This window comes from Loxodonta africana, chromosome 1 (genome assembly GCF_030014295.1).
Source record: "Loxodonta africana isolate mLoxAfr1 chromosome 1, mLoxAfr1.hap2, whole genome shotgun sequence".
In the NCBI taxonomy this organism is placed as follows: Eukaryota; Metazoa; Chordata; class Mammalia; order Proboscidea; family Elephantidae; genus Loxodonta; species Loxodonta africana.
In genome coordinates, this window is record NC_087342.1 from 87849448 (window position 1) to 88137805 (window position 288358).

General features: G+C 39.6%; 7 protein-coding genes, 1 long non-coding RNA gene, 1 other non-coding gene and 4 pseudogenes across 9 annotated transcripts; 8 read left to right on the forward strand and 5 right to left on the reverse strand.

The window, feature by feature from the left end:
* Positions 1 to 22958: 22958 nt before the first annotated feature.
* Positions 22959 to 169931, reverse strand: LOC135233021 (uncharacterized). The gene is made up of 3 exons (XR_010323722.1): positions 168804 to 169931; positions 159680 to 159845; positions 22959 to 23496 (listed from the first exon to the last, which is right to left on the reverse strand). It is a non-coding gene; the product is annotated as an uncharacterized LOC135233021 (long non-coding RNA).
* On the reverse strand, positions 25104 to 25211 carry LOC111748498 (U6 spliceosomal RNA). Its single transcript, XR_002784212.2, has one exon. It is a non-coding gene; the product is annotated as a U6 spliceosomal RNA (small nuclear RNA).
* LOC100675145 (olfactory receptor 12D1-like) lies at positions 55136 to 56159 on the forward strand. Its single transcript, XM_003421847.3, has one exon. It carries the CDS (start codon positions 55198 to 55200, stop codon positions 56122 to 56124), a length of 927 nt encoding a protein of 308 aa, XP_003421895.2. The 5' UTR covers positions 55136 to 55197; the 3' UTR covers positions 56125 to 56159.
* On the forward strand, positions 69796 to 70722 carry LOC100675425 (olfactory receptor 12D1-like). The gene has a single exon (XM_064296058.1). It carries the CDS (start codon positions 69796 to 69798, stop codon positions 70720 to 70722), a length of 927 nt encoding a protein of 308 aa, XP_064152128.1.
* LOC100675708 (olfactory receptor 12D1-like) lies at positions 98789 to 100262 on the forward strand (annotated as a pseudogene).
* On the forward strand, positions 105143 to 107665 carry LOC100675992 (olfactory receptor 14J1). Its single transcript, XM_003421848.4, is given in 3 exon segments — positions 105143 to 106256; positions 106259 to 106480; positions 106483 to 107665. Coding segments are annotated over 3 exon segments (984 nt in total). The 5' UTR covers positions 105143 to 105703; the 3' UTR covers positions 106692 to 107665.
* Positions 131616 to 136616, reverse strand: LOC100676561 (olfactory receptor 11A1). The gene has a single exon (XM_003421849.3). It carries the CDS (start codon positions 132833 to 132835, stop codon positions 131873 to 131875), a length of 963 nt encoding a protein of 320 aa, XP_003421897.2. The 5' UTR covers positions 132836 to 136616; the 3' UTR covers positions 131616 to 131872.
* A 5540-nt stretch (positions 169932 to 175471) lies between the features above and the next one.
* On the reverse strand, positions 175472 to 199727 carry LOC100677121 (zinc finger protein 436-like). Its single transcript, XM_023540876.2, has 9 exons — positions 199687 to 199727; positions 199130 to 199241; positions 197850 to 198188; positions 197608 to 197736; positions 193217 to 193374; positions 192587 to 192626; positions 191797 to 191923; positions 189685 to 189798; positions 175472 to 185400 (listed from the first exon to the last, which is right to left on the reverse strand). The coding sequence occupies exons 1-9, from the start codon at positions 199725 to 199727 to the stop codon at positions 184295 to 184297; spliced, it is 2166 nt and encodes a 721-aa protein (XP_023396644.2). The 3' UTR covers positions 175472 to 184294.
* A 3556-nt stretch (positions 199728 to 203283) lies between these two features.
* On the forward strand, positions 203284 to 207052 carry LOC100677405 (putative olfactory receptor 2I1). Its single transcript, XM_003421852.4, has 2 exons — positions 203284 to 203289; positions 205651 to 207052. Exons 1-2 carry the CDS (start codon positions 203284 to 203286, stop codon positions 206593 to 206595), a joined length of 951 nt encoding a protein of 316 aa, XP_003421900.4. The 3' UTR covers positions 206596 to 207052.
* UBD (ubiquitin D) lies at positions 206058 to 211999 on the reverse strand. The gene is made up of 2 exons (XM_003421807.3): positions 211869 to 211999; positions 206058 to 209085 (listed from the first exon to the last, which is right to left on the reverse strand). Exons 1-2 carry the CDS (start codon positions 211893 to 211895, stop codon positions 208615 to 208617), a joined length of 498 nt encoding a protein of 165 aa, XP_003421855.2. The 5' UTR covers positions 211896 to 211999; the 3' UTR covers positions 206058 to 208614.
* A 15930-nt stretch (positions 212000 to 227929) lies between these two features.
* On the forward strand, positions 227930 to 229449 carry LOC100677690 (olfactory receptor 2H1-like; annotated as a pseudogene).
* A 30252-nt stretch (positions 229450 to 259701) lies between these two features.
* Positions 259702 to 261358, forward strand: LOC100656924 (olfactory receptor 2H1-like; annotated as a pseudogene).
* Positions 261359 to 267127: 5769 nt separating this feature from the next.
* Positions 267128 to 268144, forward strand: LOC100657205 (olfactory receptor 2H2-like; annotated as a pseudogene).
* Positions 268145 to 288358: the final 20214 nt, after the last annotated feature.

The window sequence follows — 288358 nt, forward strand, 5'->3', positions numbered from 1 at the left end:
TGATCCCTCCCCCACCCTCCCCAGGCGGCTTCATTAACATCCGAATTGCCTGAGCCAGAGGGAGAACTCTGATAGGGATCTGACTGTATTTTTTTTAGCGGATTTTCTGGAAAAACTAGTTTCCCAGTGATGGCTTGGAGACAGCAGTCCATATCAAACCACATAAAGAAGCAGACCAAGACAGCTTCTCCAACCCCCCAAACAAAAGAATCAAAATCTTTCCCAAATGAAGATACAATCCTGGAATTATCAGATACAGAATATAAAAAACTAATTTACAGAATGCTTCAAGACATCACAAATGAAATAAGGCGAACTGCAGAAAAAGCCAAGGAACACACTGATAAAACTGTTGAAGAACTCAAAAAGATTATTCAAGAACATAGTGGAAAAATTAATAAGTTGCAAGAATCCATAGAGAGACAGCATGTAGAAATCCAAAAGATTAACAATAAAATTACAGAATTAGACAACGCAATAGGAAGTCAGAGGAGCAGACTCGAGCAATTAGAATGCAGACTGGGACATCTGGAGGACCAGGGAATTAACACCAACATAGCTGAAAAAAAAATCAGATAAAAGAATTAAAAAAAATGAAGAAACCCGAAGAATCATGTGGGACTCTATCAAGAAGGATAACCTGCGGGTGATTGGAGTCCCAGAACAGGGAGGGAGGACAGAAAACACAGAGAAAATAGTTGAAGAACTCCTGACACAAAACTTCCCTGACATCATGAAAGACGAAAGGATATCTATCCAAGATGCTCATCGAACCCCATTTAAGATTGATCCAAAAAGAAAAACACCAAGACATATTATCATCAAACTCGACAAAACCAAAGATAAAGTGAAAATTTTAAAAGCAGCCAGGGAGAAAAGAAAGGTTTCCTTCAAGGGAGAATCAATAAGAATAAGTTCAGACTACTCAGCAGAAACCATGCAGGCAAGAAGGGAATGGGACGACATATACAGAGCACTGAAGGAGAAAAAATGCCAGCCAAGGATCATATATCCAGCAAAACTCTCTCTGAAATATGAAGGCGAAATTGAGATATTTACAGATAAACACAAGCTTAGAGAATTTGCAAAAACCAAACCAAAGCTACAAGAAATACTAAAGGATATTGTTTGGTCGGAAAACCAATAATATCAGATACCAGCACAACACAACGTCACAAAACAGAACGTCCTGATATCAACTCGAATAGGGAAATCACAAAAACAAACAAACTAAGATTAATTTAAAAAAAAAATACACATAACAGGGCATCATGGAAGGCAATAGGTAAAAGATCACAATAATCAAAAAGAGGGACTAAATACAGGAGGCATTGAACTGCCATATGGAGAGTGATACAAGGCGATATAGAACAATACAAGTTAGGTTTTTACTTAGAAAAATAGGGTAAATAATAAGGTAATCACAAAAAGGTATAACAACTCCATAACTCAAGATAAAAGCCAAGAAAAACATAACGACTCAACTAACATAAAGTCAAACACTCTGAAAATGAGGATCTCACAATTTACTAAGAAAAACGTCTCGGCACAAAAAAGTATGTGGAAAAATGAAATTGTCAACAACACACATAAAAAGGCATCAAAATGACAGCACTAAAAACTTATTTATCTATAATTACGCTGAATGTAAATGGACTAAATGCACCAATAAAGAGACAGAGAGTCACGGACTGGATAAAGAAACACAATCCATCTATATGCTGCCTACAAGAGACACACCTTAGACTTAGAGACACAAACAAACTAAAACTCAAAGGATGGAAAAAAATATATCAAGCGAACAATAAGCAAAAAAGAAGAGGAGCAGCAATATTAATTTCTGACAAAATAGACTTTAGACTTAAATCCATCACAAAGGATAAAGAAGGACACTATATAATGATAAAAGGGACAATTGATCAGGAAGACATAGCCATATTAAATATTTATGCACCCAATGACAGGGCTGCAAGATACATAAATCAAATTTTAACAGAATTGAAAAGTGAGATAGACACCTCCACAATTATAGTAGGAGACTTCACCACACCACTTTCGGAGAAGGACAGGACATCCAGTAAGAAGCTCAATAGAGACACGGAAGACCTAATTACAACAATCAACCAACTTGATCTCATTGACTTATACAGAACTCTCCACCCAACTGCTGCTAAGTATACTTTTTTTTCTAGCGCACATGGAACATTCTCTAGAATAGACCACATATTAGGTCATAAAACAAACCTTTGCAGAGTCCAAAACATCGAAATATTACAAAGCATCTTCTCAGACCACAAGGCAATAAAACCAGAAATCAATAACAGAAAAACTAGGGAAAAGAAATCAAATACTTGGAAACTGAACAATACCCTCCTGAAAAAAGACTGGGTTATAGAAGACATCAAGGAGGGAATAAGGAAATTCATAGAAAGCAACGAGGATGAAAACAAAAAAAAAAAATTTTTTTCCTTCCTATCAAAACCTCTGGGACACAGCAAAAGCAGTGCTCAGAGGCCAATTTAGATCGATAAATGCACACATACAAAAAGAAAACAAATAATAAATGAATTAGAGAACAGAAAAACAATTGAAAGAATTAACAAAGCCAAAAGCTGGTTCTTTGTAAAAATTAACAAAATTGATAAACCATTGGCTAGACTGACTAAAGAAATACAGGAAAGGAAACAAATAACCCGAATAAGAAACAAGAAGGACCACATCACAACAGAACCAAATGAAATTAAAAGAATCATTTCAGATTACTACGAAAAAGTGTACTCTAACAAATTTGCAAACCTAGAAGAAATGGATGAATTCCTGGAAAAACACTGCCTACCTAAACTAACACATTCAGAAGTAGAACAACTAAATAGACCCATAACAAAAAAAGATTGAAACGGTAATCAAAAAACTCCCAACAAAAAAAAGCCCTGGCCCGGACGGCTTCACTGCAGAGTTCTACCAAACTTTCAGAGAAGACTTAACACCACTACTACTGAAGGTATTTCAAAGCATAGAAAATGATGGAATACTACCCAACTCATTCTATGAAGCCACCATCTCCCTGATACCAAAACTAGGTAAAGACATTACAAAAAAAGAAAATTATAGACCTATATCCCTCATGAACATAGATGCAAAAATCCTCAACGAAATTCTAGCCAATAGAATCCAGCAACACATCAAAAAAATAATTCACCATGATCAAGTAGGATTTATACCAGGTATGCAAGGCTGGTTTAATATCAGAAAAACCATTAATGTAATCCATCACATAAATAAAACAAAAGACAAAAACCGCATGATCTTATCAATTGATGCAGAAAAGGCTTTTGACAAAGTCCAACACCCATTTATGATAAAAACTCTTACCAAAATAGGAATTGAAGGAAAATTCCTCAACATAATAAAGGGCATCTATGCAAATTTTTTTTTACGCAAAGCCAACAGCCAATATCACTCTAAATGGAGAGAACCTGAAAGCATTTCCCTTGAGAACGGGAACCAGACAAGGATGCCCTTTATCACCGCTCTTATTCAACATCGTGTTGGAAATCTTAGCCAGGGCAATTAGGCTAGACAAAGAAATAAAAGGTATCCGGATTGGCAAGAAGGAAGTAAAGTTATCTCTATTTGCAGATGGCATGATCTTATACACAGAAAACCCTAAGGAATCCTCCAGAAAACTACTGAAACTAGTAGAAGAGTTTGGCAGAGTCTCAGGTTATAAAATAAACATACAAAAATCACTTGGATTCCTCTACATCAACAAAAAGAACACCGAAGAGGAAATAACCAAATCGATACCATTCACAGTAGCCCCCAAGAAGATAAAATACTTAGGAATAAATCTTACCAAGGATGTAAAAGACCTATACAAAGAAAACTACAAAGCTCTACTACAAGAAATTCAAAAGGACATACTTAAGTGGAAAAACATACCTTGCTCATGGATAGGAAGACTTAATATAGTAAAAATGTCTATTCTACCAAAAGCCATTTATACATACAATGCACTTCTGATCCAAATTCCAATGTCATATTTTAAGGGGATAGAGAAACAAATCACCAATTTCATATGGAAGGGAAAGAAGCCCCGGATAAGCAAAGCATTACTGAAAAAGAAGAAGAAAGTGGGAGGCCTCACTCTACCTGATTTCAGAACCTATTATACAGCCACAGTAGTCAAAACAGCCTGGTACTGGTACAACAACAGGCACATAGACCAATGGAACAGAATTGAGAACCCAGATATAAATCCATCCACGTATGAGCAGCTAATATTTGACAAAGGACCAGTGTCAGTTAATTGGGGAAAAGATAGTCTTTTGAACAAATGGTGCTGGCATAACTGGATATCCATTTGCAAAAAAAATGAAACAGGACCCATACCTCACACCATGCACAAAAACTAACTCCAAGTGGATCAAAGACCTAAACATAAAGACTAAAACGATAAAGATCATGGAAGAAAAAACTGGGACAACCCTAGGAGCCCTAATACAAGGCATAAACAGAATACAAAACATTACCAAAAATGATGAAGAGAAACCAGATAAGTGGGAGCTCCTAAAAATTAAACACCTATGCTCATCTAAAGACTTCACCAAAAGAGTAAACAGACCACCTACAGACTGGGAAAGAATTTTCAGCTATGACATCTCCGACCAGCGCCTGATCTCTAAAATCTACATGATTCTGTCAAAACTCAACCACAAAAAGACAAACAACCCAATCAAGAAGTGGGCAAAGGATATGAACACACATTTCACTAAAGAAGATACTCAGGCAGCCAAAAGATACATGAGAAAATGCTCTCGATCATTAGCCATTAGAGAAATGCAAATTAAAACTATGATGAGATTCCATCTCACTCCAACAAGGCTGGCATTAATCCAAAAAACACAAAATAATAAATGTTGGAGAGGCTGTGGAGAGATTGGAACTCTTATACACTGCTGGTGGGAATGTAAAATGGTACAACCACTTTGGAAATCTATCTGGCATTATCTTAAACAGTTAGAAATAGAACTACCATACAACCCAGAAATCCCACTCCTCGGAATATACCCTAGAGATACAAGAGCCTTCACACAAACAGATATAGGCACACCCATGTTTATTGCAGCTCTGTTTACAATAGCAAAAAGCTGGAAGCAACCAAGTTGTCCGTCAACGGATGAATGGGTAAATAAATTGTGGTAGATTCACACAATAGAATACTACGCATCGATAAAGAACAGTGACGAATCTCTGAAACATTTCATAACATGGAGGAACCTGGAAGGCATTATGCTGAGCGAAATGAGTCTGAGGCAAAAAGACAAATATTGTATAAGACCACTATTATAAGATCTTGAGAAATAGTAAAAACTGAGAAGAACACATACTTTCGTGGTTATGAAGGGGGGAGGGAGGGAGGGAGGGAGGGAGGGAGAGGGGTTTTTTATTGATTAATCAGTAGATGAGAACTGCTTTAGGTGAAGGGAAAGACAACACTCAATACATGGAACGTCAGCTCAATTGGACTGGACCAAAAGCAAAGAAGTTTCCGGGATAAAATGAATGCTTCAAAGGTCAGCAGAGCAAGGGCGGGGGTCTGGGGACCATGGTTTGAGGGGACTTCTAAGTCAATTGGCAAAATAATTCTATTATGAAAACATTCTGCATCCCACTTTGAAATGTGGCCTCTGGGGTCTTAAATGCTAACAAGCGGCCATTTAAGATGCATCAATTGGTCTCAACCCACCTGGAGCAAAGGAAAATGAAGAACACCAAGGCCACACGACAACTAAGAGCCCAAGAGACAGAAAGGGCCACATGAACCAGAGACCTACATCATCCTGAGACCAGAAGAACTAGTTGGTGCCCGGCCACAATCGATGACTGCCCTGTCAGGGAGCACAACAGAGAACTCCTGAGGGAGCAGGAGATCAGTGGGATGCAGACCCCAAATTCTCATAAAAAGACCGTACTTAATGGTTTGACTGAGACTAGAGGAATCCCGGCGGCCATGGTCCCCAAACCTTCTGTTGGCACAGGACAGGAACCATCCCTGAAGACAACTCATCAGACATGAAAGGGACTGGTCAGTGGGTGGGAGAGAGATGCTGATGAAGAGTGAGCTAATTATATCAGGTGGACACTTGAGATTGTGTTGGCATCTCTTGTCTGGAAGGGGGATGGGAGGATAGAGAGAGAGGGAAGCTGGCAAAATTGTCACGAAAGGAGAGACTGGAAGGGCTGACTCATTAGGGGGAGAGCAAGTGGGAGTACGGAGTAAGATGTATGTAAACTTATATGTGACAGACTGATTGGATTTGTAAACGTTCACTTGAAGCTTAATAAAAGTTAATAAAAAGAAGTATGTAAGGCTTGACTCAGGGGAAAAAAAGAGCACGGAAATAGAACATATAAGTACTTCATATTTTCCAACATTGTACAATACCATGATACTGTGATACTACTTTACATTCATAGGCATATACATCAGAGCAGGTAATTTAAAAGTAAAACTTCTCTCTTTAACTGGTGTAGTCACTTCAGACAATGGTTATACAGTCAATGGATTTGTGCTTTTTCAATATCTTTCACTAGACTAGTTCTTAACTGTGTACTTCCCAGTTCCTCCAAAACATGATTTTCTGCTTAGTCTTCGGGAACATAGGACGGACTCAGATCAAATACTCTGAGTTGCCATACATAACTAATCATCTCTGTCAAAAGAATCCATTAACTTCCTAACTATGCTAATATAAGCCATTGGTTGCAAAAGAAAACACTCAAAATTTAATGATGAATTCAGCCTGACTTGATACCATTGCTAGATAAACATTTCAATTATCCCTGTGGAAATGAATCAATAGTTACAAATTTTTTGATAAAGCATAGAGTTCCTCTATTGTTGATGACTTTGCTTCACTTCCTAAACCACCTGGATGCTTAGAGTCACTACAGGCTAATTTCCCAGGTTGTAGAGTGGTTTAGGATAGAGAAATTTCTTAAATTAAATCTATAGGTAGAAACTGGCATCATTTTTAAATAATAATCTTCCATTTTTCTTTTAAAAAAACTGGGCTGGATTCACATTTACTTTATATCCCTACTTATTTGGTTTGCATATATTTTTTCTTATCATAAAAGTAAAGTCTATTAATTGTAAAATACTTGAAAAATAAGAAAAATTATGAAGAAATATGCTAAAATTATCCTTAATCCCACTAAGTGCTAAATTACTTCATATATCCTACCAATAATTTTTCTATGCATATACACTCAAAACTGAGATACGATTGTACACAATTTTATGTTCTGAACAATATTAAAATATTTCCCTGTCATTAAAATTTTCTACAACATGTTTTGTAATGGCTATGTGTAAGTCCATCATATGGATGCACCAAACTTTCTAAAACCCAAGACTTGAGCATAGTTCCCATTATGAGTGAGTTCTCTAGCATTGATAACACTGTGCTTATCAATAGAAAATTCAAAAATAAGAGGAGAAATCCTGAGTAACCCTACTCTCAGAACCTTTATGTCCTTCACCACCAGTCTCCATTTCCTTCCCAGCACTGAAATCTAACAAAGCCAGTGCTACACAGTGGCTGTTTATATAATCAGAAAGCATGTTTTGAGTCTCAGGCATTGTTCTTTGGGCTGAAAATTCAATTGCATATCTTGGACCATCTTTCAGGCAACTTACAGAATGGGGAATTGTAGACTCTTAGAATTTCTGATTTGGAAGGAGCCTTCAAAGCCAACTTCTGCAGTCACCGAAATACCTTCTACAGCTGTTTACTAAGTGATAATCCAGCCTAAGATTGAACGCTCCATTGATGGGAGATGCAAAACCTCTAAAAGCAGACTATAACATCTTTAGGCAAAGACAAGGGTTAGAAAATTCTTTCTGTTTTCCTTCTGCTTTAATTTTTATAACTGGTAAGATGGATAAACCTAGGCTTTTCCACTTACTGGTTGTGTGAGCACTAGCAAATTTCAGCTTCTCTAAAAAAAAATTTTTTTTTTTTTTTACCTACTTACTAGCTATGTGACCACAATCAAGTTATAAAACTCTTCCTCTCTACTTTAAAATAAAAATATATTCCTCACAGGGAAATTTGGAGCATTAAATGGCATAATTCATATAATACTTAACATAGCACTTAGTACATAGCAATGACTAAAAAAAGATGTTATTATTATTATTTCACCTATTTATTTTAGGCCTGCCTTCTGAAAGCACAGGTAAAGTTTGCTCCCTCTTCTACATAAAAGACTACTATGTGAAACTTTGATTCTCCAGAATAAACAAGTTTTCATATAGTATGGATCTGATAACAAACAACTTTTACGCCAATATCAATCTGTTCTATCATCCAGTGGAACTTTTGCCTTTTCACAATTACAGACTGAGATATTTGTCCCTTAGTAAAAGTATCCAAAACATCAGTAGAACAGATAAAGCAAATATTTTGGAAAGCCAAACCTCTTTCCCTTTCCTGTAGCTAAAAAAATTCACCCTAAAGAAGGCACACAGTCCGTATACACTTGGGATTGCCCCAGGCACCCAGATGCCAGACAGGTATCTTCATTGCCTCACTTAGAGGAGCTCCACGTGGTTCTTAATTTCCTTTCTTCCTAACCACTCTATCCATAGTGCATGGTTGAACAAAATCTTAAATATAAGCATTAAGACCCCCCAAAAGAAGAAAAATACTTGCCTGTAGTAAAAAAAGGAAGCATAGGAGTCAATGTTAAAGTTCAGAATTCCAGAGCTTGGTTTGAAGCTGCTTTTATGGACTTCTAGAGTGCACAAAAGGAATCATTGTCCCTTGGGTTTCTATACTATTAGAAAAACACTTAATGAGAGCCGGGTATCCCTAGTTGTGTGCCAACACTCTGAAAGTTAGAAAGGACATGCTGCTTCAGGGAGTTCAAATAGAAAATTCTCAAGTGAACTCTATGATCATTCATGGTTGCAAGACCTCTCCTACAAACAGACTGGTTTGGTGGAACTTTTCATCCTTTAAGCATTCCTGTCCCATCATGTCCCATTTACTACCACCACCCAACTTCCAATGACCAAAAGGAAATTATAGTTGTATATTCTTTTAATGAGGAAGAAGAGAAAAGTTGAATTTTGTTTCAATCAGTAGAGTGTAATAAACTCACTGGAAAATATTAAGCCTGGAAAATAAATAAAAACTGAGACCCTCATAAATATTGAACATTTCCAAGGTCACACAGGATAAAAGTCCAGGACTTCTTACTCTCACACAGATATCTGGCCTAACCTCATTTCCAAATCAGAAATCTCTTCTTCATTTTACCTAATAAATATTTGTCAGTTTTTGTTTGAGAATTCTGGACAGAATTTCGGGTTAAGAAACTTAGATTTGACTTCTAAGCAACAGGGAAATATTTAAGAGTTTAAGTTAAAAGAGTGATGTGACCCACTTTGAAGTGTGGTATCTGGGGTTTTAAATGCTAGCAAGTGCCAATGTAAGATGCATCAATGAGTCTCAACCCACCTGGATCAAATGAGAATGAAGAACAACAAGCTCACAAGGTAATTATGAGCCCAAGAGATAGAAAGGGCTACATGAACTAAAGACTACATCATCCTGAGACCAGAAGAACTAGATGATGCCCAGCCACTACCGATGACTGCCCTGACAGGGAACACAACAGAGAACCCCTGAGAGAGCAGGAGAACAGTGGGTTGCAGACCCTGAATTCTCATAAAAGGACCAGTCTTAATGGTCTAATTGAGACTAGAAGGACCCTGGCAGTCAGGGAACCCAAACTTTCTGTTGGCCCATGACAGGAACCATTGCCAAAGCCAGCTCATCAGACATGGATTGGACTGGACAATGGGTTGAAGAGAGATGCTGATGAGGATTGAGTTACTTGCACGAGGTGGACATTGAGACCACTTTGGCATCTCCTGTCTGGAGGGGAGATAGGAGGGTAGAGGGGGTTAGAAGCTGGCAAAATGGTCAGGAAAAGAGAGAGTGGAAGGAGGGAGCAGGCTGTCTCATTGAGGGGAGAGTAAATGGGAGTATGTAATAAGGTGTATATAAGCTTATATGTGAGAGACTGACTTGATTTGTAAACTTTCACTTAAAGCACAAAAAAAATTATTTAAAAAAAAAAAGAGTGATGTAAGAGGGAAAAAAAATACTATTTCAAGATTAATCCAAGAACTAGAATGAAGAAAACCAGAAAACCAAAGTCACAAGGGAAAGATTAGTCCAAAGGACTAATGGACCACAACTACCAGAGCCTCCACTAGAATGAGTCCAGCACAACTATATGGTGCCTGGCTACCACCACTGACTGCTGTGACAGAGATCACAATACAGAGTCCTAGACAGAGCTGGGGAAAGATGTAGAACAAAATTCTAACTCACAAAAAAAGACCAGGCTTACTGACCTGACAGAGATCAGCAAAACCCGAAGAACATGGCCACTGGACATTCTTTTTTTTTTTTTTTTTTAATAATTTTTTTTGTGCTTTAAGTGAAAGTTTACAAATTAAGTCAGTCTCTCACATATAAACTTACATACACCTTACTACATACTCCCAATTACTCTCCCCCTAATGAGTCACCCTGCTCCCAACTTCCAGTCTCTATTTTCGTGATGATTTTGCCGATTTCTAACCCCCTCTACACTCCCATCTCCCCTCCAGACAGGAGATGCCAACATAGTCTCAAGTGTCCACCTGATGCAAGTAGCTCAATCCTCATCAGCATCTCTCCCCAACCCATTGTCCAGTCCAATCAAAGTCTGACGAGTTGGCTTCAGAAATGGTTCCTGTCCTGAAACATGACCGCTGGGGTCCTTCTAGTCTCAGTCAGACCATCAAGTCTGGTCTTTTTATGAGAATTTGGGGCCTGCATCCCACTGTTCTCCTGCTCCCTCAAGGGTTCTCTGTTCTGTTCCCTGTCAGGGCAGTCATCGCTTGTGGCTGGGCACCATCTAGTTCTTCTGGTCTCAGGATGATGTAGTCTCAAGTTCATGTAACCTTTTCTGTCTCTTGGGCTCATAATTACCTTGTGATCTTGTTGTTCTTCATTCTTCTTTGATCCAGGTGGGTTGAGACTCATTGATGCGTCTTAGATGGCCGCTTGCTAGCATATAAGACCCCAGAAACCACACTTCAAAGTCGGATGCAGAATCTTTTCTTAATAGATTTTATTTTGCCAATTGACTTAGATGTCCTCTGAAACCATGGTCCCCAAACCCCTGCCTCTGCTTTCCTGACCTTCGAAGCATTCAGTTCATTCAGGAGACTTCTTTGCTTCTGGTTTAGTCCAGTTGTTCTGACCTCCCCTGTATTGAGTGTTGTCCTTCCCTTCACCTAAAGTAGTTCTTATCTACTATATAATTAGTTTACCCCTCTCCCATGCTCCCTCCCTCTCCCCTCTTCTAACCACAAAAGAATGTGTTCTCCTCAATTTAAACTGTTTCTCAACATCTTATAATAGTGGTCTTATGCAATATTTGTCCTTTTGCAAATGACTAATTTCACTCAGCCTAATGTCTTCCAGGTTCCTCTATGTTATGAAATGTTTCACAGATTCATCACTGTTCTTTATCGATGCATAGTATCCCATCGTGCGAATATAAAATAATTTATTTATCCATTCATCTGTTGATGGCCACCTTGGTTGTTTCTATCTTTTTGCTATTGTAAAAAGTGCTGCAATGAACATGGGGGTGCATATATCTGTTCGTGTAAAGACACTTATTTCTCTAGGATATATTCCAAGGAGTGAGATTGCTGGGTCATATGGTAGCTCTATTTCTAGCTTTTTAAGGAAGTGCAAAATCGATTTCCAAAGTGGTTGTACCATTTGACATTCCCACCAGCAGTGTATAAGTGTTCCAGTCTCTCCATAGCCTCTCCAACATTTATTATTTTATGGTTTTTGGATTAATGCCAGCCTTGTTGGAGTGAGATGGAATCTCATTGTAGTTTTAATTTGCATTTCTGTAATGGCTAATGATCATGAGCATTTACTCATGTATCTGTTAGCAGCCTGAATGTCTTCTTTAGTGAAGTGCCTGTTCAGATCCCTTGCCCATTTTTTAACTGGATTGTTCATCTTTTTGTGGTTGAGTTTTAAAGGAATCATGTAAATTTTAGCGATCAGGTGCTGGTTGGAGATGTCATAGCTGAAAATTTTTTCCCAGTCTGTAGGTGGACTTTTTACTCTTTTTTTGAAGTCTTTAGAAGAGCATAGGTGTTTGATTTTTAGGAGCTCCCAGTTATCTGGTTTCTCTCTGGCATTTTTAGTAATGTTTTGTATTCTGTTTATGCCTTGTATTACGGCTCCTAACATTGTCCCTATTTTTTCTTCCATGATCTTTATCATTTTAGACTTTATGTTTAGGTCTTTGATCCATTTGGAGTTAGTTTTTGTGCATGGTGTGAGGTATGGGTCCTGTTTCATTTTTTTTCAGATGGGTATCCAGTTATGCCAGCACCATTTGTTAAAAAGACTATCTTTTCCCCAATTAACTGACACTGGGCCTTTGTCAAATATCAGCTGTTTATACGTGGAAGGATTTATATCTGGATTCTCAATTCTGTTCCATTGGTATATGTGTCTGTTGTGTGTACCAGTACCAGGCTGTTTTGACTACTGTGGCTGTATAATACTTTCTAAAATCAGGTAGACCGAGGCCTCCAACTTTGTTCTTCTTTTTCAGTAATGCTTTACTTATCCAAGGCTTCTTTCCCTTCCATATGAAGTTGGTGATTTGTTTCTCCAACACATTAAAAAATGTCGTTGGAATTTGGATCAGAAGGGCATTGTATATATAGATGGCTTTTGGTAAAATAGACATTTATACAATGTTAAGTCTTCCTATCCAGGAGCAAGGTATGTTTTTCCACTTATGTAGGTCCCTTTTGGTTTCTTGCAGTGGTACCTTGTAGTTGTCTTTGTATAGGTCTTTTACATTTTTGGTAAGATTTATTCCTAAGTATTTTATCTTCTTGGGGGCTACTGTGAATGGTATTGATTTGGTGATTTTCTTTTCGATGTTCTTTTTGTTGATGGAGAGGAATCCAACTGATTTTTGTATGTTTATTTTGTAACTTGATACTCTGCTGAACTCTTCTATTAGTTTCAATAGTTTTCTTGAGGATTCCTTAGGGATTTCTGTGTATAAGATCATGTCATCCACAAATAGAAATAATTTCACTTCTTGCTTGCCAACCCGGAAGCCCTTTATTTCTTTGTCTAGTCTAATTGCTCTGGTTAGGACCACCAGCAGAATGTTGAATACGAGTGGTGATTAAGGGCATCCTTGTCTGATTCCCATTCTCGTGGGCAATGCTTTCAGGCTCTCTCCATTTGGGATGATGTTGACTGTTGGCTTTGTATATATGCCCTTTATTATGTTGAGGAATTTTCCTTCTATTCCTATTTTGCTGAGAGTTTTTATCATGAATGAGTGTTGAACTTTGTCAAATGCCTTTCCTGCATCAATTGATAAGATCATGTGGTTTTTCTCTTTTATTTATATGGTGGATTATATTAATTGTTTTTCTAACATTGAACCAACCGTGCATACCTGTGCTGTCTTTAGCTGGTTTTGGTACCAGGGAAATGCTGGCTTCATAGAATGAGTTAGCATCCTTTTCTATGCTTTGAAATACCTTTAGTAGTAGTGGTGTTAACTCTCCTCCGAAAGTTTGGTAGAACTCTGCAGTGAAGCTGTCCAGGCCAAGGCTTTTTTTTGTTGGGAGTTTTTTATCACCTTTTCAATCTCTTATTTGTTATGTGTCTATTTAGTTGTTCTACTTCTGACCTTATTAGTTTAGGTAGGTAGTGTGTTTCTAGGAATTGATCCATTTCTTCTAGGCTTTCAAATTCGTTTGAGTATAGTTTCTCATAGTAAACTGATATGATTCTTTTCCTTTCAGTTGAGTCTCATTTCTTATTTGGGTTGTTTCCTTTCTTGTATTTCTTTAGTCAGTCTGGCCAATGGTTTATCAATTTTGTTAATTTTTTCAGAGAACCAGCTTTTGACTTTGTTAATTCTTTCAATTGACTTTGTACTTTAATTATTTAATTCTGCTCTAATTTTTATTGTTTTCTTCTGGTGTTTGACAGATTCTTTCCTTGCTCTCTTTCTGTTTGTTCAAGTTGTAGAGACAGTTCTCTGATTTTGCCTCTTTCTTCTTTATGTATGTGTACATTTATTGATATAAACTGAGCTCTGAGCACTGCTTTCGCTGTGTCCCAGAGGTTTTGATAGGAAGTGTTTTCAGTCTTGTTGCATTCTATGAATTTGTTTATTCCCTCCTTAATGTCTCCTATAACCCAGTCTTTTTTGATCAGGGTATTGTTCAATTTCCAAGTATTTGATTTCTTTTCCCTGATTTCTCTGTTATGGATTTCTACTTTTATGGCCTTATGGTCTGAGAAGATGGTTTGTAATATTTCAATGTTTTGGATTCTGCAAAGGTTTGTATTATGACCTAATACATGATCTATTGTAGAGAATGTTCCATGTGCACTAAAAAAAAAAAGTATACTTTGCAACTGTTTGGTGGTGTGTTCTGTATAGGTCTATGAGGTCAAGTTGGTTGATTGCAGCAATTAGATCTTCCATGTCTCTATTAAGCTTCATACTGGATGTCCTATCCTTCACCAAAAGAGGTGTGTTAAAGTCTCCTACTATAATTGTGGAGATGTCTATCTCACTTTTCAATTCTGTTAAAGTTTGTTTTATGTATCTTGTGGCCCTGTCATTGGGTGCATAAATATTTAATATGGTCATATCTTTATGGTAAATTGTCCCTTTAATCATTATGTAGTGTCCTTCTTTATCCTTGTGGTTGATTCAACTTTAAAGTCTATTTTGTCAGAAATTAATATTGCCACTCCTGCTCTTTTTTGATTGTTGCTTGCTTGATATATTTATTCCATCCTTTGAGTTTTAGTTTATTTGTTTCTCTAAGACTAAGGTGTGTCTCTTGTAGGCAGCATATAGACGGATCGTGTTTCTTTATCCAGTCCGAGACTCTCTGTCTCTTTATTGGTGCATTTAGTCCATTCACATTCAGCATAATTATAGATAAGTATGAGTTTAGTATTGTCATTTTGATGCCTTTTTATGTGTGTTGTTGACAATTTCATTTTTCCACTTTTTTGTGCTGAGAAGTTTTTCTTTGTAAATTGTGTGGTCTTCATTTTCATGGTAGTTGAATTTCTTTTTTCTGAGCCATTATGTTTATCTTGGTTTTTATTTTGAAGTATGGAATTGTTAGACCTCTTTGTGGTTACCTTAATATTTATCCCTATTTTTCTAGGTAAAAAACCTAACTTGTATCATCCTATATCGCCTCGTTTTTCTCTCCATATGGAAGATCTGTGCCTCCTGTATTTAGTCTCTCTTTTTTGATTATTGTAATCTTTTACAAAATGACATCAATGATTCCCTGTTTTGAGCATTTTTTTTAATTAATCTTATTTTGTTTTTGTGATTTCCCTGTCTGAGTTGATATCAGGATGTTCTGTTCTGTGACCTTGTGTTGTGTTGGTATCTGATATTATTGATCTTCTGATCCAAGAATTTCCTTTAGTAATTCTTGTAGCTTTGGTTTGGTTTTTGCAAATTCTCTAAGCTTGAGTTTATCTGTAAATGTCTTAATTTCACCTTCATATTTGAGAGAGAGTTTTATTCGATATATGATTCTTGGCTGGCAGTTTTTCTCCTTCAGTGCTCTATATATGTCATTCCATTGCCTGCTTGCCTGCATGGTTTCTGCCAAGTAGTCTGAACTTATTCTTATTGATTCTCCTTTGTAGGTGACTTTTTGTTTATCCCTAGCTGCTTTTAAAATTTTCTTTTTATCTTTGGTTTTGGCAAGTTTGAGGATAATATGTCTTGGTGATTTTCTTTTGGGATCTATCTTGTATGGGGTTCGATGAGCATCTTGGATAGATATCCTTTCATCTTTCATGATGCCAGGAAAGTTTTCTGCCAACAGATCTTCAACTATTCTTTCTGTATTTTCTGTTATCCCTTCTTGTTCTGGAACTCCAATCACAAGCAAGTTATTCTTCTTGATAGAGTCCTACATGATTCTTAGAGTTTCTTCTTTTTTTTTAAATTCTTTCATCTGATTTTTCAACTATATTGGTTTCAACTGCCTTATCCACCATCTCCCGACTCTGCATTCCAATTCCTTGATTCTCCTCCTCTGACTTCCTATTGAGTTGTCTAATTCTGTAATTTTATTGTTAAACTTTTGGATTTCTGAATGCTGTCTCTCTATGGATTCTTGCAGCTTATTAGTTTTTCCACTATGTTCTTGAATAATCTTTTTGATTTCTTCAACTGCTTTATCAGTGTGTTCCTTGGCTTTTTCTGTAGATTACCTTATTTCATTTCTGAGGTCATCCCTGATGTCTTGCAGCATTCTGTATATTAGTTTTTTATATTCCACATCTGGCAATTCCAGGAATGTAATTTCATTTGGGAAAGATTCTGATTCTTTGATTTGTGGGTTTGTAGAAGCAATCATGGTCTGCTTCTTTACATGATTCGATATCGACTGCTGTCTCTGAGCCATCTAAAAGATATTGTAATGATTTATATTTGCTTGCCGAGTCTTATCTTCTTGTTTTGTTTTGTCTCAACACACCCAGATGTGCTACTAGATTATGCTACCTTGATTGTTGTAGCCTTTGAATCACTTATGTCCAGTTACCAGCTGGTCTGAGCTGTTACCAGATATATCAGCCTAACTCCACCCACTATTCTTGAGTAGAATCAGCTTAGGTGTCCTGATAGTGGGTCACCTGGTGTGTAGTGTAGGCTGTCACCTATTAACTTAGAGGAGTAGTGGTGATGGTTGTATGCACCAGATTCTAGTAGCAGCAGGGTGTCACCCTCCGAGGAGGGCAGGATGCTGACAGCCTTCCCCCACGTGCCAGTGAGGTAGGAGTGTCTCTATTGTCTTGATCACTCTGATGGGTGGGCTCTGCAGCTGTACCTTAGACACCCAAGGCTTGTACCTCTAAATATTAGTAGGAGTCACTATCCTTAGACCTCTCTAGCAGGTGGCTAGGTGGTGTGTGTGGAGTTTCAGCCCTCAGTTCCCTGCGGTGGATCAGTGAGGGCTCTGTTTAATAGGTAGAGAGGTATCAGACTTCCAAAACTTGCCTTTCTGCTGCTCAGCTAAAACAATTACAGTCAGATCTTTATCAGAATTGCCTTTGCATTATAATAGCCACCTTGTTCCCTGTAGGGATGAAAGCCGAAGACTGTGGATCTCTTATGCTTGGCTGGAGGTGGTTCTGTATTATTATTCCAGCTTAGGGAAGTGATGGAAGGATTTTTCCCCCAGGATTGTTAATTGCTGCTTCTCTCAAGCCAGGAGGATGGGTTAGAAAAAAAAAAAAAAAATCATAGAGCTCTTCACTCCCTGGCCCAGGAAATTCCAATGTTAATGAAGCCGGCTGAGGCAGGGAGGGGAGTGATCAGATAGATAGGAGAGAGTAGTGGGGCAATATAGACAAAGTTACTTGTCTTGTTTGCTTAGGACTGTTTTATCTGAGATTCCAAAGGGGCGTGTAGCCTGTGTGTGCTGGCTGGGTCAACATTGCCCCCAAAGGTTAAGGCTGCATCCCATGCTTTCACCATCTCAGGAAGCCATGATCAGCTCCTCCGCACTTAGTCCAAAGCCCAGCACCAGGGTTTTCTGGCTGGGATGCTGCACTCCAGGTTCCAAAACCAGTTGCTGCTTCCCCATGGTTTCTCGTTCTCCTGTCAGCCACATCTGTGTGCAGCCTGTGTGCACTGCCTGGGTCTCAGCCGAGGTTACTCCAGGGCGTTAGGGCTATGTCCCGTGTTTTCACCATCTCAGGAAGCCATGGTCAGCTCCTCCACGCTTACTCCAAGGCCCAGCACCAAAGTCTTCTGACTGGGACCCTGGCTTCAGGCTCCAAAGACAGTCACTGCTTCCCCATGGTTTCTTGTTCTCCTGTCAGCTGCGTCAGTGTGCAGCCTGTATGCGCTGGCTGAGTCTCTGCTGAGGTTACTCCAGAGGGTTAGGGTTAGGGCTGCATCCCGTGCTTGCCCCATCTCCATAAGCCACAATCAGCCCCACCACTCTAGCACCAGGGAAATGCAAAGGCTCAAGGCTGTGTAGAGGGACACTGGTTTCAGAAGTAGTTACTGCTTCAGCACACCACTTTTCACTCCCCTGTATCTCAGGTCAACTCCTTAGTTCTGTGTTTGATGGTCAGGGTTCATAGATTGTCATGTATGTAATCGATTCACTTGAGTTTTTGAGTCTTTGTTGCAAGAGGGATTTGGCAGAAGCTTCTACCTAGTCAGCCATCTTGGTCCTTCCTCTGGACATTCCTTTAGCTCAGTAATGAAGTCACTCCTGAAGTTCACCCTTCAGCCAAAGACAGGCTCATAAAATAAAATGAGACTAAAGGGTCACACTAACCCAGAGGCAGGAGGAGAGAGGAAAGCTGGTAATAGGGAGCCCAAGGTCAAGAAGGGAGAGTGTTGACATGTTGTGGGGTTGGTAACCAATATCACAAAACAATATATGTACTAATTGTTTAAAGAGAAGCCAGTTTGTTCTGTAAACCTTCATCTAAAGCACAACTAAAAAAAAAAAAAAAGATTAATCCAAGGACTTTACGCAGAGTTTTCTTGAAAATAAACTTTAAAGGCAAGGAAAGCCACTTGGAAGTAAATGCAATCATATAGTTGTGAAGCAAAGAGGGCTTGATTGTGGAAAGAAAAAAAGTGATATTGGAAAACAAATAAAAAGATGACAGTTAAGCACATTTTGAAGGAAAAAAAGTAAGTTTTGCTGTCACATTTATTTTTAGGACAAAGAGAAGAACCAAAGAGGACCTGAAGATTAAATCTTGGGATAAGAAAGTTGGAGGATTGTGGTACCATTGACTAAAATGGCTAAATCCAAAAGTAAAGCTAATTTTGGTAAAGGAATGAGTTTTAAACAAGTTGTTTTGAGGAGCTATCAATGTACTGAATTAAATATAATTAAACTTAAAATATGCATATATACACAGAAGCTCTGGTGGCATAGTGGTTAAGAGCTACAGTTGCTAACCAAAACATCTGCAGTTCAGATCCACCAGGCACTTCTTGGAAACTATATGGGGCAGTTCTACTCTGTCCTATAGGGTCACTATGAGTCAGAATTGACCCAATGGCAACAGGTTATATAAGACACCGTGGCTATCACATAGAAAGTGCTGAACAGCTTTTAGCCCTTATTATTAATATTATTTACAACTACAAGCCTCCAAAAAACATTTGAATATACTACCCTGGTACTCAGAAGTTAAATAGTGAGTTTACACATTTTTGCTTTTTGGAATGAAGATAATGTTTGATCCATGAAACTAAAGACTGCAGAGAATGAAATAAGAAAGCCAAGAACTGAATTTTTGTTAACACCAAAATTTAAGGAATGAGAAGGAGAAATAATAAAGACAAGTAAACCTCACCAGTTAGGACAAAGGCCATATAGGCAACCAAAGTTGATTCTAGGTAACTTACCTTGGAAACAAATTTACTGTGCTCTCACTCTTCATATCTTTTACTTAATTGTCAAAGATAAGTTAAACAACCACAGGACAACATGCTTAATTTAAAGAAGGAGCAAATTTTAAATTTTCTGTGAAAAAAGTTAATTTTCTACACATTGTCTTATACTTAATTCAATTTGTTGGTAAAATAGAGGTTATATCAGGTAACACGTAAGATAAGTTTCACCTGTGAGTAACAGACCCAAATTAATAGTAGTTTTTTTTTTAAATATAGAAATGTATTTTCATTTTTAAAAATTCTGATGTTATTTGGATTCCACCTTAATTTTAAAAAATGATTCTGGAAATAGGCAGGCTACAGTGAGTATAAAGGCTCTACTTCGTGAAATCCTCAGGGACCTAGACTCTTTCCAGCAATTATACTACTATTCACCCAGCATGCTCTTTATCTTGGGGTCTAAGATGGAAACAAAGCCCCAGAAGAATGGAAAAAGGGGACAAAGAAGGAAGAAGAGGAAGAGATCAAAGACAAATAATGGCATAATTATCAAGATATACTAGAAGAAATAGCAATATGGTTGCCGACAAAATTTCTGATTGCCTTCACCAAATACCAGCCAAAGGATGTAGAAAAAGAGACATTTTTCTAATGTAAGCTCAATATACTCTCTAAACTGACGGTTTTGAAGTCAAAAGAGAGGGAACGTAGTATTGATGTTTTTTCACAAGGTACTTAGAACATTTTGTTGTGTTACTCAAAAGTAGGATATTGGAATTTATTCTGTGGGCAACAATATTTACATTGCTTAGACAAGCTTTCTTTTCTTAAAGAGTATATCATAAGTACATGTGAATGTGGTATTTCCTAATAGGTACCAGGGGATCTTAAGAAAATCTTGTCCCAATGGGCCAAGATCTTGGCCATTTTCCAATCTTTCATTTAGAAGCAGATGGACTTAAAAAAAAAAAAGATTACTAGTAGAATAAGGTGCCTTGAGTTTCAGACTCTTCCATTTTTAATACATTATTTATATTAGTTATAAGAAAAGCCTATAACAAAAAATAAGCTATCCCTTTGTCCTCATGTTTATTGTATGTAATGAGAATCTGTACACTTTAATTTGTAATATTTCTATGAAAGAGTAGTGGATGCTTGTCTGTAAGTGTCCGAAAGATAAACAAAATGTGGTAATTGAATGCCATGACTTACCAATCATTTTAGGATGTGGGAGAAAGGCCTTGCCAGGGTCAAAACAATGGTCAGGGTGTATCCACAAAACTTGACCTTGAATCAACCTATTATTTTGTCCCACTAAGCCATGGTTTGAAGTTGGGGAGTATCTCAGATAGTATAGAAATACAGATAATAAGTGAAGGAAAGGGCTATCACCAACAAAGTCTGAGAATAGAGTACAAGCAATATGCTTGTTACATAATATTGCCTTGAACATTTAAAAAAAAAAAAAAGGTCTATGTTAAATGAATTTTCAGAATGAAATTTTTTTTGGAGGTGTGCCCCTTCACTACTCTACTAATGTCCAATTTTAGCTCCTGATGCACTGTCATACTCTTCAATGCTACTCTAGTTTCATTTCTAGGCGACTGTAGGTTCTTGTAACTTGGACTCCTCTCTTTCAATAATCTTGTCTCTCTCAGATTCCCTCTGACTCCTGGAGTCTGAGTTCAGGGCAATGGAAGTGCTTGGGAATTAAAAACCCCTGGAAGAAACCCTCAACTAATGACTAATTACAGCTGGTGACTACTCCAGCTTCCTTCCTTTTCCCTTCTCTATCTCAGCTTCCCATTCCTATACTGGTATTTCCTGGGATAAACTCCAATATAACTTACTTGCACTAGTAACTTTGACAGGATCTGCTTTTGGGAAAACCTTAACAAAGACACACCAAAAATTAGACATCATCATTATTATTTTTTTTTTATTTGGATGTTGTTGTAGGTGCTGTTGTGTCAATTTTCAACTCATAGTGACCCATGTGATAGAGTAGAACTGCACCATAGGGTTTACTAGGCTGTAGTGCTTAAGGGTTGTTTGAAGTGGTTGGCTGCTAACTGAAAGCTCAGTGATTTGAAACCACCAGCATCTCTGCAGGAGAAAGATGTGGCAGTCTGCTTCTGTAGAGATTTACAACCTTGGAAACCCTATGGGATCCCTATGAGTTGGAATTGGCTCCATGGCAGTGGATTGCGAGGTCTTTCTCTCATGGAGCCAGTTGGAACATTCAAACTGCCAAACTTTCGGGGTCAGCAGCTGAATGCTTAACCATTATGCCACCAGGACTCCTTATTGTTCGAATAAGAAAATATTTCTTTAGATTTGTCTGTATTTTAGCAACTTTCCTCTCACTCTTTCAGGCTCTTTAGAAAGATTTTTTTCCTGTTTTACAGGGGGCTTTTTTTTTTTAGGGTTTCTTAGTGAAGGTGTGTTGGTGGTAAATGTCATATCTTTTTTATCTGAAAGTATCCCCCCTCCCCTTTTTTTGCCTTCATTCTTGACAGATTGCTTGGTAGGCAATTCTAGACTTACAGTTACTTTCTGACAGTATTTTGAGGATATTCTTACACTGACATCTGGCTTCAATTTTTCCTTGAAATTTTTGTGACTAGAAACGCCATCTCCATTCCCAGGGACAATCCAGATGAGTCAGAACCTTCCACAAGTGGAGGTATTAGCACAAATGACAAAATGCCAATGTCATTCAATTCTTCACCATCGATGTAAATTTTTATTTGTGTATTTTTTTTATGTATGTATTAAATGAGACTTGGTAGCACAGTGGTTAAGATCTTGGCTGCTAACCAAAAGGCCAGCAGTTCAAATCCACCAGCTGCTCCTTGGAAACCCTGTGGGGCAGTTCTACTCTGTTCTATAGGGTAGTTATGAGTCAGAGTTGACGACTCAATGGCAATGGGGTTACGTATTAAAATACACCTGTAAGTTTACATATAGTGTTTCCAACCCCAAAGGCAAATTATGATTGGATTTATAAAAATAGTGATAATAAAAACTTTACAAAAGACAGACAGAGATATTCAGCTTACATCATAACGGACTACTGTCCTAGTCGTCGGAAGGGAGCCCCACCGTAAATCAGGGATTACCTGTATTCTCTCCTTTTTGGCTCTGGTTGGATACGTATTAGACATATCTCTTACTTTTTGTTTCATATTTTCCTTCTTTTTGTCTTTCTAGGTTGCATTCTGACTTATTTCTTCAAATATATCTTGCAGTTCATTAATTCCTTTTCAAGTAAAAGAAAAAAAAATCTATTTAAATGCTCTTTTTAATTGTATTAATTATATGTGTATTTCTAAATTTCTACTTAGAACTGGCATTATTGGGTATTTCTTTTGTTTGTATATTTTTATAAGTCCTTTATTTCTTCAAGCATTTCATATCTAGATATTTTATGTTTTGATGGAATCAAATAACTCCAATAAGTCAAATTAGACTCTCATGGGGTCCACGAGTGTTCAAATCTGTAGTTAGTTGTTTTTGACGATTTTTACTAATAATGATTAATTTCCTTATGTGCTTGGTTATCTTTGATTATTCTATCATATTCATTGGTCCTAAAATGGAAATTGTGGCACCTAAATTGAAGATGCTTTTTTCCCAGAATATGTCCCTTCATTTATCCCTGTGTCCAGAGGAGGCTACCAAAATAGGATCACTCTAATCCCTTCCTGATTCCAGGGCTTATCTTGGAATTCACATATTTATCTCTCCCACTCTTGCCCACAGGATAGGCTATTTATTTCAAATATACTGTAACATTCCCTTAAGGTTACCTGCTTTTGCCTTTGCTAACTGCTCACGGTTCTGGTTTCAGGCCACTTACGGTGTACACGTTGGTGTGGAGACGTGCTTGCAGATTCATCTTTCTTTCTGTGAGATTAGCTTGCACTAAAAAGTAAATTTTATCCAGAAGTTAGTTGTTTTGTAGTGGAAGGGCTCTTGAGAGAATATTTCATTTGTCACACAGACCTGGATCTAGAAAATTCACGAATCACTTTTTCTCAAGTAGGTCTCATATACTGTATAGAATTGTGCCTTTATTTTATTCATTTGTTTTATTGTGCTTTAATTGAAAGTTTACAATTCAAGTCAGTCTCTTGTACAAAAACTTATATACACTTTGCTATGTGCTCCTAGTTGCTCTCCCCCTAATGAGACAGCATACTCCTCCTCTCCACCCTGTATTTCCCATGTCTATTCAACCATCTTCTGTCCCCCTCTGCCTTCTCATCTCACCTCCAGACAGGAGCTGCCTACATAGTCTCATGTGTCTGCTTGAGCCAAGAAACTCACTCCTCACCAGTACAGTTTTATGTATTATAGTCCAGTCCAATCCCTCTCTGAAGAGTTGGATTTGGGCATGGTTCCAGTCTTGGGTTAACAGAAGGCCTGGGGACCATGACCACAGAGGTCCCTCCAGTCTCAGTCAGACTGTTATGTCTGCTCTTTTTAAGAGAATTTGAGGTCTGCACCCACTGTTCTCCTGCTTCATCAAGGATTCTCTGCTGTGTTCCCTGTCAGGGTAGTTATCGGTTGTAGCCAGGCACTATCTAGTACTTCTGGTCTCAGGCTGATGTAGTCTCTGATTTATGTGGCCCTTTCTGTCTCCTGGGCTCATAATTACCTTGTGTCTTTGGTGTTCTTCAGTCTCCTTTGCTCCAGGTGGGTTGAGACCCATTGATGCATCTTAGATGTCCCCTTGCTAACGTTTAAGACCCCAGAAGCCACTCACCAAAGTGGGATGCAGAATGTTTTCTTAATACATTTTGTTATCCCAGTTGACCTACATGTCCCCTGAAACCGTGATCCCCAGACCCCTGCCCCTGCTACTCTGGCCTTTGAAGTGTTCGGTTGTATCCAAGAAACTTCTTTGCGTTTGGTTTAGTCCAGTTGTGCTGATCTCTCCTGTATTGTACGTTGTCTTTACTTTCACCTAAAATAGTTCTTGTCCACTATTTAACTACTGAATACCCCTCTCCCTCCTTCCCTCCCCACTCTGTAACCATCAAAGAATATTTTCTTCTCTGTTTAAACTGTTTCTTGAGTTCTTATAATAGTAATCTCATACAATATTTGTCCTTTTGCAACTGACTAATTTCACTCAGCATAATGCCTTTCAGATTCCTCCATGTTATGAAATGTTTCACAGAATTATCATTGTTCTTTATTGTTGCATGGTATTCCATTACGTGAGCATACCACAATTTATTTATCCATTCATCTGTTGATGGGCACTTTGGTTGCTTCCATCTTTTTGCTATTGTAAACAGTGCTGCAATGAACATGGGTGTGCATATATCTGTTCTTGTGAAGGCTCTTATTTCTCTAGCATACATTCTGAGAAGTGGGATTGGTGGATCATATGGTAGTTCTATTTCTAGCTTTTTAAGGAAGCACCAGATCAATTTCCAAAGTGGTTGTACCATTTTACATTCCCACCAGCAGTGTATAAGTGTTCCAGTCTCTCCAGAACCTCTCCAGCATTTATTATTTTGGGAAACATGGAAGGATTCAGGAATTTTCGTGTCATCCTCGTGCAGAGGCCATGCTAATCTTCTCTGTATCATTCACAATTTTAGTATATGTGCTGCCAGAGGGAGCACTGTGCCTTTCTTTCTGATCTGAACTGAGAGTCTTTCCTTTAAGCTCATTTTTATTTATTGAAGAGACAGATATGTGAATTTCAATTTGCCATAATATTTATGCTACAATTTCTGTTGTATAGACTCAAAAATACTTCAGAACGTTGAAACAAATTTTCTAAAAATAGAAATTAATAGAAAAACAATTGGAAGTATATATCATTCGACAATGAGACTTGTTTTACTTTTTTTTTACTATCTATAATGATTTGTATGAATTGATATATATATATATATATACACATATGTATTATAGCGACCTCATGTGTCAGAGTAGAACTGCCCCATAGGGTTTTCTAGGCTGTAATCTTTACAGGAGCACATCACTAGGTTTTTCTCCCATGCAGCCACTGGGTGGTTTTGGCTTTGAGTCAAAAATCGACTCAACAGCCCCTAACAACAACAAATAAACACATATGTGCGTGTGTGTGTGTGTGTATACATATATATACACATGTATGTGTATATATAGTTAATTCATGAAATTACAATAGAACTGTTATAAATGGCCAGCTCTGTGACTTACACCCCACTGTCGTCAGTTAATTCTGACTCCTAGTGACCCTATACGACAGAATAGAACTGCATCACAGGGTTTCCAAGGCAGTAAATCTTTACAGCAGCAAACTGACACGTCTTTCTCCTGCAGATCAGCTGATGGGTTGAAACCACTGACCTTTTGGTTAGTAGCTGAGTGCTTTAACTACTGCACCATGAGGGCTCACTTCGATGTATATATAAACCAAAAAATCAAACCCATTCCTGTCCAGTCAGTTCCAACTCATAGTGACCCTATACAACAGAGTAGAATTACCCCGTAGGGTTTCCAAGAAGCACCTGGTGGATTTGAACTGCTGATCTTTTGGTCAGCAGCTGTAGCTCTTTACTACCCCATGGGGTTTCCTTGATGCATATAGTATACTTAAATCTACTAAGTGAAATTTACTTTACAGGAACATGAATATGAAAAATGTAATATGAAAAATTTATACTGTTATGCTGTTAATCTTTCCCCCAGCCTTCCCCAAAGGGATCTATGGCCTTTTGCTAGAGTAACTCTTCATTGAGGAAAAGGAAATAATCAGATTTTTCAGGGATTACTGGAACTTGCTTTGAATTGACACCAATTCCAGGAGACTCAAAATGTCACCGTGGTCCACCAGAGTAGGTACATATGGAGGTCTAGTTATGACTGGACTCTTAGCTCAGGTCCATCTCACAGTAGGTCCTGTGGGTCCCCATACACATCCTGCAGTTATTTTCCTAGTTCCAAAATGTGTAATTGCAATATACATACTCAACAACTGGCAGAATTCTCACATTGGATCCCTGGCATGTGGAGTGAGGACTATTATGATAGAAAAGGCCAGGTGGAAGCCATTAGAGCTACCTCAACCTAGGAAAATAGTAAACCAAAAGCAGCACTGCATCCCTAGAGGGACTGCAGAGATTAGTGCCACCATCAAGGACTTGAAGGATGCAGAGGTGATGATTCCCACCTCATCCCCATTCAACTCGCCTATTCAGCCTGTGAAGAAAAGAGAAGAATCTTGGAGAATGACAGTGGATTATTATAAACTTAACCAAGTGGTGACTCCAATTGCAGCTGCTGTTCCAGATGTGGTTTCATTGCTTGGGCAAATCAATACATCTCCTGGTACCTCGTATGCAGCTGTTGCTCTTACCAATGCCTTTTTCTCCATGCCGTTTTCTAAAGGCCATCAGAAACAGTTTGCTTTCAGCTGGCAAGACCAGCAAAGCTCTGTTACTGCCCTAACTCAGGGGTGTATCAATTTTCCACCCCTCCTTGTCATACTTTAGTTGCACAAGATGTCACACAGGTCATCTTCCACAAGATGTCATACTGGTCCATTAAATTGCTCACATTATGCTGATTGGACCTAGTAAGGAAGAAGTACCAATGACTCTAGACTTACTGGTAAGACATTTGCATGCCAGAGAGTGGGAAATTAACTCGTCAAAAATTCAGCTGCCTTCCACTTCAGGGAAATTTCTAGAGGTGCAGTGCTGTGGGATATTCCTTCTAAAGTGAAAGATAAGCTGTTGCATCTAGCCACTCCTACAACTCAAAAGTGGGCACAAGGCCTGGTGGGCCTCTTTGAATTTTGGAGGCAATATAGTCCTCATTTGAGTGTGCTATTCTGGCCTATTTATCAAGTAACTCAAAAAGTAGCTAGTTTTGTGTGAGGCCTAGAACAAGAGAAGCTCTGCAATAGGTCCAAGCTACAGGACAAGCTGTTCTGCCATCTGGGCCATATGATCCTACTGATCCAATGGTGCTTGAAGTGTCATTGGCAGATAGACATGATGTTTTGAGTCTTTGGCAGACCATTTTTGGCAAATTGGTGAGTTGGTGCAGATCCTTAGGGTTTTGGAGCAAAGCCCTGCCATCCTGTACAGATGACTATTTTTCTGCTGAGAAACAGCATTTGGCTTGATACTGGATCTTAGCAGAGACTAGACACTTAACCATGGGCCACTAAATTGCCATGCAGCCTGAGCTTCCTGTCATGAACTAGGTGTTGTCTGACCAGCAGAGCCATAAATTTGGACCCACACAGCAGCACTCTATCATCAAATGGAAGTGATCATGCTCAAACAGGACCTGAAGGCATAAATAAGTTACATGAGGAAGTGGCCTAAATGCCCAAGTTGCCCACTCCTGTCATATTACCTTCCCTCTCCCAGTCTGCACCTATGGTCTCAGGGGGAGTTCCCTACCATCAGCTGAACGAAGAAGAGAAAACTCATGCCTGTTTTACAGATGGTTCTGCACAATTTGCAAGCACCACTCAAAAGTGGACCGCGGCTGTACTGTAGCCCCATTCTGGGACTTCCTTGAAGGACAGTGGTGAAGGGAAATCTTCCCAGTGTACAGAACTTCAAACAGTGCACCTGATTGTTCATTTTTCTTGCCAGGAGAAATGGCCAGATATGCAGCTGTATACCAATTCATGGACTGTGGCCAATGGTTTGGTTGGATGGTTAGGGATTTGAAAGAAACACGACTGGAAAATCGGTGACAAGGAGGAATGGGGAAGAGTTATGTGCATAGACTTCTCTGAATGAGCCCAAGAAGTGAATATATTTGTCTCATGTGAATGCTAACCAAAGCATGACCTCAGCAGAAGATTTTAACGATCGAGTAGGTAGGATAATGCATTCTGTGGATACAAGTCAGCCTCTTTACTCAGCCACTCCTGTCATTGCCCAATGGACTTAGGAACAAAGCGGCCAAGGTGTCAGGGATGGAGGTTAGGCATGAGCTCAGCAACATGAACTTCCATTCACCAACGCCACCTTGACTGCAGCCATTGGTGAGTGCCCAATCAGCCAGCAGCAGAGACCAACACTGAGTTCCCAATAAGGCACCATTCCTTGAGGCAATCAGCCAGCAACCTGGTGAAAGGTTGTTTATATTGGATGCTTCTATCATGGAAAGGGCAGCATTTTGTTCTTATTGGGATAGACATTTACTCTGGATACATATTTGCCTTCCCTGCATGCAATGCTTATGCCAAAACTACCATTCATGGACTTACAGAGTGCCTTATCCACCATCCTGTTATCCCACACAGCATTGCCTTGGATCAAGGGACTCACTTCACAGAAAATGAAGTGTGACAATGGGCCATGCTCATGAACTTCATTAGTCTTACCATGTTCCCCAACATCCTGAAGCAGCTAGCTTGAAAGAACAATGAAATGGTCTTTTAAAGACACAATTATTGTGCTACCTAGGTGGCAATACCTTGTAGGGCTGGAGCAATGCTCTCCAGGAGGCTGTATATTCTCTAAACCAGCATCTAATATATGGTGCTGTTTCTCCCATAGCCAGCATTCATGGGTCCAGAAATCAAGGGATGGAAAGGGAGTAGTATCACTGATATTACCGCTCGTGACCCACTCGAAAAATTTTTACTTCCTGCCACTATAACCCTATGCTTTGCTGGACTAGAGGTCTTACTTCTAAAGGAAGGAGTGCTCCCACCAGGAGAGACAATACTAATTTCATTGAACTAGAAGTTAAGAATGCCATCCAACCACTTCGAGTTCCTTTTGCCTCCAGATCTATAGGCAAAGAAGGGAGTTACCATATTGGCTGGTGTGATCAATTCTGATTAGCAAGGGGAAATCAGATTATTATTACGTAATAGAGGTAAAGAAGACTATGTCTGGAATACAGGAGATTCTTTAGGGCTTCTGTGAGTACTTCCATGCCCTGTGATTAAAGTCAATGGAAAACTCAGCAACCCAATTTCTACATGATACCAAAACAAAACAAAGCAAGCAGCTATGACACAGTAAGCAAGCATAAACTAATACAATAACTTATAGGTGGCTCAGAGACAACAGTCAATATCAAGTCACATAAAGAAAAGGCCATGATCACCTCAACAGGCTCTCAAAACAAAGACTCCAGGGATCTTTTACATGAAAGTGCATTCCTGGAATTTCCAGATGCAGAATACAAAACTTTAATACACAGAACCCTTCAAGATATCAGGAAGGAAATGAGGTAATACTCAGGACAAGCCAAGGAACACACAGATAAAGCAACTGAAGAACTCAGAAAGATTATTCAGGAAAATAATGAAAAGTTTAATAAGCTGGAAAAATCCATAGACAGACAGCAATCAGAAATTCAGAAGATTAACAATAAAATTACAGAATTAGATAACACAATAGAAAGTCACAGGAGCAGAATTGAGGAAGTAGAAGCTAGAATTTTTGAAAGTGAAGATAAATCACTTGGCGCTAATATATTTGAAGAAAAATCTGATAAAAGAATTTTTAAAAAATGAAGAAAACTTAAGAATCATGTGGGACTATATCAAGAGAAATAACCTATGAGTGATTGGAGTACCAAAACAGGGAGGGAAAACAGAAAATACAGAGAAAATTGTTGAGGATTTGTTGGCACAAAACTTCCCTGATATTGTGAAAGATGAGAAGATATCTATCTAAGATGCTCGTTGAACTCCATATACAGTAGATCTTAAAAGAAAGTCACTAAGACGTATTATAATCAAATGTGCCAAAACCAAAGATAAAGAGACAATTATAAGAGGAGCGAGGGATAAAAGAAAAGTCACCTACAAGGGAGAGCCAATAAGAATAAGCTTGGACTACTCGGCAGAAACCATGCAGGCAAGAAGGCAGTAGGATGACATATTTAAAAAATTGACGGAAAAAAATAGCCTGCCAAGAATCATATAACCATCAAAACTGTCTCTTAAATACGGAGGTGAAATTAAGATATTTCCAGATAAACACAAGTTGAGGGAATCCATAAAAACCAAACCAAAGCTACAAGAAATACTAAAGGGAGTCCTTTGGTAAGAAAATCAATAATATCAGGTATCAACCCAAGACTAGAACACTGGGCAGAGCAACCAGAAGTCAACCCAGACCGGGAAATCCAAGGAAAAAAAAAAACAAAGCTGATTAAAAAAAAAAAAAAAAAAAACACAGGGTAACGGCAATGTTATTACATAAAAGAAGACAACATTAAAATAATAAAGAGGGACTAAGAAATGTAATCATACACCTTCCATATGGAGAGGAAGATACTGCCATACAAAGAAATAAAAGTTAGTTATAAATTTAGAAAAATAGGGGTAAATAATAAGGTAACCACAAAGGAGACAAACTATCCTACTCATCAAAATAAAATATAAAGGAAAAATACAGACACAGCAGAAACAAAATCAACAAAAACATATATGAGGAAAGGACAATATATAAAGAAAATCTACTCAGCACATACAATCAAAAAACATCAAAATGATACCACTAAAATCATACCTATCCATGAACGTAAATGAACTAAATGCACCAATAAAGAGACAGAGAGTGGCAGAATGGATTAAAAAACAAGATCCTTCTATATGCTGCCTACAAGAGACACACCTTAGACTTAGAGACACAAACAAACTAAAACTGAAAGGATGGGAAAAAATATATCAAGCAAACAACAATCAAAAAAGAGTAGGAGTGGCAATATTAATTTCTGAAAAAATAGACTTTAAAGATAAATTCATCAGAAAGGATAAGGAAGGACACCATATAATGATTAAAGGGACAATACACCAAGAACATATAACCTTATTAAATATTTATGCACCCAATAACAGGACTGCAAGATCCATAAAACAAACTCTATCAGCATTGAAAAGTGAGATAGCTCCACAATAATAGTAGGAGACTTCAACACACCACTTTCGGTGAAGGACAGAACATCCAGAAAGAAGCTCGATAAAGACGTGGAAGATCTTAATGTCACAATCAAACAACTTGACCTCGTAGACATATACAGAACACTCAACCCAACAGCAACCAATTATACTTTCTTTTCTAGTGCCCATGGAACATTCTCTAGAATAGACCACATATTAGGTCATAAAGCAAGCCTTAGCAGAATCCAAAACATAGAAATATTACAAAGCATCTTCTCTGACCATAAGGCCATAAAAGTGGAACTCAATAATGGGAAAAGAAATCAAACACTTGGAAACTGAACAATACCCTGCTCAAAAAAGACTGGATTATAGAAGATATTAAGGAGGGAACAAAGAGATTCAGAGAATCCAATGAGAACGAAAACACTTCCTATCAGAACCTTTGGGACACAGCAAAAGCAGTGCTCAGAGGCCAATTCATATCAGTAAATGCACACATCCAAAAAGAAAAAAGGGCCAAAATCAAAGGACTATCCCTACAACTTGAACAAATAGAATGACAGCAACAAAAGAAACCCTCAGGCACCAGAAGAAAACAAATAATAAAAATTAGAGCTGAACTAAATGAAATAGAAAACAGAAAAACAATTGAAAGAATTAACAAGATCAAAAGCTGGTTTTTTTAAAAACGCAACAAAATTGATAAACCACTGGCCAAACTGACAAAAGAAAAACAGGAGAGAAAGCAAATAACCAGGATAAGAAATGATATGAGTGATATTACAACAGACCCAATGGAAACAAAAAGAATCATATCAGATTACTATGAAAAACTATACTCAAACAAATTTGAAAACCTAGAAGAAATGGATGAATTCCTAGAAACACACTACCTACCTAAACTAACACAAACAAAGGTAGAACAACTAAATAGACTCATAACAAAAGAAGAGATTGAAAAGGTAATCAAAAAACTCGCAACAAAAAAAAGCCCTGGTCTGGACAGCTTCACTGCAGAGCTCTACCAAACTTTCAGAGAAGAGTTAACACCACTACTACTAAAGGTGTTTCAGAGCATAGAACAGGATGGAATACTACCAAGCTCATTATATGAAGCCACCATATCCCTGATACCAAAACCAGGTAAAGACACCACAAGAAAAGAAAATTATAGACCTATATCCCTCACGAAATTAGATGCAAAAATCCTCAACAAAATTCTAGCCAATAGAATTCAACAACGTATCAAAAAAATAATTCACCATGACCAAGTGGGATTCATACCAGGTATGCAGAGATGGTTCAACATTAGAAAAACAATTAATGTAATCCACCACATAAATAAAAGACAAGAATCACATGATTTTATCAATTCATGCAGAAAAGGCATTTGACAAAGTTCGACACTCATTCATGATAAAAACTCTCAGCAAAATAGGAATAGAAGGAAAATTCCTCATCATAATAAAGGGCATTTATACAAAGCCAACAGCCAACATCACCCTAAATGGAGAGAGCCTGAAAACATTTCCATTGAGATCCGGAACCAGAAAAGGATGCCCTTTATCACCACTCTTATTCAACATTGTGCTGGAAGTCCTAGCCAGAGCAATTAGGCTAGGTAAAGAAATAAAGGGCATCCAGATTGGCAACAAAGAAGTAAAAGTATCTCCATTTGCAGATGACACGATCTTATACAAAGAAAACCCTAAAGAATCCTCCAGAAAACTACTGAAAGTAATAGAAGAGTTCAGCAGAGTATGAGGATACAAGATAAACATACAAAAATCAGTTGGATTCCTCTACACCAACAAAAAGAACATTGAAGAGAACATCACCAAATCAATGCCATTTACAGGAGCCCCCACGAAGATAAAATACTAGGAATAAATCTTACCAGAGATGTAAAAGACTTATACAAAGAAAATTACAGTACACTTCTGCAAGAAACCAAAAGAGACTTACGTAAGTGGAAGAACATACCTTGCTCGTGGATAGGAAGACTTAACATTATAAAAATGTCTATTCTACCAAAAGTGATCTATACATTTAATGCAGTTCTGATCCAAATCCCAAGGACATTCTTTAATGAGATGGAGAAACAAATCACCAACTTCATATGGAAGGGAAAGAGGCCCCGCATAAATAAGGCATTACTGAAAAAGAAGAACAAAGTGGGAGGACTTACATTACCTGATTTTAGAATCTATTGTACTGCCAGAGTAGTCAAAACAGGCTGGTACTGGGTACAACAACACATACATGGACCCATGGAAGAGAATTGAGAATCCAGACATAAATCCATCCTCATATGAGCAGTCGATATTTGACAAAGGCCCCAAAACAGTTAACTGGGGAAAACACAGTCTTTTTAACAAATGGTGTTGGCATAACTGGATATCCATCTGCAAAAAAATGAAACAAGACCCATACCTCACTCCATGCACAAAAACTAACTCAAAATGGATCAAAGACCTAAATATCAAATTTAAACAATAAAGATGATGGAAGAAAAAATAGGGACAAAGGAGTCCTAATACATGGCATAAACAGTATACAAAACATTATAAAGAATGTAGAAGAAAAACTAGATAACTGGGAGCTCCTAAAAATCAAACACCTATGCTCATCCAAAAAAAAAACATCCAAAGACTTCGCCAAAAGAGTAAAAAGACTATCTATAGACTGGGAAAAAGTTTTTAGCTATGACATTCCTGATCAGCACCTGATCTCTAAAATCTATATGATACTGTAAAAACTCAACTGCAAAAAGACACATAACCCAATTAAAAAATGGGCAAAAGATATGAATAGACACTTCACTAAAGAAGACATTCAGGTAGCTAACAGATACATGAGGAAATGTTCACAGTCATTAGCCATTAGAGAAAGGCAGATCAAAGCTACAATGAGATTTCATCCACTCCAACAAGGCTGGCATTAATCCAAAAAACACAAAAGAATAAATGTTGGAGAGGCAGTGGAGATATTGGAACACTTATACACTGCTGGTGGGAATGTCAAATGGTACAACCACTTTGGAAATCGATTTGGTGCTTCCTTAAAAAGCTAGAAATAGGACTACCATACGATCCAGCAATCCCACTCTTTGGAATATATCCTAGAGAAATAAAAGCCTTTACCCGAACAGATATTTGCACACCCATGTTTATTGTAGCATTGTTTACAATTAGCAAAAAGATGGAAGCAACCAATGTGCGCATCAATGGATGAATGGATAAATAAATTATGGCATATTCACACAATGGAATACTACGTATGGATAAAGAACAGTGAGGAATCTGTGAAACATTTCATAACATGGAGTAACCTGGAAGGCATTATGCTGAGTGAAATAACTCAGTTGCAAAAGGACAAATGTTGCACAAGACCACTATTATAAGAACTTGAGAAATAGTTTAAACTGAGAAGAAAACATTCTTTCATAGTTACTAGACAGGGGAGGGAGGGAAGGTGGGAGAGGGCCATTTACTAATTAGATGGTAGATAAGAGCTACTTTAGGTGAAGGGAAAGACAGCACACAATACAGGGGAGGTCAGCACAATTGGACTAAACCAAAGCAAAGAAGTTTCCTGAATAAACTGAATGCTTTGAAGGCCAGCGTATCAGGGGCAGGGGTCTGGGGACCATGGTTTCAGTGGACATCTAAGTCAATTGGCATAATAAAATCTATTAAGAAAACATTCTGCATCCCACTTTGAAGAGTGGCATCTGGGGTCTTAAACTCTAGCAAGCAGCCCTCTAAGATGCATCAGTTAGTCTCAACCCACCTGGATCAAAGGAGAGTGAAGAACACCAAAGACACAAGGTGATTACGAGCCCAAGAGACAGAAAGGGCCACATGAACCAGAGACTACATCATCCTGAGACCAGAAGAACTAGATGGTGCCCAGCTACAACCAATGACTGCCCTGACAGGGAACACAACAGAGAACTCCTGAGGGAGCAGGAGAGCAGTGGGATGCAGACCCCAAATTCTCATAAGACCAGACTTAATGGTCTGACTGAGACTAGAAGGACCCCGGTGGTCATGGCCCCCAGACCTTCTGTTGGCCCAGGACAGGAACCATTCCCAAAGCCAACTCTTCAGACATGGATTGGACTGGATAATGGGTTGGAGAGAAATGCTGGTGAGGAATGAGCATCTTGGATCAGGTGGACACTTGAGACTATGTTGGCATCTCCTGCCTGGAGGGGAAATGAGAGGGTGGAGGGGGTTAGAAGCTGGCAAAATGGACACGAAAAGAGAGAGTGGAGGGAGAGAGCGGGCTGTCTCATTAGGGGAGAGTAACTGGGAGTGTGTAGCAAGGTGTATATGGGTTTTTGTGTGAGAGACTGACTTGATTTGTAAACTCTCACTTAAAGCACAATAAAAATTTTTTAAAAAATACAAATTCTTGCTAACAAAGAAAAAGACAAGTAAATCAACAGAACAAGATAAAGAGTGCACGAACAGGCTGTGTGTTTACGGGCACATGGAATATTACAGAAAAGGCATCACACATCTGGGAAAAAAAATAGCTAAATTCTCTGACTACAGAGAGACAAAGTAGAGCCATTTCTGACTACTCACATTTTATGTACACGTGAAACTAAATACCAAATATAAAACTCTAAATCTAATAAACAAGAACAGCTACCCAATTTGTGAAGCAAAGTAAAAATGCACAGTCTGTTGTTCAAAAATTATTAAAAATTTCAAAGCAAAGCATTAAACTAAGCATAGTGATTTTCTGAACATGGGGCCCTGTGTGACTGCATGTGTTGCGTTCCTATGAAACCGGTCTTTCTAATACAAAAATATTTAAACAATATCATTATGACTTGAAGAAAACAATTTCATAAACAAGACAAAAACATAAAGAGGAAAATTGCTGTTCACGGCTTCATCAAAATAGTGAATTTATAGTCAACGAAGGAAACTGTAGGTAAAATTGAGGTGGCTAACATTTTGAGCAAATGAAGACCAATGTGATAGTTGTTTCTAGATCCAAACAGGATCAGTTTGAATCTTAGTTTCACAGTTTATCACAATAAACTTGGAAATTTACTTAACTTCTCTGACTCTCATGATAAAATTGCAATGATTTTAGTACTTTTTGAGCTCACAATAAATGTTATTTATATTTCCGATTATATTTTTGGCATAAAATAGCAAGGAATTATTAATGTGATAAACAGATATATAAAGAAATTCTGTAAAGCAACAAGAATGGAAACTCAACAGAAAGATGGGCAAAGAATGTTGCATTGTTTTCAGAAAGCTTGCATTCATGTAGATCACACAGAGACACCTCATGGAGAAATGGGTCATGTTTTTATTACTTAAGGACACATCAAGAGGTGAAGATACTCATTGGATACACCAGAGTTCTTCTCCCGAACAGAGAGAAATGTGGGCTTTGAATCCCAAAATTAAACGAAATAATTTAGTGCTATTACCAAAAGTGAAGAGTCAGATTTAGATAGAACAAAAGACCATACTACTTCTCTTCACCCCCACATGTCTGGCAGTTTGTCAAACTGTGGGGGCTTTCGTGCTGCTCTGATGCTGGAAGCTATGCCATGAGTATTCAGTTAACACAGCAGGTTCACCGATGGTGGACCGGTTTCAGCTGAGCCTCCAGATTAAGACAAACTAGGAAGGACCCAGTGAATTAACCAGCAAAAATCTTATGAATAGCATTGAAACATTGCCTAATATAGCACTGGAAGGTGAGCCTCTCAGCTTGGAAGGCACTCAAAAGATGACTGGGGAAGAGCTGTGTCCTCTATGGCACAGATGGAGTTAAGCCTTTGAGACCTTCTTTTGTTGATGTGGCATGACTCAAAATGAGAAGAAACACCTGCCAACATCCATTAATAATTGGAACCGGGGATGTGTAAAGTATGATTCTAGGAAAATTGGAAATCATCAAAAATGAAATACAACACATAATTATTGATATCCTAGGCATTAGCAAGCTGAAATGGACTGGTATTGGCCATTTTGAATTGGGCAATCGTATGGTCTACTATGCTGGAAATGACAACTTGAAGAGGAATGGCATTGCATTCATCATCAAAAAGAACATATCAAGACCTATCCTGAAGTATAATGTTGTGAGTAATAGGATATTATCCACACTCCTAAAAAAAAAAAAAAATTTTTTTTTTTTCTACAAGGAAAACCAGTTAATATGACTATTAGTCAAATTTACACACCAAGCACTAAGGCCAAAGAGGAAGAAATTGAAGATTTTTACCAACTTCTGCAGTCTCAAATTGATTAAACACGCAATCAGGATGCATCGATAATTACCGGTGATTGGAATACAAAACTTGGGAACAAAGAAGAAGGATCGGTAGTTGGAAAATATGGCCTTGGTGATAGAAAGGATGCCAGAGTTTGCATGATAGAATTTTGCAAGAGCAATGACTTCTTCATTGCAAATACCATTTTTCACCAAAGTAAATGGCAACTATACACATAGACCTCACCAGATGGAATACACAGGAATCAAATCGACTACATCTGTGGAAAGAGATATCTTTCAATATCATTGGTCAGAATAAGGCCAGAGGCCAACCGCGGAATAGACCATCAATTGCTCATACGCAAGTTCAAGCTGAAACTAAAGAAAATTAGAATAAGTCCTCAAGAGCCAAAGTATGACCTTGACTATATCCCACCTGAATTTAGGGACCATCTCAAGAATAGATTTTACACGTTCAATGCTAATTACCGAAGACCAGATGAGTTGAGGAAGGACATCATACATGAAGAAAGCAAGAGGTCATTAAAAAGCCAGGAAAGAAAGAAAAGACCAAAATGGATGTCAGAAGAGACTCTGAAACTTGCTCTTAATTGTAGAGTAGCTAAAGCAAAAGGAAGAAATGATAGAGTAAAAGAACTGAACAGACAATTTCAAAAGGTGGCTCAAGAAGACAAATTAAAGTATTATAATGACATGTGCAAAGAGCTGGAGATAAAAAATCCAAAAGGGAAGAACATGCTAGGCATTTCTCAAGCCAAAAGAACTGAAGAAAAAATTCAAGCCCCGAGTTGCAATAGTGAAGGATTCTATGGGGAAAATATTAAACAATGCAGGAAGCATCAAAAGAAGACGGAAAGAATACACAGAGTCATTTTACCAAAAAGGATTAGTCGACATTCAACCATTTCAAGAGGTAGCATATGATCAGGAACCGATGGTACTGAAGGAAGAAGTCCAAGCTCCACTGAAGGCACTGGCATAAAACAAGGCTTCAGGAATTGACAGAATATCAACTGAGATGTTTCAACAAACAGATGCAGCGCTGGAGGTGCTCACTCGTCTACGCCAAGAAATTTAGCACACAGCTTCCTGGCCAACTGACTGGAAGAGATCCATATTTATACCTCTTCCCAAGAAAGGTGATCCACCTGAATGCAGAAATTATTGAACAGTGTCATTAATATCAAGTAAAATATTTCTGAAAATCATTCAAAAGCAGCTGCAGCAGTATATCGACAGGAAACTGCCAGAAATTCAGGTCGGATTCAGAAGAGGACGTGGAACCAGGGATATCATTGCTGATGTCAGATGAATCTTGGCTGAAAGCAAAGAATACAAGAAAGATGTTTACCTGTGTTTTATTGACTCTGCTAACGCATTCGACTATGTGGATCATAACAAATTATCGATAACATTGTGAACAATGGGAATTCCAGGACCCTGAATTGTGCTCATGAGGAACCTGTACATAGATCAAGAGGCAGCTGTTCAGACAGAACAAGGGGTTACCGTGTGGAGTAAAGTCAGGAAAGGTGTGTGTCAGGGTTGTATCCTTTCACCATACCTATTCAATCTGAGCAAGTAATTCAGGAAGCTGGACTGTATGAAGAAGAATGTCATCAGGATTGGAGGAAGAGTCATTAACAACCTGTGTTATGCAGATGACAAAACCTTGCTTGCTGAAAATGAAGAGGACTTGAAGGGTTTACTGATTTAGATCAAGGACCACAGACTTCAGTATGAATTGCACCTCAACATGAAGAAAACAAAAATCCTCACAACTGGACCAATAAGGAACATCATGATAAATGGAGAAAATATTGGTGATGTCAAGGATTTCATTTTACTTGGATCCACAAACGACACCCATAGAAGCAGCAGTCAAGAAATCACAAGACGCATTGCATTGGACAAATCTGCTTCAAAAGACCTCTTTAAAGTGTTGAAAAGTGAAAATGTCACCTTGAAAACTAAGGTCCGCCTGACCCTAGCCACGGTATTTTCAATTACATCATATGCTTGCGAAAGCTGCACAATGAATAAGGAAGACTGTAGAATTGATTCCTTTCAATTGTGGCCTTGGCAAAGAACATTGAATGTATATTCACAGACTGCCCTATACCAAAGAACGAACAAATCTGTCTTGGAAGAAGTACAAGCAGAATGCTCCTTAGAATCATGGATGGCAAGACTACATCTTACATACTGTCATGGATTGAATTATGTCCTGCAAAACATGTGTGTATCAATTTGACTGGGCCAGGATTCCCAGTATTGTGTGATTCTTTATTTTGTAAACCCTGCGTCTATGATTTTAACGAGGGAGGATGGGCGGCAGTTGTGTTAGTGAGGAAGGACTCAGACTACAAGATTAGGTTGTATCTTGAGGCAATCTCTCGAGGTATAAAAGAGAGAAGCGAGCAGAGAGACGGGGGACCTTGTGCCATCAAGAAAGCATTGCCAGGAGCAGAGCACGTCCTTTGGACCTCGGGTCCCTGTGCAGAAATGCTGCTAGTTTGGGGGAAGATTGATGAGAAGGGCAACAGAGAGAAGAACTCTGCCCCTGGTACTGATACTCTGAATTTGGACTTTTAGCCTACTTTTACTGTGAGAAAACAAACTTCTCTTTGTTAAAGCCATCCACTTGTGGTATTTCTGTTATAGCAGCACTAAATAACTAAGACACATATTTGAAACATGTTGTCAGGAGGGATCAGCCCCTTGAGGACATTATGCTTGGTAAAGTATAGTGTCAGCAAAAAAGAAGACCCTCAAGTAGATGGATTGACAAAGTGGCTGCAACAATGGGCTCAACCATAACAACGATTGTGGGTGTGGTGCAGGACCGGGCAGTGTTTCATTCTGTTGTATGTGGGGTTGCTGTGGGTTGGAATCAACTCAATGGCACCTAACAACAACAGTTGTCTTCATTCCTCTTTCTTTGGGTTTCTCCAGAATCACAATAATAAACAAATAGAATATTAAAGATAATCATCTTCCTGTTGTGATAAAAGGGATATAAAAGTTCCCACTCTCACGGCCAATTCTCCTTACACTTTAAACTCAAGAGCATTTTCCAAGGGAACTCTAAGACAAGAAAGTGAATCCATACCTCTGTCCTAGGAACTTTGACTAAGAAAACATATTTGGCAATTGAGACTTGTGTTGTTGTCCATGATTCTGAAATTAAGGAACTAATGTAGTAAGGCAAGACAATAGGAAGATTTAAAAAAAGAAAAAATGAAACTCAAGATAGGAATTCCCCAAGGCTACTCCCTCTTTTTTTTTTTTACTCCCTCATATTGCAGGTGTGGAAAAGTATCCTGTTTTTTCTTATAACAATTCTTCTCAGCACCCAAGGGGCACTCTCCCTCAGAATTTTTATGTCTAGAGATCTGTGGCTCATAAAACAGCAAGCAGAATTTCAGAAAGGAAAAAAGAGGAGTTTCATGATGAAGAGTTTATGCTGCAATCCCAATATTAATTCTCTTTTCAAATATTTTTCTATTTATACTCACCGGGAGTCTAAAACTGAAAAGTTTTCTGTGAATCTGAACACTATCAGGTAAGAAGATGAAACAGGAGATAGTCTGGGAAGTTGCTCATATTGTCTATTAGCAAGTGGTCTGCCTGTTTGCTAGTATTAAAGATAAATGCCCAAAGCAGATATCCTATTTTCTAAGAGACTCCTTATTGTAGTGGCTGTGAATGCACTTTACTTCCCACATTTTTGTTGCTATTTCCCTTCTCAGTTCAACATGCCTGATTCTCTAGACATCCTCCAAAGCAAGTTAAAATCCCTAAATATCAAAATGGCAGTGAAAGAAATTCTTTAGTACAGAGGAATCTGATTTCTAATAGTCTATAAGAGTTTTTTGGTTTTTTTTACAAGAGTTAGAAAAAGTTTTCCCTGCAAATGGATTTTTGATACAATCTGTTTTGTAGGTTTGAGAATCAAAAGTGATATTTGACATGTCATTTGTGTTTTAAATGGGAATTTTTCAAATGCATTTGTATTTTAGAAAGAAAAAAATGTAGATATACAAAATATACATGGCTATCCAAAAAGCTATTCTGAATGATTTGAAGTCAGCCTTTCATGGAAGTGTACCAGAGATGAGATAATTTCCCAAAATTGTTAACAAGTATAGAGAACCTTGGAGCCCTGGTGGCACAGTGGTTAAGTACTCAGCTGCTAACTACAAAAGGTTGGCATTTCGAATCCACCAGCTGTTCCTTGGCAACCCTATGAGCCAGTTCTACTCTGTCCTGTAGGATCGCTATGGAATCAACTCAGTGGCAAAAAGTTTGGTTTTGGGGTTTTATAGAGAGCCTAGAACACCAGGGGTTCTCAAGAAGTCTTCCTTAGTTCGTATACTTTTTCACTCTAACCACCTCATTTTCTTCTGTCAGTGGTTTCTCAACCTTGACTGACTCCCCTTTTACAGGAAACTTCTCAACATCCGCATCTCTTCAGATTTTCTTACACTTATTCTTCTGTCAATGCCTCCCATCCCTATAAAGTTCCGTCCCTTCCTCACTTCCTTCCTCGCAATCAGCAAGAGCTAATTCACTACATCGGGAAATTAAAGGAACAAAAAGGAAGCTATTTCACAAAAGTATATCTGCTTTGTCAGTGTACCTAAAAGAGATAATGTCAGGTACTTTTCAAATAATGGAGGAAAGAAGATTCGAAAGCTTTTTTGTCTCTCAGTAAATAGTCTGAATTTAGTCAAATATAAAACCTTATTATAAAGAACTTATTTACAATTCCTCAAGAGTTTTAGCATTCACTGAAGAAAACACTGTTGTTTCAAATCTGCAAGAGAAATGAAAATTAGTGCATTCCTTTAGTAGAAAACAGCAATCTTATTTGACAGAAAGGGCAAAAATAGAAAATTTATTTTTTGAATGAGAAGCCCTAGAAATTTCTAAGGACTTTAGAGAGAGCTGATATGCAGCAGACTGCCTTCCAGGGTAATAGAAGGCAAAATGACTGCCAGTGTCAGATTAATGGAACTACAGGTGAAGAAGGTGAATTTCACTTGAGGTGAAATATTTCTTGATAACTGAAGAAAACCAAAACCAAACCCATTGCTGTCAAGTCCATTCAGACTCATAGTGACCCGATAAGACAGAGTAGAACTGCCCCATAGGGCTTTCAAGGAGTGGCTGGTGGATTCCAACTGACGACCTTTTGATTAGCAACCAAACCCTTAACCATTGTACCACCAGGGCCCCATGATACCTGAAGAGTGATGTTATTTCGGGCAAAATAAAAATAAGATTTAAGGAAAAAGAGCACAAGATTTCAAGTGGGCTGAAGCCATAGATACTTAAGGGAAAACTCAGTATTCGGTGATGTAAGGGAGAAACTCTTAAGCCAATTAGAGGAAGAGCATTACTTGCCCAGGGATTCAAAATATGGTAAAAGAAAAAGATCCCAAACCAAGGAGAAAATGGAAGCACTATACCATTTGTCATCAGAGAAGTAATATGGCAGTCCTATTTTGTGAAAATATTAAGGCTCATGTCATAAGAATGACCTAAGCTTCTCAGCAGATACACACACACACACTAAAAAGCCCTTGCAGCTGAATGGATTCCCACTCATAGCCAATGTGTAAGGACAGAGTAGAACTGCCCACTAGGGTTTCCAAGGAGCAGCTGATGGAGTCCTACTGTCACCTTTTGGTTAGCAGACCAGCTCTTAACCACTAGGCCACCATCAGCAGACTTAAAACCGGTTGCCTTTGAGTCAATTCCAAATGATAGGGACTCTATAGGACACAGTAGAACTGCCTCATAGGATTTCCAAGGCTGTGAATCTTTACTGAAGCAGACTGTCACATCTTTGTCCCACGGAGTAGCTGGTAGTTGGAACCGCCAACCTTTCGGTTAGCAGCTGAGTGCTTAACCACTGTGCCACCAGGGCTCCTCTATCAGAAGATGTAGCAGTAATAAATTTTTTTTTACTGCTGCATAGGGTTTTCTTGGCAGTAATCTTTTTTTTTATTATTCTGCTTTAAGTTAATGTTTACTATTCAAGTCAGTCTCTGGTACAAAACTTACACACATTCCTATGCATTCCTATGTGACCTTAACTGCTCTCCCCGTAATGTGACAGCACACTCCTCCTCTCAACACTGTATTCCCCATGTCCAATCAACCAGCTCCTGTCCCCCTCTGCATTCTCATCTCACCTCCAGATGGGAGCTGCCCACATAGTCTCAAGTGTCTACTTGACCCAAGAAGCACACTACTCACAAGCATCATTTTCTGTCATATAGTCCAGTCTAATCTTTATCTGAAGAGTTGGCTTCGGGAATGGTTCTAGTTTTGGTCTAAAGGAGGTCTCCGGGGCCATGACCTCTGCAGTCCCTCCAGATTCAGTCAAACCATTACGTCCAGTCTTTTTACAAGAATTTAAGGTCTGCATCCCATTGTCCTCCTGCTCCAGTTGAGATTCTCTGTTGTGTTCCCTGTCGGGGCAGTCAGGCATTGGTGGTAGGTGACACCATGTAGTTTTTCTGACCCCAGGCTGACGGAGTCTCTGGTTTATGTGGCCCTTTCTGTCTCTTGGGCTTATATTTGTCTTCTTTCTTTGGTGTTCTTCATTCTCCTTTGCTCTAGGTGGGTTGAGACCCATTGGTGCATCTTAAATGTCCCATTGATAATGTTTAAGACCCCAGACACCACTCACCAAAGCGGGATGCAGAATGTTTTCTTAATACATTTTGTTATGCCAGTTGACTTAGATGTCCCCTGAAACCATGGTCCCAAGACATCCAGCCCTGCTACTGTGGCCTTAAGAAGTGTTTAGTTGTAATCAGGAAACTTCTTAGGTTTTGGTTTAGTCCAGTTGTGCTGACCTTTCCTGTATTGTGTGTTTTCTTTCCCGTCACTCAAAACAGTTCTTTTCTAATATCTAATTAGTGACTACCCCTCTGCCTCCCTTCCCATGCTCATAACAATCAAAGGATATTTTCTTCTGCGTTTAAACATTTTCTTGAGATCTTATAATACTGGTCTCATACAATATTTGTCCTTTTGCAACAACTAATTTCTTTTGGCATAATGCCTTCCAGAGTCCTCCATGTTGTATTTCACAGATTCGTCATTGTTCTTAATTGTTGTGTAGTATTATGTGAATATACCATAATTTATTTATCCATTCATCCATTGATGGGCACCTTGGTTGCTTCCATCTTTTTGCTATGGTAGACAGTGCTGCAATGAACATGGGTGTGCATATCTGTTTGTGTGGGGGCTCTTATTTCCCTAGGATATATTACAAGGATTGGGATTGCTAGATCACATGGTAGTTCTAGTTTTTTAAGGAAACACCAAATCAATTTCCAAAGGGGTGGTACAATTTTACATCACCACCTGCAGTGTATAAGTGTTCCAGTCTCTCCTCAGCCTTTCCACATTTATTATTTTGTGTTTTTTGGATTAATGCCAGCCTTGTTGGTGTGAGATGGCATCACACTGTAGTTTTGATTTACATTTCTCTGGCAGCTAATGGTCTTGAGAAATTCCTCATGTATCTGCTAGCCACCTGAATGTCTTCTTTAGTGAAATGCCTTTTCATACCCTTTGCTCACTTTTTAATTGGGTTATCTGTCATTTTGTTGTTGAGTTTTGCAGTATCTTGTAGATTTTACAGATCAGACGCTGATCAGATTTGCAACAGCCAAACACTTTTTCCCTGGCTGTAGGTAGTTTTTTTTGGTGAAGCCTTTGGATGAGCATAAATGTTTGATTTTTAGGAACACCCAGTTATCCAGTTTCTCTTTGGCTGTTTGTGCATTGTTAGTAATGTTTTGTGTACTGTTCGTGTCATATATTGGGGCTCCTAGCCCTAGCAGTGTCCTAATTTTTCTTCCATGATCTTTTTCGTTTTCGATTTTATATTTACGTCTTTGATCCATTGTGAGTGAGATTTTGTGCATGGTGTGAGGTGTGGGTCTTTTTTCATTTTTTTGCAAATGAATATCCAGTTATACCAGCACCATTTGTTACAGAGACTGTTTTTCCTCATTTAACAGACTTCGGACCTTCATCAAATATCAGCTGCTCCTATATGGATGGGTTTATGTCTGGATTCTCAATTCTGTTCCATTAGTCTACTTGTCTTTTGTCATACCAGTACCAGCTATTTTGACTACTGTGATAGGTTCTAAAATCAGGTAATGTGAGGTCCCCCACTTTGTTCTTTTTCAGGAATGCTTTACTTATCCGGGTCCTCTTCCCCTTCCACATGAAGTTGGTGATTTGTTTCTCCATCTCAGTAAAAAATGTCAATGGAATTTGGATTGGGATTGCATTGTATCTGTAGTTCGCTTTGGGTAGAATAGACATTTTTACAACGTCACATCTTCCTATTCACAAGCAAGGTATGTTTTTCCACTTATGTTGGTCTCTTTTGGTTTCTTACAGTAGTGTCTTGTAGTTTTCTTTGTGCAGGTCTTTTATGCCTCTGGTTAGATTTATTCCTAAGTATTTTATCTTCTTGGGGGCTATTGAAAATGGTATTAATTTGGTCATTTCCTCTTCAACATTCTTTTTGTTGGTGTAGAGGAATCCAACTGATTTTTATATGTTTAACTTGTATCCTCATACTCTGCTGAACTCTTCTATTACTTTCAGTAGTTTTCTTGAGGATTCCTTAGGGTTTTCTGTGTATCAAATCATGTCATCTGCAAATAGAGATACGTTTAGTTCTTCCTTCCAATCTGGGTGCCCTTTATTTCTTTATCTTGACTCATTGCTCTGGCTAGGACCTCCAGCACAATGTTGAATAAGAGTGGTGATAAAGGGCATCCTTGTCTGGTTCCAGTTTTTAAGGGTGTCTCCATTTAGGATGATGTTGGCTACTGGCTTTGTATAAATGCACTTTATTAAGTTGAGAAATTTTCCTTCTATTCTTATTTTGCTGAGAGTTTTTATCATGAATATGTGTTGAACTTTGTCAAATGCGTTTTCTGCATCAATTGATAAAATCATGTGATTCTTGTCTTTTGTTTTATTTATATGATGGAATCCATTAATTGTTTTTCTAATGTTGAACCATCCCTGCATACCTGGTATGAATCCCACTTGGTCATGTTGAATTATTTTTTTGATATTTTGTTGTTGAATTGGCTAGATTTTGTTGAGGATTTTTGTGTCTAAAGTTCATGAAGGATATAAGTCTGTAATTTTCCTTATTTTATTGTGTCTTTATCTGGTTAAAAAAAATTTTTTTTTTTTATCTGGTTGGTATCAGGGATAAACTGGCTTCATAGAATGAGTTTGGGAGTATTCCATTCTTTTCTGTGCTCTGAAATACCTTTGATAGTAGTGGTGTTAACTCATCTCTGAAAGTTTGGTAGAATTCTTCAGTGAAGCCATCAGGGCCAGTGCTTTTTTTTTTTTTTTGCTGTTGGGAATTTTTTAATTACTTTTTCAATCCCTTCTTTTGTTATGTGTTAATTTAGTTGTTCTACTTCTGTTTGTGTTAGGTTAGTTACATAGTGTGTTTCTAATAATTTGTCCATTTCCTCTAGGTGTTGCAATTTGTTAGAGTATAATTTTTCTTAGTATTCTGTTAGGATTCTTTTAATTTCAGTTGGGTCTGTTGTGATATCACCCATCTCATTTCTTATTTGGGTTATTTGCTTCCTCTCCTGTTTTTCTTTTGTCATTTTGGCCAATGGTTTATCCATTTTGTTGATCTTTTCAAAGAGCCAGCGTTTGGTCTTGTTAACTCTTTCACTTGCTTTTCTGTTTCTTTAATTTTTATTGTTTGCTTTCTTCTGGTGCCCAATGGTTTTTCGTTGCTGTTGCTCTGTCTTTCTACTTTTTCAAGTTGTAGGGATAATTCTTTCATTTTAGCCCATTCTTCCTTTTGGATACGTGCCTTTATTGCTATAAGTTGACCTCTGAGTACTGCTTTAGCTGTGTCTCAAACGTTCTAGTAGGAAGTGTTTTCATTTTTACAGGATTCTATGAATTTCTTTATTCTGTCCCTAATTTCTTCTATAACCCAGTAATTTTTGAGCAAGGTGTTGTATAGTTTCCATATGTTTGATTTCTTTTCCCTGCTTTTCTGTTATTGATTTCTACTTTTATGGTTTTATGGTCAGAGATGATGCTTTGTAATATTTTGATATTTTGGATTCTGTGAAGGCTTGCTTTGTGACCTAATATGTGGTCTTTCTGGAGAATATTCCATGTATATTGGAAATGGTTCCAGTTGGGTGGACTGTTCTGTATATGTCAATTAGGTCAAGTTGGTTGATTGTGGCAATTAGATCTTCCCTGTTTTTATTGAGCTTCTTTCTGGATGTTTTGTCCTTCACAAAAAGTGCTGTGTTGAAGCCTCCTATTACTATTGTGGAGCTGTCTATCTCTCTTTTCAGCGCCGTTAGAGTTTGTTTTATGTATTTTGAAGCCCTGTCATTGGGCATGTAAACATTTATTATGGTTATATCTTCCTGGTATATTGACCCTTTAATCATTATATAGTGTCCTTCTTTATCCTTTGTCGTGGATTATACTTTAAAGTCTATTTTGTCAGAAATCAATTTGCCACTCCTGCTCTTTTTTTGATTGCTTTTTGCTTGATATATTTTTTTTCCATCCTTTGTGTTTTAGTTTGTTTGTGTTTTTAAGTCTAAGGTGTGTCTCTTGTAGGCAGAATATAGACAGATAGTGTTTCTTTATCCATTCTCCCACTCTCTGTCTCCTTATTGGTGCATTTGGTCAATTTATATTCAGCCTAATTATGGATAGGTATGAGTTTTGTGCTGTCATTTTGATGTCTTTTTGTGTGTTGTTGAGAGTTTCTTTTTTCCACTTTATTTCTTGTGCTGGGTAGTTTTCTTTATGTATTGTCTTTTCTTCTTATTCATTGTTGTTGATTTAGTATTTGCTGAATCTTTATGTTTTTCTTATTTTTTATTTTGATATGTAGGATTCTTAGTTTCCTTTATGCTTACCTTAGTATTTACCCTCATTTTCTATGTTTAAACCAAACTTTTATTTCTTTGTATTGCCTTGACTTCCTCTCCATATGAAAGATCCATGACTACGTCTTTTAGTCACTCTTTTTTGATTTAATATTGCCGTCTTTTACATAATGACATCTCTTTTTCCGTGTTTTGAGGGTTTTTTATCTTGATTTCTTTTTGTGATTTCCCCATCTGGGTTGATATCTGGTTGCTCTGTCCTGTGTTCTAATCTTGGTTTTTTATCTGATGTTATTGATTTTCTTACCAGAGGATTCCTTTTAGTATTTCTTGTAGTTTTCATTTGTTTTTTGCAAATTCTCTAAACTTCTGTTTATCTGGAAATGGCCTAATATTGCCTTCATATTTGAAGGGCAGTTTTGTTGGATATATGATTCTTGGATGGTGTTTTTTTTTTTTTCATTCAAATCTTTATATATGTCATCCCATTGCCTTCTTGCCTGTATGGTTTCTGCCGAGTAGTCCGAGCTTATTCTTATTGACTCTCCTTTGTAGGTGACTCTTTGTTTATCCCTAGCAGCTCTTAAAATTCTCTCTTTATCTTTGGTTTTAGCAAGCTTGATTGTAATATGTCTCGGTGACTTTCTTTTGGGATCTACCTTGTATGGCGTTCAATAATTGTTTTGGATAGATATCGTCTTATGTTTCACAATACTAGGGAACTTTTCTTCCAACAAATCTTCAACAATTCTCTCTGTATTTTCTGTTAACCCTCCCTGCTTTCATACTCCAATCAGTCAAAGGTTATTTCTCTTGGTAGAGCCCCACGTTATTCTTAGTGTCTCATTTTTTTTTTTTATTCTTTTATCTGATTTTGCTCAAATATGTTGTTGCCAAGTGCTTTATCTTCCATCTCTCTAATTCCGCCTTCCATTTCGTCAATTCTGCTCCTCGGATTTTCTATTGAGTTGTCTAATTCTGAAAATTTATTGTTAATTTTCTGAATTTCTGTTTGCTGTCTCTCTATGGGTTCTTGCAGTCTATTAAATTTGTCATCATGCTCTTAAATAACCTTCTTAAGTTACTCTATTGCTTTTTCTGTGTGTTCCTTGGCTTCTTCTGCATTTTGCCTGATTTCCTTCCTGATCTCTTGAACAGTTGTGTATATTAATCTTTTGTATTCTACCTCTGGTAATTCCAGGAAGTTCACTTCATCTGGAAAATTTCTTGATTCTTTTTTTTGGGGAGCTTGCTGAAACCATCATGATCTGCCTCTTTATGTGATTTGATATTAACTGTTGTCTCAGAGCTTCCATAGGTTATTGTATTAATTTATTTTATGTTTGCTTACAAGTCCTAGCTTCTTGCTTTGTTCTGTTTTGATATGCCCAAATAGGCTACTCAAGTGAGCTAGTTTGGTTATTGTCTCCTTTGAAGCTCTAACATCCTCTCACCAGGTGGCTAGAGCTGTTACCAAATATATGAGCCTGGGAGTCTGTTTACTTTTCTTGTATGGATTCAGCTGTGATGTCCAGGTAGTCAGTCACCAAGTGTGTGGTGCAGGCTCTCACATACAGTCTTAGATGAGCAGGAGTGATTGGTGTATTCTCAGGTATCTGGCTATAGCAGGGGATCATGCTCTGAGCAAGGCAGGGGGCTGACAACCACCCATGAATGTCTGTAAGGAAAGCGTGTCCGCATACCCTGGAGTCCATAGGTGGGTAGGTTTTGCAGCCGGACTATGGGCACACGGTCCTTTTGGCTGTAAGGACTGGGAGGCACCAGTTGTCCTTGGACCCTTGTCATGGGTGGCTGGGTGGCGTGGGTGGAGCCACCAGTCCTCAGGCCCCTGATTTGGGTAGGAGAGGACCCTGCTTAATAGGCAGAGAAGTGTCAAATGTCATGAACCTCTCTCTCCACCACACAGATGAAACAGATGAGGTCAGACTTCAGTTATAGACCCTGTTGTACTGTAATAATGAGGGACTACACTGTTGAAATGGGCCTATGCAGATCTCTGCAGGGGTGAAAGGCATTCAAAGTCCATGGACTGCTTGTGCTTCTGCCCAGGCAAAGGAGCCACTTCTGCCCTGAGTTCTCAACTTAAGGAAGCAGGCTGATTATTTTCCCCCCTGTTTGTTAATTTGTTCTTTCTTGAAGGCTGGGAGAATGGCTCAGGATGTGCCAGAGGTCCTGTCTCTGGCCCAGGGAAAGTGCTGCAGAGGGGGGAGAGGCCAGACAGTTCTTTCCAAAGGGGTGTTTTTCAACCCGTGTAGTAGATTAGATTCAAGTACTTATCTTTTACCAAGAGCACCACTTTTCACTGATTCTGGAGGCGTCAGTAGACTCTCCACCACTGCCCGCTCTCTCCCACTATGGGAAACAGGTCCCAAACTCTACTGCCTGCCTTACCATGCTTGAGCCAGGGGATCTAACCTGTAGGTACCAGTTCCTGCTGGGTCAGGTCCAGCAACTCCTCGCTGCTTCTGAACTGACTCTCCCTCCCCCTGCTGCTCTGTCCAGTTCCTCAATTCTGCCTTTGATATTCAAGGCTCCTACCTTGTCATATATAATTAATTTGTTGTTTTTTTTTTCGAGTCTTTGTTGTAAAAGGGACCACGAGAAGTGTCTGAGTACTCTGCCATCTTGGATCCACCTCCAGTAGTGGTAAATTTTTAAGCAACCCTCTGGCTAATAATATTTGATTAATGTGGTCTCCTTTCCTAAACCAACAAAGGCTGCATCATGTTTTCATGGATGTGCCTCAGAAAGGGATCAGTAAGAGGATACCTCTAGTCCTGTTTACATTCTAAAATGAGGAATTACTACTATTTTAAAGGGCTTTTTTGTTTCTTTAAAGAGTTTGTGGTTGTAATGAATTCATCCCTGTCTTAAATCTTTCTCAAGGGCTTCCTTTTTTTTATTTTGAAGTCTTCATATTTTATTATCATAAACGGTGTTGCTAGAAGTATTTTCCTGATTGAATCCACTATAATTATAAAAAATAATTAAAAGAAAAAAGGAGAACTGTCCACTGGCTCTGCTTGAAATGAGATCACACCTTTGATGAATATATCACAATTTTTAATCTAACTTATTTTTCAAGGATATTTGGATTATTTCCAGTTCCAGGCTATGAAGAGTAATACTTTTATGAATATTCTTTTTTTACTGTACTTGAGATGAAGGTTAATCGAACAAACTAGTTTCTCATTAAACAATTAGTATACATATTGTTTTATGACATTGACTAATGACCCCAGGACATGTCAACACCCTCCCTTCTCAAACTTCAGTTCCCTATCACCAGCCTTTCTGTCCCCTCCAGCCTTCTAGCCCTTGCCCCAGGGTTGGTGTGCCCCTTTAGTATGTTTATTTTATGGGCCTTTCTCCATTTTGGCTGAAGGGTGAACCTCAGGATTAACCTCATTACTGAGCTGAAGGAGTGGCCTGGGGTCATACTCTCAGGGTTTCTCCGTACTGTGTCAGGCTAGCAAGTCTGGTTTTTCTTTTCGAGTTAGAATTTTGTTCTATATTTTTTTCCAGCTCTGTCTGGGACCCTACCATCCCTGTCAGAGCAGCCAGTGATAGTAACCTGGCACCATCTAGTTGTACTGGGCTCAGTCTGGAAGAGACCATGGTAGCTGTGGTCCATTAGTCCTTTGGACAAATCTTTCCTTTGTGTCTTTAGTTTTCTTCATTCTTCATTCTTCCTTGCTCTCAAAGGGGTGAGACCAGTGGCATATCCTAGATCCTAGATGGCTAACAGGCTTTTAACACCCCAGATGCTACTCACCAAAGTAGAGTGTAGAACATTTTCTTTAAAAAAAACTGTGTTATGCCAATTGAGTTAGATGCTCCCTGAGACCATGGTCCCCGCAGCTGTGATGGGCTTCTTGATAGGTTTATAGATACCAGCATGGTAGGGTGCTTTAAAAAATGACCCTATTAAGATGACTTAGGAACATGAAAGGAAAGTTTTATCAGAATGTAGATGTTCAAAGGCAAAGATGGAAGGCAGACAACATGCTCTGGATCGCTGAGAGAAAAGGGATATTACTTATGAATCTATTTAAAAAAACAAAAACAAAAAAAGATTGGCTAAGTCACAGTCCATAATAGACATGTAGACTTAATATTTAACAGTTTAATAGCCCAATTTTTATAAAACCTATGAGATTGGAATCATGTAAAACAACTATATTCTCTTTCAAGTCGTTTTTGTTGGCAACAAAATACTCTTTGGGGATAGTGTTCCATATATAATTTTGTCTTTTCTTTTAAGTGATGCTGAATCAAACTTCAGTCACTGAATTTCTCTTCCTGGGAATGACAGACATCCAAGAACTGCAGCTTTTTTTCTTTGTGGGTTTCCTCACAATCTGCTTTGTCAATGTGGCTGGGAATGGAGCTATCCTGATGATTGTCATCTCTGAGCCAAAACTCCATTTTATTCATTTCCAAACAGAGGCTTGGCAAGGGTGACAAGCACCCAGGGACAATCTTTAAGTTGTTCCCTTCCCAATTTCAGGATGAATAGGCTTTGATAGGTGGGACATGTCAGAAGAACGCCTTCCCCCATTTTGTCCAGCTGCCTCAGTCAGGTGCATTTCATATTTGTGGCACCTCAGATGCCATTTCACACCTCATCTGGTGCCCTGTTGGACATGCACCTGGGGCAAGTGCCCACCTTCAACTCCCCTTAAGCACAATGCTTCTGTTCCCAAAAGGTCACTGCCCTGAAAACCCTATGGAGCAGATCCACCTTGAACACATAAGGATGCCATTAATTGGAATCAACTCAAAAGCAACTAGTAACAACAGCAACTTTTTCAAATAAAGGAAGAAGCAAAGATTCACGAGTTTGCTTCCTCTCAGTAAACAGTCTCAACTTAGTCAAACATTACACCTTAAAATTAACTTATTTAAAATTTTATCAAATGTTTTAACAGTCATTGGAAAAAAAAACACTATTATTTCAATTATGTGAGTGAAATGAAAATTAATGTGTTCCTTTAGTAGAAAACAGAAACTTCATTTGATGGAAAGGGCAAAGAAGACAAAACATGTTTTTTGAAAGAGAAGAGCTAGAAGTTTGTGGGGACTTTGGAGCGAGCTGACATGCAGCAGATAGCCTTTTGGGGTGATGGAAGACAACATGACTGCCAGCGTCAGATTAACGGAACTAGAAGTGAACATGGTGAATTGCACTTGAGGCAGAATATTCCTTAACATCTAAAGAATGATGTCATTGCAGTCAAGATAAAAAAAAGGACCTAAGGAAATAGATCACAAGAGAAGACAGAACTTCAAGGGGACTGAAGTCATAGATAATTCAAGGAGAGGTCAGTGTTTGGTGATCTTAGGGAGGAACAGATGAGCCAGTTGGCGGCAGAACTTTATTTACCCAGGAACTCAGGGATATGATAAAGAAAAAAAAGTCCCAGAGCAACTCGAAGATGGAAGCACTATATCATTTGTAGTCAAAGAAGTAATTTGAGAATTCTACTTTGAAAAAATATTAAGACTCATATTATAGGAATAAACTAAGCTTATCAGCAGCTATATCAATGATAAAAATTTCAAATAAACCTCAGGCTAATAATATTTGATTAATGTGCCCTCCTTTCCTATATCAGCTAAAGCTTCATTACCCTCCTATGGATGTGGCTCAGAAAGGGACCAGTAAGAGGATACCTTCAGGCCAATTTACATTCTAACGCAAGGAAAACCTACTACCACTATTTTAAGAGTTTTTGGGGGTTTTTTTTGTTTGTTTCTTTGAAGACTTTGTGGTCTTTAAAGAACTTAATGAGTTCTTTCCTCCTTACTTTCATCATGCTAAAGTCTTCCAGGTGGCTTCATAGTAGGTTTAGAGAGAGCAGTGAGCTGGAGTACTTAAAATTTGTACCTTATTAGAGCTGATTTAGGAAGATGAAAGGAAGGTGTATCACAATGTAGATGTTCACAGGCAGAGAAAGGAAGAGGCCAACAACATGCTGTAGATCTCTGAGAGAAATTAAAATATTAATGATAAATCAAAAAAAGAAAAATAACATTGACCAAGTCAAAGAACAGACATATAGACTTAATATTTTACACTTTCTTGACTGACATTCTATAAAACCTCTGACATTGGGATCATGTAAAACAATTATAAAAACAAAACCAGTTGCCATCAAGTAGATTTCGACTGGTGGGGACAATATGTGTTACAGAGTAGAACTATGCTCTGTAGGATTTTCTTTGCTGTAATCTTTACAGAAGCAGATCACCAGGCTTTCTTCTAAGGAGTCACTGGGTGAGTTCAAACCAGCAACATTTCTGTTAGTAGTGGAGCACAAACTGCACCACCCAAAAAAAAAAAAAAAAAAACCACCCAAGATCCTTCAAAACAACTATATTCTCCCTTAAAACCTTTTGTCGTGGAGAGAAAATCCTGGGCTGGGAGGTTTCTGATTCTCATTAGAAATAGTGTTCCACATGTTATTTTATCTTTTCTTTTAAGTGATGCTGAATCAAACCTCAGTCACTGAATTTCTCCTCCTGGGACTGACAGACATCCAAGAAGTGCAGCCTTTTCTCTTTGTGGTTTTCCTCACCATCTACTTTGTCATTGTGGCTGGGAATGGAGCTATCCTGATGATTGTCATCTCTGATCCAAGGCTTCATTCACCTATGTATTTCTTCCTGGCAAACCTCTCATGTCTAGATATCTGCTACTCCACAGTGACACTGCCGAAGATGCTAGAGAACTCCTTCTCTACACACAAAACAATTTCTTTTGTGGGATGCGTAAGCCAGCTTCATTTCTTTCACTTCCTGGGCAGCACAGAGGCCACGTTGTTGGCTGTGATGGCCTTGGACCGCTTTGTGGCTATCTGCAGACCACTTCGTTACAATGTCATCATGAATCATCAGCGTTGTACCCAGATGGCTAGTACAACCTGGGTCATTGGGTTTTTCCATGCCCTGCTACACTCAATAATGACCTCTCACTTGAACTTCTGTGGTTCCAACCAAATCCGTCACTTCTTCTGTGATATTAAACCATTGCTGGAGTTGGCATGTGGGAACATTGAGCTCAACCAATGGCTGCTCAATACTGTCACGGGGGCCATTGCCATGGGCTTGTTTCTTCTCACAATTCTCTCCTATTTTTACATTATCACCTATCTCATCTTCAAGACCAATTCTTGTAGCATGCTTCACAGAGCATTGTCCACCTGTGCCTCCCACTTCATGGTAGTCAGCCTTCTCTATGCTCCTGTTATCTTCACCTATATTCGTCCTGCCACAGGCAGCTCCATGGATCAGGACTGGGTCATTGCTATCATGTACACTGTGGTCACGCCTGTACTCAATCTGCTGATCTATACTTTGAGGAACAAGGAAGTCAAGAAGGCTTTGATCAGGGTGATCAGAAGGAAGCTATGACTTGAAGGACCTAGGGAACTCTTCTGTGGCATACAGAAGCAGGCAATGAGAAAGTTCAGATTTGAATTTATACTGCTTCTCAAATTGTTCAGGGTATGTATGGAAGTGAGAACTGAATAAAAGAAATATAAATGGTAAAGTTCAGTCTAGTAGGTGTTCTTGGTAAGTGCCATCAAGTTGGTTCCGACTCATAGAGGCCCTATGTGCAACAGGATGAAACACTGTCCAGCCCTGTGCCATCCTCACAATTGTTATGCTTGTGCAGGTAGGTACGAAGTATAAACAAGTTGGACACTAGCCATGTAACCGTCATGCTGTTGTATGAAATCATGTATAGAAATGTGCCTACGTTACCCTATTATTGGTTAAATAGATAATATTTAGGTTTGTTTATCTCTGTGATCCCTTTAGTTTAGATCATTTTAATGTGAGCAATAAATTTATTATGCTTTTTTATTTTGAAGATTTTTTTAGGTTCATGGTTACTTAATTGTTAAAGCAAATGCTAACTTACATGTGAATTAAGGAGAATTCTTAGGGGGTATGTCATGATTTTTTGTTCACCAAGCAGAGCCAAATCAGTAATTAAAACAAATGAACTGTAATCACTAATTAACAGAAATAAAACAGCCAGTGGTTCTTGTAAAGAGTTCTGGCATCTCCACCTCCAGAGATGTTTTAAAAGTCTACTGGCTGAAAGGCAATACTGAATGTGAGTGAAGTGTGCACAACTTGAACAAGGTACACAAGGTAAGGGACATTTTTGCTAAATGCTATAACTTACACAATTTTGCAATAATAACCATAAAATATGTGTGTGGTTACATAGGTAGATGTGTATGCATATATGAGTAAAGGAAGATACCTGTGTGTATATACACGTGCACATAAAGGTGTATCTATAGGCGTATGTATGTATATATATGTGTGTGTGTTACATATATATTCATATATATAACAAAGCACATAAGCGCCACAGTAACAGATACTTCCTAGACATGACAAAACACCTAGTGGGATTGGTTTACTGGGTTTGAAGTCTCAGGACCATAGTGTCATGGGACAACTCAGTCAACTGGCATAGTATAGCTTATAAAGTTTAGGTTCATCTAGTTTGGTGAGTATCGTCTGTGGTCTTAAAAGCTTGCAAGTGGCCATCTAAGATACAACTATTAGCCTCTACTACTCTGGAGCAAAAGAGAAAGAAGGAAAACAAAGACTCGAAGAAGAAGTTAATCTACAGGACTAATAGCCTACACAAACCACAGCCTCATCTATCCTGAGAACAGAACTAGATGGTCCCTGATTACCACTGCCAACCACTCTGACCAGAAACAGAAGAGATGGTCCTGGAGAGAATGGGAGAAAAATGTAGAGCAAAACTAAAATATTTAAAGTAGTTCAGACTTACTGACCACTATATTCTAGAAGAACCCTCGAGACTATTGGCCTGAGATACCCTTTGAATTGTGTACTGAGTCATTTCCTAGAGGTCATCTTTCAGCTAGGTAACAGATTGACTCATAAATAAGTGGCGTCAGGTTGAAAAACATCTCAAGAATCCTTTCCGATTTCATTCATGTGTTACTTTTCCTTTACCACTTGGTGGATGAAAATGAGTAGTTTCAACACTTTTTTAACTTTTTTGTCTTGTTTTTCTATTTCTACACTGCCCTTCTTCCCCCCCACCACAGGTTTTTATAACGTAAGACAGGTGAAAAGAAAGAATTCATTCAAATTTTGTTTTGTTTTCCTTTCTTGGCGTAAAACTCCCACTAAGGAAAAGAATGATGTCCTAGTTGCTGAGGTATTTCTTGAGTTAATAGACAAATTATGTTCCTCACTCTCTAAGTAACTAGACGCACCTGCTGTCCCTGAAAGGATGGTGGGGTACCAGCATTTATATCTGTTTAAGGAGGCAGACAGACAACACTATGAAAAGATAATGTGAACCAACGAACTGATTATTCAAAGTCTTTGCGCTCATTTTTGCAAACCCAAACAATTTAGCTCTGACCTCTCACGTGTGTTTTTTTGTATCCTCAACTTCACGTTCTTTGGTCCTTCGATTCTATTTTTGTTGATCAGAATAAGTGTATGTAAACAAGGCACCTTTCACTATACACTGTCACAGAGTAGCAGTAAGCCACCATTTCTCTCCCATTTCTGTTGGTAAGAATTTGTAACATGCCACAATATGCATGAAGACTGTGAACTAGAGAGGACCACATGGAATTCTGATGGTCTCTGCTGCATAACTAACTACTACCTCAAAACGTAGGGGTTTAAATCCTTTCATTAAATTGCATGATTCTCTGGGTCAGAAACTGGAAAAAGCACAGCCTGAAAGGGTTGATTTTATTTAATAACATCTGGATTCTCAACTTGGATGATTTGAACAGCTGGGTATTGAATAGGTGAGAGCTGACAGTCTTTCTTCCTCTCTCTTTCCCTCTCTCTAGCGTCTCCCTGTGGTTAGCATGTGCTTCTTCACTAGGGAAGCCTCAAAAGGTAGACTTTTTACATGGTGTCTCAGGGACCAACAGACCAAGACAAAACCTTCCAGTTGTCTTAAGACTAGGCCCAGAACTGACCTTAATATTACTTTACTATACTTTATCGGAAACCCTGGTAGCATAGTGGGTAAGAGCTATGTCTGCTAACCAAAAGGTTGGCAGTTTGAATCCACCAGGCGCTCCTTGGGAACCTTATGGGGCAGTTCTACTCTGTCCTATAGGGTCACTATGAGTCGGAATCAACTCGATGGCAATGGGTTTGTTTTTTTTTTTTTTTTATATATATATATATATATATATATATATACTTTATTAGTCAAAGCAGTCACAGGCCAAACCAGCTTCAGCGGAAAAGTTAATATACTGCATTTGAGTCCCTGCGTTGTGCAAAAACTTTAAGCATTCAACTGTTAATAGAAAGATGGAGGTTCAAGTCCACACAGAGTCTACTTGGAAGAAAGGCCTGGCAAGCTAATTCTGAAAAGGGAGCCATTGAAAACCCTGTGCAGCTAAGTTCTACTTCGATACACAAGGTTCGCCGTAAGTCAGTCAAGTCAACTGGCTTATGCTTCATTTCTGGTGAAGCATTGGTGGTTCAATGGTAGAGTTCTTGCCTTCCATGCAGAGAACCAAGTTCAGTTCCAACAAACGAACCTCGTGATAACCACCGCCCATCTGTTAGTTAAAGTTTACATGTTGCTATGATGCTGAACAGAAGCCCTGGTGATGTAGTGATTAAGAGCTACATCTGCTAACCAAAGGTTGGCGGTTCAAATACACCAGGTGCCCCTTGGAAACCCTATGCGGTAGCTCTGCTCTGTCCTATAGGGTCGCTACTAGTCGGAATCAACTTGATGCCAATAGGCTTGGGCTTTGGATACAATTCTGAACAGGTTTCAGTGGAGCTTCCGGATTAAGATGGGCTAAGAAGAAAAGCCTGGCAACCTATTTCTGAAAATCATCCAATGAAAACCTTAAGGATCACAACAGAAACAATCTGTCACTGATCACAAGGATGGCACAGAAACTGAGTTTCAATTGTGCATGGGGTCATCATGAGTCAGCTGCCACATGACAGCAGCTAACAACAACAGCATAGTTGGACCAATTTATAGTCTGAATTTCCATTTCCCTAAGCACTTTTTAATATATTTATTGGCCATTTGGGTATTCTTTCATGAAGTGCCTATTTAAGTGTTTCACCCATTTTTCTATTGGGTTGTCTGCCTTTTTAATTAATCTAGTAGAATATGTGACTAATTATAAAATCTCAGTCAGAAAGCTAGATGACAAACATATTCTCTGACTCTGTTGTTTACCTTTTTATTCCTTTGATGTTGTCTTTGGATGAATAGAGATTTACCTGGATTCTTTCAATTTATTTAATCCTGAAACTTGCACAAATTATTTTTTTTTAAGAATTTAATATAAACAGAAATTTATAAGAATTAAGTCAATTACATGAAACATTTCACTTAAATATTGCGACTTCTTTAATTTCAGATACTGAATATATAAATTTGTTACTCCATTGGGAAGAGCTGGAAAAATTTTAATAAAAAAATTTTTTAATTATGAAAACAATTTGAAGAACAATTTGTGCCTCTACTATGTCACCTAGGAAGCAGTAATATAATATATATTTTAGTTCAGTTAGAAGAGCAAATGATACATATTAAATTATTTTACTATAACCAAAAAAAAAAACAGTTGCTGGCAAGTCAATTCTGGTTGTTAAATATTCTTCATGACACTCCTGAGTGAATACCTCCAAAAGTGTTTACTTCAGCCAGTAAGTCCAGGGATGTAACCACCCTAAGGTCCATTGTTACACTATTCTGGCCTTGGGGATTCCTAGAGGTCTCAAGTGGTATAAATTCAAACTCCAGGTACTAGGAATGGCAGGACTATAGTTACACCTTCCAAGGAGATACTTTCTTTGTTCCTTTTGTTATTTGTTTTACTCACAGCTTTGGCTACAACAGAGGGACTTCTTTGCAATTTTTTTGTTGTTTGTTTATGCATAGACTTTTGTCTGTTACACTTATCAAAAGAAAAAATATGATCAATAAGTCACTATAATGTTTTATTAACTAGATATATAACTTTTTGACTAGAAAAAAAATGAGAGCAGGGAACCCACCTCCAGAGAAATGAGTTCTTCACATTACAGTTTTGATCAGCTCATATACAGTACATAATGTTAGGAGGTTTCCCAAAATAATTGATTGTCAATCACTTAATCAGCAGGAGGCAGCTTGGACTGGTTAAATTTGTCTGTCTGCATTCGATAGGCTAGTTGTGGCTTTTCTACTTATAATTTTCCCAAAACTGTATCACGAATTTTTAGTTTTGGTCAAGGGTTAAAAGTTACATTTAAAGTGGGGGGAGAGGTGAGGCGGGGGCAGAGGACTTGCACATTTTCTTTAAAACACTCCTTTCACTACAACGATATCCTTCAAGAATTCTGGCTTCACCCAAAGGCTCTCAGTTTTTACCAGCTGCTTTATACTGGCCTTTAGTCTTTAATCTACAAGCAAAGTTTCCTTTAACATTGACATTTCCTGGGAAATCAGCTGTCAAAATTCCTCAGGCATTTAATTAAAGAAGAATAAGGGTTGGACTCAACCAATAAGATATTGATATCTACAGTAAAGTCATATTAATTAAAATGTAGTTTGTTACTGACACAGAAACAACTAAATCAACAGAACAAAATAGAGAGTGGAGGAACAGTCAGTGTGTTTATAAGAACTAGGAATATTATATCTGGGAAGAAAGAAGAGCTAATTACTCTGGGTACAGAGAAACAAAGCAGAGCCAATTGTGACTGATTATCTCACAGCATATGTCAGTGTGAACTCTGTTAAAAGAGAGAAACTTAGGACAGGAATTTATAGATTACTCTTAGTACAAAGGAAAATTCACAAATGTCGCTGACCAATATGGAATGCACCCAGAAATAGACGAACAGAAATAAGGAGACACAGTGACTAAGAAATCACACAAATCCCTTTCTGTGACAAGTGAGAAAGAAAAAAAAAATTAGTACCAGACATCTTGCTTTGATTTTAAGGGATTTCCTCACTCAGGAAACCAAAAATTTATCAAAAAAAAAAAAAAAGCCTTACACAAACTGCCAAAAAGGTGACTTTTTTCTTTCACCAGAAGCTGTTAGGTAGCATTGTAAATTTCTTTCTAGCTAGAAAATGGTCAGTGATAAACTCATTACCTCATGATTTAATGAAAAAGACTGTCAGCTTCCTCAGTTTTAATTTCAGGAGGTCTCATAGCTACAAATGGGTGAAGGGCTAAATCTTCAGGAGCCAGCTATTGTCTTTATACCTCAATTGTATTATTAAGTACTTGGTCAACATGGAAATCTGTACCTATTAAGAAAAAAATATTTAAGCTTCTGTGAGATAGCCAATTCTGAGGAGCTCTGCTCTCCCCATTTGGAAATTGTTTGTTAAATTATTAAACAGTTGAATATTATTGTTTTGATTTTTTTTACAGTTGTAATTAGCCTGCTTTGAGCTACTTGTTTTTAGAAACAAAATAATCTCCCTGCATGCAGATAGAATGACTGCTAGGATGATTTAGAGGTTGAAATTGGAGCCATTATTCTCTGTCCTTGAGCATAAGGAACATGACTCAGCTGGAGCTGGACTTTCAAGGATTCACAAGGACACATCAGCTGAGACCTAAGGTATAAAAACAATAGCTAGGATGATCTTGGAAAACATCTTCTAGGGAACCGTTCTCATAAACAAATCTTAAGACAGAGGGGCCCTAGCAGTGCAGTGGTTATGTTACCAGAATAAGGTCTTGCCTCACACTGGTCAAGAATGAGCAGGTAAGGCACATAGTTTTCCACACAAGCAAAGCTTTATTGAAGTTCTTGCAAGCCGAGACAAAGAGGGCCTAGAACAATGCATATCCCCCTCTCACTGAACAAAAGACAGGCCTGAGTTTTTAAAAGTTCTTGAGTGGGAAAAGACTCATGGGCACAGGCTGGGATATGTTAACTAAAGTGTGCACAGCAGCTTTCCAAGATGGCTCCTGTCCCAGAGGCCTCTGGGATTTGTAGCAGGACTTATTATGGGATGTCACGCCTGTGCAGTCTCTTGCTCCTCAGGTTCAATTCCCCCGCTGGGGCTGTAGCCCCTCACTTCCTCTGGTGGAAGGTCACACAAGGGTCACAGATGGATGTTCTGCACGTGTCCCTGGGCCTGGTTTTCTCCAGCTGCTTCTGAAAGCCAACTTTAAGGAAGTTTGTGGGCTATTTTTAGATACCCTGCCCCATTGTCCTGGGGAATGGCTTTGTTTCTGCGCCTTGGCCCAATTCTTGTTACTTTGTTTGCAGATTTGGGGACCCCTCTGTTCCTTGTCTTACTAAGTCCCTAGGTTCCACACCCAACCCCCTATTACCTCCCTGATACAAAAAAAAACCAAATCCACTGCCGTGGAGTTGATTCCAACTCATAGCAACCCTACAGGATAGAGTAGAACTGCCCTGTAGAGTTTCCAAGAAGCACCTGGCAGATTTGAACTGCCGACCTTTTGGTTAGCAGCCGTAGCACTTAACCACTACGCTGCCAGCGTTTCCACCTCCCTGATAGTATAGTCTATTTCTCTTTTACTTGCTTCTCCTCTAACCACATCAGTTTCTTTGCTCTTTTTCAAATAGGCACGCTCCAATCTCAGGGCCTTTGGTCCCTGTCTTAGCATTTGGTTGCTAACTAAAAGGTCGGCAGTTTGAATCCACTAGCTGCTTCGTGGAAATCCTATGGGGCAGTTCTGCTCAGTCCTATAGGGTTGCTATGAGTGGGAATAGACTCCAAAGCAACAGGCTTTTTTTTTTTTTAACAGACAAAACCCAAAAAAACCACATATTTTTCTACTCTTATATTTTTCTATTCCCATTGCTCTTGAGTTGATTCCAAAGCTAAAATAGTAAGGCAAAAGAATATGAAGAATTTTTTTTTTAATGGAATTCAAGATAGAAATTCCCCAAGGTTACTTCTTTATATTGCAGGTGTTGAAAAGTATCCTGTTTATTCTTACAACAATTCTTCTCATTACCTAGGGGACACTGTCTCTCAGGACTTCTATGCCTAGAGATCTGTGGCTCATAAAAGGGCAGGCAGAATTTCAGAAAGAAAAAAAGAGGATTTTGAAGATGAAAAGCTTATGCTGCAATCCCCACATGAATTCTCACTTCATATATTTTTCCATTTGTAATCACCTGAGTGTACATCTGAAAAGTAAAAATTTTTCTTACCTATGAATCTGGAAACTTTCAGGTAAGAGAATAAAATAGGAGACAGGCTACAAAGTTGTCCAAATTTTTTGTCTGTTAGTGAGTGATCTGTGCTTGCTAGTGTTTTTTTTAATTGTACTTTAAAGGAAGGTTTACAGAGAAAACTAGCTTTTCATTAAACAATTAGTACACATCCTGTTTTTTGACATTGCTTACCAACCCCATGATATGTCAGCACTCTCCCTTCTCGAATTTGTGTTCCCTATTACCAGCTTTCCTGTTCCCTCCTGCCTTCTAGCCCTTGCCCCTGGGCTGGTGCTCCCCTTTAGTTTTATTTCATTTTATGAGCCTGTCTAAACTTAGGCTGAATGGTGAACCTCAGGAATGATTTCATTACTGAGCTAAAGGGCATCCTGGGGCCATACTCTCAGGGTTTCTCCAGGATCTGTCAGACCTATAAGTCTGGTCTTTTTTGGGGGAGTTAGAATTTTGTTGTACATTTTACTCTAGTACTGTCCAGGACCCTCCATCATGATCCTTGTCAGAACAGTCAGTGGTGGCAGCTGGGCACCATCCAGTTGAGTCAGACTCAGTCTGGCAGAGGCTGTGGTAGTTGTGGTCCATTAGTCCTTGGAGCAACCTCTCCCTTGTGTCTTTGGTTTTCTTCATTCTCACTTGCTCCAGACAGTGAAATACCAGTGGAGTATCTTAGATGGCCACTCACAAGGTTTTAAGATCCCAGATGCTACTCACCAAAGTAGAATGTAGAACATTTTCCTTACAAACTATGTTATGCCAATTGAGCTAGATGTTCCCCAAGATCATGGTCCACATAGCCCCCAGCCTAGCAATTTCACCCCCAGGGAGTCTGGATTTGTCCATGGAGCCTCCATGACCCTGCCCTGGACAAGATGTGCTGACCTCCCCAAGATGGTGCACTGTCCCACCCCCCACCAAACTCGCCACTCATCCACTACCTATTCAGTGTTTTTGCATCCACACCCCTTCCCTCCCTCTTAACCACCAAAGATTTTCTTTTTGTGTGTAAACCTTTTCATGAGTTTTTATGGTAGTGGTCTCATACAATATTTGTCTTTCTGTGATTGACTTATTTCACTCACCATAATGCCCTCCAGATTCATCCATGTTGTAAGATGCTTCATAGACCCATCATTGTTCGTTGTCTTTGCACAGTACTCCATTGCGTGTATGTACCATATCTTGTTTATCCATTCATCTGTTGATGGGCATCTAGGTTGTTGTTTCCATCTTTTTGCTATTGTGAACAATGCTACAATGAACCTATGTGTGGATATGTCTATTCATATGTTGACTCTTATTTCTCTAGGATATATTTCTAGGAGTGGAATTGCTGGATCATATGGTATTTCTTTTTCTAGCTTTCTAAGGAAGTGTCATATCATTTTCCAAAATGGTTGCATCATTTTACATTTGCACCAGCAGTGTGTAGGAGTTCCAATCTCTCTGCAGCTTCTCCAACGTTCGATATTTTCTCTTTTTTTTGATTTGTGCCAGTAATGCTGAGGTGAGATAGTATATCATTGTTGTTTTCATTTGCATTTCTCTAGTGGATAGTCATGCTGAGCATTTCCTCATGTGTCTGTTAGCCACTTGAATGTCTTCTTTAGTGAAGTGTCTGTTCATTTCCTTTGCCATTTCTGCCTTTTTGTTGTTGAGGTGTTGATTTTCCTAAAGATTTTAGAGACTAAAACTTTGTTGGATTTCTCATAGAAAAATTTTGTCATAGTCTATCAGTTCTGTTTTTTACTCCTTTGGTGAAGTCTTTTGATGATCATAAGTGTTAAATATTTAGGAGATCCCAGTTATCTAGCTTATCTTCTGGAGTTTGTGTGTTGTTAGTTATGGTTTGTGTCCTGTTAATGCAGTGCATTAAAGCATCTAGGGCTGATTCTATTTTTTTCTTCTATGATCTTTATAGATTTTGGTCTTATATTTAGGTCTTTGATCCACTTTGAATTAGTTTTTGTGTATAGCATGAGATATGCATCTGGTTTCATTTTTTGGCAGATGGATTCGAGTTTTGCCAGCATCATTTTTTAAAAAGACTGTCTTTTCCATATTTGATGGATTTTAGGCCTTGTTGAAGACCAGGTCACTGTAGGTGCATGGATTTACATCTGGGTTCTCAATTTTGTGCCATTATTGTCAATGTATCTTTCGTTGTACCAATACCAGGCTGTTTTGACTACCATAGCTGTATTGTAGGTTCTGAGGTCAGGTACTGTGAGTTCTCCTACTTTATTCTCCTTCTTCAATAGTGCTTTACTTATCTGGGGCCTCTTCCCTTTCCATAGAAAGTTAATGATTGGTTTTTCCATTCCTTTAACGGATGCTGTTGGTATTTGCATAGAGATTGCATTGTATTTGTAGATTGCTTTAGGTAGAATTGACACTTTTACCATGTTGGGTGTACTTATCCATAAGCATGGTATGTTTTCCTATTTATGTACTGCTCTTTTGGTTTCTTGAAGTAGTGTTTTGCAGTTTTCTTTGTAGAGGTCTTTTACATCCCTGGTTAGATTTATTTTCTAGTGTTTTATTTTTTAGGGGCTATTACAAATGGTATTATTTTCCTGATTTCTTGTCATTGATTTTTTTATTGGTTTATAGGAATGCAACTGATCTTTGTATGTTTATCTTGTATCTTTTTACTCTGCTGAATCTTACTACTTTTTCCAGAAGTTTTCTTGTGGAATCCTTTGGGTTTTCTATGTTTAGTTTCATACCACCCACATTAGGGACAGTTCTACCTTTTTATTTGTGCATGCTAGTATTAAAGATAAATAAGCAGCATTGAAAACAGATGTCCTATTTTATAAATGTATTGTGGTTGTGGATTACAAACCCACATTACTCCCCACATTTTTCTTGTTGCCATTCTCATTCTTTCAGTTCAAAATGCCTGGTTCTGTAGACATACTCTAAAGCAAGTCAGTAATCTCTAAATGTTAAAATTTCAGTGAAAGAAATCATGCCAAACAGAGGAGTCTGATTTGTAATTTTTTTTTGTTTTTTGAAATACAGGCAGAGTTTCATTTTCCCAAACACATTTTTTATACAATACTGCATGTAAGACAGAGAATCAAAAGTAATTTTGGCATGTCATCTGTACTTTCAATAGCAATAGTCAAATTTTTTAAATACACAAAATATACATGGCTATAAAAAAGTTTACACTGAATAGTTTGAAGGCAGAAGGCAACCCTTCATGAAGGTGTTGTAGAGATCAGATAATTTCTCAAAACTACTTCCATATATTAAAAATTGAGAACTTCATGGGCTCTCTAATTCATTCAGTTTTTCCCTTTTACCTCAAATCACTTTCACTGGTTTCTCCAACCTTTAATGATTCCCCTTTCATAAGAAACCACTCAATCAGTGTCTCTGCTACAGTTCTTACACTTCACTCCAGTGCCTCCCACTCCTATAAATTTCCATCACATCCTTTATCCTTTCCCTCCAATAAGCAAAAGCTAATCCACTACATCTGAAAATGAAAGGAACAAAGAGGAAGCTATTTCACAAAAGTATGCTTTTGTCAGTTTACCTAGAGGACATAGGTTAAGTGCTGGACTACTAGTCAAAAGGTTGGTGGTTCAAACTCGCCCAGAGGCACCTTGGAATTAAGGCCTGGTGATCTATTTCCAAACAAAGGTGTACAAGGGGTGACAAGCACCCAGAGGCAATCTTTAAGTTGTGTCCTTCCCAATTTCAAGATGAATAGACGTTGATAGGTGGGACACATCAGCAGAACACCTTCCCCCCTTTTGTCCAGCTGCCTCAGTCAGGTGCTTTTCATATTCATGGCACCTCAGATGCCATTCCACTCCTCATCTGCTACCCTCCTGGACTTGCACCTGGGACAAGTGCCCCCACGAACTCCCCTTAAGCATGATGCTTCTGCTCCCAAAATACCACAGCCTTGAAAACCCTATGGAGCAGATCCACCCTGAACACATAAAAAAAAAATAAGGATGCCATTAATTGGGATTACCTCCAAACCAACTAATGCTGACAGCAACTCTTTCAAATAACGGAAGAAACAAAGATTCATAAGTTTTGCTGCATCTCAGGAATCAGTTTCAATTTAGTCAAACATTACAGCTTCTTAAAATTAACTTATTTACGATTTTATCAAGTGTTTTAACAGTCACTGAAGAAAACATTATTATTTCAGTTCTGTGAGTGAAATGAAAACTTATGTGTTCCTTTAGTAGAAAACAGAAACTTCATTTGATTGAAAGGGCAAAAAAGACAAAACAGGTTTTTTGAATGAGAACAGCTAGAAACCTGTGGGGACTTTGGAGAGAGCTGGTATGCAGCAGACAGCCTTTTGAGGTGATGGAAGGCAACATGATTGCCAGTGTCATATTAATGGAACTAGAGGTGAACATGTGAATTGCACTTGAGGCAGAATATTCCTTAACATCTAAAGAGTGATGTCATTGCAGTCAAAATAAAAAAAAAAAAAAAAATGACCAAAGGAAATAGATCACAAGAGAAGATAGGACTTCAAGGGGATGAAGACATAGATAATTCAAGGAGAGGTCAGTATTCCATCATCTTAGGGAGGAACAGAAGTGCAGATTTTAGGCAGAACTTTATTTGCCCAGGAACTCAGGGATATGATAAAGAAAAAACAGTCCCAGAGCAACTCAAAAATGGAAGCAATGTACCATTTGTAGCCAAAGAAGTAATTTTAGAATTCTACTTAGAGAAAATATTAAGGCTCATGTTACAGGAATAAACTAAGCTTATCAGTAGCTGTAACAATGACAAAAATTTCAAATAAACCTCAGGCTAGTAATATCTGATTAACGTGCCCTCCTTTCCTATGCCAGCTAAGGCTTCATTACCCTCCTATGGATGTGGTTCAGAAAGGGACCAGTAAGAGGATACCTCTAGCCCAATTAAATTCTAAGACAAGGAAAAGCTACTACTACTATTTTAAGGGTTTTTGTTTTCTTGTTTGTTTCTTTAAAGACTTTGTGGTATTTAAAAAACTTAAGGAGTTCTTTCCTTTTTACTTTCATTATGCTAAAGTCCTCCAAGTGGCTTCATAGTAGGTTTAGAGATAGCAGTGTGGTGGAGTACTTAAAATTTGTACCTTATTAGAGCTGATTTGGAAACCCTGGTATCGTGCTGATTAAGTGCTACGGCTGCTAACCAAAAGGTCAGCAGATCGAATCCGCCCAGGTGCTCCTTGGAAACCCTGCGGGGCAGTTCTACTCTTTCCTGTAGGGGCGCTATGAGTCAGAAGTGACTTGATGGCAGTTGGTTAGAGCTGATTTAGGAAGATAAACGGAAGGTGTATCACAATGTAGATATTCACAGGCAGAGAAAATGGGAGGCCTACGACATGCTCTAGATCTCTGAGAGAAAGATGTTAATGATAAATCAAATAAAGAAAAAATAACATTGACTTAGCAAAAGAACAGACATGTAGCCTTAATATTTTACACTTTAATGGCTGGCATTCTATAAAACCTCTGAGGTTGGGATCATGTAAAACAACTATAAAAACAGAACCAGTTGCCATCGACTACATTTGAATCGTGGAGACGCTCTGTGTTACAAAGTAGAACTGTGCTCTATAGGATTTTCCTTGCTGTAATCTTTACAGTAGCAGATCACCAGGCTTTCTACTACAGAGTCATTCAGTGAGTTCAAACCACCAACATTTCTGTTAGTAGTGGAGCTCATACTGTTTTCACCATCCAGGATCCTTCAAAACAACTATGTTCTCCCTCAAGATATTTTGTCTTGGTGAGAAAACCCTGGACTGAGAGGATTCTGATTCTCATTAGCGATAGTGCTCCATATGTATTATATTGTCTTTTCTTTTAAGTGATGCTGAATCAAACTTCAGTCAGTGAATTTCTCCTCCTGGGAGTGACAGGCATTCAAGAACTGCAGCCTTTTCTCTTTGTGGTTTTCCTCATCATCTACTTTGTCATTGTGGCTGGGAACGGAGCTATCCTGATGATTGTCATCTCTGATCCAAGACTTCATTCACCTATGTATTTCTTCCTGGGAAACCTCTCATGCCTAGATATCTGCTACTCCACAGTGACACTGCCAAAGATGTTAGAGAACTTCCTCTCTACACACAAAGCAATTTCTTTTGTGGGATGCATAAGCCAGCTTCATTTCTTTCACTTCCTAGGCAGCACAGAGGTCATGTTGTTGGCTGTGATGGCCTTGGACCGCTTTGTGGCTATCTGCAAACCTCTTCATTACACTGTCATCATGAATCATCAGCTCTGTACCCAGATGGCTAGCACAACCTGGGTCATTGGGTTTTTCCATGCCCTGCTACATTCCATAATGACCTCTCACTTGAACTTCTGTGGTTCCAACCAAGTCCATCACTTCTTCTGTGATATTAAACCCTTGTTGGAGTTGGCATGTGGGAACATTGAGCTCAACCAATGGCTGCTCAATACTGTCACAGGGACCATTGCTATGGGCCCCTTCTTTCTCACATTTCTCTCCTATTTCTACATTATCACCTATCTCATCTTCAAGACCCATTCTTGCAGCATGCTTCACAGAGCACTGTCCACCTGTGCCTCCCACTTCATGGTAGTCATTCTTCTTTATGTTCCTGTTATCTTCACCTATATTCGTCCTGCCTCAGGTAGCTCCATGGATCAGGACCTGGTCATTTCCATCATGTACACTGTGGTCACTCCTATACTCAATCCACTGATCTATACTTTGAGGAACAAAGAAGTCAAGAAGGCTTTGATCGGGGCAATCAGAAAGAAGCTATGATGTGAAAGATCTAGAGAACTCTTCTAAGGCATAAATAAGCAGACAATGAGAAAGTTGAGATTTGATTTTATACTGCTTCTCAAGTTGTTCAGAATATGTATGAAAGTGAGAACGGAATAAAAGAAACATAAATGATAAAGTTCAGTCTAGTAGGTGTTGTTGTTCTTAGGTTCCATCAAGTCGGTTCTGACTCACAGATACCCTATGCACAACAGAATAAAACACGGCCCATCCCTGTGTCATCCTTACAATTATTGCTGTGCTTCAATAGGTAGGTTATTAGTATAAACAAGTTGGACAAGATCCATGGAACCCTCATGCTGTTGTGTGAAATCAGGTGTAGAAATGTGCCTGTATTACCCATGTACTGGGTAAATAGATACTACTTGGGTTTGTTTATCTCTGTGATTCCTTTAGGTGAGCCCATTTTAATGTGAGTGATAAAATTATTGTGCTTTTGTATTTTGAAGATATTTTTAGTGTCATGGTTACTTAATTGTTAAAGCAAATGCTAAGTTTCATATGAATTAAGGAGAATTCTTAAAAGGTCTATCATGATTTCTTGTTCACCAAGCAGAGCCAAAGCAGTAATTAAAACAAATGAATTGTTATTACTAATTAACAGAAATAAAATAGTCAATGGATCTTCTAAAGACATCTGGCATCTCTATCTCCAGAGACGTTTTAAAAGTCTACTGGCTAAAGGCAATGCTGAATGTGGGTGAAGTGTGCGCAACTTAACCAAGGTAAGTGATGACACCAAAAAGTATAGAAGAATGGGACATTTTTGGTAACTACTATAACATATACAATTTTGCAATAATAATCATACACCTACAAGGAAGACCACTTAATATGATGATTATTCAAATTTACACAGTAACCACTAGGGCCAAAGATGAAGAAATAGAAGATTTTTATCAGCTGCTTCAGTATGAAATTGATCGATCATGCAATCAAGATGCATTGATAATTTCTGGTGATTGGAATGTGAAAGTTGGAAAGAAAGAAGAAGGATCAGTAGTTGGAAAATATGTCCTTGGTGACAGAGACAATGCTGGAGATCAAATGATAGAATTTTGCAAGACCAACAAGTTCTTCATTGCATATACCTTCTTTCACCAACACATGGACCTCACCACTTAGAACACACAGAAATCAAATTAACTACATCTGTGGAAAGAGATGATGGAAAACCACAATATCTGCAGTCAGAACAAGACCAGGGGACAACTGTGAAACAGACCATCCATTGCTCATACACAAGATCAAGCTGAAACTGAAGAAAATCAGAGCAAGCCCACAAGAGCCAAAATACGACCTTGAGAATATCCCACCTGAATTTAGAGACCACCTGAAGAAAAGATTTGATGCATTTAACACCAGTAACCAAAGAGCAAGTGAGTTGTGGAATGACATCAAGGACATTATACATGAAGAAAGCAAGAGGTCATTGAAAAGACAGGAAAGAAAGAAAAGACCAAGATGGATGTCAGAGGAGACTCTGAAACTTGCTCTCGAACGTCAAGCAGCTAAAGCAAAAGGAAGAATTGATGAAGTAAAAGAACTGAACAGAAGATTTCAAAGGGTGGCTCAAGAAGACAAAGTAAAGCATTGTAATCACATGTGCAAAGAGCTGGAGATGGAAAACCAAAAGGGAAGAACACTCTTGGTATTTCTCAACCTGAAAGAACTGAAGAAAAAATTGAAGCCTAGAGTTGCAATAGTGAAGGATTCTATGGGGAAAATATTCAACGACACAGGAAGCATCAAAAGAAGATGGAAGGAATACACAGAGCCATTATACCAAAAAGAATTAGTTGATGTTCAACCATTTCAAGATGTAGAATATGACCACAAACCAATGGTACTGAAGGAAGAAGTCCAAGCTTCTCTGAAGGCATTGGTGAAAAACAAGGCTCCAGGAATTGATGGAATATCAATTGAGATGTTTCAACAAACAGATGCAGCACTGGAGGTGCTCACTCATCTATGCCAAGAAATATGGAAGACAGCTTCCTGGCCAACTGATTGGAAGAAATCTATATTTATGCCTATTCCCAAGAAAGGGGATCCAACAGAATGTGGAAATTATAGAACAATATCATTAATATCACACGCAAGCAAATTTTTGCTGAAGATCATTCAAAGACGGCTGCAGCAGTATATCAACAGGGAACTGCCAGAAATTCAGGCCAGATTAAGAAAAGGACATGGAACCAGTGATGTCATTGCTGATGTCAGATGGATCCTGGCTGAAAGCAGAGAATACCAGAAGGATGTTTACCTGTGTTTTACTGACTATGCAAAAGCATTCAACTGTGCAGATCATAACAAATGAATAACATTGATAAGAATGGGAATTCCAGAACACTTAATTGTGCTCTTGAGGAAACTTTACATAGATCAAGAGGCAGTTGTTTGGACAGAACAGTGGGATACTGATTGGTTGAAAGTCAGGGTTGTATTCTTTCACCACACCTATTCAATCTGTATGCTCAGCAAATAATACAAGAAGCTGGACTATATGAAGAATGGGGCATCAGGACTGGGCTAAGACTCATTAAAAATCTGGGTTATGCAGAGGACACAACCTTGCTTGCTGAAAGTGAAAAGGACTTGAAGCACTTACTAATGGAGATCAAAGACCACAGCCTGCAGTGTGGATTGCACCTCAACATAAAGAAAACAAAAATCCTCACAACTGGACCAATGAGCAACACCATGATAAATGGAGAAATGATTGAAGTCGTCAGGGATTTCGTTTTACTTGGATCCACAATCAACAGTCATGGAAGCAGCAGTCAAGAAATCAAAAGACACATTGCATTGGGTAAATCTGCTGCAAAGGACCTCTTTAAAGTGTTGAAGAGCAAAGATGTCACCTTGAAGACTAAGGTGCGCCTGACCCATGCCATGGTATTTTCAATCACATCATATGCATGTGAAAGCTGGACAATGAATAAGGAAGACTGAAGAAGACGCCTTTGAATTATGCTTTTGGAGAAGAATATCGAACACCTTGGACTGCCAACAGAACCAACAATTCTGTCTCATAAGAAGTACAACCAGAATGCTCCTTAGAAGCAAGGATGGCGAGACTGCGTCTTACATGCTTAGGACATGTTGTCAGGCGGGATCAGCCCTTGGAGAAGGACATAATGCTTGGCAGAGTACAGGGTCGGCAGAGAAGAGGAAGACTCTCAATGAGGTGGATTGACACAGTGGCTGCAACAATGAGCTCAAGCGTAACAAGGATTGTCAGGATGGTGCACGACCAGGCAGTGTTTCGTTCTGTTGCACATAGGGTCACTGAGTCGGAACTGATTTGATAGCACCAACAACAATAACAACAAACCATAAAATATGTGTGTGGTTACATAGGTAGATATATATGCATATATGAGTAAAGTAAGGTACATGTGTGTATATACATGTGCACATAAAGGTGTATCTGTAGGCATATGTGTATATATATATATATGTGTGTTATGTATATATATTCATGTATATAATAAACCACATATGGGGCACAGTAGCAGATACATCCTAGACATGACAAAACATCTTGTGGAATTGGCTTACTGGGTTTGAAGGCTTAGGACTATAGTCTGATGGAACAACTCAGTCAATTGGCATAGCATAGTTCGTAAAGTTTAGACTCGTCTAGTTTGGTGAGTATCTTCTGTGGTCTTGAAAGCTTGCAAGTGGTCATCTAAGATACAGCTATTAGTCTCTACTACTCTGGAGCAGAAGAAAAAGAAGGAAAAAAAAGACTCAAAGAAGAAAATAATCTAAAGGACTAACAGCCTACCCAAACCACAGCCTCATCTATCCTGAGAACAGAACTAGATGGTCCCTGACTACCACTGCCAACCATTCTGACCAGGAACACAATAGATGGTCCTGGAGAGAATGGGAGAAAAATGTAGAGCAAAACTCAAATATTTAAAAAAGTTCAGACTTACTGACCACTACATTCTAGAAGAACCCTCGAGACTATTGGCCTGAGATACATTTAGATTTTGCACTGAGTCATTTCCTGGAGGTCATCTTTCAGCTAGGTAACAGATTGACTCATAAATAAGTGGAGTCAGGTTGAAAAACGTCTCAAGAATGCTTTCCCATCTCATTCATGTGTTACTTTTCCTTTAGCACTTGGTGGATGAAAATGAATAGTTTCAACACTTTACTTTTTTGTCTTGTTTTTCTATTTCTACCCCTCCCCTCTTTTTTTTTTTTTTTTTTGACCGATTGCTATAATGCAAGACAGATGAAAAGGAAGAATTGTCCAAATTTTGTTTTGTTTTCCTTTCTTGGCACAAAACCCTCACTAAGGAAAACAATGATGTCCTAGTTGCTGAGGTATTTCTTGAGTTAATAGACAAATTATGTTCCTTGCTCTCTAAGTATCTAGACATGCCTGCTGTCCCTGAAAGGATGGTGGGATACCAGCATTTATAACTCTTTAGAGAGACAGACAAACTATATTATCACAAGATATTTTGAACCACTGAACTGACTATTCAAAGTCTTTGCACTCACTTTTGCAAACCCAAACAAGTTAGTTCTGACCTCTCTCCTGTGTTTTTTCTATCTTCAACTTTATCTTCTTTGGTCCTTCGATTCTATTTTTGTTAATCGGAATAAGTGTATGTAAAGAAGGCACCTTTCACTCTGAACTGTCACAGAGTAGCTGTAGGGCACCGTTTCTGCTCCCATTTCTGTTGGTAAGAATTTGTAACATGCCACAATCTGCATAAAGACTGTGAACTAGAGAGGACCCACATGGAATTCTGGTGATCTGTTGCTGAATAACAAACTAATACCCCAAAGCTTAGGGGCTTTAATCCTTTCATTAAATTGCACGATTCTGTGGCTCAGAAACTGCAAAAAGCACAGCCTGGAAGGGTTGACTTTATTTAATAATGTCCGGATTCTCAGCCGGGACGACTTGAACAACTGGGTATTGAATAGGTGAGAGCTAACAAAGTCTCTCCTCCTCTCTTTTTCCCTCTCTCTAGCTTCTCCATGTGGTTAGTATGTGCTTCTTCACTAGGGAAGCCTCAACGGGCAGACATTTTTTACATGATGGATCAGGGAACAACAGACCAAGACAAAACCTTCCAGTTATCTTAAGACTAGGCCCAGAACTGGCATTAATATTACTTCTTCTAAGCTTGATTAGTCAAAGCAATCATATGCCAACCCAGCTTCAGGGCAAAAGTTAATGCACCGCATTTGGGTCCCTGGGCTGTACAAACACTTTAAATGTTCAGCTGTTAGAAATTCGAAGGTTCTAGTCCACGCAGAGGCTACTTGGAAGAAAGGTCTGGCAATCTACTTCTGAAAAGGCAGCCATTGAAAACCCTAGGGAGCAAAGTTCTACTTTGATACACATAGGTCTCCATAAGTCAGAATCACCTCATCTGGCTTATGCTTCATATCTGGTGAAGCATTGGTGGTTCAATGGTAGAGTTCCTGCATCCCATGCAGAGAATCAAGTTCAGTTCCAACAAATGAACCTTGTGAACAGCCACCGCCCATCTGTTAGTTATGGTTTACATGTTGCTGTGATGCTGAATGGAAACCCTGGCGGCATAGTGGTTCAGAGCTACATCTGCTAACCAAAAGATCAGCAGTTCCAATCCACCAGGCACTCCTTGGAAACCCTGTGCAGTAGTTCTACTCTGTCCTTTAGGGTTGCCATGAGTCGGAATTGACTTAATGGCTCAGGCTTGGGCTTGGGCTATGATGCTGAACAGGTTTCAGTGGAGCTTCCAGATTAAGATGGACTAGGAAGAAAGGCCTGGCAATCTACTTCTGAAAATCATCCAATGAAAACCTTAAGGAACACAACAGACAATCTACAACTGATCACAAGGATGACACAGAACCTGGGAGCATTTCATTCAGTTCTGCAGAAGGTCATCATGAGTTGGCAGCCAACTTGATAGCAGCTATCAACCACAACATAGTTGGGTCACGTTATAGTATTAATTTTCATTTACCTAAGCACTTTTTAATACACTTATTGGCCATTTGGATGTTCTTTCATGAATTGTCCATTTAAGTGTCTTACCCATTTTTCTATTGGGTAGTCCCCCTTTTTAATTAATCTAATAAAATATGAAACTAATTATAAAATCTTATTCAGAAAGGTAGATGACTAATATACTCTCTGACTCTGTCGTTTACCTTTTCATTCCTTTGATGTTGTCTTTTGATGAATAGAGATTTACTAGGATTTCTTTCAATTTATTTAATCTTGAAACTTATCCAAATTACATTTTTAAAAAGTTTAAGAATTTAAGAAACAAAAGTTAGTAAGAATTAAGTCAACTAATTACATGAAACATTGCATTTAAATACTGCAACTTCTTTAATTTCAGATACCAAATATATAAATTTTTCACTCTATAGGAAATAGCTAGAAAAATTTTAATTATGAAAATGATTTGAAAAATAATTTATGCCTCTACTGTATCACCTAAGAAGTAGTTTCATTATATATTTTAGTTCAGTTAGAAGATGAAATGATACATATTAAATTATTTCATTATAACCAAAAAAAAAAAAACAAACCAGTTGCTGGCAAGTCAATTATCGTTGTTAAATATTCTTCATGACACCCCTGAAGGAATACCTTCAGAAGTATTTACCTAAGCCATTATGTCCAGGGATATAACCATCCTAAGATCAATTGTTATATAAGTCTGGTTTTGGGGGTTCCTAGAGGTCTCAAGTGGTGTAAATTCAAACTCCAAGTATGAGGAACGGCAGGCCTATAGTTACATCTTCCCAGGAGATGCTTTCTTTGTTTTTGTTTGTTTTTGTTAATCATAGCCTAAATTACAACAGAGGAGCTTCTTTGTAATACTCTTTTGTTTATGCATAGTCTTTTGCCTATTTTACCTACCAAAAGAAAAATATGATCAATCAATCAATAAAAGGTTTTATTGACCAGAAAAAAATGTTTGAGAGCAGGGAAAAAACCTCCAGAGAAATGAGCTTGTCACATTACAATTTTGATCAGCTTATTTTTTATATATAGTATAAACTGTCAGGATTTCCCAGAATGATTGGTTGTCATTCACTTAATCAAGAGGAAGAAGCTTGGATTGGTTAAGTTTGCGTGCCCGCATTCTAAAGGCTAGTTGTGGCTTTTCGACTTGTTTAAAATTTTCCCAAAACTGTCTTTATCATGAGAGTTTAGTTTTGGGCAAAGATTAAGAGTTAAGTTTATACTGGGGCAGGAGGGGAGCAGGTGGTTTCAGGCAGGGTGCAGAGGAAGTGCACACTTTAATTAAAACACCCCTTTCACTACAATGATGTTCTTCAAGAGTGCTAGTAGAATACGATACGAACGGGAAAAGATGGGTCTTTTGTGCTGTAAGATTTGTTTATATGAAAAGTTTCCTAAAAGATGTTTTCCAAGATTGTCCTAGCTATTGTTTTGATACCTCAGGGCCCAGCTGATGTGTCATTGTGAATCCTCGTGAGTCCAGGTCCAGCTGGGCCACAATCTTTATGCTTAAGGACAGAGAACAATGGCTTCAATTTCAACTGCTAAATCATTCTTAGCAGTCATTCTGTATGCATGCAGGGAGATTATTTTGCATCTAAAAACAAGTGGCTCCAAGTAAGCTGGTTACAGTAGTAAAAAAATCAAAACAATAATATTTGACTTTTTCATAATTTAATAAACAATTTCCAAATAAGGGGAACAGAGTCTCTCTACATGAAGGAAATGAAGAAAAAGTAAAGCTGCTGAGGATTGGAGATTTCACAAAAGCTTAACTATGTTTTTTTTTAATGAATACAAATTTCCACGGTGACCAAGTACTTAATGGTTATTGAGTTAACATTAAAAGTAGCTCCTGAAGATTTGGCCTTTCACCCATTTGTAGCTGTGAGAATTCTTGAAGTTAAAATTGAAGAAGCTTAGGAGAGGGAGCCAACATGGTGCTATGCATAGAAGCACCACACTTCCCTCCAGGGCAAATACCTGAAAAACTAAGTAAAACAGAGAAAAGGGTCAATCCTGGAACCCTAAGCATCAAAAGAAGAGATAAAGAACTCAATCAAGCACCAAATGGAATAAGAAACTAACAGAGAACAGAGAGTGAGAAAAGGTAGAGTGGAGGTTCACTATTACCTTATGTGACACAAATTCGCCATCTTGGACTTTTTAGCCACTGCCAACGGCAAACAGGGAGTGTAGGAAAACAGATTTAAGGAGCTTCCGGCAGCAGACAGAGCACCCAGTAACCAGCCATACACGCTTTCCCTCCCCCCACCCTTCATCCCCCTGCTTGGCCTCCGCTACTTCTGAGAAGGCCACAGTGGCTTGGCTGGGGAAGCATCGGCTCCTTGCTGCTTGGATTCACCCCACCCGCACCCGCCAGCTCCATCATTGCCATCTTTTTGTTCCTGTTCTAGCATTCTTCAGCTTCTTTTGCTTTTGCTTTCTCTCTCACCTCCTCCCCTTCCTTTCTCTAGAACATCTGGCTCAGTGTGCCATCTCTGCTCCTTCTTGACAGGCTGTGAAGCACCACTCAGCTGGAAAACCACCTCTCCAATCTGCACCATCATTCAGATATGATCCCTGTGGGCATTTTCTTTTTCTTTTTCCCTGAATTTTTGTTTGTTTGTTTCTTGGTTTCTCATCTCTCTCTACTTTCCTTCTTTTCCTGTCACCTGAATACCTGGTGTTGTGTGCCATCTCCACCCCTTCTAGACAGGCTGCTCAGTGCTGCTTGGCTGTGGAGTCACTTCCCCAGTCTGCACCACCGCACCAGTAGGCTCCCTTGGGGAATTTTTTTTCCTTTTGCTCTTTTCATTTCTCCATTTCTTGATTCTCTCTACCTTCCATCCTTACTCTTCTCCTGAACACCTGGTGCCACGTGTCATCTCCACTCCTTCTTGACAGGCTGTGCAGTGCTGCTGGGCTGGGGATCCACTTCTGGTGGGCTCCCTTGGATCATTTTTTTTGCTTGCTTTCTTTTCTGCTCAGTTTCTTGTCTCTTTCTATGTTATTTCCTTACACTTCTCCTGAACACCAGGGGCAATGGACATCTCTGCTCCATCTTGCCTGGCTGTGCAATGCCACTCAGCTTGGGACCCACTTCCGGTGGGCTCCTTAGGGCTTTTTTCTTTCTTCTTTTTTCAGTTTCTCACCTCTACATCCCTTCCTTTCCTTCCACCCAACCACCTGACATCTTTTCTTTGTTTCTTTTCTTTTTTTTTTTTTTTCTGGTTTCTTGTCTCTCTCTACATTCCTTCCATTCCTTTATTCCAACCACTTAGCCATGTGCAACTTTTTCTCTCTTTCTTTAAGGCTAGTTTCTAATCTCTCTCTACCTTCCTTCCTTTCCTTACTCCCACCCACCTACCTGCATGTGCTGTATCTGTCCCTTTTGTCAGGCTGCACTTCAGCACCTGGCTACAAAGCCATTGGCACATGGCTTCCCCAGGTCTGTGCTACTCCAATGGTTGGCTCCCTAAGCACTTTTTTTCTCTCCTATTTTTCTCTCTTCTTTCCCACATTCACTTAGCTCCACACATAACAACCTCCCCCTGCATTGCCTATCAGAACCTTGCCCTGAGCATCACACCCCCAACAGTGCAGGCACAGTCTACCAGAAGCTGCCTTTCACTAACCACCAACCTCACCCTGTCAGGCCCAGTACATGCCACAAACAACCCATCCCAGATGCTGCACCATAGCTGAGAGATTAACCCTGCCCATTGGACAAGGTGGTGAGAAGTATCATGCACATAGATGAGCAAACAACAAAGAATGCCCAGTCCACCTGCTCAGACATAGCCAAATAAAACAAAAAAGCAGGACCAAACAAACAAATCTACAATCACTAAACAAAGGAAATAACTACTGAATGTTCCAAAGACAATACCAAAAAATGTTTTTTAAAAAACAGGACAGGATGGTTACTGTAGGCAACCAAAATAAATACCAGATGACCTTCCAGTAGAAGAAAACGCATTGGAACTACTTGATAGGGAATTCCGATCTCTAATGTTCAGAGCTATCCAAGAGTTGAAGGAAAAAGCAGACAAAAATAAGGAAAAAATAGACAAAATTTATGGAAAAGACAGACAAAACAATGGAAGAATTCAGAAAAATAATACAGGAGCACAATGCCAAAATAAATTCACAACTACAAATCATACAAAAACAGCAACTAGAACTCCAAAAGATAAACAACAAGATTTCAGAAATGAACAGTGTCATAGAAGGTTTCAGGAGCATATTTGAAACAATAAAAGACAGAATCAGCAAAATTGAAGAAAAATACTTGGATACCACTTTATTTGAGGAAAAATCAGAGAAAATAACAAAGAAAAATAAAGAAGACCTGAGAATTATGTGGGATATAATCAGAAGCAAAAATTTGTGACTTATAAGAGTCCCAGAATGGGGAAGAAAACGGAAAACACAGAGGCAATCACCGAAGAATTGCTGACAGAAAACTTCCCTAATATCATGAAAGTTGAAAAGCTGAACATCCAAGAAGCTCAGCTAACCCCATATAGGATATGCCCCAAAAGAAAATTACCAAGGCATATCATAATCACACTCACTAAAACCAAAGGCAAAGAAAATCCTGAGTGCAGCTCAAGAAAAACAAAAAGTCACATACAGAGGGGAAACATTAAGACTAAGATCTCATTACTCAGCAGAAGCCACGCAGTCAAGAAGGCAATAGGATGACATACATAAAACCTTGAAAGAAACAAAAAATTGCCAACCAAGATAATATATCCTGCAAAACTCTCACTCAAATGTGATGGTGAAATTAGGACATTTCCAGATAAACAGAAATAAAGGGAATATGTAAAAGCCAAAACAAACATATAAGAATAATTAAAAGGAATGCTTTGGTTAGAGAATAAACAACATCAGAGAACAGCCTGAATCCAGCCACGAGACTGCATCACCCAAACACCAACCTAGGTAATAAACTCTCAAGGATTAATCAAAGCTAAAAGATTTACATCAGGGAACCAGAGAGGTTAATCTGTAAATGACAACATTAGAACAATAAAAGAGGGAATAAATGGTGTAGATATAGAACTTTCAAATGGAGAAGAAGCCAAAGCGATACCAAGTAATAAAAAACTGGCTCATTTAGGAATATAAGGGTAAATTTCAAGGCAACCACAAAGAAAGTTAACAAACCTATTCATCAACATAAAGAAGAAAAACATAAAGTCTCAGTAAACACAAAATCTAGAAAAACAAGAAGAAATTTTAAAAAATCCACAAAATCAGCGCAAGAGAGTAAGACAAACAAAGGAAACATCAGCACCACAAAAAAAAGCACTATGAAATGACAGCAATAAACATGCAACTATCAATAATTACACTAAATATAAATGGCCTAAATGCACTCATAAAGAGTGCAGAATGAAATAAAAAAAAAAAAAAAACAGGATCCATTAACATGCTGTCTACAAGAGACACACCTTAGAACCAAAGACAAAATTTTATTAAAAATCAAAGGCTGCAAAAAATACATGTCAAGAAAGCAGCTCCCAAAAAAGAGCAGGGGTGGCAATACTAATCTCAGATAAAACAGACATTAAAACAAAATCCACCATAAAAGACAAAGAGAGGCACTACATAATGACTAAAGTGACAATTCATCATGAGGACATAATCATAATAAATAGCTACACACACGATGACAGGGCTCCAAAATGACATAAAACAAACTAACAGCACTGAAAAGAGAAATTGACAGTTCCACAGTAATAGTAGGAGACTTCAACACACCACTCTCAGTAAAGGACAGAATATCTACAAAGAAACTCAACAAAGATACAAAAGAACTAGAGGCCACAATCAACAAACTTGACCTCATAGATATATGTAGAACACTCCATCCAACAGCTACAATGTACATGTTCTTTTCCAACACACATGAAACGTTCTCCAGAATAGACCACATCTTAGGCCATGAAGCAACCATCAGCAAATCCAAAACACTGAGATAATACAGAACTATCTTCTCTGATCATAACACCATCAAAGTACAAATTAACAACAGGAAGAACAAGGAAAAAAAATCAAACACATGAAAGCTGAATAACATCCTGCTTAAAAATCACTGGTTAAAAGAAGAAATCAAAGATGGAATCAAAAAACTCCTAGAATCAAACAAGAATAAAAACAAACCATACCAAAGCCTTGGAGACACAGCAAAGGCAGCACTCAGAGATCAATTTATAGCAATAGAGACACACATCAAAAAAGAAGAAAGGGACAAAATCAAAATATTAGCTACAAACTCAAAGAAACAGAAAGAGAGCAGCAAAAGAAGCCCACTGCCACCAGAAGAAAGGAAATAATAAACATCAGAGCAGAAATCAATAGAGAATAGAAAAACAATACAAAGAATCAACAAAACCAAAAGTTGGTTCTTTGAAAGAATCAACAAGATGATCAAACCACTGGGCGAACTGACAAAGAAAAACAGGAGAGGAGGCAAATAACCCAAATTAGAAATGAAATGGGGTACATTACGATGGAACCAACTGAAATAAAGAGGATCATAACAGAGTGTTATGAAAAACCATACAACAAATTTGAAAACCTAGAGGAAATGGACAAATTTCTAGAAACATGCTACCTACCGAAACTAACATAAAATATGTTGAAAAATTGAACAGATACTCATAGCAAGAGAAGAGATTCAAAAGGTAATTAAAAAAACAAAATCTCCCAACAAAAAAAAACCCTTGCCCAGATGGCTTCACTGGAGAATTCTACCAAACATTCAGAGAGGAGCTTACACCAGTACTATTCAAACTATTTCAGGACGTAGAAAAGAAACACACACTTTCGAAATCATTCTGTGAAGCCAGCATAACCCTGATACTAAAACCAGGCAAAGACACTACAAAAAAAGAAAATTACAGATCAATATCTCTCATGAGTATAGATGTAAAAATTCTCAACTAAATTCTAGCCAATAGAATTCACCATCATATCAAAATATAATATACCATGACCAAGTGGAATTCATACCAGGTATGGAGGGATGGTTCAACATTAGAAAATCAATCAACATAATCCACCACATAAACAAAAGAGTCACATAATCATCTCAATAGATGCAGAAAAGACTTTCCACAAAGTCCAACATCCATTTCTGATAAAAACTCTCAACGACATAGGTATAGAAGGGAAACTCCTCAACATAATAAAGGGCATCTAAAAAAAAAAAAAAATTTTTTTTTTTTTTATACAAAACCAACAGCCAACATCAAACTTAATGGAGAGAGGCTGAAAATATTCCCCTTGAGAACAGGAATAAGGTAAGGATGCCCTTTATCACCACTCTTATTTAACATTGCGCTGGAAGTCCTGCCTGGAGCAATAAGGCAAGAAAAAGAAATAAAGGGCATTCAAATTGGTAATGAAGAAGTAAAAGTGTCCCTATTTGCAAATGATATGGATATGCATAGAAAACCCAAAAGACTCCATGAGAAAACTACTGGAAGATTCAGCAGAGCAGCAGGATATAAGATAAATATACAAAAACAAGTTGGATTCCTATACACCAATAAAAAGAACAATGACAGAGAAATCAGGAAAACAATACTGTCTTAGTTATCTAGCTGCTATAACAGAAATACCACAAGTAGATGGCTTTAAATAAACAGAAATTTGTTTTTTCACAGTAAAGTAGGCTAAATGTCCAAACTCAGGGCATCAGCTCCAGGGGAAGCCTTTCCCTCTCTATTGGCCTTCTTATCAATCTTCCCCTGGACTAGGGGCTTTTCCAGGAAGGGATCCCGGGTCCAAAGGGTGCACTCTGCTCCCAGCACTGCCTTCTTGGTGATATGAAGTCCCCCTGTCTCTCTGCTTGTTTTTCTCCTTTATATCTCAAGAGATTGCCTCAAGACACAATCCAATCTTGTAGATTGAGTTCTGCCTTACTGACAAAACTGCCGCTCACCCTCCCTCATTAACATCATAGAGGTAGGATTTACAACATGTAGGAAAATCACACAATACCAGGAATCATGGCCCAGGCAAATCAATACACACATTTGGAGGGGGGGACATAAGAGATTCCATGACAAATACCATTTATAAGAACCCCTAAAAAAATAACTTTCTTAGAAATAAATCTAACCAGTGATATAAAAGACCCATACAAAGAAAACTAAAAAAAAAAAAAAATTAATGCAAGAAACCAAAAGAAAGCTACATAAATGGAAAAATATACCATGCTCATGAATAACTAGATGCAATATTGTGAAAATGTCAATTCTACCCAAAGCAATCTACAAATACAATGCAATCCAGATCCAAATACCAAAGGCATTCCTTAAAGAGATGGAGACTTTATATGGAAAGGAAAGAGGGCCCCATAAGTAGAGCACTATTGAAGAAGAATAAAGTAGGAGGACTCAAACTACCTGACCTCAGAACCTAAGATACAGCTGCGGTAGTCAAACCAGTCTGCTACCAGTACGATGATAGATACATTGACTGATGGAAAAGAATCCAGCAACCAGATGTAAACCAATCCACCTACGGTCACCTTATCTTCGACAAGGGCCCAAAATCCATCAAATGGGGAAAAGACAGTCTTTTTAACAAATAATACTGGCAAAATTGAATGTCTATCTGCAAAAAAATGAAACAAGAGCCATACAGAACATCATACACAACCAATTCAAAATGGATCAAGGACCTAAATATAAAACCAAAAACTGTAAAGATCATAGAAGTAAAAATAGGATCAACACTAGAGGCCCTAATACACTGCATTAACAGAATACAAACAATAACTAACAATGCACAAACTCCAGAAGACAAGGCACATCACTGAGATCTTCTAAAAATTAGACACTTAAGCTCATCAAAAGACTTCACCAAAAGAGTAAAAAGAGAACCTACAGTCTGGGGGAAAAAATTGGCTCTTACAAATCTGACATTAGCTATGACAAATCTGGCAAAGGTATAATCTCTAAAATCTATAGGAAAATCCAACAATAAAAAGACAATCCAATTTAAAAAATGGGCAAGGAAATGAACACACCCTTCCCAAAGAAAACATTCAAGTGCCTAACGAACACATGAGGAAATGCTCACCATGGCTAGCCATTAGAGAAATGCAAATCAAAACCACTGTGAGATACCGTCTCACCCAGGCATTACTGGTAAAAATCAAAAAACAGGAAGTAACAAATGTTGGAGAGGTTACAGTGAGACTGGAACTTTTTTTTTTATTATTGTGCTTTAAGTGAAAGTTTGCAAATCAAGTCAGTCTCTCACACAAAAACCCATATACACCTTGCTACACACTACCAAATATTCTCTCCCTAAAGAGACAGCCCGCTCTCTCCCTCCACTCTCTCTCTTTGTGTCCATTTCCCCACCTTCTAACCCCCTCCACCCTCTCATCTCTGCTCCAGACATGAGATGCCAACATAGTCTCATGTGTCCACCTGATCCAAGAACCTCACTCCTCACCAGAATCCCTCTCCAACCCATTGTCCAGTCCAATCCATGTCTGAAGAGTTGACTTCAGGAATGGTTCCTGTCCTCGACCCACAGAAGGTCTGGGGGCCATGACTACCAGGGTCCTTCTAGTCTTAGTCAGGCCCTTAAGTCTCATGAGAATTTGGGGTCTGCATCCCACTGCTCTCCTGCTCCCTCAGGGGTTCTCTGTTGCGTTCCCTGTCAGGGCTGTCATCGGCTGTAGCCGGGCACCATCTAGTTCTAATAGTCCCAGGATGATGTAGTCTCTGGTTCATGTGGCCCTTTCTGTCTCTTGGGCTCGTAATCACCTTGTGTCCTTGGTGTTCTTCATTCTCCTTTGATCCAGGTGGGTTGAGACTCATTGATGCATCTTAGATGGCTGCTTGCTGGTGTTTAAGACCCCAGACAGCACTCTTCAAAGTGGGATGCAGAATGTTTTCTTAAGAGATTTTATTATGCCAATTGACTTAGATGTCCCCTGAAACTATGGTCCCCAGACCCCTGCCCCTGCTATGCTGGCCTTCGAAGCATTCTGTTTATTCAGGAAACTTCTTTGCTTTTGGTTTAGTCCAATTGTGCTGACCTCCCCTGTATTGTGTGCTGTCTTTCCCTTCAACTAAAGTAGTTCTTATCTGCTAATTAGTGAATGACCCTCTCCCACCCTCCTTCCTTCCCCCCTCGTGTAACCACAAAAGAACGTTTCCTTCTCAGTTTTAACTATTTCTCAAGTTCTTATAATAGTGGTCTTATACAATATTTGACCTTTTGCAACTGGCTAACTTCACTCTGCATAATGCCTTCCAGGTTCCTCCATGTTATGAAATGTTTCACAGATTCCTCACTGTTCTTTATCCATGCATAGTATTCTATTGTGTGAATATACCATAATTTATTTATCCATTCATCCATTGATGGGCATCTTGGTTGCTGCCATCTTTTTGCTATTTTAAACAGTGCTGCAATAAACATGAGTGTGCACATATCTGTTCGTGTAAAGGCTCTTATTTCTCTAGGATATATTCCAAGAAGTGGGATTGCTGGATCGTACGGTAGTTCTATTTCTAGCTTTTTAAGGAAGCGCCAAATCGATTTCCAAAGTGGTTGTACCATTTGATATTCCTGCCAGCAGCGTATAAGTGTTCCAGTCTCTCCACAGCCTCTCCAACATTTATAATTTTCTCTGTTTTGGGTTAATGCCAGCCTTGTTGGAGTGAGATGAAATCTCATTGTAGATTTGATCTGCATTTCTCTAATAGCGCATTTCTCTAGTGGCTAATGATCGTAAACATTTCTTCACATATCTGTTAGCTACCTGAATGTCTTCCTTAGTGAAGTGTTTATTCATATATTTTTTTAATTGGGTTATTTGTCTTTTTGCAGTTGAGTTTTTGCAGTATCATGTAGACTTTAGAGATTAGGCGCTGATCAGAAACATCATAGCTAAAAACTTTTTCCCAGTCTGTAGGTAGTCTTTTTACTCTTTTGGTGAACTTTTTGGATGAGCATAGGTATTTGATTTTTAGGACCTTCCAGTTATCTAGTTTTTATTCTACATTCTTTATAATGTTCTGTATACTGTTTATGCCATGTATTAGGGTTCCTAATGTTGTCCCTGTTTTTTCTTCCATGATCTTTATCCTTTTAGATTTTATATTTAGGTCTTTGATCCATTTTGAGTTCATTTTTGTGCATGGAGTGAGGTATGGGTCTTATTTCATTTTTTTGCAGATGGATATCCAGTTATGCCAGCACCATTTGTTAAAAAGACTGTCTTTTCCCCTTTGAATTGTTTTGGGGCCTTTGTCAAACATAAACTGCTCGTGTGAGGATGGATTTATGTCTGGATTCTCAATTCTGTTCCATTGGTCCATGTATCTGTTGTTGTACTAGTACCAGGCTGTTTTGACTACTGTGGTGGTATAATAGGTTCTAAAATGAGGTAAAGTAAGACCTCCCACTTTGTTCTTTTTTTCAGTAATGCCTTATTTATGCGGGGCCTCTTTCCCTTCCATACGAAGTTGGTGATTTGTTTCTCCATCTCATTAAAGAATGTCCTTGGGATTTGGATTGGAATTGCATTAAATATATAGATCGCTTTTGGTAGAATAGACATTTTTATAATGTTAAGTCTTCCGATCCACGAGCAAGGTATGTTCTTCCACTTATGTAAGTCTCTTTTGGTTTCTTGCAGAAGTGTACTGTAGTTTTCTTTGTATAAGTCTTTTACATCTCTGGTAAGATTTATTCATAAGTATTTTATCTTCGTGGGGGCTCCTGTAAATGGCATTGATTTGGTGATTTCCTCTTTGATGTTCCTTTTGTTGGTATAGAGGAATCCAACTGATTTTTATATGTTTATCTTGTATCCTCATACTCTGCTGAACTCTTCTATTAGTTTCAGTAGTTTTCTGGAGGATTCCTTAGGGTTTTCTGTGTATAAGATCATGTCATCTACAAATAGGGATATTTTACTTCTTCCTTGCCAATCTGGATGCCCTTTATTTCTTTAACTAGCCTAATTGCTCTGGCTAGGACTTCCAGCACAATGTTGAATAAGAGTGGTGATAAAGGGCATCCTTGTCTGGTTCCCGATCTCAGTGGGAATGTTTTCAGGCTCTCTCCATTTAGGGTGATGTTGGCTGTTGTCTTTGTATAAATGCCCTTTATTATGTTGAGGAATTTTCCTTCTATTCCTATTTGGCTGAGAGTTTTTTATCATGAATGAGTGTTGAACTTTGTCAAATGCCTTTTCTGCATCAGCAGATAAAATCATGTGATTCTTGTCTTTTGTTTTATTTATGTGGTGGATTACATTAATGGTTTTTCTAATATTGAACCACCCCTGCATACCTGGTATGAATCCCACTTGGTCATGGTGAATTATTTTTTGATACGTTGTTGAATTCTATTGGCTAGAATTTTGTTGAGGATTTTTGCATCTACATTCATGAGGGATATAGGTCTACAATTTTTTCTTGTGGTGTCTTTACCTGGTTTTGGTATCAGGGATATGGTGGCTTCATAGAATTTTTTTGGCAGTATTCTGTCCTTTTCTGTGCTCTGAAATACCTTAAGTAGTAGTGGTGTTAACTCTTCTCTGAAAGTTTGGTAGAACTCTGCAGTGAAGCTGTCCGGACCAGGGCTTTTTTTTGTTGGCAATTTTTTGATTACCTTTTCAATCTCTTCTTTTGTTGTGGGTCTATTTAGTTGTTCTACCTCTTTTTGTGTTAGTTTAGGTAGGTAGCCTATTTCTAGGAATCCATGCATTTCTTCTAGGTTTTCAAATTTCTTCGAGTATAGTTTTTCCTAGTAATCTGATATGATAATTTTAATTTCAGTTGGGTCTGTTCTAATGTCACCCATCTCATTTCTCATTCAGGTTATTTGCTTCCTCTCCTGTTTTTCTTTTGTCAGTTTGGCCAGTGGTTTAACAATTTTGTTGAGTTTTTCAAAAAAACAGCTTTTGGCCTTGTTAATTCTTTTGATTATTTTTCTGTTTTCTATTTCATTTAGTTCAGCTCTAATTTTTATTATTTGTTTTCTTCTGGTGCCTGAGGGTTTCTTTTGTTGCTCTCTTTCTATTTGTTCAAGTTGTAGGGATAATTCTTTGATTTTGGCCCTTTCTTCTTTTTGGATGTGTGGATTTATTGATATAAATTGCCCTCTGAGCACCGCTTTTGCTGTGTCCCAAAGGTTCTGATAGCAAGTGTTTTCAGTCTCATTGGATTGTATGAATTTCTTTATTCCATCCTTAATGTCTTTTATAATCCAGTCTTTTTAAGCAGGGTATTGTTCAGTTTCCAAGTGTTTGATTTCTTTTCCCGTTTTTGATTTCCACTTTTATGGCCTTATGGTCAGAGAAGATACTTTATAATATTTCAATGTTTTGGATTCTGCTAAGGCTTGCTTTATGACCTAATATGTGGTCTATTCTAGAGAATGTTCCATGTGCACTAGAAAAGAAAGTATACTTGGTTGCTGTTGGGTGGAGTGTTCTGTATATGTCTATGAGGTCAAGTTGGTTGATTGTGGCATTTAGATCTTCCGTGTCTTTATCGAGCTTCTTTCTGGATGTCCTGTCCTTCACCGAAATTGGGGTGTTGAAGTCTCCTACTATTATTGTGGAGCTATCTCACTTTTCAATGCTGATAGAGTTTGTTTTATGGATCTTGCAGCCCTGTCATTGGGTGCATAAATATTTAATATGGTTATATCTTCTTGGTGTATTGCCCCTTTAATCATTATATAGTGTCCTTCCTTATCCTTTCTGATGGATTTAACTTTAAAGTCTATTTTTTCAGAAATTAATATTGCCACTCCTGCTCTTTTTTGATTGTTGTTTGCTTGATATATTTTTTTACATCCTTTCAGTTTTAGTTTGTTTGTGTGTCTAAGTCTAATGTGTGTCTCTTGTAGGCAGCATGTAGACGGACCTTGTTTTTTAATCCATTCTGCCACTCTCTGTCTCTTTATTGGTGCATTTAGTCCATTTACATTCAGGGTAATTATGGATAGGTTTTATGAATTTAGTTCTGTCATTTTGATGTCTTTTTTTGTGTGTTGACAGTTTCTTTCTCCCCCTTGATTTTATGTGCTGAGTAGATTTTCTTTATATATTGTCCTGTCCTCATATTTGTTGTTGTTGATTTTGTTTCTGCTGAGTCTATATCTTTCCCTTCTATTTTATTTTGATCAGTAGAATAATTTGACTCCTTTGTTGTTACCCTATTATTTACCCCTATTTTTCTAAATTTGAAACTAACTTTTATTTCTTTGTATCGCCGTATCTTCCTCTCCATATGGAAGGTGTATGATTACATTTCTTGTCCCTCTTTATTATTTTAATGTTGTCTTCTTTTATATAATAACATCACTATTACCCCGTTTGGGCTTTTTTTTTTTTTTTCCATAATCTTGCTTTTGTTTTTTGTTTTTGGATTTCCCGGTCTGGGTTGACTTCTGGTTGTCCTGCCCAATGTTCTAGTCTTGGGTTGATACCTGATATTATTGATTTTCTAACCAAAGAACTCCCTTTAGTATTTCTTGTAGTTTTGGTTGGGTTTTACAAATTTCCTAAACTTGTGTTTATCTGGAAATGTCTTAATTTCACCTTCATATTTAAGAGGCAGTTTTGCTGGATATATGATTCTTGGCAGGCAATTTTTTTCCTTCAATTTTTTTAAATATGTCATCCCATTGCCTTGTTGCCTGCATGGCTTCTGCCAAGTAGTCTGAGCTTATTCTTATTGGCTCTCCTTTGTAGGTGACTTTTCGTTTACCCCTTGCAGCTCTTATGATTCTCTCTTTATCTTTGGCTTTGGCAAGTTTGATTATAATATGTCTTGGTGACTTTACATTAACATCTACCTCACGTGGAGTTTGATGAGCATCTTGGATAGATGTCTTCTCATCTTTTACCATATCAAGGAAGTTTTCTGCCAACAAATCCTCAACAATTTTCTCTGTATTTTCTGTTATCCCTCCCTGTTCTGGTACTCCTTGATAGAATCCCACATGATTCTTAAGGTTTCTTCATTTTTGTAATTCTTTTATCAGATTTTTCTTCAAATATATTAGTGCCAAGTGATTTATCTTGGAGTTCAGAAATTCTAGCTTCTACTTGCTCAGTTCTGGTCCTCTGACTTTCTATTGAGTTATCTGATTCTGTAAGTTTATTGTTAATATTCTGAATTTCTGGTTGCTGTCTATGGATTTTTCCAGCTTATTAAACTTTTCATTATGTTCCTGAATAATCTTCCTAATTTCTTCAGCTGCTTTATCTGTGTGTTCCTTGGCTTGTTCTGGGTATTGCCTCATTTCCTTCCTGATGTCTTGAAGGGTTCTGTATATTAAACTTCTGTATTCTGCATCTGGTAATTCCAGAAATGCATTTTCATCTAGAAGACTCCTGGATTCTTTGTTTCGAGAGCCTGTTGATGTGATCATGGTCAGTTTCTTTATGTGACTTGACATTGACTGTTGTCTCTGAGACATCTATAAGTTATTGTATTAGTTTATGCTTGCTTACTGTGTCATAGCTGCTTGTTTTGTTTTGTTATGGTATACCCCTATGGGTTGCATGAGTGAGCTAGCTTGATTATTTCTGCCTTTGGAGCTCTGGTATCCTGTCCCCAGATGGCTAGAGCTGTTATCAGGTATATCAGTCTAGGAGTCCATTCAGTTCTCTTGTATGAATTCAGCTCAGGTTTCCAGATAGCTGATATCAAGTGTGTGGTAAAGGCTCTGTCCTATTGTCTCAGAGGGGCAGGGGTGATTGGCATATATACTGGTATCTGATTGCAGTAGGGGGTCAAGCTCTGAACAAGGCAGGGGGCTAAGAACTGACCCCCATGTGTCTCTAAAGAAAATGCATCTCTGTTCCCTACAGCATGCTAGTGGGTGGGTTCTGCAGAGGGACCATAGGCACCCAAAGTTTTTGGTTGTAAGAACTGGGAGGTACCAGTTATCCTTGGACCCCTTTCTCGGGTGGCTGGGTGATCTGAGTGGAGCTACCAGTCCTTAGGTCCCTGAAGTGGGTAGGCAAGGACCTTGTTTAATAGGGAAAGCAATGTCAAACGTCAAACACCCACCTCTCCACCACACAGCTGAAATGGTTGGAGTTTGCCAACAATGCCTATTCTCCCAAAACATGCACAGATCCATGCAGAAGGGAAAGGTGCTCAAGGTTCATGGACGGTTTATGCCTGGACAGGAGCCACTTCTGTCCTGGGCTCTCCCAGTTAGTGGAGCTAGCAAGTTATCTTTTCCCTCCAGTTGCATTTTTTTTCCTTCCCCAAGGCTGGAAGGATGGCTCTGGGTGCTCACCAGGGTCTATCTCAGGCCCAGGGATTCAGCCACTGAAGCTGGCTTGGGAGTGGGGCGGGGGGGGGTGCTGTAAAATATACGCAAGTACTTAGCTTTTGCCAAGAGCGCCGTTCTCCTCAGGTTCCAGAGGTGTGAGTAGCCTGTGTGGCTGGCTGCTTCTCCCAGAGAAAACTGAGGCAGAACGCTAGTACCAGCCCGCCACTGCCACTCTGGGAATGGTGCCTGAGGGCTCCCTGAAATTCAGGGCCGGTAACTCCTCTCCACTTCTGAATGACCTCTTCCTCCCCCGGCCCCTCAGTTCATTGTCTAAGCTTGCCTTTGATGCTCAGGGCTCCCAGCTTGTCGCAAATATACTCGTTTCACTTGTTTTTTTGGTTCTTTGTTGTAAAGAGGGCTTGATGGAAGCATCTGTCTATTCCTCCATCTTGGCTCCGCCTCAGTGAAGCACTATTGAAGAAGAAGAATAAAGTAGGAGGACTCGTACCACCAGACCTCAGAACCTACTATACAGCTAGGATAGACAAAAAAAAAAAAAAAAATTTTTTTTTGTCTTTCCTAAACAGCCTGGTATTTGTACAACAGCAGATTGACCAATGGAACAGAATTGAGAACCCAGATGTAAATCCACGCACCTACAGTGAACTGATCTTCAACAAGGGCCCAAAGTCCACCACATGTGGGAAAGACAGACATTTTAACAAGCAATGCTGGCAGAATGGATGTCCATCTGCAAAAAAGAAGACCTATACCTCATACCATACATAAAAACTAATTAAAGACTGATCAAAGACCTAAATGTAATACCAAAAACTGTAAAGATCATAGAAGAAAAAATAGGGCCAACACTAGAGGCCCTCATACACGGTATTAACAAGATACAAACTGTAAATAATGATGCACAAACTCCAGAGGATAAACTAGATAACTGGGATCTAATAAAAATTAAACACTTATGCTCATCAAAAGACTTCAGCAAAAGATTAAAGAGAACCTACAGACTGGGAAAAAAATTTTCACTATGACAAATCTGACAAAGGTCTGACCTCTAAAATCTACAGGAAAATCCAACACCTCTACTCAAAAAGAAAAATAATTCAATTAAAAAATGGGCAAGGAAATGAACAGACCTTTAACCAAAAAAGACATTCAAGTGGCATACGGACACATGAGGAAACGTTCACAATCACTAGCCATTAGAGAAATACAAATCAAAACCACTATGAGATACTATCTCACCCAGGCATTACTGGCACAAAAAAAAAGAAAAGAAAGTAACAAATGTTGGAGAGGCTGCAGGGAGATTGGAACTCTTATGCACTGCTGGTGGGAATGCAAAATGGTACAGCCATTTTGGAAAATGATATGGCACATCCTTAGATAGCTAGAAATGGAAATACCATATGCTCCAGCCATTCCACTCCTTGGAATACATCCTATAGAAATAAGAACCATCACACACAAATAGACATATGCACACCCATGTACATTGCAGCATTGTTCACAATAGCAAAAAGATGGAAACAACCTAGATGCCCATCAACAGATGAATGGATAAACAAACCATGTACATACACACAATGGACTACTACACAACGATAAAGAACAATAATGAATCTGGAAAACATCTCACAACGTGGATGAATCTGGAGGGCATTATGCTGAGTGAAATAAGTTAATCACAAAAGGGCAATTATTATATTGAGACCAGTACTATAAACATTTATGAAAAGGTTTACACACTAAAAGAAAAAATCTTCGATGGTTACAAGGGAGGGGAGGCGTGGGATGGAAAATCAGTAAATAGACTGTAGATAAGTGTTAACTCGGGTGAAGAGTAAGACAGTACGCAATACTGGGGAAGCTAACACAACTTGTCCAAGGCAAGGTCATGGAAGCTCCATAGACACTTCTAAATTCCCTGAGGGAACAAATTATTGGGCTGAGGGCTGTGGGGACCATGTTCTCAGGGAACATCTAGCTCAATTGTCATAACATAGTTTAAGAGAAAATATTCTACATTCTACTTTGGTGAGTAGCATCTGACATCTTAAAAGCTTGTGATTGGCCATCTAAGGTACTCCACTGGTCTCACCCTGTCTGGAGCAAGAGAGAATGAAGAAAACCAAAAACACATGGGAAAGATTAGTCCAAATGACTGATGGACCACAAGTACTACGGTCTCCACCAGGCTGAATCCAGCACAACGAGATGGTGCCCGGCTACTACCACCAACTGGTTTGACAAGGATCACAATGGTGGGTCATTGAAAGAGATGGAGATAAATGTAGAACAAAATTCTGACTTTAAAAAAAAATAAACACACCTACCGGTCTGACAGAGACTTGAGAAACCCCAAGAGTACGGCTCCCAGAAATCCTTTTAGCTCAGTAATGAACTCACTCCCAAGGTTCACCCTTCAGCCAAAGATTAGACATGCCCAGAAAACAAAACAAGACTAAAGGGGCACACTGACCCAGGGGCAAGGACTAGAAGGCAGGCAGGAGGGACAGAAAATCTGGTAATGGAGAACCCAAGGTCCAGAAGGGAAGAATGTTGACATGTTGTGGAGTTGGTAACCAATGTCAAAAACAACAAGTGTACTAATTGTTTAATGAGAAGCTAGTTTGCTCTGTAAACCTTCATCTAAAATACAATAAAAAATAAAATAAAATTGAAGAAGCTTACAGTCTTTTTCATCAAATCATGAGGTAATGGGTTTAGTATTGATTACCCTTTTCTACAGACAGATAAATTTACAATGCTCCAGAGCAGCTTCTGGTGAAAGAAACAAGTCGATATTTAGCAGTTTGGGTCAGGCTTTTTTACGGTTAATTTTTGGTTTCCCAGGTGAGAAAAAAAAACCTTAAAATCAAAGTAAGATGTCTGTTATTAATTTTTTATACACCGAGGGAACCTCCAAGATGAGAAAGTGAATCCACACCTCTATCCAAGGAAATTCACTAAGGAATCTTATTAGGCAGTTGACACTTGTGGTGTCCGTGATTCTGATACTAAGGAATTAAAGTAGTAAGATGAAAGAATAGGAAGAATTTTTTTCTTAATGGAACTGAAGTTAAAATTCCCCAAGGTTGCTTCTTCCTATTGCAGGTGTGGAAAACTATCCTGTTTATTCTTACAACAAGTCTTCTCATTACCTAGGCAACACGGTCTCTCAGGACTTTTATGCCTAGAGATCTGTGGCTCATAAAAGGGCAGGCAGAATTTCAGGAAGGAAAAAAGTAGGTTTTGAAGATGAAAAGCTAATGCTGCAATCCCAACATCGTTTCTCACTTTGAATATTTTTCTATTTGTAATCTCTTGAGTCTACACCTGAAAAGTGAAATTTTTTCTTACCTATGAATCTGAAAACTCTATCAGGTAAGAGACTGAAATAGGAGACAGGCTACACAGTTGTCCATATTTTCTGTTAGTGAGTGACCTGTGCTTGCTAGTATTAAAGACAAATGCCCAACATTGAAAGCAGAAAGCCTATTTTATAAATAAATTATGGTTGCGCATTATGAAGGCACTTTACTGCCCACATATTTGTTGCCATTCATCACTCTCAGTTCAACATGCCTCCAAAGCAAAGTCAGTAATCTCTATATGTTAAAATTTCAGTGAGAGAAATCATTTAGAACAGAGGAGTCTAATTTCTTTCTTCTTTTTTTATATATGTATATATAATACTGCTTTGTGGGCCAGAGAATCAAAAATGATTTTGGCCATGTCAAAATTTTTTAAACAAATATTTTAAACAGCAATGGTCAAATTTTTTTAAATACACAAAATATACATGGCTCTCGAAAAAAGTTACACTGAATGATTTGAAGGCAGCCCTTCATGAAGGTGTTGTAGAGACTAGTTAATTTCTCAAAATTGCTCCCACATATTAAAAACCCAGAACCTCATTTGCTCCCTAAAAGTGTTCCCTAATTCATTTACTTTTTCACTCTTGCTCACCTTAGATCACTTTCACCTACAATCAGTGGCCTCTCCAACCTTAAATGAGTCTGGGTACTGGGTTTTATAGGAAACTACCCAATCTGCATCTTCCTTACAGTTCTTACACTTCTCTCAGTGCCTCCCATTCTTATAAATTTCTATGACATCTTTGCTTCGTCCCCCCCTCCATGAGCAAAAGCTAATCCACTACGTCTGAAAACGAAAGGAACAAAGAGGAAGCTATTTCACAAAAGTATGTCTGCATTTGTCAGTGTACCTAAAAGAGACAGTTTAAGAGCTGGACTACTAACCAAAAGGTTTAAACCCACCCAGAGGCACCTTGGAATTAAGGCCTGGTGATCTACTTCCAAATGGAGGCCTAGAAAGGGTAACAAGGACCCAGGGGCAATCTCTAAGTTGTGCCCTTCCCAATTTCAAGATGAATTGACGTTGATGGCTGTGATGCATCAGCAGAATGCCTTTCCCCTTTTTGTCCAGCTGCCTCAGTCAGGTGCCTTTCATATTTGTGGCACCTCAGATGCCATTGCACGCCTCATCTGGTACCCTCTTGGACTTGCATCTGAGAGCCAATGTCCTGCTTGAACTCCCCTCCCTCATTATGTCTGGGCTTCTGATCTGGAGCAGATCCACTCTGCACAAATAAGGATGCGATTAGTTGGAATCGATGCAAGGCTACTAAAACAAAAACAACTTTCAAATAATGGAAGAAAAAAAGATTAAAATGTTTCGATGCCTTTCGGTAAACCGTCTGAGTTTAGTCAAGCATTAAACCTTCTTGAAATTAACTTATTTACAATTTTATCAAGCGTTTTAATAGTCACTGAAGAAAACACTATCATTTCAATTGTGTGAGTGAAATGAAAATTAATGTGTTTCTTCAGTAGAAAACAGAATTTTTTTTTTTTGATGGAAAGGGCGAAAAAGACAAAACATGTTTTTTGAATGAGAACTGGAAATTTGTGGGGACTTTGGAAAGAAATGATATGCAGCAGATAGCCTTTTGGGATGACGGAAGATAACATGACTGCCAGTGTCAGATGAACAGAGCTAGAAGTGAACACGATGAAATTGACTTGAGGCAGAATATTCCTTAATATCTGAAGAGTGATGTCATTGCAGGCAAGATAAGAATAGGACTTAAGGAAATAGATCACAAGAGAAGATAGGACTTTGAGAGGACTGAAGCCATAGATACTTTGAAAACAGGTCAGTACTGGGTGATCTAAGGGAGGAACTGATGAGTCAATTGGAGGAAGAACTTCGTTTACTCAGGGACTCAGGGATAAGGTAAAGAAAGACAAGTCCCAGAGCAACTAGAAAATGGAAGCACTATGCCATTTGTGGAGACCTGTTAGAACAGTGGTTGAGAGCTCTGGCTGCTAAACAAAAGGTTGGCAGTTCAAATCCATCAGTTGCTCCTTGGGAACCTTATAAGGCAGTTCTACTCTGTCCTATAAAGTTGATATGAGTTTGAATCCTTAAGTCCTATTTTCTTCTACTAAGTGGGTGAGTTCAAACCACCAATATTTCCATTAGTAGTGGAGCACAAACCGTTTGCACCACCCAGGATCCTTCCAAACAACCATATTCTTCCTCAAGACATTTTTGTCTTGGAGAGAAAATCCTGGGCTGAGAGGATTCTTTTCCTCATTAGAGATAGACCCAAAAAAACCACCCACTGCCGTCGAGTCGATTCTGACTCATAGCGACCCTATAGTGCTCCATATATTATTTTACCTTTTCTTTTAAGCGATGCTGAACCAAACCTCAGTCACTGAATTTCTCCTCCTGGGAGTGACAGACATCCAAGAGCTGTAGCCTGTTCTCTTTGTCATTTTCTTCGGTATGGCTGGGAATGGAGCTATCCTGATGATTGTCATCTCTGATCCAAGACTCCATTCACCTATGTATTTCTTCCTGGGAAACCTCTCATGTCTAGATATCTCCTACTCCATGGTGACACTGTCAAAGATGCTAGAGAACTTCCTCTCTATACACAAAGCAATTTGTTTTGTGGGATGCATAAGCCAGCTTCATTTCTCTCACTTCCTGGGCAGCACAGAGGCCATGTTGCTAGCTGTGATGGCCTTGGACCACTTCGTGGTTGTCTGCAAACCGCTTCATTACAATGTCATCATGAATCATCAGCTCTGTACCCAGATGGCTAGCACAATCTGGGTCACTGGGTTTTTCCATGCCATGCTGCATTCCATAATGACCTCTCACTTGAACGTCTGTGGCTCCAAACATATCCATCACTTCTTCTGTGATATTAAGCCTTTGCTGGAGTTGGCATGTGGGAACACTGACCTCAAACAGTGGCTGCTCAATACCGTCACAGGGACCATTGCCATGAGCTCATTTCTTCTCACAATTCTCTCCTATTTCTGTATTATCACATGCCCCTTCTTCAAGGCCTATTCATGCAGGATGCTTCACAGAGCATTGTCCACCTGTGCCTCCCATTTCATGGTAGTCATTCTTTTCTATGCTCCTGTTGTTTATATTTGTCCTGCCTCAGACAGCTCCATGGACCAGGACCGGGTCATTGCCATCATGTACACTGTGGTCACTCTTGTACTAAATCCATTAATCTACACTTTGAAGAATAAGGAAGTGAAAAGGCTTTGATCAGGGTGATCAGAAGGAAGCTATGACTTGAAGGATCTAGAGAACTCTTCTGAGGCATAAATAAGCAGGCATGAGAAAGTTGAGATTTGAATTTGTACTGCTTCTCAAATTGTTTAGAATATGTATGAAACTGAGAACTGAATAAAAGAAATATTAATCGTGAAGTCCGATCTAGTAGGTAGGTAGTATAAAAGAAACTTAAAGAAGTTGGACACTAGCCATGCAACCCTCATGCTGAATTGGTCTTTGGGATACCAGCTGATATAATTGATTTATTGTATATTCTGATGTGTTCTGATGTGAAATCAGGTGTAGAAATGTGACTATATTACCCAAGTATTGGGTGTATGGACAATATTCAGGCTTGTTTATGTGATCTATTTAGGTTAACACATTTCAATGTGAACAATGAAATTATTATGCTTTTCAATTTTGAGGATTTTAATTTAGGACCATGATTATTTAATTGTAAAGCAAATGCTAATTCACATAGGAGTAAAAATTCTTAAGAGGTATGTCATGATTTCTGATTTGCCAGACAGGAAGGCAAATAAGTAATTAAAACAAATGAACTGTAATCACTAATTAACAGAAATAAAATAACTAATGGCTCATTTAAAGAGTTCTGGCATATCTATCGCCAGAGTGAACTGGCCAAGCTATCAATGATTCCTGTGAAATAAAAGTGGAGTTAGGTTGAAAGAAAAACTCAAAAATCCCTTAACCATTTCATTAGTGTGTTATATTCTCCTTGGCATTTGGTGACAGAAAATGATGATTTTCAAAACCTTTCCTACTTTTTTTATTTGTTTTTCTATTTCTATCCCCATTTTTGACAGATTCTAATATGATGTAATACAGATGAAATATGAATAATCCATCAAAGTTTTCATTTGTTTTTCTTTCTTGGAACAAACTTCATCCAAACTGAAAATGTTGAAGTCATAGTTGCTGAGGTACTTCTTGAGTTAATAGACAAAAGGTAATATGTTCCCCACTTTCTGAGTACCTAGAAGTACCTGCTGTCCCTGAAAGAATGAGGGGTGCCAGTATTTATAACTATTTAGGCAGACAACACTACAAAAAAATCTTGAACTGGTGAACTGACTATTCACAGTCTCGACATCCACTTTTGCAAACCCAAAAAATTTGACTCTGACCTCTGCCCTGTGCTTCTTCTAGCTTCAATTCCACCTACTTTGGTCTTTCAATTCTATTTTTGTTGATGAGAAGAAGTTTGTGTTGAGAAGGCACTTTCCCCTCTGAACTGTCTCAAAGTAGCGGTAATACATCATTTCTGCTAGCATTTTTCTTGGTAATTTGTCAGATGACATAATCTGCATAGAGACTGGGAACTATAGAGAATCTCGTGGGGGTCTGATTATATATTGCTGCCTAACAAACTAGTACCCCAAAGTTTAGTGGCTTAAAGGCTTTTATTTAATTAATTTGCATGATTCTGTGGGCCAAAATTTGGGAAGAACAGAGCCGGGAGGGGATGACTTTACTTAATCATGTCTGCAGCCTCAGCAGGGATGACTTGAATAGCTGGGTATTGAACAGGTAGGACCTGACAAAGTCTCTCCTTCTCTCCAGCCTCTCGATGTGGTTAGCACACGATTTTTCAGCAGGGAAGTCTCAGAGCAGATTTTTTGCATGGTGGCTCAGGGGCCAACAGACCAAGGCAAAAGCTTCAAGTTGTCTTAAAGACTAGGTCCAGAAATGGCATCAACATTATCTGTTCCATAATCTATTAGTCAAAGCAGTCACAGGCCAACCCAGCTCCAGGGTAAGAGAAAATAGACCCCGCTTGACTCCCTGGATGGTGCAGTCAACACTTTCAACTGCTAACTGCAAGGTTAGAGGTTTGAGTCCACTGAGAGGTACCTCAGAAGAAAGGTCTGGTGATCTACTTCCAAAAAAATTAGCCATTGAAAACCCTGTGAAGGACCATTCTACTCTGAAACACATAGGGTCGACATAAGTCAGAGCCAACTCAATGACAACTGGTTTTTTCTCAACAAGAACAGAATCAAGATTTTGTGAATACCCTTAATCCAACACAGTACCACCTCCTGCTGCAAACAATTTACATTGTCCCCACAAGCAAAGTATGCTTACTTCTCCTCCTAGTAATCCTAAAGTTTCATCTCACTATAGCATCAGCTCAAAGTCTAGGTCTTTTCATCTAAATCAGGTGCAGATGGAGCTTCTTATATATAGTTCCTGAAGTATGGTTCCTTGAGAACTAAGAACTTTCAACTAAAGGGTCAAATTATCTGTTCATCACACACTAAATGCACAGTGGTAAGATAGATATACGATGACTGCACTAGCCAATCTCATTCCATAAAGGGAAAATGGGAGGCACATAACATTCACATAGCAATTTTTCTAATTGGGGACCTTTTTCTAATTCTGTCCTTTACAGTCAAGATGATGAAGTTGAAACTGATGATGCCAATGAAATTCTCTTTAAAACATATTAGGATTTTATAATCTTATTTAAGTTTGCTAGTGTCACTTTCACAAATTTCTTTGAGAAAGACCCCACTCTGGCTTGGGCGGACTGTCAAGATACTATGGGACAACACCTTTAAATGTCCTAGAAACATTTTTTATCTGTTTGAAAGGGTCTACAAGGCATGTCCTTAAGATTCTTAGAGGCCTTCGAGTCCAGTATAGAGTGTCCAGGAGGCCTACACTTAATAATTTTAGAAGGTATACAAAGCTACCCCTTTATCTCTTTGAAGTTTCAGCCAGGGATTTATAACTGAGTATTCAAGCAAAGGATAGATGGAAACCTACATAGAAGTGGAAAATTTATAATTTGAGTAGGATGTTAGTCGAGATGATCTCTAAAGTTTTTTCCAACTCTAAAATTTTATGTATTTGTACTAATATATAAATTATAAACATAGAAACATGCAATCGAAGCTATCTTGGCTTTGTAGTGTTATAAAAAATGGACATTATTACTCTAAGCATGAACTTATTTTGCAATGGACATACTGACGAAGGGATATAACTCCTTTTTAATTGGGTATTCTTGGATCTAAACAACAAATTACAATACTTTTCAACATTTTTGTCCAATGAACAAAATAAACTAAAATTTCCAGTAACTAGATGTGATCATTACCTCAACTCAACCGAAAAACACGTCACAGGAAACTCCAAGTAATTGCAAGTTTTGGTCCTAGGGTATTTACAAGGAGCCCCAAATGCCCAGAGCATGCAGGGACTTCTCTGCTTACGTCAGAGGAACAACAAAGCCTAACCTTCAGTGGCCAAAGGAAGATTAATATGACCTTATTTTTCTTCTCCCCACAGACAAGATTTTACAGGGAGTGGGTGAAATACAGAAATCTGAGCCTCCGCTTAGTGGTAGCTACTCACATTGACAACTGCTCCCTAAGTTTAGGGTGGCGGATCCTGGATGTGCTTTGGTGAGTTTATTTTTGGACTCTAAAAGGGGAGATTATTCTGTACAATAGAAGGCCAATGAGTTACAGAGTTTGAGTGGATGTGATAAAGCCAGACATTGTTATTTAACCCATAAAAGCTGAAATTAAAAAGTTATCAAATGTAAATTGTTTCAATGAAAATTAGGAATCCAAATGAGAAAGCTGTAAACTATTTACATTACAGGAACCTTGAGTGGAGTGTAACTCTCATCTCCCCAGCAATGCTTTCCTTTGTGTAACTATTGAAGAAGACACTTGGGATGACAAAACTTGGTATTTCTTGTATTATTATTTATTGATCTTAAGAGTGGTTTATAAGAGATGTGAGTTCTTTCCCATACCAGAGATCACAGATAAATTGCTCAAAAAAGGTAGAAAAATGAAAAAAAAGGATAGATCAAAATATTATAATGTCAGAAAAATAAGCATACTTTCCCTCTGCGCAAAATAAGGATTAAAAAAAAAGATCTCATTGATAAAGACTTTAAGAGTATAAGAATTGTAAGAAGCATGTAAGAGCATATTTTCTATCTCAACCAGTTATCCAGTGGTCTTCTCTATTTTAGGAAGAAATCCTGATGTAAATAAAACACAAGAAAATCCTGGAATGATCAAATAGGGTCGTTTTGGGGTAAAACAGAAAATATTCCCATATACATTGAATGAAGTCCATTCTGCTGGGTTACATGACAGAAAAATCAGCAACATTCTCCCAGCAACATACAAATGGAACCTTCCAGAGTCCCTGAAAACATTACCAAGGGAGTTACTGTTGCAAGAGAAACTAAGTGAGTATTCTGACTCAGGGCACCCACACATGTTTCAGAGTAAAACTGCATTACCTAGGATTTTCAATGACTGTGACCTTTCAAATGTAGATCACTTTCTTCCAAAGCACCTCTTGCTGGATTCAAATCTGCAACTTTGGTTAGATCATTTAACCATTTTGTGCCACCCAGGGATTCCTAAATGTGCCATTAGAATCTCTAGAAGCATGAAGTATTCCAGCACTTAAAATTTACACCTCCCAAGAACTCCTAAATGTGTGGTTAGAATCTCTAGAAGCAAGAAGTGTCATCCTCAATGTCTGATCAATGTCTACATGGACACACATACACTATAAGGCTGAGTCAATTTTCATATAAGTTTAAACTAGATGTGTGCTGGTGACTACCTCATCTGGTCTAGGTGCCCTCTATCAATCTCGGACTTAAACAATTCATAGTATAATTACATAGTACATTACAAGGCACAAAAACGTCCATCATTTTGAGCTACGTAATCTATTGTATGCACATCTCTGGACTTAGTGCTATCCAGAGATAATAAACTTTTAAACCATCCAGAAATAATTGTCATATGCTATATTCCTTTATTTTTTTTATATTCCTTTAGACTCTTCATTATTTATTCATATATATTTGCATACAATGTATATAGTCTACAGTATTTTATTTAAACCAACATAGTGTCCAGTATCCCATTTCATAATCATATTTTTCAAAGCCATTTAAATATCAGTAGGTAAACAATTAAAAAAAATTTTTTTTAAACGATTAATTGGATAAAACTTGAACATTATAAGATCTGTCCATTTTTTTACTACTGTAATAATTCCAAATAAACATATTTTTCTTAACACCCTTTATTCACATGATTTAATTAAAATATTTAGCATAAATTTAATTGGTTTAAAGTTTACAGACTGTCTTAACACTCCTGTTCAGTGAGTTGTTGTTTCTAGGAAGTATACATAAATTTGACCATTCTAGCTTCATGCTTTACATTTTGTCTTGCTTCATACTCAATGGCTCTAAGCATTTTATTTTTGAATCTTTGAAAATTTAATTAGGGCAAATACTATCTCATTGTCACTTTAAGCATTATTTAATTCAGTTATGGTAAATATTGTTTCATGTGTTTATTGGCCATTTTGCTTTCTTTTTAAGACTACACTGGGAAAGGTCTGGCCTGCCATTTTCCTGGTAGAAACTTAGAATTTTTCAGGTCGATTTATATGATATTATATGTTAAGGGTAATGATTTTTGATTATCACAATAGTTGGATAGATACTATCAACATACAATGTTCTCTTAGTTTTATCTATTTTTCCAATAAATGTTCAGAAAAAAATAAGAATTTGTTCTGTCAAACATGAAACAAAATTATAAAACTGCAGTAACAGAACCAGTGCGGTGGTGGGGTATTTGAATTGACAGAAAGATTAATGGAAAGAATAGGGCTTCAGAAACTACTTAATAAATTCATATGTCTGTGAACTGAATGAAACTTTGAATGTATATAAAATTTTGTTGGTATATATGTTCCAATAGCAAAATTATATATATTTTCCTTCCCTTTACTTGAAATGGGTGACATGAAAATTTATAATCTAATTTATCCAATCCTCCTTAGGACTGAGTCAACATCATTTAAAATCATTGAGCATAATTATTAGTATCTGAAGCTACTTCACACTAACAACGATGAACTGGCTATCCTGACTTCATGCCTTAACTTCACTGAATAAGTGGCTTCTACCTTTAAATAATAATTTTTTTTTTTCCTATGGGTGCCCATCTTGTCTTACAGCCAGTATCGCTTTCGGAAATAAAGAATATGGCTAATTTCACTACAATGAGTGGGTTTTTTCTCATGAGTTTCTCTGGCAATCCTGAGATAGAAATCTTAAATGCTTTTTTGTTTTTAGTCTTATACTTAGGGGCTTTAACTGGTAATATTCTCATTATCACTGCAACTTCCATGGACAATAGTCTCTACTCACCTATGTATTTCTTCCTGAAACATCTCTCCTTTTTGGATCTGTGCTATATTTCTGTGACTGTACCAAGGTCCATTTGCAACTCTTTCATGCATAGTGGCAATATTTCCCTCTGGGAGTGCATACTGCAGTGTTTTGCATTCACTGTCTGTGCTTCTTCTGAGATGGCCATGCTCACAGTGATGTCCTATGACCGCTACGTGGCCATCTGCCTTCCACTGCGCTATGAAATCATCATGGATGTCAGCGTCTGTGTTCATGGAGTTTTAGCTGTCTGGATCAGTGGAGTCATCTCTGGAGTCATGCATACAGCTGCTACTTTCTCCATCCACTTTTGTGGTGCAATATCATTCACCAGTTCTTCTGCAATGTCCCCCAGCTCCTGAAACTCTCTTGTTCCAATGACTATGTCAGTGAGCTTGGGGTCACTGGCTTCCTGCCCTTGGTGGCCTTTCTTTGTTTCATCTCTATTGGCCTCTCCTACACACACATATTCTCTACTGTGCTGAGGATTCCATCTGCTAAAGGCAGAGCCAAAGCTTTTTCTACTTGCCTCCCCCACCTAGTGTTGTCATATTATTTATCTCTACTGGAGCTTTGGAGTTTCTAAACCCACCTTCTAACTCTCTGACTGTGCTAGACTTTTTCCTCACTGTTTTTTATACTGTTGTGCCCTCAACACTCAAGCCAGAGATCTATAGCCTGAGGAATAAAGCCATGAAGGTAGCTTTAAGAAAGGTTTTAAAAGAAAGAACATCCTACCTGTTTTGCTGAAACAAATCTATTAATTCCTGGTTGGGAGACAAATTCAAAATACATTCGAAAACATAACAAAGCCAATCAAGAAATTAAAGCAAATAAAGAACTCATAATAGGGAAAGTTATTATATAAATGAACTGTCATTGAGCAATAAAAACATTGAAACATAGAACACAGAATTACAAGTGAGTTACTCATGTTAATACAGTAGATTTAAATTTCGTCCCACAAAGCCAGGTGTAGAAAAATGTAAATTTCTTTAATTTTACAGACTCCAATTTAATTTCCCTTCCCTACCCCTTTTTATCAGGGTGACAGAAAACTCAGTCAATTTAAGATTCCTTCCTCATTTTTCCTGAGTTGCACTGCCGTTTGGGGTATTACATAGTATACTAGCATTGAGGAGTCACCTGGCTCAATGTCCTCTGGGAATTTGGGGGTCTACTAAGATTCTATTAAGGTTTCGCTCTGCAAGGGAAACACACTCAGTGCTTCAATCAGACAAAGGTCACCCTTGAAAAGTCTCATTATATCATTTATATTGCTTCCTCGGGGGCAATGAATTACTTTGTCACTTGTATGGATGATTTAACTAATATAACAATCTGAAAGAGACTCTGAAATATATGCTTTTCAATAGTAAAATGAATGAAAGAAAAAATACAAACAATATTTTAAAAAATAATATGCTGGGAAAAAGAAAAGTTGCATTTGAAAAATAAGCAAAACATTATATAAGTATAATGTATAATGATTGAAATTTAAAACTCCACAGATGGATTAAGCAGCAGACAAAACACAAAGCAAACCAGAATTAGTAAACTAAAAGATAAATCAAAGTTTTTTCTGGCAGAATGAATAAAAATAAATGAAGTTATTTTAAAAAGCATAAAAAATATATTTCAGTCCCAAAATGAAAAAGAGGGTGCAAAATTTACCTAATAATAGTTCCAGAAAGATCTATTGCTCTATTTGTCCATTTTTTAAGGGAATGGGTGACAGACAATATTCAGAGAAATAACTTCAAGACTTTTTACAGAATTAATAAATACACACGTCTTCAGGTTTGAGAAGCACAACAACAATTGGTCAGTATAAGTAAAATGAATTCACACGTAGTTATATAATACTGAAATTATAGAATAAGACAGAATTTTTTAAAATCTCAATATAGAAAGAGATTTAAAAATAATGTTACTGTTATATTCTAGAAGGTTTCTTGTTTTACTTTTCACATTTAACTCTCTAATCCATAGAAAATAATTTTTGTGTATGCAGTGAGACAGGTGTCATTGCTCATTTTATTCAAATAGATATCCAATTAAATCAGTATCCTTAATTGAGAAACAAAATATTTTCTCCACTAAATTGCAGTGATACCTTTGTCATAATTCAAGTGACTGTATATGTGTGAGTTTCTCTAACCTGTTCATTTGTTCTGTATGGTCATGTTCAATTGATCCTGTCTATAATAGCAAATTCTATTAATTACTGTAAATTTATAATAATTTAATATCTGGTAGTCTAAATTTCCTAATGCTATTTTTTCAGACTTTTCTGAGCTTCTCTAGATCTTTTTCATAGCCATATAATTTTTAGATCTTTTTTCAATTTTCCAAAAATATCTGCCAAAATTTTGATTAGAATTACATTTAATCAATAGGGAAATATTGGAAAATTGTCTTCTTTCAAAGACTGCATCTTCTAAATCATGAACAGAGTACTCACCTACGTTTATTTAATATAATTTAAAAATCCTCTCAGAAATGATGCATAGTTTCAGGGTAGTGGTTTTGTACACATTTTATTAAATATACATTTATGTATTTGATGTTACTGTTAAATTTCATTGTCTATTTTTGTGGCCGTATTTAGAAAGACATTTGATTTTTGTGTATTGACCTTATGTGTAGTGATCTTGCAAATTTACTTATAAATTCTAATAGATCTTTATACATTCCTTTGAATTTCTACTACACATCATGTCATCTGTGAATAAAGGGCTTTATTTTTTCCTTTCCAATTTTTAAAAATTTTACTTCTTTTTCTTGTTTTTGTGCTGGCTAGGAAATGCAGGCCAATGATGATTAAATGGTGATCGTGGATATTCTTATTTTGTGCTCACATTAAACAGAAACACACTCAATATTTCAAGGAGGTGACTAAGGAGGTTCTTAATATTAGGACATCATCAGTGGGCTCATGGATGTGCCCAATCAAGAAAAAATTGCCTTTAAATATCTGACACAGCAAGAAGAAAGATCCCAAAGCAAGCCATTCTGCTGGTTAAACATAACCACTATTGCCCTTCTCACCTCAGGCCTCACCAAATTCCACATTAAGAAATCAGAGACAACCCAGAAAGTGTGAGAAAAGGCACATAACTGTGAGGCTGGTAAATATACAAAATGTGGTAATCACCCCTACACTCTCTGAAGACTTCCAGCTTGGAATAGGACTGAGTTGGGTAAGGAGGGAAGCTTAACTTTGCATAAAGTTCAGTGTTTTTGATTATTTGTATTCAGTTGAGTATAATTAATTGCTAAATTAATATTAATCTTGTGACTAACAGTAATTGTAGGACTTTTATTAAATATGAGTAAGAAGATAAACTGTAGGTGTTCCAGCAGCATGGAAAATATTAATATGTTTAAATGTCCAAGTACATTGGTGAAAACAATATGGAAACCAGCTTCCAATTAGTGGACGTTAAGATCTCTACATGACACAACTACAGGCAGACCAGCCAGAAGCTTAATGTGAAGATCAGGGAAGGAGACAGTCAAAGAGAATCCAACTAAAACCAAATTAATCCTTGGTGGTCCAAAAGGGCCATGCCCTCTGAGAACTAATCAAGAGGGAACTTCTTAGTTACTAGTCCCTGGTTGAACATGGAGCAAACTCATAAACTCTCTAAACAGTGAAAGTAGTCTCAAGTCTCACATATATTCAACATAAATAAATGAAAATCTTTCTTGTTCAGAGACTTAAGCATGCCTCTTAACCAATCTGTGGTTGACCACTAAACAGTGCTGACCCAAGAGAGACTCCTAGGAAGCCAAACTTAAAGGCAAAAGTAGAGGAAAAAATCAGCAGAGATATCACAGTCTTCACGCTATGGAACAAGTAGACATCACTGAACTTGTACAAACTGTTCACTAAATAAATAAGAAAGCGAAATAAAATAACAACAAGCCCAAGGGGTGGAGGAGAATCAGTATCTCGAGTTGCTACAATATATATTACCTAAAATATTTGGTTTTCAATGAATAAATTTGAGACACACAAGGATATAGGAAAATGTGACCTATACAGAGGCAAAAAAAGGGAGGCAACAAAAAATGTCTATAAGTGAGCCCAGATATTGGACTTAGCAGACAAAGACTTCAAAGTATCTATTACAAATATGTTCAAAAAGAACATGTTTAAAGAACTAAGAGGCAGTATGACGACAATCATCTTATATGGTTGATTGTCATCATACCAAAAAACCAAACCAAACCCAGAGCAATCAAGTTGATTCCAACACATAGTAACCCTACAGGACAGAGTAGAATTGCTCCCTAGGTTTTCTGAGGCTGTAAATCTTCACTGAAGCAGACTGCCACATCTTCCTTCTCCAGGGTGGCTGGTGGGTTCAAACCACCAACATTTCCGCCAAGTGTTTGACCATTGTGCCCCAGGGCCCCTATCAACTGTCATCATACCACCTCTCAAGTCTTCAAACATGAGTCAAAATCAATTCGATGGCACACAAAAACAACACAATGACAATGTCATTAAATAGACAGTATCAGTAAAGAAATAGAAATTATAAAAAAAAGAATCCAGTGGAAATTTCAAAGGAGAAAACTGCAAAAATAGAAATAAGAAATTTAGTAGAGGGGTACAACAGTAGATTTAAGCTGGTAGAAAAAATAATTTTAAAAAACCTGAAGATAGACTGATTAAAATAATGCAATCTCTAGAACAAAGAGGAAAAATAGAGTGAAAAAATTATCAAAGCCTCACAGAATGGTGGGACACCACTAAGCATGCCTACCTATGCAAAACAGGAGTAAAAAATAAGAGAGAAAGAGAAAGAAAAAAAATCAAATAAGTTATGGCTTCAAACTTCCCAAATGTGATGAAAACATTAGTTTACACATCCAAGAAGCTCAGTGTGCTCCAAGTAAAATGAATACATAGAGATCCATACCTAGACATATCACTGTGGAACCGTTGAAAGACAAAGACAAAGGGAAAATCTTGAATGCAGCAAGAGAAAAATCACTGATCATATACAAGAGAAAATAAAATTAAGAACTGAATTCTTATCAGAAACAATGAAGGCCAGAAGGCAGTAGGACGACAAATTGAAAGTGATACAGGAAAAAAAACCTGACAAGAAAGAATCTCATATGCAGCAAAACTATCTTTCAAAAATGAAGGTGAAATGAAGAAATTTTCAGATAAGAAAAATAGATAATTTTTTGCTAACAGACCCACCTACCAGAAATACTGAAAAAAGTTGTTCAGGCTGAAAGCTAATAACACCAGGTAGTAATTTGAATCTCAGTATATGTCAGTAAATGTAATTATGTAGGTAATTATAAATGACAGTGAAATAGAATATTTCTTCTTCTTTCTTCTCTTAACTGATTTAAAAAGTAATGCATAAAAAATTCATACATAATTGTACTGGTGGGCCTATAACATATAAAAATGTAGCATATTTGACAATTATATCATAAACAATGTGAGTGAGAAGAAAGCTATAAAGAAGTAAGGAAATGGCACCAGATGGTAACACAAATCCAAAGAAAGAGAGAATCAGAAGTGGAAATAAGAAAGTTATTATAACAAACTCTCAAGATAGATAGATAGATAGATAATTGTTCTACTTTCCTTTCTCAGCTACTTTAAAAGACAAAAGAAGGTTATATAAAGTAATAATTACAACAACATATTGCTGGATTTGTAACATACATAGATCAATATGTATAACAATAACAGTGAAAATTGGGGGTAAGGGAATAGATGTATAGGGACTAAGTTTCTGCATCTCATAGTAACTAAGTGAGCATCTATCCTAGGTACATTCTGATAAATTAACACGTGCATTTTAAGTCCTAAAGCAACCATTAACAAATACCTGAGAAGTATACTTTAAAATCATTAAAAGAATTAAAATGTAAAGGAGCAACAGAGGAACAACAAAAAAAGAACAGGAAATATAGACAAAAATTTTTTTTCTTCTTGTGGAGTTTTATTATCATCCCATTCATACTTGATTCCAAACTTGCATGACTCTTTCAAGATAAGTGTCTTATTGATTATCTTGGAAACAAGCAATGACTTGGCATCCTGAGGCTTGCTCACTGACTGCACTTCTCTTGATTACCGTAAACAGAGACACTGATCACAAGAAATGTCATTTTCTTTGGCGTTGAACCCATGGAGCATTTGAGGCTCTGGGTATGGGGAGTAGAGGAATGAAAGTGGTCCAGATAGGGAGGTGCTTGATCATGGCCATAGCCTTCCTTTGGAGCAGCTAGAGATAGATGTTCACTTGTTGGCTAATGCAGTCTTGAGCCATTTGATAATCCTTGTGCCACGACTTTTTCCTGGTAAATGTGCAAAATGTCCTAATGCGTGCCAGTTCATTGCTGTCAGGGAACATTAAGTCTCTTGAGTGACATCCTTTTCTGCCTGTTTCCTTGTGCTTATATAAATCAAGTGGGCTTCCCTCTTGGAAATGATTGTTTACAAGGGACTTAACCTGCTCTTTTACAGTTGTGACAAGTACATAAAATAGTAATGTTGTTGTTGTTAGGTGCCGTAGAGTCAGTTCCGACTCATAGTGACCCTACGCACAACAGAACGTAACACTGCCCAGTCCTGAACCATCCTTACAATCGTTGTTATGCTTGAGCTCATTCTTGCAGCCACTGTGTCAATCTACCTCGTTAAGGGTCTTCCTATTTTCCGCTGACCCTGTACTCTGCCAAGCATGATGTCCTTCTCCAGGGACTGATCCCTCCCAACAACATGTCCACAGTATGTAAGACGCAGTCTCGCCATCCTTGCTTCTAAGGAGCATTCTGGTTGTACTTCTTATAAGACAGATTTGTTGGTTCTTTTGGCAGTCCATTTCTCCAACACCACAATTCTAAGGCGTCAATTCTTCTTCAGTCTTCCTTACTCATTGTGCAGCTTTCACATTCATATGATGCGATTTAAAATATCATGGCTTGGGTCAGGCGCACCTTAGTCTTCAAGGTGACATTTTTGTTCTTCAACACTTTAAAGAGATCCTTTGCAGCAGATTTACCGAATGCAATGTGTCTTTTGATTTCTTGACTGCTGCTTCCATGGCTGTTGATTGTGAATACAAGTAAAATGAAATCCTTGACAACTTCAATCTTTTCTCCATTTATCATGATGTTGCTCATTGGTCCAGTTGTGAGGATTTTTGTTTTCTTCATGTTGAAGTGCAATCCACACTGAAGACTGCTTCAAGTCCTCTTCACTTTCAGCAAGCAAGGTTCTGTCATCTGCATAACGCAGGCTGTTAATGAGTCTTCCTCCAATCCTGATGCCCCATTCTTCATATAGTCCAGCTTCTCGGATGATTTGCTTAGCATACAGATTGAATAGGAATGGTGAAATAATACAACCCTGACACACACCTTTCCTGAGTTTGAACCAATCAGTATCCCTTTGTTCTGTCCGAACAACTGCCTCTTGATCTATGTAAAGGTTCCTCATGAGCACAACTTAGTGTTCTGTAATTCCCATTCTTCACAATGTTATCCATAATTTGCTGTGATTCACACAGTCGAATGCCTTTGCATAGTCAATAAAACACAGGTAAATATCCTTCTGGTATTCTCTGCTTTCAGCCAGGATCCATCTGACATCAGCAATGATATCCCTGGTTCCACGTCCTCTTCTGAAACTGGCCTGAATTTCTGGCAGCTCCCTGTCGATATACTCCTGCAGCCGTTTTTGAACAATCTTCAGCAATTTGCTTGCGTGTGATATTAATGATATTGTTCTATAATTTCCACATTTGGTTGGATCACCTTTCTTGGGAATAAGCATATATATGGATCTTTTCCAGTGAGTTGACCAGGAAACTGTCTTCCATATTTCTTGGCATAGATGAGTGAGCACCTTCAGCGCTACATCTGTTTGTTGAAACATCTCAACTGATATTCCATCAATTTCTGGAGCCCTGTTTTTCACCAATGCCTTCAGAGCAGCTTGGACTTCTTCCTTCAGTACCATTGGTTCCTGATCATATGCCATCTCGTGAAATGGTTGAACATCGACTAACTCTTTTTGGTATAATTACTCTGTGTATTTCTTCCATCGTCTTTTGATGCTTCCTGTGTCGTTTAATATTTTCCCCACAGAATCCTTCACTATTGCAACACGAGGCCTGAAATTTTTCTTTAGTTCTTTCAGCTTGAAAAACGCCGAACATGTTCTTCTCTTTTGGTTTTCCATCTCCAACTCTTTGCACATTATAATACTTTACTTTCCCTTCTTGAGCCGCCCTTCGAAATCTTTGGTTCTTTTACTTCATCAATTCTTCCTTTTACTTTAGCTGCTCAACATTTGAGAGCAAGTTTCAGAGTCTCCTCTGACATCCATCTTGGTCTTTTCTTTCTTTCCTGCCTTTTCAATGACCTCTTGCTTTCTTCATGGATGATGTCCTTCATGTCATTCCACGATTTGTTTGGTCTTCAGTCACTAGTGTTCAATGTGTCAAATCTATTCTTCAAATGGTCTCTAAACAGTAATTTGGTCTTGCAGTTAAATCCAGCGTGCAAAAGCATATCTGCTTCCTATGTCACTATGAGACCGTTGCTCTGGGGCCCTGACCCTAGCGTTGCAGCTGACTGGCCTTGCAGATGTATGGAAAGGTCAGTATTGGCAAGATAAATGGGAAAGCTTCCCCTGGGTGGCTCCTTTGCTCCTGATGAAACTCTTGAAATAGTCTCCATGTGCCAATAGCCCCAAACTTGAACAGGTGTTGTATCTGGCAAACAACAAGACCTGACTGTGGTTTTTGGGTACAGATAATGAAGATTCAAGCTATAACATTAAATTAGCAGCCTGATTTCCAGAGGTAGCCACTCGTAAAATGCTTAGTTTGTACCTTGGAGGGATGACATGGGCCTACTCTCTACCCAAAGGAGACACACTCTCAGGAAACTCTTGCTCTTTGCCAAGTCTGCCCTCTCTTGGACTCTGAAACTTATTATTATTATTGTTGTTCTTTAAGTGAAAGTTTACAATTCAAGTCAGTTTCTCATACAGAAACTTACCCATACATTGTTATGTGATACTAGTTGCTCTCCCTGCAATGTGACCTCACACTCCTCCCTTCCACCCTGTATTTCCCATGATCATTCAACCACCTCCTGTCCACATCTGCCTTCTCATCTCACCTCCAGACAGGAGCTTCCCATTTAGTCTTACATATCTACTTGAGCCAAGAAGCACACTCTTCGCTAGTATCATTTTATGACTTATAGTCCAGTCTAATCATTGTCTGAAGAGTTGGTTTCTGGAATGGTTTTAATTCTGGACTAACAGAGAGCGAGTCCAGGGGCCATGTCTTCTGGGGTCCCTACAGTCTCAGTCAGACCATCAAGTCTGGTCTTTTTATGAGAATTTGAGGTCTGCATCCTACTGTTCTCCTGCTCCATCAGGGATTCTCTGTTGTGTTTCCTTTCGGGGCAGTCATTGGTGGTAGCCAGGCACCATTTAGTTCTTCTGGTCTCAGGCTGATGGAGTTTTTGGTTTATGTGGCCCTTTCTGTCTCTTGGGCTCATATTTACCTTTTGTCTTTGGTGTTCTTCACTCTCCTTTGCTCCAGGTGGGTTGAAACCCATTGATGCATCTTAGATGTCCCCTTGCTAACGTTTAATACCCCAGACTCCACTCACCAAAGTGGGATACAGAACATTTTCTTAATAAACTTTGTTATGCCAATTGACTTAGATGTCCCCCAAATCCATGGTCCTCAGACCCCCCAACCCTGCTACTCTGTCCCTCTAAGTGTTTGTTTGTATTCAGGAATCTTCTTTGCTTTTGGTTTAGTCCAGTTGTGTTGACTTCCCCTGTACTGTGTATTGTTCTTCGCTTCACCTAAAACAATTCTTGCCTACTATTTAGTTAGTGAATATCCCTCTCCCTCCCTTCCCACCCTCCTAACCAACAAAGAATGTTTTCTTCTGGGTTTAAACCTTTTCTTGAGTTCTTATAATAGTGGTCTCCTACAGTATTTGTCCTTTTGCAACTGACTAATTTCACTCAGCATTATGCCTTCCAGGTTCATTCATGTTATGAGATGTTTTGTGGATTCATCAAATATGAATGAATTTAACAATTCATTCAAAAGGAAGAGGTTGTCAAACTGTATGCAAAACAAGATCCAACTATATGCTGTCTACAGGAGACACACTTCAGATTCAAAGATAAAAAATCGGTTGTCGTCAAGTCGACTTTGACACATGGTGGCCCCATGTGTGTCAGAGTAGAATTGTACTTCACAGGGTTTATTGTTGTTGTTGTTGAGAATATACACAGCAATACATACACCAGTTCAACAGTTTCTACATGTACATTTCAGTGACATGGATCATATTCTTCGAGTTGTGCAACCATTCTCACCCTCCTTTTCTGAGTTGTTCCTCCTGCATTAACATAAACTCACTGCCTCCTAAAGTTCCTCTCTGACCTTCAGAATTTCTGATGTCACTTTTATCCCATGCAGACAGTTCTTTAAAGAGCTTAGTGCTCAAGGATGACATTTTTTACTAGTCAAGCTAAACTATTTTTTGGTTTTAACAGGACTTCAGGGGATATTTTTGGTTGATGGTTTAAAGATGATCTCAGGGCAATAGTTTCAGGATACATCCACCATGCATGGCTCCAGAAAGTCTGGAGTCCATGAGAATTTGAAATTCTGCTCTATGTTTTCCCCCTCTTGATTAGGATTTTTCTACAGAGTATTTGAATAAGATGTTCAGTGATGGTAGCCACGCACCGTTAGTTCTTCTGGTCTCGTGGCAAAGGAGGTGGTCATTCTTGGAGACAATTAGCCAGACATTCTGTATCCTGCTCCTATTTCTGAATCTCCTTACTCCTCTCTTGCTCCAGGTGAATAGAGACGAATTGTTATGCCTTGAATGGCCACATAGAAGTTTTTAAGACCCCAGGCACTATACAATGAACTAGGGGATAGAACAGAAGCACTAAACACATTATTAGGCCAATTAACCAGGATATGCCATGAAACCATGACTCTAAACCTCCAAACCAAGTAACCAAATTCCATGAAGTATTTGGTTATACATAAGCAACCTCAGTAACTACTTTTTTTTTTTTTCTCTCTGTCTGTCTTTCTGTCCATAGGGTTTTCAATGGCTGATTTTTTGGAAGTAGATCCCCAGACCTTTCTTCCAAGGCACCTCTGGGTGGACTCAAATGTCCAACTTTTCAGTTTACACCATCCAAGGACTCTTTTATTCACACACTTGCATTTCAATAAGATGTTTCAATCTTCGGATTCATGTCTTTATTAAACACTGGAAAATATTTTTCTCTTTTATATTTGATAAGTTCTTTACCTGTATTTTCTCCTAAAACACCATGTAGTAGATGGGATTTGAAACTTTCCATTATAAGCTCTATATTATAATTTTTTTTTACTTTTCAGCATTTAGTCCTTTATTCCATATTCTGACAGAAGGTCTTGGGTCTACCTTTAAAATCTGTAATTTTTCCCCTTATCTTTGCTCATTATTTTCACATAATCTACTGAGATTTTTATTTTGACCATATATACACATACGCATGTATGTGTGTGTGTGTGTGCACATGTGTTTCTATGATTCACAGAAGGATCTGAGCTCAGAGAAATGATACACTGTATGAAATTACCCATGATCCAAAATAAAGTCCAGGGTACTGCCAGTGGTCTCCATATATAAAGATGAAGTTGAGGGTCTAGTTTCAGGACCTTTTATTGAGAAAAAGATATAACGGAGTGTCTGGTAGATAGTCTCTATTGGACAACAGAACTATTAAGAATTATAAGGTCATTGTACCACTTCATTCTCATAGTTGGCCTAAGGTAGAAAAGGGCCAGACTCAGGAAAAAAAAAAAATTACGTGGCTTTTGTCTACTACAATGGATTATCATTTGATATATATGAAACTATGACTTGACATATCACTCATTTAAAAAATAAATTATACTAGGTTATGCTGAAAGACACAGAATCAGTTCAAAATGAAAAGATATCTCTGGGCCCTCAACCATTCATGGACAGGAAGCAGGATGGAATAGCTAGTCATCTGAAAATACAAGCCATTTCATGTGGAAAATGAAACATGTGTGTGGAACCAAGAGTCCAGAGGGTGGAGCCAAGTACTATGAGAATCACTCCCACCAAGCAGAACTGGGCCCTGGTCATGGAACTGGTGAGATTATAGATAGATAGATAGATAGATAGATAGATAGATAGATAGATAGATAGATAGATAGATAGATAGATAGATAGATGATAGATAGATAGATAGATAGATAGATAGATAGATAGATAGATAGATAGATAGATAGATAGATAGATAGATAGATAGATAGATGATAGATATACATATAGATATATATACACATACCAAGCTGGATGACAGAATTGTTTTGTACCAGTGACTGCTGTGTACCATCTTTCCTTTCCTCATATTGAAAAGCAGGGTCAGTTTCAAATACCCTATGCTTTTTTTACCAATATATGCTATATGTATAGAGTGAGACAACTTTACCCTTTAGTTTCTGGTCTTCAGATTGAGTACTTGAACCAGAGGATAGTACTTAGGGAGCCTCACTTGCCCCTGGAGTTAATTTAGATGAGATTTACACTTATATTTAAATGAAAGCGTAGACTTCTGAGCCAGTGCTTAATGAAAAGAGAGTATTGAGGAGTACTGGGAGTATTGAGAAGAGGAGGTGAGTATATATTACATGTGGGAGAGATAAGAAGGATAGAAATTGTTATCGTCAGAGGGTACTGGTCTGGGTAGAGGAATTTCAAAAAGTGGCTGCCATAAATTTCCGCCTTCTCAGGAGAATGCCCTGGCTAAGTAAAGCATTACTGAAAAAAAACAACAAAGTGGTAGGCTTCACACTATCTGATTTTAGAACCTATTATACCACCATTGTAGTCAAAACCACCCTGGTATTGGTACAACAACAGATACATAGACCAATGGAGCAGAAATGAGAATCGAGACATAAATCCATCCACATATGAGCAGCTGATATTTGACAAAGGCCCAAAGTCTGTTAAATGGGGAAAGGACAGTCTCTTTAACAAATGGTTCTGGCATAACGGGACAGCCATCTGCAAAAAAATGAAACAAGACCCATACCTCACACCATGCACAAGGACTAACTCAAAATGGATCAAAAACCTAAATGCAAAAGGATAAAGATCATGGAAGAAAAAATTGGGACAATGCCAGGAGCATATACACTATACAAAACATTACTAACAATGCACAAATGGCAGAAAAAAAACTAGATAACTGGAGCTTCTAAAAATTAAGCACTTATGCTCATCCAAAGACTTCACCAAAAGAGTAAAAAGACTACCTACAGACTGGGAAGAAGTTTTTGACTACAATAAATCCAATCAGCCTCTGATCTCTAAAATCTACAGGATACTGCAAAAATACAACAATAAAACATATAACCCAATTAAAAAATCGGTGTCATGTATTGAATTGTGTCCCCCCCCCCCAAAATACCTGTCAACTTAGTTAGGCCATGATTTCCAGTATTGTGTGGTTGTCCTCCATTTTGTGATTGTAATTTTATGTTAAGAGGATTAGGGTGGAATTGTAACACCACCCTTACTCAGGTCACCTCCCTGATCCAATGTAAAGGGAGTTTTCCTGGGGTGTGGCCTGCACCACCTTTTATCTGTCAAGAGATAAAAGGAAAGGGAAGCAAGCAGAGTGTTGGGGACCTCATACCACCAAGAAAGCAGCACCAGGAGCAGAGCACGTCCTGTGGTTCTGGGGTCCCTGCACCTGAGAAGCTCCTTGACCAGGGGAAGATTGAGGACAAGGGCCTTCCTCCAGAACAAAAGACTTCCCCTGGAGCTGACACTCTGAATTCAGACTTCTAGTCTACTGGACTGTGAGAAAATAAATTTCTCTTTGTTAAAGCCATCCACTTATGGTATTTCTGTTAAGCACTGGATAATTAACACAGTTGGCAAAGGATATGAACAGGCATTTCACCAAAGAAGACATTCAGGCAGCTAACAGATACATGAGTAAACTATTTCGGGCATCCAGATCAACTGAGTCTTCAGATAACTATAGTCATAGCTGACATCTGCCTGCAGCTGCATAAGAGACCCCAAGCAAGAATTGTTCAGCTGAGCCTAATCAAACCACACACACTTGTTACTGATGTTAGGTGCCTCGAGTAGGTTCTGACTCATAGCGACACTGTGTACAACAGAACAAAACACTGCCTGGTCCTGCGCCATCCTCACAATCATTGTTATGCTTAAGCCCGTTGTTGCAGCCACTATGTCAATCCATCTCCTTGAGGGTCTTCCTCTTTTTCACTGATGCTCTACTTTGCCAAGCATGAGATCCTTCTCCAGAGACCAATCCCTGCTGACAACCTGTCCAAAGTATGTGAGACGCAGTCTCGCCATCCTTGCTTCTAAGGAGCACTCTGGCTGTACTTCTTCCAAGACAGATTTGTTCGTTCTTTTGGCAGTCCATGATATATTCAGTGGTCTTCTCCAACACCACAATTTAAAGGCCTCAATTCTTCTTTGGTTTTCCTTATTCATTGTCTAGCTTTCACCTGCATAGAAAATGATTAAAAACACCATGACTTGCGTCAGGCACCCCTTAGTCTTCAAGGTGACACCTGTGCTTTTCAACACTTTAAAGAGGTCCTTTGAAGCAGATTTGCCAATTGCAGTGCATCTTTTGATTTCTTGACTCCTGCTTCCATGGGTGTTGATTGCGGATCCGAGAAAAATGAAATCCTTGACAACTTCAATCTTTTCCCCATTTATCATGATGTTGCTTATTGGTCCAGTTGTGAGGATTTTTGTTTTCTTTATGTTGAGGTGTAATCCATACTGAAGGCTGTGGTCTTTGATATTCATCAGTAAGTGATTCAAGTCCTCTTCACTTTTAGCAAACAAGGTTGTGTCATCTACATAATGCAGGTTGTTAATGAGTCTTCCTCCAATCCTGATGCCCACACATTACACAGACAATAATAAATTGTTGTTTTAAGTCTCCATGTTTTGGCGTGGTTTGTTATGCAGTAGTGTTGTTGTTGTTAGGTGCCGTTGAGTCGATTCCAACTCATAGCAACCCTATGCACTACAGAAGGAAACACTTCCCAGTCCTGCACCATCCTTACAATCATTGTTATGCTTGAGCTCATTGTTGCAACCACTGTGTCAATCCACGTCCTTGAGATTCTTCCTCTTTTCCACTGACCCTGTACTTTCCCAAGCATGATGTCCTCCAGGGACTGATCCCTCCTGACAACATGTCCAAAGTATGTAAGACGCAGTCTCGTCATCCTTGACTCTAAGGAGCATTCTGGCTGCATTTCTTCCATGTGTCTGTCAGTTTATCATACTGTGGGGGCTTGCATGTTGCTGTGATGCTGGAAGCTATGCCACCGGTATTCAGATACTAGCAGGGTCACCCACGGAAGACAGGTTTCAGCTGAGCTTCCAGACTAAGACAGACTAGGAAGAAGGACCCAGCAGTCTACTTCTGAAAAGCATTAGCCAGTGAAAACCTTCTGAATGCAGCAATAGACAACCAGAATAGAGACGAAATGCTTAAGGAGGTTGAAGACAGCACTGTATAAGATTCCCATCCTAGGCATATTGAGAGTTCCAAATTCCTGCTGAGATTATTTGATTAATAAAATTTTAATATTATTTAAACATTAATTAATATATTACCAAAAAAAAAAAGAAAACTCAAACCCGTTGCTATCTAGTCAAATCTGACTCATAGTTACCCTATGGGACAGAGTAGAACTGCCCCATAGAATTTCTAAGGAGCAGCTGGTGGATTCAAACTGCCGACCTCTTGGTTAGTAACCATAGTCTTAATCACTGAGCCAGCAGGGCTCCTTGGTATCCCAAATCATATCTTTAATAGAAGCTATGATCTCACAAATGTGCTTTTCCAAGTTTCAGAGCAGGCCAAATTGGGCTGCTAAATAAAGAAGTAGTAAAAATAATTACCACTTCTCTAATAGATCTTATTTTATGGGTTTCAATTCTAGAAGGCTCTGTTATGATTCACATTGGGGTGCATTGATTGTTTTAACCATGGATTGAGGGTGCATAGGTACATGGGGTCCCTTTGCCAAGCCAATTGTAAGTGCCAAAGACTTAGTTTTAATTATTACTTACTGGGTCAGACTATTGGTGATCATTATGGCATATTGCAGAGCAGTGGGTAGATGACTGTGGGGAATTTAGGCAAGGCAGTATTTCCAATGGTTACGGTAAAGCACTTTAATTTTTTCTCTAACATATATTCAGTAGTTCCAGCAAGATTATAGGGAGTGCTATGTTTAAATTTGGAAACTCTGGTGGCGTGGTTAAGTGACCAAAGGGTCAGCAGTTCAAATCCACCAGGCACTGCTTGGAAACTCTACAAGGCAGTTCTACCCTGTCCTATAGGGTCGCTATGAGTCGGAAATGACTTGACTTGATGGGTTTGTTTGTTTGTTTGTTTTTTGGTATGTTTAAATTTAGTGGAATCATCAGGTATAACTGTACTGTGAGCTCCAGTATTGATTAAGGTCATGAAGATTTGCCAATTGTTACATTTCAACAGATATTAAAGTTAGCTCAGAACCTGTGTTGTGCAGGCACAAAAACCAATCATCACCCTTTTACCTTTTGCTTTATAAATTCTTTCAGTAAATTTTGGATTTTGATTTTGGGAAAACTGTAGACCTTTGTTTAAGTTTTTTTGTTTCCTCCCTTTGTATCTAGGTTTTTTTATTTGCTTGTTACTTCAAAATAGGAGGAGCATTCTCTTTACCCTGCTCACATTTATAAGTTTTTTCTCCACAGACTCTTATATCAATGGTTGTTTTGTTGGACTTAAGGACCCTGACCTTCATCCAGGTTTGAACTAATTCTGTGGCTGTACCATAGGATGATATGGATGTTTTTCCATATAGCCCTCAGGGTCAGGGTCTTTCTGGCAACAGATGCATAGGTGGCAGAAACATCAAAGTTATGTAGTAGAATCTAAGTGAGCCATCTGCATGTAGGAGTGTGACCTCATGATGCCACATAGTAACTGCTCTTTTTCCACACAAGTGACAACCCAGTGGACCCATATATTGCACAGGGCATCGGTCTTTCCCTTGGGCACTCTACATAATGAGAGACAATGCCTGGTTGAAGCATACAAACAGTGGTCACAGGGTAAGAATTTTTCTCCTCAACCTAGCATCAGTCATACCTTATGCTTCTGTTGAGACACACAAGACATACAAATAGGTATGATTAAGGCACATGACCCTGAGCCACTTTAAGTAGGGTCTCACTCCCATATTCCTGTCATTAAACACCAATTATACTTCCAACATAAAAAAAAAAATGGATGAGTTAAATCTATAAAAGAGGCTCAGTAGAACTCAGCAAATGCATCCCAAAGTAACGCAGCTCAAAGCACAAGCCAGCCATCAGTCAGCAGCTCAAAATGCATACTCAGATCTGCAGTTGAGACACTCTAGTAAGATAGATAGAGAGATAACTTCTAAAACTCAACAACAAAAAGACAAACAATCTAATCAAAAGATGGACAAAGGTCTTAAATAGACATTACTCCAAAGAAGATATACAAATGGCCAATAAGCACATGAAAGAATGTTCAATACCATTTGTCATCACAGAGATTCATATCAAAACCACAATGAGAAACCACTTCACACACTGGGCTTTTTTTTTTTTTTTTTTTTGCATTAGAGAAAAATAAACTTTTACTTGTTTAAAACTCTGTATTGTCAGTCTCCATTACTGAAAGCTAAATGTGATCAAATAGATGCGCCATAGAACCATTTATTAAAATGGGAAATATCGGATGGGAAAGAGGGAGAAGGAAAGAGATTGGAATAAAGTTCACACCTGGATAGAATTAAGTTTGATATGCCCATCAGATATCTAAGAGGAGATGTCAAATGGGCAGCCTGAATATATGAATCTGTATGTTTTCAGAAGGGGGGTATCCAAATGTATATATCAGTAGGAGTGGTTTCTACCAAGGCCGTGAAATGTTACGGCCATATGTCAACCTCATCAATCTTTTCTGACTTCAGGAGACAGGGTAGTGACTAAAGAGAGGTTGTGAGTTTTAAGTAATCTTTCTGGTTTCACTTCCAAATCAGTGTTATCATTAGATTTCTGTTTATCAATTTAGTTCCTCAGCATCATCTATAGGCAATTTCCTCAATGGAAAATTTCTCAAGATTTGCTGCTAATGAATAACTCTGGCAACTGGGTCTCCAAGGTCCAGAAAGAGTTCTTCTAGTCCCAAGAGACATAAAGATTGATAATGTTTGCCTCTCAAGCTGTATCAACTCTACTTTCTGACATTGTTTCACCAATGCAGGCAAAAGCCCTGGGTTCACTGGTCCATTCCATCTGCCCACGAAGAGTATCAGACAGAGTGGAGATTTCTAAAGTTATCTCTCATGGAATGGAGATTAGAGAACCCATCAGGTAAGAATGGGAAGTGGCATTTGACAAAGTAATGGGCTCAGGATTTAAAGCGGGCCATAACCAAAACCAAACCAAACTTGTTGCCCATGAATCGATTCCGGCTCATAGCAACCCAGTAGAAAAGAGTAGAACTGCCCCATAGGGTTTCCAAGGAGCAGCTGGTGGATTCGAACTGCTGACCTTTTGGTTAGCAGTCAAACCCTTAACCATTATGCCACTAGGGCTCGGAGGGTATAAATTCAATACTCTGAGGCCTAGATAACCTTGAAAGTCCACTTATTTTGTGTGTCTATTTCCAAACCATTTCAGCTATAAGAAAATACCTTATGTGGTAAAACTGTTACCAGGTAGTTTACATGGAAATATCTAGTAGGAAGATAAAACGTGCATCTGGAGTTTAGGGGAGAAGCTGGAATTGAAGATAAAATTTGAGAGTTATGTGCTTATATATATTTAAAGCAAGGAACTAGATGACAGAGAAAAAGCTCAAAAGTGAGTAATAAAAGAGGAGGAGGAAACAGTCAAGGAGACTGGGAAGTTGCTGTCAGTAAGTTCAGTAGAAAACTAGAAGAGAATGATGTTGTCTTGGAAGTAAGGCAAAGAAAATTCTTGAAGTAAGGAAAGACTGAACCGTATAAAACCTTTTAAGAGGTCAAGTAACTAAATGGCTAAGAATTGAACTCTAAATTAACAAGAGTAAATTTCAGTGGAATGGTAAGAGCAAAAGCTTGATTGAAGTGAGTTCAAGAGAGAATGGAAGGTAAAATAATGAGTTTGGAGAGTAATTAACAATGAGTGTGCAGACAATGAGCTTTTTGAAGAGTTTGGCTATATATAGCAGAGAAGTAGAGCAGTAGCTGGAGAAAGCTATGGAGACATGCCAGGGTATTAGGATACAGTTCATCTGAGACTGAAATTTCAGAGACTAGAAAGGATCTCACAACTCCTAGATGCTGAAGTATTACCCAGATAACCTCAGTACGGAGCCACACCTGACCTTAGATACAACTTGAGCTATATATTTTCCAAATGAATAACCTGGAGGTGGATATAATAACAGTGAGAACACTCAAACAAAATCATCAAGAAGATCCAACCTGGGAGAAGATGTGAAGATGTGAGAAGTGCAGCCCTGTGAGGAGTATTGTCTGGAAAGATAAAGGAGTAGAAAAAAACAAAAACAGTAGGGAAAGTCTTAATCTTGTAGGAGGAGGGAAATCTTCCAGTTCTCAATTAAAAAAAAAAAGAGAGACAGAGAGAGAAAGTGTATAGAGAGGGGAAAGGAAAGGAAGAGTGATAGACGTATGGTTGATATGATGCCCTATATTTTAACTTCTACTCAGCATACTGGCAGCATCAACATCACCTTGAAGCATGTTAGAAGTGTAAATTCTCACATCCTACTCTGGATCTACTAAATCAAAATCTTTGGGGTGGAACTCAAGACTCTGATTTAACTAGCTCTCCAGGTGATTTGGATGCACACCAAGGTTTGAGAAGCACCATTCTCAAGTATTCAAATACAATCCACATAAAGATGGAAAAGGTTATGTCTATCTATCCTAAATCAATTATCCATTGAAACATCTAAAGATTGATGGAATCAAAGAGTTAATGAGTATGTAAGTGGAAAAGGAAAAGGAAACTGTGCCTGTCACACAACCCATCATTAAACTTCTATTATAGACTCTTCATGATGATCTGAGGTTGAAAGGATGAGCAGTTGACTCAGAGTGAAGGGAAGGAATATGGCACATGTGAGGGAATGAAAGGCAGTCAGTGTAGTTGGGGAGCAAAAAATGAGTGGACTATGGTGCAAGATAAGGCTGGTGAGTTGCCTTTTGGTCAAAACACATTGAGCTTTGTAAGAAGTATAGGGATTTTAATTTTTTTCATAAGAGCAATAGTTCTCTATTGTTTGTTTTCATTTTAAGAAATGCATTATTTTTAAACAATGAAGTAACATGATCAGATTTTCTTTTTGAAAAGATCACTCTGGCTGCAGTGTGGAGAATATATTGGACGATGCAAAAGTGAACAGAATAAACCAGTCAGGAGGTTAGCAGTGCTCTAGGCAATCAACAATAGCTTGAACAAGAGCAGTAACTGTACAGATGGATAGGAACATTTATTGAGCTTCTACCATGTCTAAGTACTGGCATGCAGCCTGTGTCTTCAAAGAGCTCAGTGGTGAATACAGATTCACAAACATGTAGTTATATCATCCTGTAATACCCACTCCCACTGCCGTCAAGTCGATTCCAACTTATAGCCACTCTATAAGACAGAGTAGAACTGCCCCCATAGGGTTTCCAAGGAGCTAGCTGGTGGGTTTGAACTGCTGACCTTCTGGTTAGCAGCCAAGCTCTTTAAACACTTTGCCAACAGGGCTCCATCCTGTAATACAAAGTTTAATTAAGAGAGCTCTTTCATACTTAGAGAACTCCGGGAAGCATTCTGTTGTTCCCCTCATTCCTTCGTCTTTGTGCTTCCTCACTTTGGCCATCCTTTATGAAATCCAACTCCATTGCTATTTTAGTTTCTTTTCTCCATTCCTTAGAGAAGTGATGTAAGGGAAACCCATTGCCAAGAGATGTGATCCAGAGTTCAACCCACTGCAGTGCCTAACAGTAAGTGAATCCTCTTCACACTGATCCCTTTCTTGCAGCACACCAAAGCCCCGAATGAACTGCAGCAGACCCCTGACTTTGTCCTCTTGGGGTTATTCAGTCACCCAGAGCAATGGCAGTACTTCTTTGGTCTTTTCCTGGCACTCAGCTTGCTGCTTCTGCTGGCTATTAGTACTGATACCCACCTCCACACTCCCATGTACTTCTTCCTGGGCCAGCACTCTCTGGTGGATCTCTGCTTCACTTCCACCACAGATCCCAAAATGCTGGAGACTTTGTGGACCAGCAATGGATCCATCTCTTTCTCTGGATGTCTAGTCCAATTATATTTCTTTGCTGTTTTTGCTGATTTGGACAACCTGCTTGTGACTGCCATGGCTATTGACTGCTATGCTGCTATCTGCCATCCTCTGCATTACCCACTCCTAATGACTTCTTGCAGATGTGGACTGATGACGGCTGGGTCATGGGGACTGGCCCACTCCATCTCTCTAATCCATACCCTGTTGCTACCCCAGCTATCCTTTTACATTAATCAAGAGATTCCTCACTTTTTCTGTGATCTAGGACCACTCCTATGGCTTTCCTGCTCTGACGTCCACCTTAATGAGTAGCTGGTGATGGTTCTGACTGGATTTTTAGGAATCAGTCCTCTCCTCTGCCTCATAAGCTCTTATGCCTACATTTTCCATGCTGTGGCTAGGGCTCCATCAGCACAGGGGAAAAAGAAAGCTCTGGCCACATGCAGCTCCCACCTCTCCACGGTCTTTCTCTTCTACAGCACAGTCTTTGCTGCCTACCTGAAACACCCATCAACTTCTCATTCTCCTGGGGAACTGATAGCTGCTGTCATGTATGCTCTGGCAACTCCCACTCTAAAACCTTTCATTTATAGTCCAAGAAATAAAGATGTGAAGAGTTCTCTGAAAAGAATTCTGGACATGGACAGTTCTCAGGATTAAAGACAAGCCCCATAACCAAGCACTTTGGAAAAAATCACTCTTCATCTCATCACCACATTTGCAAAGTGAGCCCATTAACACCAAGGCTGTCACAGAGCATTATATGATTGATTGGAAAGAATATTAAAGCAGAAATCAGAGGAATTACATTCTAGGTCCCACTCTGTTGGTGGTGGTGGTGCCATCCAAGTAGGCTCCAATTCATAGCAACATTACTTGTAACAGAATGAAATATTGTCTGGTCCTGTGCCATCCTCACAATCATTGCTATGTTTTAGCCCATTGTTGCAGCCACTGTGTCAGTCTATCTCATTGAGAGTCTCTCTTTTTCACTGACCCTCTACTTTACCAAGTGTGATGCCCTTCCCCAGTAATTAGTTCCTCTGTAGGTGTAGGTTTTAATTTGTATATACACCTAGAGGTAGACTGGATTAGCAGCTCTTTAAATTGCCTTCTAACACTAATATCATTAAAACTTGATTATCCATTGCCATCACTACCACATTTTTTATGCCTATGAGTGATTTCACAATCAAGATCCTCACCAACATCTTTACTGTAGTCAATATCATCTTTTTTGTCATCAGAATCATCATACAAATTACCATCTTCAATACTACCCCCATCAATTTCACCAGTGCCAACACCATCAGTAAAAGAAACTTGTTTTATGCACTTTTCCCACTTTCACTTCCTCATTTTCCAGAGTTTATTAAATATTTATGTTTGTGCTATGTCTGCAAAAAGACAACCCAATGAAAAAATGGGAAGAAGATATGAATAGACTCTTCACTAAAGAAGACATTCAGGTAGCTAACAGATATACGAGGAAATGTTCACGATCATTAGCCATTAGAGAAATGCAGATCAAAACCACAATGAGATTTCATCTCACTCCAACAAGGCTGGCATTAATCCAAAAAATACAAAATAATAAATGTTAGAGAGGCTGTGGAGAGATTGGAACACTTATACACTGCTGGTGGGAACGTCAAATGGTACAACCACTTTGGAAATCGGTTTGGCGCTTCCTTAAAAAGCAAGAAATAGGACTACCATACGATCCAGCAATCCCACTCCTCAGAATACATCCTAGAGAAATAAGAGCCTTTACAAGAACAGATATATGCACACCCATGTTTATTGCAACACTGTTTACAATAGCAAGAAGCTGGAAGGAACCAAGGTGGCCATCAACAGATGAATGGATAAATTAATTATGGTGTATTCACACAATTGAATACTATGCAGCGATAAAGAATAGTGAGGAATCTGTGAAACATTTCATAACACAGAAGAAGCTGGAAGGCATTATGCAGAGTGAAATTAGTCAGTTGCAAAAGGACAAATACTGTATAAGACCACTATTAAAGAACTTGAGAAATAGTTGAAACTGAGAAGAAAACAGTCTTTCGTGGTTATGAGAGAGGGGAGGGAGGGAGGGTGGGAGGGGGCATTCACTAATTAGTTGGTAGATAAGAACTACTTTAGGTGAAGGGACAGACAGCACACAATACAGGGGAGGTCAGCACAATTGGACTACACCAAAAGCAAAGAAGTTTCCTGAATAAACTGAATGCTTCGAAGGCCAGCGTAGCAGGGGCAGGGGCCTGGGAACCATGGTTTCAGGGGACATCTAAGTAAACTGGCATAATAAAATCTATTAAGAAAACATTCTGCATCCCACTTTGGAGAGTGGCATCTGGGGTCTTAAATGCTAGCAAGCAGACATCTAAGATGCATCAATTGGTCTCAACCCACCTGGATCAAAGGAGAATGAAGAACACCAAGGACTCAAGGTAATTACCAGCCCAAGAGACAGAAAGGGCCACATGAACCAGAGACTACATCATCCTGAGACCAGAAGAACTAGATGGTTCACGGCTACAACCAATGACAGCCCTGACAGGGAACACAACAGAGAACCCCTGAGGGAGCAGGAGAGCAGTGGGATGCAGACCCCAAATTCTCATAAGACCAGACTTAATGGTCTGACTGAGACTAGAAGGACCCTGGTGGTCATGGCCCCCAGACCTTCTGTTGGCCCAGGACAGGAACCATTCCCAAAGCCAATTCTTCAGACATGGATTAGACTGGACAATGGGTTGGAGAGGCATGCTGGTGAGGAGTGAGCTTCTTGGATCAGGTGGACACTTGAGACTATGTTGGCATCTCCTGCCTGGAGGGGAGATGAGAGGGTGGAGGGGGTTAGAAGCTGGTGAAATGGACATGAAAGGAGAGAGTAGAGGGAGAGAGCGGGCTGTCTCATTAGGGGGAGTGTAATTGGGAGTGTGTAGCAAAGTGTATATGAGTTCTTGTTTGAGAGACTGACTTGATTTGTAAACTTTCACTTAAAGCACAATAAAAATTATTAAAAAAAAAAAGAAAGAAGGATTAGTTGGGAACTGAGTAATAGATGAATCAGGCTGATGCTACATGAACCCACTGTCAATAAACGTAGGACAGACAAACATTGTATGGCTCATTAAATGATGCAATATGAATAACATGGGAATGTTGGCATATTCTTGCTGGAAAAAAAAGAAATTTAACCAAGATCTAATCAAGCTTATATGTGTATATATATATACATATATATATATAACTACAAATTTATATGAAATACAAGGTATAAGGATAGAAGTTAAAAAAAAAGACTTCGAGTAATTTAGAATATGGGACAAATAACATGATTTTACCAATAAGTTAGTCTCATAAAAAAAAGGAGGACATGAACTGCTATAAAATAAAAGGAACTAATAACCATAACAAGAAAATGCATTGTATGAACATTGTTTGGATCCCAATTATAAGAAATTATTTAAAGACATCGTTGGATAATTGGAAAAACTTGAACATGACTATTAGATGATACTAAGGAAATATTTATAATTGCATTAAGTATCATAAGGGCATGGTGGACATTTTTTTTTTTAAGTAGACCCACCCACACTTACACGTAGAAGGACACAATGTCTAAAATTGCTTTAAAATTTTCCAGCAAAAGAAAAAGAAGTTGTAGGCACTTGAAACAAGATTGGCAAAATTACGTTGAAGCTGGGTGATGGCTACATAGGGATTCATTATGCTATTCTTTCTACTTTGGTGTATGTCTGAAATTTTCTATGATAAAGAGTTAAAAATAAATACATTCAGCTTTAATTTTTTTTTAATATGCATGTCCTTAGACCTGGCAATTCAACTCCTAAGAATTTATCCTATGAAAATCATAGATGTAAAGGATGTTTGTACAGTGAAAGAATCGTTACTAAAAATTTCTAAAAATAGAAGATTACTTAGCCATAGTATGAAGCCTAGAAAGACCAAGTAGATACTTGGTGATACAGAAAGACATTCATGCCATGCTCTTCTGTGGAAAAGCAGATCACAAACTCTATGCATCAGAGCCAACTCAGAGGCCACGAGTTTGGTTTTTGGTTTTACATATAAAACAAAACTCTGAAATGTCATTCTTCAATAATATTAATATCCAGAGTTTCTAATTTTGTTTTGATGTTGCTATTATTGTTCATCTTATTTTTCCATATTTCTATACTAAATATTTCTATATTAAATATTCAGGGTCTATTAAATAAAAAACTAATAAAACTTTAAAATATTTTTTTAATCTAGCACATGAAAATTATTGCGCTACCACCCTCAGTTTTAGAGTAGCTATAGAAGGGGCCAGAAGGGACTGTTAGAATAGAACAAAGTTACTTTTCTCCAAACAGTGTTGGAAGACTTCCTAATGAAGGTGTCCAGAGATTATGATCTTCCCCACCTTCCTCCTTCAATGGAGTGTTTCAGTTTTCTTAATATAGAGAAGCCTGCACAGTGCCTGATGAACCTCCTTGTTCCTCAGGGTGTAGATCACAGGATTAAAGATGGGGGTGACCACAGTGTAAAGCAGAGCAAAGACCTTGGAAAGGAGCTGGGAGTGGACAGCAGAGGGTGCAATGTACAAGGACATAAGAGTTCCATAGAATGTGGACACTACAGCTAGGTGAGAGGAGCATGTGGAGAAAGCCTTTCGCCTGCCGGCCCCAGCAGGAACTCTTAACACAGCCACCAGTATCCGAGCATAGGATGTCAGAATCAGTCCGAAGGGAACAGTGAGACAGACCACAGAGAGCATGAAGGTTGTCACCTGGGCCACTCTGGGATCTGAGCAAGCCAGCTCCACCAAAGGCATGAAGTCGCAGTAAAAGTGGTCAATGTGGTTAGGGCCACAGAACCTCAGCTGTGACATCAGAGCCACAACAAGTCCATCTACCATGAAACCAGACAGCCAGGCTGTGGCCACCAGCCCCAAGCACCATCTGGGCCCCATCAGGAGTGGGTAGTGGAGTGGGTAGCAGATTGCCAGGTAGCGATCATACGCCATGACAGCCAGCAGGAAGCATTCAGCTGTGGCTAGAGAGCCAAAGATAAAAAACTGAAGCAAACAACCAGCCACAGAAATGGCTGCCTCCTTCAAAAAGCCCTCTAGCATTTTTGGGACCACTGTGGAGGTGTAGAGGATCTCCAGGAAGGACAGATTGGCCAGAAAGAAATACATGGGTGTGTGAAGCCTCTGGGAGCTAACTGCTGCCACAATGATTAGCATATTCCCTATGATAATAGAGGCATAGACAACTGTGAACACAATAAAGAAAAGGAGATGCAGTTCAGGGATGTCATGGAAGCCAAGGAGGACAAATCCAGTAGTAGTCTGGTTTTCTACGGAGACAGCTTTCGTGTGAATCATCCACATTTCTGCCTGCAGTCATTAAGGGAGAAATTTCAGGGCATCTCTGTATCTTCCACACTAAACCTAAAACCTAAAACTAGTAGAGCTAAAATGAAAAAGATAAGAATGAGTCTTCAAAACAAGAGTCACTTGCACCAGTCCTCATTTATCCTCTTTTAAGTCCTTACTCCCTCCTCAACTCCTGCTTCTCCCCGAATTCCTTAATTGTGAGTATTCTCCAAAGCTCAGAGTATTTATTCAAACTCACAATTTCAGTCTTTCAACCCCCTTTGCCCTATTAGTTCAGTCTAATATCTCTATCATATAATGAAGTGCACATCCTAATCTTTATATCCAGCTATAGATTATCTTTTGAGCACCACGCACCAGTGTAATATCCCCCAAATGCCTGCTAGATCTGTCTGTTGAAATATCCTATCATCATCTCAAATCAGCAAGTCTTACACCAAATTCTCTTAACTTCCCCAGTCACAACAAAGTCTTCTACGTGAGGTTCAAAAATTCTGCCTGACACCCAAGTTCACTACCTCATAGTCATCTTTCATTTATTAGTGAGGGGTTTTGTATTTTATTGGCCTAGAAATCCCACAGGTTCTGTTCCCATCCTCCATGTCCTATCTCTAGAAGCTATTCCTTTACTCTCTACTCCCATCTCTACTTCTTTGTGACATGAATTTGGCACTCCTTCTATAGACTTCGTTTAACCCTTAGATCATTTTATCTGCTCCAAAACCAATTTGAGGCTTGGATTCTTTCTACAGCATTCTTGCCCAAGAGGAAAGGTAACAATATAAAACTCCCTACCTCCCCACGCAATCAATGCCATAATTGCTTCATTTGGACTGTTAGCAATTTATTCCTATAGTGACCCAAGATTTGCCTCCCTATAACTTCCACTCATTCATCCTCCGGGTAATAAATATAGTCCTTATTTTCTATGACAGCCTTTCAGCACCTTGAAATCAGGAGGAAGTGAAGTGGAGGATAGCACATTAAGAACAAATGTAAATTTCATTATTGTGTTGTGTAACGGACATGTGCCTATTCTAATTCCTTTCATGACTGTTCAAAATAAAAGTTGGACCATCTCTCTCCTTCCTACCATCCTGGAGAGTCTATTTCAGATAATACAAAATGAAGACAAAGGGGAAATCAAAGGAAAAGAAATTCTATTGCCTTCTAAATCCAGGAGTACAAGGTAAATGTTCCTGGGTGCCAATCTGTAAGGTGCCACAAAGACTCCAGTCTTCACATTCTCCCCTCCCCCATATGAGAAAACCAAAAACAAAACAAAACAAAACAAATTCAAACCCTATTGCTGTCTGGTAAAATCTTACTAATAGCCTCCCTATAGGACAGAGGAGATTTGCCCCATAGGGTTTCCAAGGAGCGAGGGAGAACAAGTACATTACAGTATCCCCAGGTATCATTTACCTTCATTTTGCCATTGAACAGATGCCAAACTATCCTGATTGTCCAGGGGTGTGGTTAGAAACTGACAGCTTAGACTGGGAATGGAAGCAGAGTGCAATATAAATACAATGGGCAGTTGAGGTTATTAAACTGCTTTAAAACAAGGCCAAGTTCAAATGCTTTAGAACAAGGCCAAGGTCATGTAATCCACTTGTACATGAGTTAGATGACCTAATCAATTTCAAATTGAAGAAAAATTTCATTCCCTATCCTCAAATATATATATATATACATACACATATGGAGTCTTGGTGGCACCATGGTTAAGCACTTGGCTGCTAACAAAAAGGTCAGCAGTTCAAATCCACCAATGGCTCTGTGGGAGAAAAGCCCCGGCCATCTGCTTCCATAAAGATTACAGCCTTGGAAGCCCTATGGGGTAGTTCTATTCAGATCAACATAGCAAAGAGTCAGGATCAACTCAAAGGCAATGGGTCTGGTTTATATATTTTGCAATGTCTGCTGAACATAAGCTATTTTTTATGAACTAAAAAAAAGTAAAGTAATTTTCATTCAATTTGTTTATCAACCTGTTAACACTCTTCAAACCTATTCTTCAAATATTCCATAATAAAGCAGAAAAATGTACTTCTAAAAGTTTTAAAAGAAAAACAGCATTAATTTACATATATCCCACTTTTGTCATCCCACAAGAAAGCAAAAGGACAAATTTCTACCCTGAAAAAACTGGCAGGAGGGTGCCCTACCTCATCCTACTCCATAACAAACCATGGAGCTTTGAAAGCACGAATATCTACTGTTCTCTGTCTCCAAGAGAAAGGATATAAAAGAAATAAGATGGAATGAAGCAGGAAGCATTGGAAATCAACTTTTCTGAGGTCTAGTGAAGAAGCAGGAATTCTAGCATTCCAGAAGAACACTGGAGGATTTCCTAAAATGCCTTCGAAAAAGAGATGTTTAGAGTCTCTGGGTTAATTGAAATGCGTTGCTGATTAAAGTACAAAAGTCTGTAAAGAAGAAATCTTTATCTTGTTTAAGAGATCTGTGAATTAAGCTGTAAAGAATTATACAAAAAGAGAAACCCAGCTGAAACAGCAATCCTGCTCTCCAATGACAAGATTTTGATGAGGAGAATATATACTGAGACTTGCTGAAGACACCAAAATATTGTAGTTTCCTAACTTCAGCTCACTCCCTTCTTGAGTTCAATCTGAAATAAAGTAGGATATTGACTAGAAATGCCACGTTTGTCATCCTCCATTCCCTAGAGCTATTCTGTCCTCCAACCAAACATCCCTTTTTCTAGCTCCCAGACTACTCTGTCCTTTCTTTGTAGGTCTTTCCGTTTATCACACGGAGGGCTTACGATTGCCAAAAACAAGGATGCCCCTGAGAATCAATTAATGATATATTGGGAGCGGGCTTAAATGAACAGGAAAAATCAGCCCCTGAGGCCCTATCTTTTTCCTGAGCTGTTAGCTTGACCAAAAATGGAGCAGAAACCAAGAGTTACATGGGAACCCATCTTTCCATCCCTATGGGGATTAACGCTCTCCACTCCACCAGCACCTTATCTCCCAATTCCCAGTGTCTTCCCCAGAATTCATCACCAAATTCTCCTCATTTCTCTGCAGCATCCCTAATCACCCCCCTACTCAACTGCCAGTAGTGGTCCTCCAGAAGCCTTCGCTTAACTCTCACTCTTCACTGCTCTCGCCTTCCCAGGCAACTATTTCAACATAGAGCTCCATTAGTAGGAGCGTTTTATATAGATCTGCAAAGGCTTGCCAGTGCTGGGCCTGCTTTGAGAAGCTGTCATGTTGCTACAAATAAAGTTCCAAAAGATCATGTGGCTTCAGCATCTCCCATGCCCTGAAGCCTGCCTGACACCTCTGTCTCCCAGTACTCCCTTCTGAGAACTCTCCAGAAAAATCAGACTGATCTATTCACTTCACAGCCCCAGGAGTATGTTCAAGGCACTTCTCTGTCATTTATCTAAATCGAACTCTTACTTTAGCCCCACTTTCTGTTTGAGCAACAGACACAGGTTAAAATTCCCTTCTCTATGGGGTCTGTTGTCTGTAGCCCACAGCAAATGCCAGTATAATGGATTAATTGTGTTCCTTCAAAATATGCTTTGGAATCCTAACCCCTATACCTGTGGATGTAATCTCCTTTGGGAACAGGGTTTTCTTTCTTATGCTAATGCGTCCTTTCACAGAATAAAAGCAGGCACAGGGGAAAAACAGATATTATCTGATAACCACAAGGGCAGATGAATCTACAAGCACAGGAACTCCAAGGATTGTCAGTTACTAGAAGATAAGTAGACGAGGTCCTTTTCCTGAATTTGGACTTTTAGCCTCAGGAGCTATGAGAAAATAAATAATCTGTTCTTTAAAGCCACCCATTTGTGGTATTTCTGTTACAGCTACACTAGAAAACTATGGCAGTTACCCAACATTTTTTTTTACTGTGGTGAAAATATACAAAACAAAATATACAGAAATTCAACAATGTCTACATGTATGATTCAGTGACATTGATTACATTGATTACTGAGCCACCTTACATTTTTAATTTAGTATCTTAAGTCATAAACATATTCTTATTGTAATAACTCAAATAAAATAGTAGTCCCAAAAGAAAAATGGATAGCTTCTTTCTTCCCCCCAAGCACTCCACCCAACTGATAAAACCGCTGTTAAGATGTTGGTGTCTGTGGTTACATACTTTCTTCTTTATTTATGCAAATATTTGACCCTATGATTATTTCCATAGATGTCAAAGATCTCCACAATACTTTGTTACATGAAAAAATAAGGCACTAAAGTGTGTTTTAGTCTGTTCTTATTTACTTACAAAATATATATAACATGCACATATGTTTATACATATATAGTTAAGAAACTATTAATGCTGGCTGCACCTAGATTCTAGGATAGGATATCAGGGATCTAAGGTAGTATGAAGATGTAATTTTAATTGCATACTGTCAGAGAGTAACCATCCGTACTCTGATTAATGTAAAATTGCGAGATTTGTTGGAAGAAAAGAGTCAGCTCAAGCTGGGAATAGACTGAACTCCACGCAGTGGAATCCAGTAATCCAAAATGGCAACTCAGCAGTGACGTTTCATAGAGGGGGAACAATGAATATGAAACACACTGCTTGATTGGTATTTACAAACTTAGATCACTGAAAGACATTACTTGACTGGTAATTACAGGCCTAGGTCATCAAAAGACCTTAATTGATAGGTAGTTGTCATGGCTTGAATTGTGTCCCCTAAAAGTATCTGTCAACTTGGCTAGGTCATGATTCCCAACATTGTATGATTGTCTACCATTTTGTCATCTGATGTGATTTCCCTAAAAAAAAAAAAAAACCCAGTGCCGTCGAGTCAATTCCAACTCATAGCGACCCTGTAGGACAGAGTAGAACTGCCCCATAGAGTTTCCAAGGAGCGCCTGGTGGATTTGAACTGCAGACCCTTTGGTTAGCAGCCATAGCACTTAACCACTATGCCACCAGGGTTTCTATATGTGTTGTAAATTCTATCACTATGATGTAATGAGATGCACTAGTGGTAGATGTATTGATGAGATCTACAACATTAGATAGTGTCTTAAGCCAGTCTCTTTCGAGATGTAAAAGAGAGCAGTAAAGAGAGGGACATAGGAACCTCATGCCACCAAAAAAGCAGTACCAGGAGCAGAGCATGTCCTTTGGACCTGAGGTTCGTGGGCAGAGAAGCTCCTAGACATAGGGAAGATTGATGACACAGACCTTCCCCCGGAGCCAACAGAGAAAGTCTTCACCTGGAGCTGATGCCCTGAATTTGGACTTGTAGACTACTGAACTTTGAGAGAATAAATTTCTCTTTGTTAAAGCCATCCACTTGCAGTATTTCTGTTAGACTAAGCCTAGTTGTCTTAGTCATCTACTGATGGTCTAGCAGAAATACCACAAGTGGATGGCTTTAACAAGAGAAATTTATTCTCCATCAATCTTCAACTGGACTAGGAGCTTCTCCACACAGGACCTCAGGTCCAATCGAAGAGCTCTTCTCCTGACACTGCTTTCTTGGTGGTATGAGGTCTCCAACTCTCTGCTTGCTTCCCTTTCCTTTTATCTCCTGTAAGATAAAAGGTGGTACAGACCACACCCCAGGGAAACTTCCTTTACATTGTATCAGAGATGTGACCTGAGCAGGGGTGTTACATCCCACCCTAATCCTCTTTAACCACAGGCAGAGATTATGATTTATAACACATACAAAAATCACAAAATGGAGGGCAACTACACAATATTGGGAATCAAGGCCTAACAAAGTTGACACATATTTTGGGGGAACACGATTCAGTCCATGACAGTAGTAGATCATTTTAAGGCAGGACTTTCTATGGAAGGAACTCATAAGACAGGACATCCTGTGGTGGGACTCATAAGACAGGACTTCTTGTGGCAAGCTCTGTAAAGTGATTGGCTTAAAATGGTATATGTCACTTTTTTAGATTGGTTAGAGTGTAGCAATTACACAGGTATGTGAAAGGGAGGGGCTGCAGTGTAGTTATGTCATCATTACCAGACATTCCTCTCAGAAATAATACAGAAGATGGCCACCACTAGGGTGAAAAAAAACTGGAAAACAAGGAATCCCATTCAGTCCTCAAACTGGCCATTTCAGATCTTGTAAGGTACCTCAATTTTTTTGTTTCTAATTCATTTACACATTCCTTCCTTTTGACCAAGGATTTCAAGAGAAATTCTTTGATGAGTTCACTAATCACTATTCTGAAAGAAGCCTCTCTTCCACATGAAATCTGAGCATACGTTTATTCTGGATGGCTGCTTATTTACATGTCTTTAAGAAATGACTGGTCCGGGGGCCAACATGGCTGACTAGGTAGAAGCTACCTCGGATCCCTCTTGCGACAAAGACTCGGAAAAAAAAGTGAATCGATCACACGCACGACAATCTACAAACCCTAACCATCAAATACAGATCTAAAGAGTTGACCTGAGTGACACAGACTCAGCCACTGCAAGCAGGCTGCACAATGACGCGGCTAACGAGAGAACGAGCAACCACGGGGAAGCAGCAACTGTTTTCGGAGCCTGGAGCCAGCATCCCAGCCAGAAAACCTTGGCACCGGGCTTTGGACTGAGCGCAGGGGAGCTGAGCACAGAATTCTGACACAGTGCAAACTTGGGACGCAGCCCTAGCCCCCAGAAGTGACCTCGGAGAAAGCCCAGCCAGTGCACACAGGCAGCGCAACAATGTGGCTGACAGGAGGAGAAGTCACCAGGAGGCAGTGACTAGTTTTGGAGCCTGGAGTGTGGGGTCCCAGCTGGGGAACCTTGGCACTGGGCTTTGGACTGAGAGCGGAGGAACTGACCATGGCTTCTGAGACAGCACAAGCCCAGGATGCAGGCCTGACCCTCGGGGGCAATCTCCACCCAGCCAACGCACACAGGCTACACACTCCTCGGAATCTCAGATAAAACAGTCATCACCAAGCAAGATAAGTAACTTTGTCTATGTTCCTGGGTGCTACTCACTCCTATCTACCTGATCCCTCCCCTCCCCTTCCCAGGCAGCTTCATTAACATTGGAATTTCCTGGGCCAGAGAGTGAAGTGCTCTACAGTTTTTTGTTTGTTTGTTTTTTGTCTTTTCCTAACCCATTCTCCTGGCCTGAGAGAAGAAGCTACCAAAAACCCAGGGACCAAAAATCCTTCCCTGACTTCCCGAAATTGGACTAAAAATACAGAACCAGCTCCAGCCAAGCATATGAGATCCACAGTCTTGGGCTTTCATCCTTACAGGGAACAAGGTGGATATTATAATAAAAAGGCAATTCTGATAGTGATCTGACTGTAATTGTTTTAGCGGATTACTGGAAAGACAAGTTTGCCAGGTCTGATATTTCTACCTATTAAACAGAGCCCTCACTGACCCACACGGGGGAACTGAGGGCTGAAGCTCCACCCAAACCACCTAGCCTCCTGCCATAGGGGTCTGAGGATAGTGACACCTACCAATATGTAGAAGTACATGCATTGGGTGCCTAAGGTACAGCTGCAGAGCCCACCCACCAAAGTGCTTTAGAAATAGAGACACACCTACCTCACTGGAACTTGGGGGAAGCCTGTCACCATCCTGCCCCCCCCCCACTGTGACTAGAATCTGGTGCACACAACTATCACCACTACTCCTCTAAGTGAATAGGTGACAGTCTACACCACATACTTGGTGACCCAAAATCAGATTCCACTCAAGAACAGTGAATGGACTCTTAGGCTTATATTTCTGGTAACAGCCCAAACCAGCTGGGAATAGGACATAAGTGATTCAAAGGCTATAGCAATCAAGACAGCGCAATCTAGTAGCCCATCTATGTATATTGAAAGAAAACAAAACAGGATAAGACTCAGTGAGCAAATATAAAATAAATCACTATGATATCTTATAGATGGCTCGGAGACAGCAGTCGATATCAAACCACATAAAGAAGCAGACCATGATTGCTTCTACAACTCCTCCAATTAAAGAATCAAAATCTTTCCCAAATGAAGACACAATCCTGGAATTGCCAGATTCAGAATATAAAAAACTAATTTACAGAATGCTTCAAGACATTGGGGGTGACCTCAGAAATGAAATAAGGCAATCTTTTATTTTTTTTTTTTTTTACAGAAAAAGCCAAGGAAAACACTGATAAAGCAGTTGAAGAAATCAAAAAGATTATTCAAGAGCATAGTGGAAAAATTAATAAGCTACAAGAATCCATAGAGAGACAGCATTCAGAAATCCAAAAGATTAACAATAAAATTACAGAATTAGACAACTCAATAGGAAGTCAGAGGAGCAGAAATAAGGAATTGGAACACAGAGTGGGGGAGTTGGAGAATAAGGCAATTGACACCAATATAGTTGAAGAAAAATCAAATAAAAGAATTTAAAAAAATGAAGAAACCCTAAGAATCATGTGGGACTCTATCAAGAAGAATAACTTGTGTGTGATTGGAGTCCCAGAACAGGGAGGGTTAACAGAAAATACAGAGACAATAGTTGAAGATCTGTTGGCAGAAAACTTCCCTGACATCATGAAAGACCAAAGAATATCTATCCAAGATGCTCATCGAACCCCATTTAAGATTGATCCAAAAAGAAAATCACCAAGACATATTATCATCAAACTTGCTAAAACGAAAGATAAAGAGAAAATTTTAAAAGCAGCCAGGGATTAAAAAAAGGTCTCCTACAAAGGAGAATCAATAAGAATAAGTTCAGGCTACTCAGCAGAAACCATGCAGGCAAGAAGGCAATGGGATGACATATATAGAGCACTGAAGGAGAAAAACTGCCAGCCAAGGATCATATATCCAGCAAAACTCTCTCTCAAATATGAAGGTGAAATTAAAACATTTACAGATAAACACAAGCTTAGAAAATTTGCGAAAACCAAACTAAAGCTGCAAGAAATACTAAAGGAAATTGGTCAGAAAATCAGTAATATCAGATACCAACACAACACAAGGTCACGGAACAGAACATCCTGATACCAACTCAAATAAGGAAATCACAGAAACAAATTAAGATTAATTTTAAAAAGAAAAAAATGCTCAAAACAGGGAATCATTGAAGTGGTTATGTAAAAGATCACAATAATCAAAAAGAGGGACTAAATACAGGAGGCATAGAACTGCCATATGGAGAGGAAAACAAGGCAATATAGGACAATACAAGTTAGGTTTTTACTTTAAAAAATAGGGGTAAATATTAAGGTAACCACAAAGAGGTCTAACAATTCCATAACTCAAAATAAAAACCAAGAAAAGCATAACGACTCAGCAAACATAAATTCAACTACTATGAAAATGAGGAACACAAAATTTACAAAGAAAAAGTCTCAGCACAAAAAAGTAAGTGGAAAAGTGAAATTGTCAACAACACACACAAAAAGGCATCAAAATGACAGCACTAAACACATACTTATCTATAATTACGCTGAATGTAAATGGACTAAATGCACCAATAAAGAGACAGAGAGTCTCAGACTGGATGAAGAAACACAATGCATCTATATGCTGCCTACAAGAGACACACCTTAGGCTTAGAGACACAAACAAACTAAAACTCAAAGGATGGAAAAAATATATCAAGCAAACAACAAGCAAAAAAGAGCAGGAGTAGCAATATTTATTTCTAACAAAATAGACTTTAAAGTTAAATTCTCCACAAAGGATAAAGAAGGACACTACATAATGATTAAAGGGACAATTGACTAGGAAGTTATAACCATATTAAATATTTATGCACCCAATGACAGGGCTGCAAGACACATAAAACAAACTTTAACAGAACTGAAAACTGAGATAGACACCTCCACAATTATAGTAGGAGACTTCAACACACCACTTTCGGAGAAGGATAGGACATCCAGTAAGAAGCTCAATAGAGACACGGAAGACCTAATTGCTACAATCAACCAACTTGACCTCATAGACTTACAGAGAAAACTGCACCCAACAGCTGCAAAGTATACTTTTTTTCTAGTGCACATGGAACATTCTCTAGAATAGATCACATATTAGGTCATAAAACAAACCTTTACAGAATCCAAAACATCAAAATATGACAAAGCACCTTCTCAGACCACAAGGCCATAAAAGTGGAAATCAATAACAGAAAATCAGGGAAAAGAAATCAAAGACTTGGAAACTGAACAATTCCCTGCTCAAATAAGACTGGGTTATGGAAGACATTAAGAAGGGAATAAAGAAATTCATAGAATGCAACAAGACTGAAAATACTCCCTATCAAAACCTCTGGGACACAGCAAACCAGTGCTCAGAGGTTAATTTATATCGATAAATTGCACACATACATAAAGAAGAAAGAGCCAAAATCAGAGAACTGTCCCTACAACTCGAACAAATAGAAAGTGAGCAATGAAAGAATCCATCAGGCACCAGAAGAAAACAAATAATAAAAATTAGAGCCGAACTAAATGAAATGGAGAACAGAAAAACAATTGAAAGAATTAACAAAGCCAAAAGCTGGTTCTTTGAAAAAATTAACAAAATTGATAAACCATTGGCCAGACTGACTAAAGAAATACAGAAAGGAAACAAATAACCTGAATAAGAAACGAGATGGGCCATATGACAACACTCACAACTGAAATTAAAAGAATCATATCAGATTATTTCAAAAAATTGTACTCTAACAAATTTGCAAACCTAGAAGAAATGAATGAATTCCTAGAAAAACACTACCTACCTAAACTAACACAATCAGAAGTAGAACAACTAAATGGACCCATAACCAAAAAAGAGATTGAAAAGGTAATCAAAAAACTCCCAACAAAAAAAAGCCCTGGCCCGGATGGCTTCACTGCAGAGTTCTACCAAACTTTCAGAGAAGAGTTAACACCACTACTACTAAAGGTATTTCAAAGCATAGAAAATGATGGAATACTACCTAACTCATTCTGTGAAGCCACCATATCCCTGATACCAAAACCAGGTAAAGACACCACAAAAAAAAAGAAAATTACAGACCTGTATCTCTCATGAACATAGATGCAAAAATCCTCAACAAAATTCTAGCTGATAGAATTCAACAACATATCAAAAAAACAATCCACCATGACCAAGTGGGATTTATACCAGGTATGCAAGGTTGGTTTAATATTAGAAAAACCATTAATGTAATCCACCATATACATAAAACAAAAGATAAAAACCACATAATCTTATCAATTGATGCAGAAAAGGCATTTGACAAAGTCCAACACCAATACATGATAAAAACTCTCACCAAAATAGGAATTGAAGGAAAATTCCTCAGCATAATAAAGGGCATCTATACAAAGCCAACAGCCAACAGCCAACATCATTCTAAATGAAGAGAGCCTGAAAGCATCTCCCTTGAGAACGGGAACCAGACAAGGATGCCTTTTATCACCGCTCTTATTCAACATTCTGCTTGAGGTCCTAGCCAGAGCAATTAGGCTAGACAAAGAAATAAACGGCATCTGGATTGGCAAGGAGGAAGTAAAATTATCCCTATTTGCGGATGACATGATCTTATACACAGAAAACCCTACGGAATCTTCCAGAACACTACTGAAACTAATAGAAGAGTTTGGCAGAGTCTCAGGTTATAAGATAAACATACAAAAATCATTTGGATTCCTCTACATCAACAAAAAGAACATCGAAGAGGAAATCACCAAATCAATACCATTCACAGTAGCCCCCAAGAAGATAAAATACTTAGGAATAAATCTTACCAAAGATGTAAAAGACCTATACAAAGAAAACTACAAAGTACTAGTACAAGAAACTAAAAGGGGCCTACATAAGTGGAAAAACATACCTTGCTCATGGATAGGAAGACTTAACATAGTAAAAATGTCTATTCTACCAAAAGCCATCTATACATACAATGCACTTCTGATCTAAATTCCAAAGACATTTTTTAACGTGATGAAGAAACAAATCACCAACTTCATATAGAAGGGAAAGAAGCCCCGGATAAGTAAACATTACTGAAAAAGAAGAAGAAAGTGGGAGGCCTCACTCTATCTGATTTTAGAATATATTATATAGCCACAGTAGTCAAAATAGCCTGTTTTATTTTTTATTTTTTTTTACTGGTACAACAACAGGCACATAGACCAATGGAACAGAATTGAGAACCCAGATATAAATCCATCCACATATGAGCAGCTGATATTTGACAAAGGCCCAGTGTCAGTTAATTGGGGAAAAGATAGTCTTTTTAACAAATGGTGCTGGCATAACTGGATATCCATTTGCAAAACAATGAAACAGGACCCATACCTCACACCACGCACAAAAACTAACTCCAAGTGGATCAAAGACCTAAACATAAAGACTAAAACGATAAAGATCATGGAAGAAAAAATAGGGACAACATTAGGAGCCCTAATACAAGGCGTAAACAGAATACAAAACATTACCAACAATGACGAAGAGAAATCCGATAACTGAAACCTATGCTCTTCTAAAGACTTCACCAAAAGAGTAAAAAGACCACCTGCAGATTGGGAAAAAATTTTCAGCTATGACACCTCCAACCAGTGCCTGATCTCTAAAATCTATATGATTCTGTTAAAACTCAACCCCAAAAAGACAAACAACCTAATCAAAAAGTGGGCAAAGGATATGAACACGCACTTCACTAAAGATATTCAGGCAGCAAACAGATACATGAGAAAATGCTCTCCATCATTAGCCACAGAAATGCAAATTAAAACTACCATGAGATTCCATTCACTCAAACAAGGCTGGCATTACTCCAAAAAACACAAAATAATAAATGTTGGAGAGGCTGCGGAGAGATTGGAACTCTTATACACTGCTGGTGGGAATGTAAAATGGTACAACCACTTTGGAAATCTATCTGGCGTTTTCTTAAAAAGTTAGAAATAGAACTACCATACAACCCAGAAATCCCACTCCTCGGAATATATCCTAGAGAAATAAGAGCCTTTACAGGAACAGATATATGCACACCCATGTTTATTGCAGCTCTGTTTACAATAGCAAAAAGCTGGAAGCAACCAAGGTGTCCATCAACGGATGAATGGGTAAATAAATTGTGGTATTGTCACACAATGGAATACTAACCATCCATAAAGAACAGTGACGAATCTGTGAAACATTTCATAACATGGAGGAACCTGGAAGGCATTATGCTGAGCGAAATTAGTCAGAGGCAAAAGGACAAATATTGTATAAGGCCACTACTATAAGATCTTGAGAAATAGTATAAACTGAGAAGAACACATTCTTTTGTGGTTACGAGAGGCGGGAGGGAGGTGGGGGGGAGAGGGTTATTTACTTATTAGTTAGTAGATAAGAACTACTTTAGGTGAAGGGAAGAACAATACTCAATACAGGGAAGGTCAGCTCAACAGGACTGGACCAAAAGCAAAGAAGTTTCCGGGATAAAATGAATGCTTCGAAGGTCAGTGAAGCAAGGGCAGGGGTTTGGGGACTACGGCTTAAGGAGACTTCTAAGTCAATTGGCAAAATAAATTCTATTATGAAAACGTTCTGCATCCCACTTTGAAATGTGGCGTCTGGGGTCTTAAATGCTAACAAGCGGCCATCTAAGATGCATCAATTGGTCTCAACCCACATGGATCAAAGGAGAATGAAGAACACCAAGGTCACACGATAACTATGAGCCCAAGAGACAGAAAGGGCCACATGAACCAGAGACTTACATCATCCTGAGACCAGAAGAACTAGATGGTGCCCAGCCACAACCAATGACTGCACTGACAGGGAGCACAACAGAGAACCCCTGAGAGAGCAGGAGAACAGTGGGATGCAGACCCCAAATTCTCATAAAAAGACCAGACTTAATGGTCTGACTGAGACTAGAAGAATCCCAGTGGTCATTATCCCCAAACCTTCTGTTGGCCCAGGACAGGAACCATTCCTGAAGACAACTCATCAGACATGGAAGGGACTGGACAATGGGCTGTAGAGAGATGCTGATGAAGAGTGAGCTACTTGTATCAGGTAGACACTTGAGACTGTGTTGGCATCTCCTGTCTGGAGGGGAGGTGGGAGGGTAGAGAGGGTTAGAAACTGGCAGAACAGTCACGAAAGGAGAGACTGGAAGGAGGGAGCGGGCTGACTCAATAGGGAGAGAATAAATGGGAGTATGTAGTAAGGTGTATATAAGCTTATATGCGACTGGCTGACTTGATTTGTAAACATTCACTTAAAGCACAACAAAAATTATTTAAAAAAAAAAAGAAAAGACCTCAGAAGCTATGCATGTGAAAAGATTGTTATTATTGTTAGGTGTCATCGAGCTGGCTCCAACTCTTTAGTGACTCCACACACAACAGAATGAATCCTTGCCTGGTACTTCTTTCAAGACAGATCAGTTCTCTGTTCTGGCAGCCAATGGTAGAGTCAATATTTTTCACCGATACCGTAATACAAAAGTGCCAACACTTCTTCATTCTTCCTTATCACCACCCAAAAGTCACATGCATGAGTGACCAAAAATATTATAATCCGGGTCAAAGGGCACTCCAGTCCTCAACATGGCAGCCCCAATATTTACATTTCAAAAAGGTCTTTTACAGCAGATTTTTTCAAATGCAACATGTTGTTTGATGCCTGACTGCTGCTTCCAGGGTTACCAACCATGGACTCAAGAATAATGAAGTCAAACTATAAACAGTAAAAAAAAAAAAAAAAAAAAAAAACAGTAGCAGTGTAAAAAGGTAGCTGGGCACTATCTGACATCTTTACCACGCCATAACTTTATCCTCTTGCTTCTGTTTCTTTATTACTTGAGGGTTAGTGCAAGGCAGGCCACATTAGAGGAATAATTTGACATGTGATGGCTTATTTAAGGAGTGGGCTCAAGTCCATCTGAAATTTAAGTACTGTCAATGTACATTATTCTTTTCATAGGCATTAAATAAATCTTTTGTGTGATAGTATTTGTGAAAAGTTTTATACAACATTTGATGGTCTCTATGATTATTATAATGACAATGAGTATTATTAATTCAGTTGACAATATAGCCTTAATCCATGATCCAACACCTGAGGGTAGCCAGCTGAAAATATCTAAAAAAGGGGAATCTGAGGTTGGGGGTATAAGGAGCCAAGAAGTCATCTGGCGAATTAGTTTAATATCTTGTTCCACCTCTTCTGAAGTGTTAATTCAAGCACAGCCAGAGATTTCAGCTATAGCAGAGACTCCTCCTTGCTGGGCTGACAGGAAATCTAGGGCAATTTGATCATACAAAACTACTTTGGAAAGTGAGTTCAATGATTTTCTTGAGTAGTCGTAGCATTGGCAATACATCTGCTATTCCTTCCATGGTTCTGGAGATGATACGGATGGTGTGTTCTAAATCTCTCACTCTGTACCAAGGGAAGAATATCCTCAAAAAACTCTGACCTGAACGAGGGAACTTGTTTAAGGAGTTCCCTCCATCAATCCCTTGCTCATCTCCTGACCGTTTGTCTCTTCTCCTTTCTAATAGTTTCAAGTGGTCAGTCCAATATAAACTTGCATCCTAAGAAAGACTGTCTAAAAAGATTACCATATGGCCTAAGGTAAATTCTCCTGTCATATTCCAACCATCTAAACAGGATAAAGTCCAGTTATAGGACTCATTATTTAGATTCAAATTATCAATGATGGGGCATCTTGAACCTCCACAAAAGAATATGTATTCATATGGGGCACATGTTATGTCTTCCTGGTGTCTTTACCTAGGAGAGGGATGGTTTGATTCATCTGTGCAAACCAATTACCTGTCAAGGAGTTGTTGCCAATAGACAATCATCCTAACCTCAGCCAATTCCACATTTGGACATATACACAAAAAAACTTTTTCCTTGTAGACGTGCTATTAAATTTCCTGAAAAAGCCATGTTCCAATATCTGGGAGGGTCATTATGTGCAATTAAGGTCTGATTTTTACAATCTGAAGTGGAGATCAAGGGTATTTTGGAACACTCAACTCTAATATGAGTCAGATTGAAACATGGGACTTGGCGTTGAGTTGGTTTCTCAAGAGGATGCCACAGTCTCACGTGTACGACTTGCCCAGAGGTGATGTTAAAATTTATTACAGCAGGGGGAGCAAAGCTATGATTCAGTATGGGAGTAGCTAATGGATCTGAGTTCTCATGCACAGTTTTGGGTAAAGGATGACAGATCCAACATTCAGTCAGATTGCAACTACCTGAGTAAGCCTAACAAAGGCATTCTCATGCCAAGAGTTAATGGGAGCTGTGATGAACAGCAGTACGGGCAGAAAGTTTAAGAACGGCTTCATAGTGGAAAAATAAAATCCAAAAAAAATAAGCAAAGGCTACCAGCACACAAATAATAAAAAAAAAAAAAATTTTTTCTAGTGATGATAAAATAAACTATTCTCTAAAATTGGTGTTATAAAAGGAGGTTTGGGTTTCCAGGAGAAGAATAAACTATTAAAACAGAGACTAATACCCCACAGTTGGAGTCCAATGACAATAAAAAGAATTAGGATAATTGGGAAACAAATTCTTAGTAACTCTACAGCTAAAAGTTTGAGTTTATAACACAAAAAGCCATTTCAAAAGCAATTGCAAGTTATAATTTCAAATTAACAAAAATGACCATAATGGTCAGAAGGTGGCACTACAAATGAGTTAGACCATTAAAACCATCAAAATATCCACAACTAAAAATTTGATCCTGGTGACTAAGAAAAATTCAAAAAGAGTTAAAGCCCTCATTTAAACACCTTATTTTCACAGATGCTAATTGGCATAATATAATCACCAAAATTACCAAGATATAATTCCACAACCATGCATAACAGCTAATAATACAAAGATATCAAAAATGACAAAGAAAAAGGCAACCAGTCCAACTTTTACTGAAGGCTGCTTAGGTAGTTTCAGGTCATGTCCAAAGATCTTGGGAAAGCAGCCTACCCAGTCTTCATCTGCTTCTCTTCCTGACATTCAGCAGTTGGGATTTTCTTCAGTTGGTATAAATGAATCCAGGCCTTAACTCCCTATAATTTAACATCACAAGGATTAGTGAGAAGGACCAAATAAAGTCTTTTCCTTCAAGGTTTGAGAGAATCTTTTAAGTGTCTTTTCCAGTAAACACTATCTCCAGGTTGAACATTACGTAATTTAGATATATCTTGCTTTTGATTATCAAAAACTTGCTTAACCTGTGTAAAGTATTCTTTAGAAATTGGATCAAAGATTTACAACATTTCAAAATATTTGAATCAAGGCATGTCGCCCAATAGGGGAGGACCATTGGCCGTCCAGTGATAATGTCATGATGGGTCAATTTGTGAGGTCCAAATAAAATAGCTCTTAAATTTAAGAGGACCAGTGGCAGCACCTTAGTCCAATGCAATTGTAAAGATTTGGAAAGTTTGGCTAGTTTTTATTATACTGTTAGTTCTTTCAACTAAACCAGAGGATTGAGAGTGATAAGAACAATGAAGTTTTTGAAAGATGGGGAAGATTTTACATACTTCCTTAATTATTTGCACAGTGAAATGGGTGCCTTGGTCACTACAAAGAACCTTGGGGCTCCCCAAGTGGGGATAATGTTCTCAAGAAGTTTCTTAGCCACAAACGTGGCAGTAGTTCAACAACTGGGGAGAGCTCCTACCTAGTGAGAATATCTACAAATCATTACTAATGTAAACTTTTAACCACTTGAGATGGAAAGTTCAGTAAAATCAATCTGCCACTCAAGCATTGGTCCCAATAGCAAGGGAGAATTCCCAAGTGGAGCTTTATAAGGTTTACCTGAATTGAGAGCAAATCGAACATTGGGAAGCCACTTTTTCAGCAGCTTCATAAAAATGCCCCTACCAGTATTTCTTTAAAATCTCTATCATCTTATCTCTTCCTAAATGGGTATTCATGAGCAAAGCCTCTAGTAAAGGGGTTTGCAGGGATTTGGGGAGAACTAAGTTCTCATTGGGACCAATCCATAGTCCAGAGGTGGGGCATTAGGAATAACCATGTTTCTTCCATTTTTCAACTTCATCATGTAGGGCTGATTTTTGATGTTCAAATAAATCCTTTAAGGTAATTCTTCCAGGCCTAGAAGGATTATCTACAAATCATGTTAAAAGGTCATTCATCACCTGAAACAGTCTCCCAACATAAGGGACCATGCATAACTGTTGAAAGCTTGTGAGAAGCATTGACAGGGTTGAAAGGGTGGGTATGCTCCTTAAAACTATGAGAAAAACATGGTCTACAGTGACAGAAAAACCTCCCAACCAATGGGCTTCTAAAGATCTGATAAGTTCATCTGGCATTATTCCTATATTATCATGCCAGTAATTTCTAACCATAGGAATACGTAAGCATTCCAGCAAGATGGTTTTTTTATTAGACCCAATCCACACACCAGTGGTTGGGTCTTGATGACAGGTGGCCTGTTCCCATTCTCTAATCTCCTCTACCGGGGGTAATCGTTGATGTTTAAAAAGTGATTCTGAAATTTCTTTTAGGTCAAATTTTGATCAGCAACATTTTACAGGTGCCATATTTACAGGCCTCTTAACTTTTATTATTAATATCTAGTCCCTCCTTTTCATCATGATCACTAGAGGAATTACCGTGGTCATGAATGAGGGTGGTGTCTTTAAAGGGTGATTGGGCAGCAACTTGTTTAGCTGCTCTGTCAGCTAAGTCATTTCCTTTAACTTCCCCTGTTCATGGATCTCTTTGGGTTGGTGGACTGGATTTTAATTACAGAAATCTCATAGGGGTAGCAACAGAGCTTCTAAGAGTCTTCTACTAAGGATCCACTTTTAATTTGGGTCCCAGAAGAAGTTAGGGATCCCTTTTGTTTCCATAACATGCCAAATTCATGAGTAACTCCAGAAAACATAGCTTGAGTCCTTAAAAATATTTACTGACAATCCAGAAGCCAGTTTGCAAGGCTTCATGAGTAAAATTAGTCCAGCTTGCTGAGGGGAAATGTCTTCAGAAAGGGGACACACTTTTGAGGATCTCAGTTCAGGTAGTCACAGCATAACCTCCCTGGTAGTGAGAGCTGGTAGGTTCAGGCTTTAAATATGACCCATCAACAAATAGAACTAAATCAGGATTCAATATTGGGATTTCTTGTAAATCTGGTCTAGAAGACAAACGTTGTTCAGTAAGATTTAAGCAATCATGGGGTAGGTGGTTAGCGTGATTAGGTAAAGGTAACAATGTAGCTGGACACAGAGAAGTTTGAGTATGTAACTGAATATAAGAAGCAACCAAAAGGAGAACTTCATAAGAAGTCAGCCTGCTGGCCAACAGGTGTTGAGTAAGTGTTGAATTTAAAATGGTCAGCATAACATGAGGGATATAAACTTCAAGATAATTTCCTAAAACAATATCTGCTGTGGTCTCAACTAGTCTAGTGGCTGCAGTGACTGCTGTAAAGCAAGGGGGGTAACCCTTTGTGATGGGGTCAAGTTAGATGTCATAATAACCAATGGATTTCAGCTGTTCTCCACATTTTTGAGTGAGGACTCCTAGAGTGTTCCCAAAAATCTCATGGACAAAAAATGAAAAGTCTAAATTATAATTAGAAAATCCTAGAGCAAGAGTGTTAATTAATGCTTCTTTTAATTCAGTGATGGCCCTTTGGCCATCTTCAGATAACTGGAAGGGGTCAGGCTCTAAACTCTTTAAATAATGATAAAGAGGTTGAGCCAAAAAAGAAAAATTATGTATCCAAGTTCTGCCATAGCTGCAGATTCCTAGAAATCCTTTTAACTGTTTCTTGGTAGTAGGGGCTGGATAAGCTAAGATGGTCTCTTTTTCTCTTGGGGTTTTTAGTGACCCCTTTTGCTGAAATAGTATGTCCCAAGTACTTAACAAAAGGTTGGGCTAACTGTAATCTTTCTCTGGAGGTTTCGTGACCGCCTCTGGCCAAATATTCTAACAAAAGGATACCCAGTAAGATATGCCTGTTGAGTGTTAGAAGAGACCAGTTAATCGTCCACATATTGTAATGATGTAGACCTTTGAATGAACTGTAAAGTCTATAAATCCTTATGTAAAATCTGAGAAATATAGGCAAAGGACTCAGTAATGGGGCATGACAGTCCAGGTGAATTTTTGGTCTCCCTAAGTGAAGGCAAACAAATATTGACTATCCAGATGGACTGGAATGCTTAAAAAAGAAAGAAAGAAAACACTGCAAAGATCAACTAGTATAAAGTGAGTCACTTCAGGGGGTACATTAGAAAGTAGAGGCGAGGGTTAGGAACTACAGGGAATCTTGGAATTACTATATGATTAATAGCATGCAGGTCTTGTACACATCTCCAGCCCCGATTGTTGGGTTTCTTAACAGGGAAAACTGGAGTATTGAAAAAACCGGTGCAAGGTATTATTAAGACTTTAGCCGAAAAGTCTTGAATTAGAGGAACAATTCTTTCCTTAGCTTTTCATTTTAAAGGGTATTGAGAAATTTTACGTAAGGGCTTAGAGGTATCTATTTTAGTTTTAATTGGTTCAGAGGATAGGACACAACGAACATTGGTAGAAGTAGTGGCCTATAAACTTTCAGGTACAGAAGAAAGGCATTCCATAGAATTGCATATAGTAGGAGAATGACTTTCTTGTGGTGGTAAGCTAAATGCATGTAAATAGCAATAGGCTTCTTCACTTGAAGTATTTCCTATCATGGAGTCTGTTGATTGCCTTCAGGTAAATCTAATAGCATTTCTCCCGTTTCTGAAAATTTTATTTGGCAATTCCATTTGGATAACAGATCTCTTCCTAATAAATTTAATGGAGTATCTAAGCTAAGTAAAAATGGGCACATGCACCCATGTTCGTTGCAGCATTGTTCAGCACAGCAAAAAGATGGAAACATTCCAGATATCTGTCAACAGACGAATGGATAAACAAACTGTGGTACATACAATGGAGTATTATGCAACAATAAAAAACAATGATGAATCTGTGAAGCATCTCATAACATGGATGAATCTGGAGGGCATTATGCTGAGTGAAATAAGTCAATCACGAATGGACAAATATTTTATGAGACCACTACTGTAAAAACTCATGAAATGTTTATACACAAAAAAGAAACTATCTTTGATGGTTATGAGGGAAGGGAGGGGTGGGGATGGAAAAACACTTAATAGACAATAGATAAGTAGTACCTTTGGTGAAGGGTAAGACAGTACACAATACTAGTTAAGCCAGGACAACTTGTACAAGGTAAGGTCATGGAAGCTTCAAAGACACATCCAAACTCCCTGAGGGACTGAATTGCTGGGCTGAGGGCTGTGGGGACCATGGTCTCGGGGAACATCTAGCTCAATTGGCATAACATAGTTTATAAAGAAAATATTCTACACTCTACTTTGGTGAGCAGTATCTGGGGTCTTAAAAGCCTGTGAGCGGCCATCTAGGATACTCCACCGGTCTCACCCCTTAGGGAGCAAGGAAGAATGAAGAAAACTAAAGATACAAGGGAAAGATTAGTCCAAAGGATTAATGGACCACATCTATCACAGTCTCCACCAGACTGAGTCCAGTACAACTAGATCGTGCCCGGCTACCACCACTGACTGCTCTGACAGGGATCACAATAGAGGGTCCCAGACAGACCTAGAGAAAAAGTGTAGAAGAAAATTCTGACGCAAAAAGAAAGATCAGACTTGCTGGCCTGACAAGGACTGGAGAAACCCTGAGAGTATTGCCACCAGACACCCTTTCAGCTCAGTAATGAAGTCACTCCTGAGGTTCACCCTTCAGCCAAAGAGTGGACAGGCCTATAAAACAAATTGAGATTAAAGGGGAACACTAGCAAGGACCAGAAGGAAGGAGAGGACAGGAAAGCTGGTAATAGGGAACCCAAGGTTGAGAAGGGAGAGTGTTGGCATGTCATGGGGTTGTTAATCAATGTCATAAAACAGTATGTGTACTAACTGTTGAATGAGAAACTAGTTTGTTCTGTAAACTTTCATCTAAAGTACAATAAAAATAAATTAAAAAATTACTGGGTGAAAGAATAAAAGCACCCATTTGTTTCATAACCTCTGGCCTTTTGAAAATGTACAACATGGTCAAGTTGAAAGAAAACTCCAAAGTTCGCAACAGTAGACGTGATTAGCAATATCTCCAGTTTAATGGTGAAGATTCTGAAGTCCATGAAAGTGAAGTGACTTGTACAAAGTTAGAGAGTAGATCATTCGTATAGCCAAGATTAAAACCCTGAACTAGTTTAGTGTTCTCTCTACCATATATTCAGCCCCTAGGATTCCATAAGAAAAGAGGAAACACAAAAAGAGGAGAAGGAGGATGACAAGGTATCAAAGATAAACTTTCAGGGACTTCAAATTTCAAAAAGAGTTGGCTCTGAAGAAACTCTAGTTAGATAATTGAGAGCAGTATATCTTCATAGTGAAAAAATTAAAAAATAACAAATTCACGTCACGATTGTTCTTCATACTCAGTGGGAATCTTCCATTCCTGTCACAGCCTCTGTACAGAAAAGATTTCCTCAAACCCGCATTGCCAAAGTTGGGATTATTGCTGATACCTTTTCCTTGTCTTCCCTGATTGTCTTTATTCCCCACAAAGAAGATGTTTCTTAAATTCTCTAATTTATTTTAAGTTTTAAAAATTTTCTTAGAGGAAATTTTCAACTCAACATCAAAAGAAGTGTACATTAGACACACTTCTTGTTAATAAAGGCCATTGCTGGTTGTAATGGTAGACTCTGGAAGTACAGAATCCTGTGTGAGGCGTGGCCCTGTTCAGCAGCTGTGGGATGAAAAGTATGACATCTTAAGAACTTCTAGAACCCATAGCTTCAGAGCTGATATTTAAGATGGCCAGAGAGCAAAACTTGGCCCCCACCAGCCTGCTCCCCAGACAGACCGGTAGATGTGGTCCCTCTTTAGGGAGCTACCAGCTCTGGCAGGGCTCTTTGAGCCTACGGGAATTGTGTGACTGCTGTGCTCCTGACACCAATCATCTCTGTGAGTCCCCTCTGTGCGCATGAGTCTTAGGGGAGATAGTTACTCAGAGGAGAAGAGACTCACATCAATGACATTTCTTTCTTCCAGGGTGACCAGCTCAGAGCCTGGAGGCTCAAGGACTGAAAAATAAATTGAAAGATGCTTCTGGAGATTCCTTGGTCTCCAGGACCCCTTGATACTCCAGGTAGGATATGGTTCCAAAAGGGGGGATGGGAGCAGAGGACATGCAGAGCATTTCTCCAAATCACTCTTCCTCAGTTAGTTTTTCTCAACGTTCTTCCTAAGATAAAAGCTGAGCCCTATCTCTTGATCCTACATAACCAAGTAATAAATTATTCTGGTTCTCTTTCCCATCTTTGGCAAGTGTTATCCACTCCTGCTCTGCTGCCTAACGCTTGTGGGGATCAGAGTCTTCAATCATGCCAGAGAGATTAGGAATGGAAAGAAACATGGAGTGTAATTAATGATGGTAAGCCAGATTTTCCTTCCTATAGCTCAGAATTAAAAACAGTTGTCCCTATCAAAAAATAAAAAAGAAAGAAAACTAAAACTCAGGAAGGCCAGAGCAGGAAGCTCCCAGGGAAACCTGAACCTTCACCCAACAGGAGAAAATTTGGAGAATTTCTCCCCCTACTTGTTTTCAGAGAATAAATGTCTGGAGTGATGGGTAAGAGAAAATCCTTCATCAACTTCTGAGGAGGGGAGAGAGACGGAGGAAGTGAGAAAACTTGAAATCTTTCACTTCTGAATTATACTCAGAGACAGCTAATCAGCAGCCCACTGTCCTATATTTTTAAACTTTAGCTGTTTTCATGTATATCTCCTTTGGTTCAACTTTGTCAAGAGCTTCATGAAGAGAAGTGATAATATCAGTGGCTCTTTTTTAGTAATATCTTGAGATTTATTTCTAATAAAATTGTATATTCACCTAGCTTAAAAAGTTAATAATAAGGGAAGGTATAAAGTGAACAGTATTTATAATATTTCCACATTTTTGAAGAGCCCTTAGAGCAAGAAGCAGAGGCGATTTACCACAGGTTTCAGGGGAAAACTTGACTCAGAGAATTAAGTGAGTTCTCTAAGATGACCACAAGAGAGCTGATAAATGCATCTACTAGCTCAGCTTCTAGGCAGAAGTATTTACAAGCAACTTATGAGCACACAGCCTCCTGTTGGAGAATGGACAGGGTGAGGCAAAGGGACCATAAGGCTATTTATTTCACAGCAAAAGTAATGAAAGCAGAATCTGGTTTACCTCTCTCTGCCCCCTCCCACTCACTCCCATCCTGGAACATAAAATAAAAAACAACAAAGATGTATACAGGGAAATGTAAAGCTAATATCTCATGACACTAGTCCTAGGGGTCCAAAAGAACATTTAAATGCACCCCAATCAATTCTCTCTTTCAGACTTTAGCATAGAGGAGATGAAATGTGGTTGTTCTTTGTGGAGAAGAGAATGCCAAAGAGCTGCTAACCTGTGCGCATCCAGGCAGGTTTATAAATGTCCTGGAATAACAATTGGAAGGAATGATGTTAGATACAGGTAATGCTGGCAGCACAAAACCTAGTGATTAAGAAAAGGATGAGGAAAAGAAAAAAAAAAAGCTCAGGGCAGATTTTCATGTTTGTGCTAGTGGTTTATACATTTTTGTTTATTTGGACAAGGGAGGAGGAAAATGGAGAAAGTAACTTCTCACTTATCGTCTCTGTCCTCTATGTGATTTAGCTCAGTGGATACAGCTGAGTTTTTTGGTTTATTCGCCGTAAAACTCCCTAACTTCAACCTTTTCCATGGTTACACTCCCCACTGACCAGTAGTGTCACAGATGTTTGCTGTTTGTCACACAGGGAAAGAAATATAAATGAGGGAAAAACAGAAATGTTAAAGAGTAAATCCAACCCTGCCATTCTGAGCCTGGCAAATTGCTGAGACCATAGACATAGAAAGGTCGACAAGGGCCTTGTGAGACATAGATATTGAGTTTACAGTCCCACTGGAAAGATAAACTCATTCACAAGAGAATTAAAAACAAGGTGTCAAGGCAATAGGTGAGCCCAGGAACCAGAAGCCTTGGGTTCCAGTTCCCACATTACCATACACCAGCAAGGTGACCTTCGACAAGTCACCTGCCCTCTGGCCTTCAGTCCACTCATTGTAGTTGAGGTCATTGGACTAGAATATTCAAGTACAATTGCTGCTCTGACAATCTGTATGGCCCTCTCTGGAAGGATGATAAGAACTGAAGAATGTAAAAGTCAGTGGACTAGAACAGCTGGAAGTTGTTTTTGTTGTTAGTTGCTCTCGAGTTGATTCTGACTCATGGCGACCAAATGTGTGCAGAGTAAAACTGTGCTCCATAGAGTTTTCAAAGCTGTGAACTTTGGAAGTAAAATTGCCTGGGCTATCTTCCAAGGAGCCTGTGGGTGGGTTCAACTGCCCACCTTTCAGCTAGTAGTCGAGTGCTTTAACTATTTGCACCAGCTAGGGACCTCAAAACAGTTGGATAAGGATTCGTGAATGAGCCAAGAAGGATGGTTGCTATCTTACAAAACAGAAGGATGCCAAGTATTAGCAAATGCACTGAGGCAGGAAGGAGCCTGGAGGATCAGCGCATAATTAGAAAAGCTGCCTGAACCAATGCCAACCATTAGATTCTTGGAATGTTAAATATGTTCAGGAATTAATGAAATATAGAGTTTACTAAGAAATCTCAATGTATGAAAATGGAACAGTTTTATTTTTATGGTAATTGCCGCAAACTATGTTCTATTGACACCCTCCCTTTCCCATTAATGACCCTCAGTCAGATTTCCTAATTTGTTAGTCACTTTTAGCTTTTAAAAGTGCTCTGGTTATTAAGACTGTTTACTTTTGTCCTTTTTTTTTTTTTTTTAATTCAGATGTGATTTTTAAACTTCGATCATATTTTCACTTCAAGGTTCTTTTATTAGTACTAGATTTGGTCCAGTAGCTTCCCCTTCTGATTTGGGGGAGGTGAAGAGAATATACTGGCAGTGTTGTATCTTCTTGGTTGTGGTAGCTTCTGCTCTAGCTCTTCATGTGATTAATTTAGACAGGTGGTGACCAGCTCCCCTAAGCCTTGGCCACCAACTCAGCTTCATCTTCCATTTGACCTCCAGCTAGTGACCTCAGATGGAATTCCTGATGCCCAAGACTCTGCTCTATGATCTAGTGTAGCCCCTAACATCATCTGCCTCCCACAACTCTAACTCTGGGGACTGTACCCATGAGTAGGGTCTATCTTCCATACTCCTGGGAAAGAAGTAACTCAGAAAGCAGGGTATGTTCCTTCTCCATCTGGTTGCCACACCACATCATCTCTCCCAAACCTCCTCCCCTAACTCTTCCAGTATGCTGCTGGCCAGCAAGCCCAGTAGCTTAGTGGGCATCTGGCTAGGAAACCAGAAGTCAGTCCCCCTCTCTCTGCAGGCACTTGTCTTTCTCTTGGCTTCCAGGAAGAAAATCAATTGCCAACACACACTCTTACCATATCAAAAGGCCAAGGATGGAGAGAGCTGGTCTTCACAAACCTCCCTCACTCCTCGCAGCCCTCCTCTAACAATAATTGGGGCTAGAGAGGGTGGAGAGATAGTTCTCCTTCTACTAACGCAACACCTGTCAGCAATCCCTGCTGGAAGGTAGCAGGACCCCATAGAAAGTTTGGGTTTATAGTATTTTGGGGGAAACAGGAAAAATTCCATTGATAAACCCGAAACTACACTTTTACAGTTAGATGCTATACAGGGTCTGTAAAGGAATGCTAAGCAATGGAATTGGAACTTAATAATTTACATATAGATATAAACAAATATAGGAATCATTGTACCTTAAGTAGAGGAATGATGGGATGAAAGTGTGTCCAAAAATATCCATCTGGCAGGGAATGCAAGACACTTTGTAGGTGGTAGAAACTGGATAGCAGTTAAGAAGCAGCTTCAGTGATTCCTTCACTCAACACTTGATCTTTACTGCTCCATATTCTGGGTGAGTGCCTGGGTGGTAAAAACGGGTAAGCACGCAACTTGACACAGTGGCTGCAACAATGACCTCAAGCATAACAACGATTGTTAAGGATGGCGCAGGATCAAGCAGTGTTTTGTTCTGTTGTGCATAGGCTCACTATGAGTCGGAACCAGCTCGACAGCACCTAACAACAACTAACCGAAAGGTGGGTGCTTCAACGCCATACAGAGATGCCTTGGAAGAAAGCCTAGTGATCTGCTTACAAAAGGTTGTGAAAACCCGATGGAGCAATTCTACTCTGCAACACATGGAGTCATCATGAGTCGGAATCATCTCAAGAGCAACTGTTTCTGGGTTTTTTTTTTTTTTAATCTTCCAGGAGGTACTCCAGGCTTTGAATATAGGCTTTGAGAATACGACCATGAAAAACATACAGCTTCTACCTTTAAGGAGCTTAAGTCTAATAGTAGAAACATAGATATAAACGAATATCTTGTGAACCACTGTGATAAACGTCAAAAACATGGAATAAACAAAGTGCTATAGAGAAGCTTGAAGGATGAAGCATGTAACTGTCAGGAAGCAGAGAAAGGCTTCACAGAGGAGGTAAAATTCAACCCGAGTCTTGGTGGATATGTTGGAGTTATTAGGTAGGATAGGGTACAATGTTTACAAAAAGATAGAGGCATGAAATGAAAACTGGAGTTCATATTGCCAGTTACCAGGCTTGATGTGGGGTGTAAAGATTCATGAGACTGAAAAGGTAGGTTGGATCTAGATTATGAGTAATCATATATGTTCTACTAAGAAGTCTGGACCTTGTAGTCTAGGCAATCTCATTTATAGAAACGTCAGGGTCCTTGGAGTCACAAGGATCTCAGTTTGAGTCATTGCTCCACGTTTTACTAAATAACATCTCTGAATCTCAATTCTTCATCTGTGTCATGAAGGTAATAGTACCTACCTTGTGGGATTGTCATGAAGATTAGATAAGAAAGGTGTAATATATATTATACATATACATAAAATAATTAATGTAAAGTTCCAGAAATTCCTCTGTTATTTTTCAATAATATAGAATCAATAGAAAATTTTAAACATAGGAATAGCATGAAAAAATACAAAGACTCATAACTGTGTATAAATGAGGCCGACTAGTTTCAGGGAGCTATTATTACATTAGCCAAAGTAAATTATGATTAGGATTTATTTTAAACTATTTTTTTTTATGGTAATAGGAGTAGAGAAGAGGAACCTAACTGTGAAATTTTTCTGACATAAAGCAAGCAGAATTTTTCAAAAGATTGGAGCAGGGGGCACAGGGAAGGAGAGAGAGGAAAAAGTTATCAAACATGAATCTACATTCCTATCGTGGGGAACTTGCTGGGTGCTGGCACCATTAGCCAAGGAGATGGTACTAAGTTTTAGACCAGGGTGGTGATGGGACAATGGAAAGTAAAGGATGAACAATTAAGATTTTTTTTCTTATGGCTTCAAGTGTGTATTGCAAGCACGTGTAAGCGCATATAGACAACTAAAATAGCCTGTAAATAAACACTCGAAAGTATAAGTAATGTTTATCACTAAATGGAAGAATTTCAGGTGATTCTTGTTTTTCATTTTAATACTAATCAAATTTTCTCAACTAACAACATATATATGACACCAAAATAAAATGTTTTAATAGAAAAATTTTTAATATTTTTATATTAAAGATGTGTTTATTATATATAATAAATCTTTATATATAGGTTGTATTTATTATAAAAATTTGTAAATATAGAAATGTAAAGTTTTTTAAAAATCACTGGTAATTTGACTCTTGAGAACATATACCAGATCATACCGAATATAAGGTTTTGTAGCATACCTTTTTTTCACTTTACATTTTGTCAAAGCAATTTCCCCTGCATTTTAATGTATAGTATATTAATTTTACTCCTAGTGACAAATATTTTAATATTTCCTTTTTAGAGACACATCCAAGAATGAAAGATTCAAGAATTGGAAATCTGTGTAAAACTCGTGTCCTGATAAAATCAACACTGTCATCTTTATCCATCCTAGTGTTAAATTTTTACCCTGAAGGCCTGAGTTTCGTCTGAGGCTTGCTTTTCTGGTCAATTTGAGTTTAAATACAGGTTTATATCAACGTATTCTAACTTCGAAAGATCCTAATCCATCCAAAACTTCTCACCCGGGCTTCTAAATTCACCCATTCATTCTAAACTGTGCTCTCCTCCTGAATCTCCCATTGGGCAAGAGAGCTCTTACTCTGCCTCTGATACCCAGAATCCGTAAGTCTCTGTGAAGTGCCTCTGTCCCCTGCTGTCCTGACAGCTGTACAAAGGGAGACAAACACGCATTGCATCCCTACCACTGAGAGCTGATGGCATAAGACAGAGCCATTGACTCAGAGTCCTGTGTACAGGACAGGCAGAGAAAAAAGCAATAGGATTTCATATCTCCTCCAAGTCCAAAATGGGTCCCTAGGTGGCACAGTTTGTGCTGGACTGCTATTCAATCCAAACCTACCAGAGGTATCACAGAAGATAGGCCTGGAGATCTTTCCTTAAGACTGTGGTTAGTTGCCACTGAGTCAGTTCCAACTTACGGCAACCTCATATGTTACAGCCAAGAAAACCCCATAGACCAGTTGTATTCTGTAACACATGGGGTCACTATGTGTTAGAATCAATTCAATGGCAACTAACGACAAACAACAACCAAGTTCAAAGGTTAAAGAAACTTAGAGTCAGAGAACACACAAGGGCACACCCTAAATAGTCCTTAGAGATGCTAGGTAGAATCACAAATTGCTATTTTTGAGGTGAAAAAAAAAAAGTTAAATACCAACAATTTCACGTATGGTTCAACCTGTACAACCTATGATATATGTTCAGTCTAGCAGGACCCATTGATGCCAGGCCCTCCGCTCTAAACTATCTGATGAGACATCTGGGAAATGTGGCATTTCAGGATCTATTCAAATGAGAAAAGAGAGACAACCTTGGATATTTGGTATCCTATTTAAAAAGAAAAGAAAGAAAGAGAATTCTTTGCTTTGGAGAAGCTGAGAAGCAGCCAAGGAGTAAGTTAAAGGAAACACTAAAAGTGTGTGTATTTCTAAAATGGTGAGCTAGGGCTAGGAACATGACCACATAACTGAGGGTATCTCAAGATCTTTCACCCACTCCTCTACTCGCCACATTAAACCACTTGGCTGAATGGAGAGATTTAATCGCACCCTTGTCACTGAATTTGTCTTCCTGAGATTTTCTAACTCCCCACGTCTCCAGCTGCTCTTCTTCTCTCTCTTCCTCCTGGTCTATGTCTTGTCCCTGGTGGGTAATGCACTCATAGTGCTCATTGTGGCCCTGGATGGGTGCCTCCACACTCCCATGTACTTCTTCATTAGCAACTTCTCCCTGGTAGAGTTCTGGTACACCACAGTCACTATACCCAAGATGGTAGCTAATTTTCTCAGTCCCCAAGGGGTCATCTCAGTTCCCAGCTGCATCACCCAATACTACTTCTTCTTCTCCTTGGCTGCCACCAAGCTCTTCATCCTCACCACCATGGCCTTTGACCGCTATGCTGCCATCTGCCGCCCACTCCACTACCCACTGCTGCTCAGCTCCCAAACTTGTGGGACTCTGGCTGGGGTCTGCTGGTCCATGGGATTTCTCTGCCCCATGTTCCCCTCATTTCTCCTTACACAAATCTCTTTCTGCACCCCCAACCAGATTAACCACTTCTTCTGTGATGCTGATCAGATTTTTCGTCTTTCCTGCACAGACACATACGCCATCCAAGCAGTGGGCTATGCTTTCAGCACTGTCATTATCCTAGGAGCCCTGGTCTTTACCATGGTTTCCTATGCCCAAATTCTGGCCACAATTCTAGCCATGACCTCAGCTGCTGCCCAACGCAAGACCTTCTCCACTTGCACAGCCCACCTTTCTGTGGTCACCATGTACTTTGGCACTCTCATATTCATGTATGTCCGCCCAGCAGTGAAATATGAGTCAAATATCAACAAAATTGTTGCCATCTTCTACTCAGTCATTACCCCACTTCTTAATCCTCTCATCTATATGCTCCGCAACAAAGATGTCAAGGGGGCTCTGAAGGTGTTGTCATTCCGGATCCAAAGAGCCTGCCACCCAAGCAGGGGCCTTCAGTGATGGTCCCACATGAGAAGCCAGAAGAAACTAGTGGAATATCAAAATGGAAAATCACCTTTAATCATTGCTTTTTGCCTGTGCAGTGTAGCTTTATGTGTGTGTGTGTGTGTGTGTGCGCACGCATGCCCACTTGTGTGTGCAAATTACTCCTTAGATACATGATATTCTTTGTTTCTGTGTGTGTATATATGTGTGTGTGTGGTGAATACATAGGTTAAAAAAAATTGCCATTTCCACAATCTTCACAGGTACAGTTCAATGACATTTACGTTCGTCATTTTGTTCAAAGGTTTACCTGATCCTTTCCTGAATTTTTTCATTACCCTTAACAGGAGCTCAGTGTCTCCTAAGCCCTGTGTCTTCCAGCAATAAGTTCATATTTTTTTATTTTTAATTTATTTTTCAAAATGATACATAATCTTGATGTGGTTATCTATGGCACATTTTAAGTGAAAGACTTGATTCTCCTTCCACCTGATATGTTCATGAGCTTCCTGTTCCTACAGTTGTTCAGCTTTTGCTAAAGGAAAAGGGGTGGATAACTTCCTGTTAATATCGCTGCAGGGAAATGGCTCAGGCTTTGTATTCCATGCATCTGGATGAGATATTCAGCTCTGCCTCTTACTAGCATCACTTGGGTAGGTCGGTAAGCCAATGAAAGCTCTGCATAGGTAACCATAAGGCAATAGAACATTTTAACCTCCTTCAGAGTTTATTCTGAAGTTCTGTTGACTTAATAACATGTAAAACACCAGCAAAAATAGCATGTAAAGGACTAAAAAATAAAATAAATGCTTTATTTTATTATATTAGCTTCCTTCAACCATAATTACAAAGGTCGGACTTCTGCCAAAAGACTTTTCTTTTTTACAAAATGCAATATTTTTTCTGATTATAAAGACAATGCATCCATTGCAAAGTATTCAAACAATACAGATTGCATGCTATAGAAAATAAGAGTCCCATCCTCCAACTTCACCAGGAAAACTTAATTTTTCAGTAGCATCCATAATGGTGACTGCAGCAACTTGAATTGAAAGATGTTTTTCATTCATATGGTTGAAAATAAGGCAAACCTGGGGGAGGGGGGAGCTATATTTCAAAGTGTTCCAAAAGTGGAACATTCATAAAAATTAGACTTATCCTTCTGAAAGCCAGAAAATTTCTACATGGTAGACCAGTACTTCGTATTATGCCCTCATTTCTTGAAAAAATCTTTTTTTCTTTTTTTAAGTGCAATGACATATAGCCCTGCCTCTGACAAAGCTGATGACTATCATGGGTGCTAAAAGGACTCCTTTCAGGGCTGTTGGAAGTGTCTGTGTTGTGAGAGCTGTCAAGTGCTATCACTGACAAGAATGTGGGAGCTTTATCTATCATTCAAGTAAATACAGCCAGAATGCTCCCTAAAGGTTAGGATGGTTTGACTTTGTCTTGCTTACTTTGGACATGTCATCAGGAAAAACCAGTAGCTAATAAGGACATCGGAGTCCTGGTGACATAGTGGTTAAGAGCTCAGCTGCTAACCAAAAGGTCAGCAGTTCAAATCCACCAGTCACTCCTTGGATGCCCTATAGGGCAGCTCAACTCTGTCCTATAGGGTCACTATGAGTCAGAACCGACTCGACGTCACCTAACAGCAACAGCAATAAGGACATCATGGTCAATAAAGTAGCGAGTCTGCAAAAACGAAGGAAACCCTCAAGGAGATGGACTGATACATAGCTTGCAAAAGTGTGCTCAAGCATACCAATGATCATGAGAATGGCTCAGGACTGGGCAGCATACAGTTCTGTTATACACAAGGCAACTAACAACAACAACATCAAAACCAGATGCATCACCAAACATCGAAGGAACTACCCCCAGAGTATAAAGGTTTTTTTTCCCAAAGTTTTGTTTGAAGGAAAAAAAAAAAAAAAGGTTTACCATTTCCAAGACATGAACAGTTTTTGTAGTTTCCAAAGAGAACTCATAAAATAAGAGTGCTCTGATGGCATCAGCATGAGCAGAGCAAACAAACAAAAGCTGCTGCATTGAGAGGTGTCTGCGGATTCATTCTGTTGTACACCAAAGAGAAATGGCAATGATTACTTCAAAATGCTTACAAAAAAATATCATCTACTCTAGAATATATCACGTCTTTAACAAAGAAATAACTTCCAGTTTTTCATATGGTTCAGCCCACAAACCAGCTGACCCTTTCCAAGGTACATGGCTTCACTAAGCTCCCTGTAACTCAAGCTTCTTCAGTTTGGCTATCTGGGAAGCAACTGTATAAAAGCAGACCAAACCCATTGCCTCAAGTCAATTCCAACTCATAGTGACCCTTAGGACAGAGCAGAACTGCTCCATAGGGTTTCCAAGTTGCAGCTGGTGGTTTCGAACTGCTGAGCTTTTTGGTTAGCAGCAAAGCTCTTAACCACTGTCTTGGCAAATTCAAGGCTGTATGGTAAGTGTCCCAACTTTTTCAAGTAGGCTTCTCTTACGAGACGAAAACAAAAATCCAGACATTGTTTTGACCCATTTTCAGAATATGCAGATTTGAGATGCTCTTTCAGTTTGCTTGCTTTCATATTTCTAAGAATTTTTCCACACTAAAAATACTGACTTTTGTATCCCATCATGTTTAATCCAAGTGACACTCTAAAATACATAGTTTTCATCACACTTTCTTATATTTGATATTTCAACTTAATTGGGTCTATAAAATGTAAAATAAATAAAGCTAAAGTGAAATATTTTATTCAATTGACATTTTTTAGAAAACAAATTTTGCATAGTTTTAAAGAAATTTATATATCTACATAGAAATACTCAAATTGTACATTGATTTTAAAGATATAAAAATTTTTAAATGTCTTTTTTAAATAAATTTAAATATCTTATTTTAAAATAAAATATTTTTTAAATTATGACAATTAGGCAAAATAAAACTGGTTTTTTCATTTGGTCAAAGCTTAAAGTTTTTTACCTTAACCTGGAAAAAGACACCAGGTTAGTTCAGGTGTAGTAGTTTAGGCAGTAGTTTAAGAGCGGTGACCTGCCTGAAATTCAACTTTTGTTGTACACGGAGTTTCATGGCCTTCTGTGCTTCCCTAGAAATAACAGTTGTCATTCCTGATATTCTGTTTTCTCATGAAGTTATCCTTTAAGTACTCAGTATTTTCACGAAATAATTATTTAAGAAGATCCCTTGGTATCAGTGGAGTAGCAAGCCTGCGGCAGTGAAAACAGTCCGCCCCAGGTGCAGGAAATAAGGAAGTGAATTGTCTATGGAGAATTTCAAAACAATAATAAAACCAATAAAGTCACCTGCTTTTTATTATTACCATGTGTAGGCAATTCTAAAGAATGTTGGTGATTAAAAAAACTCTTCTCCACCCTAAAAATTTTTTGTTGTTTTTGTTGATCTAAATTCCAAACAATTGCTGCAGTTACTGTTGAGTTTTTTAATAAAGCTTCTGTAACCTGGGTAAGCTTAAGGTTGGCACATTTTTATTACTTAATCCTTAATAAACACTGTAGCCTCAGTCAGCCAATTGCCATCAAGTCAGTTCCAACTCATAGCAACCCTATAGGACAGAGTATAATTGCCCTGTAGAGTTTCCAAGGAGCAGCTGGTGGATTTGAACTGTCAACTTTTTGGTTAGCAGCTGTAGTTCTTAACCACTATACCACCATGGCTCCTACTGCTAATATTACTGTGGTTGGTTGCCAAATTCTACATGGAAGTTAATTCAGAGAACTTGTTACATATATATAATTGGTGCCTGACAGGCTCCACTGCCACCTTAGTTTAGATGAATTTTGTAACAATTTGGAATCTCCAGTTCATTTTGGGATTACGTTTTGTTTCTCTAACCCCTGTAGTACTAAATATGCCCTACACAATAAATTCAAATGATAGCATAGCTATTTTAAGACAAAGAAACAGAACTTAACTCTCTTCAATTTCATTCTCTGTGGCCACTTGATTTCTTACTTTCGTTAAAATTTAAATTAACGAAACAATGTGAAGTGTGAGGAGTAAGTTTTTTTTTGTTTGGTAAGTACATTTGGTTCCTATGTGAAACATTTTACTGAATAATACATTTAAAATTGAAATTTATTCTTTTTAATTGTTCTTTTTTAATTTTGTTTAAACTTAAATGTAATTATTCATTACTGCAACAAACCAACATGTAAGTGTATTTCCTTTTTTCCAAAAATATATTAATATAATTTTAAAATATTATTTCTTACTCTCTTCCTTTTTAGTGCTGTAATATTTATTTTATTTTTTATAAAGTTTTATTTGTTTGACATGAATACATATTCACAGTTCAATAAGAGAAGATTTCCACTTCCTGAATTTCCTTGCTGGTCATTATTATTATTTACTTCATCTCATAATTATTACTAAAAAATAATTTTGTCATAGGAGGCATATAAAAGAATTATCCATGCTAGGTACACCACTGACTTGCTCAGTTGTCTGTGTATGCAAGGCTTTACTGCATCCAAAGACAGTATCCAAAAAAAGAATACAAGAGAAAAACAAATAAATAAAAGAACCATGCTACATACAGAACTTATAGCACTGCAGAAACCCATATCCCTGCGCCATATATTAACAAAATAAAATGTTCCTTTAAACAGTTCTCTCTACCATTAGAAGTATTTGAACTTATCTGACACACTGTACAGCTCAGGTACCTATTCACATTATAAAAGGCTGCATCACCTTAACACACGTTAAGGATTCTCATTTGAACTCTCTGGTTTTTCAAAACTTTAATGGACAGTAAAATTACTCACTTCCATCCACATACTGATCAACAAACAATCCCCAACAAGAACGCTGTAAAGCAGCATAGCTGATTCATCCACAATGTAGCATCACCCTTGGGTGGCTGAGCAACCACTAGGGGCAGCGTTTCCTGACAGCTGGCCAGCTTTGTCTACACTCAGCAGCAGACCCAACGACTGCTACAATTCTTGAAGTAATAACGAACATAAACAGTTTAGATATCTAAAACAACTCTAATGCAATATGAAGATTGTACACACATTTCTTACTGACGACAAAGTCACAGGTACTGCTAAACCACTACGATTCGTTGCCAAATTAATGATTTAGGGAATCACTAAATTTAAATAACAACGATGTAATCTTCCCCACTCAAGCTCATGAACCTTAGATCTTTCTTACAATGAAGTGTGAGAGCAGAGAAACCATGATTTCTGTCAAATTATTAAGGCATACATTGTCTCGATAATCTGACAGAAACCAAAAACCAAAACCAAACCCAGTGCCGTCGAGTTGATTCCGACTCCTAGCGACTCTATAGGACAGAGTAGAACTGCCCCATAGAGTTTCCAAGGAGCACCTGGCGGATTCGAACTGCCGACCCTGGCTTCAAATTCCAGATTTGCCACTTATTAGTTGTATTAATTTCTCCAAGTGCCTTAATCTCAATTTTCTCATTTTAAAATAGGGCTACAGTAGTATCTTTTTGGGTTGTTGTGAGAAGTAAATGATAAAAAAAAAAAGTTTTAAAGCACATAGCACATTCTAGTCTGGCACATAGCAATCACTCAAATATTCACTAGAATAATCCCTTTTGATCTGAAATTAGTCGGTGAAATGTCACAAAACAAGCTTTGAAAGAGGCCCATAGTAAAATTAATTAGTACAAAGACATATCCACAGAAAAATTAGAGAACAAAATGCTGGAGATGCTGAGCCACTCAAAGGTCTGAGAGGGCGCATGGGCTGCGATTGCAGCTCACCACTGCCATCCTGTGGCAGCAGGCTTACACTACTGCAGCTTCCTGATGAATGGGACCTACAGGTGATGTTTTGTGATCTATTTTATTTTTTGCTTGTAGCACTTTTGCAGTTAAAAAAAAAAAAAAACTTTAATAATTAAAATATAACTTACTTTAATTCAGCCTAATAAGTATAAAACCAAATACGTTGCTGTCGAGTTGATTCTGACTGAAGCTATATTACACATGATAACATGCAAACCTGGAGGGAAAAAAAAAAAACCGATTAGAGTTGTTGGGCCACAAATGGGTGCTATCTGAGAGAAACGACTGGTTGTCTAAGATCAAAAGAAGAAAGGAGCTAACTAACGTTAACTGAGCATTTACTCTGACAAATGGTTCGTGTGTATCATTCATTCTTCACTGTAACTCAATACACTTCACTTTTACACCTGAGTAAACTGGGTCTCTAGGAGTTTCAATAAGTGCCCAAGGTAAAAGGAGCTACAAAGTGTCAGAGCCAAGATTTGAAAACATATTTCTCTGATTCCAAATATATGTACTTTTCACTATTGCAAGCTGCTCTTTAGTTTTCAAAAGACATCACAGTTAGTGTCACGTAAATGTCCAAATGTTAATGGTGAGGCTAAGCCCTGCTTTTATTCAGCCTGTCCTTCCAAGTTGACCAAAATAGTTTCACACTTACTGTCTGTACATTCTCTTCTTTCAAATACTCTTCGACTCCTTTAAATCTAGATTTGATCCTAAGAGTCACTGACATTTTGAATAAACAAAAGATATTCCCAATACCCTCTTCTCTTGCTATCTCCGACTATAATGGCTGGAAAGACAAGTGGTCAATTTCCCAGACTCCCTTACAACTAGGAAACACCGATGAGGTGTATGAGGGAGACTACTGGTGGGATTCTGGGGAAGATTTTACTTTTATGGCATAAGGATTAGATGCAACTGGCATCTACACCTGCCCCTTCTTCCTCTATTTAATGCAAACACGATAACTGCAGCTGCAGCAACCATCTTGCGACCATGAGACAAAAAGCGTGAGAATGAAAGGCCAGCACACCACAGATAAGAGAGCAGAGAGCACACGGACCCTTGCAGGCATCATTGAGAAACAACATCAGACACTAGACTTTGTGTTATTTTTAAGCCTCTATTAGAGTCGCTATGAGTCAAAATCAACTCAGCAATGGGTTTGGTTTTTTTGTTAGCTTTTCTACAACTTGAACTTGAAAGTATTCCTAACTAATGGAGATCCTACTCCACTAAATATTTTCTTCCCAGGAAACAACTTTGTCCTAATTGCTAGACACAATGAACACTTTTCAGGTTTTACCATTCTTGGTCTTTCTGTACCACTCAATGTGGACCACAGGCTGAGAAACCTTGTCTCATCGTTTGTCAGGCTCCATATGCTTGCAGCTCCAATTTGTAGCCAACATGTCTCCATTGCAACTGAGGATGAACAAAAGAACTGCAAATCTTGTTATCTTCTGACATAAGTGAAGTGTGAATCCAGGATGCATGAAACTAAAAAATGTAAAATGTGAAGTATGATTGTTGCCAGACAACCAAGTCAGGTCCATTTCAAGTGCTAAATATAAATTCTTAATTTAGAAGAAAGGGGCCCTGGTGGCACTATAGTTAAACACTGGGCTGCTAAAGGAAAGGTCAGTGGTTCCAACCTACCAGTAGCTCTACAGGAGAAAAGACCTGGCAATATGCCACATAAAGATTAAAAACCCATAGCCATTGAGTTGGTTCCAACTCATAGCGACCCTGTAGCACAGAGTAGAACTGCCTCGTAGGGTTTCCAAGGTTGTAGTCTTTAAGTAAGTAAACTGCCACATATTTCTCCTGTGGAACAGCTGGTGGGTTTGGCCTCTGTGCCACATTCTGTAAAGATTACTACCTAGGAAATCCTATGGGGAAGTACTACTCTGTCCTATAGGGTCACTATGAGTCAGAATCAACTTGATGGCATGCAGCAACAACAGTATAGATGAGTCAGTCTGAAAGGAAGAAATATATGATAATCTAGAACCAAAAGACTGCACTGCCTAAAAAATTCTAGGAGTTGGAGGGAGGAGATAAGTAAAACATCCTAAAGGCTTTTTCTATAAAAGGAGATAGTGAGGAAGTAAAAGCATTCTAGAGATTTTACCTTCCTGAGAGAAGCAGTAGGGGAAAAAAACAATTGGATGGAGAAAACAAATATTCTCTTGTTTTCATATAACGGTTGAGAAATTTGATTATAAATATTGAAGGAAGGATAGGAACCATTAGTGGAATGAAAAAGTACAATAGAACTTTCTAGTTGACCATAAATGTTTAGGGAAAGAAAAACAACCTAATCGAGCCAGAAAAAAATACGAGAAAGTTAAAAGGAAACAATAAAGTAAAAGGAGTAATAAAAGCAGAGATACGAGGAATAAAATTTGATGAAACACCCTCATACACTGCTGGTGGAAATGTAAAATGGTGCAGTAGCTTTTGAACATAATCTTGCAGTTCTTCAAATGGTTAAACATAGAGTTACTCTATGACCCAGCAATTCCACTCCTGAGTATATAGCCAAAGAAATGAAATATGTCCACACAAAAATTTGCATGTGAATGTTTATAGCAACATAATTCATAGTAGCCAAAAGGTGAAAACAATCAAAGGTCCATTAACTGACAAATGGATAAACAAAAAGTGGTATATTCCTAAATGGAATATTAAAAAAAAAAAAATGGAATATTATTTGGCCATAAAAAGAAATTAAGTGCTAATTTAGGTCACAACATGCAAGAACCTTTGAAAACATTATTCTAAATGAAAGAAGCCAGACACAAAAGGCCATATGTTGGATGGTTCCATTTATATGAAATAGCCAGAAGTGGTGGCTGGTTAGGGCTGGGGAGAAGGGTTGGAAGTTGAAAGTCAAAGGGTATGGGGTTTCTTTTTGAGGTAACGAAAATATTCTAAAATTGACTGAGATATGGTTGCAAATATCTGCAACTACACTAAAAATTATTGAATTGCACACTTGAAATGGGTGAATTGTATGATATGTAAATTATCTCTCAAGAAAGCTATAAAGTTTTTTAAAAGAAGAAAATTACTGAAACAAAATATTTATTATGAATGAGATTGATTTTCTTATTAAATAGAGATTGAAGACTGAATTTTTTAAAAATAAGCTACATATTGTTTACAAAAACCATGCATAAGCAATTTAACAAAGAAAGGTTAAAAATAAAATATTAGGCAGATGCAAACAAAAAGAAAGCTGAAGTAGAAATATTAATATCAGGATATGTGGAACATAAGCTTAAAAGCACTAGTTAAGAGGGACATTATGTAATATAATACAATTCAAAACAAAAAACAATTTTCTAAAGACCAATATATTAAATAAAGCATAAGCTTGATTAACATGGAGGAAAATTAAAAACATACAAGGTCATGAAAGGGAAAACAAGCACAAACAAGATATCTGGAAGAGATTTTATTATTATTATTTGAACACCTAGTGAAAATCTGACAGTAAGTTTCAAGATACAGAGGAAATAAATAATTTTCTGGTAAAATACGGCTTAGCAAAGTTGATCAAGAGTACCTGGAAAACTTAAAACAATTTCTGTTAGAAAAATTAAGATCTATCACAAAAAAAAATAGAAGAAAAGCACTGAGAACAGAGAGTTTCACAGTGTTAGTTTAGTGTTAAAAAAAAAAAACAACAGGTAACTCTAATGTTACTTAAATTAATCCAGGGCATAGAAAAAGAAAAAAAAAATCCTACAATTGATTCTGTAAACTCAATATTATCCTAATACCCAAACATGATAAGGATGGTATAAAAAGAACACATCAATCTCATAAATATGTAAATTTTTTTAATGTTATTGAAAAATCAACCAGCGTATGAGAAGAATTAATTATGACCAAACAGGGTCTATTTTCTGAATTCGGGATATCAGAAATCTCTCCACATAGTAATTGCATCAAAAATTAAAGAGCAGTACCATGTGGTATCAATGAATGCCTCCCAAAAAGTCATTAGATAAAATTTAGCAGCCACTTATTAAAAAAAAAAAAAAAAGGAGTAATAGAAACCTACTTAAACACAATGAAATTATTGACCTAAAAACATGATTCTAAATACTTAAAAAGTATTTATAGAGGGAATAAATAGATACTTTAAAAGTATTTCAGTTAAAATCAAATTTGTTGCCTACAGTTACTGCCAGTATTAATATTTTTAGAAGTTTAACAAATACAATAAGAAAAAAATCAGTACAATTATTGTAAAAATATATATAAAATTATCTTCAGTCTTAATTTATTATTTTTAGCTAGATTTTATAGCTAGAAAGCCCAAAGGATTATAGAAAATGATAAAATTAAGTGACTCTGGCATGTGGCTGGGTATAAGATAAATATACAAAAATCAATTGCTCTTTTTTTTCCCTAGCAATACCATTTAGAACTTAAAGTGCAGAAGTTGAATATTTGAATTTCCAATGAAAATTTACAAATAATTAGGGATAAATAGAACACCTATCTTAAAAAAAAAAGACAAAATTACATTAAAGATCTGGACAAATGGAAAGATATACTATGTTCCTGAGTGGAAACACTTAATGGAACAAACATAGAAGTGGTTCCATATTAATATAAATAAGATCAAAGCTGCATGGAATGTTGAGTCAGCACATAGAGGGCACTTATCCTAGTGATACATACGAACTCACAGGAGATCCTGTATGATTAAGAAATATGTATATATATTTTATATTTAGAATTGAATTCTTTGCTATCACAGCATAGCCTAGCTTATCTTCATTAATATACCCCCAAAACTTCAGTAGCAGCAAGAAGGGTGTGAAATCTATGCAGCCTCTCAGGTAATGGCAAGGAAAATAACTGACAAGGACAAATAAAGCAGAGTCAAGGGCTATTAATATATACACACACACATACACACACACATATATATACAAATACACACATACAGCATATAGTCATGTGTTGCCTAATGTCCACAATACGTTCTGTGAAATAGGATGTTGTGTGATTTGGACATTGTGCAAACACCATATTACAGGCAGTCCTCAGGATATGAATGAGATCTATTTGTAGGTCTGTCTTTAAATCGAATTTGTAGGTAAGTCAGAACAGGTAAATATAGTCCTTATTTAGAGTCAGTTAGTCGAATGTTTGCTTAGTTTATAGTATATATTTTACCATTCTACACGTATAAACCACTTAAGAAATACTTCCAAATTGCACAATGTTTTCATGAGCATCACAAAGTAGTGCATGCATTTGTTATCACAAGCCATTGTACTTAACTCAAAATTTTAATATAATAGGCTCTATGGCAGTCCATTCTAAAGTACGAGTTGTCTGTAATTTGGACATTCATAACCCAGGGACTGCCTGTATACAAAAGACATGAGATACATATGTTGCGTGTGGGAAGCTGTTGTGTTCGCTACATCTGGTTATGTCCCCTATGTCTCATTCGTCCATCGGGATTTCTGAACTCTATTATAACCTTATGGAACCATGGATGTATATGCAGTCAGACATTGCCCAAACGGAGTTAGTTTTTATATATATATATATATATACTTTTTTGGATAAACCATTTGAAAGAAAGTTTCAGTGATCGTGACACTTCACCCTTAAATACTTCATCATATATCTTCCTAAGAACAAGGACACGTTCTTATATAAGTACAATGTCATTATCACACTCAAGGAATTTAATAATGATATAATAATGTAAAGATCATATTCAATTTTCCCAATTACTCCAAAATTCTTTTAGACCTGCTTTGTTTTTTTGTTTTATTATGTTCATAATTCATGTTATTACATTAGATTGTCGTGCTTTTTAGTCTTCTTCAATCTAGAACAGTACCATCCCCACTTTCTGTCTTTAGAGACATTAATATTTTTTGAAGAGTCTATATCAGTTTTCTCTAGGATGTGCCACAATCTGCATTTGTCTTATTTTTCCTTATAATTATACTCAAACATCTTTGGCAAGAATACTACATACGGTATATTAATAAATCATTTACCTGGGCACATGGCAATCCAGAATAAAAACTCCTTCCAGCCTCTTTTGAAGCTAAGTGTGACCACGTCACTAAATTCTGCTATATGGGCTGTAGGTGAAAATGTCTTAACCTCCATAGAAACCTTCCTTCAGACAGACTTGACTCAAGAAGTACATTATTTTTTTCCTTACTCAATTCTGCTTTCTGTAACACTGATGCTACCATTTTAAACCATAAATAGTTTAGGGGCCACATTCCAGGGATAGCAGGCTGATGAGCTGAAAGAAAACTATATCCGTAAGGACTTACTTCATGGATCAGAGAAGCAGTATCACCCTGAAGTAGAAAACTTCAGATGTTCATGTGAGAGATAAATACACTTTTATCCTTTTTGAGCCACTATTATTTTGGGTTGCGTACTTTCAGCCAAACCTAGTAAAGGGGACAGGTACAAAGAAATTGCAAGGAAACTAAGGAGATCTAGTATAGGTTAACCCTGAACTTCCAGCTGTATGAACCAATAAATAAACTTTTGCTTAAACCAGTGTGAGTTTGGGGCTTGTTGTTGTAACGGTTATTACTTGACTTGATAACATCCTGTCTGACACTCAGGCTTTACCGCATGTATAAAAATTATAATAACAGAGAAGAAAACAAATCAAACAAGTTCAAATGATGATAGTGTAAAGAAAGCTCTTACATAATAAAAACATCAACACAAGATTTACATGTATTAGCTCACTAAGGTCAAAAATTAAGTTTATTTCTCTCTCGTATTCTTAGAGCTTTGCAGAATGACTGAACTATACAAGGGATTCTATGAATGGTTATCAAATAAATTGATCACTCCATTATACCAATAGCAATGAGGCAGATAAAACTGCATTATTACCAACATGGAAAAGGCCTTTTTTGTAGGTGCTCTAGGGCATCAATAGTGATGAAAAGAAGAAAATCAGAAGGAAAAAATTAAAATAGTTGACCCAGAAAGATTGTGGGAGGGCCAAAGAGACCATCAGCCCGAAACATTTCCCTGAGATGTTCTTGACAGGTCATACTACATTTCCTGCCGCCTAAGGAACAGATTCCGAAACAACAGATTAATTGGCTAAGTAAAGAGTTCTCCCCATTGGAAAATCAAATATGTTTGGAGACTCAGGTCCTCAGAGACCTTAAAGAGACATCAAACCTTAGAGTACCTTCCTTGTGAGGGATCTACTACATGGAGAAAGGAGAAAATGAGCTAGCCATCAAATACCCTCTTGCCTTGATGACTGGTTATATCTCCAAAAAGACATTATCCACATAATACCTCATTGAAAACACTGAAAAAGCTTCCAAATGGAATGAACCAAGGACTCTCCAACTGCAAGAGAATATAAGTTTGTGGGCTTGTATTTTTACTATATGCTATTGTATGCGGTTAGATTCATGTGCAGCATTTGGACTTATTTATCTATCTAAGTGAATCTTTGGGTGTGTTTATATTTTTACATTTAATGTGTTTTGACTTTCATTGTTCTATGAAATGACGTTTACATGGTATATACAATATATGATTTATTTATGACCTGGCCATACGAGGATATTGGGCTATTTTTCTGAGCTTGTATTTAGAAATGTGACATGTATGTGTGGCTTTGTGGAGTTTCTGTGATAAGTATATCATAGTTTGGGGATTTGCATATATGTTATAGTATAAGGGGATTACATTTAATAGGCTGGTAAAAGCAGAAATAGGCAATCAAGGAAGGTCTTGCCATCTTCTTCCTGAACATCTTTTAAAACTAAAGAAAACTCCTCTGGATAACTGAACTGATTAACTGCCTACAGGAGCATGAAGGAGATGACCTCTCAAATTCCTTCCCTCCGCCTTGAAAACTATGAATTTTATATGATGATAAAATGATAGAAAAAGAAGAGCAACTAGGTGCATCTAGTAACTAAAGAAAGAGCTGAAGAAAGGAAAAATAGAGAAGGAAAAGGAAAAAATTGGGTCACAGAGGAGACAAGTTGAGAGGAAAGGGGAGAGAAAACATGTAAAAGAAGCAAAGTAAAAGAGGTAGAGGGATTTCAGAGGGAGAATATAGAGAAAAAGTAGACCCTTGACTTGGAGTGTGATTTTTACAGCCCCGAAGAGCAGAAAAACATCTTGGCTGGGAGGTGGAGGGCATGGAGGAATTCTGTCCCCAGCCCTGTGGAAAGGATAAGAAAGGGAGAAAGGCGTATAAGCGGGGCTTGAATAATTCAATCTCCATCCCTAGGAGAAACCAAAAACAGAATTCAGTGTATTCTTGTGAAAGGTAGGCATTACCAGGAAGAGATCCGCAGGAAGAACTGGGCTCAGAGAGTCAAATATTTGCCCAGGGTTCAAGAGTGAACAGGGACATAAGCTGGACTCCATGCTGGGCTGTCTAATTTCAAAGGCCATGAGACTCTAAAAGAAAGGCAGTTCCAATGCTTTGATCTGATGCTTAAAGGTGTAATCTTTGCTGATTTCACAATTCCATAATTCCAACTTCCCCTTGCCATTTCTTTTGTCCTCCAGTCCAAAGCAATATGAGCAGGATGAATGCAAACACCTCCATGGTGACTGAATTCATTCTTGTAGTCTTTTCCCACCTGGTTGACCTCGTGGCCTTGCTCTTTTCTTTCTCATCGTCATGGATTGAATTACGTCCTCCTAAAAAAATGTATCAACTTGGTTAGGCCATGATTCCCAGTATTCTGTGGTTGTCCTCCATTTTGCAATTATAATTTTATGTTAAAGAGGGTTAGGGTGGGATTGTAACACCCGTACCAGGTCACACCCCGATCGAATGTAAAGGGAGTTTCCCTAGGGTGTGGCCTGCACCACATTTTATCTTACAAAAGATAAAAGGAAGGGGAAGCAGCAGAGAGTTGGGAGCCTCACACCACCAAGAAAGCAGCTCCAGGAGCAGAGTGTGTCCTTTGGACCTGAGGTTCCTGTGCTGAGATGCTCCCAGACCAAGGGAAGATTTATGCATCACAAGGACCTTCTTCCGGAGCCGGTAGAGAAAGCCTTCCCCTGGAGTTGATAACCCCTGAATTTGGACTTGTAGCCTACTAGACGGTGAGAGAATAAACTTCTCTTTGTTAAAGCCATCTACTTGTGGTATTTCTGTTATAGCAGAAATACCTCACTCACTAAGACACTCACCATCTACCTACCCACAGTGGCAGGCAACCTCCTCATCATGGTTCCGGTCTCAACATATGCTGCCTTCCAATTCCTTATGTGCTTCTTCCTCCGGATCCTCTCAGCCTTGGAGATAGGGTTAACATCTGTCACCACCCTTCTGCTGCTTCGCCACCTCCTCACTGGCCAGCGCCACATCCTCACTCTGGCTGTGCCCTCCAGATGTTCTTCTTTCTCTTTTTTGGTGCTATGGAGTGTTGCCTCCTGGCAGCCATGGCTTACAACCATTATGCAGCCATTTTTAAGCCCCTCCGCTCTCCACTGCTGCTGAGCCACTGGGTGTGTCTAAAGCTAGTGGGGCCGGCGTGGGTGTGTGGAGCAATGGCCACACTTCCTCTCCTTGACCTTCTGTGGCCCTAATGCCATCCCACAGTTCTTTGAGATTCAGCCCATCCTACAGCTGGAGGTGAGCACAGTGTAGAAGAGAGACGGCAGAGGGTCAGTAGCCAGATCATAGCTGGTCTTAGGGTGAATGTAGATAGAGATGGCAGTGCCACAGAAGGAGACCATGATCAAGTGGGAGGAGCAGGTGGAAAAGGCCTTCGGCTTCCAGCAATGGACACATTTCAGAGGACAGTAGCAGGATATGCCCAGAAGAGCCCAGGATGAGACCAAAGGGACATAGGATGATGAGGGCAGCAGCCAGGATAATCTACAATTCATTGAGCTGGTTGGCAATACAACTTTTCCTCTGATGATCTAAAATCCCATCCCCAGGTTAAAGCAGACCAGCAGAGTTGCACACCCAAAATACATTCTTTTCCACCTCCTTATCTCCATCCATCCCCACATCCTTCATAGAATTACTCTTGCCAAAAGGTGTTTTGACCTTCTGCCATTGGTTTACACTGAGGAATATTACAAGAAAAAACATCATGAAACTCTCAGAGGGAAAATTTCTCACACATCTCAATGATAGGAGTAACTGTCTCCTGTCACACAAGCAATAACTTTTTCTAACACCTTCATGGAGGTATAACTGACATATAATAAATTGCAAATATTTAAAGTGTACAATTTGATAAGTTTTTACATATGCATACACCCTTGAAGCTATCACCATAATCATACAAACATAATCATGTGAGCATATCCATCCAATTTTCCTCATGCCCATTGTAATCTTCCCCTTCCCCGCCTCCCTGGAGCCCCCAACAACTTCTGATCTGCTGTCATTATAGATTAGCTGGCATTTTCTAAAAATATATAAATGGAGTCATGATGTGCTCTTTTTGGTCTGACTTCTTTAATTCAGTACAATTATTCTGAGATCTGTCCATATAGTTGTATCAACAACTCATCCCTTTTTATTGCTGAGTGGTATTCCATCATATGATTATACCACAATTTGTTTATCCATTTACCCATTGATGGGCATTTGGACTGCTCTCAATTGTTTATTACAAATAAAGCTTGTATAAACACTTGTGTACAAGACTTCATTTCCCTTGAGTAAATACCTAGAAATAGTATTGAAGAAGATCTTTAGTTTTTAAGAAACTAAGCAATCACTTTTCCCTCTTTGCACAGCAGCTAGTAAGTTTACTGTTAAATCTGTAACTTATTTCCAGGAAATGTGCATCTCCTCAGAGTATAGTTTTGGAGTAATCGCCTGACTTCTGGTTTCACCTTATTTTTCCTATTCTACTTTTTTCTTTGTCCAGCCTCTCTCATACTTATTTTCTGCATATTTATGTAAGGCACACTGAAGTCTTTCTGGTACACGGGTTAGAATCATCAATATGCAAAAAAAAAAAAAAAAATCAAGAATTGGTGAACGGGAAAAGCCCTAGATTGAGACTGAAGGCCTGGATTATCATCTGCACTCTGCTACCACAGAGATAGGTGACCTAGAGCAAACTCCTTCCATCAGTTTTCTGGTTTTCAGCTTCATCAATGAACAGGTCTGGGTCAGATGACCTCTCTCTTGGGTTCTATGCCCCCAAGAACCCTCTGCTCCTCGTGACTGGTGTTCTTACAAAGAACCAAAGACTGTGGTGAATGCTCCTTTTTATCATCACTATTAAAAAAAAAAAATTCCAACTCACAGCAACTCCATGTGTTGCAGAGTAGAACCGAGTTCCACAGCACATAACCTTTCAGAAGCACTCAGGCCTTTCTTCCATGGCACCTCTGGGTGGGTTTGAACCATCAACCTTTTGGTTATTAGCTGAGCACTTAACCATTTGCATCACCCAGAAACTCATGAACTGCATTAATCCAGGCAAAATATGAGTATGTTTATTTGGTTGACATGGAAAACACCAGTCAGAATAGGTAGCAAGTTTTAAATTCAGAATTACAACCCTGATCCTAAAAGGGGTCAGGCATACAGGTTTCTGCTTCTTTTATTCACACAGAGACTTCCAGAAAAAAAGTGCGTGTGCTCATCAGGATAGAAGGAAAAGACACATGGAGGCATTGTCTATTGGAGGTATCCACAGGTATCAAGATCTACTTCCCTCAAGGTTGAGGAACCAAGAGATTGGATGACGTCTGTTGCCTAAATCCAGTGTCCTTCCTGCCCACCTCTCTTTCTGGTGAATGCTCATCCTATCTGTGAGCTGCATCCAAGCAGCCAGCATGTAATCTAGAAAATGTATCTGAGGTTGCAGTGTCTCAGTCAGGACCATCAGCAATGTGCCTGGGTCACAGATTATTTTTTATTTCAGGAATTTCTGAAAAGGGGTATTACCTGAGCCATTTATAATTTTCAGCCTAAGGAGAAAGGTCTAGGAGCAAGGCTTAACAGGACTTGTACCTCAGACAGGCAGAGAAAGAACAGGCAAAGGCAAGTCACCAGCAAAAAGAAGGATCTCGAAAGGTGGTAAAGTGGCTAAGTCCAACTTTGCCCATGTCACTATTTTTTCCCAATAAAATATGTAATTAGTCTTAGGTAACCAAGATCTCACCTCCACTCCTTATTTCCTAGCACTTTTCTGAGCTTTTCCCAATGACCTACTGGGGCAACAATTTTATAAAGCGCCCCTAGCAGCTAGAGAACATGTAACATACCGCTCTACCTCTTGCCAATACAGTTTACACAGGTTGGAAGATCCTGATCACCTTTTATGGGGCAGCAACCTGTGGTGGTGGTATTGGGAGCTCAAAACAATTGGTGTCTCTTATTACACTAGGCCAAGATTCTCAAAATGTGGTCCCTGGATCAGCAGCAACAGCATCACCTGGGAACTAAGAAATGTAAGGTCTCAAGCCCTACTGCCCCAGACCTACTGAATCAGACACTCTGTGAGTAAAAAACAAAACGCAACGCCATTGAGTCATACACAGCTCACAGATCCCGCTAAAATCTGAGAACCACTGCCCTAGGTCCTAGTTCAATGGTAAGTTGCTACAGTATTTCAGGATCACAGAGTCTGATAAGTTCTGGAGAATATGCAGTCTCCCAACTTGGCCACACCATGGCAGAACAATTCTGATATCCTGAGCGCTCTATTCGTACTGTTAAAGGAAAACCCCTCTGCCTAGAAATTGTTAGCTTCTGAAAAGTTCAGAATTAGTAAACCAAGATAAAATTATTTGTAAACAATAGCTTTAAACTAATTCCCAAAGACAGCCCAGGAAAACAGAGTTGGGCCAAATAATTCATCTGGAAAGAGAAATACTGGTCTCCAATAACCACAAGTTTGAAATTGGCTTTCTTCTTCCAATGAAAAGGCAGCTTAACGCAGGGAGTAACTGGTGCTCAAGAAAGTTACTCCCTGCGGACACAGGTGGGCAGCCCACTCTCCAGGAGGTGAGTCCGGTGAAATTTGGGAACAACTTCCACCTCTGGAAACTCTGATTTTTCCAGTGGGGCATTGACAAAAGGGTATCGTTTCCACCCACAACTTACACTTCTGGCAACTCTTCAGCTAGGAAACAACCACAGTGCTGAGAGGAAGTTGAAGCCATTAACACAGCCCATATTTGAATTCAACCCTGTGTTCCAGGAAACACAAGTGTTTTTTTGTAGAAAGACCAGGCTTGTTGGCCTGACAGAGACTGCAGAAACCCTGAGAGTATGGCCCCCGGACACCCTTTCAGCTCAGTAATGAAGTCACTTCTCAGGTTCACCCTTCAGCTATAGACTGGACAGGCCCATAAAACAAAACTAGACTAAAGGGGCACACCAGCCCTGGGGCAAGGACCAGAAGGCAGGCGGGCACAGGAAAGCTGGTAACAGGGAACCCGAGGTCGAGAAGGGAGAGTGTTGACACGTTGTGGGGTTGTTAAACCGATGTCATAAAACAATGTGTACTGTTTAAAGAGAAACTACTTTGTCCTGTAAACCTTCATATAAAGTACAATTTTTTAAAAAAGAAAAAACAAGGAGGGGATACAACACTAAAATAAAATGAAAAAAAGAGAAGCGTTTTTTGTTTTTTATTTGGTTTTGTTTTCATTTCTAATTACCCGGACTTCCACCACATCCTGTCTCAATGGGAAACTTGGGCAGGAAATTACACCAGTTGGGGAAGGGCCGAGTGTAATTATAACAAAAACCTCATCCGCTGTGCCACCCAAGTTCAGAGTATCTTGGCTTCTTAATTGAAAGCTGAAGATTTGAGTGGCTGAGGAGAAAGCAAGTTGATGGCCTGATGCAAATGAAGGCACCTAAGCTACACAGCTCAGAAGGTCATTTGGGGGTTAGAAACAGAGGGAAGACCACCTCAAGACGGAGCCACCTTCCCCTCCCTCTTTAATGCCATCCATGAGGTAGACCAGAGACTCCAGTGACCCACTAAGGTGTGGGGTGAAAACCCTAGGACGAGACCAAGTTAATAGTGGTGAGAAAACTCTAAAAAGCGCTGGTTGGTTGGTTGGCTTTTTCCAGCCCCATACAACCTGCTATCCTTTTGCTTGGTATCTTCCGCTCCCAGGTATTCCCTGGGAACCGAAACACCCAGGGATTTGCTGCCTAGTGCTCTCTGGAGACCCTACACTTCCGGGGGGCATGGGAGTGGCTCTAAGGCCAGAAGAGCAGAGGCCTGAGTCCCAAAGACTACACTTAGGCACCACACAACCCCAGGTATTTGCATGGGGGCAAGTAAATCACCAGAAATGGGGTCTAGAGGAAATCGATTCAAGCTCCCCTATCCCACCCCCATTCTACTGTGGCCCCAAATTCCCCCTTGGCAATTCTCACTGGGGAGGGGTGAGGTCTGGCCTAGACTCCTGGAAGTGGGTCGCCTCTTTTCTCCCCACAATGAGCCACATCCCAGCCCCAGAAAAAAGCCTCAGGATCTAGGCCCGGGCTCCACCAGGTTACAGGGTGTCACCCCTGGCTGCCTCTCTGCCCCGTGCAGTTTTTGATGCGTGATGAGGTTGGTCTTCTGACTATAACTCTTCCCGCACACATCGCAGCCATAAGGCTTCTCACCAGTATGGACCCTGCGGTGCTTGAGGAGGTAGGAGCGGCTGCTGAAGCTCTTGTCACAGTCGCTGCAGCTGTAGGGGCGCTCGCCCGTGTGCGCCCTCTGGTGGATGATGAGGTGCGAACTCTGGCTGAAGCTCTTTCCACATTCCAGGCATTTGTAGGGCTTCTCACCGGTGTGCACGCGCCGGTGCGTGATTAGGTTGGCGCTGTGGCTAAAACATTTGGTACAATCCGCGCACTTGTAGGGCCTCTCACCCGTGTGGGTGCGCCGGTGCTTGACCAGGTCCTGGCCTAGCCGGAAGCACTTGCCGCAGTCCCCGCAACGGTAGGGCCGCTCCCCGGTATGGACACGCTGGTGCATAAGCAGGGATGAGCTGCGGAGGAAGCTGCGGCCACAGTCAGCACAACGGAAGGGCCGTTCACCGGTGTGGACTCGCTGGTGCGTGGCCAGGTCTGAGCTGCGGCTGAAGCTCCGTGTGCACTGGGGGCATGGGAAGGGCCGCTCACCAGTGTGCGTGCGCTGGTGACGCGCGTAGTCAGAGCTGAGGCCGAAACCCTTCCCACACAGTGTGCACCTGAAAGGCCGCTCACCACTATGCGTGCGCAAGTGGCGCATCAGGTCCGAGCTCCAGCTCAGGCGCTGGTTGCATTGAGGACACTGGAACCGTTTCTCGACGCTGTGGCTGCGCCTGTGGCGGTTGAAGTTGGAGCTGTGGCTGAAGCCCTTGCCACACTGCGGACACTGGTAAGGCTTGGACGGGTCTGGGGGAGAAAGCGGTGGCCAGGGGCAGTCAGCGGCAGCGCAGGGGATCAGCTCCTTGCCCTCTGAGGTGCGCCAGTAGAGAACCTTGTCCAGAGGCTCCCCAGCGGCCTCGTCCCCACTGGGCAGGGCTGGGGAAAGGAGTCCCTGGAGGTCACCAGCCTCACAGCCCTCCATCGGTGGGGTAGGGGTCTCAGGCATATCACCTTCAGAGGAGAGAGGAGGCCAGGGTTAGAGATGTTTGGAATGTGAACCAAGGAGTTTCGTGCCCTAGTGTTGAGGCTACCATGGACCCATATGGCAAATCTCAGTATCTCTAAGCCTCTTTCCTCATCTGTAAAGTAGGGGAAACAGGACATACTTAACAGGTCTGTTAGAATGCCTAAAACTCCCGACTCCTAACTCATGGTGATCCCAGGTACGTCAGGGTAGAAATGTGGTCCATATGGTTTTCAATGGCTGATTTTTCAGACATACATCACCAGGCCTTTCTTCTGAGGCACTTCTGGATGGACTCGAACATCTAACCTTTCAGTTAACCTTGTGCACCACCCAAGGACTCCTAGGATGATTAAGCAGCTGCTTAATAAATGTTTGCTAAATGGAACCCTTGAAAAAGTAAAGGGATATATACCTTCAAGGTATCCACAACTACTTCAAGCTCAGTGATACGGCTTCTCACCAGAAATTCAAACAATCCAAATACAGTTACTTCTTGGTTTTAACAGGCTTAACTTCCTAATTCTGTTTGGCTCATAATTATTTTGGGGGAGGGGCGGAGGAACGCTGTCAAAAACCACCAGGGAAAGTCTCTGGACATTGATCGAAGACATTAAACAAATTGAGAAGCATTTATTCAAGAATATTTACTGAATCTCAGTAATAACAGTGAGGCTGCTCCCATCACCCGTTCATCTCAATGGCTCCAATGTTCTGCCAGGGAAGGGCAGGCCATGCAGACCAGCAGGGAGAAGGCAGAAAAATTCCATGCCCAGGGGAGCTGTCAAAAACAGCAGTGATCTCAGCGGCAAACAAGCAGGGAAAGCCAACAACTCAGCCTGTCTGATATCTCCAAATGGATTAAGAAAAGCAACAAAACTGTGGACCAGGCAGAAATTAACAGGGAGATCTACAGAACAAAATGGGCCTTGATAAGTAGGCCTTGCTGGTCTGGAAGGCTATATGCATGTGCAAGGCTACATTCACTAGCAAGCAACTCACCTGGGGGTGAACATGAGGCCTTGCAAACACAGAAAGTAAAAGCTAAGGCAAATTTGCAAACTGCCTGAATCTTTAATACATTCTCCAGCACACACAAATCTATCGGAAATGGAAGACTTACTGGGCTAAGGTGTTTAAGCACACTCTCTGACCAATCACTGGGTAACCTATAAGCTATTCTGGCCCAATGTTAATGCTTAAAATGAAAATAAAAATGAAGACAAGAATTTTAAAAAACTGAGCAGAGACATCAGTGGCCACTCACTGTTGGGAAAGAGACACCACAGAAGTTAGTCCAAGCAAGTCACTACACAAAAAAACAAGCAGAAACAACAACTACCCTTAGGAGAATGGAGAAAAAAATTTCTGTATTATCTAAAATGTCCATTAATCAACAAAAAATTAGGAGCTATGACTGGGATCTTAAAAGCTAGTGAGCAGCCATCTAAGATGCATCAATTAGTCCCAGCCCACCTGGAGCAAAGGAGAATGAAGAACACCAAAGACACAAGGAAAACATTAGCCCAAAAGACAAAAGGGCCACATAAACCAGAGACTCCATCAGCATGAGAACAGAAGAACTAGATGGTGCCTGGCTACCGCCAATGACCACCCTGACACGGAGCACAACAGAGAGTCCCTGATGGAGCAGGAGAAAAGTCAGGTGCAGAATTCAAATTCTAGTAAAAAAACCAGACTTAATGATCTCACTGAGACTGGAGAAACCCCAGGTCTTGCTGCTAACCCAGCACTAAAACCATTACCAAAGCCAACTCTTCAGACAAAGAATAGACTGAACTATAGGATACAAAATGATCCTTGTGAAAAGTGCGCTTCTTAGTTCAAGTAGATACATGAAACGAAATGGGCAGTTCCTGTCTGGAGGCAAGAGGAGAAAGCACAAAGGGATGAGAGCTGGTTGAACAGACACAGGAAATCTGGGGTGGAAAGGAGGAGTGTGTGGTCACATTATAGGGATACCAGCTAGGGTCACGTAACAATGTTACGTATAAATTCTTATATGAGAAACTAACTTGAGCTATAAACTTTCACCTAAAGCACAATCAAAAAATAAAAATAAAAAAATTAGGAGACATGAAAAGAAACAGGGAAGTGTGACCCATATACAAGAAAAAAGTCAATAGCAGCAGTCTCTCAGGTAATCCAGAGGTTGTATGTAGCAGAGACTTCAAAGAAGCTATTATAAATATGTTCAAAAAACCAAAGGGGGAATGAAGGAATTTTTTTAAAGTATGAGTGACAAGGCTCATCAAATACAGAATATCAGTAAAGAGATAAAAAATTACAAAAAAAAAAAAAATGGAAATTCTAGAATTGAAAAGTACAAAACTGAAGAATTCACTTAGAACAATTCCTAGCACACAGTAATATTTACATTATCTACAGCAGTATCTACAAATACTATTTTGAATCTAAGATATGTTAAGGTAAAATATGCTCAGATATGCTGAAAAGTATCTTTGGCTGATTTGCTAAGTTTGCTTTAAAAATATTGGTAAAACATAGCCAAACAGAAACTACTTTTTTAGTTTTGGCTGTTTTGTCTTAACCATATCTTGGCTGTCTTTGCAACTGTTCTCTTTCACTAGCATGAAGACTGAGGAAGTAAGTCTATTAACTACGTTTAAAATGTATATGTTGGTTTTGAGTTCCTTTAAGCCAATACATGAGTCCTGGGACTCACAAACAAAAACGAGACAGAAATGTACATGTAACTATGCAGTTATAAACATGTATACACACCAATAGGCATCCATACAGATGGCCTCTATAAATAAGGACGGCATTCTCTCAGTAGGGTAGCGAGCAATGATAGGTCCAAGGTATGTCTGTGACTATTGAATAGTTTTTAGCTGTTTAGAACTAGAAGTCAGCAAATGCATGAGCCTTACTACGAGAAACAAACACATGCACAAAAAGACTCAGGCACACACACACATACTATACGGGAGGGTACTCTGTGTATTTACCAATCCTTTAGCATGATCTCAGACGTGTGGCAAATCAGTGAACCTGCCTCACTACCTCAGCCAATGGAAGCCAAGAGGTGCTAAAGATACCAGAGTGTACCTGGTAGTAACCCCAAGCCACAACACCTGCCAGTGACAACACTAGACCTTTCTGGTTCCATATTCTTAGGATAGAACTTTTTTCCAAACATCCTCTAACACTCAACTCAAGCTAACATACGTGGGCTTTAGAAATAGCGAAAGCATCAAATAAATACAGAGTTTGGAATTCACCAACCAGATAGCCCCAAGTTTATGTGAGCATCAGAATACCACTGAGAATAATTGTCAAAAAATAAAAGTACAAGAACTGATCTTAGTAGAAAGTTTGATTTAAAGAGCCTCAAAACGCCTCTCCCAGAAGTTGACTGTGGTTCTACTCTACCTTCCTATTATTGCTCCTGACATTCTCATTCTTAGAGACATCTTGAGCTACACAGAAAAGATGGAAATGGTCTTTAGACCTCTATCAAACTAAATTTTTTTTAAAGTCTGAGAGAAATGCACCAAAATGCAAAGGGATTTGGATACTGGGACTATGGGTATTTTTTAATTTTTTATACTTTCTGTATTTACTACGAGTAGGTATCACATTTGTAATCAGAAAAATAAAAGTTTTATTTTTCAAACCTTTGCAAGGCTACCTAGAAGGGAAAGGAGAAACCACTGCATCTCCTTTATATCTCTGAACAAATCCAAATCTATCTCACACTCCAAATGACACCTTTCTTCCTCAGGACATACAGGCAGAGCTCAGGAAGTGCACAGCTCCAGCCTACAGTACATTACGTAAATGCTTGCTAAATGAACAAACAGAGCAAGAATTAGAACACAATGAGATCTAGAGGTTAGAGGTGTGAGTCCTTGACAGGTAAGTCTCTTTTGGAAGGCTCAGAGATAGCTATAAGGTGCACATAAACCCTGCAGATAAGAAGCCTTGTGGGACAGCATGGGGGACTGAGGTAGACTAACAATTCTAGGGTGAGGGGATATACATGGCAAATGCCTTTGAGAGCAGGACTGACAACAGAAACAACAAAAGGAAAAGATGTGTGGTGGCAAAGCTGAATCTCCTCTATATTAACAGTTGGATGAGCATACTGGTAAGACGATACATGTCTAAGGAAGAAAAATTAAAGAGTAGATTTTATTTTCCCCTCCCTCACCCTTCCCAAATATTGAAAACCCATCAAACCTTCCTTCTGCTCTATTACTATACTTTGGACCCAGTGTTCTCACCTGCAGAAAAGGTTGGAATCAGTCCCAGATCAGGAGGTCTTGGACCTTCAGGAACCCATGGCTCCTCCCCTTGCTCTAGCTGCGAGATCAGCTCAGGTTTGGGAAACATGAATCCTGTTGGGTCAATTAAAAGATCAAAAATTTCTTACTCAACTATCTACAGCTATCCTTCCCTTTATTTTCTGGGCCATGACACCCTAAAAGGCAAGATCCAGGTAGCCATTCTTCAACTTCTCTAACACCATCTTTTGAACTACCACCCCTCCCACCAACTTACATCCACCTCCCATATATCCTATATACATGTAGTCCATTTTACTCTCAAAATTCTAGAATGACTGCCATAGCCACAAAACAAAGTGTCACAGGTGATGACACTGGAAGCAAAGGTAGGCTTGAGCCATTCGGTTTACTCAACTTGTCTAAGTCCAATTTTTGTAACTACCCCCACCTTCTCATGTTACCCTAACCTAACCGGGAAAAAAATTTTTTAAAATTTAAAAAAAAATTTTTTTTTAAAGGCTAGTCTAAACCAAAAAAACCAAACCCAGTGCCGTCGAGTCGATTCCGACTTATAGCGATCCTATAGAACAGAGCAGAATTGCCCCATAGAGTTTTCAAGGAGCGCCTAGTGGATTCGAACTGCTGAGCCACTGGTTAGCAGCAGTAGCACTTAACCACTATGCCACCAGGGTAGGCTAGTCTAGTTACCATTTTTCAGTGAATGCATCTTCCTTTGAGCCTTTGCTCTCACCTTTCCACCTGCCTGGAATGCCTTGTTGCTTCCCATCTCTCTGTAGCTAATTTTTTCTGTCCATGAAGCCATCCTTAAGCACCCCACTTCTCATAACACATTCTCTAGACCAATGCTTCTCCAACTATCTGTGGTGAAGGACCAGGAGTCTGTTTTGATTTGTACTTTTGGTCAATAAGTTGAGTCCACTTATTACAGGCTTGGATGCTGTGGTAGTGCCAAATTGCTATAAAAGCTTCAAACCACTTTCTCTCAATGTTATGTACTTATCCCACCACAAACTGGTAACAAACAGTTCACAAACTGGCACTGGTCCACAGACCACACTTCGAGAAGCACTGCTCCAGAACACTCAATTGACACTGCGCATATTCAGCCTTCTATGTTTAACAGGTCGTTTTCCTATATGGACCTCTTTTCTTGCCAGCCCTAAAGTAACCTTCACACAGACAGAAGCCATGTCTTATTTATCTGTGAACACCCCACCCCAACCTGTGATATGCAGGAACTGACTGATGGTGGAGCCAGAGAGGACTGTAGGGGAAGTTTGGATTTTGAAGTAAAAGAAAATGTGATGGAAATCAACTGCATCCCTCTATTATAACTTTGATGTCAATGTCAGAAAGCTATTACTGGGTTTACCACCACACTTCATTCAGAAAATAAAAATGTGTTTGTAATTAAAATGTTGATAGGGAAAATATAGTACTGAATGCATTTGGGCACCAGTATAGGTTGAAACCTTCACGGCTAAGAAGGTAGTAAGAGAAGGAAAGAAAATGTGGAAAAGAGAGAAATGAGGGAATAAGGAGGAAGAACATAAAAGGAGGGAGGAAAGAGGAGAGATAGGCAAAATGGATAGAAGAAATAGTGTTAAGGAAAAGGGAAATATGAGTGAAAGCCTGCCCTGTTTTGTAAAACAGCTGGTGACAACTTGTTTCTGCTAATGAATTTGTGGGATCTGGTCTGAGCGACAAAGGTGATTAAGTCTCCCAAAGACTTCTGATATAGTGGCCCTGGCATAGCTTTCTGAACATCCTTAGCAAATTAAGGAATACAGCTGCTTTCAAGGATTCTAGGCTTCTAGACAAAGTTAAATGGAGCTTTTATTCACTGTCCTAAGTACCCTACATAAATAAATACCTTCACTTTTCAGAACGTTCTTTGAGAATAACATTGACCGAAAACACACTGCATAATCGGACCACTCCAACGTCAATCAATCCCTGCTCAGTAGCCCCTGATTTGGGGGTAAGAGCATCCATGGGGATGATCCCATTGAATAGAGCTGAAGTCTATGAACCAGCTAATGAAGAAGAAAGGGAATTCTGAAACAGGGAAAAGAAATGAAATCTCACCAACAGAAATCAGATTTCTGTAGTTTTCCCACATGACGTCTCTGTAGAGGACCCTCTGGGCACAGTCAAGATGCCCCCACTCTTCCTGGGAGAAACTCACTGCCACCTCCTCAAACGTCAGCAGCCCCTGGAATGGCATGAGAGCCCAAGAGTGAGACCCATAAGGGACTGCAAGACAAAGAGGAACACTCTGACACAGAGAGAGCAGCCAGATACAAAGCCATGAAGAGGAGAATGGCATGAGAAGCAGATAAAGGCAGGGTGACCTGGAGAGAAAACAGGACCAAAGGCAGGGATGAATAAAATGCCCAGCGCTGTTTAATAAATAGAACCATAACATCACAGAGTCATTAGGGTTTTGAGCAAAAAGTGAGCTCATCTGATCCAAACCCATTATTCTGGAGAAGAGAAAACAGACCTAGAGAAGCTAAAGTTTGTCCAGAGTCACATGGCTACCTACTGGCAGAGCCAGAATGAGAACTCGGGTCTCCTTTGGCCCCAGCCAAGTTCTCTAGCCATTGCACTCCTCCTGTTGCTTCTACTTGTTGAATGAACAAATGAATGGAGCCTTCTCACCCAGCTTCACCATGGGGCTCTGGTTAAAGCTGTGGATTTAGAGAGAAATGAAGGGACCAGGCTTGTAAGATGCACTGAAAGAAAAGAGATGGCTGAGTACAGGCCCATAGTGCAAAAGGGAAAAGAAACACACACTTGCCACAGAGATAGTAAAAAAAAAAAAAGAAGAGGCAAACGGAAAGACACAGAGGAAGTCAAGAGGCTACATTCTCACCTGAGCCCCAGTTGCAGAGTGCATGGATGCCATGGCTAGTCTGTGGAGGATGAAGACGGGAGAGGCCATTAGTGAGACCCCCATCTGGAGCCCCCCACTCTATTTTCCTCCCTGAACCTGATACCCAAGAACTATCTCCCTTTCTCATGTCTCTTCACTACTCACAACTCTTCCCTACTCACATCCTACCCCTGTCCCTGAGCAATCCCCACCAGTTCCCTCTTCTTGAACTCCATCCCCTTTCCTTTATGTGTCCTCTCTCCATCTTCTCTCCCCTAACCTTCCCTTCCTTAACCTCCCCCAGTCTCAGAGGACCCATTCTCTAAAGCTTGCCCCTCATGGTATCCACTACCAGAGGCATTCTCCTACCCCCACACCGCGGAACTGTAGTGACTGAGGAGGCAGGTGGGGAGGGAGGGCAGGACTTGGATGGCAGGAAGGAGTGAGCTAGTTGGAGAGATACGGATAGGCTGACGCTGCGGATAGAGAAAAAAAGGAAGAAAAAAAGATTCCAGAGAAAAACTCACCAGCTCACAGGGAAAGCGGCGTCTGAGCTTCCGGGGCCAGCCTCTCTTCAGAGCTAAGGAGCAGCCCGCCCGCCCACAGGGCACTTTCCCAGACTGCACTCACCGGTCCCCTGCATCAGATTCCACGGGTGGCAGCTGGTGGCTGGGGACAGCCTCACCTTTCGTCCCCAGGGCTCCCAGGGATTCACGGATCGGTATCCCAGTGAGGGCTTGGACAGCCTGCAGGTGGGGATCTTGCAAGAGGCCCAGAAAGGCATGCAGCTAGCAGCAGTTGACGCAAAATGGAGACAAAAACGCAAACCTCGGTCCGGGAAACGGAAGTGACTGTGCGTCCGGTCCCCCGTCAGCCTCTCTGCCTCTCTAGGGCGTGTGTTCTCACTGGCCTTAACTCCTAGTCTGAGTTGGCTTGGAAAGGGAGGAAGAGGGAGAGGAAGGGAGAGAACCCAGGCGCAACAGGGCTGCCCAGAGCCAGGAGCGCGCGGTACTCCAGAGACGTCAGGGGAAGGAGGAGCTGGCCTAGCTTGCTCCTCCGAAAATTCCCTACTGGTGCAGTGGTTGCAGAGAAATGCAGAAGGTGGTACCTCAGTGCAGACTTCAGGCTTCAAAGCTGCCAGCCACTCCTCTATTCAACCTCTTTTCTTCTGGCTAGCTCTTACCCCTTCTTCAAGTCTGCAAATAATTATCAAGACCCCACAGTGTGCTTTATGCCAAACAGTCCTCGTGATCTAGTAAACTCTCTTTGTCTTTCTCCTCCGCTCAGCATCTCCTTTCTACCCTTTTTCATTCTCACCCAAACCCAGACCCACTTCCTCCCTCCTCCGTGAGCCTCCCTTGCCTGTCTGCCTCCTTACTGACCAATCCTGCAGGGAAAGGGGATATTATCAATCTGCCTCCTCCACCAGAACCACCACACAGCATATGTGATAGCATTTCCTAGACATGTTTTCTCTCCCACAGCCAGGACTGACATTGTCACCTGCTAGGGGACTGGGAACCCAACTACGGCTTCTCAGAAACCGCTCTTGGCACCTAGTAGTTAGAGGCACTGTAAGGGAGCAGGAGGGGTCAGGTGGCCCGCAGGCCAGGAATGGTCCTCATATCTTTAGAGAAACAAGGGCAGAGACGTAGAGCACATGACTGAGGTTAGACATCTAGCCACTGTGGCAGAAAGAGGTGGAACCACAGAAAGCTAAAAGCCACCTACCTCTCTTTCTATTTTAGGAGAACCCAGGGTTGCTTCAGCCTCAACATCTAGAATGTGATTGACAATATACTTCTCAGTGACCAGACACTAAAGAAGTGACTGACTTACCAAAACTGACTTCACAAGAGGCTGATTTAGAGTCAGAATGACAACTGACTACTTAATAGACAGCACACCTGAGCTGAATAGTGGAACAAGTTTTACAATTACCCTCTTCAGGACACCAAATAACAGGTCAAAAGTTTGTTGAGAAGCCAAAAAGCAAAAATGAACACAACTTTAGCCTTATCTACTTTGGGCCATGTGATTAACTAGTAAAAACAAAACCCGTTGTCGTCAAGTCAATTCTGACTTATAGAGACCCTGTGACCCTATAGGACTAAGTAAAACTGCCCCATAGGATTTCCAAGGAACACCTGATGGATTCAAACTGCTGACCTTTTAGTTAGCAGTCATAACACTTAACCACTGTGCCACCAGGGTTTCCAGGGCCACATGATGGGCCTAAGCAAATCACTCATTTTCCAGAACACAAATATTATGCTAAGGACTGGAGCCTATCATCCAGACCAGTGTTTTGCACCTTTTTTCTTTCAAGTCATGACATTCATGTGACTTGTCTGCTCTCCTTATCTCCCACCTCAACCAGCCACCAGTCTAGCCATTGTTACCTGGGACTTACTTCCCTTTGTAGAAAGGCACATAGAATACAGCCATGCAAACCCTAAGCATCCTTGTCTCAAAAGGTAAAAAAAAGAAAACTGTCATACAGAATCATGATGCCTCTTCACTACTGCCTCTGCAGTATTTGGAAAACTTTCTAATGCAGTGCTTGGGAAATCATTCATAGAGTTTTTGTAGTGGGATTCCAAATACGTACACACATAGGGCATTACCATTTTAATCTTTATTCAGCACCCTCAAAGTAAATAACTTGAAAAATAGGGTTTTCATTGGCAGTTTTATTGATATCAAACAGGAATTTTGCACTCAGGACCATTTGCTGAATAGAAGTGAACCAGAGGTTGAAGACTTCTGGTGAGCATTTGTAAGAACTCAACCCAGTATGGGTGTAGAGATGAATTGAAGGAGGTCTAGAGATAAATACAAGGGTTCACCCCAAATAGGAATGGGAACTCAGGCCACAGCTTTTGGACAGTCACAAGTAATAGTATTCTGGTGGTATGGTGGGGCCACTGTAGTTATTCTCCTGTATTAAGCAAATACAGAACCTAAAAAGGAGATAATTATTAAAATAAAGAACGTAGGGTTTTTGCTGTACAATGAGGCTTTTAAGTCTTCCTGTTTCTAAGTTAGGCTGGCTGGGTCTCCCAGGAACTTGGCTCTTTCTCAGTTCCTCCCCAAAGTTAGATATGCTTTCTTTGCATTGCCTAACTTTCTCACTCATGTTTCCTATAGGGAGTAAACCAGTTATAATTCCCTTCAGTTCTTGCTTCCAGACAGCCTGCAGCACTCTGTTGATACTCAAAAAAGACCAAAAAGTAATCAACATAGCCTTTTTTAAGGGAGCTAGTATTATTATTTTTTTTTTTTTTTTAGTATGAAAGACCTACATCAAGATCAGAAGGGACTAACTGGGGTCTTGGATGCCCTCCTAACCTGCTGTCTCTACAGTTCCTCTTAGATAATTCTGGGGCCCACTAGCTGTTCTTTAGTCCCCTCCCCCATAAGGTTCAATAGAGGAAAGCACCAAATTTGGGAAAGAAAAGGCAGATCTGAAAAATCCTGCCAGTGCAGGATGATGTCTAACAGCCAGGTGACTGGCTATCCTTCCATAGGCCACTGAACTCCTGAACGCTTGGCACCAGAAAAAAAAAAAAAAAAAAAAGTTGCTGTCGAGCTGATCCTGACTCATGGTGACCCCATGTGTGTCAGAGTAGAACTGTGCTCCACAGTGTTTTCAATGGCTGATTTTTCAAAAGTAAATTTCCAGACTTTCTTCTGAGGCACCTCCTAGCGTGTTAACCATTTGCTCCACCTCGTTTTCCAGTAGGCATGTCCAGGGGATTTCCTGTGTCCATTCTGAATGCTTCTCAACTCCTCCAATGAATTATTATCCTTCTTCAAGTCTTCTGGTGGTGGTGGTGGTGTTGGTTGACAATGAATTTGTTCTGACTCATAGTGATTTTATGTATAACAATGAAATGGCACCCAGTACTGCACTATCCTCACTATCATTGATTTACTTAAGAGCATTGTTGCAGCCACTGTGTCAGTCCATCTCACTGAGGGTCTCCCTCTTTTCACTGACCTTCTACTTTACCAAGCATTATGTCCTTCTCCAGCAACTGGTTCCTCCCGATGAGGTGTCCAAATAAGTGAGAACAAAGTTTCTCCATTCTTGCTTCTAAGGAACATTTTTGCTGAACTTCCTCCAAGACTGATATGTCTGTTCTTCTGGCAGTTCATGGTATATTCAATATTCTTCACCAACACCACAACTCAAATGCGTCAATTCTTCCTCTGGGCTTCCCTTTTCATTTTCCAGTTTTCTCACACATATTGAGGTGATTGACAGTTTCTCCTTAAATCATACCGGACATTCTGAGACCTGATATCCTGTAACTCCTACTTCCTATGACTTCCATCTTAAATTTCAATGACCACCTTGCCTTCTTTAATTACTTCGATAAAAAACCAAACCCATCCTGTGGCTGTGAAGTCAATCTTGACTCATAGTGACACTACAAGACAGAGTAGAACTAACCCACAGGGTTTCCAAGGAGCTGCTGGTAGATGTGAACTTCTGAACTTTTGGTTAGCAACCACACTCTCAACCACTGTAGCACCAGGCCTCCAATTGCATCCATATCACCCAATAAACTCCCATTCCTATGTCCTTTTGAGATATTCCTATGTTCTTCATGACTGCTCCCCGCCCCAACACTCTTTCTTGCCTTCAATGATCCCTTACTTTCCTATTTCAATTCCCATAATTTAATTACCCATGACTTTTATTTCTCCCTCTTTTGCTTTAACCTCCACCCTCCCTTGATCCATCGTCCTTAAAACTCTTTCAAATATCTCCCCATAACTCTACACTAAATGACACTCTTGCACTTTCCCCTCCTGATTACCAAAATTCTCTAATCTCTACATATATTAAGTTCTCAAAAAAATTTCAAAATATCATATATGTATAAAAAATAAATTAACCCCGCCGCCACACACATAAAAAAAATCCTTCTTCCCCAGTTAAGATTTTTCTATTTTCTCCTAATTTCCTCACAACTGAATGTTCTCTTCCAATATATGCACATACACCTTACAAGAAATATGATCATCTTCCTTATCGCTCGTGCCGGGTACACCACACGCAAACACTCAGTGTGACCTGAAGCAAGTGCGCTGTGCGCCTTAGCTTTCTCAACCGGAAAATGGGCCCGCTGCAGCATGCTCTTTTGAGTACCAAAGTTAGAGGATCTGACACGACTTTGAAGACTAATGAAACATAACAATGATCATTATTAAAATAAAGAAACCACGCCCATTCTTAATCCCGCCAGCCTACACTTCCACCCGCCAGTCCTGTAGAAAACCAGGAGCCGGCAAGCAAGTGAGTAGACCCCTCCGGCGCGCCCAGGGTGGACGCGTCGCCGCGGCCTTGGAGACGCCTCCAGGTCCCGCCCCTCCCTTCGTCCCGTCCGCGGCCCGCCACGCCGGGCCCCTCTAGGATGGGCAGGAGGTCCGACCTTGGTGATCTTAACCCCTTCTCTCCGACGTCTCGCTTGGCTTCACTGGTGACGCTGGAGGATCTTGGTGCGCGTTTTATAATCTTAGCTCTGAGAGGGGGGTGATAAAAAGGGAATCTCTGGGACACTGGCTGAGCCTCAGATCCAAGGGGCGAACCCTTTGGAAGACCAGAAAGAGCTAGAGAACAAAGAGAAGAGGGAAATGAGAGAGGGAAGCCAGGAGGCTGCAGATGAATGGGAGAGGAGAGAAGGGAAGAAGGAGGTGGAGAGGATACTTGAGGAAAAAGAAGGAAGACGCTGGGAATGGAGAATGGTTTTCAAGAGCTCGAACTAAGGGTGAAGTAGAGAAAATACATTTTCTCCAGTGTTTTAATGTTAAAGTAGAGGGAATATATTTTCTAGTTTGCTTTAGTATAGCTCTATAAGCTGTGATTGATCTCTAGTCTTCGGAAAATGGTGCAGGTTCCGTTCAAGATATGGCTGAACAGCCTCTTCCACTCTTAACGAACAACCTAATACCTTACAACATGTTTTCTCCTATTCACAATGGGTAATTGAGAGCTTGACACAACTAACGCCATAATGATGCTTTAAGTAATGTCTAAAAACATTTTTTATTGCACCAGCTGCTTCCATCCCTTCCAAAGGAATGTGGAGCTCTCTCAGCTCCTGTGGCCTCGGTCTATCTTCTCTTCTTTGTTCTCTTGAGAAATGGCCTTCACCCTGCAAGACAGCAGCTAGAAAAGCTGCCTGACCTTTTTAATCTGCAACTCTCTTTCTAGCTCACTGTCTCAGCCAGAGCGGACTTGGCAGAGCAGTTCCACTAGCAGAGAGATTCTTACGTGAGTTTTTTCAGCCTGTTACAAACATACTGATTAGAGTCCAGAGGTCTGACATACATATCTTTAACAGTTTCTTGTAGTTGTTTTGTTGATGTATGAGACCATCTGTGGACTACATGCTCAAAACATTAGGTAACCCGGACCTTCCCCATATAAAACCCTCACGTCAGCCCTTTAGGGGAGACAGAATTTGGGAGAAATTTAACCCCCTCTGTCTCTTGAATAGCGGTATTCAATAAAGCCCTCTTGCTGCTTACCTCCTCCTGTCTCAGTATCAGCTTTGTGGCAGGCGGCTCAAATCCGCGATTTGCAGTAATAAGGGGAGAATGGAGAGGATGTTTAGGGGGCAAAACTTGAATGATGGTGTACCTAGATTGTAAAAGGGAAAGAGGGGTCCACACAGACTGGAGGGGAGAAGGAATGAATTAGGGAGGAAGTTCTGGTAGTCGTGCTGGAGGCGGTGATAATGGGAGTTTTTCTTCCATGGATGCTCTGGACTCCGATTAAAATTACAATAATAAAATGTTTACGCTTGAAGATATCTTCGTTCCTCTGCTGACATCTACAGTTATGATTCAGAACGATAGACTCATCCTCCAAATTCTGAGGTGACTGCTTCACTCTGCAACTGCATATCTTATGGAAGATGAGGTTTTTGAGCAGGACAATTACTCCACCACCTTCTTCGTTGTTAGCTAAGCCTTACTTCTGAAATCAATCAAAATATAGCAGCAGTTATTCATAATGGCCAAGAACTGGAAACAACTCCACTGCTCCTCAACAGGAGGATTTTATAAATGTTGTTTATCCATACAATAGAATATCACCCAGCAAGGAAAGGAAATGACGCAACATGTTGCGTGTTGATACATGCAATAACACGGATTAGTGTCAAAAACATTATGCTGAGTGAAATAAAGTAGTCAAACATAAATAATGTATGACCCCATTATATTAAATTCTAGAAAATGCAAATGGTAGCGACAGAAGACAGATCAGTGGTTGCCTGGGGTCAAGGGTGGAGGCCCCTTGCAAAGAAATACAAAGAATTTTTGGAGTGATAGAAATATTCTGTATCTTGACTGTGGCGGTGATTTCACAGAATAATAATCTGTCAAAACTCACTGAATTGTGCCTTTTAAATAGATGCAGTCTATTGTATGTAAATTATACCCAGTAATGCTGATTTAAACTTATGAAAACAAATATGTCAGCAATAATAACAATAATCTCTCACTCTGTTTTACAAAGTACTTCCAAAGGCAACCAAGAAGTCAGAATATTAGCAATCCTAATTTATAGACACCAAGGATACAGCTATAAGCAAGAGATACCAAATAACCTGATCTCCCAGAGTTTGCATTCTAGTTGGGGAGAGACAATAAACAAATAAATAAGCATAACCAGTATATTGAAAAAGCAGGATTCCAAAGAGTGGCTTTTCATCAGAAAACAACCACATTCCATTCCTTCACTGCCTGGGCAAACCAGCTATGTGGGGCACTTCTTCCTCATCCATTGGATGAAATATTGGGTGGACCACTCTTAGATAATAAAAAGCCCTCTGGTCACTATTGGTCCCAAGAATGAACTTACTTAAGTAAGTCAAATGACCAAACTCCATTAATAATCAAGATGCTGAACTTCCCTCCTCTAACTAGGACCTACCTATATTGGGAAGGAAGAGAAGGGTTGGCTCCACCATTTCCTGACTAGTGTTTCTGTCTTCCTCTGCCATTCACCAGAATGCCTCTGGCTTCTCCAGAATTGGGAGGACAGGGAGGGGAAGGAGATAAGTTAATGGGTAGAGAATGTGTTGTTTGACTACCAGTGCCAGTTGGTAAAGAATATTGAATATACCATGGACTGCCAGAAGAGTGAAAAAATCTGTCTTGGAAGAAGTACAACCAGAATACTCCTCAGAAGCAAGAATGACATTGTCTCACATACTTTGGACATGTTATAAGGAGGGATCAGTCCCCTGAGAAGGAAATCATGCTTGATAGAGTAGAGGGTCAGTGAAAAAGAGGAAGACCCTCAATAAGATGGATTGACACAGTGGCTGCAACAATGGGCTCAAGCATAACAAGCATGAGGATGGTGCAGGACTGGGCAGTGTTTCGTTCTATTGTACATAGGGTCACTATGAGTTGGAGCCAACTCAGTGGGACTTACCAATAACACCAGTTTCAGTCAGTAGATTTCTACTCATGGAAACCCATGTGTTGCAAAGTAGAGCCGCACTCCATAGCGTTCAAGGCAGTGACATTTTGGAAGCGGATCACTAGGCCCTTCAAACCCATCATCTGGGTGGGTTTGAACTGCCCACCTTTCAGTTAGCAGCCACACACTTAACCACTTGGGCCACCCAGGGACTTCCTCTTATTTGACAAGTGCCCTGTACTTTGTTTGATTTCTTCTCACTATGGCAAATACTTAATGCTAACTCCTGGGCTTGGTAAATATTCTAAGCTAACGTGTTTCCTTAGGAAGCATATAGGGGGTCTTCAGACACCTCCCACCACCCACAGGTATCTTTCATTTGCAGATCTTTATTACCATGCCTTTTCTGGCTGGGGTCTCATTACCCCCTATAAACTCCAGGTTTGGAGCTTCCCCTCCTATTTGAAATGCGATCTGAAAGATGAGAAGGAGCTAGTCTATGACAAGTGAAGGGACAGTATTCCAGGCAGAAGAAACAATAAATACAAAGAGCTTAGCATGTTAAAGGAACAGAGGGAGACTATGTGGCTGGCCCATGGTAATCAAGGAATAGAGTAACATAAGGTGACCTTGAGCAAGTCCACAGGAGCTAGAACAGGTAGAGCCTGGTAGGCCTGGCCCTATGCTCACACTCATGGAGCTCCAATATACCTGGAAAGGAAAGCTATACACACACTTATAGTTTTAAAATAAGAAAAATAAACTAGAATTAAATATTTCATCTGTCAAATAGGCAAACATTTTATTTGAATGAGAGTACTTAGTGATGGCTAAAAAGTATCAGAGATACATTTACACTTTTATATAGGTGATAGAAGTATAAGTAAGCACAGTCTTATTGAAAAACTATCATATACTGAGCTCCTACTATGTGTCAGTAATGTTGCACACATCACCTCTAATCTTCACAGTAACCTGGCATTAAGGTAGCTATTAGACTGCAGATGAGGAAACTGATCCTCACAGATGTTAAATGAACTGTTCAAGGCCAGGCATCATGGCCAGCATTTAAAGCCAGGCCTTCCTGCCTGCGAAGTGTACGCTCTTTCCACTTTGCCTCTAGAGGGATAGATAGATACATAGATAATTCCAATGACATATTTGCCCTATGGCTTTTAATTTTTAAACATGAATAAAGAAATACTCAAGTTTATCATGCATAAACCCATTTAGTTTATTGCAAGGTAGCCATGACAAGGTACACAAGCAAGACCTCAACATGTCAGTTTAGGACTGGAGAATCAGAATTAACAATTGCAATGTTAGTTCAACGGCTAGTGTCCCGATCTTTAGACTTCAGGCTTTTACGTCTTACAAGTATCTCAGGAGGAAGACTTGACCACGTTTCAAACTCAGTAGTGGTTATCAATAAATATAAGTTATGTTTTATTATATTTATAAGGAATCTGTAATAACATAAAAATTCTTACATTATAATGTTAGATGACTAAAGCAAAGTGCAAAAATATAAATTTATAGCTTGCTGAACCTGAGAATGAGATTCTGAACCAGTTAAAACTTAGTAGAAATGATGGTGAAAGGGAAATATATCACCTCTTGTCTCCACACACTGACAGGGTCACATTATTCTAAAGGGACTTTCCCTCCAGAATTTTCCCTCCTCACCCTGGGGAACTCCTCTCTGGACACCTCCGCGAAAAGTTCTAATTATGGGAATGGGACATAGATTCCCTAGAGCTCTGTCCTCTCTTCTAAATAACAGAGGAAGTTGATTCACCTGTTTCCTCTCACTATTCATCAACATCCCTCCTCCTTGTCTCTGACTGCTATGTCTTCTAGAATCAAGGATATCTTTGCTATCACCATTGGTTTGTGCTGATTCTATGTATGCTCTAGTCCTTGCCCTGGCAGTATCCCATTACAGGGCTCTCTAGGAACAGACATCATCTTGATCTTGATACTTCGGAGGATTTAGGTGGCTTCTTGTCAAAGACATTCTATCCATTCCTCTGCTGTCAAGCAAGATGGTACCCGCTCCATATCTTCTTCCTGAGGTGCCTGGCTCTGATTTCAGGCACCTAGTCCAGAAATCAACACAGTCATGCAACTGGGTCTTGCTTTAACCCCTCCCACTGCCATTTCAAACCCAGAGAAGCCAGAGCCAAAACAAGAGAACCATTTATCATCTGGAAACTCAAGATCTAATATCAGTGCCAGGGAATAAGACATGAAGGTGAGTTTGTTACTTCATTGCCCTAGGAAAAAATTGTCTCCGGATAAGGGCCACATTCTAGAATACCAGTGGAAGTTTGGGGACACATTATAGAAGATTTTTTTACAATAAATTTACCTTCTGGATGCTTGGGGGAAGGATGGAGTATGTGTGTATGCATACACAGATGTTACAGCTATGTATTTGGGATTTTGTACATGATGTTGTCTGTGCTGTATTATCAGTGGGTGCCTGTTTTCATGTGAGAAGAGTGTGACATATTTGGAAGAGAATGGGTTAGAGCTTTCATGTCTGAGCTGGTGTGTCTCTAAGAGATCACAGCTTTAGAGAATTAGACTTCTCATAACTCAACATTTCTAGCCACCATTGGACCATAAGCATGAACGTCACCTCTAGCACTTCATTAATCTTCAGTAAGGCCCCAAAGCTGTCAGATTATCTAGAAATAAAGATCAGGCTTCACATGTCCTTTTATCCTCCACAGTCCCTAGCAAAATAAAGTCTGTTTTGTGAAAATAAGAAGGATCTTAGAGTCAGTTGGATTTAGGTTTGAGTCTTGATCAGGATTTACAAACTGTGTAACTTTGGGCAAATTATTTAACATCATAATTTAGCCTCCTATCCTAATATATAAAATAGGACTATTGTTTAATTTGCAGGTGAGTAAATATTAAGGTCAATAGTTGAAAAGGGCTATGGATTTTCATCCCAGCTTTAGTCAGTACCAGTGTAGGATCCCTCTAAAAACCTATTTTCTCATTTGTGAAATGGGGATGGAAATGGTTAACATTTACAGAACACTAACTCTGTGCCTGGCACTGTTTTACGAACTTTGCATGCTTAACCCACTTACCCCATTTATTCATTTTACTAATTTATTCATTTCACTAATGAATAAACTAAGGCACAAACAGGTTAAGTAGCATGATGAAGGTTGCTCAGCTTGGAAATGGCAGAGCCAAGGCTCACACCTAGGCAGTCTGGTTCTGGAATCTTGGTCTTAATCACAACATTAATATTTGCTCTGCCTAGTGAGGCAAAAAGGAGCCCTGGTGGCACAATGATTAAAGCACTCAGCTGCTAACTAGAAGGTAGTCAGGTTACCAGCCAACTGCGATAAGTAGGAATTGACTTGACAGCAAGCAACAACAAAATAAGAATAAAGTGAGAGAATCACACAAACATCATGTTTTGAGGAGGGATTTTTTTTCCCCTGACAAATAAAAAATTAGAGGATTATGATTCTTAAATTAAGAATAGTGAATGTGATGTCTAAAATGTTATCTTTATATTGATATCTGTCCACAAACAGGCAGCAATTGTTTTACACATGACAAAACTGAGGCAGAGAGAAATGATTTACCTATATCAAATAGCTGGCTAATGGCAGCTCTGCAAGGTAGAACTCAGGTCTCCTGGCTTCTGGTTTAGTGTCTTTTCCCCTGCCCCATTGATTCTTGATTTAAAGGCTGGTGGACACGTGCAGATCTGTGCAGATCAGGACCATCACACTCGGTCTTACAGCAGGAGAGGCATGGACATCAGAAGCAGCCTCTACCCACCACAGTTAAGACATCAGAAGTCAGCACCATAATGGGCTGCATTAGTAGAAGCAGAACATCTAAAACAAGGGAGGTGATAGTTCGGATCTACCAAGTGTTATTTAGACCAAACCTGGGGTATTACACATATTTTTAGGCATCACACACTTTGAAAGAATGGGGAGGGAGGCTCAGAGTGAAATCTGTCCGCAAAGATCTGAAAGGCTGTCATGTGGAAGGGAGATTAGATTTCTCTTTTGGCCCTGGGAGTACAACCAGAGCCAGGGAGGCAGCTGAAAGAGCACTGATTTGGAAATCAGACAGGCCCCAGTACAAGTTCCACACAGTCGATGACCTTAGGACAATTTCCTTAGCCTTTCTATCTTTCTCATTAAAAAAAAAAAAAAAAAAAAAAACCTAACCCGTTTCCCTGGAGTCGATCCCACTCACAGCAACCCTATAGGACAGGGCAGAACCTCCCCATAGAGTTTCCAGGCTGTAAATCTTTAAGGAAGCAGACTGCCACATCCTTCTCCGGAGAAGCAGCTGATGGATCCTTTAGGTTAGTGGCCGAGCTCTTAACCGCCTGTGCCACTAGGGCTCCTTGTAAATACATAAGACAAGGTATACTAATACATAGCTATCTTCCTAAACCAAGGGCTCAGCTCTGTGAATGAGATTATACTCAAAACAGCATATTTGCTCCCATCCCATGTTTCTCCCCACTCCCGCATTCCTGGGTTTTCATTTCCTTGTGAGGTGCAGTATCAACCTTTTATATTTCATTCTTCCAAACATTTTGGGAGTTTTCCTCCTTTAGGCCAACCTCAGCACAGAAGAACGCTTCTTCCTCCTGGGTTTCTCCGACTGGCCGTCCCTGCAGCCTGTCCTCTTCGCCCTCGTCCTCCTCTGCTACCTCCTGACCCTGGCGGGCAACTTGGCGCTGATGCTGGTGGCGATGCGCGACCCGCGCCTGCACACGCCCATGTACTACTTTCTCTGTCACATGGCCCTGGTGGACGCGGGCTTCACCACGAGCGTGGTACCGCCACTGCTGGCCAACCTGCGCGGCCGGGCGCGCTGCCTGCCCCGCGGCAGCTGCCTGGCCCAGCTGTGCGCGTCGCTGGCGCTGGGCTCGGCCGAGTGCGTTCTGCTGGCAGTGATGGCGCTAGATCGCGCGGCAGCAGTGTGCCATCTGCTGCACTACGCCGGGCTCGTCTCGCAGCGCCTGTTGCGATCGATGGCCGGCGCCACCTGGCTCGGCGGCCTCACCAACTCGGCGGCACAAACGGCGCTCCTGGCCGCCCGGCCACTGTGCGCACCCCGCCAGCTTGACCACTTCATCTGCGAGGTGCCCGCGCTGCTCAAACTGGCCTGCGGAGTTGGCGGGAACAGCATCGAGCGCCAGATGTTCGCTGCCCGGGTAGTCATCCTGCTGGTGCCATCCGCCGTCATCCTAGCCTCGTATGGCGCGGTGGCGCGCGCTGTCTGGGGCATGCGGTCCAGCGGAGGCCGGAGGAAAGCTCTGGGTACTTGTGGGTCCCACCTGACGGCCGTTTGCCTGTTCTACGACGGCTCCATCATCTACACCTACCTGCAACCCGCGCACAGTTACAACCACGGTCTGGGCAAGTTTGTCTCGCTCTTCTACACCGTGGTCACACCGGCCCTAAACCCGCTCATCTACACCCTGAGGAATAAAGAGGTGAAGGGGACGGCTAGGAGGCTCCTGGGGAACGTGGGGCGAGGGCAAGCCAGACAGTGAATCGGGGGTGGGGGAAAGGTGACAGTGTCAGCCCAGGGCCCAAGGATGGAAATGCCCATGGGAGAGTCAGTCCGTTTAGCCTTCAGGCTGTTCATTTCTGGGTGAGAATTTGCAACATTTGTCCTCAGCGAGTCCAAGGTTAATGCGGGAGATCTCTTCCTCCCTTCAGAAATGTTTAGGTTTGTGACACGAAGTGCTATGTCCTCTCTACATATACATTTAAAACCAAACCCATTGCCATAGAGTGGATTCTGACTCACGGTGACCCCAGGTATTACAGAGCAGAACTGCTCCATAGGATTTTCTTGGCTGTAATCTTTAAGGAAGCAGATGGCCTACTTTTTCTTCCATGGAGCTGCTGAGTGGGTTTGAACCACCAGCCTTTAGGTTAGCAGCTGACCCTGCTTGCACCACCCAGGGTATATGAACATAAAGGTTTAGGGAGGAGGGATATGGCCTTCCAGGTTTCTCCTAAGCTGATAAAGGGAGGAGGCATGATACCGGGGAGACCTTCCCCATCCCTAGGGGATGCAATAACCACCCCTCAAGACTATGCAGGTAAGATATCAACAGCTAAAGGTGCAACATAATGCTACCTTTAGCTTTCTACCAGTCTGATGGCAGAGGTATGATCTCTTTGGTGACAAAGAGTTTTTCTTTAAAGCAGAGGAAACCTTTGAGGAGACCCAATCCAGGGGAAAAAAAAAATTATTCTCTCTCTTCAGCGATCTAAGACATAATGCCAACCTAGCCAGGGGACGAATGCCCACCACAGGGCACTTGACTCATAAGTGTGATGAGGAATAACCAATAACCATAAGTATAGTGATTGTGCTGGGTGGGATGAAGGTAGGGAACTCTCTTGTAGGAGATGGTTCTGAGCCAGTTTTAAGGAAGAGACTAGAACTGGTGGGAAAGAAGGAGGACAGGTTTCAGGTTGTTAAAAAAAAAAAAAAAAAAGTCAGCTTGCAAGTGATCAGCAGCAAGACATGAAAGAAGGACTGTGAGAGAGAGGAATAAATGGAGGAAGGAGGAGGAAAGAGGGGACTTGATTTCCCAAGAGAGAAGCAGGGACCTGGTGGTGAAGGAAACAGCGAAAAATGTTCCATCAGCCAGAACTTGGGCAGGATATCATTGTCAGCCCAGGGGCCAACGCCTTATCTCTCTCCACCAAACTGATACCCCCAGCCTGCAGAAGACTTGCTAGACATTAAGGCAGGCAGGACAGAGACTGCTCTACAATCCCTCACCTTTCAGAAAGTCCATTCCCACCTGAAGAGCATCTGCCCCCAAGGAGCCCCTACTAGAGACATGGCGTCTCTAGATTCCCATGGAAAATATCTCTGTGCCCACTACCATGCCCAGAAAAAAGAACAATTTTAATTCTGTGGGGGACATAGAGGGTAGGTAGGGGCACAGTGCCAGGTTTCATTTTATACCAAATGCCCTTAAATAGAGAAAAAGTAATTTATTAAATTTATAAATTCTCTATGAGTTAAATTGTGACTGTGTCAGAGTAACTAATCCACTTCAAAATGAATCATTTATTTCACTCTTCTCTATGGGTGGAAATTCAGTTTGATTCAATAGTCACTGGGTGATATTATACGTGAAGCACTGGGCTAAACATTCACAGAAACATAGAAATTAGCAAAACCTAGATTCCAATCTAAAACTTACTATGTCTTGTTAGATAGGAAAGAAAATAAGAGTTTTTCTATAAATCATAGGAAACCAAGAAGGAATTCAATTGTAAGCTGGTTTTGAACGCTGTCTCTAGTATGCCTTAGTGATTCGTTTTCTTTTCTCGGCGGTACCATACATAATCCAGCCACTTAATTGTGTTGGAATCAAAGAATCAGAGTTGGAAAAATATTCCCTCCCCACCTCATCCTGAATCTTTTTCTGTTTATTCCCTTTTATAAAATTTTGGAAAACCATCAAAAGATACGTTCAGTGAGTAAAAGCTAAAAGAAAGTAAGCTCTTTTCCTCCTGATGTCACCCCATCCCTAGAGTGGTCAACCCCCAATGCAGTGGTGTGTCAGGAAAAGCAAATTGCCCTTTCTGATGCCGTAATCTGCCATAGTCTTCCCATCTTCCAGTTTCTTTCCATTGCAAGTCACAATCTGGGTCTCAGGGGTTATAGCAGTCTTCAACTCGATCATCTTTTTCACCTGGGCCACTGAGCTGGACCGCCGCACCTGAAGGAGATGTCTCTGCCCTTCATCACCTGACTCCACCAGAACCATGGGCAGCTCCTCATCACTGGGCTTCACCACCTTCAGAGTGAGGTGGATGGTCTTCTCCTTGTCAATGCCATAAGACGAAAGTGTTCTCTGGGGCTGTAGGGTTTTCGAGCCCAGCAGAAGGATCTGGTCCTGCACGGGAACCTTGGTCTTGGACCGGACATGTTCATTGATCTTCTTTACTCTGTCATTCTGGTCGGCAGTGAAGGTCATCAATTTCCATTCCTCAGAATGGACATTCACCTGGGCAGGGCAATAAGAGTCAAGAGACAGTTGCCTAAAATGTCTGCCACCCTTTACACCCCTGTCCCCCCACCTTAATTGCTCCAGCCCTTCCCCTGCCTGTCAGGTCCTCCCACTACTTTCCACCAATCTGTGTCTTTCACTTTCTTGGAACATCTCTTTTGGAACTGCTTGTTTAAAATACAAAGAAGGAAATAAGTCTTATGACTTTATAACCACACCTCTTCTTCATCCTAAAATATAATTAAAAACAAGTAAATCCAACTACAAAGCTTCAAAATGTGTACACTATATTCTAAAATCAACTCCTACTGACAGTTTTCAAGACTTGGCAGCCTCACTGGATACTCACAGGTCTGCCTCCCTTGACTACTCTAGAAGGAAACCCTGGTTAGGATGCATAATCTCTGTACTGTTAGTTTCCTTTTTAATGTCCATTGATTTATAATGACAACTCATATATTACAGTGGCACTGTGTTCAAAATGGCTTGGTAATCTATGTTTCCTGTGTTTTTGTATCTGCCTATTGTAGAATATGATCTTCTTTAATAAGACCAGACCTCATTCACAGAAGGTAGGAAATATATCCAAGTCTTACTTCAGTACCTGGCAAATTCTGAAAGATGGAAAGTTCACCCTTGTGCTGTCACTTGAAAGCCTTTGAAGACCTCCCTGAGACCCCATTCAAAAATCTCTGCCCAAATGTTCACGATCATTAGCCGTTAGAGAAATGCAAATCAAAACTACAATAAGATTCCATCTCACTTGAACAAGACTGGCATTAATCCAAAAAACACAATAAATGTTGGAGAGGTTACGGAGAGATTGGAACACTTATACACTGCTGGTGGGAATGTAAAATGGTAAAACCACTTTGGAAATCGATTTGGCACTTGCTTTAAAAGCTAGAAATAGAACTACCATATGATCCAGCAATCCCGCTCCTTGAACTGTATCCTAGAGAAATAAGAGCCTTTATACAAACAGATATATGCACACCCATGTTCATTGCAGCACTGTTTACAATAGCAAAAACATGGAAGCAACCAAGGTCCAATCAATGAATGAATGGATAAATAAATTATGGTATATTCACACAAAGGAGTACTATGCCTCAGTAAAGAACAGTGATGAATCTGTGAAACATTCCATAACATGGAGGAATCTGGAAGGCATTATGCTGAGTGAATTAGTCAGTTGCAAAAGGACAAATATTGTATACAACCACTACTATGAGAACTCGAGAAATAGTTTAAACAGAGAAGAAAATATTTTTTGATGGTTAAGAGAGAGGGAAGGGAGGAAGGAAGGAAGAGGGGTACTCACTAATTAGATAGTAGGTAAGAACTACTTTAGGTGAAGGGAAAGATAACACACAATACAGAACAGGTCAGCACAATTGGACTAAACCAAAAGCAAAGAAGTTTCCTGAATAAACCGAATGCTTCGAAGGCCAGCGTAGCAGGGTAGGGGTCTGGGGACCCTGGTTTCAGGGGATGTCTAAGTCAATTGGCATAATAAAATCTATTAAGAAAACATTCTGCATCCCACTTTGGAGAGTGGCATCTGGGGTCTTAAATGCTAGCAAGCAGACATCTAAGATGCATCAATTGGTCTCAACCCACCTGGATCAAAGGAGAATGAAGAATACCAAGGACTCAAGGTAATTACCAACCCAAGAGACAGAAAGGGCCACATAAACCAATAACTATGTCAGCCTGAGACCAAAAGACCTAGATGGTGCCCGGCTACAACTGATGACTGCCCTGATAGGGAACACAACAGATAACCCCTGAGGGAGCAGGAGAGCTGTGGGATGCAGAACCCAAATTTTCTTAAAAAGACCAGACTTAATGATCTGACTGAGACTAGAAGGACCCCAGTGGTCATGGCCCCCAGACCTTCTGTCAGCCCAAGACAGGAACCATTCCCAAAGCCAACTCTTCAGACAGGGATTGGACTGGACAATAGGATAGAAAAAGATGCTGGTGAAGAATGAGCTCCTTGGATCAAGTAGACACTTGAGGCTATGTTGGCATCTCCTATCTGGAGGGGAGATGAGAGGGCAGAGGGGGCCAGAAGTTGGCAGAAGGGACATGAAAAGAGAGAGTGGAGGGAAGGAGTGGGCTGTCTTATTGGGGGAGAGCAATTAGGAGTATATAGCAAGGTGTTTATAAATTTTTGTTTGAGAGACTGACTTGATTTGTAAACTTTCACTTAAAGCACGATAAATTTTTTTTTTAAATCTCCTCCCAACTTAGGCATTGCTAATACTGTTTGACATTCTTTCACTAAAATGTCACTCCTCTGTGTTAAGCATCCCAGATGCTCTTCATAATGCATCTATTCTCATATAAAGTAATATATTAGGTCATTAACAACTCAAGATAAATGTGTTTTGTGAAGCCCTTTGGGGAGGAGAGGAAAGCTTAAGAGCCCTGGACCGCCAAATGGGATAGAGAGGAAGGGGCTCAAGAAAACACTTCCATAATTTCAAATCTTGCCAGCTTCATTGAGCACCCCCACTCCCTACCATTTATCCCTAACAGTGGCCAGTCCAAGGTCTGACACAAAGGAGAACTCAGGATCTGAAGGACCAGCTTCTCTACACAGGACCCTTCCTCTCATTGTGCAGATATCAATCCTATCCTCTTTTTTTCAAGATGCCTTCCCAGCCACCCTGCCTTCCCAAGTACCACCCTCAGTCCAGTTCCTGAAGTTTCTCCCCAAAGCTTGGAAATACCTTTCCTTTCTCCACCCCCTTTATCAAATCCCAACTTACACAGAGGCAGGACGCATTGGGAGCCATCGCTGCAGTCAAGAGAGCAGAAACAGGAAACACAAAAGGGACCTCAACTGGAGCTTATATGCAAGCAAGGGAGTTGGAAATCCCCTGCCCAGATAGCTTTCCTGTGCCCTTTGTTCTTGCAAGTTCTCAGAAATCTTTCACTTTTGCTGAGGTGTGGTTAGCTAATAAGCAAAGAATACTTTCTGATCAGGTTCTTCTCGCCTCAGCCAATCTATTTGCATTCTTTGTTGAAAACATGGGATGGTCCTTTCTGGCCCTGTTTTTTCCCTGATTAACACCCCTACATCCTCACTCCCAATCCTGATTTGTGATTGTGCAACCCTCAGCCCTGAGCCCTCACTGGCAATGAAGACCTTTTATGCTCATTAGTCCTCCTCTGATGTTTTTATGACTCCTCCATCAGTCAGAGTCAGGGCTTTTCCTGAGAGCAAGGCTGCCTAGGAGAGGACAGTCAGGGTTGGTATGGAGTGATGTGTCTTGCGAGCAGCCTATTCACAGTGGGCTGACAGAAAGTGAGACATTTTTTGAGAGGGCATAGGATAAATAACCCTCGACTGAGAGGAGACATGAGTTCAAGTCCCAAGGTTACCTTGGTATATTATCTTGGCCAAGTCTGTTCATCTCCTTAGATACTGGCTTCCTGATCCATAAGATGAGATGATTGGAGATGATTCTTAAGTGTCTTCCAGGCTCAAAAAACTTTGTTTATAAAATGTCCTTACAAAGAACTTTGGAATACTGGGTCTTGAGCTAGTCAGCACACTTCCTAACATGTCCCAGAATCTGCAAACCAAGCTCAGTACTTGAAAACAATTCAAAGCCAAAAATCAAATGCTGACTCCCACCTTTCACATACCAATCACAAGCCAACAGAATCATCCACATCCATTCTCACACCACAGTGCCTCTATTTCCCCACCTTTCCCCCAGGACTCTCCCCACTGCTGTGATCTCAGAGAAAACCTAAAGGTACTGCTCACTCCCTTCATCTTGACATTTGGGTTGAGACAAAAAAGAAATGCATTAGCTCTGTGCTCTCAGGAAATTTACTCTACCACTGTGATTCTTCTAGCATTCCAAAGTAGTCATTGCCCTCTCCCAAACTCTCAAGACATTGCCACGGAACAAATTTTTTTGAAAGAATTTATTTAAAGCATTTCAATTTTTTTTTTTTTGCAAAGTCTATAACAATGCCAAGTTATCATCTTTGTTTGATATGCTGTCAATGGCCATTTATTGTACCTTCACTCACTAATAGGTCTCAGATGACCCCATTTTATTCTAGGGGTTTCCATCCTGGAGAACTTGAATTTATAGAGGTGTCCATGTAGAGTAATGGGATCCAAGAGCTCATTCCAGTATTTCAAAAAGTACTATACGTACCATGTTATTTTAATGCTTGTTGTATAATCAGTTAATAAGATTAGAAAAACTATTACTTAAATGTATTTTGTGGGGTGAACATACTTTTTTAAGCACATAGAATGGAACAGACTGGAAACTATTGGCCCTTGCTATTCTTCTTTCAGATATCTCACCCAGTTCCCATTGTTCCAAGTGTGTTTAGAAACCAACACTTGAGGGTTGTGCCTTTAACGGCTACACCGCAGAGAACAATGCCCCTTCATCCATTGTCCAATAGGATTTTGGAATTCTGAAATATCACCAGTGGCTAGGCAGAAAATGTCAGATCAGGTTGAGGGTGACAGGAAAAGAGAAAGCCTTTCAACAGGGTAGAGATGGGGGAAGGGCCTGGAAAGGGGGAAAGGAAAAGTTATACAAGCCCAGACTTGTGTGAACTGCTTTTCACTTTTCAGACTTTATTTGCATCCATTACTGTCTTAGATTTTCATGTTATTCCTCAGAAGGCAAGAGAGAGAGTAAGTGGATAAAGTCTAATTAAAATTAAACCATTCTCTTCTCACACCCTTCCTGTCTTTGCCCTTCTCTCCTCAGTAGCCTATGTCTGCATCTTGGAGTCAATGTCTGCATTGTCAGGAACAGAAAGGAAACTTAACCAGAACTCCAGGGGGAGGAGCTCAGTAATGACATTTCCCAGGAATTACATTTGCACAGACCAGAGCTTCAGACCTGTAGGTTTAGCAGCTTCTGTGCACTGTTCCCTGAATTCCTTGCATATCCTTGAACACACAAAGCTCTCTATCACCCCCAGGCCTTTTAGCATACCATTCCCTCTGCGTGGCCAGCCTTTCCCTCCAACAGCATGAATTTATAAGAATGCACAGTATAAGCAGCATCTCCTCCAGAAAGCCTTCTCTGACTCTCTTCTTCCCTATTCTGGATTATGTGCCCATCTTCTGTCCTCCCATTCTCCCTGTGCAAGCCTCTCAGAACCTGTTTCTCCTTCTTCTTTCCTGTCATCTCCATTAAACAGTAGAAATCTTGTGGATCCGGATTATGTCTTAATTAACTTGTATCCTCAACACTGTTCCACATGGTGTCTAACACAGTAAGTTATTGTTGTTGGGTGCCAAGTAGGCAACTCTGACTGATCATGACCCCAAGTGACAGAGCAGAACTGCCCCACAGGGCTTTCTAGGCTGTAATCTTTATGGAAGTAGACAGCCAGGTCTTTCTCCCCTGGAGCAACTGGGTGAGTTCGAACCACTTAATATTTACTAAATGCATGAATGAATTGATAAATCATTGAATAATTAAGTGAACAACAAAAATATATTTAGTGCTAAATGTTTAGTGGGTACTATATATATTTCAGGGACTACCAAGATATTAAGGAGTTCTGGGAGTAGTGGCTAAGTTTTACAGCTGCTAACCAAAGGGTCGGCAGTTCAAATCTGCCAGGGGCTCCTTGGAAACTCTATGGGGCAGTTCTACTCTGTCCTATAGTGTCGCTATGAGTCGGAATCGACTCGATGGCTCTGGGTTTGGTTTTGTTTTTTGGTGGCATAATTGTTAAGCACTGGGCAGCTAACTGAAAGGTCAGGGGTTCTAACATACCAGCAGCTTCACAGGAGAAAAGACCTGACAATCTGCTCTCCCTATGGGGAAGTTCTACTCTGTTCTGTAGGGTTGCTATGAGTCGGAATCAACTTGAGGGCACACAACAACAACAACCCAACACCCGAACCAAATCCATTGCTGACCAGTCGATTCCAATTCATAGCAACCCTACAGGACAAAGTAGAACTGCCCATGGGGTTTCCAAGGCTGTAAATCTTTATGGAAAGAGACTGCCACATCTTTTTCCTGTGGAGTGGCTGGTGGGTTCAAACCCCAACCTTTCAGTTAGCAGCTGAGGACTTAACCACTGCACCACCACAGCTCCACAACAACCCAAGATATTATTAAATGTTACATCATTTATTGTCTCAGTAGTGTAGCCAGATAATTATCAGTGTCCTTGTTGACATAAGCAAAATGCTAACTCGCCACAGCCATATTAGTAGCAGCTGGTAAGCAAGTGTTAAGATGCAAACCTATAATTATAGTCCATGTCTTGTTATGATCATATTGTGTCGCTTCAGTGAAAAGAAAAAGTGCATGCATATGCGTACCTTGTTACAGGAAATGTACAAATTTGAGGAAGGCAAAGAAAAGCAGTCAGGGAGCTACAGAGAGTCTTGAGATGCATGAAAGCAAGAAGAGGTTCAAAGTCTAAGAGAGGGCAGGCATATACCTGGATGGTAGGATCTGCCTGGAGCACCACCACCCTTCCCCACTTGGCAGAGGTGAGCCGAGAGCTCATGAGTACAAGAGTCAGAGCCTGAAGGAAGGTGGAAGCCTGGTGGAAAGGTCAGCTAGAACTCTTCTCCCAGAACTGTGAAATTTCAAGACTGCCTGATAACACTAACTCCCATCATCATGAAGTTCCATAGGCTTCCCCTGGACCTCCTCGACCGTTAGGGCAAAGCAAAAACTAAAGTCCTGAGGTCTCCATTCCCTGGCAGGGTCTTAGAGGTTGGTCGGTCACCCCTTCTCGTCAATTAAAGTGAGCCTCCCTCCCCTTACAAGCTTCACAAATCAGGAATAGATATCTCCACTGGAAACTCACCAGCATCATGCTGTTCCTGATTGGCCATACACTGGAATGGCAACAGAGAAGCCACCCACAGGAGTTGGGGATTTTCAGCATAAGGTGCCTGCGAGGGCAAGACAAAGGTCCCTCCTGGGAAAAACTAATTCTGGGAATTCCCTACCCAGATAGCACCTGGTTTCTGAAAACCAGTGCTTTTTCAAGGAATGTGAAAAACAAATCTGTACTCCTGTCTTGTCTCCCTCTTCTGTTCCTATACGAAATTTCCTTCCTGTCCAAGGCCAGGGAAAAAGCTACCCCAGATACCCTGAATGACCTCATTTCTGATCACAGGAGGGATTTGTTCTTAGAACCTGGCCTCCTTGCTTCATACTGCAATGGCAACTTGACTTTCATTTTTCCTTGTATCATAATAAGTTCTTTCAAAGGCAGAAAAATCTCTTTTCATTTGTCTTTCTTACAAATTCAAAAACCAGCCACGGTAAAGATCAGGCTGTGGAGATCTTCCTAGGTTAAGGGAATAAAACAAATGACTTAGATATCAACAAACTGCTCAGCTACCCCCTGGCTGGTGGGAGGTGGTCTTGGACTAATCACTGTACCCACTGAGGCTCCCCTGGGGCAGAAATCTCTTTCCCCTTCTCTTTAATAATGTCCAGAAAGAGTTTGTGAAACTACTTTGAGATCTACAACATTGCTTCAGAAGTGCCAAGCAAACTCAGTCAAAAAGCTACTAGGACTGCTCTGACTGGGATCACAACAGAGGGTCCTGGGAAGAGCAGGAGAACAATTGTAGAAAAAAAATCAAATTTTACTTACTGGTCTGACAGAGACAGTGACCCTAAGACACCCTTTTGACCTGGAACTGAAGCCATTCCCAGAGACCACCTCCCAGTCAAACAACAGACAAGCACATAAGGTAAACAACAACATCCAAGAGGAATGTACTCCTTAGAACAATTAATTATAGGAGATCAAAAGGGCAATATCTGCCTAAAAGCAAAGATGACAAGGGAGGAAGGGGTAGAAAGTCAGGACTAAAAGAAACAGGGAACCCAGGGTGGAAACAGGGAGGGTGCTGACGCATTGTGGGGAATGAAACCAAGGTCATGAAACACTTTTTGCACAAACTATCGAATGGGAAACTAATTTGCTCTGTAAGCTTTCGCCTAAGGTACCCAAAAAAAAAAAGCTACTAGGAATTCTCATTTATTGATGATTGGACCACCCACCCTCAAAGGAGGACAACTTGGGTATACCTGTCAAAATTAAAAGTCGACATGCCAAATTAAAACAACCCAAATGTCCTTCAGTAATAGGGAGATAGATCACTGAATTGTGGAATAGCATCAGCAGTAAAAATAGATTGATTTTTACCTGCAACAAACAAAACAGGTGAAAACCTATTGAGTGAAAAAAGCAAGACCAAGAAGACAATATAAAGCGTGGTTCTTTTTTCATAAATCTCAAAAATAAGCAAAACGACATAGAGAAAGAGATAAGTGACTTTAAAATTCAGGGTATGTTCAGTCACTGATCCTTGTACCTGGGTCTGATAACAGTGTGTAAAAATTACCTGAGCCCACAAATTGACTATAATAGCTAATGCAATCACGGGCTGCAGGATAGGGTACAGGCCAATGGCCCACATCCACTTTGCAACAGTCAGGCTATCCTGAATTCAATCCAGGCTCTGCCTCCTGCTCCCTGTACTTACTTAACCACCCTGAAGCTTAGTAGTCTCTTCTGTAAACTGGGAATTTCAGTTAGGAATAGGCTGTGCTACCACTAAAAATAATGTCACTTTAAAAAGATGGAAGTACATTTCAGCTCACATCAAAATTCAGAGGTAGGAGATTCAGATCTGGTATTGTAGTTCTGCTTTGCAAAGAGTTCAGGGATGCAGCCTCCTTTGAATTCACTGCTTTGCCATTCTTGGGGTATGGCTCACACTTTTGTGGTCCAAAATGATGGCTAGTGCTCTATCCATTACATTCACATTCCAGAAAGCAGGATGGCATAAGCGAGGAAATAATATAGCCAAATAAAGAGTGTGGGAAGCAGTCAGAAGTGACTTCTCTTACATCCCATTGCCTAGAATCTATGGCCACTCCTAGTTGCCAGGGAGGTTGAAAAATGTAGTCTTTACTCTGAGCAGACATAACCTAACTGAAATAGTATGGAAGGAGAGGAGAATTACTACGAGGGAACAAGAAGCAGTCTATGACATAATGAGGAAAACAATATCTATATCACATGATTATCGTGACAATTAAATGAGATTTCGTATGTGGACAGGCTTTTGCTAGTCTACAGAAAAAAAGAACAGAGCGTGGAAGTAGAATGAGATAAATTCTAACACAGAATAACCTCAAAAATGTGCAAGCTGTACAAAAAAAAAAAAAAGAATGGGAGAAAGAAATGCCCAGCGATAATTCAAAAGATACTGAGTTCTAAGGGAATTTTGGTGAATCAAATGAACATTAGACAAAATGCCCTAAAGGTTCTTTCAACCTTAGGATTCTGCAATTTTGTGTTCCTACACTATGGTCCAACACAGAGGAAACAAAAGAGAATAGAATCTGAGAATTTGCAATAAACAATGTAGTCTGCACTGAATGATCTTTCCTTCCAGTAACATTTATAAATTCTGTAAGAATAAAATATATGTAGAAATCAATTGTTTGAAGTCACGAGGGAGTGATCAAAAGCAAGGAGAAGCTAGAGGGGATTTGACCCTTGAAAGACAGGAATCACCATAGGTAAGACCCATATTTATGCAGCTTTCCTCTGAAGGCACTCCTCAGTCCATGCATGCCAGGTGGATATAGCTCAAGCAGAAAACTGCTGTCTTGTTGGCCTCATGTATAGAGGTAAACGCTGCCAGAACATCTGGAAAATTAAGGGGGGGATCTCAGAAAGGAGGGAACTACAGAGATAAAAGCAAAAACTACATGAGAGTTTCCCTCAAATCCTTGGCTGATCCCTAAACTACAGATGTTCAGTGCCAGCTTTCAGGGGGCCCAGGAAGAAAACAACAACTGGAAGTCTGAAAGAGCCAAACAGAAAGTTCTTCAGCTTCCCACCACAGGGGAAACAGTGTTCGCAATTCAAATTCTGCTAAGGTAGAAGAGCATGATAAACATCTTGGGCTGACCAGACTTACTGGTCTAACAGAGACTGGAAAAACCCCAGGAGTATGACCCCTGGACACCTCTTTAACTCAGTGCTGAAGTCACTCCTGAGGTTCACCCTTCAGCCAAAGATTAGACAGGCCCATAAAACAAAACGAGACTAAATGGGCACACCAACCCAGGGGCAAGAACGAGAAGTCAGAAGACAGGAAACTTGGTAATGGGGAATCCAAGGTCAAGAAGGGAAGAGTGTTGACACGTCATGGTATTGGCAACCATGTCACAAAACAATATGTGTATTAATTGTTTAATGAGACACTAAATTTGTTCTGTAAACATTCATCTAAAGCACAAAAAAAAAGCATTTTTCATTACCATGTCAAAGAAGACGAAACGTTTAAGCATTCCCATTTAAAGAAAAAAAAATGACCTAACTGACCTTTATATAACATTCTACCCAAAACCATCAGATTACATTCTTCTCAAGTGCATATGGAATATTCATCAGTAAATGCTAGGCAATAAAACAAATCTCAATAAATTTAGATGAATTTAAATCATTCAAAATATGTTCTGTGACCAAAACGAAATTAAATTAGGAGTCAATAACAGAAATAAATTTGTGAAAACCAAAAATATTTGGAAATTATACAACAAAATTCTAAATAGCCCAAGGGTCAAAGAAGAAAACCTAAAAGAAACTGGAAAATAATTTGAATTGAATGAAAAGAAAAACTCAACATATCAAAATTTATGAGATGCAGCTAACAGTACTTATGGGAAAATTTGTAGCTTTAAGGAAAAGTCTAAAATCAATAATCTAAGCTTCCACCTTAAGAATCTAGAAACAGAAGAGCGAACTTAACCCAATACAAGTAGATGGAAGGATATCAGAGCAGAAATCAATGAAATAGGAAACAGAAAAACAATAGAGTAAATCAATGAAAACAAAAGCTGATTATCTGAAAAAAAAAATCAACAAAATGATAAAACTTCAGTAACAGATCAAGAGAGAATTAGCAAAGAATAAAATTACCAACATCAGAAATGAAAGTAGTACATCTCTACCAAATCTACAGAAATTTAAAGGATTGTAAGGAAATATTGTGAGCAAATTAGACAACTTAGATGAAATTTACAAGTTTATAGGGAGTGGAATTACCAGAATTGACTCAAGAAGAAATAGAAAATTTGAGTAGAACTATAACAAGTAGAGAAGTCGAATTAATAATTAAAAATATTCACGCACACATACACAAAGCTCAGATTTAGAAAACTTGACTGGTAAGTTCTGTAAAATATTTAAAGAAATAATACCAGTTCCTATAAAAACTTTTCATAGTGTAGGAGAGGAAACTTTCAGACTCCTTCTATGATACCAGTATTACCCTGCTACCAAAACCGGATAAAAAATCACAAGAAAACAACAGAAAACAAAATCTCTCATGAACACAGATACAGAAACTCTTAACGTAATATTAGAAATCAAATCTAGAAGTATATAAAAGGTGTTATCCACAATAACCAAGTGGTATTTATTCCAGGACTGCAAAGTTGGCTTAACATTCAATAATCAATTAATGTAATATACCATGTTAATAGAATAAAAGTCAAAAATCATGTGATCATCCCAATACATGCAAAGAATGCATTTAAAGAAGCCCAATGCCCACATATGTTAAAAATTTCTACTAACTAGGAACAGAAGAGAACTTCATCAACCTGATTAAGGACACCTACCAAAAATCTAAAGCTAGCATCATACTCAATCATGAAAATCTGAAAACTCTTCTGTAATATCAGAACAAGGTAAGGATTCCATTCTCAATACTTCTACTCAACATTCTACTGGTGGTTCTCTCTAGTGAAATAAGAAGAGAGGGAAAAATTAAAATCATTAAAGATTGAAAAAGAAAAGCTGTTATTTATAAACGACATGAGCCTGAACATGAAAAATAAAAAAAATCTACTAAAACTAATAACCAAGATGAGTAAGATTACAGAATGTAAGACCAATATTTTAAAAACAGTATTTCTATATATTATCAATGAACAATCCAAAAATGAAATCAAGAACACAATTTCATTCACAAGAGCATAAGTATGTTATTGTCGTTAGGTGCCATTACTTGTATGACCCCATGTGACAGAGTAAAACTGCCCTATAGTGCTTAATGGCTGTAATCTCTATGAGAAAGCAGATTGCCAGGTCTTTCTCCTACAGAGCCACTTGATGGTTTCCAACCTCCAACCTTTCAGTTAGCAGGTGAGCATTTAACCATTAGTGCCACCAAGGTTCCTTAAGTGTAAATATACATAGCAATAAATTTAACAAAAAGTTCAAGACCTGTATGCTGAAAACTATAAAACATTGCTGAAAGAAAATAAGGAAGATCAAAATAAATGGAGATATATACGTTTTTTATATATGTATTAAGTTCATTAATTGGAAGACTCGATATTGTCAACTGTCCATTCTCCTGAAATTGATTTATAGATTTAATAAAAACCCAATCAAAAGTAGGTCTTAGTGTAGAAACTGACAAGCTGATTCTAACATGTATATGGAAATACAAAATACCTAAAATAACCCAAACGATGTCAAAAATCTAGAGAACTTAAAATGTCAGATTACAAGACTTATTCTAAAACAATAGTAATGAAGACAGTGTGGTTGGTGTAAGGAAAGACAAAGAGATCAGTGGAACTGAACAAAAAAATCCAAAACTAGATCCAATAAAGTCAATTGATTTTCCACAAAGAAAAAACAAACAAACAAACATCGCCCTGGAGTCAATTCCGACTCTTAGCAACCCTATAGGACAGAGTAGAACTGCCCCATAAAGTTTCCAAGGAGCCCCTGGTGAGTTCGAACAGCCAGCCTTTTGGTTAGCAGCTGTAGTACTTAACCACTACACCACCAGGGTTTCCTTTCCATGAACATGGATTCAGTGGGGGAGGAAGGGGGGAAATGGTAGTCTTCTCAACAAATGGTTCAGAAGTAACTGGAAAAATTCATTAAAAAAAAATAAACCATGACTCCTACTTCAAAACATACACAAAATTAATTTAACATAGGACATACAAATAAACATACAAACTAGAAATAAAAAGTTTCTAGGAGAAAACATAAGAGAAAATATTTATGACCCTAGAATAAGAAAAGATTCCTTAGGATCTAAAAAATAGTAACCACAAAAAGATAATAGATAAATTTTGAGTTAATCAAGTGTAAAAGCTTCTTCTTGTTGAAAAATACTTAAAAATGAAATGGCACACCACTGATTGAGAGAAAACAGTCCTTTTGCACTTACATGACAAAGGGTTTTTATCCAGGATATATAAAGAACTCCTATGATTTTACCATAAAATAACCCAATAAAATATGGGCACGTGACTTGAACTGATACTTCACAAAAGAAGATGTAAAAGTGGATAATAAGAACAGGAAAAGATGCTTAACAGCTTAGTCATCAGAGAAATGTAAACAAAAACTGTAATAAGATACCATGCCACACCAACAGAATGGCTCAATTAAAAAGGATAACAATACTAAGTGCTCGCAAGAATACGGAGCAATCGAAAGTTTCAAAATCGATGGTGAGAAAAGAACAATTTTGAAATATGGGTTAAAGGTTTCTTATAAAATTTAACACATGCATACCAATGACTAAGAAATTCCGTTCATAGGTATTTACCAAAGAGATCTAACAATATATGCCCACAAAAAGACTAGTACATTAAAACTCATAGCAGACTTATTCACAATAGCAAAAACTGGAAACAACCCTGCATTAATTTTCTACAGCTGCATAACAAATTACCCCAAAACTTAGTGGTTTCAAACAACAAGTACCATCTAACAGTTTTTATGGATTAGGAATTGAGAAGCAGATCAGCTGGTGGTTCTAGCTTAGGGTCTCTCACTCATGAGGCTGCAGTCAAGACGTCAGCTGGGAGTGCAGTCCTCAGAGGACTTGGCTGAAGCTGGAGGACTCATTTACAAGGCATCTCAGTCACACGATGTGTGTTTTTAGCAGAAGAACTTAGATCCTCCCCAAGTGGATTTCTCCATCTGCTGCTTGAATGTCCTCACGACATGGTAGATGGCTTCCCCAGAGTAAACCGGAACCCATTCCCATCGAGTTGACTCCAACTCATAGCGACCCTATAGGACAGAGGAGAACTGCCCCATAGGGTTTCCAAGGAGTGCCTGGTGTATTTGAACTGCTGACCTTTTGGTTAGTAGCTGTAGCTCTTAACCACTACACCACCAGGATTTTCTTCCCCAGAGTGAACAATGCAAAATAAAGAGCAAGAAGGAAGATGCAACACCACTTAATGGCCTAGTCTTGGAAGTCACACACCATCATTTCTGCCATGTTCTATTGGTTAAAAGTGGGTCATAAACTATAGCTCACACTCAAGGAAAAGGGAAGTAGACTATCTTGTGAAGAGAGGAGTATCAGAGAACTAGAAGACATATTTTAAAACCACCACAAACTCAAATGTTCAACAACAAGTGAATGGATGAACAAATTGTGATATCTTCATATAATGGACTACTACTCAGACATAAAAATAAAAAAATTAAAAAAGGAATGGACTATTGATGCCCAAAATGACATGAATGACTTTCAAAAATGTTGTGCAGAGTATAATAAGCCAAACACAACAGAGTACGTGCTGGATGAATCCATTTATATGAAGTTCTAGAACAGGCAAAACAATCTGAAATGATAGAAATCAGATCAGTGGTTGCCTGGGTCAAGGGGTGAGGAAGTGGTAATTATTATAAATGGGCATGAAAAACTTTTGGAGTAAAGGAAATGTTCTGTATCTCCACTAAGATGGTGGTAACCTGAGTATATATACTTGTCAAGCCTCAGTGAATTGTACATTAAAATCTGTGTATTTTATTATGTAAATTATACCACCACATAAAAGGGGTGAGAATAAGTCAAAGTGAACTGGTATTGGTGAGCACATTAGAGGCTTGAAAGACTGGAAATACAAGACACGCTCTAGAGGTGGTGGCAAGAAGAGAACAATAACCTGATACTCCGCAGTGACAGAGAGGACCAGTGGGTGAACTTCATTTTTCACCACAAAGAGCACTGCTGCTACCACATTTCCTCTGGATCCTCCCCTCCCTTCTTAACCATCATTAGTGCCAGTTGCTAATTGTGGGCTGTGGGGCCTCAAATCTTGGTAGAATTAACAAGCTATTTCTCTCCATGGGATTGGAAACCTGGAATCCCTCCCTCCATCACCTCACCATACTTCCCTTTCTACCTCTAATGCCTCTAGAAGAGAGGTGGTTAGCAAAGAGCTCCATAGCAGAGCTTCCTCTGACCCCCTTGATCTCACATGACCAGCAGAGTGACAATGGTGGGAAGTGGTCAGTGCATGGCCTCTGCATGCAGGCAGCCCACCTGGGTTCAATCTCAGCTCTGCTGCTTACTAGATACATTTCCAAAACAGATTATTCATTTCCTACATGCTTTCATTTCTTTAGCAGGAAAAGAATATAAAAATAGTGCTCACCTCTTGAAGTTGTTGTAGGGAACAATGTACATAAAGTACTTTGAAAGATGCCTGAGCAGTAAATACTAACAATCACTGCTGTTACCTGACTTCTAAGCTCTAATCATCTTCAAGGATGAACTGCTCCTCCATCGTTTGTTTGCAATTCATATTGTGAGGATCACCTGGAGCCTCCAACCACTCCAGAAACTCCTTGTCTTGGGGGAGCTCTGGCAGCAAGGCAATGAGGAGATTCTGACTTGATTTCAGGTAAGTTACAACTTTATTCTCCTGCAGCCCATCAATTTCATGTCCTCAATAGTGGAGCAACCAGGAGCGCCAGATTTGAAATCAAACTAGATCCAAAATCCTGTCTATGGCACTTATTGACTGAGTAACCTAGAGCAAGTTACTTCACCTCTCAAAGACTGTTTCTTCCTCTGTAAAATGAGGATAGTAACTACTTTTCACGGTTGTTGTGGGAACCAGGTATTCAGCAAATTGTTTAGCACAGTGCCTGGTACATAGAAAGCACTCAACAGACGGTAACTGCTAAAGCAATACCATGATTATCTTTACTAGATTTTAGAGCAGAATTTGTATCTCATTCCCTTGTAGCATGTATTACATAACTGGCTGTTTAGTGGCTGATCAATAAAGAAATGAGTGTGCATGCATGAATATAGAACTAATGGGAAGTGGAAAAAGTAGTGCTTGCCTTTTGTTGGTATGAGAGAAAAGAAGCACCAGGTGAAAGAGCATAAGGAAAAGGCAAGCTCTGAAAGACAGAAGAAAACAAAAAGAGAGTCAAAAGGAAAATATAAACTGAAGAGGTCTAGAAAAAAACATGCAGAGTGAGACAAGTTGCCAAGGGAATAAGAGTATGAGAAATGCAACAGATGAGGGATGAATGAGACATGGTGGGCAATTGTTGAGATACGATAAAGTTTAAAAAAGGAATGATGAATTAAAAATAATCAGAATAGCAGTCACCTCTTCAGGGGGAAAGGAGATCTAACCAGGGAGGAGCATACTGAAGGCTTCTAAGATCCTGGGAACGTTTGGATCCTCCCCTCCCTTCTTAACCATTGTTAGGACCAGTGGCTAATTAATTGTCTGTGGGATGGAGGGCCTGAAGTTTTGACAAATTGAAGGAAGGTAGGCATATTTATGGAAACCCTGGTGGCATAGTGGTTAAGAATTTGGCTGCTAAACAAAAGGTTGGCAGTTGAAATCCACCAGGCACTCCTCGGAAACCCTTATGCAGCAGTTCTATTCTGTCCTATAGGGTCACTATGAGTCGGAACAGACTCAACAGAAATGAGTTTGATTTTGTTTCAATAATTAACATTTTTTTTTAAAGAAAAAAATCCTATCTTCAAGGGAAAAAGTAATGATGGAGGAAGTAATACAGACAGACACACACATACACGGAAGAGGGGGTCCTGATAAAAAGGGAGATGAGATATAGCTCTTAATACAAAATGGAGATGCTGTGGTGGAGAGATGGTCATGACATCCTATAAACTTCCAGGACAATTTCTGCCAACATTACCACAAATTTGCCTGTCACTCGTTCCCTAAATGTCCTTCTTCTTAGGTTATGTGTGCCCAGAAAAACTGAGGTCTTACCTCTGAGCTCTCAGGGTGGTTGACACCTTCCACCCCCATCTCTGGGTTGACCTGTGCTTTAATGCTCTTTTTCACAACAGAAATTCGGGTCACCTCCTCCAGAAGATTCTCCTTGATTTGCCACCCATATTGCTTTTTACTATGAAGACTCCTCTCGCCCATTTCTTTTGCATTATTTGCCTTTAATTTCTGGAGTCTTGACAACTTTTCTTGTATTTCTCCGTGTTTTTTATGTCATAAGGCCACACTCCCTCCAGCCTCTCAGCTTCCCCTTGTAGGGCCTGAACCTATCAGCCTATAATTTAAGGTTTGTTGTTTCAGTGACTAAAGAAACGCTGATAATGAGGCCAACGTCTGACATATAGATCTTCTATGGGGAAAAATATAAAAGACATGGTTGGAACAAATGGCAATATTGCAGTATGGACTATAGAGTAGATAGTAATATTTTATCAGTGTTAAAGTTTATATAGGAGCCCTGGCGGCATAGTGGTTAAGACCTCAGCTGCTAACAAAAATTTCAGCAGTTCAAATCCAGCAGCCACTCCTTGGAAACCCTATGAGGTCGTTATGAGTCAGAACCAACTCAACAGCACACAACAACAGCAACATGCTTATATAACAGAGTTTGCTTTTTTCTTAGAAGCTGCATGCTGAAATAAGAAAGAATGACGAGACTTGATATATGCAATCTAACTCTCAAATGGCTCAGAATAAGCATAACTGCGTATATAAACAGAAAGATGAAATGATAAAAAGAAATGTGGCAAAATGACCACAATTGGTTAATCTGGATACAGGTGTTCTATAGACTATTCTTGGAAAATCTCTGTAACCTTGAAATTTTTATATGAAAAGTTTTTAAAATCTCACAAATAGTGAATAGAATTCAAGAGGCATATAAATTCTAAGTGCTATTTAAATGTCTCAATTTCAACTCAGCACTTTGCTGTTGATACAATCTTATCTGAAAGCGAAAAGGTTAAAATATATATTATCCTTTTCATTTCTAAGCCCTATCACCTAAAAATTTTTGCAGTAACAGAAGACAATAAAGATTCCATAAATTGAAGTGTTTTGGGATCTTACTTTGCTGCATTGCACATAATTTTAAGTTGAGGTTAGGGCTTTGCATTGGTAGAGAAAGCTCTTGTATTTAGTTTAATAACTCATAATTATTTTGTTTAGAAAAGACAAGATTACCTAAATGAGCTCCCTATGGATGGGGTCACTTCACACAGAGGAGGAAGCTCCTTCTTAATTCACACTTTTTGTCTATGGTGGACTACCCTGAAAATAACGGTAAAGTAAATAAAAACGAATGATTCTAGAATATTTATGCTCCTTCCCAAGAGAAAACAACGCTACAGAGATACTTATTATTTATGATCAGGAAATCTGATTAAAGCATTTCTTTGTTCAGTCTCCCCAGACTTCCCTAGAAGAACATTCAGAACTCCCACAGTACTGAGGACAAAATAAACCAAAACAAACTCATTGCTGTTGAGTTAATTCCAACTCCTAGTAACCCTACAGGACAGAAAGGAACTGCCTCCATAGGTTTTCCAAGGCTGTAAATCTTTACCAAAGCAGACTGTCACATCATTCTCCCGTGGAGCAGCTGGTGGGTTCAAACTTTTGACTCAGTTAACAGCTGAACACTGCTCCACCGGGGCTCCTTCAGAGCAAAATAGGTGCTCCACAATTGACCATTGAATTTTAATCAATTAAACTCATATTTTGCATCAACCTTCTTTGTCCTCAAAAGTAAGAGGTACCAGTATGCTTTCTTTGTTTGCACTAGACAACATTTGATCAGGAGGAACAAGGGAAGAGAAGGAGTTATTGCATGGTAATAAGCCTGGGAAACGGAGGCTGGGTGAGAAGAGGGAGAAGGGAAACCTGTATGACCTGAAAGTATCCAGGATGGGTTCTTAAAAAACACGTTGGAACACACTTGGAAGACAGCTCTTTTCCCTCTCCAGGGTCTAAATGAACATGCCATGGTCAACCAAAGCTCCCCAGTGGGCTTTATCCTTCTGGGATTTTCTGAACACCCAGGACTGGAAAAGGTTCTTTTTTGTGATTGTCTTCACTTCCTACCTCTTGACCCTGGTGGGCAACACGCTCATCATCCTCCTGTCTGTGCTGGACCCCAGGCTCCACTCGCCAATGTACTTTTTCCTCTCCAACCTCTCCTTCTTGGATCTCTGCTTCACCACAAACTTTGTCCCTCAGATGCTGTTCAACCTCTGGGGCCCAAAAAAGACGATCAGCTTCCTTGGCTGCTCTGTCCAGCTCTTCATCTTCCTGTCCCTGGGGACCACTGAGTGCATCCTCCTTACAGTGATGGCCTTTGACCACTATATGGCTGTTTCCCAGCCCCTCCACTATGCCACCATCATCTGCCCCCTCCTGTATTGGCAGCTGGCAGCTGTGGCCGGGGTCATAGGTCTGGTCCAATCAATAGTTCAGACAACACCCACCGTTTGCCTACCCTTCTGCCCCCACTGGCAGACAGATGAGTTTTTATGTGAGGTTACATCTCTAATTCATCTCTCCTGTGGGGAATCCACCTACAACGAGATTCAGCTGGCTGTGTCCAGTGTCATCTTCTTGGTTATGCCACTCACCCTTATTCTTATCTCATATGCTGCTATCGCTCAGGCAGTGATGAAGATTAACTTGCAATAACATGCAGAAAGGCTTTTGGAACCTGCTCTTCCCATCTCATTGTGGTCACTGTCTTTTACAGTTCTGTCATTGCTGTCTACCTCCAGCCCAAAAAATCCCTATGCCCAGAAAAGGGGCAAGTTCTTTGGTCTCTTCTATGCAGTGGGCACTCCTTCACTTAACCCTCTCATATACATCCTGAGGAACAAGGAGGTAAAGAGGGCATTCCTGAGGCTGCTGCGAAGCAAGGATACTCCAGAGAAAACTGAGGGATAACAGTTTGATGCGCTCTCTAAATTATGAGGTTTCTTCATGCTTTTGTTAGCAAATGTGAGCTCACAAGCACACTGCCTTCTACACACATACCTAAGCCATCACGGTGGATCACAGTGTGACTATGTGGTATATAAGACAGCCAGAGACAGAGAAAGAGACTGTGTTAAGAGGATGTAGGATCTCTATAAGATGTCTTTATCTCAAACATTATCTTGTCCATTAATTTTTTTTATTCACTTTTATTGAGCTTCAAGTGAACGTTTACAAATCAAGTCAAACTGTCACATATAAGTTTATACACACCTTACTCCGTACTCCCACTTGCTCTCCCCCTAAGGAGTCAGCCCTTCCAGTCTCTCGTGACAATTTTGCCAGCTTCCAACTCTCTCTATCCTCCCATCCCCCCTCCAGACAGGAGATGCCAACACAGTCTCAAGTGTCCACCTGATACAAAGAGCTCACTCTTCATCAGCATCCCTCTCCTACCCACTGTCCAGTCCCTTTCATGTCTGATGAGTTGTCTTCGGGAATGGTTCCTGTCCTGGGCCAACAGACATTTTGGGGACCATGACCACCGGGATTCCTCTAGTCTCAGTCAGATCATTAAGTCTGGTCTTTTTGTGAGAATTTGGGGTCTGCATCCCACTGATCTCCTGCTCCCTCAGGGGTTCTCTGTTGTGCTCCCTGTCAGGGCAGTCATTCGTTGTGGCCGGGCACCAACTAGTTCTTCTGGTCTCAGGATGATGTAGGTCTCTGGTTCATGTGGCCCTTTCTGTCTCTTGGGCTCTTAGTTGTTGTGTGACCTTGGTGTTCTTCCTTCTCCTTTGATCCAGGTGGGTTGAGACCAATTGATGCATCTTAGATGGCCGCTTGTTAGCATTTAAGACCCCAGACACCACATTTCAAAGTGGGATGGAGAATGTTTTCATAATAGAGTTTATTATGCCAATTAACTTAGAAGTCCCCTTAAACCATGGTCCCCAAACCCCCGCCCTTGCTCTGCTGACCTTTGAAGCTTTCAGTTTATCCCAGAAACTTCTTTGCTTTTGGTCCAGTCCAGTTGAGCTGACCTTCCATGTGTTGAGTGTTGTCCTTCCCTTCACCTAAAGCAGTTCTTATCTACTCACTAATCAGTAAAAAATCCTCTCCCACCCTCCCTCCCTCCCCTCCCCTCATAACCACAAAAGTATGTGTTCTTCTCAGTTTATACTATTTCTCAAGATCTTGTAACAGTGGTCTTATACAATATTTGTCCTTTTGCCTCTGACTAATTTCGCTCAGCATAATGCCTTCCAGGTTCCTCCATGGTATGAAATGTTTCACAGATTCGTCACTGTTCTTTATCGATGCATAGTATTCCATTGTGTGAATATACCACAATTTATTTACCCATTCATTCGTAGATGGACACCTTGGTTGCCTCCAGCTTTTTGCTATTGTAAACAGAGCTGCAATAAACATGGGTGTGCATATATCTGTTTGTGTGAAGGCTCTTGTTTCTCTAGGGTATATTCCGAGGAGTGGGATTTCTGGGTTGTACGGTAGTTCTATTTCTAACTGTTTAAGATAACGCCAGATAGATTTCCAAAGTGGTTGTACCATTTTACATTCCCACCAGCAGTGTATAAGGGTTCCAATCTCTTCGCAGCCTCTCCAACATTTATTATTTTGTGTTTTTTGGATTAAAGCCAGCCTTGTTGGAGTGAGATGGAATCTCATCGTAGTTTTAATTTGCATTTCTTAAAAAAAGAAAAAGTTTTTTTTTAATGGCTAATGATCGAGAGCATTTTCTCATGTATCTGTTAGCTGCCTGAATAGCTTCTTTAGTGAAGTGTGTGTTCATATCCTTTGCCCACTTCTTGATTGGGTTGTTTGTCTTTTTGTGGTTGAGTTTTGACAGAATCGTATAGATTTTAGAGATCAGGCGCTGGTTGGAGATGTCATAGCTGAAAATTCTTTCCCAGTCTGTATGTGCTCTTTTTACTCTTTTGGTGGAGTCTTTAGATGAGCATATGTGTTTGATTTTTAGGAGCTCCCAGTTATCTGGTTTCTCTTCGTCATTTTTGGTAATGTTTTGTATTCTGTTTATGCCTTGTATTAGGGCTCCTAAGGTTGTCCCTATCTTTTCTTCCATGATCTTTATCGTTTTAGTCTTTATGTTTAGGTCTTTAATCCACTTGGAGTTAGTTTTTGTGCATGATGTGAGGTATGGGTCCTGTTTCATTTGATATCCAATTATGTCAGCACCATTTGTTAAAAAGACTATCTTTACCCGAATTAACTGACACTGGGCCTTTGTCAAATATCAGCTGCTCATATATGGATGGATTTATATCTGGGTTCTCAATTCTGTTCCATTGGTCTATGTATCTGTTGTTGTACCAGTACCACGCTGTTTTGACTACTGTGGCTGTATAATAGGTTCTGAAATCAGGTAGAGTGAGGCCTCCCACTTTCTTCTTCTTTTTTCAGTAATGCTTTACTTATCCGGGGCTTCTTTCCCTTCCATATGAAGTTGGTGATTTGTTTCTCCATCACATTAAAAAATGACATTGGAATTTGGATCGGAGGTGCATTGTATGTATAGATGGCTTTTGGTAGAATAGACATTTTTACTATGTTAAGTCTTCCTATCCATGAGCAAGGTATGTTTTTCCGCTTAAGTACGTCCTTTTTAGTTTCTTGTACTAGTACTTTGTAGTTTTCTTTGTATAGGTCTTTTACATCTTTGGTAAGATTTATTCCTAAGTAAAGGGAAAGAAGCGTCGGATAAGCAAAGCATTACTGAAAAAGAAGAAGAAAGTGGGAGGCCTCACTCTACCTGATTTCAGAACCTATTATACAGCCAGAGTAGTCAAAACAGCCTGGTACTGGTACAACAACAGGCACATAGACCAATGGAACAGAATTGAGAACCCAGATATAAATCCATCCACATATGAGCAGCTGATATGTGACAAAGGCCCAGTGTCAGTCAATTGGGGAAAAGATAGTCTTTTTAACAAATGGTGCTGGCATAACTGGATATCCATTTGCAAAAAAAATGAAACAGGACCCATACCTCACACCATGCACAAAAACTAACTCCAAGTGGATCAAAGACCTAAACATAAAGACTAAAACGATAAAGATCATGGAAGAAAAAATTGGGACAACCCTAGGAGCCCTAATACAAGGCATAAACAGAATACAAAACATTACCAAAAATGACGAAGAGAAACCAGATAACTGGGAGCTCCTAAAAACCAAACACCTATGCTCATCTAAAGACTTTACCAAAAGAGTAAAAAGACCACCTACAGACTGGGAAAGAATTTTCAGCTATGACATCTCCGACCAACGCCTGATCTCTAAAATCTACATAGTTCTGTCTAAACTCAACCACAAAAGGACAAACAACCCAATCAAGAAGTGGGCAAAGGATATGAACACACACTTCACTGAAGAAGCTATTCAGGCAGCTAACAGATACATGAGAAAATGCTCTCGATCATTAGCCATTAGAGAAATGGAAATTAAAACTACGATGAGATTCCGTCTCACTCCAACAAGGCTGGCTTTAATCCAAAAAACACAAAATAATAAATGTTGGAGAGGCTGTGGAGAGATTGGAACTCTTATACACTGCTGGTGGGAATGTAAAATGGTACAACCACTTTGGAAATCTATCTGGCGTTATCTTAAACAGTGAGAAATAGAACTACCATACAACCCAGAAATCCCACTCCTCGCAATATACCCTAGAGAAACAAGAGCCTTCATACAAACGGATATATGCACACCCATGTTTATTGCAGCTCTGTTTACAATAGCAAAAAGCTGGAAGCAACCAAGGTGTCCATCTACGAATGAATGGGTAAATAAATTGTGGTATATTCACACAATGGAATACTATGCATCGATAAAGAACAGTGACGAATCTGTGAAACATTTCATACCATGGAGGAACCTGGAAGGCATTATGCTGAGCGAAATTAGTCAGAGGCAAAAGGACAAATATTGTATAAGACCACTATTATAAGATCTTGAGAAATAGTATAAACTGAGAAGAACACATACTTTTGTGGTTAAGAGGGGGGGAGGGAGGGAGGGAGGGAGACGGGTTTTTTACTGATTAATTAGCTGAAAAGAACTGCTTTAGGTGAAGGGAAGGACAACACTCAATACATGGAAGGTCAGCTCAACTGGACTGGACTGGACCAAAAGCAAAGAAGCTTCCAGGATAAACTGAATGCTTCAAAGGTCAGCGGAACAAGGGCGGGAGTTTGGGAACCATGGTTTAAGGAGACTTCTAAGTCAATTGGCAAAATAATTCTATTACGAAAACATTCTCCATCCCACTTTGAAATGTGGCATCTGGGGTCTTAAAAGCTAACAAGTGGCCATCTAAGATGCATCAACTGGTCTCAACCCACCTGGAGCAAAGGAGAATGAAGAACACCAAGGTCACATGACAACTAAGAGCCCAAGAGACAGAAAGGGCCACATGAACCAGAGACCTACATCATCCTGAGAACAGAAGAACTAGTTGGTGCCCGGCCACAATCGGTGAGTGCCCTGACAGGGAGCACAATAGAGAACCCCTGAGGGAGCAGGAGATAAGTGGGATGCAGACCCCAAATTCTCATAAAAAGACCATACTTAATGGTCTGGATGTGACTAGAGGAATCCCGGCGGTCATGGTCCCCAAACCTTCGGTTGGCACAGGACGGGAAACATCCCCGAAGACAATTCATCAGACATGAAAGGGACTGGACAGTGGGTGGGAGAGAGATGCTGATGAAGAGTGAGCTAATAATATCAGGTGGACACTTGAGACTGTGTTGGCATCTCCTATCTGGAGGGGGGATGGGAGGATAGAGAGAGTTGGAGGCTGCCAAAGTTTTCACGAAAGGAGAGACTGGAAGGGCTGACTCATTAGGGGGAGAGCAAGTGGGAGTAAGGAGTAAGATGTAGAGTAACTTATATGTGACAGACTGACTTGATTTGTAAACGTTCACTTGAAGCTCAATAAAAGTTAATAAAAAAAAAGGGGGGGGTGAAGGATTTATTCCTAAGTATTTTATCTTCTTGGGGGCTACTGTGAATGGTATTGATTTGGTGATTTTCTCTTCGATGTTCTTTTTGTTGATGTAGAGGAATCCAAGTGATTTTTGTATGTTTATCTTATAACCTGAGACTCTGCCAAACTCTTCTATTAGTTTCAGTAGTTTTCTGGAAGATTCCTTAGGGTTTTCTGTGTATAAGATAATGTCATCTGCAAATAGAGATAATTTTACTTCCTCCTTGCCAATCCGGATGCCCTTTATTTCTTTGTCTAGCCTAATTGTTCTGGCTAGGTCCTCTAGCACAATGTTGAATAAGAGCAGTGATAAAGAGCATCCTTGTCTGGTTCCCGTTCTCAAGAGAAATGCTTTCAGGTTCTCTCCATTTAGAGTGATGTTGGCTGTTGGCTTTGTATAAAAAAAAAAAAATTTTTGTATAGATACCCTTTATTATGTTGAGGAATTTTCCTTCAATTCCTATTTTGGTGAGAGTTTTTATCATAAATGGGTGTTGGACTTTGTCAAATGCCTTTTCTGCATCAATTGATAAGATCGTGTGGTTTTTGTCTTTTGTTTTATTTATATGGTGGATTACATTAATGGTTTTTCTAACATTAAACCAGCCTTGCATACCTGGTATAAATCCCACTTGGTCGTGGTGGATTAAGTTTTTGATATGTTGTTGAATTCTATTGGCTAGAATTTTGTTGAGGATTTTTGCATCTATGTTCATGAGGGACATAGGTCTGTAATTTTCTTTTTTTGTGATGTCTTTACCTGGTTTTGGTATCAGGGAAATGGTGGCTTCATTGAATGAGTTAGATAGCATTCCGTCATTTTCTATGCTTTGAAATACCTTTAGTAAGAGTGGTGTTAACTCTTCTCTGAAAGTTTGGTAGAACTCTGCAGTAAAGCCGTCCGGGCCAGGGCTTTTTTTTGTTGGGAGTTTTTTGATTACCGTTTCAATCTCTTTTTTTGTTATGGGTCTATTTAGTTGTTCTACTTCTGATTGTGTTAGTTTAGGTAGGTAGTGTTTTTCCAGGAATTCATCCATTTCTTCTAGGTTTGCAAATTTGTTAGAATACAATTTTTCGTAATAATCTGATACGATTCTTTTAATTTCAGTTGGGTCTGTTGTGATGTGGCCCATCTCGTTTCTTATTCGGGTTATTTGTTTCCTTTCCTGTATTTCTTTAGTCAGTCTGGCCAATGGTTTATCAATTTTGTTAATTTTTTCAAAGAACCAGCTTTTGGCTTTGTTAATTCTTTCAATTGTTTTTCTGTTCTCTAATTCATTTAGTTCAGCTCTAATTGTTATTATTTGTTTTCTTCTGGTGCCTGAAGGATTCTTTTGTTGCTCACTTTCTATTTGTTCAAGTTGTAGGGACAGTTCTCTGATTTTGGCTCTTTCTTCTTTTTGTATGTGTGCATTTATCGATGTCAATTGGCCTCTGAGCACTGCTTTTGCTGTGTCGCAGAGGTTTTGATAGGAAGTATTTTCATTCTCATTGCGTTCTATGAATTTCCTTATTCTCTCCTTAATGTCTTCTATAACTCAGTCTTTTTTCAGGAGGGTATTGTTCATTTTCCAAGTATTTGACTTCTTTTCCCTAATTTTTCTGTTATTGATTTCCACTTTATGGCCTTTTGGTCTGAGAAGATGCTTTGTAATATTTCAATGTTTTGGATTCTGCAAAGGTTTGTTTTATGACCTAATATGTGGTCTATTCTAGAGAATGTTCCATGTGCACTAGAAAAAAAGTACACTTTGCAGCAGTTGGGTGGAGAGTTCTGTATAAGTCAATGAGGTCAAGTTGGTTGATTGTTGTAAGTAGGTCTTCCGTGTCTCTATTGAGCTTCTAACTGGATGTCCTGTCCTTCTCCGAAAGTGGTGTGTTGAAGTCTCCTACTATAATTGTGGAGGTGTCTATCTCACTTTTCAGTTCTGTTAAAATTTGATTTATGTATCTTGCAGCCCTGTCATTGGGTGCATAAATATTTAATATGGTTAGATCTTCCTGGCCAATTGTCCCTTTTATCATTATGTAGTGTCCTTCTTTATCCTTTGTGGTGGATTTAAGTCTAAAGTCTATTTTGTCAGAAATTAATATTGCTACTCCTGCTCTTTTTTGCTTGTTGTTTGCTTGATATATTTTTTCCATCCTTTGAGTTTTAGTGTGCTTATGTCTCTAAGTCTAAGGTGTGTCTCTTGTAGGCAGCATATACACGCATCTTGTTTCTTTATCCAGTCTGAGACTCTCTGTCTCTTTATTGGTGCATTTAGTCCATTTACATTCAGCGTAATTATAGATAAGTATGTGTTTAGTGTTGTCATTTTGATGCCTTTTTATGTGTGTTGTTGACAATTTCAATTTTCCACTTACTTTTTTGTGCTGAGACGTTTTTCTTTGTAAATTGTGTGTTCCTCAGTTTCACAGTATTTGACTTTATGTTTGCTGAGTCATTACGTTATTCTTGGTTTTTATTTTGAGTTATGGAATTGTTAGACCTCTTTGTGGTTACCTTAGTATTTACCCCTATTTTTCTAAGTAAAAACCTAACTTGTATTGTCCTATATCGCCTTGTATCCCTCTCCATACGGCAGTTCTATGCCACCTGTATTTAGTCCCTCTTTTTGATTATTGTGATCTTTTACATATTGACTTCAATGATTACCTGTTATGAGCATTTTCTTTTTAAATTAATCTTAATTTGTTTTTGTGATTTCCCTATTTAAGTTGATATCAGGATGTTCTGTTCTGTGACCTTGTGTTGTGCTGGTATCTGATATTATTGGTTTTCTGACCAAACAATTTCCTTTAGTATTTCTCGTAGCTTTGGTTTGGTTTTTGCAGATTCTCTAAGCTTGTGTTTGTCTGTAAATATCTTAATTTCGCCTTCATATTTCAGAGAGAGTTTTGCTGGATATATGATCCTTGGCTGGCAGTTTTTCTCCTTCAGTGCTCTGTATATGTCATCCCATTGCCTTCTTGCCTGCATGGTTTCTGCTGAGTAGTCTGAACTTATTCTTATTGATTCTCCCTTGTAGGAGACCTTTCTTTTATCCCTGGCTGCTTTTAAAATTTTCTCTTTATCTTTGCTTTTGGCAAATTTAATGATAATATGTCTTCGTGTTTTTCTTTTTGGATCAATCTTAAATGGGGTTCGATGAGCATCTTGGGTGGATATCCTTTTGTCTTTCATGATGTCAGGGAAGTTTTCTGTCAGCAGATCTTCAACTATTCTCTCTGTGTTTTCTGTCCTCCCTCCCTGTTCTAGGACTCCAATCACATGCAAGTTATCCTTCTTGATAGAGTCCCACATGATTCTTAGGGTTTCTTCATTTTTTTTAATTCTTTTATCTGATTTTTTTTCAGCTATGTTGGTGTTAATTCCCTGGTCCTCCAGATTTCCCAGTCTGCATTCTAATTGCTCGAGTCTGCTCCTCTGACTTCCTATTGCGTTGTCTAATTCTGTAATTTTATTGTTGATCTTTTGGATTTCTGAATGCTGTCTCTCTACGGATTCTTGCAACTTATTAATTTTTCCACTATGTTCTTGAATAATCTTTTTGAGTTCTTCAACAGTTTTATCAGTGTGTTCCTTGGCTTCTTCTGCAGATTGCCTTGTTTCATTTCTGAGGTCATCCCTGATGTCTCGAAGCATTCTGTAAATTAGTTTTTTTATATTCTGTGTCTGTTAATTCCAGGATTGTATCTTCATTTGGGAAAGATTTTGATTCTTTTGTTTGGGGGGTTGTAGAAGCAGTCATGGTCTGCTTCTTTATGTGGTTTGATATCGACTGCTGTCTCAGAGCCATCACTAAGATGTTGTAGTGATTTAGTCTATATTTGCTGACTGAGTCTTATCTTGTTTTGTTTTCTTTCAGTAAACGTGGATGGGCTACTAGATTGTGCTGTCTTGATTGTTGTAGCCCTTGACTCACTTATGACCTATTACCAGCTGGTTTGGGCTGTTACCAGATATATATGCCTGAGTCCATTCACTATTCTTGAGTAGAATCTGATTTTGTGTCATCAAGTGTGTGATGCACCCTATCACCTATCCACCTTGAGAAGTAGTGGTGATAGTTGTGTGCACCAGATTCTAGTAGCAGGTGGGGTTCACACTCCAGGGGGGGCAGGATGCTGACAGGCTTCCCCCAAGTGTCAGTGAGGTAGGTGTGTCTCTATTCCTAAAGCACATTGGTGGATGGGCTCTGCAGCTGTACCTTAGGTCCCCAATGCAAGTACCTCTACAGATTGGTAGGTGTCACCCTCCTTAGACCCCTAAGGCAGGAGGCTAGGTGGGCTGGGGGGAGCTTCAGCCCTCAGTTCCCTGTTGTGGGTCAGTGAAGGCTCTGTTGAATACGCAGAGATATCAGACCTTGGAAACTTGTTTTTCCAGTAAATGCGCTAAAAAAAAAATGCAGTCAGATCCCTATCAGGAATGCCTTTGCATTATAATAGCCACCTTGTTCCCTGTAGGCTTGAAAGCCGGAGACTCTGGATCACATATGCTTGGCTGGAGTTGGTTCTGTGTTTTTAGTCCAATTAGGGAAGGATTTTTGGTCCCTGGGTTTTTTTGTGGTTGCTTCTCTCAGGCTGGAAGAATGGGTTAGGAAAAGACCAAAAAAAAAAAAGGGAAAAGAAAAACCGCAGAGCAGTTCTCCCTCTGGCTCAGGAAATTTCAATGTTATTGAAGCCGCCTGGGAAGGGGGGAGGGTTCAGAAAAACAGGAGAGATTAGCACCCCGGAATATAGACAAAGTTACTTATCTCGCTTGGGATGAGTATTTTATCTGAGATTCCCAAAGGGCATGTCGCCTATGTGTGCTGGCTGGGTAGAGATTGCCCCCAAGGGTCAGGCCCGCAGAAGCCACAGTCAGTTCCTCCGCTGCCAGTCCAAAGCCCAGCGTCAAGGTTCCCCGGCTGGGACGCTGTACTCCCAGCTCCAAAACCAGTCGCTGCCTCCCGGGGACTTCTCCTCCCGCCAGCTGTGTCGCCGCGCAGCCCACGCAGACTGGGTGGGCCCCCTCGCGGGATCAGTTCAGGGGTGTAGGGCTGCGCCCCGTGTTTGCACATCACAAGATGTGGTGCTCATCTCCCCTGCACCCAGTCCAAGCCTGGCGCCAAGGTTCCCCGCCTGGGATGCTGCACTCCCAGCTCCAAAACCTGTCGCTGCCTCCCGGGGACTTCTCCTCCCGCTGGCTGCATCGCAGCGCTGCCCGTGGATGGCTGGGCCCCCTCCCAGGGTCAGTTCAAGGGGTAGGGCTGTGCCCCGTGTTTGCACCTTCACAGGATGTCCTGCTCAGCTCCCCTGCACCCAGTCCAAGCCTGGCGCCAAGGTTCCCCACCTGGGATGCTGCACTCCCGGCTCCAAAACCTGTCGCTGCCTCCCGGGGACTTTTCGTCCCGCCAGCTGCATCGCAGCACCACCCGCGCTGACTGACTGGGCCCCCTCCCGAGGTCAGTTCAGGGGGATAGGGCTGCGCCCCGTGTTTGTGAGGTCACAGGATGTTGTGTTCAGCTCCCCTGCGCCCAGTCCTAAGCCCGGCGCCAAGGTTATCTGACTGGGACACTGGCTCCAGGCTCCGAAAACAGTCTCTGCTTCCCCGTAGTTGTTCGTTCTCCACCTCTGTCACTCAGGTCAACTCTTTAAATCTGTGTTTGTTGGTCAGGGTTCGTAGATTGTCATGTATGTGATGGATTCACTTGTTTTTCCGAGTCTTTGTTGCAAGAGGGATCTGAGGTAGCGTCTACCTAGTCAGCCATCTTGGCCCTCCCCCTGCCCATTAATTTTTAACATTAAATCTCTTCTCCATGCCTTGTGATCCTCGAGGAACTAAGAATTTCCTCATGGACATCTGTCTCTGAGAGGCTATCATAAGACAGTTTCTCATTTCCTCCCAGGTTCTGATGAGGAATGAGGCTTTCTACCCTGTGCTCCTCATAAAATAGCTGTAGAACACAATGAGACTTAGCTGCTGTCGAGAATTGGCTCCTGAGCAATGAGATATCCTACAACTCACATTGCGGTCATATGGGCCCTTTTGTATCAATGCCATCCTTTTTAGTGTGTGGTGCAAGGACTCAAGAATCTGGCACTTATGGCTACTCTTCCTTTTGCTGTTTATGTAAGTAATGTTGTTTTTAGCTGCTGTCAAGTCTATCTCCATCTCTTGGTGATTCCATGCACAACAGGATCTGACCAGTGTAATACACAGAGTTTTCATTGTCTGATTTTTTGGAAGTAGATAACCAGACCTGTCTTGCATGTAAGTAATAAACTGTCTGAACTAAAATTGGCTCATTGTATCTTTACCAGCAAATCAGCCAGGCCTTGGCTTTGCCTTGCCTATCATGTGTTTAACCAGCATCATCATCTCTCTAGCCTCACTTTTGGTTCCACCATGTCTTCTTTCCTTCTTCCTCAATGTCCTATCTCTCCACTTTCTCCTCTTATAGCGATCCTCTTTTACATGTCTTTTTCCTTTTTTCCTTCAAGTAACAGCCAGGAGGAAGAAAAACTGAAAATCAGTATGCACATAATCTCATCCAAACACATGCCTTGGTAGTGAAACTTCTATATTCCACATGATATGTAAACTATTAATTCTAAATAGGCTGTGAAAAGTTAAATTATTTGTATTGTAATCACAAAAGCATCCCCCCCCCCAAAAAAAACTATAGTGATATCAAAAAAAATGGCAGAGTAAGGACCTCTAAAAATTATCTCCTTTATAAAACCAACAAGAACACTGGAAGCATGATTTAACATTTCATGCAAATTCAATGAGGCCTCAATCACAACTACATAATGGAGCCAATAAAGGTTCTGAATACGGAGGCTCTGAGAGCTTCCTGGTTGGCAGGGGGAGGGTGAATCACCCTCTTTAGTATATGGAGGCTCCACCTTGGGAAAATTCCCAGACCTCAACCATGCATCTCATCCTTATAAGGATCTTGATTTGTATCCTTTTGCCACAATAAATCTGTAACTGTAAATATAGTATTTTCTATGAGTCATTCCAGTGAATTAACAAACTCAAAGGAATAGTGAAAGCCTGCAGTTGAAAATGAAGGACCCCAAGGGAGGCCCTAGAGCTTGTGGTTGACGTCCTGAAGTGGTGGTGGGAAAACCCCAAATTTGTAGCCAGCACTTCAGAAGTAAGGAGGTCATGTGGACTCCTGAGTTTTCTGCTGGTGTCTGCCTATTTTGCACTCAAAGACAATGTCCCTTCAACTGTGAGCTCTGACCTAACTCCAGGTGGTTCAGGGCAGAGAGAGAGAGGGAGTGTCACATGGGACGCTAGTGTCAGAGATGATTGAGAAGTGGGACAGAGGGGATTAAACTGGTTACTCTCCACATTTTGGGAATTGGATTTATGTGGATTTTATTCATGAAGGTCTAAGCATGCCAATGAAAAGAAATTGTCAGAATGGAACAAAATAGCCCAAACCACTTGTTATCAAGTTGACTCCAAATAATGGCAATTCCACGTGTGTCAGAGCAAAGCTATGTTCCATAGGTTTTTCAATGGCATATTTTTCAGAAGTAGATCACCAGGCCATTCCTCCAAGGCACCTCTTGGTAGACTCAAACCTCTTACTTTTTGATTTGCAGCCAAGCACGTTAACCATGTGCACCACCCAGAGACTCCATAAACAAGACCCAACTACAGGTAGTTTCCAATTTGTGATGATGTTCCTTTTCAACAACTCTGTCATAACTTGGTTCTAACGTATGTCACATACCTCATTTTGTGGTTTCACTGTTACTGCCTTTTATTATCATTATATTTATAACTCATAACATTGGACATCTACAAGTGAACATCTGAGAATGATAACATCATCAAATTACACACTGCAACATTGTATGTAGTACACATTATTAATGATAAAAGGTACAGAAAAAAAGACAGTTGTAATCATGGTTCGTCGTAACATGAATACATCATTAGTCAGGGATTACCTGTACTGAATACTTTTTTTTTTTTAAAGAAATCATCAAGAAAATGAAAAAGTCTGCTTTGAGCATTATGCTCATTTAACAAATTGACAACAACAACTTGAAAGGTTAGCTAGGAACCTTAGGGGGCAGTAAGTTTATGTTAATGAGGAAGGAACAACTCAGAAAAGGGGGGTGAACATGGTTGCACAATTAAAAGAATGTAATCAATGTTACTAAATTGTACATGTAAAAACTGTTGAATTGGTGTATTTTTTCTGTATATATCCTCAACAACAACAAAATAAAATTTGGGAAAAAGAGAAGCAAAAAAAGAAAGAAAGCAAATATAAAGGCAAGGAACATTATGAGAGAAATTTATATATATATATATTTTTTATATGCATATATTGTACAAATTAATGCCTACAACTTATGACAAGACAACCCAATAAAAACGGACAAAAGATATAAAAGATATGTGAGAACCAGTAAGCACTTGATGAGAAATTCAACATCATTAACTATCAGAATAGTGCAAATCAAAACTACTTTGAAAGAACACTTCATATGTAATGGAATGCCTAAAACCAAAGAGACAGTAGCAAGTGTTACTGAGGATACAGAGTAAGCAAAACTCTCATACATTGCTGTTGGAAGTATAAAATGGCACAACCACTTTGGAAACAATTTGGCATTTTTCTTATAAAGATAAATAGACATTTATCATATGGTCCAGAAATTCCACTCCTAGATATTTACCCAAGATAAATGAAAATGTGTACACACAAATAACTGCATGCAAATGCTTATAGTAGTTTTTTCATAGCAGTCAAAAACTGGAAACAACCCAAATGTCCATCAACATGTAAATGGGTAAACAGATTGGGTTGTATTCATACAATTGAATACTATTAGCAATAAAAAGGAACAATCAACTTGTCTGGAGTCTTAAAAGCTTATGAGCAGCCATCTAAGATACTCCACTGGTCCCACCTCGTCTGGAGCAAGGGAGAATAAAGAAAACAAAAGACACAAGGGAAAGATTAGTCCAAAGGACTAACAACTACAAATACCACAGCCTCCGCCACTCTGAGTCCAGTACAACTAGATGGTACCTGGGTACCACCACTGACCACTCTGATAGGGATTAAAATAGAGGTCCTGGACAGAGCTGGAAAAAAAATGTAGAACAAAATTCAAAGCGAAAAAAAAAAAAAAAGACTAGACTTATTGGTCTGACAGAGACTGGAAAACCCCAAGACAAGAGTATAGCCCCCGGACAACCTTTTAACTCAGAACTGAAGTCACTCCTGGGGTTCACCCTTCAGCCAAAGGTTAGACAGACCTATAAAACAAAAAATAATGCAGGTAGCTCACCCACGTATACGAGACTAAATGGCCACACCAGCCCAGGGGCAAGGACAAGAAGGCAGGAGGGGACAGGAAAGCTGGTAATGGGAAACCCAAGGGAAAGAAGGGAAGAGTATTGTCATATCTTGGGGTTGAAACTAATGTCACAAAACAATATGTGCATTTATTGTTTAATGAGAAACTAATTTGCTTGTAAATCTTCATCTAAAGCACAATTTAAAAAAATTTTTTTAAAGGAACAAGCGACTAATATATGAAACACTATCGATGAATCTCAACATGCTGAGCAAAGGAAGCCAGAAACACAGAGTACATACTATCTGATTCTATATGGATAAAGGCCCTACAACAGGAAAAACTAACCTAGTATGATAGAAATCAGATAATTGTTTGCCTGAGGCAGGGCATTCAAGAGCTTTCTAAGGTAATTGAAATGCTCTATATTTTGAATGGGGTGGTAGTTATCCAGGTGTATATACTTGTCAAAACTTATTGAATTACATACTAGAACTGTGCACATTTTATTACATGTAAATTGTACTTCAGTTGGTTTTTAAAAAAAGAAATGAGCTAATGATACGTGAAACAACATGGACAAATCTCAAAAGAATTACACTGAGTGAAAGAAGCCTGACCCAGAGGAGAACATAATATACGATTCCGTTTGTATGAAGTCTTACAAGAGGCAAAACTAAACTTTGGTGATAGAAATCAGAATAATGGTTGCCTCTGGGTAAGGGGGATGGGGAGTACAGGGACAATTATGGAGGAAAGAGGCACAGAAGAAGGTTGCAGAATGATGAAAATATTCTGTATCATTATTGAGGTTGTCAAAATTCATCAAACCCCACACTTAAAATCTGTGCATTTTGTAATATGTAAATTATATCAATTTTAACAAGGAGAGAAGAAACAAAAATAATGGAATATTGAGTGGGATCAAAAAAGACTTGAGAAGAAAGCATGGAACACTTGGGAGAACAATGACCTTATATTCCGCTGTGACAGAGAGGAGCAGTGGTTGACATTTTCATTTACCATAGCGAGCACTGTTGCTAGCATATTTCCTCTGGCTCCTTCCCTCTTCTCTTAACCATCATGAGTGCCCGTGCCTAATTAATTGTCTGTGGGCTGTGGGGCCCCAGAGTCTTGCCAGAATTAATGAGCTGTTTCTCTCCCTCAGATGGGAGTACTGGAATCCCTCCCTCCATCACCTCACCATGCTGCCCTTTCTACCTTCAGTGCCACTAAAACAGAGACTAATTTCCTGGACTAAAGATGGAAGGTCGCTGGCAAAGAGTTTCATGCAAAGAGAAACCTCTGGCCATGATCTCACATGGTGTGGAGAGAGATGGTGCTGGGCTGTGATTAGACAAGGAGTCCACCCACATGGGTTCAAGTCTCAGCTCTGTCTATACTATTCAGAGCACATTATTTATCTTCTCTGTGTTTCAGATTTTTCATCTGAAAGCAAATATAAAAACCCATTGCCATCGAAGAAAGAAAAAATAACAAAAATTAGAGCAGAACTAAATGAAATAGAAAAGAGAAAAATAATTGAAAGAATTAACAAGACCAAAAGCCGGTTTTTTGAAAAAATCAACAAAATTGATGAACCACTGGCCAAACTGACAAAAGGAAAACAGGAGAGGAAGCAAATAACCCAAATAAGAAATGAGATGGGTAATATTACAATAGATCCCAGTGAAATTAAAAGAATCATATCAGATTACTATGAAAAATTGTACTCTAACAAATTGGAAAACCTAGAAGAAATGGATGAATTCCTAGAAACACACTAGCTACCTAAACTAACACAAACAGAGGCAGAACAAATAAATAGACCCATAACAAAAGAAGAGATTGAAAGGGTAATCAAAAACTCCCAATGAAAAAAAGCCTGGGTTCACAGAAGAACTAGATGGTTCCCGGCCACAACCAATGACTGCCCTGACAAGGAACACAACAGAGAACCCCTGAGGGAGCAGAAGAAGAGTGGGATGCAGGCCCCAAATTCTCATAAAAAGACCAGACTTAATGGTCTGACTGAGACTAGAAGGACCCTGGAGGTCATGGCCCACAGACCTTTGTTTGGCCCAGAACAGGAACCATTCCTGAAGCCAACTCCTCAGACATGGATTGGACTGGACAATGGGTTGGACAGGGGTGCTGGTACAGGGAGTGAGGTACTTGGATCAGGTGGACACTTGAGACTATGTTGGCATCTCCTGCCTGGAGGGAAGATAAGAAGGTAGAGGGGGTTGAAGCTGGCAAAATGGACACAAAAACAGTGAGTGGAGGGAGGGAGCAGGTTGCCTCATTAGGGGAAGAGTAATTGGGAATATGTAGCAAGGTGTATATAAGTTTTTATGTGAGAGACTGACTTGATGTGTATACTTTCACTTAAAGCACAATAAAATTATTTAAAAAATAATAATAATAAGGTGACCCTAAACAAGTTAAAAAAAAAAAAAAAGCCCTGGTCTGGATGGCTTCACTGCAGACTTCTACCAAGCTTTCAGAGAAGAGTTAACACCACTACTACTAAAGGTATTTCAGAGCATAGAAAAGGACAGAATACTACCAAACTCATTCTATGAAGTAACCATATCCTTGATACCAAAACCAGGGAAAGACACCACAAAAAAAGAAAATTATAGACCTATATCCCTCATGAATGCAGATGCAAAAATCCTCAACAAAATTCTAGCCAATAGAATTCAACAACATATCAAAAAAATAATTTACCATGACCAAGTGAGATTCATACCAGGTATGCAGGGAATGTTCAACATTAGAAAAGCAATTAATGTAAACCATCAAATAAATAAAACAAAAGACAAGAATCACATGATTTTATCAATTGATGCAGAAAAGGCATTTGACAAAGTTCAACACTCATTCATGATAAAAACTCTCAGCAAAATAGGAAGAGAAGGAAAATTCCTCAACATAATAAAGGGCATTTATACAAAGGCAACAGCCAACATCATCCTAGATGAACAGAGCCTGAAAGCATTCCCACTGAGATCGGAAACCAGACAAAGATGCCCTTTATCACCACTCTTATTCAACATTGTGCCGGAGGTCCTGCGCAGAGCAATTAGGCTAGATAAAGAAATAAAGGGCATCCAGATCGGCAGGGAAGAAGTAAAATTATTTCTATTTGCAGATGACATGATCTTATACACAGAAAACCCTAAGGAATCCTCCAGAAAACTACTGAAACTAATAGAAGAGTTCAGCAGAGTATCGGGATACAAGATAAACATACAAAAATCAGTTGGATTCCTCATTTCTCTACATCAACAAAAAGAACATAGAAGAGGAAATCACCAAATCAATGCCATTTATAGTAGCCCCCGAGAAGATAAAATACTTAGGAATAAATCTTACCAGAGTTGTAAAAGACTTATACAAAGAAAACTACAATGCACTTCTGCAAGAAACCAAAAGAGACTTACATAAGTGGAAAAACAGACCTTGCTCGTGCATAGGAAGACTTAACGTTATAAAAATGTCTATTCTACCAAAAGTGATCTATACATTTAATGCAATTCTGATCCAAATTCCAACGACATTCTTTAATGAGATGGAGAAACAAATCACCTACTTCATATGGAAGGGAAAGAGGCCCCAGACAAATAAGGCATTACTGAAAAAGAAGAACAAAGTGGGAGGCCTTACTCTACCTGATTTTAGAACCTCTTATACCACCACAGTAGTCAAAACAACCTGGTACTGGTACAATAACAGATACATGGACCAATGGAAAAGAATTGAGAATCCAGACATAAATCCATCCGCATATGAGCAGTTGATATTTGACAAAGGCCCCAAAACAGTGAAATGGGGGAAAGATAGTCTTTTTAACAAATGGTGCTGGCATAACTGCATATCCATCTGCAAAAAAATGAAAGTAGACCCATACCTCACTCCATGCACAAGAACGAGCTCAAAATGGATCAAAGACCTAAATATAAAATCTAAAACGATAAAGATCATGGAACAAAAAATAGAGACAAGGTTAGGAGCCCTAATACATGGCATAAACAGTATACAAAACATTATTAAGAATGCAGAAGAAAAACTAGATAACTGGGAGCTACTAAAAATCAAACACCTATGCTCATCCAAAGACTTCACCAAAACAGTAAAAAGACTATCTAAAGATTGGGAAAAAGTTTTTAGCTATGACATTTCCGATCGGCGCCTGATCTCTAAAATCTACATGACAATGACTGTGAAAACTCAACTACAAAAAGACAAATAACCCAATTAAAAAATGAGCAAAAGATATGAATAGACACTTCACTAAAGAAGACATTCAGGTACCTAACAGATACGTGAGGAAATGCTCACAATCATTAGCCATTAGAGAAATGCAAACCAAAACTACAATGAGATTTCATCTCACTCCAACAAGGCTGGCATTAATCTAAGAAACACAAAAGAATAAATGTTGGAGAGGCTGTGGAGAGATCGGAACACTTATACAGTGCTGGTGGGAATGTCAAATGGTACAACCACTTTGGAAATCGATTTGGCTCTTCCTTAAAAAAGCTAGAAATAGAACTACCATAAGACCCAGCAATCCCACCCCTCGGAATATATCCTAGAGAAATAAAAGCCTTTACACGAACAGATATATGCACACCCATTTTCATTGCAGCACTGTTTACAATAGCAAAAAGGTGGAAGCAACCAAGGTGCCCTTCAACTGACGAATGGATAAATAATTGTGGTATATTCACACAATGGAATACTACGCCTCGATAAAGAACAGTGATGAATCTGTGAAACATTTCATATCATGGAGGAACCTAGGAGGCATTATGCTAAGTGAAATTAGTCAGTTGTAAAAGGACAAATATTGTATAAGACCACTATTATAATAACTTGAGAAATAGTTTAAACTGAGAAGAAAACATTCTTTTGTGGTTACGAGAGGGGGAAAGGGAGGGAGGGTGGGAGAGGGCCATTCGCTAATTAGGTAGCACTTTAGGTGAAGGGAAAGATAGCACACAATACAGGGGAGGTCAGCACAACTGGACTAAACCAAAAGCAAAGAAGTTTCCTGAATAAACTGAATGCTTCGGAGGCCAGCATAGCAGGGGGCAGGGGTTTGGGGACCCTGGTTTCAGGGGACATCTAAGTCACTTGGCATAATAAAATCTATTAAGAAAACATTCTGCATCCCACTTTGAAGAGTGGTATCTGGGGTCTTAAACACTAGCAAGAGGCCATCTAAGATACATCAATGAGTCTCAAACCACTTGTATCAAAGGAGAATGAAGAACACCAAGGACACAGGGTAATTACCAGCCTAAGAGACAGAAAGGGCCACATGAATCAGAGACTACATCATTCTGAGATCAGAAGAGCTAGATGGTGCCTGGCTACAAGCGATGACTGCCTTGATAGGGAACACAACAGAGAACCCCTGAGGGAGCAGGAGAGCAATGGGATGCAGACCCCAAATTCTTGTAAAAAGACCAGACTTAATGGTCTGACTGAGACTAGAAGGACTCTGGTGATCATGGCCCCCAGACCTTTGTTGACCCAGGACAGGAACCATTCCCAAAGCCAACTCTTCAGACAGGGGTTGGACTGGACAATGGGATGGAGAGGGATGCTGGTGAGGAGGGAGCTTCTTGGATCAGGTGGACATTTGGGACTATGTTGGCATCTCCTGTCTGGAGGGGAGATGACAGGGTAGAGAGGGTTAGAAGCTGGCAGGATGGACATGAAAAGAGAAAGTGGAGGGAAGCAGGGAGGGAGGGAGCTGTCTCATTAAAAAATAGCAAGGTGTATATAAGTTTTTGTGTGAGAGACTGACTTGATTTGTAAACTTTCACTTAAAGCACAATAAAAATTATTAAAAACAAAAAAACCTTTGCCATCACGTTGATTCCAACTCATAGCAACTCTATAGGACAGAGTAGAACTGTCCCATAGAGTTTCCAAGGAGCAGCTGGTGGGTTTGAACTGCTGGCCTTTTGTTTAGCTCTTGACCACTGCACTACCAGGGTTTTGAAAACAAAGATCGAAGCTGATAATAACATCCAAGTCATATAGTTGTTGTGAATGCTTTGAAAAGTGTGTGGCGGTAGCATTCACAATCAACAGTATTACCTGAGACTCGATGTCTAATCCCTCCAAGGGTGCCCATCCCTCCTTCGTTTGCTTTCAGTTCTCATTGTGAGGATCAAGTGGAGGCACCAACCTGTCCAGGAACTCCTTGTCTTGGGAGAGGTCTGGCAGCAAGGCGATGAGGAGATTCTGACTTGATTGCAGGTAAGTTACAGGTTTCTTCTTCTCCTACAGCACATCAATTTCCACGTGTCCTCTATAGTGGAGCCACCAGGAGCACCAGATTTGAAATTTAACAGGATCTGGCACTTTTTTTTCTTTTTTTTGGCACTGACAATGATTGGGTGAGTAACTTTGGGCAAATTACTTCTCTTCTCCGAGACTGTTCCTTCTTCTACAAAATGGGGATATTAACTACCTTGCGAGGTTGTTTTGAGAAGCAAGTATTCAGGTAATTGAATAGTGCCTGGTACATATGGTATCTGCTATTGCAATAACCTAATTATCTTTACTGGGTAGTAGAGCAAAATTTGTATCTGATCCATTGTTTAATCCCTTGTAGCACCTCGTACAATACTGGCTTCTCAGTGATCAAAAAAGGAATATATGCATGCACAGAACGATGAAATTAAGGAAGGTGTTGCTTGACTTTTGTTGGTGTCAGAGAAAAGAAGGACTAGAAGAGAGCGGGTGAAGATAAGACATGTTTTGAAAGACCAAGAACAAGAGAGGACAGAAAGAAATTCAAAGGATGATGTAAATGGAAAAGATTCAGAAATAACATACAGAGCAAGACAGTAAGTTGCCAAATGAGTAAGAACACAAGAATTCAAAAGGGTATTAGAATAATAGTTGATAGATGAATAAGAAGCAGTTGGCTATTTATTTTTTTAACAATGCAAAAGATGTGGTGCTATAACACAACACAAGAATGATTTATAAAAAATAAATAAATAAGAATCCGAAAAGCAATTGCCTATTCAGGAGAAGGAAGAGGGCGTGATAAGGGAGAGGAACATAGGAGGTTCTAAGATTTAAAAAGTCTTTTGTTCAAATATTTAACAATTTGTTTTTTAATTAATGAGAAAAAAAATATCCCTTAGGGTTAAAGGAAAATGGGAGGGAGGAAAGAAACAAGAAAAGAGGCAAAGAGAGGTCATCTGGACAAATAGATCAGATGAGGCTTTTAAGCACAGAAAAGAGAACCTGTGATGGGAGATACTTGCTGCCATTCTACAGCCTCTCCAACATCCCTCCCCTGCACCAACTTGCCTAGTTCCTGTCTCTCAACTGCCAGAGTGACTGCTGCCTCCTACCCACTTCTGAGGTGGTCTTCTGTGTCCCAACTGTCCTCTTTCAGAGTAAAAATACAGTCCCCTCCTCCAGGAAGCATTTCTTGATTCACACGCACTGCTCCTTTTCGGTACTAATCTCTGTCTCTCATCCATCCAATATCTTTGTACTATTTGCCTTTAATTCTTGGGGTCTTCTGATAATGTTCAGTGTATTCCCAGTAGTTTTTCAAGAGCATGAGCCTACTCTTCCTTCCAGTTTATAAACTAATCCTGGCAGAGAGTAACCACATTGCCCAAGATTTTGAAGCAAACCCCTTGATTTAGTGGCTTAGAATAGGCTGCTAAAGTGGCCAGAGTCTGAAATGGCAGCTATGTACAATATGTGATCCAAGATGAGAAAAAAAAAAATTCATATAGAGAATGTTATTGGGCCAATTGACAAAATCAGAGTATGGATGGTACATTAGAAAATAGTGCTATATCAATATTAAGTTTCCTGAATTAATCACTGTGCAGTGTTTAAGAGGTCATCTTGTCTTAGGAAATATATACTGAAATATTAAGGAGTAATATGGCTCAGAAATAAAAACGGTTCAAAAAATTGTATTAAATATATTGAGGTAGAATGGGTATACAAATGAGTCAAAATATTAAAAATTGGTGAATCAATGGGCAGAGCCAACATGGCAATGTAGACAGAATCACTATGCTGTCCCTTTACAGCAAAGACTAGAAATACTATGTAAAACAGATACAAACGTCAATCCAGGAACCCTAAGCATTAAATGAAGGGATAAAGCACTCAACCAAGCACTAAATGGAATAAGAAACTGATAGAAAACAGAGAATAAAGACAGCTAAGTAGTGGAGGTCCCCTACCAGCTAATGTGGCACAGATTCACTATCTTGGACCCCTCAGCCACCAAGAACAGCAGACAGGGAATATGAGAAGGCAGCTTCATGGAGCTTCCAGCAGGAGGCAGAGCACTCGGTAACCAGGATTACACACTTTCCCACTGTGGTAGCTCTGCCGGAGTGAAGCCAGCTCCTGCTGCGTGGATTCATGCTGCCCCATCAGCCAGCTCCTTCAGTGCCATTTTGTTGTTGTTGTCTTGGCTTCTTTTTGTTTCTTCTTTCTCTGTCACCTCCTTCCTTTCCTTTCTCCCATGCAGCTGGCATCGTGTGCCATCTCCACTCCTTTTTTTTGGGCTTGTCACACCACTTAGCTGGGGAACTGCTTCCCCAGTTCTTGCCACCATGCCAGAGGGCTCCCTCAGGGCATTCTTTTCCTCAGTATTTTGACTCTCTATACCTTCATTCTTTTCTTTTCTCCTGACCATCTGGCTGCATGTGCCATTTCTGTCACTTTTTCACGGGCTGTGTTACACTGTTTGGGGAAGCACTGGCACATGGTTTTCCCAGTCTGCACTGCCGAGTCAGTGGGCAACCTCGGGGCATTTTTTTCTCTTTTTCTCAGCTTCTTGTCTATTTCTAACTTCCTTTCTTTCCTTTCTCCTGCCACCTGGCTGTGTGTGCCCTTTTTGCTTTTTTTTGTTTGTTTGTTTCTCATCCCTCTCTCCCTTCCTTCCTTTCCTTTCTCCTGCTCACCTAGCCACATGTGCCATCTCAGCCTCTTCTTGATGGACCATGCCACATCTTCCAGCTAGAAAGCTACCAGCACACAGCTTCCCTGTGTCTGTGCAACTCCACTGCCAGGTTCCCGCAGCACCATTTTTTTTTTTTTTTTTTTTTGCTTCTATTTTTCTCTCTTCTTTCCATCACCCACTTAGCACCACACGTCACATCCATCCTTTTCCATCCTGCCTATCTGCACTGCACACTGAGCACTGCACCTCAGGTGGCACAGGGGTGGGCCAGCAGACCCACCCTGAACTGACCCTCAGCCCCCTCCTGTTGGCCCCAGTACATGCCAAAAAGGACCCATCCCAGCCTCTCCACCCTTGCTGAAACTGCCCTGCTGCACCATAGCTGAGCAACCAGCCCTACTTACCTGGACAAGGTGGTGAGAACTATTGTGCCCAAAGATAAGCAAACAACAAAGAACACCCAGCCTGCCTGCCCAGACATAACAAAATAAAACAAAAAAAGCCAGAAAAATTAAACAAATCTACAATCAATAAATGAAGAAAATAATTCTTAGATGTCCTGAAGTCAGCAGACAATATCAAAACATACAAAAAAAAAAAAAAAAAACAGAATAGGATGGCTCCAGAAATAGTCTGAAACAAAACACCAGATGACCTTCCAGTAGAAGAAAAGTCACTGGAACTACCTGATAGGGAATTAAAACTCTAATATTCAGGGCTCTCTAAGACATAAAGGAAAATGCAGGCAAAAATAAGGAAAAAATAAACAAAATCATGGAAAGTACAGACAAAATCATGGAAAAGACAGGCAAAACAATGGAAGAATTCAGGAAAATAATACAGGAACAAAAAGTCAAAATAAACAAAAAACTAGAAATCATACAAAAACAGAAATTAGAAATTCAAAAGATAAACCATAAGATTTCAAAAATGGACACTGCCATAGAAGGTTTTAGAAGCAAATTGGAAACAGTGGAAGACAAGATCAGTGAATTTGAAGGCAAATCCTTGGATACCACTTAGTGGAAAAATCAGAGAAAAGAATGAAGAAAAATGAAGAAACCCTGAAAAAGATTTGTGATACAATCAAAAGAAAAAATCTGCATGTGATTGGAGTTTCAGAACAGGGGGAGAAAACTGAAAACACAGAGAGGATCACTGAAGAATTGCTGACAGAAAATTTCCCTAATATCATGAAAGATGAAAAGCTGACCATCCATGAAGCTCAGTGAAGCCCATGTAGGATAGACCCCAAAAGAAAATCACCAAAGCATATCATAATCACACTAAAATGAAACACAGAGAAAGAATTCTGAGAGCAGCTAAAGAAAAATGAAGAGTCACATACAAAGGGGAAAAAATAAAGCTCTGATTACTCGACAGACACAATGCAGGCAAGAAGGTAATGGGATGACATATACAAAACCTGGAAAGAAAAAAATTGCCAACCAAGAATATACCTTGCAAAACTCTTGCTCAAATGTGATGGCAAAATTAAAACATCTCCAGATAAACATAAATTAAAGGAATATGTAAAAACCAAACCAAACTTACAAGAATTATTAAAGGGAGTCCTTCAGTTTGAGAACCAACAACATCAGATAACAGCCTAAATCTAGGATGCAAGGCCACATCAGCCAGATACCAACCTAGGTAATGTACTCTCAAGGACAAAACAAAACTAAAAAATTTACAAGATGGAACCAGAGAGGTCAATCTGGAAATGACAACAACTTCAGAAGAATAAATGGTGTAGGTATGGAACTTTCAAATGGAGAGGAAGTCAAAGCAATATCAAGTACTAAAAGTCTAGATCAAAGTTAGGAATAAATGGGTAAATTTCCAGGTAACCACGAAGAAAGTTAACAAATCTACTAATCAAAATGAAGAAAACATAAAATTTCCGTAAACACAAAATCTACAAAAATGAAAAAAATGAAAAAAAATCCACAAACGAAAAGAATTCAGCACAAGAGAGTAAGAGGAACAAAGAAAATGTCCGCACCACAAAAAAAAGCACTACAAAATGAAAGCAATAAACTCACACTTACCAGTAATCACACTGAACATAAATGGCTTAAATGCACCCATAAAGAGACAGATAGTGACAGAATGGATTAAAAAACAGGATCCATCAATATGTTGGCTACAAGAGACACACCTTAAAAACAAAGATATAAATATATTAAAAATCAAAGGTTGGAAAAAATATATCAAGCAAAGAGTAACCAAAAAAGAGCAAGAGTGTCCAGGCTAATCTCAGGTAAAATAGACATCAAAACAAAATCCAATGTAAAAGACAAAGAGGAAATTATATAATAATTAAAGGGTCAATCCACCATGAGGACATAACTGTAATAAATATGTACACATCCAAAGACATGTCTCTAAAACATATAAAACAAACTCTAACAGCTCTGAAAAGAGAAACTGACAGTACCACAGTCATAGTAGGAGACTTCAACACACACTCTAGGTAAAGTACAAGACATCTAGAAAGAAACTCAGCAAAGACACAGAAGATCTAAACGCCATGATCAACAACCTTGACCTATAGACATATACAGAAAAATTCACCCAACAGCACCAAAACACGCATTCTTTCCCAACACACATGGAACATTTCCCAAAAGAGACCACATCTTAGGCTGCAACCCTCAACAAAATTCAAAACATTGAGATAAGACAAAGTACCTTCTCTGATCACAATGCCATAAAAGTAGAAATTAATAACAGGAAGAACAAGGAAAAAAATCAAACACATGTAAACTGAATAACACCATGCTTAAAAACCAATGGGTAATAGAAGAAATCAGATGGAATTTAAAAAATCCTAGAATCAACTGAAAATGAAAACACATCATACCAAAACCTTTGGGACACAGCAAAGGCAGTGCTCAGAGGTCAATTTATAGCAAGCAATAGACGCACACATCAAACAAAGAAGGGACAAAATCAAAACATTAGCTACACAACTCAAACAGAAAAAGAACAGCAAAAGAAGCCCACAGCCACCAGAAGAAAGGAAATAATAAAGAGCAGAAATAAACAAAACAAAGAATAAAAAAAAAAATAGAATCGACAAAACCAAAAGTTGGTTCTTTGAAAGGATCAACAAAATCAGCAAACCATTGGCCCAACTGACAAAAGAAAAACATGAGAGGACACAAATAACCCAAATAAGGAATAAAATGGGGGACATTACAACAGACCCAGCTGAAACAAAAAGGACCATAACAGAATACTATGAAAAACTATACTCCAACAAATTTGAAGAGGTAGAGGAAATGGACAAATTTCTAGAAACACACAACCTACACAAACTAACACAAACTGAAGTTGAAAATCTAAGACTCATAACAAGAGAAGAGATTGAAAAAGTAACTAAAAAAAAAAAAAAAACTCCCCCCAAAAAAAGCCCTGGCCCAGATAGTTTCACTGGAGAATCTACCAAACATTCAGAGAAGGGCTTGCACTAGTACTACTCAAACTATTTCGAACATAAAAAAGGAAAGGACACTTCCAAATTTATTCTATGAAGCCAGCATAACCCTGATACCAAAACCAGGGAAAAACACCACAGAAAAAGAAAATTAAGACCAATAAAAAAAAAAAAAAAAGATTTTTTTATCTCTCATAAATACAGATGCAAAAATTACCAACAAAATTCTACATACATACATACCAGCTGCCGTCGAGTCGATTATGACTCATAGGAACCCTATAGGACAGAGTAGAACTGCCCTATAGAGTTTCCAAGGAGTGCCTGGAGGATTCAAACTGCTGACCTCTTTGTTAGCAGCCAAAGCACTTAAGCACTATGCCACCAGGGTTTCCAAAATTCTAGCCAATAGAATTTAGCATCATATTAAAAAAAAAAAAAAAATACACCACGACAAAGTGAGATTCATACCAGGTATGCAAGGGTGGTCCAACATTAGAAAATCAATCAATGTAATCCACTACATAAATAAAAGAATCACATGATCATCTTAATTGATGCCGAAAAGGCATTCTATAAAGCCCAACACCCATTCCTGATAAAAATTATCAATAAACTAGGTATAGATGGCAAATTTCTCAACATAATAAAGGGCAATTACACAAAACCAACAGCCAACATCATTCTTAATGGAAAGAGGCTGAAAACATTCCCCTTGAGAACAGGAACAAGACAAGGTTGCCCTTTATCACTACTATTTAATATTGTGCTGTAAGTCCTAGCTAGAGAAATAAGGCAAGAAAAAGAAATAAAAGGGTATCCAAATTGGTAACAAAGAAGTAAAATTGTTCCTATTTGCAGATGATAGGATACTCCACATAGAAAACCCAAAAGACTCCCCGAGAAAGCTACGGGAACTAATAGAAAGATTCAGCAAAGCAGAAGGATACAAGGTAAACATACAAAAATCAGTTGGCTTCCTATACACCAAAAAAGAGAACTATGAAAAGGAAATCAGGAAAACCATACCATTTATAATAGCCCCTAAAGAAAACAATAATAATACTTGGGAATAAATCTAATCAGGGATGTAAAAAACCTATACAAAGAAAACAACATCCTGAAAATGACAATTCTACCCAAAGCAATCTACAAATACAATGCAATCTGTCTTATTCATCTAGTGCTGATTTAACAGAAATAGCACAAGTGGATGGCTTTAACAAAGAGAAATTTATTCTGTCACAGTCTAGTAGGTTACAAGTCCAAATTCTGGATGTCAGCTCCAGGGGAAGGCTTTCTCTCTCTGTCAGCTCTGGAGGAAAATTCCTTGTCATCAATCTTCCCCTGGTCAAGGAGCTTCTCAGGCACAGGGACCCCAGGACCAAAGGACACGCTCTGCTCCTGGTGCTGCTTCCATGGTGGCATGAGGTCCCCCACTCTCTGCTAGCTTCCTTTCCTTTCAACTCTTGAGAGATAAAAGGTGGTGCAGCTCACACCCCAGGGAAACTCCCTTTACATTGGATCAGGGAGGTTAGCTGGTTAAGGGTGGTGTTACAATCCCACCCTAATCCTTCTAACCACAAGCAGAGATTATGATTTATAACACATAGGAAAATCACAAAATGGAAGACAATCACACATGGCCTAACCAAGCTGACACATATTTTTGGGGGACACAATTACACAGTCCCAATCCAAATACCAACAGCATTCTTTAAAGAGATGGAAAAACTAATCATTAACTTCTTACGGAAGAAAAAGAGGACCCAGATAAGTAAAGCACCATTGAAGAAGAATAAAGTAAAAGGACTCACACTACCTGACTTTAGAACCTACTATACAACTACGGCAGTCAAAACAGCCTGGTACTGGTACAATGACAGACACATGGACCAAATGAACAGAATTGAGAACCCAGATGTAAATCCATCCACCAATGGTCACTTGATCTTTGACAAAGGCCCAAAGTCCATCAGATGGAGGAAAGAGAATCTTTTCAACAAATGGTGCTGGCAAAACTGGAAGTCCATCTGCAAAAAAATGAAACAGGACCCATACCTCACATCATACACAAAAGAATTATGCAAAATGGATCAACCTAAATATAAAATCAAAACTTATAAAGATCCGAGAAGAAAAAATAGGGTCAACGCTAGACACCCTAAGACAGGGCATAAACAGGATACGAACCATAGCTAACAATACAGAAACACCAAAAGATAAGCTAGATAACTGGGATCTTCTAAAATTCAAACACTAATGCTCATCAAAAGAGGTCACCAAAAGAGTAAAAAGAGAGCCAACAGACTTGGAAAAAAAAAAAAAACTGGCTACGACAAATTCAACAAAGATCTAATCTCTAAATTCTACAGGAAAATCCAAAACTTCTACAACAAAAAGACAAATAATCCAATTTAAAAAATGGGCAAAGGATATGAACAGATACTTCACCAAAGAAGACATTCAGGCAACTAACAGACAAGTGAGGAAATGCTTGCAATCACTAGCCATTAGAGAAACTCAAATCAAAACCATAATGAGATACCAACTCACTCAACATTACTAGCACAAAAAAAAAAAAAGAGAGAGAGAGAAAATAACAAATGTTGGAGAAGCTGCAGGGAGATTGGAACTCTTATGCACTACTGGTGGGACTGCAAATTGGTACAACCACTTTGGAAAACGATATGCCGCTTCCTTAAAAAAGTCAGAAATAGAAATACCATAGGATCCAGCAATCCCACTCTTAGGAAATGAGAGAAATAAGGGCCATCACACGATAGACATATGCACACCCGTGTTCATTGAAGCATTGTTCACAATAGTAAAAAGATGGAAACAACCTAGATGCCCTTCAACAGATGAATGGATAAACAAACTGTGGTCCATACACACAATGGAGTGTTACACAACGATAAAGAACAATGCTGAATCTGTAAAGCATCTCACAGTATGGGTGGATCTGGAGGGCATTATGCTGAGTGAAATAAGTCAATCACAAAAGGACAAATATTGTATGAGACCACTACTATAAAAACTCATGAAAAGGTTTACACACTAAAAGAAACCATATTTGTTGGTTACAATGGAGAGGAAGAGGGGAGGGAAAAACACTAAATGGACAATAGATAAATGGTAACTTTGGTGAAGGGTAAGGTAGTATACAATTCTGGGGAAGCCAGCACAACTTGTCCAAGGCAAGGTCATGGAAGCTCCATAGACACCTCCAAACTCCCTGAGGGACCAAATTACTGGGCTGAGGGCTGTGGGGACCATGGTCTCCAGAAACATCTAGCTCAATTGGCATAGCATAGTTTATAAAGAAAATGTTCTACCTTCTACTTTGGTGAGTAGCGTCTGGAGTCTTAAAAGCTTGTGAGTGGCCAGATTGATCCAAAGGACTAATGGGCCACAATTACCACAGCCTCTACCAGACTGAGTCCAGCACAACTAGATGTTACCCGGCCACCACCACCAACTGCACTGACAGGTATCACAATAGAGGGTTCCAGGCAGAGCTGGAGAAAAATGTAGAACAAAATTCTTACTCACACAAAAAGAAAAGAGACCAGACGTACTGGGCTGACAGAGACTGGAGAAACCCCGAGACTATGACCCCTGGACTCCCGTAGAGCTCAGTAATGAAGTCATTCCCGAGATTCACCCTTAAGCCAAAGACTAGACAGGCCTTTAAAAAAAATGGGACTAAATGGGCACACCAGCACAGGGGTAAGGATTAGAAGGCAGGAGGGGACAGGAAAGCTGGTAATGGGGAACCTAAGGTCAAGAAGAAAAGTGTTGACATGTGGCAGGGTTGGCAACCAATGTCACGAAAAAATATGTGTATTAATTGTTTAATGAGAAACGAGTTTGCTCTGTAAACCTTCATCTAAAGTACAACAAAAAAAATTTTTTTTAATATCAGCCATTGAGAATTCTGTGGATCACAAAGGTCCCATCCTATTGTGCAGAGCTGCTATGTCTCAGGGATCAACCTGATGGCAGGCAACAATGTTAACTAGTTAATTATCCATGGTTTACAACAGCCTCCTTTGACCTCAGCTAGTAAGTCAGAGGTACCATGTGAAGCTCCATCTATTTCTCAGCACATCTTTGGTTTCCTTCCACTAAAAAACATTTATCCAGGAGGAATAGAAGAGAGGAACTGTAAGATGATGGTGTGGCTGGGAAAGGGAGGCTGGGTGAGAGGAAGGAGAAAGGAATCCTCTACCTGTATAAACTAATAAGTCTGTAGGGTGAGTTCTTATAAAACAGGCTGGAGCTCACTCGGCTGAACTCTCTCCTCCCTCTCTGGGGTCTGAAGGAACAGGCCATGGTCACCCAGATCTCCCCAGTGGGCTTCCTCTTCCTGGGCTTCTCTGAACACCCAGGGCTGGAAAGAATCCTCTTTGTGATTGTCTTGATTTTTTTCCTCCTGACCGTAGTGAGCAACCCATTTATCATCCTGCTGTCTCTGCTGAACCCCAGGGTCCACTTGCCAATGTACTTTTTTTCTCTCCAACCTCTTCTTCTTGGATCTCTGCTTCACCACAAATTTTGTCCCCCAGATGCTGTTCAATCTCCAGAGCTCAAAGAAGACCATCAGCTTCCTTGGCCACCCTGTCCAGCTCTTCATCTTCCTGTCCCTGGGAACCACTGAGTACAACCTCCTGGCAGTGAAGGCCTTTGACCACTGTGTGGCTGTCTGCCAGCCCCTCCACTATGCCACCACCATCCACCCCCGCCTGTGTTGGCAGCTGGCGACTGTGACCTGGGTTATGGGTCTGGCCCAATCAATACTCCAGATACCACCCACCTTCCACCTAGCTTTCGACCCCCAACAGCAGATAGATGACTTTTTATGTGAGTTCTCATCTCTATTTTGACTCTCCTGTGGGGACACCATCTATAATGAGATTAAACTGGCTGTGATCAGCGTCATCTTCTTGGTTATGCCACTCATCCTGGTTCTTATCTTGAATGGTGTCATTGCCTGGGCAATGATGAAGATTAACTCTGCCGTAGTATGGAGAAAGGCTTTTGGAATCTGCTGTTCCCATCTCACTGTGGCAACTATCTTTTATAGCTCAGTCATTTCTGTCTACCTCCAGCCCAAAAATCTCTATGTCCAGAAAAGGGGCAAGTTCTTCCGTCTCTTCTATGCAGTGGGCAATCCTTCACTTTACCGTCTCATATACACCCTGAGGAACAAGGAGGTAAAGTGGGCATTCATGAGGTTGCTGGGGAAGGATTAGGCTTCAGGGAAAGCTGGGGGATAGTAGCTTTATGTGGTATCTAAATTAAGATGAGTTTCTTCGTGATTTTACAAGAATGTTGTATTTCCCACTCCATTGCCTTTCCTACACCCATTGAAGCTTCTCCAGTGGGTCACAGTGTGTCTGTATATGAAAGAGGGAGAAATAGCTTTATGTGCTATCTAAATTAAGATGAGTTTCTTTGTGATTTTACAAGAATGTTGCATTTCCCACTCCATTGCCTTTCCTACACCCATTCAAGCTTCTGTAGTGGGTCACAGTGTGTCTGTATATGAAAGAGAGAGAAATAGAGAGAGGGATTGACACTAGAATAAGAGGAGGTAAGTATCTCTAATTCACAGCTGACACTCAAAAACATTATCTTATTTTTTATATATTATCATATTTTATGTCCATTTTTAATATTTAATCTCTTCTCTATTTGTTTTCTCTTGTGGTTTAACTGTCTATGTTTAACTGTCTTCACCTCTGTTATAAATTTCCTAGCTCCATCATGCCCATGTCAGGTTATATAATCTGTCTCCAATTGTCATGTCATCACCATTTCTGGTATCTACCATGTTTTCTTTCTTTATTCATCAGGGTAGTTTCTCTCCACTTGCTTAAGCAGGATTGAGATGTAACGAAGCTTGGAGAATTTAATGATTTTACAAAAAAACATACAGCAATTCATTAGAACTAAAAGCCAGGCCCTGAGATGTTTAATCTGGCAACTTCTTAAGTGCACACTGTTGCTTTCATGCCATAATCAAATATGCCAGCATTATTAGGATTTATATTCAATGAGCCTTCAGGCAGAAAGGTTTACTTCTTCAGTCCTAGTAGTTTCCTGATCATCCAGGGTTCTAAGGATCATAGCACTAACCCTCTCTCAATTTATGAAGACCTCTTCCCATTTCTGGAGCAGATTTTCAATTCCCCACTACCAGCCACTTCATAGACAGTAGCAATTAAAGTCATAGCTCTGCTCTTTGACTGCTATGCAGTAGATAATGCTTGTTCTGAATGCATCTTCAGTGGAATTCTGTAATTCTGGCCACCCTCTAATGGCCAGGCACAAAATATCCAATTAAATTGTAGGTAATAAAATGTTACAGTGGAGTGTGGATGGTGGAGGAGCCTGGAAAGGAAGAAAAGAAGCAACAGTACAAACTTTAACTTCATTATGAACTCCAATTCACTTTTCAAGGTTTATCCCCATCAGTAACTTCTTAGATTCTCACCTGAATTCTGCACAGGCCCTGTTTGGACCTTTCAATCTACTTTTTCCCACTTGGCAGAGGTGAGCAGAGAATCCATAAGTGCAGGAGTCAGAACCTGAAGGAAGATTGAAGTCTGGTAGAAAGGCCGGTAAGAACTATTCTTCCAAGACTGTAAACATTCAAGGGTGCCACCTTGGTCCATCTCCAGATGACACTAACACCCATCATCCAACTTCCATCAGGTCCCACAAGCTCCACAGTTGGGGCCAAGCGAAGACTAAACCCATGATATCTTCACCCCTAGGCAGTCTTAGAGGTTTCCCAGTCATCCCTTCTTGTCAGTTAAAGTGAGCCTACCTCCCTCTTACCAGCTCCACAAATAGGAATAAATATCTCTACTGCAAATTCAACAGCATCAAGCTGTCCCTGATTGACCATACACTGGGGTGGTGACAGAGAAGCCACCCACAGGAGTTGGGGATTTCCAGCATGTGGTGACCATGAAGGCAAGCCTGGGATCCTCCCAGGAAAAACTAATTCCAGGGATTCCCTACCCAAAGAGCACCTGGATTCTGAGAACCAATTTCCTTTCAAGGATCATGAAAAACAAACCTGTTTTCTGGTCTCTTTTTCCTCCTCCCTTCCTATGTGAAATTCCTCTCTGCCCAAGGTCAGGGAAAGAGCTATCCCAGATTCAATGGGTAACCTATTCCTGACCATGGGAAAGATTTCTTCTTGGAGGACTGACATCCCTGCTTCTTAATGCAGTATCAGAGTAGATTTTCTTGGTCTGTGTCATAATAAATTCCCTCAGAGACAAAATAGTCTTACCTTATTTGCCTTCCAACAAAATTAGGAAATCGTGTGTGTGTGTGTGTGAATTTTAAGCTGCTAAAAAAAAAAATTAGGCTCAGGACAGAAGTTGCTATAAGCTTGTGCCCCCGTAGGAGCCAGTTTCAGTGCTCATCACTAGTTGCCAGGCAAAACAGCCTTAACAAAGTGGAAGATAGAATAAAAGTTAAATAAACTAGGTTAATTATCAACACCCAGCTCCTTCCCCACTCTCAGGGCTGCTTCATCCATTGATATTTTATATGTCAAAAAACTAGCAGAGATTGTTGTTCTATCCATTATACAACCTGAAATCAAAGAGAATTTCAAAGAGCTAAACTCAGGAGAGAATCGTAGCAAACCAAAAGTAATTCTGAGATCATCACTGAGCTTTGTACTTGGGTCTGATGACCACATGTGAAAGGTATTTGAGTATAATCAAAACTGCTAATGCGGTCTTGGGCTACAGCGTAAAGGGGTGGCAAAGAACCATTTTCCATTTTGCAGCATTCAAATTGTCCTGTATTTGAATTCTGGATCTGCAAACTCATACCCGGAATATGATGCCATATCAGGGGAACAGTGTTAGCATATTTCTGGCAAGTTGACATTCAGCAGCAGCAGCAGATAGACCGGGCTTGGAGAATGGAAGCCCAGGCTGTAGGACCCATGCGTGGCCTCCATCTTTCAACCATGGGTACTCCTTTCAAGACCTCTTGTGCCAGCACTAGTTTGGCACATGGTAGAGTCTAGTTGATATTATCTGCCCTGTAGTCATTCTGTTTACTTGGTTGTTTGGCACCTTTTCTATGGATGCTCTCTGGTGGGTGTTGACATGCAATACAACATCTTCAAACATCTTGCCCATTCCCACAGAGACGTGCACATGCCTCTTCCTCAGATTTTATTATCCCCAATCTTCCAACTCCTCTTCTTCAAGCTGTTGTAGATTGAATCCTGTGCCCACACCATATATATTGAAGCCCTGGCCACTGTGCTGTGCATGTGATTCTGTTTGAAAATAGGGCTTTTTGTTATGCTAATGAGGTCATGTCAGAGTAGTATGGACCATAAACCTAATCACTTCTGAGTTATAAAAAGAGTAGAATAGACAGAGATACACACAGAGGGAAGACAGATACATGTGAGGATTGTCTACAAGCAAAAGAATGCCAAGAATTGCCGACAGTCACCAGAAACTAGGAGAGAGGCCCACAGAAAGAATTGACAAGGCCAAGACCCTGATTTGGACTTTTAGCCCCTAAAACAGTGATAAAATAAACTTCTGTTCTTTAAATTTCTGTTAAGATAGCACTAGATAACTAAGACAAAGGCCCTTGATCAACCAGCCAAGCCATGGGCCACTTCCCATGAGTTCATGTATATTCTTTCATTAAGCCAATTTTCTTTCAACATGAAGTAGATGACAGGTGCATCACCCAACCCTTTGCCTGTTGGGAGGGTGTACCCTCACTACTGTCTTCCCAGGGCACACTTGAGTGGGGATGTAGTACAACAGCAGTTCATCTTCAGCTCACACTCATGCACGGACCTGACCCATTCATGAAAAAGCTTGGTCTTTTCCCTTCACCAGTTGGTCACGAAATTCTCATTCCCCCAAAGCAGACAAAGGACGCTACGATTTCTTTGACAATCCTCCCAATAAGAGAGGGCTTTATTTCCCCTGCCCTTGAGTCTGGGCTGGCCTGTGACTGTTTTGACCAATTCAGTGTGGCAGAGTGACACCATGACACCATGCGAGTTCTGGGCCTGGCCTTTAAGTGAATTTGCAGTTCCACATTGGTCTCTTAGAGCCCTGAGTCACCATGTCAGAAGTTTGAGTATCATGCTGAAGAGATCATGTGGAGAGGCCTTGAGAGCATAAAGAGGGAGACGGGACCAGCTGAATCCAGACTTGGATCGTTCCCACCAAGGTGGTGCCAGACACATAAGTGAAACTGTCTTGAGCCTCTGGAGCACTCCATTTACAAGCTGAATATTTCCAAGTGATCCCAGCTGATGCCACATGGAAAAGAAGAATCACAAAGTCAAGATCTTCCAGAATTCCTGACTGACAACCTTAAAAACCAACAACCTTGTAAGATATAATAAAATAGTTGGTGGTTTAAGCCAACAAAAAACCACTAAATTATATACTTCTAAAGGGTTAATTTTATGGTACGTAAATTATGTCTCAAAAAGGGAATGATTAATTAAACACCCCAAAAATTCAGAATGGTGGTTTTCTCTTGGGTGAAGGTAAATTGGTGAAATCAGGGATAGACATATAGAACCTTTTAAGCCACTTGTACCATTTGCTGATTTCCTTGACCTGGTTGACGAGCATATGAGGTATTGATTTTATTATTCTTTAAACTACAAAGATTTGCTTTACTCACACATTTGTTTGAAAATATAACACTGCATTTTTAAAATTTTTAATATCCCATAATGGGGAAAAGAATAATGAGAGACAGATGGAACAAAGAGTAAAATCAGAAACTCCTGACAAAAAGAGAGATATGATAGAGATTAAACACAAAATGGAGAGAGACCCAGTGATGGGGAGGTTCTCATGCCATTCTGTAAGTTTCCAGGGCACTTTCTGCCAGCTACACCACCTTCTCACTTGTGGACACCCCTGTCCCCCATATTGCCTTCCTAAGGTCTTCTGAGACCAGAGAACCCTGAGTCCTTGCCTCTTAACTGCCAGAGTAGCTGCAGCCTCCACTCTGATCTCTCAGCTGCCTTCTGTGCCCCAATACTTCCCTTCCATAGAAAAAAAAATTTTTTCTTTAGTTGCCTCCTCTAGAAAGTGTTCCCTGGTATATCCACCCAAATTCATCCTTCACCTTACCCAGGCTTATCTCTCATTCACTCAGTATCTTGGTATCACTTAGCCTTCAGATTTTGGAGTTTTTTGATACTGTTCTCATGAACTCCTCACTGACTTAAAATGTGCCTGGGACCACTCTCCCCTCCTGCCTGTAAGTTTCTTATGGCAAGAACTGGTAATGTGTGCCAATTCTTCTAACCAGGACATCTGGTTTGGCGAACAGGCTCCTAATGGAGTCAACACTACCAAGCTGATCTCTCTGTGAAGGGGAATGCTTGACACAAAGAAAAATCTCTAATAGATAAAATGCTGTCTCTCAGATAAGTTCCCTTGCACATAAATAATTATAAAATTAAAGGGATGTAAGATTTGCTAAACTGACAGAGACTGGAGAAACCCTGAGAGTATGGCCCCCAGACACTCTCTCAGCTCAGTAATGAGGCCACTCCTGAGGTTCACCCTTCAGCCAAAGATTGAACAGGCCCATGGAACAAAACAAGACTAAAGGGGTGCACCAGCCCTGGGGCAGGGACTGAAAGGCAGGAGGGAACAGGAAAGCTGGTAATAGGGAACCCAGGGTTGAGAAGGGAGAGTGTTGACATGTCATGGGCTTGTTAACCAATGTCACAGAACAATGTATATGCTAACTGTTTGATGAGAAACTAGTTTGTTCAGTGTACCTTCATCTAAAGCACAGTTAAAAAACAAGAAAAAAATTAATGGGGTATAAATATACATCGGGTATACATTCTATAAAATCCATCCCAACCAAGAGAAAATCATCAACCCTGTAGAGATAACTTATAATCAGAATATTTCTCCCACAAATAAATAAGGGACAATACAACACTTAGAACAGCTCTCAGGACATAAAACCAAACCAAACTCATTGCCACTGAGTCAATTCCAACTGATAGGGGCCTTACATAATGACAATAAATGTGTGCTGAATGAATGAATGAATCAGTAAATTGAGTTAAGTTGAAAGAATCAGAGGTATCCACATGTTTTCTAGCACATTCTTTTGAGTTTTTATAAAACAGGATGGAACACACTTGGCTAACAGCTCTCTTCCTTCTCTAGAGTCTGAAGGAACAGGCCATGGTCAACCAGAGCTCCCCAGAGAGCTTTCTCCTTCTGGGCTTTTCTGAACACCCAGGACTTGAAAAGATTCTCCCTGTGGTTGTCTTGACTCCCTAACCCACTGTGGTGGGCAACACACTCATCATCCTGCTGTCTGTGCTGGACCCCAGGCTCTACTCTCCAATGTAGTTTTTCCTCTACAACCTCTCCTTCTTGGATCTCTGCTTCACCACAAGTTGTGTCCCCCAGATGCTGTTCACCTCTGGGGCCCAAAGAAGGTCATCAGCTTCCTTGGCTGCTCTGTCCAACCATTCATCTTCCTGTCCCTTGGGACCACTAAGTACGACTTCGTGACAGTATTGGCCTTTGACCGCTATGTGACTGTCTGCCAGCCCCTCCACTCTGCCATCATCATCCACCCCCGCCTGTGCCAGCAGCTGGTGGCTGTGGTCTGGGTCATTGGGCTGGTGCAAACTGTGGTCCAGACCCTACCCACCCCCCACCTGCCCTTCTGCTCACACTGGCAGGTGGGTGATTTTTTGTGTGAGATCCCAGCTGTAATTCAACTCTTTTGTGGGGACACCACCTACAATGAGATCCAGATGGCCATTGGCAGTGTCCTCATCTTGGTGGTGCCCCTCACTCTCATCCTTGTCTCTTAAGGTGTCATTGCCCAGGCAGTGCTGAGGATTAACCCTGCAAAGGGTAGGAGGAAGACTTTTGAGACCTGCTCCTCCCATCTCACTGTGGTTTCCCTCTTCTACATTTCAGCCATTGCTGTCTACATCCAGCCCAAAAAATCCCTATGCCCAAAAGAGGGGTGAATTCTTTGGTCTCTTGTATGCAGTGGGCACTCCTGCACTTAACCCTGTCATTTACACCCTGAGGAACAAGGAGGTAAACAGGGCGTTCATGAGGTTGCTGGGGAGAGATGCAGACCCCAGACGAAGATGAGGGTTAGCTACTTAATGTGCTTTAAAATTGAGAGATTCCTCACGCTTTTGTCAGTAAGCTTGCATTCTCCACCCCACTGCCTTCTACACACCCCTCATGCCTCAGTAAAGGGTAATAGTGCATGTGTGTATGCGTGCATATGTGTACATGTATATGTGTGTGCAAATGTAAGAGACAGAGATTGAGGATGGGGTAAAGGAAAGTTATTGGTGTTGTTAGTTGCCATCAAGTAAGCCCCCAATTCATGGCAACCCAATGCATAACAGGATAAGACTTTTGTGATCCATAACGTTTTCTTCAGCTGAATTTTCAGTACTAGACCTCCAGGCCTTTCTTCCTAGTCTATCTTAGTCTGAAAGCTCCTCAGAAACCTATTCAGCATCACAGCAACACACAAGAACCCACTTACAGATGAGTGGTGGTTGTGCTTGAGGAGCAATGACCAGATGTCAAACCCAGGTCTCCTGCATGGAAGGCAAGAATTCTACACTGAACCACCACTGGAAATAGCATCTGAATCAAATTTAATATTTTCTCTCTTCTCTATTCTGTTTTTTTTTAACATTCCTCACCTCCATGATCGTGTCCCTAATTTTATCATTCCCATTCCTAACTCTCTTGTCATATCATCACTATTTTTTCACCTCCATTTCTAATCCTTACCATATCTTCTTTGTTTCTCCCTCGGGTCTATTTCCACTTCCTTATATGTCTCCTGTTTTGCATTCTAGTCCTATTTGACCCCCTTAAGTAGCAGCAATAGAGAAAGGAAGCTGAAGTCCAGATAAATTCAGAAATCGAGCCAAGAACACACAAGTGTTAGAACTAAAACCCAAGAACCATGACTTCCAGTCAGACAACCTCTCAAATACACACTTGTTTTTCTACCATAATCATTTATCCCAGTATCCTTAGGTTTGACCCCAAAATAGGGCCATAAGGAGAAAGCTTAACTTCTTCAGTCCTAGTATTTTTTCTCTTACAGCACCTGCAAATTGTAAGCAAAGGAGCAGGCCAGAAAGAGAGGCTTAATACTTAGGCTGGCAGGGCAGCTTTGACAATGGGAACATTACTGCCATGTCCTGGTCATATATGATATCACATTTGACATCCTGACACAACCCCTCTCCACTGTCCCAATACCATACCCTGCCCATAGACATTATTATTGTTATTATATTATAAAGAACTTATGTAGCACCAATGATATGTAAGGTAGCATTTAAAGTTATTTGCACATATCAATTCATTTAATCCTCATAACAACACTATGAAGCAGATAGTATTTTTTTTTTCCAGATGCAGAAACTAAGACATGGAGTTTAAGCAGCAGTTTGAAAATGTCAGAGCCAGAATTTGGACTCAGGACGACTGCAGAGTCCATTCTCTAGTCCTGCCTTTTGGAACAATTAGTGCCTCCCCAACTCAAGTGTGGAGTCTCAATTTCTCAGCAAACTTCGAGGAAATCTCCCAAATTGCAAACACTTCTAGCTTAATTCTCCCAGGCAAGACAGTTTTTACTTCCCTGGAATAAGCATTTGTCAGATGCTTTGAAGTTCCATTGAGAAACACTAGCCTGTTGGAAGAAGTTTTGTTCCAGCTCATTGTGTGTGTTCCGGTTTAGTTCCCCCGGTAGATATCAGACTCCCAGAAGGCAAGGACCAGAATTTTGCAGAAAAGTGGTCAGCAGTTGTGTAGACGAATAAGTGAATGATTGAATGAATGATTGAATGAATGAATGAATCTCACTCTCCAAGGCATGGGTAAAGGTTTACAGGGGGTCCTAATCCCAGATGGTATTTCTCAGCTTTTCCATGGCATTTACAGCTGTACCAAATTCTCTTTGGGTACACACTGACGAAGCAAGAAAGAAAAAGGAAAAACCTAATTTTAACTCTAGTCCCAACACAAAATGGCTTTGACTCAACATTTACCCCGGCCCAGCACAGAGCTGCAGCATTGGCTCTATTCTAGTCCTAATCTTCATCTTCGCCATAGCTTTGCTAATCTTATTGTCTCTTCAGCCTCATTACTAACTGTATCCTGATCTTAATGTAGAGCTCCCTTTTATACTTAATAATCCTAATCTCAGTTTTGAGAAATGTTAGCCTTAATTCCATTTTTCAAGTCATTTATGGTATGAATGACCACTTTCTGTCCTCTTTCTCTCACTAAAACCTAGAAATCTCTACTGCTTTCCCTAGTTTCCTTTGCCCCACAGCCCTAGCATTTGTGTAAAACAAAATCCCTTCTAAACAGGCTCTAGGGAAATTACAACAGAGGAAAATTAAATGAAGCAGTCAAAAAAAAAAAAATCTGTTTTAATAAAACCTACATTGTTGAATAAATGCTTTAACATAGGCCTTAGGACTAATGTCTCTTATTTCATATTTATTCACTTTCAATGTGACAGTTATCTATTGGATACTATAGGGGAAAATCTAATGAAAATTTATTTGATCAGAACCCTCAAAATGTCCAATGAAGATCTGGATGATCAGGACATATTTCCAGCATAAATAAGGTTACATGAGGTTGTTGGGGGCAAATAAGGAGCTAAGGGAATACAGAATAAAAGAATAAAGTGTATTACTTCTGGGGACAGAATGAATCATAGAAGTCTTCCTAGAGGTGTGAGCCATGGCAGGTGGAACAAAATAAATATGAAATACTTGCTAAAGGCTGGAATAATCATGTTGTGCATTACCATGGGGAGATGTGAGGGAAGGAGTTAAACTGGGAGCTAAATGATTAAGGAGGAAGGTATACATTATTTTTTTATATATATAGAAGCTATTGAACTGCATACAACTGAAGAGGGGAATCCCCTAGAGATGCTGCAAGCCAACTAGATGTTGGTCTTTTGAGGGAGGGCACTTATCTATTCTAGTGCAACAGTTAAGCTGGAAGCATTTAAAGGACATTATTCAGGAATCTCAGGATTTTAGTTGCCTACTCAAGCATGGTTCCCAGTTCATGTCTGAAAGTTTCACTGAGTCATGACTAGACATCGACACAGCACCCAGCTCTGTTTGCATCCTTCTGGCCCCCAATGAATGCCAGCCTTCCTGGATACCTTGATCAAATTAATTCCCCCCCCCCCCACCACACACACACCCTGAGAGTCCACTCAGGAGTGTTACTTCTGCACATGTCTGTCTCCTTCCCTTCAAAGTATGGGGCCACAGTCTCCTAGGTTTCAGAGTCAGGTCTTCATCAACCCAATTTCGAAGTGCCATTAAAATGTGTCAGGGGAATGAGGCTGCTGCCTAAAGCTGAGGGGGAGGGTTGCCATGCCCAAGGGGCAGAATAACAGGGCCTGAGAAGGTTGGGTTGCCACTCAGATGGAAGAGGAGAATGGGGCCACCCAAAGCCAAGAGAGCCAAGTTGCCATCCCAGAATGCCTGGAAGCCCAGGACAAAGGGATCTCTACCCAGAACGCAGAGGGTGTGACCAACACCCAGAATCTGGAGGGTGAGGCCGTTGACCATATGATCTCAGAGAAGAGAGGATTATTTCCAAGAGCTAATGTAATCTCTTCTGCTGGATTTTGGACTTGCTTGGTGCCCGTTATCCCGTCTTTCCCTCCAATCGCTCCCATTTGTAATGGAAATGTCTACCTTGTACCTGGTTCCACTAATGTACTTTGGAAACAGATAACTTGCATTCTAGATTTCACAGGAACACAGATGAAAAGTAATTTTCCCCTAGGGTGGAATACACCTCAAATCTCACCTGTATTTGACTTAGATGATTCAGAAGATGAGATTTTGGGCTGGGAGTTGGTTTAAGACTTTTGGGATGATGTGATGGGTTGAATATGTTTTGCATGTGACAAGGATATGAATTTTGGGGGCCAAACGGTGGAATGTTATAGATTGAATTATGTCCTCCAAAAATGCATGTTGTAAATCCTAACCTCTATGCCTGTGGTTATAATCCCATTTGGGAACGAGTTGCCTTTGTTATGTTAATGAGATGGGGTTAATGTAGAGTATATTTTGAGTTAATCTCTTTTTAGATATAAAACAAGAGATTAAGCAAGGGAGCAGAGGAGAGATGGGGTAAAATAAATGCCAAGAAACACGGAGGTCTCCAAGGAACCAGCAAGCTGAAGAGACAAGGACCTTCCTTCTAACCTGACAGACAGAGAAAGCCTTCCCCTAGAGCTGGCACTCTGAATTAGAACTTCCAGCCTCCTGAACTGTGAGAAAATAAATTTCTGTTCATTAAAGGCACAGATCTGTGGTATTTCTGTTAGGGTAGCAATAGCTAACTAAGAGGCCTTAATAAACAGCATGAAGAGATGGTAGGCCAAGAGATGTCATCACCTGCTGCTTTACTTAAATCACTGGCCTATGGAAGGCCTGGACAACAGATGGGCCCTCTGATAATGAGGCATGGTTCACTGATGGAACATTCCATCTCCAATGTGGCAAGCCCAAAGGAGTGCTGCAGCATCTACTGTTTGATGGTAAACTGCTGGCAGCCCAAAGCTTTGGAAACTCTGTGTACTTAAGTTGAACATTGTCATGGATTGAATTATGTCTCTCCAAAAATGTGTGTATCAATTTGGCTGGGCCATGATTCCCAGTATTGTGTGATTTTCCTATATGTTGTAAATCCTGCCTCTATGATGTTAGTGAGGGAGGATAGGCAGCAGTTGTGTTAGTGAGGCAGGACTCAACCTACAGGATTAGACTGTGTCTTGAGGCAATCAATCTCTTGAGATATAAAAGACAAAAACAAGTAGAGAGACGGGAAGACCTCATACCACCAAGAAAGCAGTCGCAGGAACAGAGCATATCCTTTGGACCCAGGGTCCCTGTGCCTGAGAAGCTCCTCGACCAGGAGAAGATTAAGAACAAAGACCTTCCTTCAGAGCCGACAGAGAGAGAAAGCCTTCCCCTGGAGCCAACACCCTGAGTTTAGACTTTTAGCCTAATTTACTGTGAGGAAATAAATTTCTCTTTGTCAAAGCCATCCACTTGTGGTATTTCTGTTATAGCAGCACTAGATGACTAAGACAAACATGAATTGGCCATACAGCCCATTACCCTGACATTAACTAAAGCACATAGGCTCATGGTCCTTCATTAATGGACCTGCTGGATGGCTGGGCCATTGGGCTTATGAATACTGGTTTTTGAAGGGTACATCGTTTGGTGGACCCCCTTATAAAAGCTAATTAAACAACAGAGACCCAAATTCAATCTTTATATTACATGTTTCATGCCCATGAGAGTGGATTAACTCTACAGGACAGCAGCTGGAATAAAAGCTTATTAAGTGTTGGAAGCTATGATTTCTGCAGTAGCCCACTGGATCCATGTCCCAACTGAACACAATGATGAAACCACCATGAAGAAGCAGGATACTCAGTGGGGAATTCATCTGACACACAGACACACTAATGCCCGTAAAACCTAGACCACCTCCACTATCCATTCCTTTACTTATCATAGAGTTTGTGAAACAGCTTCAGTGTGCCATATCTAGGAAGACATTGCAGATATTATAAAATAATATAAAGAGTGATTACATGGAGTTCGGAACCTGTTAGTGACACACATTTATAAATAACTGCAAGTAAATACAAAATCACTACTGTGGTAAGAACTCTGAAGGAAAAGTACAGGGCATTGTTATTAAAACACGTAATTGGGGGGAACCTACCAGAACTCGACTTCTTGCCCTGCTAAATACTTTCACACAGTTTGACCTGCCAAATTGAAAAAAACAAAAATAGGATTTTTGCAACCATTCTCATTGTTGACGATACTGTGAAAGCAGCGGGTGAGACGGAGACATCTAAACCATGTAGAGCTTCCAGAAGCCAGTTTCCATTTACTCTCTCTCTTATCTGCCTTCCTTGGCCTTTTGAGATCAAGGATTTCTAACTTCCATATACAATATCCATATGCTTTTTCTTATATGTATAACCTTCCAGCTCTTTGGTGGTTCAGCTCTGCCATTTTCCCCCTCAATATATCCTTTACCTCAGATCCCCTCCCTGAGATTAATCCCAGCAATACCGCGTGGATTCTATCAGCTTCAGTCTCTGAAAGGGCCCTGTTATGGATTGAATTGTGTCCCCCCAAAATTTGTGTCATAAATCCTAATTTCTACACCTGTGGTTATAATCCCATTTGGGAATGGGTTTCCTTTGTTGTGTTAAGAGGCCATAGCAGTGTAGGGTGTGTTTTAAGCTGATCACCTTTGAGACATAAAAAGAGCAGAGATGGGGAAGAGAGGTGCCATGCCACCTGAACATCACCAAGGAACTGAGAACATGAGCTGGGAAGAGACAAGGACCTTCACACACAGCTGGCACAGAGAGAAACCCTTCCCCCAGGGCAGGTACCCTGATTTCAGACTTCCAACCTAAACTGTGAGAAAATAAATTTCTATTTGTTAAAGCCACCCACCTGTGATATTTCTGTTAAAGCAGCACTAGATAACTAAGAAAGGCCCATTGTCTAAATTGAATGTGATGGTCCTTTCCCTGACAGAAACTCATGCTCTATTTGGGTGGGTTTATCCAACTGACATGGACAGGTAATAGCTTTAAATGAGGCACAAATAACTAGAATCATCTTTAGCTGATCTAGTCAGTAGTCAAACATTTCTGCAGTTAGGCCCTAAAGGCTTGCTGGAATATAGAAGTGTGTGTGTGTGTGTGTGTGTGTGTGTGTCACAGTCCATGCTTGAGTGTTTTGGGACAAATCACTACCTTGTAGTCACCCTTTCAGAAATAGCTCCTGGATTTCCAGCAGGCCCTGTTAGATTCTGAAAGCCTGGATCATGGTACAGCAAATGACACAGTGAATTGATATGCCCATCACGATCAGGATTTTATATGATCCACCATCCTTCCCAGCACTCATACCTCAAAGGTAAGTGTGAATGCAGCATCAGACTTGAGCAGGTCCTACAAGCACAGGTAAGTAGCATAACAAGGTAGACAGCATTCCTGATGCTCTTATCATTGTGCAGAGACCACTCTCCGTTGTCTCATGCCTGTGGTCCATGAGGAGTTCTCTATGGTCAGTTGACTGTAGAGGAAGAAATTTGAACCTTCTTTACATACGATTTTGAACATGCTTTAGATAGTCAGAAGTGGACTGCTACAGCATTACAGTTCCATTCCGCAAAGTTCATGAAGAACATGGAAAGGGAATTCCTCATGGTGGGCAGATTTCAGAATGATCATGTAGAAGTCCACTTTGCCAAAAGGAGAAATGTGTTGGGGTTGGATCTTCATCAATGCATGAGCAATGTCTAATGATTTGCTCAAGTGTTGAGTGAGTCAGAAAGATTGTGGAAAGAGGTTTTGGAAAATAGTTGTGAACCACTAATACGGCACATTAAGTATCTACACCTACCGTCATGCTAACAAAAATGAATGAACAAAATATTTAAAAATCTTCCGCAAAACATTGAAGAGCTGCACTTTAGTAGCGATGGTCTAACCATAATCCAGAAAGATCTCAATTTACTTTTGCCCTGAAGTCACTTACCGAATATGGAAAACTTAAGATTAGTTTTTATGTACCCACAGTGCATTTGGGAAAGAAAGCAAAGCCTAGGAAACAATTGAAGTAAGAAACCTAATAGGATGATCGGCCCCATTAAGCTGGGACCCCAAAGGGCCAGGTTCCTCATTGTGAGGGAAATGTCCTACTCTGAGGACTACAGGGGCAGTCACCCTGGTCCTGAGTGGAGTGGGGAAAAAAAAAAAAAACTTTCTCTTGAGTTTTAACCACAAATGGTCTCTCAGACAGATTTGCAGCCCAAATTCACACTGTCTGTGTGGTCTGAAAATCCTCAAGCGATGAATTCAGTTTAAGGTAGGCCAGACTGCAAGGCATTTGGCAAAAGCAAACACAAAGGAACCTACTCTGCTCTGTTGTTGTTGTTAGTTGCCACGGAGTCAATTCTGGTTCATAGCGACCCACGTGTGCACAGCTCAATAAGGTTTTCATAAGGACGTTATCTGTCTGAAACAGATCACCAGGCCTGTCTTCCTAGGTGCCTGGGTATGGGTTTGAACTGCCAATCTTCTGGCTAGTGGTCAAGCGTTTAACCATTTGTGCCACCCAGGGGACTCCTTACTCTCATCTAGACTTTGAAAATTTCAACAATTTTATAGACTTCTAACTCACACACACAAAAAAAGGCCAGACTTACTGATTGGACAGAGACTGGAGAAATCCCAAGTGTATGGCCCCCAGACACCCTTTTAACTCAATACTGAAGTCACTCCTGAGGTTCACTCTTCACCCAAAGAATAAGCAGGCCTATAAAACACAACAGGACTAAATAGGCACACCAGTCCAGGGGCAAGGACAAGAAGGCAGAAGGGGACATGAAAGCTGGTACTGGAGAACAAAGGTTGAGAAAGGGAGAGTGTTGGCATGTTGTGGGGTTGGCAACCAATGTCACAAAACAATATGTGTATCAATTGCTTAAAGAGAAACTAATTTGCTTTGCAAAATTTCTTCTAAAGTACAATAAAAATAATAATTTCATAAGCAAAATAAGCACTAAGCAGTGAGAAAACAAACACATACTACGTTCACAAGAAAAAAGACATCTTGAAAAAGCAAGCAGGCACAATAGACAGCAGACTCAAGTAACTCAGATAATAGAATAATAAGAAAAGGATATAAAATAGTTATGCTTACTATGATTAACAAAACAAGCTTTACAATATGTTCAGGAAATAAGAAACTATAAAAAATCCAAGAAATTTGGGAAGAACAATACTGTATATAATATTTAGAAATGAAAGTATAATAATAAAAATTAAAACCTCAATGAATTTTTCCAGACAAAAACAGACAATTTGACACAAGTAGACTGTCACTAACGGAAGTGCTAAAGAATGTACTTTAGGTAGAAGAAGGAACCCCAGATGGAAGCTATAAGATGAAAGAATACAAAAGAGAGGTAAGCATATCAGTAAATTTAAATGAACATTAACTATGGAAAAAATTAAAATATCAGATGAGATTTAAAAAACCTAGTATATATGTTGTGAAGGGGTAAATAGAGTTAATTGAAATCTACACTTTCAATTTCCCCCACGATAATGCTGGAGATACAGATATATATTCTGATAAAATTTTTCAAACTGAATTTCTCTCTCAATATGTGATCTTTTGCTTGGTCTGTACATTTCAGTATAGGGCATATAAAGAGAATATTTTGTGGGTCTTCATGTGCTAAACTTCCAGCTTATTGCTAGATTCCTCAGTAATTCAGTGTTCTAATGTTATAAACAATGAAGATACAAATTCAACTGTAAAGTACAATAAAAATAATTTCACAAGCAAAATGAGCACTTAATGGTAAGAAAACAAGCACACGTGAAGTTTTCACTTCTTGTTGTTAGTTGCCGTCTCGTCAATTCCAATTCATGGTGACGTCATGTGAGCAGAGCAGAACTGCTCCGTAGGGTTTTCAAGGCTGTGACATTTCAGAAACAGATCACCAGTCCTTACTTTCAAGGCTCCTCTGAGTAGGTTTGAACTGCTAACTTTTCAAGTAGTAGTTGCACCACCCAGGAACTCCAGAGTTTTCACTACCGGGGAGTTTTCCACAATAAAATTGTATTAACGATGCGTGGACAATTGCCTCCATGAACAACTACCCTCTTTGCCATGAGACCAGAAGAACTACATGGTGCCAGGCTACCATGAACCTGTCGTCATCGAATAAATTCTGACTCATAGCAACCCTATAGGATGAAGTAGAACTTACCCATAGGGTTTCCAGGGCTGCAATCTTACACAAGCAGACTGCCACATCTTTTCCAAAGAAGTTGGTAGGTTTGAACCACCAACCTTTCTATTAGGAGCTGAGCGCTTAACCACTCCTCCATCAAGCCTACTTGGGCTACTGTTACTGAATATTTTAATCAAAGATTCTATAGAAGAACTCAGATCAAAAAGGAGAAAGGAAAACAGATTTTCAAATTCTTATGGAATCCAGATTTTCTGGAGCCATTGAGACTAGATGAACCCCCAAATTTATTGCCCTGAGATAACCTTTAAGCCTAAAAACTTAAACTAAAATATTCCCTGAAGTCTTCTTTAAAAGAAACAATAGTTTAATTAATAAAGAATGTCTGCCTTGAGCATTGTGCTCTTTTAAAGAACTATTTAAGTGGGACCAAACTGATAACAGCAGCTTGAAAGGTTAAACAGGAAGTTCAGGGAGCAGTGAGCTGATGTTGATGGAAAAGGAACAATAAAGAAAAGGAGGGTGAAAATGATTGCACGACTTGAAGAATGTAATCAATAGCATTCGATTGGACATGTAGAAATGGTAGAATTAGTGTATGTTCTGCAGTGTATATTTTCAACAACAAAAATAAATTTAAAAATATATGTATATATTTTTAATGTCTATTCCTGGAGTTAAAAAAAAAAATTGCCGTCAATTCCGATGCCTAGCGACCCTACAGGACAGAGTAGAACTGCTCCATAGGGTTTCTAAGGAGCGGCTGGTGGATTTGAACTGCCAAACTTTTGGTTAGTAGCGATAACTCTTAGCCACCGCACCACCAGGGCTCATGGAGTATGTGGGACCTGACAGTTCATGTTTTTCAGAACCATAGAGAGATCCACATACCCTGGAGTATAAAGTTTAAGGCTCTCAGTTGGATTCAAAGGGATACTGGGGAAGTAAGATTGAAATAAACCCCAGTGGATATGGAATTATTATTTTAAACAGTCATTAATCACAATCTAAAGCACTGCGTTCCCCCTTAGGCTAACAGGCACAAATTTCATCTGCTAAATTTTTTTGTAACAGTGTCTCATAGATATCTTATAATTAACCCAGTGCCGTCTTAGTACTCTGAAATTTCCTGTAAGAAAGACTAGTTATAGAGTCATTCCTAGAAGGCTAGTTCAGAATTCAGTAGCATAAACAACACAGCGTTTGAAAAAAAAAAAAAATGCTGACTGCCTATTGCCACCTAGTGGAAAAATTCAGCAATTGCATCTGGGTAGGCTCACCTATAGAACTGGAAAGAACGTTGGAACACAGCATAGTCAGGTACGTCAATTTTCAGATCAAGTGAAGGGACAACTAGCTCAAACCTCCTGACACCCAGCACTAATATCCAATATACGTCACTATCTCTCTTATCCCAAAATATTATTTTTAGTTCTCTTTATACTCTATTCTAATAGATTATTTTCAATATACATAATTCTCATGGTGTTTTCACATACATTAACTCCCCTGAGCCTTTCGGTGAGCCTGTGAGATCATCAGAGAACTTATTATTCTCATTTTACCGATAAGTCAAACAAGGCTCAAAAATGTTAAATAAAACTTCCAAGAGTAGGGAGTTCCTGGAATACAGATCCTTTGACCTTCTAATAGTTTTCTTTCCTTCTACTTTTCAAACATGGAAAAAATATCAGATTGATTATATCTTCATATCCTAGTAAGTAACTGGATGCACTGAAAGCTGGACTGGGACAATGCTGCAGATGACCTTGATGTCAGAGTGTCAGAGTTTAAACACCTTATTATATTCTGTCACTCCAAACTAATTTTTTTCTTAATTATGGCATGTAAGGTAGTGTTTTGAGAGATTAAATCCATGGCACCCAATGCAGTTCCTCCAACTAGTACGCCATCAGTGCTTGTTGAATAAATGTATACATAAAGGTTAAAGTTTGGAAGTGAGGGAAGGAGGCTTAAGAAAGAAGAAATACGAAAACTCCTTTATCACTTGGATGAAATTATAAAAGGCCTATAAGTGCCCTGGGCTTGGAAAGTAGAGGAAGAGGTGGGAAAATGCCGGAATGAAGTGCCTGGTTCATCATAGCAGGGGAAAGAGATAAGGAGGGAACTCAAAGGAGCTCTTCTTGGGTGGGGAGTCTCAGTCTAGATTTTGTCAGGAAAACAGAGCGACTCTCGTATTCCAGAACCAAAGACTTGAGCAAGGAATAAGGGCTTTTACACTAATATTGGAAAACCTGTAAAGCCAAAGGTCAGTGAAGGCCTGAGACGCTGCATTTGGAAGGCTGGAGAAGCATACGCCAAGACCTCAGCCTGAAGCACTGATGTGGTTGGTTCTCAAAAGAGGGCTTGGAAATTACTATAACTCTCAAGAAAACTCTGAGAAATCTCCCACCATTTGTCTCAGTCTGCGTAGGCAAACGGGAGGCTCTCAGACCTTAGAGAGAAGCTGCTGAGAATTCCATTGCCCAGCATCTGCCTGCAACTACCTCTGGGGGATGATGACTTCTCCCACTCTTCTGTATCCCGTATCTCATGTGGTCCCTCTGTGTACAGGGAAAGGGATTCTGGAGATATATTTCCTAGCTTCTTCTCTGCAGAGAAGATGCTGGAAGAAGGATGCTGGGTTGACAACACTCAATCCAGCATATGAGTTAATATTAGTGAGTGCAGGTGGGTTCGATGAGAAGGTGACACTAGCTGGTGTAAACTAGTGATGAGTTTACGAGATTCATTTAAATTCAGCAATTTTTTTGGCAGCTAGGATGTGTGGTGTAGTGATTAACAGCTATGGCTGCTAACTAAAAGTTCAGCAGTTTGAATCTATTAGGTGCTCCTTGGAAACTCTATGGGGCAGTACTACTTTGTCCTATAGGGTCCCTATGAGTCGGAATCAACTCAATGGCAATGGGTTTTTTATGGGTAGGGTGTGTCAGGTACTGTAAAAAGTGGGGGCTCATGGTTTGCACAACTTACCTCTTTGGAAGATCGTTGTTTTAACCAGGACAGAAGCAGATCTTTGGATTGGAAAATGTTGTATTGTGTTCTCTAGATGCCAGAGGCTCAGAGTATGCAGTCTATAATAGCCTGACTATAGCAATTCCTAGGCTGTCGAGTGAATTGCTTACTACGGCCCTTCTAGCCATAAACTTTGTGACTTGTACACAATGATTGAGTGGAAGTATGCAAATAAGGTGTAAGGAACCTGTGATGGTTGGAGTTATGTGTCAGCTTGGCTAGGCCGTGATTCCCAGTATTGAGTGGCTGTCCTCCATTTTGTGATCTGATGTAATTATCCTAATTATCCTCCACTGTATGTGTCATATATCTTAACCACTGTAGGTTAATGAGGCAGGATGAATGTGGGGCATATCTTGGGTATTGCAAGAGGGTCTGAATCAAGTCCCACGCTAAGTCAAGTCATGCCCTTCTCTGGGGAATGGCCTGCATACAATGTATATATCTGGGTGCTCTGATGGAACCCTCTCTCTCTCTCTTTTTCTCTCTTCGTCTGGATCCTATGACTGACTCTTCACTCTCTGACCTCAGGTTCTTGGGACTTGAGCAAGTAGCCTGATGTCTGACCTGCCAATCCAGGGATTTGCCTGCTTTCACAGCCCTGTGGGCCAGCAGCCTAATGTCTGACCTGATTCATGAGCTTCTGTAGCCTTGTGAGCCAGCAGCCTGTCATCTGGCCTGCCGATTTGAGTTTGTCAGCCCCTGAAGCCTTGTAAGTTAGGAGAATCCTAACCCTGACCCACAGATTTAGCACTTGCCAACTGCATAAGACATTTCAATGATATGATTCCATGAGTTCTGTGAGACGTTGCAGCGAATTATGGAAGCCAAGGATGGGAGGTAAAGAACTGAGGGGAGGAGGAGTAGTTGATGTTAGAGATGATGGAGTGGTACAGCAATTTGAAAAAATTGGACGTTTGGGACATCTTTAACCTCTGCTTCTTAGTAACCAGCTTTGTGCTGATCATAATAAAAGAAGCTATTCATTCATCTAAGTCAACTAGAAGTTTGAAATGAATTCAGTGTTTAGGAATGAAGTTCAGTGAGAGTCAGAACTGGTAAGAGAGTTCTTTTTCCATGTTAATCGATCAACCTCATAAACATTTTTTCATATGTGTTTTTGTCTTTTTTTGTTTTTTTTAATCTAAGTACATACTTAGAAGTGCTCAGGGAGAGGTGAGTATGACAGTGGGTCTGAGTTCTGTTAAGCATAGGGATGGCAAAGAAAGGAGAGGAAACAGCTTCAGCATTCCACACAGTCATGAGTGACTCTAGCCCCAAATCCTGTTCCGACAGTTGGATTCAAAGGAAAAACGGACCACCTGAGGGTAAACAGAGCTGTACTAAGGCAGCGAGCCCAATCCCCAAACAGTCCCTGAGGTGGATGGAGAAGCAACATAAGAAGTGTCCAGGTGTCCAGAAGCCTGTGAGAGTAAGGATGTGGAGCCCTAGATGCCCTCTCTCACCTCCATCAACACAGGTCAGGGCCTCTGTGGTGGCACTTGGCTGTGCCTGATGGGACTCCAGCAGCCCCTCTGAGGTTGGGTGTAGTTTGAGAGAAAGATGAGCACACACACAACTCTGGGCCTTCTTGTCCTCTCCACCATCATCCTCTCCCTTAGGTAAGTACCCAGCACCTATATTTCAGCTTCTCTGTTTTGGGCCCATTACCAATTAGCTGTGGGAAAGATGGGCAGCCAAGGGCAAGCAGAACCTGGAATTCACTTTGGGTACCTGAGTTGGAGAGGTGGCAATTGGGAGTGACATGGGATTAATATCGGGAGGGCAGGTGTCCCAGGGCTGTGCCTGATCCTCTGCATCAAAACACAGAAATTGAACACAAAAGTTCTGTAAACCAAAAAGCAACAAATAGTAGAATCCATGTATATATACATATAAAACAATTTATAAGGCCATTTTGTTAGTTTCCCATACCGTTGTAACTAATTACCACAAACTCTGTTGCTTAAAAAAATTGATTCTTACATATCTAGGGGCCAGAAGTCCAGAATCAAGGCATAAGCTGGGCCACACTCTCTCCCAAGGCTCTAGGGGAGAGTCCTCCCTTGCCTCCTCCAGTTTCTGGTGGCTCCAGGCGTTGCTTGGCTTGTGGCAGCATCACTGCCATCTCTGCCTCCGTCTTCACAGGGCCTTCTCCCTGTGTCTCACTATTCTCCTCTTCTGTCTCTCATAAGGACACTAGTCAGTGCATTTAGAGCCCACCCGAGTCCAGGATGGACACACTTTTGGGGGGGACACCGTTCAACTTGCTACAATCATGAAAAAAGAATTTCTATTTAAAGCAATGCAATTAAAAAATAAATATCCACGCCTACTATAAAGGCAAGAAATACTGGCAGAACTCTTTTGAGGAATATGCAAATTAATCGAGACTTCATTTTTGAGGTTGAAAAAGGATGCATGGAAGGAGCATAAAATCACCTTCTTATTTAAAACTCTGGTTGAACAGATCAACAGCGCTTCACAGGCAGAGCATTAGCTTCTGTTGCCCGGAATTATTTCTAACAGTGATTTTGATGTAGTAATAATAATAAAAAAAAAGAGTGGAAAAGCTGGATTTCACTATTTCCTACCTCTCTTTCCCTTCAGAGAGTTCACAAGCCGTTTATATTGGCTTCCAAATATATTACATCTATTAACCAACTACTCAAATTCCAAAAGAAATAAGGTAGTACAGGTTATAAATTTTAAAATAAATATGTAACAAACAAACATATTGAATTAAAATATATAGTTCTGTGTGGATTAGTTTTCCAAATGTGTGAAAGGACAACTATACTTTTATCTCTCCTTTATTTTGCTGGACATATTTCTTGCCATCAATTTGCTTTATAAACTACTTGCTTGTTGTTGTTAGGTGCTATTGAATCGGTTCTGACTCATAGCGACCCTATGCACAACAGAACGAAACACTGCCCCATCATCACAATTGTTGTTATGCTTGAGCTCATGGTTACTGGCACTGTGTCAATCCACCTCGTTGAGGGTCTTCCTCTTTTCCGCTGACTCTGTACTTTGCCAAGCATGATGTCCTTCCCCAGGAACTGATCCCTTCTGACAACATGTCCAAAGTATGTAAGACGCAGTCTCACCATCCTTGCTTCTAAGGAGCATTCTGGTTGTACTTCTTCTAAGACAGGGTTGTTCATTCTTTCCCCAGTCCATGTTATATTCAATATTCTTCACCAACACCGCAATTCAAAGGCGTCAATTCTTCTTCAGTCTTCCTTATTCATTGTCCAGCTTTCACACGCATATGATTCAATTGAAAATGCCATGGCTTGAGTCAGTCCCACCTTAGTGTTCAAGGTGACATCTTTGCTTTTCAACGCTTTAAAGAGGTCCTTTTCAGCAGACTTACCCAATGCAATGCATCCTTTGATTTCTTGACTGCTACTTTCATGGCTGTTGATTGTGGATCCAAGTAAACTGAAATCCTTGACAACTTCAATCTTTTCTCCATTTATCATGATGTTGCTCATTGGGCCAGTTGTGAGGATTTTTGTTTCCTTTATATTGAGGTAACATCCATACTGAAGGCTGTGATCTTCGATTTTCATTAGGAAGTGCTTCAAGTCCTTTTCACTTTCAGCAAGCAAGGTTGTGTCATCTGCATAATGCAGGTTGTTAATGAATCTTCTTCCAATCCCGATCCTCCGTTCTTCTTCATATAGTCCAGCTTCTCAGATTATTTGCTCAGCATACAGATTGAATAGATATGGTGAAAGAATACAACCCTGATGCACACCTTTCCTGCCTTTAAACCAATCAGTATCCCCTTGTTCTGTCTGAACAACTGCCTCTTGATCTATGTAAAGGTTCCTCATGAGCACAATTAAGTGTTCTAGAATTCCCATTCTTAGCAATGTTATCCATAATTTATTATGATCCACACAGTCAAATGCCTTTGCATAGTCAATAAAACACAGGTAAACATCCTTCTGGTATTCTCTGCTTTCAGCCAGGATCCATCTGACATCAGCAAAGATATCCCTGGTTCCACGTCCTCTTCTGGAACCAGCCTGATTTTCTGGCTGTTCCCTGTCGATATACTGCTGCATCCATTTTTGAATGATCTTCAGCAAAATTTTGCTTGCGTGTAGCATTAATGGTATTGTTCTATAATTTCTGCATTCAGTTGGATCACCTTTCTTGGGAATAGGCATAAATATGGATATCTTCTAGTCGATTGGCCAGGAAGCTGTCTTCCATATTTCTTAGCATAGATGAGTGAACACCTCCAGCACTGCCTCTCTGTTTGTGGAAACATCACAATTGATATTCCTTAAATTCCTGGAGCCTTGTTTTCTGCCAATGCCTTCAGAGCAGCATGGGCTTCTTCCTTTAGTACCATTGGTTCCTAATCATTTGCTACCTCTTGAAATGGTTGAACATTGAGTAATTCTTTTTGGTATAATGACTCTGTGTATTCCTTCCATCTTCTTTTGATGGTTCTTGTGTCCCCATAGAATCCTTCACTATTACAACTTAAGGCTTGAATTATTTCTTCAATTCTTTCAGCTCAAGAAAGGCTGAGAGTGTTCTTCCCTTTTGGTTTTCTATCTCCAGCTCTTTCCACTTGTCATTATAATGCTTCTCGAGCCACCCTTTGAAATAGTCTGTTCAGTTCTTTTGCTTCAGCATTTCTTCCTTTTGCTTTAACTGCTCAACTTTCATGAGCAAGTTTAAGAGCCTCCTTTGACATCCATCTTGGTCTTTTCTTCCTTTTCTGTCTTTTCAATGACCTCTTGCTTTCTTCATGTGTGTTGTCCTGAAGTCATTCCACAACTCGTCTGGTCTTGGGTCACTAGTGTTCAATGTGTTAAATCTGTTCTTGAGATAGGTGGGATATACTCAAGGTCGTATTTTAGCTTTCGTGGACTTGCTCTGATTTTCTTCGGTTTCTGCTTGAACTTGAGTATGAGCAATTGATGATCTGTTCCAGAGTCAACCCCTGGCCTTGTTCTGACTGATGATATTGAGCTTTTCCATCGTCTCTTTCCACAGATGTAGTCAATTTGATTTCTGTGTGTTCCATCTGGTGAGGTCTATGTGTATAGTCACCGTTTATGTTGGTGAAAGAAGGCATTTGCAAAGAAGAAGTCGTTGGTCTTGCAAAATTCTATCAAACAATCTCCAGCATTGTTTCTATCATCAAGACCATATTTTCCAACCACTGATCCTTCTTCTTTGTTTCCAACTTTTGCATTCCAATCAGCAGTAATTATCAACGTATCCTGATTGCATGTTCGATCAATTTCGGACTGCAGCAGCTGTTAAAAAAATCTTCTGTTTCTTCATCTTTGGCATTAGCGGTTGGAGCGTAAATTTGAATAATAGTCATATTAACTGGTCTTCCTTGTGGGCGTATGGATATTATCCTATCACTGACAGCATTGTACTTCATGATAAGTCTTGAAATGTTCTTTTTGACGATGAATGCCACACCGTTCCTCTTAAGGTTGTCATTCCCAGCATAGTAGACCATATGATTGTCCGATTCAAAATAGCCAATACCAGTCCATTTCAGCTCACTAATGCCTAGGATATCAATGTTTATGCGTTCCATTTCATTCTTGAAGATTTCCAATTTTCCTAGATTCATACTTTGTACCATCCAGGTTCCGATTATTAGTGGGTGTTTGCAGCTTTTTCTTCTCATTTTGAGTCTTGCCACATCAGCAAATGAAGGCTTACTCCATCCACGTCATTAAGGTCAACTCTACTTTGAGGTGGCAGCTCTTCTCCAGTAGTCTTTTGAGTGCCTTCCAACCTGGGAGGCTCATCTTCCAGCACTATATCAGACAATGTTCCACTGCTATTCACAAGATTTTCACCGGTTAATGCTTTTTGGAAGTAGGCTGCCGGGTCCTTCTTCCTAGTCTGTCTTAGTCCAGAAGCTCAGCTGACACCTGTCCTCCATGGGTGACCCTGCTGGTATTTGAATACTGGTGGCATAGCTTCAAGTATCACAGCAAAACAAAAGCCCCCACAGTATGACAAACTGACAGACACGTGGGGGAAATTACTTACTTTTTTTTGTCTTGCTAAATTACTTGCTAGCATTATAAATATATATATATGTCAAATATTCTAACCAGATTTTCGTGTTAACAGCATGTTATTGAAATGTTAAAATGTCATAGGTTTATACTCTTCTTGCTTTATTTTGTATATATTCACTGTGCCAACTTTTCCTTGTGTTCAGAAATACCAAAAGGTATTGAAGGATTCTCTTTAGTATTTCTTTTTTTTTTTTTTACATGAACACTTAACCTTTGTGTGTGTGAGAGGCTCTATTAGAAAACATGATGCAGGAGAAACCACCAAAGCTGCACATGTCTTTTCCCAGTCACTGACTGTGGAATACTTTCCTCTGTAATAAAATGGAGACATTATTTTTCTCTCTAAGAGTTGTTGCTAGAGACACTGATCTTGGGTGTTTTGGGGTCCCAATCCCCCAGCACCTGTTGAGAGAAGCCTGACTTTGAATGAGGCAGTGGGGAAATAATCCTGAGTGGTTTCCACATTTGACAACCCTCTGATCAAAGTTCTGAGGTAGAGCTTTCCCTGAGTTTTATGACATTTATGAGGAAACCCCCTGATGGTCTCCTCCAGCCATCAGGACACTTAGCACTTAGAGTCTCTTTGCTCCCTAAGATAATATTTCAGAGTCTCTGAAATGAGGAGAACATCCTCCTCTCTCAGGACCCTCAGGAGCTGCTCCAAGGACAAGATCTGCTTCTGAGAGAAAGGCCCAGGATCGATGAAAACTACAGGATATTTTCTTTTGAGGACCCTTGTTTCAGAATCCCAGCCCAGTGGCTCCAGCACTAGGTGGTAGGCAGGTGCAGAGCTCTCCTTTACAACCTGGTCTCCCTGAGTGAAGGCTGGGGAGGGTTAAGGTTTGGTTTGAGCTCCTGTGAGTGAGGAATCTGGTCTTACTCATTTCACTAGCTCTTACCAGTGTATTTGCTGCTTACTAGCTGTGTGATCACAGACAAGTCAATGAACCATTCTAAGCTTCAGTTTCTTCCTCTGTAAATAAGATTAATAACTTTACTTGCCTTGTGATTTAGGTAAAACAATGTATACGAAGTCATTGGCAAAGTTCCTGACACGTAGTAAATGCTCAACACATGTTGGCTTTTATTTTATCCCCAAAGTAAAATCACAATACCCTTTGCTATTCTCTGATTATTTTCCACAAAAATCAAGTACTATTACAGAAAAGTAAACATCTTTTCACTTTGGATAAACACAATGTATGCTTACAAATCAATTGGAAAAGATAAACATCTCAACTGAAATCGGTCAAAAGACAGGGATATAAACTTTTTTTTAAGGTATGAATATGGTCTCAAATAAATAAAAACTAACAGCAACCACAAAACAGGAGAAACTTCAGAG

Coding starts and splice junctions, on each gene's coding strand:
- LOC100676561 (XM_003421849.3), bottom strand. CDS start 132,835: ATGTGGATGATTCACACGAAAGCTGTCTCCGTAGAAAACCAGACTACT.
- LOC100677121 (XM_023540876.2), bottom strand. CDS start 199,727: ATGTTGCGTCATTTCCTTTCCTTGCTGGGTGATATTCTATT. Junction 199,242..199,686: donor TTGCTGGGTGATATTCTATT/GTATGGATAAAC, acceptor TTTACAATCTAG/GTACACCATCATTCAAGTTT. Junction 197,737..197,849: donor CAGGACTGGCGGGTGGAAGT/GTAGGCTGGCGG, acceptor GGTACTCAAAAG/AGCATGCTGCAGCGGGCCCA.
- LOC100675425 (XM_064296058.1), top strand. CDS start 69,796: ATGCTGAATCAAACTTCAGTCAGTGAATTTCTCCTCCTGGGAGTGACA.
- LOC100675145 (XM_003421847.3), top strand. CDS start 55,198: ATGCTGAATCAAACCTCAGTCACTGAATTTCTCCTCCTGGGACTGACA.
- UBD (XM_003421807.3), bottom strand. CDS start 211,895: ATGGCTCCCAATGCGTCCTGCCTCTGT. Junction 209,086..211,868: donor CCAATGCGTCCTGCCTCTGT/GTAAGTTGGGAT, acceptor TGCCCTGCCCAG/GTGAATGTCCATTCTGAGGA.